General features: G+C 33.8%; 3 protein-coding genes and 2 long non-coding RNA genes across 6 annotated transcripts; 3 read left to right on the top strand and 2 right to left on the bottom strand.

Moving 5' to 3' along the window:
- Positions 1–5,141: 5,141 nt before the first annotated feature.
- Positions 5,142–34,729, top strand: LOC123546130 (uncharacterized). Of its 2 annotated transcripts, XM_053551258.1 has the most exons (7): positions 5,142–5,207; positions 18,182–18,244; positions 18,909–18,964; positions 21,522–21,722; positions 29,702–29,845; positions 30,301–30,475; positions 31,660–34,729. In XM_053551258.1, exons 2-7 carry the CDS (start codon positions 18,214–18,216, stop codon positions 31,986–31,988), a joined length of 936 nt encoding a protein of 311 aa, XP_053407233.1. In that variant the 5' UTR covers positions 5,142–5,207; positions 18,182–18,213; the 3' UTR covers positions 31,989–34,729. The 2 variants fall into 2 exon arrangements, with proteins under 2 accessions (XP_053407233.1, XP_053407234.1); XM_053551259.1 differs by lacking the exons at positions 18,182–18,244; positions 18,909–18,964 and having other exon boundaries at positions 5,152–5,207.
- Positions 34,730–66,254: 31,525 nt separating this feature from the next.
- Positions 66,255–111,676, bottom strand: LOC128559487 (uncharacterized). The gene is made up of 7 exons (XM_053551256.1): positions 111,573–111,676; positions 106,268–106,383; positions 103,567–103,588; positions 102,318–102,519; positions 81,638–81,873; positions 80,264–80,429; positions 66,255–70,490 (listed from the first exon to the last, which is right to left on the bottom strand). Exons 2-7 carry the CDS (start codon positions 106,306–106,308, stop codon positions 70,198–70,200), a joined length of 960 nt encoding a protein of 319 aa, XP_053407231.1. The 5' UTR covers positions 106,309–106,383; positions 111,573–111,676; the 3' UTR covers positions 66,255–70,197.
- Positions 111,674–208,148, top strand: LOC128559488 (interferon-induced protein 44-like). The gene is made up of 8 exons (XM_053551257.1): positions 111,674–111,762; positions 134,146–134,194; positions 146,909–146,964; positions 149,262–149,465; positions 163,735–163,878; positions 183,360–183,534; positions 202,460–202,747; positions 205,288–208,148. The coding sequence occupies exons 2-8, from the start codon at positions 134,170–134,172 to the stop codon at positions 205,314–205,316; spliced, it is 921 nt and encodes a 306-aa protein (XP_053407232.1). The 5' UTR covers positions 111,674–111,762; positions 134,146–134,169; the 3' UTR covers positions 205,317–208,148.
- Positions 184,717–186,318, top strand: LOC123537761 (uncharacterized). The gene is made up of 2 exons (XR_006683631.2): positions 184,717–185,027; positions 185,495–186,318. It is a non-coding gene; the product is annotated as an uncharacterized LOC123537761 (long non-coding RNA).
- Positions 208,149–208,188: 40 nt separating the features above from the next.
- Positions 208,189–221,584, bottom strand: LOC128559489 (uncharacterized). The gene is made up of 3 exons (XR_008372400.1): positions 221,148–221,584; positions 208,859–208,971; positions 208,189–208,326 (listed from the first exon to the last, which is right to left on the bottom strand). It is a non-coding gene; the product is annotated as an uncharacterized LOC128559489 (long non-coding RNA).
- Positions 221,585–288,358: the final 66,774 nt, after the last annotated feature.

Raw genomic sequence — 288,358 nt, 5'->3', positions numbered from 1 at the left:
CTTTGACACGTTGAACAACATTCCTCACTATGTATTTTTATAAAAGTGTGCCTCATATTGTCATGTATGCCATGAAATGAGAGAAAAAAGTATTGTAAGAATACATTTTCATCTTACGGTACCTATTTTTTTAATGAGAAACTGAAGTGAGAAAAAAATCCTAACCTACTAATATTTGAAAGAATGAAGCAGTTGGCAGAAAAATAAGGGAAGTTAAGCTTTTGTGTAGACGGGACCTAAGGATTTAGCTCTCATCATACATTTTCATCTTACGGTACCTATTTTTTTAATGAGAAACTGAAGTGAGAAAAAAATCCTCGGATGAAAAAGTCACCAATCTTTGACACGTTGAACAGCAAACCTCACTATGTATTTTTATAATAGTGTGCCTCATATTGTCATGTATGCCATGGAATGAGAGAAAAATGTATTGTAAGAATACATTTGTTTGGATATCTGCCTTGCCCTCTCATTTGCTTCTCCATTAACCGTTTCTGTCTAAATGTCCTACGGACCAATATCATGACATTATTTACACCCGAAAATATGTCTTCGCAAATGTCAATTTAGACTAACTCCTAGACCGTTGTATAATATTTTTCAAAACGTTTGTTTTAAAATTGTGAATATAGCCAGTCTAAAGCATATTTCTAATATCATATTACAATCCGTTCCTTGAGAAAAATTTTAAAATATACTGGCATTTTTCTCTATTACACAGAATCAAAGACAAAATATTTAAAACTAAAATTCAATGACGAATTCTTTATCATCGGTCAAATGGCCAGTCTATCGCCGAATTTAACCCTACTCGAAATCCTTTAAAGGGCGCTGGTTGAAACAACTTTCACTGCTTCAATAATGGAAAACATAAATATTTGTCCACGTACAAGTAGAACAGTATTTCATAAGCTAGTCTGGTGTAGGCCCTACACGAGCTTCCTTAAAATACATGAATGCGAGTGAGGTCAAGAAACGGTCAGTTTGTTCCATCCAGGTGAATCACCTGACTGACCCTAGTGGAGTATTTGATCCCTGTGGAATCTTAGCTACACAAGTACATAAGGTCAGAGGAAGTATTATAAATTACTGCTAGAATTGAGTTGATTGAAGAAAAACGGAAGATAATAAGTACATTGTGTTATTCTAAAACTCATTGCGTAACAGTTGAATTCTAAACAGGCACTATTAAATCATCAATGTTTTTAGTTTTAGTCTACAAAGAATCATTTTCAGGATTTTCTATAGTGGAATATATTATGGATTTAATTTGTACTATTTGATTTAACCTGACCACATTTTGAAGTGTTAATATGTAAAACTTTACAGATAAGATATAGAAGACAGTGTATCAATAAGAATTTGTATGGTTTCAAATGATACCAACGTCTGAAAAATGCACCAGTTAATCGTTTATTCAACTCTTTTAATTCACGACTCATGTTTTGTGTTAAACATATTTCGGTGGTGCTGTATAATTTATGTAATTTCTGGATTTTATCTTTATTTACAGACACTGTTTCTTGCGCGTAAATATTTCTTTTGTGTACATGGATATATGCTAAGAATTATGTTTCATGTATTAACGAGAGTTTCATTGTAAAGCTTACTAATCTGTCCATCCATAATCAAACGCTGTAGATAGAGCGCCTTCTTCATCCGATTTATAATTACATTCCGAACATTTTCACGCGATTCGGGTTTTATCGTATGTTTAACATGGAAATATTGAACCGTCCAAATACTGGAAAAATACAGCTTTTTTGGAACGTTCGTGCATTCAATAGGTCATATATTGTAAGGATGTTGTTTGTTGCCAATAAACGTAAAAGAATGGATAAATAGAACAGATATATGATAAAAAGTTATACTCCAATTTGTCTGTGTACAAATAAAAATATTGTATCTATCTTTATGCATATAATTTGTAGAAAATAAGCGTATTCAGTGCAGCTTAGGCACTTATAATTGTTCCGTTTACATTTAATACATTATGTACCAGCATGTAATTATTGCATTAATATACTATTGATTGGGCTTGGGAAGACAATGTAATCGACAGGAGTAATTTTCCATATTAAAAAAAAAACAACAAAAAACATGTTGGACTTTGTTCATCGGAATGTAGACGATTGCACAATGCAATAGCTTTTTTTTAAATCACAACTAGAAATAAAAGACATTGTAGATTCTTTGTTGATAGCAAATTATTTAGAAGTAATTTTGCATTTATTATCCTGACATTTTATAGTTACACATGTTATCTAAAGAAAAGAACATAATAGTTCCTGGTACTGAACGTTTTCATAAAAATGTCAGCTTATCAAAATTTCAAATGTCTACTTTTTAGATAGCCGAAAATAATATCCAGTTCATTTAACTGATTCGTAACGTTTCATTAAGTTTGATTTGCTCCACACCTGAGCGTAATGCGGGGTAGATACAGGTATTCGTAATGTTTTTCAGTATGCTATCGCTACGTTATCTGTCTACAATACAAATACGTGTAATAAAATTATGTAGTATAAACGAGTGAAAGAGTTCAATCATTGCTACAGTATTTACATTGAAACAGTAAACCTTAACTTCTATTTTTATAATGTTTGACCAGCTTAGCATTGTCTTAGAAAATTCCGTTAACTCATATAATCTATGTTAAATGTTCGTTAGCGGAATTACGCTATCGAGTCAAATAAACTGTTTCGTCTGCTTCCAAGTCAAGTGATGTATAAGCAGAAGTCTACGCCTTAGCGAAATTCCGCTATAACAATTTCATTCCAAAGGTTCCACTATTTTATTTTCATAATCTTATCTCAAACTTGATACACCAAAATGTCCGATATGCTTAAAGAAATTTCGCTAGCTGACACAGAACTTGTTGACCTGCAAGTTTCGTTTTGTATAATTATGGAATAGCACCAGTCCCCTTTTCATGAACAAACTCGCAATACTTCATTCCCATTGTAACAGACTGGTGAGAAATTGATATATCCTCAGAATGATGTCACAGGTAAAGAAAATACTAATTCAAAATTTCATGACAAAACGTATTTGATTCCCAGTTGGGCTAGTTTATGTCACAACTTGACAGTATGGAAACTGTCAACTGCAAATGGAACGTGTTGAGAGCCGAATACTGCATCCCAGATCAAGCTACTGTTATAATAACCCTATTATATCGATCGAGCCATTACATAGAGAACATTCTACACTTCTTCGTGTACTTTGATTTTTGTGCATTGCAAACGAATAAAAATGTAAACAAGTGAATGTTTGTGAATACTTCCTTTCAATTGGGATCTTTTTAAAGTTTGTAAAATTATTCCTTAAATTTTGACAAAATTTGCTCTCTTTGTCATTTGCCAACAGGACAAATATATAAGATTCGGTGCGAGTTATATTTCACTGGTCTTGCATTTTGCTAAGACACAAGTCAAAAAAATTCGAACAGTTTTGACCGATTTAAAATGTTGAAAAATTACGAGCTAACAAAGCCAATACGTCTATAAATCAGAATACTCCGCACAAAAGTGTTCCTGTTCATGTAATGTAGTCAGATGGAGAATAACGGTACAGTGTTTTGATAGGGAAGTGGTAGAGCGTCTGTCTTAGGTGTGAGAGGTCCATGGTTCGGGTCACAGCCAGGGGTTAGATATTTGCATTCTGTTACAGTTTGTATTAGAAGGTTATTGAACTGACACAGTTGTTCTTTCTCTTTACAAACAGTATAATGGATCATTGTTTAGCAATCCAGATAATTGTTCATGTAAATGAAATAAACACACACAAAAATATCCAATATACTATATGTCCCTTTGATGTTTCTGCTCTACATGTCTAAGACGAGTTACATTTCCTTAAAAACAACATTTTCTTTTCTATGAAAATATCAAAAGCTATTGACTGTACACTAACGGCAGAAATATTATATATAATTTTACGTCTTCTTTTAAATTAATATATAGACCTTTGCATGCATTCCGATTCAAAGCTTTTTAACTTCATACCTATGTTTTAAAAGCATTAGGTACTATCTCTACCCAAAGGCAGCATTTGTCATATTATCAAATTCGGCATCTTAATGTTGCTTGTTGAATGAATATAAAACAATTGCAGTCATTTGTAATTTGTCTTCTGTACGACGTATCTTTCTAGTCGATACGCTAAGGCGTCATTTCTAACAGCCAATATCTGTTTAGTCTCCGCCCTCGAGTCAGTCTAATGTGTTATCACTGAATCATGTAATTGTGTTCAAACGAATGAAAGTGACTACAAATGAGATCTAAAGGGTCAATATTAGCATTTTTGTGATACAATAGGGTTATTATAGTAGTAGCTAGATCTGGGATACTTTTGCCAAGTCGGGTCTCACGAGGCGCACAAGCGGCGAGTGTCATCCGACCTTGCAAAATCCACGAGGGTCGAATACAAAATCGAAGATCTAGCTACTGTTTTAATGACCCTTTTATTACATACCTCCACCTTTTTGTTTGTTATTTTGTTATTGAACGAAATTTTCAATGTTTATCGATAATAAAATAGATCTTAGCGCATTTTTTTCTGTGTGCTTTTCATAGAACTGTGTCAGGTCATGCATATCAATGAAAGTAGTCCGGCAGCATACAATGCATAAAAGGTACAGCACGGATTTTTTAAGCATGTTCATATTTGTTTGCCAAATACAAGCAAAATCTTTTACAGAATTTATATAGGTATATAATAAATGGATTTACTATATTTTCTAAAATAAGCTTATCATTTCAAGGAAAATCAAGAGAACTTTAAATGAATTATATGGTCTGATCAAGAAAAACTAGAAAAGTACTGTAAATAAATGATATGATGTTCATCATAAAAGCAATAATCTACGATCATAGATAAGCTGTTCATAAACAGTAAGTTGTTAATCATAAAAACATTAATCTACAAGTTTTTTTTCTCTAAGCAATATTACGTAGTACGGAAAAAATTATACTTACAACTTAGGTTTCCTTTTTTCCTGCATTCATTTATAGCAATAAAACGAATAAATGTGGAATCTAATGTAAGAAAATAGTGATACTCCTGTTCTTAGTCCTAGTTTATAACATTTATATCGGAATCATAGTCCGGTCGATAAGATATCAAATTGTTTATTGCATCTTAATCGACAACCTTCCTAACACGTTTACAGTAGGTTAAATTGCATTTTTTGTTTTCAACCTAAGGTAAGTGTCTTTTCTTTTCGTTAATTTTTCTTACCGTTACATATTTGTAAGAATAATGTTTGAATGACCCAGCGAAATATATCGTTGACTTTCAATTGATTTTAGATCTGTTTTTATATAGTAAGTGGAAGATAATGGTATATATTATAGTCATTTCAACAGGTAAGGCCATTTGTCCGAGGTAGCGGACAAACTAGAAATTGTTACCAGAATACTGAAAGAAATACTTACATAGATCAAAGTAGTAAATGTTATAAAATGTGTTATAGTTCCTTTGAGCTATTGTCCTTATGAGTTCAAGCTACCTAATTCGGTACTTGTACAAAAGGAAATCGCAAAATGTAAATGACTTCTTATGTGACATATACATTGAAATGTGACTCTTTTAAGCCCGACCTACGGGTCATGTGTGATAATATTATAGAGAATGAACTTTATAGCTGTCCAATATCATGTGATCTACGACAGAAAAAAACATTTACCGATGCGACATTTTTATCACATAAAACTCAAATAAACAGTCTTGCATAGAAAGTGATAAACATTCACTCGATATATCCATAGTGAACAGCGATAGCATTAATAATAAAAAAAAATATTTTTGTAGTAAAATCTGCTTCATTTTCTGTTGCTATTGTTTGTGATTTCTCATATTTTTGCTGTGATTTTCACCGGTGAAAACCCCGTATTTTGGCAAAAAAAAAAAGAGGACAGACCGGAAGGTCCCCTTCTTTCTGGAAGCATATTGAATTACTATTATCATAGCATTATGTCAGGACAGAATTTAGGGTGAACTATAATGGTAGCTGATTTCTGACATGTCGTGTTGGCGTGTTTGCGACGTGAAAACACGACAACATGAAAGCACGAAAACTCGACATATTTCCCATGACACGATTTCCTTATTTGTCGACTTTTCGTGTTTATGCCCCGCCAAAACGAAAACACGACAAATACATAATTTTGTCAAGTTTTCGTGTTTTCGTCCCGCCGTCTTCCGTTAGACATGTAACACAGCTGCATGCGCAAATATGCAAAAAAAACTTGGACATAAGGTTTGAGACTAAAACTTGACTAATAGTCTATGTAAATTTGGTCGAATACCATTTTGTTACATTAAAACATATCGACAGACGAACATCGAATATTAAACTAATTACTGCTGCATTTTACCCCTTATTACCTACATTTTATTTATTTTCTCATAATGTATCAAAACAAATTACTAAAATAATGAGAACATTTTTGATAATGACCAAATCTGATGAAGTCTGTGTTTTTGTTTGTTTTAATTTTGATAACGCTACTTAGTATCAAAGCGAAGATATTGCGTAGTTAACTGTTAGATAATATATACACATACATGTATGGAGGATATTAACATTATCATAAAATTGTATGACAGATTTTTGATATACCTGATATAAATCCATTGACGATAATGCAGAATTACAATCATCTCCTTGTATATGTACCCAGCGAGGAAGATTGATATGATAAGGCTGTCCTCTGTCATACGTTTAGTGTTTATAAGAACAATTGTATGCATATTGTTATTATACGCTTGGTGTACCGTAAAAACATCTGTTTAAAAATGCTGGATTTGAAGCACAGCAATGCCTTTTTAGAAATCTACATCTTGTTAGTAATTGTTGTCATACTTCAAGCTGTGATTCTGATAACGACTACCAATTAGTTTGTACGTTTATTTCTTAAGGTAGTTCTGCACGTTTGAAAAACCGCAAGTGATGGCGTAATGTCATTTTTCCGGAAAACGGAGAATAAATCCTGGATTCGGCGTACGGAAATGAAAATCAGTTTATGATTTAATCGAAACCTGTGAGTGAATTTGTTATAATGGCACTATTGCTATATTTCTAAAGTCAAAATGTGATATTAAAACATACGGCACGTTAAAAATTAAAAAAAAAATGTCTTAAAATTAACGTGAAATGTCCGGTTCCCTTTAATTATGGACTAAGCACACGGACCTATACATTTTATTTCACCAAATTATAGGCCATGAGTTTATTTACAATTGTAAGAAGTTTCATCAAAATCTACATTGTAGAAAAAATTCTATTCGCTAAAATGTTATGAAAGTTATGATTTTCCCATAGACTCCCATTATGAAAAATAGCGTGAGGTCCAAATTTTTTCAAATCAGTCAAGCACACGACCCTACCTTTTTTATTTGCTGAATTTTCTAGGAATATTCTGAAATTTCAAAAACTGGAGTTTAATCAAATTCTACATTGTAGAAAAAATTTTGATCCAAACGTGCAGAACTACCTTAAGAATAGTAAACTATTTCAAGTGTCCTCTCTTTCCCCTCATATTATAGTATTGGATACAAGAAAACTGTGAGCTGTCTTAAAATGTTAGAGGGAAAGGAGAAAGACATAATAACAATGTGTTATCAACACATGCACTGACATATTTCTATTTCTTTCTTCTTCTTTTTTTAAAGAAAAAAAAATATATATATAATTATCCAAAACTTCAACATAGGCTGGATATCTACTTTACACCTAGGCTACGCTCATAACATCTGACTTCATCATGCATGTCCAGTAAACAACTGACCAGATGGCTTATCATAATCGGGGCACATAGAGGGCACTTGAAATAGTAATCTATTTCAAGTGTCCTCTCTTTCCCCTCATATTATAGTATTGGATATAAGAAAACTGTGAATTCCCTTTACAATGACAGTGCAACATTCATCCTATATTACAACCCTCCCTTGACCCTCCTATACATCCAGTACTCACAAAAAGCAAGTCCTACAATCAAGTGTGCAACCGCATGCCCCACTTCAAGTTGCATACCACATAAAACTCATATATTCATTGAATACACAACTGTATGAGCTACCAATACATCAAAAATGTGCTAATTTTGCGGATCCAACACATTTGTAAATTAATGGTAGACACCTGGTATGTGAATGATATTCATCTATCTTGTACTGTGATTTATTATGTAACATTCTTACAATAAGCAAACATTGTCTGTTTAATAAGTTATCATTTGCTATCGGCTAAGTCATTCATCTCTTCAGACTCTTGCAGAATTACAGTACAAAATTAAATAATATATTCTGTACCGGTATGTATATTTGTTTATCACTTGTCACGTAATCTTTGATCAAATATGTGATAATCTCTTACAATCAGCCAAAATCTTTTCAGTTCCCGTGATAGATAAACGGGTGTTTATTTCCTGAAACAACAGTAAACCATATTAACTGACGGTAGTTAGTTCAATGCTAAAACTTGAATTGAGCATGGCAGCAACAGTATATATTCTAAACAAGGTCACACTTATCATCACCGCAATGAAGGTCCCAAATAAGACTTCCCTTGTTTTGTTTTCATCTGACAATGAATTGGACTACTTCATTTTTCCATTCTGTGTGTTTACAGGTTCACCATTAATGAACACTATCAATAATGATTCACAAATAATAAACCCTTTCACCAAAACAGCAAGTCAAAATCAGTTTTATTTAATAAGTGATATTCGATAAAAATCACCCATATAATTTCGATTACATCAAAGCAATATAACTCCCATTAACGCTCCCTCTAGATCCTTGGATGAAAACAAATGCTAAGCCGATGGCCCAGAAGTACCGAAGTACCGTGACTAAATTTATAGCCTGGCTGGTTTTTTTAAACATGTCAAATATTCACTGTTAATCCCAGAAATTCTTCAAATAAAGGTTTTCTATTTGAACTTCTAAAAATTTAACAAAAGTGTCAATGGACCCGTAACTTAGGCTGTCCTTACAACATACATACTGACTGTTAAGTATACTGCATATATTTTGTCAGATAAATAGCAAGTTTCTCACATCACACAGAAGAAAAAAACTGAATGAAATCATTATAATTCTGACTATAAAAATATGAAGTTGTTCATCATTTGACTAAAAAACATGAATATTCACACACACGCAAATCTTCAGTTCAGTCTTGCCGCATGTATTATCTAGTTATTAAAATTTTGTATAAAGGGAGAGGTCATTGACAGTCACGGGACCAGCATTAGTGGTTGTGGTCTCCCTGTACAACTCCTACAACAAGATATTTAAATTTTACCACTTGAATTCAGCACAATCCAACCCCTGTGATTGAAAATTTTGCCTCAAATCTCCAATTTCTATAATGTGCATCCTGGACAAGGAAATGTTACCAAAAGCTCTCCCTGCAACATCCTTTTACAAAAATATTCAAAGGAATTTTAGTTTTTCACGTGCATCTCTGCACAAGACATTCACCATAGAATTGCTTCTCCCCAGTTTCTAACACTTTCACAAGAACTTTCCTGTGCATACTTTCCCTACACTATTATATCATGCGCAGATAATGCAAAACTGGCTGATACCCGTTTTTTTTTTTTTTCTTTTTTTTTTTTTTATTGACAAATATGATCATTTCCGCTACCGCATAAGAAATTTGCAAACGAAAACTTGTCTTTCCACGAAAACCGTACATCATTAAACATCATTGTGAATCACTGATAGAAAATATGTAACTGTAAATTCGTCTTAACAAATTTGATTACTATTGTGCAAGAACTTTGCACAAATGATCACTTGCATCATTTTACAAGAAACCAGTACTGAAAACCCTTTTTGGCAAGCTTAATCACGCCCATCGCCGCATAAGAAACCCTTGACTGAAAAGATGTAATTCCAATAAAATATATTACTGTGCAAAAAAAACTCGATCACATGCGCTATTTCACAAGAAATTTCTTATTAAAAATTATTTCCTTTCAAATATGATCACGTGCATCATTGCACAATGAATTTCTAATTCAGAATTTATTTCCTGTAAATATTATCATGTGCATAATTGCACAAAATTGTTTCTTTTTGCACAAGTATTCTGTTTTCAAACACAACCATGTTTGTCATTCTAAAAGAAATTTGATCCCGTGTTCATTATTGCAAAAGAAGTTTGTTATTGATTTTTATTTTTCAAATATGACAATGACGTACGCGTCTGCACAAGATTTGCAAATACATTCACGTGCATCATAACACAAAATATCTGTCGCCGAGAAATTTGTTTTTCTGATTTTTTGTTCTTAGTATTTTTGTTGTTTTCTTTTATCACCATGACCACATGCATCATATCACCAGGAATTTAACACTGACTTTTCTTTTCAAGTAAGATATCTTACATCTTTGCACAAGAGATATGATTACGTGCATCATTGCACTAGAAATATGATCACGTGCATCTTTGCACAAGACATTTGTAAATGAGAAAAAAAAAACGCGTATTCTTTGAAATAACACCATATGCAACATTGCAACAAAATCTTGGTCGCTGCAAGTTCATAGTTTGCCTTCACCTCCATGTTCAGCGTTGCACAAATAACCTGCAATTGAAAATTCATTGTTTTGTTGCAAATGTAATGACGTCTTTCACTGTAACAGACAGAAATCTACAGCCGAAATTCTCGATTGCTTTTTATTTATTTATCATTTTAAGATATGATCACGTTTTCCATTGAAGTAGACATATGGCCACGTCCATCGCTTCACCAGACATCTCCAACCATTAATCTGCAAACAAGACCACGCGTACGACTGCACTTGATTTTTATTTTTTATGCACGTGCATGATTGCACACAATAGTAATGTTTTGTTTCCAAATTTTGACACGTGCATCCTGGCACATGAAAGATGGTCGCACTCATCATTATGCACAAGAACATTTACCGAAAAATGTTTGTTTTCAAATACGATAATGTGCCCTTTTGCACAAGAAATCTAACTAAAACATTTGTTTTTAAATACGATAACGTGCCCTTTTGCACAAGAAATCTAACTAAAACATTTGTTTTCAAATACGATCACGTGCACTTTTGCACAAGAAATCTAACTAAAACATTTGTTTTCAAATACGATCACGTACACTTTTGCACAAGAAATCTAACTAAAACATTTGTTTTCAAATACGATCACATGCACTTTTGCACAAGAAATCTAACTAAAACATTTGTTTTCAAATACGATCACATACACTTTTGCACAAGAAATCTATCTAATAACGTTTGTTTTCAAATACGATCACGTGCACATTTGCACAAAAACAATCTAAATAAAAACATTTGTTTTCATTACACACAAGATCAGTTACCGAAAAAGGTTTGTTTTCAAATACGATCACGTGCACTTTTGCACAAGAAATCTAACTATTAACATTCGTTTCCAAATAAGATTATGTGCACCTTTGCACAAAAAATATAACTAAATGAATTTGTTTCAAATAAGATCATGCGCAGCTTTGCACAAAATGTAATTTTCACAAGAAAATATAATTGATAGCATTTGTTTTCAAATCAGATCATGTGCACCTTTGCACAAAAATATAACTAAATAACATTTGTTTCAAATGAGATCAGGCGCACTTTGCACAAGAAATATAACTAATAACATTTGTTTTCAAATAAGATCACGTGCACTTTTGCACAAGAAATCTAACTAAAATATTTGTTTTCAAATATGATCACGTGCACTTTTGCACAAGAAATATATCTAAAATATTTGTTTTCAAATACGATCACGTGCACGTTGCACAAGAATTCTAACTAAAACATTTGTTTTCAAATATGATCGTGTGCACTTTTGCGCAAGAAATATAACTAAAATATTTGTTTTCAAATACGATCACGTGCACTTTGCACAAGAATTCTAACTAAAACATTTCTTTTCAAATAAGATCGCGTGCACTTTTATGCAAAACATATAACTAATAACATTTGTTTTCAAATAAGATCACGTGCATTTTCGCACAAGAAATATATCTAATAACATTTATGTTCAAACAAGATCACGTGCACTTTTACACAAGAAATCTAACTGTTAACATTCATTTTCAAATAAGATCACGCGCACCTTTGCACAAGAAATGTAACTAATAACATTTGTTTTCAAATACGATCATGTGTACTTTGTATAAGAATTCTAAGAAAAACATTTGTTTTCAAATATGATCGCGTGTACTCTGCACAAGTAATATAACTACTAACATTGTTCTTAAATAAGATCACATGCACTTTTGCACAAGAAATATAACTATAATATTTGTTTTCAAATATGGTCACGTGCACTTTGCACAAGAATTCTAACTAAAACATTCGTATTCCAATAAGATCACGTGCACTTTTGCACAATAGATTTAACTATTTACATTGTTCTTAAATAAGATCGCGTGCACATTTATGCAAGAAATATAACTAATAACATTTGTTTTCAAATAAGATCACGTGCATTTTCGCACAAGAAATATATCTAATAACATTTATGTTCAAAGAAGATCACGTGCACTTTTGCACAAGAAATCTAACTGTTAACATTTATTTTCAAATAAGATCACGCGCACCTTTGCACAAAAAGTAATTTGCACAAGAAATGTAACTAATAACATTTGTTTTCAAATACGATCACGTGTACTTTGTGTAAGAATTCTAAGAAAATCGTTTGTTTTCAAATATGATCGCGTGTACTCTGCACAAGTAATATAACTACTAACATTGTTCTTAAATAAGATCACGTGCACTTTTGCACAAGAAATCTAACTAAAACATTTGTTTTCAAAAACGATCACTTGCATTGTGCACAAGAATTCTTACTAAAACATTTGTTTTCAAATGTGATCGCGTGCACTTTGCACAAGAAATATAACTAATGACATTTGTTTTTAAATAAGATCACGTGCACTTTTGCACAAGAAATATAACTACTAAGATTGTTCTAAAATAAGATCGCGTGCACTTTTACCTAAGAAATATAACTAATAACATTTGTTTTCAAATAATGGCAAATGCACTTTTGCACAAAAATATAAATAATAACAATTGTCTTCAAATAAGATCACTTGCATTTTCGCACAAGAAATATATCTATTAACATTTGTTTTCAAACAAGATCACGTGCATCTTTGCACAAGAACTATAACTAATACAATTATCTTCAAATAAGATCTTGTGCTCCTTTGTATAAGAAATCTAACTTAACATTTCTTTTTAAATAAAATCACGTGCACCTTTTGCACAAAAAATATATCAAATAACATTAACTTTCAAAAAAAAAAAGATCACGAAACATTCGCACAAGAAAATAGCTAATAACATTTGTTTTCAAACAAGATCACGAGCACCTTTCTACAAGAAATATAACTGATAACATTTGTTTTTTAATAAGATCATGCGCATCTTTGCACAATAACTATACCTAATAACGTTTGTTTTCAAACAAGATCACGTGCATCTTTGCACAAGACATATAACTACTAGCATTTCGTTGTTCTCAAATAAAATTGTGTGTACCTTTGCATATAAAAAATGAAACTGTTTTCAAATAAAATCACGTGCTCCTTTGTACAAGAAATCTAGCTAAAACATTTGTTTTCAAACAAGATCACGTGCACTTTTTGCACAAGAAATATATCTAATAACATTTGTTTTCATACAAGATCACGTGCACCTTTGTACAAGAAATATAACTATTAACATTTGTTTTCAAATAAGATCACGTGCCTCACTGCACAAGAAATGATAGGATCACAAAAACCATTGTACAAAATAATTAAGCAATGTTTGCCCCAAACAAAAGCAGGTATATATCAGTGCACTTGAAATTTGTTTTCAGAAAAGAAATGAACACGTACATCATAGCACAAGAAATTATGATCAGGCTCATCTTTGCTGAGGAAATATAACTGAAAAACATTTGTATGAAAGTAAGATCACATGCAACACTGCACAATAAATTTGAAATTGATTTTTGTTGTTTTTGTTGTTTCGCAGATATGGCCACGTGCATCATTGCACAAAAATTTACAAACAATTTCATGTATACCATTACCCAAGAAATTTGCTACTGCAAAATTAATTCTTATCTTCCTTTATATGCAAACAGCTCTCCCTGAGTTATGTCATTAAGCTTTGATTTACTTGACCCTTGTTTGTTTATGCAAGTGGCTTTGACTGTATTATCTGTAACTATCAAGCATATCTTTACAAAAAGACTGTAATGCTATTAAAAACTGCCAAACTGCCCTAAGCTCTAGGTGGTTCCTGTTTATATCACATTGACCAGTTCATTTACAGTACTCCAACCCTCTAGGGAAGATTCTGTGAAAAGTGAAAAGTATGGGGTACTGCAGGGACAGCAAATGTTTCAGCAAAAACCCAACTATTTTCTGCATTGTTCCGCCACATTTACGCTTTAATAAGCATCTTTAAGATTGCAGCTTTGCTAAGTATAAACATGGTTTCATCAGTAAAATAGCAGATTTGAGCGTTTCCATTTTAAAATGTTTCGAATCAATATATTCATTTAAACTTTAAGATCAATAGAACTAAACCGTCTTTTTTGTACCTGATAAACGCATTTGAATATCTAAAATCCGGAGTTTTTTTTTTTTTTAATACGTGATCATGTGCATCATTTCGCTAAGATTCTATCATTGATACTTTTCCCTGTCAAATAAGATCTCCTTGCACGAAAAAATATGATCACGTGCATCCTTGCACAAGAAATTTATAACTGAAAAACATCATTTTCCAAACGTGACCACACGTATATCTCACAAACATTAGTTCAGAAAGTTTATCTATTTCATTTTTATTTTCAAAAATTTCATCACGTGCGTCATTGCACAAAACATGCTATTGAAATTTTATTCCTTTTAATACTTCCTTTCACGTGTTTCCATGCTGATAAAACCATTCCACGGGATTAAATTGGTTTATTTTATTCTTTGCACCCATAACATAATAAATATTTTTGGTATTTTGGCATCTTAGCACAAAAAAATCTACAACAACACAACAAGCACTGTCAACAGTTTTGAGTCCTCAACAAAACACCTAAATACACATGTCCCTACATCACTTTTACTTGAATATCCTTCACTTGCAACTGTAACACCGTCTTTCAGGCAAAGATTCAATTAAATACGTAAATCACCTCAGACTGCCAATAACATTATATACCACCAGTTACACGTGCGACAACACAAATAAACTTCACGGTTTTGATCGCCACATAGCATTCTTTATATTTCGTTGTTAAAAAAAAAATAATTAAAAAAACAAAATAACTACTTTCTGTACATAATAATACCATTTACCTGTGCCAGTAGCACTACCAACGTTCATTACTCAAAACCTAATTCTAGTAGCATACTCTGGTAACATTTTGAACAATTTATACTAGTTGCAGTGTACATTCAGACTATTTTCTAACATATCACAAATAATTTCTCAATTTGTTTATATTTCAGTAACAAAACAATGGCTATGCTTCCAGTAAATATAACAGAAACTATGAGGGAAAAACTCAAGTTGACAGTCTATCATGGCAACAAACTCTTTTTAATACATTGATCTACCAGTTATAAGTGCTAGTTCATGAAACTGAATATACACGTATATTATATACATTATAACTTACATTCTCTACAACTATTAAATCTCATCGACACTGCACATCACAGTACGTGCCTTTCACTTTTACGTTTTCCGAGTTATTTAAACATTTTGTGCATTAGACTACTTTCAAAACACTAACTGAAAAACCAAACATAACAATTCAGTTCTGACAAATATCAGAAATATTTGATATCAGACCTCTCGTCAGTCTCTTTACTCTCATATATTACAATTTTTAATCACTAATCTTTAGCATCTCATATTAGTCTGGTTGCAATAATGAAGAAAATAAACATACCGGTTCGATCCACTTTTCCTTATTCCTATCACCTCTCATCGTCTACCTTACCTTTTACTTTTCCATACATATTTAATACATACATATTTAATTTCATCACTATGTTTATATGTATATCCATTACTACTCCTTTGAAATCAAGAAAAGAGAGACAACGTATTATTGTCCAAGACAATTGTTATGTCTAACATTAAATTGTATCAGCTACATTAACAACTGATGCTGCTGCATGCATGTCCAGTAAACAACTGACCAGGTGGCTTATCATAATCGGGGCACATAGAGGGCACTTGAAATAGTTTATTCTGTTAAAAATGTACATAAAATAATCATCAGGAGTTACATCTCATATAATTATATCAAAACATTTTATTTTGTCAAAGATTGCAATCTTGATTACTAATGTTGATGATAACTTATTTAAATCTAATATCATTTGCTTATTGTGTATACATGTGCATTTTTTCTTACTAACGCTGCGACAAGTTAACTTAAAATAGTCGATTGTATGTGCAACGGTGAACATAGAAAAAAAAAAGTTTCTTTATGAATATTTGATATTGCCGTCATTTTGAAGTATGCTTAATCATTTTAACGATCTTGTTTAGGGACTGTTCAACAACATAATTCTATGTAGCTCCATGAATCGTGGCAATAATGTATTTTTAAAACATAGGCTGATCCAATGAAACAAATACTTCCTATTCTCTGTTAGATAATTCTTATTTCAGTTGAAACTGTTTTCCGTTTTCAGTCTCACGGTGACTGTCTCTAACATGTACTAACCACTAAGCAATATGGATCAATTACAGTTAGGACGTTGTTCAGTCTCAAGGACGTTAGACCTACAAACGCACAATCTGTTGACTAAATGCAATTATCTTATGAAGTTTTACTGGTAGTCGAATTTCTGTTTAGATATTGAGTGGAAACCAGTCAACCTATGAAATTGAAAGACTAAAAAGCAAAGTATTCTTTAGTTATTTAATTGAAACCATAGTAAGTCTTAAGTCTGCGACCTTGACATTTGACCTGTTTACCCAAATTAATAGGGCCATCAATTGATCATAGGCAATTGTCTAATAAAGCATGATAATGAAGAGAACAATGATTCTTTAGTTATTGTTAAAAAGAGCAAGATGGTCTGCCGACCGACAAACTAACCCATCAAATGACAAAGAGTTAAACTATACATACCTTGAGTCACACTTTTTAATTACCGGTTAGTTGTTTAGCTATCGAATATCTAATATCTGTTGCTATTCGAATGTTTGAAAACTTGTGGTTGATCTGGAGATGTTTTGTTGATTCCTTTTTCAAGCAGTATGTTGCGTAGCAATCAAAAAGCGGATATCAAAATACCTTTCTTTTCGCGTTTTTGTCTTTGGCGTCAACCGTAAGACATGCGAACAACAAACATCACTCGATGCCTAACAAATTAGTACAAAAATTAGTTCTACCTCCTTAATCTATTTTTTTGCATTGTCACATAGCCATACTAAGCAAGCAGACGCACTTAACATGTGGTGTATATAATATGCTGTATTACAAAACGTTCCGATCATGCACTTAGATATGTAAAATGTTCAGATGATAAAAATTAGGTTTTCAAATCTAAAGGCGGTTGACATTTCGAACAGCCCGCAGAACCAGACGGTCCCAGCTCTTTTACTGGAAGAAAAAGTGGTGTAAAAGGAAATAGTTCTATCATTATCATCGTTTACGCGAGACATTCGCCATTAACTACGCAAAAAGTGCAAGCTGGGTGGGGCATTTTCTTGTGTGCACTATATTGACGTTTATCAGACTAGACCTCCTTGCGCGTCTTACACATGTGTAATCATTGTACGCATGTCTAACGGAACACCACAAAACACAAGAATATGTTATATTGTCGCGCATGCTTTTTTTTCGTGTCGACGGGGCGAAAACACGAAAAGTCGAATAAAGGCATTTTTCATGTTTTCGCAATGCGAAGTTACGACAACGCAACAGCATAGCAAATAAAAAGCCATAACACATGTTCATACTCGTCAACAAGGAAAGTCGACAAATAAATTTGCTGTGTCGGAACCCTTTAAACGTCTTGTTTTCGTGTAAAAATGTTGAGGTTTCATGTTTTCTCATTTTGTTATGTGTTTTACGAGAGTAGAACGATGGCAGCGATGATCCAAATTCCCTTTACTTACATTACCCATGCTCTTTTTTTGTCAGGGAACAGGAGTTTTTGATTGTTTGACGAAGGCATGAGTTTCTTACGTGATATCTTACGCATAGGTATGAAAACATTCAGCAATTTAATAAATAAGAAAGGAAATATTGATTTATTTATTTTCGTTGACACTGACGACCGCAAGTTGTTGTGGTAACACTTTGCTAGCGGAAAATATACATTTACGTTGGGGGAATACCCCTTTTGCCATTCCGTGCATTATGTCATCACTGATTTGCATCTGGATAGAATCACCGATCATTTGTAAGCCAGCTGGATAGCTTATTCACATGAAGAATTCTACCCGATGAAGGGCAAGTGATTCAAATTGATCTTAACCTTTCAGCCATAGAGTCCCCGTTGTAAAATAGATTTACTGGTAGACTGACCAGCATCTGATTCATTAACTTATAAATAGCTCATGTGAATGCAACAAAAAATTTAAGTTATAGTAATAAGGTTCAATTAAATGTCTGTTTAAATTTAGTCAAAGAATACAAATGGTCATATATATCATATTGACCGGAATTGCCGATCAAGTTAAAAACAATAGCAACAAAGACACTTTTAACCAACTGATATAAGGTTTATTCAAAGTCTGCAAGATAGCAAACGGGTACAACAGAAGTTCATGTGAGCTTTTTAACCGACTACTAGTTCGGCAGACGGTATTGTCAGTTAGAAATGTGAAATACAAATATAAATATATCAACATTGTTTGGATTCTAGGTATTAGCTCTGATCCATGGTGTGCTTACGCTGCAGAGTTTCCTTCGAGCAAAGAAGTGAGTAATATTGTTATATATCAATTATGCACGTAACCTATCTTCGAAAGTAACACTTAACATTCTGTCAATATTTGTTTACATTTTATTCAAAACTTTACAGAAATTTTACAGGAGTAGCATAAATTTAGATAAATAAAGGCATACAATCTTTCTCGCAATAAACTCTTGTTAAAGTTTCTTTCACTAACCCAATATCTAACTCATTTCAAAAAATCACAGAAAACCAATAACGTATGTCATGTATAAGACTGCGATCTTTTGTAAAATGATATACAACTAGTGCCGTTATCTAGCTATACTAAGATGAAAATGTAGATTTTTAACTGTTTTGTGAACGTTAATAATTAACTGGGATAGCGTCTAAAATGCTCTTAATCTACATCAGTTCAATTCGATTTAATATAATTGCCTCAGTTGATAAGCACACAACATTTGATATGCATTTTGTGACTTTTTAAAAATGGGATAGGATCATAAAATGCATTAAATAAATCAATTGTGATAAAATTATGATCTGAATTATCCAAGTAATATTTTGTTTTAAAAGCAATGGTCCGCTATATAAAATACTTTTGCCAAAAACATCCATCGTTGCGTTAATAGATTTCTAGCGTGTATATTCGGGATTCTAACCCACAAAAAGAACAGTTTTTTATATAGATTAATATATGTAATAGAAATTCAGTACAATGTAGCTAAGTCAGTCAAACATTTTAATTATCAGATTTAAAGTAGATCATTACGAGATATTTCCTCCTTAGTCTCTATTTGTAAAATGTAAAAAAATAGTTTTGTTATAAATTTTGCCGAAATAAAACATATTTATCAACATAATCTCAATAAGCGCGCATGTTCTTTTAAACTTGTTTGACTGGCCGTTGTACGTTTATGTACCGCCGAAGAATGTTTATATAAAAGTGTCTTTAAATCACGTTGCTACATAGTCAGTTGAAAGAGATCTAAAACGTAGTTTTCGATGAAAAATGTAAATCCTTAATTTATGACTTGGTTTTGAAGAAGCGTTCAGATAACGCGTTCATACGGACTGCGTTACAGAAATACGAAATTACTGTACATGCAGTTTTATTCGCACATCAGTTAGCTCCAATAGAAACATAGAAACTAAACCTGTGTAGGCTTGCTGTCTTTGTTGAAATATCAGATCAAAATTAACTGTGACAAAATGGTTTTGCGTAAGCCTTACTGTCTTTTACTTAAGGTAGTTCTGCACGTTTGGATCGAAATTTTTTCTACAAAGTAGAATTTGATTAAACTCTGATTTTTCAAAACTTCAGAATATATCTAGAAAATTCAGCAAATAATAAAGATAAGGTCGTGTGCTTGATTTTTTGCTAGACTGATTTGAAAAATGTGGACCTCACGCAATACTTCATAATTGGAGTCTATGGGAAAATCATAACATTTTCGCGAATAGAAATCTTTCTACAATGTAGATTTTGATGAAATTTCTCACAGTTGTAAATAAACATATGGCCTATAATTTGTTGAAATAAAATGTATAGGTACGTGTGCATATTTTTGAGATATCTGACCAAGATTAAAGTGAATCGGACATTTCACGCTAATTTTATGACATTTTTTAAAAAAATTTTTAACGTGTCATAAGTGTTAATATCATATTTTGACTTTAGAAATATAGCAACAGTGCCATTGTAACAAATTTACTTACAGGTTTCGATTAAATCATAAACTGATTTTCATTTCGTACGCCGAATCCAGGATTTACTCTACGTTTTCCGGAAAAATGACGTTACGCCATCACTTCCGGTTTTTCAAACGTGCAGAACTACCATAAGTCTTTTTCAACATTTTTTCAGTCATATAAATGTAGAAGTGAGCTAAATGCCCAACTTTATAGTGCTGCTTCACTGACATATCACGCCATAGACACGTGACATGCTACCAAACCCAAACCAATTACATTATACTGACTTTGGGTTGACAAGTCCTAGTACTATCCTCCTTTTGTTGAGCGCCAATCGAGGAAGCTACTAGTACCAGTTTTTACGTCTTTAGTATTATAAGACCAGATACTGAACCAGTTACCTCCCACACTCAAAGCGGACACTCTTCCATAAGGCTTCCAAGGCGGTGTCTCGGATGTAGATCTGTTTTACGTGTTACGTTATTTCATGACATTGCAACAAAATGTCTAGCGGCGAGCAGGTTAGATGACCCTATTGACTGTTATAATAATGTTATACAACGTTATAATCTAATTTTCATTGATATATAGGTATAACCTCGGTGCATGTTCAAACACAACTAGTCAAAAAGGCATAATGTTCATAAACCCAAAAAGCCATTGTTTCTTACATATCACGTGTGTTAGTTACACCGTTAAAAAAACTATCCTTACAGTTTGTTTTTTTGGAAAGAAAAATCAATTCGTAACCATTATATATAATAGCTGCGTTTAAGTAATTTTGTAGCTTATCAGAAAGGTCCGTCCGTAGATTACATTTTCGTGATCTTTATGAAAAACATATGTTCTTCACTAAAGTCATATCAAATTTTATATCTTCCATTGCAGGAATATGATGCTTTGTTAGAAAAAGTGAAAGAAATAAAACCTCAGAACGTACCGGCTGATTTCAAGCTCAATATCTTGATGATTGGACCTAAGGCTCATGGAAAATCGTCAGCCGTCAACTCAATTGCGAGTATAAGTACAGGAAAAAGAACAACCGTATGCAATGCTGGCGAAACTAGCAGTGACAATGTTACCACCGTTGTAAGTTTATCATCATTAAGCGCTGAGTTTGGGCGTTTTTGGTATTCTACATAGAAATATCCTTTGCCAGTTGAAAAATGTAGATACACTCAATCTAATTCTATCTACTTACTGAAAATTAATGTGATTAAGTGATAGACAAGAAGACCCAAATTAAGTTATGGTAATGATATGATTTTTCTTATAAATGGTAAAAAGGTATTACAGTTACTTAAAGCAAACAAGTATAAATTAAAGACAAAAGCCGCATTGCCATAAGCCGACAGAATTTTTGTTTCTGCAGGATCCTCAAAAAGATGAGTTTAGCTTACAACTTCAGTTAAGATTGCGTAATGTCACCAAACTCAGTGTTTAGCAAGTTTACACAGTAAAGAACTATCTTTTTGACGTCGTTGTGACTACACATGTAATTAGAAATGGGGCGTTCCATCAGAAAACCTGTATTAATGACAAAAATTTCAAAATTGAGATAACAAAATTTTTATGAAAAACATTCTTTTACCTTTCAAATCTGAAAATTTTAAGTGATTATCTTCACTATTTCAAGAGCTACAATGCTTTTAAGTAAGTCACCGAAGGCATTTCGAGACGTGATGTTAAGTTAAGAACGTCATGAAAGCAGTATGACGTCGTCGTGTATGGCGTGTATTTTTCAAGTCATTAATGGAACAAATTATGCTTATCACTTACTAAACAACATACATTTGAATATTTAGGAAAAGTTTATAGTGATTTTACTTAAAAATAACTTAACCGTATATTTTTGGTTTCATCACGGGCCTTTTAATATAATTTCCGAGCGATAACTTTTTTGGAATGATATACTGCGATGGTAATTGGTATGTTGATAACTTGATGTGTTAGAATTGTCGGCGGTTGTATTTGTTTCCTCTAATTTTGAGGTCAGTTTTACTTAAAAATATAAAATAGTTGAATTTTTTTTATTTTGCATACAATTTCCACGCCTCTTGTTTAAAGTTAATCTTTTTGTAAGAAACAATAAAAGAAGAAAAGCAATGCCATATTAGCTACAATTCAAGCTTAATCAATTACATCGTTAACTGATTCATCTCCTGTCTACGAAATGCCTTGTTTGATGTTTGTGCGTTAAAAGATTACCCAATGACACTTAGCATTTATATTCAGCATTTAAAGCGTATATAGCTTTGGAACCCTTTATTTACTTTTAGTGATAATTGCGTATTAGACTTTCATTAAATATGTTTATTTCCTTTTCGGGACGAAACTTCTGATATCTTTATGACAATTCAAGGATGTTTAGTATTGATGATCAGCACAACATTAGACGTCGTGTAAAACCTATAACGCTATTGAATTAAGAATAGTTTTTGTTCAAAAATATTTTTATTTCTTGTCCGGGAATTAACAAAGGTCAATTTTGTATTTTGTTGGGTTTAACGTCGCACTGACACAGTTTAGGTCATATTGCGAATTTTCAGCTTTAATTGTTGCGGATGACTCCAGGTGCCCCTACGCGCATTATTTTATCACGGGCGGGCACCTGGGTAGAACCACCAACCTTCCGTAAGCCAGCTGGAAGGCTTCCTTACATGAAGAATTTAACGTCTCGAGTGATTTGAAGTCAGGGATCTTAACCACTCTGCCACGGAGGCCCCTTATTAATGGCCAAAGACCCCGATGACTGTTACAGCAACAACTAATGCCTGAAGAATCATATTCATTCTTTTTCAGATAGAATATTTAATAAGCTGTATGAAAAAAATTCCTTAAGTGTCAAAGCTGTGTATCTATATTTTGGGGTATAGGGTGAAATTCACATCTACTAGTTTTTTATTGTTGCATTACAGATATTATTTTATTGTAAGTAAATGTTATTTGTCAAACAATCTCAGCACTAAAAAGTTTATGAAATCGCGTCTAGGACTAAAAGTATATTCAAAGTTTATGTAAAGTATAGAAAGAGTGAGAGGAAGGGGTAAGGGGTAGAAAGGGGTTAGGGGAGAAGGTTGAAGTGGAAAGTAGGGCAAGGATGAATATACAAAGGGAATGCTACGTTCCTTAATCACAGTTACACTTTGTAACGTAAACCACAATAGCGTAGACATTCATGTACCAAAGATAAATAATAAATAAAATCTGTAAAAAGATCCTTTGGAAGCAAAGAATGCAACCAAGAAGAATAATAGCAGACTCGGTTTGATTGTGTCTGTTCATGAGAGGTAATGGAATTGTGCAACACCTCTCACGCCCCCTAGCACCGGCTTAAGCAGAACTCTGTTACACATATGTTGAATGGACTCCTTGATCCCAAAGGACCACAACCACACCCAATTAACTAAACATAGATAAACATACAGGTAAGATACATCAACACTGTAGGTCACCGCTTTAGACACACACGCACACAAACGCACACATACAGGCAGGTAAGAACAATTCCGGCAGCCAAAATAAAGGGGACACGAAAACTAATTTATAACTAGAGCTATCACTAAAGGTGATGAATGTACCCCCCCGCATGTACTGACACAGTACATTGCAATTTGACGCACACAAGATTGCATAATTATGTAGACTGTATGTATATAGACTGTATGTATACAGTATAGTAACAAAAAACAAAGTCCCATAACCATGCAGAATATTTATCTAAAAGAATGTAACATGCACCATGCACAACTAGGGTTTGTACTGATCACTTGTGTGAAGTTTCATTAAATTGTGTGCAAGGGTTTGGTAGATTAGGCACGCACAAGATTGCATATGCAGACTGAATGTACATAGTATGTTAGCAAGAAACAAAGTCCCATAACTCTGCAATATTTGTCGCTGAAAGAACCTAACATGCCCTATGCACAACTACTGTTGTTACTGATCACTTGTGTGAAGTTTCATTAAATTGTGTCAAGGGGATGAGGAGAGATGGTGCGCACAAGATTGTGTCTATGTATATAGTATAGTAACAAAAAAACAAAGTCCCATAACTCTGCAAATTTTTTTTTCTGAAAGAACCTAACATGCCCCATGCACAACTACTGTTGTTACTGATCACTTGTGTGAAGTTTCATTAAATTGTGTCAAGGGGATGAGGAGAGATGATGCGCACAAGATTGTGTCTATGTATATAGTATAGTAACAAAAAAACAAAGTCCCATAACTCTGCAAATTTTTTTTCTAAAAGAACCTAACATGCCCCATGCACAACTACTGTTGGTACTGATCACTTGTGTGAAGTTTCATTAAATTGTGTCAAGGGGATGAGGAGAGATGGTGCGCACAAGATTGTGTCTATGTATATAGTATAGTAACAAAAAAACAAAGTCCCATAACTCTGCAAATTTTTTTTCTAAAAGAACCTAACATGCCCCATGCACAACTACTGTTGGTACTGATCACTTGTGTGAAGTTTCATTAAATTGTGTCAAGGGGATGAGGAGAGATGGTGCGCACAACATTGTGTCTATGTATATAGTATAGTAACAAAAAAAACAAAGTCCCATAACTCTGTAAATTTTTTTTCTAAAAGAACCTAACATGCCCCATGCACAACTACTGTTGGTACTGATCACTTGTGTGAAGTTTCATTAAATTGTGTCAAGGGGATAAGGAGAGATGGTGCGCACAAGATTGCGTCTACGGACAGACGGACAGACAGACGGACAGACGGACAGACAGACAGACAACCTGAAACCAGTATACCCCCCCCCTTACAACTTTGTTGTCGGGGGGTACAATAAAGGGGGAGTGGATACCTAAACGAGGGAGCGCAAATGCAAGGAAAAAGGATGGGGGCGATAGGTGGAGTGAAGAGAAGGAGAAAATAACAAACAACAAACAAGACGACATATGCAACACAAAATACAAGACCGACAGAAAACTAGTTGAAAAAAGGGGCACCGCCTTGGAACGGTCAGTAACATATATAAAGGAAACTAGGGATTTAAACGCGTTTAGGGGATGCCACCCTCGCACTTACCCTATTTTCAACAAGTTAGACAACACATTGTAAATAAAATCCTCCCTAAGAAAGGAAAGGCTCTAACATTAACGAAAAATACCAGATCATAGTAAGTAAAACATAAAATGAAGGTAAAACTAAGGTATAATTACAAACTTGTCTGAAGTCAGAGCACCAAGAGCTTAACTTGTAAGGGCACGACTAAGAAAACTGCAAGGCAAAATCCCTCTCCATTCGTCCGTTTTATGTAGGATTTAGGAGCATCATGGGGTCCTACACTTTATTAGTCATCGCATCATGGAGTCCTACACTTTATTAGTCACCGCACTATGAAATAGGAAAGCAAAGCGATTAACTCTAGAGGGGTCACTCGCTCAACGTGTACTGTGCTTCATGATTTTCATATCGCATCCTTTTAACACATTTTACAAATATCTAGTTAAAGTAAGGACTATGTTTAATTTTACGTATTTTATAAACTACAGCCCCATTGTATTTCAGGTTTTAAAAGTGTTAGTAGGTTAGTATTATATTTTTCTTACAGTTTGGACGATCTGTAGTAAAATTTATTAAAAGCTTTCCGTAGCTTACGATAACCTTGTTTATGTATATGTTTACGGAATTTATACGAACTTATCAGCAGCAAAAGATACCAAACCAAAGTCGGCAAAGTGCTTAGCACGTGCACATTCCACAGAAGTCCAATTAACCAATAAGATTAGTTTCGATTCTGATTTATATTCACACATGAATTGTCGACATATGTCGTGTGACAAGTTTGTCACACAAAGCCGCAGTGACATTTTAGTCACTTTAAGTGATTGAACCTAGAAAAGCTATATTTTCTCTCTCTCTCTCTCTTTCTCCCCCGCCCCCCCCCCTCTCTCTCTCTCTAATTAAATTGAATCTCTAGGATTCACTCTGATAGTTTATCCAGTTCGTGCCACTTTAACTCTTGCCTCACAACCAAGCCACAATCGGATCGATCGCATGGTCGCCTTGTCATAAGAAGTGTAAAGGGCGGGAATTCCCTGTTTTACTGGATCAGGTTAAATAACAAGGTCATAAAAAGGTGTGTCAGTTACAAGTGGAATTACCACTACCTTATCTCCAGCTAGGTCATTTCAGTAAATGGACACATTTAAATGGAAACCAGGTCTAATATCCACAGTCGTAGGGCCAGTAACCAAATCTGAGGTTATAATACAAAATGTATAATAAATATTATTGAGGGGTACAGAAACAAAAACACTCCATCCCTTGTATATGTATAAGCACAATTGTCTTCTCAGAAAAAGGCAGAAAATCTGCAAAAATATGAGATTGAGAAGCTCCGGTATCCCTTAGGAGTTTAAAAGGAGTAGACTGGGTAGAATCACAAGTGATATGGAACCATAAATGGCTCATAAACCTCCATGAAAGAATCAGAATGGTTGTCCTTGACCTCTATGACAGTATAAATATCAGTGCAAGACTAGGGTTTACATAAAAGAGAGGTAAGTTTTGTAGGTCTTGCCTCATCTGTCCCCTGTTTTCTCTTTTATAAAATAGAGAAAAACTTTCAGAGATAATGTCTCCAGGTTTCTTGCAATAGCTGCAAGTAAGTAGAGACAATAGTTTTTGTAGGTTTACCACTCGTAAACCTTTATCTTTGAGAACTTCCAATATTTGAATTATTACCAGATGAGAACCGAGACTCATTTTGTGAAAAGGAGGGTTTTTTGTTAACAAATGTGTTTTTGAAGAAAATATATTAGTTAAAATAAAATTATCAGCCAATCTAGCAGCCTCTTCAAACTTTTTAACCTGTACTTCATCCACGCAAGTTAACTCGGGTAAATTCAGTATTGGTCTGGTCAGAATCCTTTCTGCTATAATTACGAAGAATTTGTCTGTAAGCCTGAAAGACAAGCTCATATCCTTTCAAGATTAAATTTTGACAGCATCATAATTTGAACTTTATTAAACAGACATCCGTGTATAAATTTCACGTTCTTTGACGATTAAAACAATTTGTAAAGAAGACTCCAATTATCCTAAGGATATTTAAGATTTTCTGTTTCTTTTCAAAATGCATGAAATATGTATCAATTTATTTTCTTAAAAATCTTGATCTAACCTGATAAGTTTGGTGAAATCAAAGTGAGAAGAATTTTCTTCTACTTGCCAGTGCATTCATTTTTTTCCCTTCTCTTTCCATCTCTTCTCTCCCCATTTCTTATTTTTCTCTTCTGACCGTATTCTTTCTTCTTTCTTCTATCTTTCTTTCCTCTTTACCTATTTCTCTCTCCTTTTCACTTTTTTTGAAATTTTATTACTATTTCTTTTAATTTTATGACTGGCAATGCTTTATTCATCACAAGCAGATTATGTTGACGTCACGTCAACGTGATATTCCGCGCCATGTTTGTATTTAGAAATAACGCCTTAAAATTTGATAAATAGTATACGCAATAGAATGTTTAATAAAGGGTTCATCTAAGAAATATTAAACAATGGTATTCTAAATTTCTTGTTTGAGCATTGGTGACTATACTTCACAAATGTTATAAAGCTTGACAAGTAGAAGTAAATCAAATATCCTAGCTAACTGGAACATCTCTAGGTATGAATCGGCAACAAACTTATTAACATAATCGACATTGTTATAGCTGCTGGTAGGAGTACTTTGCAAAAAAGAAAAAGAAAATTAAAAGGTTCTTTTCATACAGAGTACAAAATAGCTTGTAAAATTCAGCTGAAAAGCCTCAAAATATAAATTCAAAACAATAGCAATAAATTTCTGTTTCGTCAAAGGGCAACAACTGCTTGTTACTTAAAATATTAAATGTCACAGAAAAGCAAACCAGCAACTATGAACAATAACAAGTTATATGTATAAAAATAACAATTCCAATACCACTAAAATGTAGCTAACAGCATAGTCAAATCTAATATGCAAGAAAAGTCCACTTGATGTCCAGGACCTGGTCAAATTTAAAATCAAAACAGCGCGAACGACAAGAAGAAGAAGAAAATCAAAACAGCAATAGCTCCAAATCATTCACAAACACAAACTGAATTCAGAATGTCCTAAGAATAAAGATAAATGTTTAAATCAACAATGTTTATTTAAGTCTTCAAATGTTAAATTTCAAAATGGTAATATTTTGTTCTTAAGATTACATGAAAGTTTTCAATAAGTTCTTTATTTATAGGTTATTCTCGCTTATGCTTCACATGTAGGCCTATACTTCAAAATTTGTCATGTAGATATGTTGGGTTTTATTTTTTCTCTGCTTCATATTGAAGAAATATGTTTTCGATAAATACCCGCCGTATCGTTATGATCCGTATCTATATGTACATTAATACAAATATATTCTGTATTTGCGCTTTTTGTCACGTTGACGTTCGCGTCCAAACGGACGTGACGTCGTTTGTTTTGTACGTTGTTATTTCTGACGAAGACATAAAGGTGGAAACTAGTCAAGAATGTGTTGTCTTGGTAATTTTAAATCCTTTTGATTTATTTATAGGTTCTATACTGTCCTAAGGCGACAGTTTGTTTTGACTAAGGCAAAGCATTTTTATGTGTTTTACAAAATTATCCTCATGTGACTATTTGTTATTATCTGTCTCATAATCAGGTATATTTTTGATGACTTTATCCCTTCTGTATAAATAACTTCGGACCTTTTTTCGCGCAACAGTTTTGAACATTGCGGTCGTCTTGAATGGATATATTTTACCCACTTGACTTTTGAGGTTCGATGTTCTGGTAAAGTTTTCTTGATTGTTCAATGCATGTAACTTCATTTACACTGTTTTGACAACTGCGAACTGATTTCCCGCACCACCGAGTAGACTTCATTTGTTGGAATTATATTTCATAGATTCACGAAATCAACAAAATGTAGTCGATAATGAAGAATTTTGAGTTTTGCAATATAATGCATAGTGTTACATAAAAGAAGGATGGATGTAAAGGTATATTCCTTAAATTGATGTTCAAACCATTCCACATGAATGCTTTTATATTCTAATAACATTATTTCAGTACAGACAACTGGAGATACCTGGTCATTTCCAAACCTTTAGGCTTTGCGATGTGAGAGGATTAACCAAGGAAAGGGAAGCTTCTAACAACTTATTAAAAGACATCGAATATATAGTTCAAGGACATGTCAAGACTGGCTACAAGGTATGATCAATTGTCTGTCTAAAGTCGCATTTGTCATGCATTTATTTTGACATGTCACTCTTAGATGAAACAATTATCAGCTTATGCATACCCTGTTAATATGAGGAGCCCTTATATCACAAAATGACTACATATGATTGCTTGCTTACGTCTCATCTTTGTCGACTCTAACTTTGAATCAAATAAACAAGTTTGAAATAAAGCAAGTAAAATAACTTTACATAACAGAAATTTATTGTCTTTTAAAGTTCGTCTACTACCACTACGTAAACCACCCAAGGTATTTCAAATCCAGATTGTACCTAATAACTACAATATTTTCCTGAAAAAAATGTTATGTCTAACAATATTAATACCATAATCCGTTTTAAATAGATAAAGAATGGATATTTACATTTGTTAACAGTTATATATTTATAGTCTTAATATATATATATATATTTTCTTATTATTAGATGGATGCCCGAGGACCTATAAAAGAAGACGACAAAGTTTACTTTATTAGTAATCCTACCTATGAAAGAAAAGTTCATGGTGTTATTATTGTATTTGACATCACTGAAGCCTACGATATTCATTCAAGTCACATCGAAGACATTAAAGTCATTACGAATAGATTAAACGAACTGAGTAATTTTCTTCTTGATTTATAAATTATATTCATATTTATGTCCTCTTCCATTCTTGGCATTTATTCTGTTTTTGAAAATATTATGTTCTCTGAACCTACAATAGAGAGACTAAAATTACTTCAACCTGTTGCTAATATGCTGACTGCAATATGATTGCTATTGGAGATGTAAACCGATAAATGTATATGCAAATTGATTTATGAAAAATAACCGTTTTCTGAATGAATAACCGTGATTTCATGGAAATCCGTACAATGTATTGGTCTAGATAGCATTTGAACTAAATAGGATCTAAATTATGGTTATACATTGAAAATGAGGCCATGCATAAACGCGATCCTTATTCTCATTTTGTAGAGATACAATTGAAATCACTTTAAGTGAGTCTGTGTGTACATATATCCGAATTCGAGTATATCATCAATGTCCGGTTATAGTTAAACAGCTGACGAGATGTACTTTTGACTTAAAAGAAAGCTGCACAAACGTAATGGTATATATAGTTTGTATCAATAAAGAAGGAAAAGATCCAAAGATATAGCTCAAAGCACGAACAACGAAATAAATGATACTAAATTGCATAAGATAATATTACAATAAAGCATAATATTCGTTTCACTGCATTAGAATACTACCTCAGGTCGGAAATGGAAATTTTATTCCCATAACCAAAATCAATGTTAATCTTTATTCTACTAAATTTCTAAAATGGACTGGTCCATTATTTAATTTGGGTAGCGTCACTTTTTATTCAAAGGGAGTTTACTGAAATTGTTCTAATATTATGATTTATTATTAAATGAAACAATTGCATCAATTGAACAACCCTTCGATATACCATACATGAAATATTTATTATAGATACAGTAAATATTGAGTTTGCAAAATAAATACTCTTAGTTCCTGCTATTTGTTCGGCAGTGTGCATTGCTCAAGTTGTTTTGATAGCAATAAAAGGAAATGTCTTCTTTTCTAACTGTTCAAATTTATATAGCAAGAAACTAAGATTGGATTTTTATCTATAAAGATTCCACTGTTGTTAGGGCTCAGATTTTCTAGAGTGGTCAAAAGCAGAAATTGATTTTGTACAATTTATTCCTAATATCATGCGGATTGGTTTGTGCGTTAAAATGTTTTTGATAGCTTTTTAAGGTAAATGAAAATTATTACTTTCTATTTTAGATGTCCCAGTGTCAGTGTTACTTACAAAGGCAGATTTATTATGCCAACGTGTACGAGATGGGATTCGAAACATATATCGTAGTAAGAAAGTGATCGAAGCTGCAAATAAAGTCCATGCCAAATTGGGAATACCGAAGAAAAATATATACCCTGTAGCCAATTTTGAGGACAACGTCAAGTTTGGTTGGGAGGAAAGTGTACCTCTATTGACAGCTATACAAGCCTTTCTCGGTACAGCGGCAAACCATTTGCACAGTTTGCAAGAGGGTAAAACCGGGACAATTAATTGCAAAATACCAAGTGAATCCGCATCGAAAGAAATAACATAACTTAAAAAAATAGTTGTACAAAAACAATTTTTCAGTCTCAATATTGGTCTTCTTTGGTTTATTAGAATATAAACACATAAAATGCTGTATCACGTTTAATTAATTCAGTTTTCTACAACACATTAGTAGATTATGTTGATTCATTGATGGACCTTACCTATAACTGACCAGACCAACATATAAATGGAAGGTTTCAACTGAGTGTCCCTTTTATCATTCTTTTTCAATCAGTTAAATAAATTTGATGCGGAAAAACACAAACGTACATCTTTTTTATCATACGTTTACTTAGTTTTTCTGCTGAAACATCGGGATTCTTCCAGTCACCTGTAATTTGAACCGAGCGAGGTAAATCGATCAACATCTTCTAAACCTCGAGCTCGCCCACTTAGCTCAATATAACCAGCATGGGGTCTAATTCCCGGGCAAGGCTTATGTTCTCCGTGACGATTTGATAGAAGAATTCGTGCCTGAAATCATTCGCCTTCGGCCTATGATTGCCAGTCACTTACGGACAACAGGTTTACAAAATCCAGTAACACTAAACACTGTTAAGGTTACTGCCCGCCGTTACATAATAATAATAAAAAAACAAACAAAAACAGACAAAAAGATGTCAATGACAATATATATTTTTATGCTTCAGTTGTACCAATTTATTTTCCTTCCGCGCCGTCAAACATGTGATAACGGTAATATTAAACTGACTTCCACGCGTACTATTTGCAATAATTAATCCGACATAAAATCAAATCCTTGAAACCAAGCAGAATAGCAGACTCGATTTTAATGAGTTGGATTTCTCACAAAATTCATATATCTTAATAGCAAGTGAATACTTACATGGAATTAACTTGTAACTATGAATGACGGAATATAACTGTTACATAAGAAAGCCTTTTAATTCAATTATGAAATTTGTCATACCAACTGGCCGAGCGAAATGAAAACTAACGCAAACTTACTGGATCTTAATTTATGCTTCACTCGTAAGACACACATAGATTTAAAGTTAGCCAATGAAAAAATGGTCGCTTTGTACCCACAGTAGTGACACACTAGTTTGAGAAATAGTCAGAAATTACGAACATGTAAATGCGTTTGTTTTAAATGTGACTGACACATTTTTCGTTATGAAATAAAATATATTAATTTCTTAGTAAATCCCATTTCCATTCTTTTTTCTTGATTATTTATCAAATGTTTGAATATTTATTAACATTGTAGAAAGTTTTATTGAAACCAGTTTTTGTATTTATTTCCCTTAACATTTCTATCAGTAAAAGTCCATGTGCAGTATAAAAAGAAGTGTTTTTCAACCCTTGTAATTATGCATATAGTTGTTAAATCTTGAAAAGAATGAACGCTCTATCTATGATGACAGTTGCGATGCGGAATCTTAGCCAACAAATTGAGGAAAGACTATGTACTCTTTGTCCTAGCAACTTATAACCGGAGCAATTAGGAAAACTGCATAATGTATTGTAAATGCTTTCTTGTATAGACGAAGGTCCATGTATATATACTAATTCTGTAATTATACAACTCTGTATATAACAGTTAGAAGATCGGATAACTCATATTTAACTTGCTTATATATTTATACAATTTTCACATAATCTTTTTTCAAAATTAGATGCCAGTAAAATATATACATTTAGTAGGATATATTTTATGTTCATTTTGCTATATTTCTAGGTATTTTATGCCACTGATTAATATGACCGTAATATGACTTTGAAATAACGTTTACTTGAAATTCAGTTTAATTAACTTCGTAATGACAAATATCAGACAGTAATTTATAAAAGAATCATCATATAATTATCATCACATCTGGATTTAATATAATGCAGTATTTCAGAGGACTTTTTATAATTAGAAGGTTCTGTGGAAGATTTCCCTCACTGCTAACTGTGAGGAAATAACTGCATTGTAAGTATCAAATAAACATACTGTGTACCTAAATGATATGGATTTCTACAGCTTTCAAATCGTTTGATTTTAACAATATTAATGCTTATGTACTGATACTTAATCCAAAGCGGAAGCGGAAGCGATGTAAAGCGCGACAGTACGATGATGACACTACGAAGATGAATTGCGACAGTACAATGGTGAAGTGCTACGGTGCGACAGTATGAAGATGAAGCGCGACAGTATGACGTTGAAGCACGACCGAAAGTTCGATTTTATAAAATTGTCGAAAACAGTTTTGTCCGAATTGTATTCGTTATTCACCATGTCCCGAACCGAATATTTACAAATATGAATAAAAACTGCATAATCCAAACTAAAATTACTTGAATTTACCTACATGTAAAACACAAGAAAGCTACCGAAAATGCTAACGTTTCATAGCGCATTTCACATTAATTATTCTTCGTACTAACCCATCCACAACAGTAGACAAATATTTCACGACAATGATTTGATATGTATCATAGGGCCAATATTTGCTGTTGGTTTACCATAAATAAAATGCTTTTCATAATTTTCCGGGTTTGAAATGTGATTAAGTTCATAATTTCATGTAATTTTAAAATATTTGATTTCAACATGTGGGAATTCCCATTTTACGACATCCAAAAACTTGTTACATAAATAACATGTTGAGCAACGAGTAAACCGTTGAAATAGGGGATCCTCCTGCCAAATACTCGTCGTCAGTTTTTGGTCGCCTCTAGTCATTTTTTGCCAAACAGTTGACAGTTTAAGTCATTTGAATCCAACGCTCGATAAGCTTACATGCTGACTGTGTGTTTCTTTTATTTTTTAACAGTATAATTCAAAATCACAGCGTTTTGAGTACCAAGTAAGTACTTAAAACAGCCATCAGACTGAAATATATTGTTGGCAAAAGCCATATAATGTTCAGTGACCTTTTAGTATAGAATTCATATTCATGAATAAATATTCGTATTCGTCACCCTGTATTCGTGATACATATCATATTCGCCCCTTAGTGTATTTGTTAGTAAACAGCCCTATTGAGAACCGTACAGGACAAGCGAACTCCGGCCAATGTGACATCAGTGTTTCTTGCTCTATCTTGAAATTCAGCAGCAAAATACCAAAAATGTTACCAAAATTAGATATGAATCCATTACAACAGGACGAAGTGAGAAGAAAATTCGTGTATGCAGTTTCAACCCGAGATCTGTAAAAAATAAGACACTTTCTTTGTGTGATTATATAGTTTCAAATGATTTTGATTTGGTAGCACTCACTAAGACTTGGCTCGGAACTACCCTGGATAAAATGTACCGAATGGTTTGTTTGTTTGTTTTGGGTTGAACGCCGTTTTTCAACAGTATTTCAGTTATGTAACGGCGGGCAGTTAACCTAACCAGTGTTCCTGGATTCTGTACCAGTACAAACCTGTTCTCCGCAAGTAACTGCCAACTTCCTCACATGAATCAGAGGTGGAGGACTAATGATTTCAGACACAATGTCGTTTATCAAATAGTCACGGAGAACACACGCCCCGCCCGAGGATCGAACTCGCGACCCTGCGATCCGTAGACCGACGCTCTACCTACTGGGCGGGTTTGTACCGAATGAATATTCAATTAAAAATGTTGCACGGTGCAGCGGTAGGCGTGGAGGGGGTGTGGCTCTCATACATAAATCTGCATTTACTCTTCGTGGTGTTGCATCTAGTCGTGACAAAGATTTTAAACAATTTGAATACATGGATTGTAATTTGAGTATTAATGGATTTTCTGCACGTGTGGCAGCGATATATAGACCACCAACAACAAAACAAAACGGTTTAAAGACTAGTGTGTTTCTTGAGAAAGAATGGGCAGGTATGCTACAGTTGATAAAGACATCATCATTGTGGGAGACATGAATTTCCATCTCAACATTCTATCAGACCGAGATGCTGTCAGATTTAAAAGTGTTCTTCAGTCATGTGGTATGCATCAACATGTGACCGGACCAACCCATGCCCGCAGTCATACATTAGATGTTGTAAAAACCCGGAACGACAGCAAAATAATATCATGCGTCGAGGTCATCGATCCAAGTCTCTGTGACAGTACTGGTAATATGTCATAGGATCACTATGCAATTCACTTTAACGCCTGTGCCACTAAACCAGCTCCGATACGGAAGCCAGTTTGTTTTCGAAAATTACGCTCTTTTGACGTAAGTTCTTTCAAACAAGACATCTCAGCATCCCTTGCACTAAATACGTTTCCAGAAGGCACAGACATTGACCAGCTAGTAAATGCATATTCAAAAGGATTATCCTTACTGATAGATAAACATGCTCCCTTACGCACAAAAACTACCGTTCTTCGACCTAGCTGTCCGTGGTTTACAGACGGCTAAACACTTAAAACGCAAGCTTTAACGGAAATGGCGTAAATCTAAACTAACCATAGACCATCAGCTTTACAGGGACCAATGTGCTACCGTGAATAAACTCCTAATTCAGGCCCAAACCAACTACTTCTTTGATAAGGTGAAGTCATGTGGCACTGACCTTAAAATGTTTGGCCAAGATAACAAAAAATGTACTAGGGGACAGCCATGATGCTTCCCGTCCCTCTAACTCATCATCAAAGGACCTTGCGCAGAAGTGTAGTGACTTTTTCATCGAGAAAATTGAAAACATTAGGAATGTCATTATTTCGCATTGCCAAACTGATTGTGATTCAGTAGACTTGCATTATTCAGAACACCAGGAAGTAGCAAACTGTCTTATTGATTTGGCTCCTGCAACGATAGAAGAGGTAAAACAAATCATATAAAAATCTCCAAACAAATCCTGTGAACTTGACCCTTTACCAACATGGCTTTTGAAGAAATGTCTTGATGAGCTCTTGCCGTTGATAACAAACATCATAAAAACATCAATGGAATTAGGTTATGTACCAAAAGTGTTTAAGAGTGCTAGGATAAGACCATTGCTGAAAAAAAAAACAGGTCTTGAACCAAACATTCTCAAATACTACAGGCCTGTGTCTAACCTCCCTTTCATTTCAAAAATCTTAGAAAAGGTAGTAGATGCGCGACTTGAGCGGCACTTGAGTAAAAATAAGCTACATGGAGGACTGCAGTCTGCTTACAGAAAGTTTCATTCAACTGAGTCGGCTTTGATAAAGGTACAGAATGACATCCTCACATCTCTCGACCAACATTTTGTAACAGTCCTCGTGCTACTAGATCTGTCTGCAGCTTTCGACACGATTGACCATGAAAGACTGTTACACCGACTCGAACATCATTTTGAAATCACAAAAAAGCACTGGCATAGATGTCATCATATCTTAGTGACCGCTATAAAAACTGTGTGCGTTGATGGTGAGTTGTCGACGCCTATGTTGATGAAATACAGTGTGCCCCAGGGATCAGTACTTGGTCCAAAGAACTGTATAATGTACACTAAACCCGTGGGTGCCATATGCAGACGTCATGGACTTCTTCATAATTTCTACGCCGATGACTCTCAATTATGCCTATCCTTTAAGCCGATAGAGGCTGTGGCTAGAAGTGAGTCTTTGCGCCGCATTGAGAGCTGTCTGGCTGAAATTGTCTCGTGGATGCATTACATATGCTGAAGCTCAATGCTGATAAAACGGAGGTAATTCACATCAAAGCGTAACTCCAATTACATTGATGATGTCTCTGTGAAGGTCGGTGACTCTGTGATAAAATCCACAAAATGTGTTAGGAATCTTTGTGAAATACAGTATGGATATGGAACAACAAGTCAACTCTATGTGCCGGGCTGGATATGCACAACTACGCAGAATAAGTCACATCAGACGGTATCTTACCAGTGATGGCACAAAAACCCTTATCAACAGCCTAGTTACTTCACGGTTAGACTACTGTAATGTCTTGTTAAGGGGTATTCCAAACAGCACACTTAACAAGTTGCAACCTGTCCAGAACACGGCAGCTCGAGTCATCACTAAGGCGCCCCGTCGCACTCATATAACACCGGTTCTGAAGGAGCTCTATTGGTTGCCAGTGAAATACAGGGTGCAATACAAGGTTCGGACCCACACTTTTTAGGCCTTACACAATCAGTCCCCTGTCTATATTAGGGATATGAGTATATAAACCGGTCAGAAACCAAAGATCGCAAGACACGCTGTCACTTGTTATGCCAAAAATTAAAACCAGGATGTATGACAATCGCAGCTTTTCGTTCACTGCTCCAAAGCTTTGGAACTTCCTTCCCGTCAAGATTCGGGAAGTTCACACGCTAGCTGCACATACATGTGCATGAAAAGAGTGCTTTATAAATGTGGTGTAATAATAATATAATAATAATATAATAATAATAATAATAATATTGCAATGAAAATATATTTTTGTATTAAGACTATGAACTACAATCTGATGAGATTTGCTGTTGAATTGGTTCAGTGGTAAGGGTATGACGACGGTTTCATTTTGGACAAAATTTGAAACTTTACAAAGCGAAAGTGAATATATATGGCATATGAAAGACATCTGCGATTGGCCGCTGGTTAAGTTATTACTACTTTGACACATCTCATCTGACCGTCTTAATTAAAGTGGCATTATGCGCATCTTACTTCACATAGTATGTTTTTGGTGAATGTTTAATTTATAATTTTCCGTTACTGGGTATTTAATTATGTTAGATTAACGATAATGAAGCATAAGTATTTGAAGTTGATGCTTCAGAAATAAAGAAATCGAACTGATAAAATAATGGTCCTTTACTTCAATCTTCTAAGCAGTGTTCTCCCTTATCTATAGGTAGAGATTTCTGAATTTTAAGGGAAGTATCTCCTGCATGCAGTTTGACTTTTCTTTTAAAGACTGTCCCAGTCAAAATAAAGACGTCATATTTGGAAAGTTATTATTTTTTACTGGTATGGTAACAGGAAGAGTTTGGGTTATTGGATTAAACCCATTATTGCAAATAAACCGCACACGATATTACTAGGATTAGTAACATCAAGCTACTATGATTAAAATGTTTAGCTGTATTTATATAAACTGCAATTTTAGTTTAGAAGATTCGCTGCCCAATCCAGTCAGAGGTTAGAGTGAGGTTTCTGCCCTAGTTTGATCAAAAGTTAGTGTACATGAAATATATCTGATGTTGTCGAAGTTGTTTCAGCAGTTAGAAGCAGATTATAAGATTCTTTCACTGGTTATAGGTGCAGATGGGAATTTCCGGCCTCGAGGGTAACTGTTTAGGCGGTAACGAGGTTCCTACCGAGTTACCGCCTAAACAGTTACCCGAGAGCCGAATATTCCCATCTGCACCTATAATCAGTGACATAATCTTTTTCTTGCATACCGATATCAAGATATAATAATAAAACTAAAATCAGTCGAACGGCTTTCTTTTTTGAACTATTTCTTATAGCAGCGTATTTAAACAAAGCGCGGGAAATCAACGTCCGTAAACAGGAAAGACGTCATGACGTTTCAAAGACAAATAACAATGTTTAGTTCCGGTTTTGTTTTATCAGTTCCAGCGTAACGTTATGAATTTTTGATAAAATAACGTGTTTTGAATCGAGAAATTTACTATCAGGAACAAAGAGGAACTGTCAAGGTATTGGATTTTTATTCCGTTGTTCGAAATAAAATATAAATAACTACATAAATCTTCTACATATATGTAGTTCGTAATACGTTATTTAAAGCACGAGAGTCATCTTACTCCCCGGGGTGTAGGATGGATTTTTCCAGCACCGGTAAAAATACCGGAAATTCCCGTCTGGTATGCAAGAACCATATACGGTTTAACGATAACGACAACCGAACATGATATTGAAACATCGGGGGTGTTGTGACATTAGTGTTTGTTGCTCTGTTGAAATGAAAATTTGTGTGTGTTTTGCCTGAGAACTACAATTTCATGGGATTTGTTGCAGAAAAGATTGAGCAGTTACAGCATTATGATCATTTTAATCTGTTCAAACAATTGATTTCAATTAAACATGGCTTAATATAAATGAGAACAAGCCTTAGTAATATCGGGACACTGTTAAATGAATCTGTTCATGGCTTAAAGTGAGATGACAGTCATTCTATTTCTATAGGACGCTGTGTCAATTTTGAAAGTTTTGAGATATTTATACCGGTTTATACAATTCAGACAGCTATCTGCTAGTGTTCTTGAGCTTAGGACTGCAAGCCCCGTTAAAGACTGTTTCAGTAACGTCATGCGACGTCTCCATATATTGCAGATATGTTTACATTGCACTGCGATTGATACTAGAAATAACACAGTAAAATGGTAAAACAATATTTTATCTTCACGTTTTACGTTTTTGTTTTATAAAATACTAAATCACCTCCCGTTTGTTTAATCACATAGTGAGAAAAGTTTAAGTCCAAGCACTAAAATAGTTGATTTTATTTCACCCGTGAGTTATGACAATAAAATGATATTAAATGTTTGAGCGTGCTTAGCTCGATATGGATAAGAAAATAAATGACTAGCAATCAGGGGACGCGTGGTGATTCTATTGAAGATGTATCAATGCTAATAACACACTAAAACCATATAACACTATTTGAGAGAAGATATCCCACTTTAAAATGTAGATCTGATTCTTGAGAGGAAAGCTGCGAAGATGATGATTTGATAAAAATATCTTGGAAAACTTTATGCCATTTATTTTTCATTTATTATACTTAAGATAAAGACGAGGAAATCAAGCTGTATACTAAAGATTTTCGTCCTCAATATTTAATGTCATAGCATTCTTTTCTGACTACTATTTCAATAACTAGAATATCAATGTCACAAGACTGAAAAAAAATTAAAATGAAAATTATGAGACGTCTTGTGATCTCATGTTCAGGAAATAGGTTAAATGTTCTTATTCGTATTTTTTTTACATTTACACGGAAGCAGACAAAGTATACATCTATGTATACTAAAAATTCATTTCTTTGTTTGAAAAAGTATACATCTATGTATACTAAAAATTCATTTGTTTGATACCGTTTACTTTGTACTTGAAAAACAAACATTCCAAGTCCATGTGACTGTTTTACATATGCCTCAAAAATCTGAATGTGCAATAGTATGTTTTGCTAATATTTATTACTGAAGGGATTTGCATGTATGTTGAACTCGCCTTAATGTACGTAACGAACTCACAGAGAAATTTGTGTAAATATTAATTGATGTTCGTTGGCCTTTGTTTATTATAATATATGTGCGTTAATCTTTATAGTTATTGAAATAAAACTGCAACATATGGGACATTCAAATTAACTGTAAAGGAATACCGCTTAAGCCAGTGCTACTGGTATAAGGTGTATTGCACATTTCATTACTTGAACGAACAGGAACAGACTCAATAAAACCGAGTTGGTTGTGTCTATGCCTTCAGAGGAATTTTTATGGACAGATTTATTAACTAGTGTGTAAGTGCCTTGTTGGTGGTGGCTGTACAAAGTCTCCTCGTACTTGGACTTAGCGTTGATATATGTTTTTGGCCCATTAGGATAATGGTATACATTTACAATAGAATAACGCTTAAATGTTAGCCTTTCCTCTGTCAAATCGAGTCTGCTTTCAATGTTGCTTGGTTGCGTTCTTTGCTTCCAAGGGATCTTTACAAATTTTGTGCTATACGATACTTGGTTCTGTATTTTCCATTAACTCATTCGCTCCATTGTTTATATGTATGATAATGTTTTACGATTTGCAAATATTGATGGATTAGCATTATTGAACGAATTCATGAATGATTTTATATGCGAAAATCCTGTCATCAACATATTTGTTTTGCTAAACATGAACAAACGTATTGCAGTAAGTATTAACTTAATGAAAAATATCAAACGTTGTGCAGGAACTTTCCCATTTATACAAGTAAAGGTGTAGGTCAGCCATAACTGTCCCTAGTTTGTTTCACTATAACTTTCATAAGACTGCCATTCACCTATCAACATAAAAAGAAAGTGGAATTTTAGCGCCGGTAAGGAAAGTTTTTATCTACATGCACGAATATGTGTCTTTTAAATTTGGATTGATGCAAACATTGTCATGTCGTTGGAATCTCTGATACATAAACACCATTCAAGTTATTTAGTATTTCACTTTTATTTGTCTGCGTAGCCTGATGGTAGAAATACAGTATTAATGTACTTTTAAAAAATAGCGCTACTATGTTTTATCTTCTGTTTCAATTAAATTGCATATGATTAGTCCACGGCCATTCGTAATCCCGCTCGAAAGTAATTGAGAAATATAGCCACATATACCAAATTATTCCTTGGTCCAAGGCAAAAATAATATGTATGTATCTCTTTTGGGGACCGCGACTGGATCCGGAAATGACGTCATCAATATGGCGACCGTTTACGAAAATAATGCTGCTGAATAATGATTGAAAATATTAGTAAAATTGTTTGTAATATCGGATATGATGTTATTAAACAAGCCAATTGGACATATCAAATATATTATATTTGCACTTTCTCAGTGGAAAGTATATCTAAGTTATTTTAATTGTTTTTATTTGTACCCCACCCACCTAATTTACAATGCATTTTTACAAGTCGCTTCTACCTCTTGAAATAAAATATTTTCGACCAATCTTATGGCGTTGAATCTGAAATAAGATTATCTCCAAACGTTACAAAAAATAAAACATACAATAAGGGAAAATACGTTATTAATATCTGGTTTTAATCAGTACCTAGAAGGAAAGGATTTTGTCGAAATTGCAATATAAATCAATGTCGGCACAAATAATTGTCTATGCTGTTATTATTAGAACATGTACAGCATTAGAACATGTGCATATTACATGCATTGTTTGCAATTTTATTTAAACAAGCTTTAAGTACGGTCAAGACGACTATGCCGGTGGAAATTTAACAGATATTTCTTAAAGTTAGATTCATAATAGTCGACTCAATTACTCAGAATTACTGGTTAATCATATGCATTCAAACTTGACATCAACACTGAAAGCGTTTTACTTAATTCGTCTTCAGCTCTGCGATAACAAAAGTATCTATAAACAATATTATTTATTCATTTAAACGTTTATTATGGGCTTTCCGTAATTATGTTTAGCTAATTGCAGTCGGAGAGGCATCAATGGCAGGGGATAATCATTTCATTTTCTTTCTTTCATCATTCTTTCTCTGAAACTGAAAATATTTCTCAACAGATCCGATTTGTGATAAACTCTGATTCATGTTAATGCAACGCATATTTGAACCGTAAAACTCTGCAGCAATGCATGTATAGGTTAGAACATGATAAATACATGAACGAAGTAAAGCCGATAGACAGAAAGCTTAAAACGTAAAATAAAGGAACGTAGTGCGGCAAAGCCTTGGAACGGTCAGTTGCAAAACAATGCTGGTGTGCTTAAACAGTAGTTTGGCAATAATGCTCACACTCTATATCTCCACCATGTTATAGAACATTATACGTAAACTTAATCCCCCGACTGCTGAGTGTCTTATTCACGCAAGGGAAACTGAGGGCACGCTATTAATTGAAACACTAAAATGATCGAGTAAATATCTACATTAAATATGTAAATAGCCTCTGGTCCTTTAGTACTATGAAGTTCGTTAAATATCACTATAATATAATTCAGCTTAAGCTGGTGCTAAAGGGCATGAATTTTTTTCCCCTTTCTAAACCTCTCAGGAACAAATTTAGTCCAACCAAGTCTTCTATTACCTTGATTCTATACTTTCAAGGCATCTTCTTAAAGCTTTTAACAAATCATTTGCGCATGTTCTCCATGCCGTCACAGAAAGCAAAATACCAGCAGAACATTATTAAGGATCCGACAAATCAGGAAAGTAGAAATATATCAAAGCAGCTCAGTCCCTATGGCCTTTAAGAACCACCAGTCATGGCGTGGTCCACCTCTTTCGTTGGCCACGATCAAAGAGGAAAATGTAGCATCCAGCTGACAAAAGAATGAACACCGAATATGCAATATATCTCCAAATAAGAGGGTCAGAACCGCATACGATAAAACATTTCATCATTTGTGAAAATTTTTATTGAAATTGATAAATAACTACTGTTTTGATACACTTAGTAATAGAAGTGTTTTAAATTAAATTAGATTAAATTAAAAAAAGATAACCCACACAAGTCTGAATTACAATCGTAAAATTTAGTAGAATATTCTTGCACTTGATAATAGCAGTATATCTGCAAAAGGACATATTGATAGCGTTCAATGAATTCTTGAAAGTCGCTCTTGCAAATATATGAAGATTATATAAAAAATAAGGAAAGTGTATTTATTAAACGTCGCATATAACCGACAAACAACATGACCTACCGCTTATTGTGACAAACTACGTATCTAGTAACAGATAGTTATCTAAGTTGATATATTGCAGAAGATTGTATGGGGAACATCCCCATCTGAATAGAGAAAAACTCCAGTAAATAAACTTGAAAGTGTAAATCAATTTAAGATATGGAGATATATCAATCCCAAGCGATGCAGTATTGTAGTCTTTGAATTGTTAGTTTCATTTAATAACTACACCTCCCTGACATAAAAAATGTCAACTATTCTAGCAACAACTGATTGTTTGTATTTGAAAACTTCATCAAGAATGCGTAAATTGTTTTTCATATAGTAACCACACATAACTGTGTTTAACGTTTTCTGAATCATACGACAAGCTAGACAGTAGTATTTCTTATTGATTACTTATTATCTCTCGAAAAACAGCATTCCCTTACCGGACATCGTTTAATAAGAAGATGCTTTGACAAACTGCCTCACAGGTTCACATGGAAATTATTTTTAGCAATGTTACAGGCAGGAAAAGGCGTTTAATTAAAACAGTTCTTGTAATTCATTGGATTATTTGGTAAATAGGTATAAAGAGTAAAGGAATCATATGAAACGACGGAACAGTACACCCTGTAATTGCTGGATTTTAATTTTTCTAGGAATGTTTTTTTCAGAATCTGCATATACTTTGTCGCAATATATTTTTTTCACATGAAGTAAATATCAGTTCGACATGAATTTATACGGTTTAATGAATTAGAAGTGGTACATGTATTAGAGGTAAAATTATCTATGAAACAACAAAATCTAATTGTATATGCAATTAAGGAATCAAAAATGGTATTGTTAATCATATATGCGAGCTTTGCTTGGAAATACAAATGAAGGGATGTGATTAGTGACCAAATCTTGTTCATTGAAAGGACTCAATGTGTAGTTTTTAGTATTATAAGTTTTCTTTTTTTAGAAACGTAAAAATACTGTAGCGCTAAACGACAATAACATCATAGACCACTAGTATGCTGGACAGAAACATTCCTAGAGAAATGTTCTGATGATTCCTTTCGTAGATGTCTTTAACTTAGTTTTAATTGATTGGATTTATCAATTTCAATAGGAGAATCTGCTTTACAAAATAGTTTACAACAAGCTGTAAATGCATTAGAAAAAACATTTTTAAAATTGTAACAGATATTTTTTCTGTTGATTTTGAGTTCTGACCACAGTGTCGGGGCATTAAGCTGATATGACACACTCATACAGATAACAAGGGTATATAGATACATATAATTATGCTAATCGACTATTGTAGTGATAGATTATCAGACTATTTCTATTTTAAATCGAACAAACTGCGCCATTAAATAGACATTTGCTCACTTGATATCGTTATTCAGTCATTTTCGTCATTTTTTGATATATATGGATATTTTTTTTATTTTAAGCATAATGAATTCCATCCTTTTCCATAAAAGTGTTTTATCTGCTAGAATAAACATTACCTTCACTAAATATATCAATTTTGCAATCATAACTTAGTTTTCAAAGACGTTGTCACCTGTATTTATTCAGCAGCCTACGATTTTTTATTTTCTCTTAAGCCGCCATATTTATGACGTCATAACTTTTTCCAGTCGCGTGTCTGGAAAGAGATACATGGGAAATTACAATAACTCACTTCAAACTACAATGTGGTATATGTCTCTATATTTCTCAATATTTTCTCACGGCGGCCCATATTCCCACAAATGGACATGCACTAATGATCGAAATAATGAATAGCAAAATCGTACTTTATCTCAGGTTATACACTCAACATTGGTTATTCGTCGCCAGTTACTCATGAAAAACGTTCAAACACCATTTTATCTATACAATATTTCTCAAATATAATATTAATGTATGGAATTTGACCACAGTATAAAACTGAAATCATAGCGCTTCTAAATTTGTTTTTGTAAAAGTTACACATATATTATCGGATATTGGATAAGAATGATCACAATTACTCTCTACCAATCGTTTCAATACTAATGGGCAGAATGGCCGTCTCAGTTTGGAAAAAGAATGGACAGTATACAAAGCAAAAGTTCATATGCATGGCTGGCTTATAGTTACATTTAGCTCTGCTTGAATAAATTTCAGCTTTCTCAGAACGCATCTGTTCGCGGAACAACACATAAGAGAACCGCATACGATATAAGGAGTTTTAGCTATATCGGACAACTGTGACTGAAGTGTTTAATACTTGCTCTACTGCATTAAATATGTCTGCGAATTAAACATGAGAACTACAATTTTAGGCGATGCTATGCCTAGTCGGGTCAAAAGTTAGTTAGAAAAAGTAGATAAACATGGCATATCAAAGATATTCTGAGCTGGTTGAATTGTTTCTAGCTGTCATACATCCATATACGGCTCAACGCAATTTAGATCCGCGCATGATTTTATAATTTTAGTGATACTGCGCCACTGTGATTAAAATACTGAAGCTCTATTGCCTTAAAAATATATTTGTGTATTGAGAATGTAAACTACAGTTTGACGGCATTAGCTGTGGTAAGGGCGATGTGACCGTCACATATTGGAGAAAAAAGGAATTACAAAGCAATAGGAAATATGACAAATTACATATATCTGACGCTGCCTGTTAAAAATACATCTGTGTACTACGAAACGATCGTGAGATCCGAACATGATATTGCAATATAGGGGTACTATGCCATAAGTGCTTGTTGCTCTATTGCAATTAACATATGGCTGAGTTCAGCCTGTAAACTACAACTTTAGGGGATTAAATTCAGAATGTTTTGAATACGTCTTAACTAGTGAAGTATTAAGTATAATCTATTTAACCACGACTTAATACAAGTGAAAACAGCACGGGATATTTCAACCCTTAGTAATTTTGGGGCACTATTAGTGGTTGGTGGGGGCTCAGATAACTATATACTGGTGTCCTTGAACTAAAGAGTGTTTGCTCGGTTAAAAACTTTTTCAGGTACACTTCTTGCGCAGTACGAACATTTCACTGACGTCTTTGCATACTGCACTGCATTAGATCCTGTAACATAGTTTAATAGGATTGTAATATTGTTTTACCTTTATCTTTTACGTTTTTTGTCTCCAGTTTGATTTTCTACATATTGAGATAACTTTTTAATTCAAATATGTTTGCTATCTACATCAAAACACATTTTGAACGAGTGGTAGACAGTGCATTTCAATAGCGAAAAAAACAAACGGAAATTCTTTTCCATCTGTGAGTTATGACAGTTATAACTGATGTTAGACCGCATTTATCAGGTTTTAAAATAAAGTGCAACGACTAGATTTAGATTTGATTGTAAGGAACGAAACGATTCCGTTGATACTGATTGTCTGGCAATAAGCAGACTCACCAATAGACATGAGTCCTAATCGATAGTCTTATTACGGTATACATAAAGCGCCACTAAAAGATGCACTACAGTAATGGTGATGAAAAAGACATTGAGCCAATATAGAAAATAAATACGTTTTTTTTTCTGACTTGATGTTTAGATGAAACATTGCCCGTGATAAATGATACTTTGAAAAAGAAACATTGATTAGATAATAAAGAATCGGACAGAGACACTAGAGCATCTGAACGACTTGGTATGCTGATACATTATTGCCTCTTACCGTTATAATTCGGTTTATTTACGCTTTTTGGAATCCTTGGTAATTTTACCCTCATTCTGGTGTTTACGCTCAGTCGAGACCACAAGCAAAGTAACATTAAGGTTTTTGTACTCGGCTCATTGACTCTTAAAGACGTCAAGACGCGAAGAAGAGAACTTTTCCTAACAGTTTAGTTCAAGCAGCATGCGCAGTCAAGCTCCAATGTTACGAACTCAAAAGTTTTCCCACAAAAAATTAGTTTGGTTGTACTAACTATTGTTTTTATTATAACGTACATGACTTAATTTGTCGGAAATTGTTTACATGAGTCCCAGTGAATTCTCATGGTTTTCATTTTTCTTCAAATTTTATTTCTTCAGCCACATGATAAATCCTATAGTATACGCAGTATTTGTAAAGAAATTATTACCACCATTGCTAGACAGAATTCGTAAGGTTTGTATATGTCATTAATACTGTTTATGAGAAATTAAGCTGACACTGCCTAAGCTAGTTTAGCTATCAAGAATGAATAGCATGATATGTTAATATTTCAAGCGTACAGTTCAAACTCGAGCAAAACATCGCATTTTCTCTAATGTATGCACATCGTCAAACTACAAAAATTTTCACAAGGTAAAATACTTTTCAAAAGTTTAATTTTGATGCAACCGAAATATATAAGAACCCAAAGACAATGCAATGTATATTAAATTAATATGTATGTATCAGTATTAAGTACAAGGTAATGGAAAAACATGGTATCAACCAATCTCTCACAAAAAAGTCTGATATATTTCCAAGGACGAAGTGTAAAGAACATACATGTAACATCATCTCACATTACCTTTCCTTTCAAACCGGAATCATCCTAATGTAGACTGTTAAAATGTATAAATAGTACTTCCCCTTGTCTTTAAAGTGCTAATATCTGACTTAAATAAATGAATAATTAGAATTTAGTAACTAATCTTTAGGACAAAATTACTGTTGGTCAAAAACGGTAGAACTTCTAAATAGCAAAAGTAAGTGTATAAGATATATGAAATGAATTTGGCTCAGTCTGAATTATTTCTGCTGTAACAGTTAAAAATACAATCGGCTCATCCATATTGAGAACCGGACAAGAAATTACAAGCATTTGCAAAATCTGGCCACAAACAATAGTGTTTGTTGCTCTGTTGCAATGAAAATATGTCGATGGCTTAAATCTGTAAACTTAAACTTTAAGGGATTCGTTGCCTGAAATCGTTGAGTGGTAAAGTCAGAATAACGGCCTGAATATTGTCAAACAATAGACATTTCATATAAGCAGGGATTAACGCAACTAAGTGCATGATATTGCAAGCCTTTGTAAAACAGCGTTACTTGTGAAAACTGAACACCCTTAAAAACTGAAGAAATGACCGTTGTTTGGAAGTTTCTCGTATTTGGAAGTACGGAGTGTTTTTAACAAATACAACTGCTTACAATTTCTCGTTCTTTATGATTTAGAGCAAGTTCAAACACTCAAACTATTTTAAAGTTGTCCTGTAAGGACGGTTCAGTTTTACGGTGTTTTGAAAATGATGAAGATTTAGTAAAATGCTGTGATTTTAAAAGGTTAACTCTTTTTTGCATACCTACATCTAGCTTTGAAGTTGTGACAATTAGAGAAACTGTTTGACCACTTACGAAATCAAAACATTGTCCGAAGTTAAATCTTCACACTGGCTTACTAATATCTAAACTAAATGCTCATTTCATTAAAAGTAAAAATCCATGAAGAAGTTTGACGCTAATCATTTCTTTTAATTACATTATTATCTAGATCTTCGGCGGTGTTTAGTCCCTTTATTGACAGATTGTGACAGGAATCACAGATGAAATTTTCCCTGAAGTACAAATTTGCAATCGAAAAAATATCTACATGTTCATTCTTGCGGTTTATTTTGGAAGTAAAATGTTATTGAAATAGGCCAGATTTTCCGTTCAGAATTTGAAAATTCCTGTGCTTTAAGTATTGTCTACATGAAAATATGAGAAAAATAGGGACTGAGAAAATCGTTCAATGTTCAAAAGATTTCTGTAAAATACTTTTGTCACTGTTCGAATTGTTTCAACTGTCACAGAAAATCCCTGTTTACGGTGCAACACAAGTAAGGACTGCACACGATATTAAAGGCCTTATATCATACCGGGCCACTGTGACATAGATATAAATTGCTCGATTAGAATAAAATATATCTGTTTTTCAAGCACGTCCATCTCAATGTAGAAGCTTCACTTACAAATAGGTAAACTTGTAAAGGCGGAATAGCAGTCTTATTTTTGACAACAACAACAACAACATCAAAAAAAAAAAAAATAAATAAATAAATTAAATAAATTACATAAATAGCCTATGAAACATATTTTGGCACCGGTGAAATAAATTTCGGTAACTTAGGATAACTTATTAGGATAAGCAAGGCCATTAAGGCTGATTTAAACATGTGGTTACAGTTTTTTTCAGAAATACAATGGAATATCCGTCTTTCATGATCGCTTTTGGGTTTCAAACGAGGATGTTCAATTGTATTCAGATGCTGCTACCAGCGTAGGTTTTGGTTGTTATTTTAAAGGTCAGTGGTATTGTGCAGAATGGCCATCGGCATGGCATACTTCCGGTATTACCAAGGACATCACTGTATTAGAACTTTTTCCTATAATTGTTGCACTTTACATCTGGAGAACAGAGTTACGCAATAAAAAAAATCATGTTTCACTGTGATAATCAGGCTGTTGTCCATATCCTTAATACATATTTTTCAAAATCGGAACATGTAATGATTTTAGTACGTGAGGCAACAATGCGTTGTTTGAATTTTAATACTGCTGTTAAGGCGACCCATGTCGAAGGTCATCGGAATTTAATTTGTGATGCTTTGTCACGTCTTCAGATCGACAATTTTCGAAGGCTCGCGCCGGAAGCGAAGGCGGAGCCAGAGCTGATACCTTCCCAGCTATGGAGTATCTTCGAACCAGGGTTTCAAACCTTTTAGAACACAGTCTAGCACAGAATACACTGATCACTTACAAAAAAGCACTCACAGCCTTTAGAACATTTCGATCAATGTATGGTTTTTCCAATAATTGGCCGGCAACACACCAAGAGATAGTACTTTTTATTACATATTTTGCCGACAGGGGCTATTCATCATCTACAATAAGTACATATATAGCATCGGCTATTTTCATAAGATAAATAACTGGTAAGACCCTAAAGAATTATTCATCGTTAAAATATTACTTGAGGGTTGCCTTAGGCTAAGAAATAACACCGACATTAGAGCACCTATTACGTTACTTAGGCTTAAAAGCGTGTGCTCAGTTTTACCTGTAGTATGTTTTGATGAATTTGAGGCTACTCTTTTTTAGGGCAGTCTTTATTTTAGCTTATTTTGGGCTTTTTCGAGTAAGTGAGTTAGTTTTAACAACTGTGACGGAGCCAATGAGGCCATTACAAGATGCAGATGTGTCGTTCTTAAATAATAATTCAATAGTACGGATAACTATAAGGTACTCAAAAACTAGTCAAACTGGCCCACCGATTGTGTTACGATTGCCATGCGAGACTGATTCTGACATGTGTCCAGTGTTGGCTCTCTTATAGTTCGTCCTAAGATTCGAAGTTTTCTAGTCATTCATAAGAATGGTAAGCCTGTTACTCGAGCACAATTTTCATATGAATTGTCCAAGGCAGTCCGCATGTGTGGTTTTAAAAATTGTCACTTCCGGTCGCATAGTTTCCGCATAGGAAGAGCGACACAACTCGCTTTAGACGGAAAATCAATGGATACTATAAAACGTTTAGGTAGATGGAGATCGAATGCGTGCCGTTTGTATGTTCGGAATTAACAAATTCAGATAAAATATATAATGGTTTTACATTGTATTCTCGGCAGATGTAAGAATGATTGGAGATTCCATCATACATTGGGCAAGTGAAAGGGCCAAGCAAAAGGGTCGGGAGAACTGGAGGCTTCCTGGTGACAGGACGGTTAGGTGGCTCACTATTCGAGGAATGAAGTGGCAGGATTTCCACCATGTAATACAGAGAGAAAGACTATTCTGTACTCCACCGAAGGCAATTGTACTCCATTTGGGTGGGAACGATTTACGCACTTGGAGTTTATATAAACTTAGACGAGTTATTAACAAGGAAATAAAGTACTTGTATGAGTGATTCCTTGATACAATAGTTATCTGGTATGACATATTACAACGTCGTAATTGGGGTGGCTGTTATAAAGTGAATGTTGCCATGGAAAAGAAGCGTCGGCGGGTTAATTATTTTGGCCGTAACGACAAGATCCCAGGGTAGAACATTAGAGACACAAACTGATTTTGCAACCGCGGGGTTTTATCGGGGAGACGGGTTACATTTATCAGAAGTCGGGTTGGAAATGTTTTTAGATTCTCTAAGGGACGGCTTAATTAATATATGGGCTAGAATTTGGCGGATAAATTTCATGTATGTAAATTTATTGTGGCGGAAATTCTAGCGGTCTGGGAGTTCGGTCCTTCCACTTACTGCACCTCTCACTACGAAAGTTCTAAGTTACTGGATACCTAGGGAGAGAGATCGTTAAGTTATATACACAGAATCTGCCTTATTCTCTTAATATCGAATGCATACGTGCATACATTGAGTAAATAAGATTACCAAATAGTGTGTTACATTATCATTTACAAAAAGTAAATTATAACTGGTGCTTTTCAAAATTCAGATTCATTAAAACGCAATTTAGGGGCTAGGGATTTCGCTCGCATAGTCATAGTACTTGGCGTATCCTGTGTACCCCCTACATTTTTGGCTACATGATTGCTACTTTGGTGTTATGTTTGCTTCAAGTAGTTATTGAAATGCACGTGTGTGAAATGCACGTGTCTGTATGCAGTAGTGGTCGAAATGCACATGTCCGTATTCAGTAGGGGTCGAAATTCACGTGTCTGTATGCAGTAGTGGTCGAAATGCACGTGTCCGTATTCAGTAGGGGTCGAAATGCACGTGTCAGTATGCAGTAGTGGTTGAAATGCACGTGTCCGTATGCAGGTTTTTCTGAAACCGTTGAAATGGTGTTGCGATGCGTTATTTTAGTGCTTTGTAGTGTCGTACAGTTGCTAACAAAATATAGTGCTGACTGTTTGCGTAATGATAACATTAATATATTATTAATATATTACAGCACCAGTATTAGGCAGGTACTTCTATTTAAGACAGGTGGGTCCGAACTTCCAGACTGGTAGGATTTTCAAATCGGTTCAACTGTAGCCACCGTTGGGAACTCAGTGAACCATATAGCGGTCATATATCTCCACAATATCACGATAATGATCATTTAATATTAAACATGTTGCAAGTGATTCGTGGTAATAAATGTATGAACTTTTTTTTATTATTGCTTAATTTAGTGAGTCAAGAAATAATTTGTACGAGGTGTTATACGCAGAACAATATATTTGTGGGCTCTTTATCGCAGATGATTAAATTTATTATTTGAGACACTCAATATTTTAGTCTTGATGGTAGACCTACCTGTACCATGCTAGGCATAAATTTGTGAGCAATCACTGTTGTGTGATATTTTACTCTGTTACAAAATTTAAGTCATTTTAGATTATCTAAAAGTTTTCATGTAGGCGACCTTGTCACATGCTTATCGGTCTGTTTAGTATAATCTTGGCTGCTCTTCTTTGTATTACCTCGATTACATGCACATTATTTATATAACATTTTGTATCGTTTCCCTAAATAGTACAACCATAATCGATCATGGGAAGTATGTATGCATAAGAACTATGCTATTTTGACAATGCGTAATTCCGATGTAAAACTGAGATTATCGTAACAGCGTGAGAAATGCACGGGGATCAAAAAGAAACTAATAATAATAAAAAAAAATGTATCTCCGAGTAAAATATAAAGTATCAATGATTCTCAAAAGCATGTCCCAACAGAGCACTAGAAGAAAATGCATAGAAATTTTCGGTGACAGTATTTGGTACCATAAGTCTCTCATATCTATGCAATATATATATTTATCAATCAAGGATATGTCAGTGTAAATGAGCTGAGCGTTAGTTTTCTAAGAAATCGTCGTTAAACTGTTACACAACTCACACGTGCACCGCTTTTTTACAAAAATATGTCCGCCATGTTTCCTTCAGTGAACGCAATAAAAAGAGTATTTTACCTTAGATTCCCTCATTTTAGAGTACGATTCACTTTCTAATCTAAATAACGCATCGCTTTTTATAACATCCTACTGTCCGATCTTTCTGATCACTTAACGATCACTCACAATTACAAAATAAAACCCAACGTGTCATCAAAATTTTCACTCTACACGACTTCATGGACATCACGGCCTACTAATATTAAATTTGTAATCATGCGCCAACCAAACAAATGATGAAAGATCGGGACGTTTTCAAAGATGTGTTTTATTTCCTATAATTTTTTGATATTCTAACGTTTAAGGGGACGCATATTGCTACATTCACAGTTCATACAGAAATGCGGAAGGGGTGCATATTCAAGCAATCGATGGTGGGAAAATAAAAAACATATTCCTAAATCGATATAATACTGATGGACACCTGTAATATTCAGTACTTTGTGGACAATGATGTGGTACTATGAATGTAATAGGAAAACAGAGGTCTTTGTGAAAGTACATTCAACACAAAATATTAAGCTTTTGTATAAGGAAAAAAATGGTTTTTTACAATAACAGTGTTCCAAATAATGTTGAATGATGAAATTTCCTTTCTAACACACCAGGTTTGCTTAAACATGTAAAAATTTAACGCCACGTTATTTCAGGTCGGGATGGACGCTATATTTCTCATTGATATAAAATGTAAACAAAAAAATCAGAGTGGGATTAGCATTGCAAGGGCATAACATGACATTCTATACAATGAATACCTTAGATCAGATATCTAAGATGCTACACAGGTCAGGCGGGTTAAATGCATAATGTCGATCACTTGAAATTCATCTTGAAAAGGTAATTAATTTTAGTTTACATGGTTTTTAATTTTCCCACGACTTCTCGGCGATTCACTGCAAATGTATTATTGCGCCGGACGAAAGGTAACTCTAATAAACAACGGGAGACAACTTAGGTGACAGCACGTGTACGATTTAAAAAAAAAAAACATGCCGATGATTATAATTTCTTATCAAATAATGAATCCTATTCAGATATTCGTCTTTAATATTAATATTAGAAAATTATTAATTTCTGTGGACATTTATCAAAAAATATTACTTACAGTGGACTACTTTGCGCATCAAACTGGTTTCCGCTTCAGTTGTGAGGCACTTCCATTATACTTTTTGACAACAATAACAAAACACTAAATGAACCAATAAAGTCAGTTATAAACCGATTGCTACTTAAATCAGTGTAAGTATATTGTTGTTACAACATTATACATGTTCGTTACGTTATGAGATAAAGTTTATCTTGAACAGCATAATTCATTAAGTATAGGATAGACAACGAGTGCCGTTGTCTACGGGATATATACAACGAGCAAAGCGAGTTGTATATATCCCGTAGACAACGGCACGAGTTATCTATCCGACTTAGACCACGTGACATAAAAACTGCAATTATTGAAAACTCTCCCAGGCGTTCAATAGAAATTAGGATTAACGTGTTTTTATAAAAGTAATATCATCTTTGTACCGTTAGCGCTTAATTGTCAGTAGGGCATATGAAATAATGCAGGTTATTTGTATAAATTCAGTTTTGCTCAAATACCGGATTTACTAAGATTTAACGTTCATTAACACTTTGAAATATTTGCAATCACAAAATTAATGATAAACAGTTAAGTATGGATTTCTCAAAAATACTCAAAATTGGACTGCATGCTGAACAATTAGTTTTTGTGAGGAGTTTGCATGTTGGCGAAACACGATGACAAATACGTTGATTCAAGAAGATAGCCAGGTTATTTATTTTTAGCTCACCTGATGCTTAGGTGAGTTTTTCTGATCACTCGATGTCCGGCGTCTGTCTGTCTGTCTGTCGTCTATCTGTCGTCTGTCTGTCCGTCAACATTTAGCTTGTGTATGCGATAAAGGCTATATTTTTCAACTGATGAAATCTAGGCCGAGTTCGAAAATGGGTTATCTGGGGTCAAAAACTAGGTCACTAGGTCAAATCAAAGAAAAACCTTGTGTATGCGATAGAGGCTGTATTTTTCAACTAATCTTCATGAATTTTGGCCAGGATGATAACCTTGATGAAATCTAGGCCGAGTTCGAAAATGGGTCATCTAGGATTAAAAACTAGGTCACTAGGTCAAATTAAAGAAAAACCTTGTGTATGCGATAGAGGCTGTATTTTTCAATTAATCTTCATGAATTTTGGTCAGAATGATTGCCTTGATGAAGTCTAGGTCATCTTCGAATATGGGTCATCTGGGGTCAAAAAGTAGGTCATTAGGTCAAATCAAAGAAAAACCTTGTGTATGCGATAGAGGCTATATTTTTCAATTGATCTTCATTAAATTCAGTCAGAATGATTGCCTTGATAAAATCTTGGTCAAGTTTGAATATGGGTCATCTTGATTCAAAAATTAGGTCACTAGGTCAAATCAAAGAAAAACCTTGTGTATGCGATAGAGGCTGTATTTTTCAATTGATCTTTATGAAATTTAGTAAGAATTATTGCCTTGATAAAATCTAGGACGGTTTTGGTTATTGGTAATCTGTAGTCAAAAACTAGGTCACTAGGTCAAATCCAAGAAAAAACCTTGTGTATGCAATAGAGGCTGTATTTTTCAATTGATCTTCATGAAAATTAGTCAGAATGATTGCCTTGATAAAATCTAGGTCAGATTTGAATATGGGTCATCTGGGGTCAAAAACTAGGTCACTAGGTCAAATCAAAGGAAAACCTTGTGTATGTGATAGAGGCTGTATTTTTCAATTGATCTTCATGAAATTTGGTCAGAATGATTGCCTTGATAAAATCTAGGTCAAGTTCGAATATGGGTCATCTGGGGTCAAAAACTAGGTCACTAGGTCAAATAAAATAAAAAAAATTGTGTTTGCTCCAATTTTAATGATACTTGGTCAGAATATCTTTTTCCATGCAATCACTAGGTCTATGTTTACACTGTTATGGTGTATTATGGTGTGTTTCTCAGGTGAGCGACCTAGGGCCATCTTGGCCCTCTTGTTTTAGTTAGTTAGTTATTTTTTTTTATTTGTTTACTTTGTTTATCAGGATATACTAGTAGTTAGTGGGTAGATGCACGTAGGACTAGGAATACCTTTTACTATATCGTGCCCTTCTTGTAAGAATGATGTAGTTGTTTTACTTTCTAACTGGGCCAAGTTGTTCGAAACTTTAACGGGCTGTAATTTAGTTTAGTTTAGTTTAGTTTATACTAATTTGTTTTAGCTCGATTGTGATGAAAGCTTTAACTGTTTAAGCTTATTGTAACCACTCTCGAGTCCGTTTCCTATGAAAACTAGTACTGGGGTCATATGATAAGTCATGGTCGTGAACCCAATGATGCTTGAACCCACGACCACTGCATTAAGCTGTTAAACTAACCGCCTGTTAAATTTCTATTCAAGATACTAGTCTTGGTGGCTGGGAAACACTAGTATGATATTTTAATTTTACTGTAAAGATGATTTAGTGTTTATAATCTTTAACAAGTACATTTGATTTTCTAAGTTTTCTAAACTGTCGAAATCTACTGATAAATTTAATCGACCGTTAAGTCAATCGCCTGTTAAAGTTTCGAAGAACTGGATCCAGTTGTTTGCAAATGTAAGGATCGTGCTGACATGTCTTTTTTATAACAAGTGAACATAAAAAGTTACAACTGTTGGAAACATTTCAGTGAATGTGTAAATTACGTTTTTACCCAGTTGGTTCTACACTACAAATATGTAGTTTATTGTAATTCAGTTTTATTGATATCTAATAACATTGGGTCATTTTCACGATATTAATATTTAGACGTTGTCAACTGAATTTACCTCCAAGTCAGTCTTATTTTTTATCCCATTGATAACTGGTGAGAATATTGCAAGGTCATTTTACTCCGGCGTTCGCCTGTATTGTTAGATGGTAAATTGACACGAAATTCACGCGTTTTTTGCCCAAGTTTCCCGCGATATATATACAACGCTACTGTTGTATATGAAATATAGACGGGTACAAGTCTGCTTTGCGATTGGCTATTTACGGATTATCGTGGTCTAATTACGTTTAGATGATATTGCATTTACAACTTATTTGACCCCATTTTTTACGTGAATGACAGCATTCTCGTGCAACTCGTGCAAACAGAGTTATGAAAAGTATGGTGGAGAATTCAAGGACAAATTATAAATGACATTAAAGTGAGGATAATTATATATTCGTCCAGTTTTGATCATTGACATTCCTGCTGTGTATTAGTAAGTTTTGTGAACAAGATTAGAATGTTACTTTTGCACATATACACATTGATTGGACCTCTCAACCAAATTCCATACCTTATTTTAGGGATTTTTAAGACAATACATTTTCAAAAGTTTGTTGAATGTGTTTTGATATTTAAGTGCATTGTAGTTTATGAATACCAAGTTAAAAATTAATAATGGCAACATTTCTAGGCCCTTATTGTAAGCCACTAGACTTCTGTAACGATAAATGTTTAATGTATTAAAGGGAATATACTCTTTAAGTTTTGGAATGCGGCATTCCTTGACCACCGTATCTTTTCTTATGCACTACTTTGTAAACAAACTAAATAATGTGTTTTAGCTTACATATGCGAAATGAAAAGCAAGACAGTGAACTTATTTCACATTCTTTCTTTAAATTAGAATCTGTAGGCCATTGATAAATGTTTGGACAAGGTGAAGCACTATTATTTTCGCACAAAAAAGTATTAATTGTTGACTTTGAATGTACACAACAAGTCTTATGTAATTCAACAATAACTTTCTTGTTTCAGTTTTTCTCATTTTTATTTTAGTGAGCAATCCTTTGTGTACTTATAACAGTTGAAACAGTATCCATTTCATGTACCAAAATCTTGTACTTTTTTGCAGGTAAATTTTATCATACCCCGCCCACTTTTTTCTAATTTCAAAGTATGCGTCCCCTTAAACAATCGAATTGTATGCACAGAATTAACGAAGAATTGCATTATAGCTTTTAGTTTAAATTTTGGGCCTATATTTTTCCAGTCCAACAACAGACATGTATATGTTACAAACCCGGCTTGTCCTTGAAATCAGTGTCAAAGGTTACTAGAACATAAATACAATAAATAAACAATCACTTACTATGTTCTTGTAAGTCTTGTAAGATGAAACGGCTCGTGTTTATACATTCATATATATATTTCGTATCGGGAACATTGACAATCACAAGTCGATCTTTACCATGAACATGAAAACAGTTACTTTTATTCCTTTGTTTACATTTCAAACACGACGATTCACATGTACGTACAAGAACGTAAATTTCGTGCTTTCCGACCCACATGGTGTGTAAACTTTTGTAATTAAAAGTATGATGTATTCGGCAAACCATTTGTAATTTCTGACATGGTAAATATCATTGAGAGTATCATTTATGCTCATGAAATTTAATTATATATATATTAAATAACTAAGTTTTATACTTGCAAAAAAAAAGGTTAACTTGATGGTCATGGTCGCTGGCTTCGAATTCCTCGCCCATCACCTACGTTGGATCAAAACTTCACTTGAGATGTAAAACTTTCCACGTAAGGAAGCCATCCAGCTGAGGTTAATGCCTCGATCTAGGTACTAGTCTGAGCCCCCAAAAAATGTCTGGAGGGGCACCTGGAGTCATTCCCCTACAACAAAACCTGGGAAAAGGTCATGTCGTTTCGATGTTACTCTCAATCAAACAAAATAAACATTGTTCCCGTTTTTGTTTGTTTGTTTGTTTGTTTGTTTGTTTGTTTGTTTATATTTTTGTAAACATGAATATGCAAAAAGGGTACTTGTTTGTTTCAGTGTAAAGTCAAAATATAATATAACAATTATATATCAACAGTGAACGCCACATGCATTATATTTTCACGAGGGGTTAATGCTTTGATCTTAAATGTAAAACAAAACATATTCCTAGTGTATAAAAAGTAAAGGTAAATATATATGAGCCGCACCATGAGAAAACTAACATGGTAGCTTTGCGACCAGCATGGATCCAGGCCAGCCTGCGCATCAGAATCCATGCTGTTTGCTAATGGTTTCTCTAATTGCAATAGGGTTTAAAAGCGGACAGCATGGATCCTGACCAGACTGCGCGGATGCGCAGGCTGGTCTGGATCCATGCTGGCCGCAAAGCCACTATGTTGGTTTTCACATAGCGTGGCTCATATGTATATATGTATGTACTCGTGGAATTAAATGTTAAGTGTAAAAAGTATGTATTCACGTGCAAATTATCAATGCTAAATAATACGTACGATATGTTTGCTTTCTCACTGTCTAACATGTCCGAAATGAACTATTCGATTTTTATCATAGAGCTCTAGATTATTTTTCACCTTAAATTAAAGCAAACGTGTACAATATAATTTCAAACTTAAACTTTGAAGTTTAGTCTTCTCTAGATCAAGGCTATTTTTATTACCTTCTGTAGTCAGTCATTATCTTTTGTAAAAAAATGCTTTTTTAACCAAAGTGAAAAATTTCAGGTACTTGAAAATGCAGCTTTCTAAAAGGTTAGTTAGAATTCTCGATGTCATTTATCAGACTTACCTTGTAAATAAATAATATTATTACAAAATTGATACTGCTTTTTCTTTTTGTTGCACTTTGCGGACTTATGATAAAGTTATATATATATTTTTATCTGAACAGTACACTCCCTGTAAATGAGCACTACGTAAGCGCTCAGGCCCTTCTCGCACACCATACCTATAGTTAGGACTTCTTTAATGTGTAAAGGCATGTGTAGAAAAATGAAATATTTTGCCAACACCTGGTAAATTGTAATGTGTTTTTCAGAAAAGTAATAAACGGAAATAGAAAAATAGCTTTCGGCTCATTTACACGGATAGTTCAGCTTTATTATGTATGTTATAGTTTTTCGCAGATGACATAGAGTACTGTCACCGAAAATTGTGACACGAACATACTGATAACTATTCCAACTTTACTTTTTTAATTAAAGTAAGAGTTCAGCACTTCATGGTTTTAATGTATTGTCACATTGGAATAAAGTTTGTTTTACAGTAACTTCGAAATTCCTCAGAAATAATATCATATATAATATCACCCACCTAATTCATAATTTCAAAAATGCATAGGCCATAATAGTACATCAATTTTGCTTCTTCGCCAAGTTATAAAATGATATATTTAATATCGGGAAACTGTGTTTGTTGATTTATTGCAAAGAAAATGTGTCTGTGTGTTAACTGTGAACAATTAGTTTAGGGGATTCGCTGCCAAATTGCTTGAGTAGCTAAGGACGGATGACAGGCTTAATTTGGTGAAATATCTTATATTTAATATATGCACTGCTCAACTCCAGTAAGAAAAGCACGGTATTTTATAAGCCTTAGAAACATTTTTGCACAATAACACAAATGTTTGCTGCTCTATTGCAATGAAAATATGGCTTTCATTCTAAGACTTTGACATAGAGTTTGAGGGGAATCTCCTAAAAACTGTAATCTCTGTGTATTGAACCTATGAACTACAGTTTAAGGAGATTCTCCGCTAAATGGATTGAGAAGCTAGGGCAGGATGACTGTCTTAATTTGATATAACAATTAACATTTGATATAAGCGCGGCTAAACGCCATTGAGAACAACACAGGATATTACAAGCCTTAGTTATATCGGTGCACTGCGACACAAGTTTTAGTTAGTCTGTTGAATTGAAAATAAAGGTTTTGAACTAAGGTTTTGATTCGCCGCCAAATCAGTTCAGTGGTTAGGTCAGGATTAAGAAATAATATATCTCATCCAGTGATTTGTCGTTGAATAAATCATTGTTTGGAGTTCAGATGCGAAGGAATTATATCACGAGGGCGCAGCCCGAGTGATATAATAATACGCATCTGAACGACAAACAATGATTTATTCAAGAGCAAATCACTAAATGAGATATATTATTTCGATTCTAACACGTTAACAAGGATTTTTAAGTACATCCTTGACGACATTCATTAAAAATTTGCCCGTTTTCAATCGGTTTCTTTTCCAGCGCGCCGCTATGCCGTTTGACGCAATGACGTAATAATTGTGACGTCAGAACAGTGATTTGTTGTGTAATAATTCACTGTTTTCTGCCTTCTTTGTTTAATAGGAAAATGAATCGGATCATGTTAGAATCATTGTTTTAATCTAGATAAAATGAAAATTCGCATGGCAAAAGTTTATATACATGGCATTTACAGCGTAACTTCTGAAAAAACGCACAACGTATAAATAACATGCCTAGTCAACATTTCACAGAATATGTGTTACATATGACATGGTATTTTGAAAAATCAGTGACATTAATGACCTTATATATACCAGTGATTTTCATTGTCAAAGTTTAAATTCTAATTTTCAATATTCAATTTATCATTCCGGAGTGCTTGAATGTTGCGTACGCTCCGCCTGTCGTTCTAAACCGTTTCAGTCGTTCATGAAGTGTTAAAAATAAGAAGAAACGTTTTTTTTTTTTTTTTTTTTTTTGTTTTTTTTCATTTAGACAAGGACTTGGATCAACATCAAATTAAAAAAGTGTAGTGTTTGTATTTCGACGTTTTAGGTCAGAGACCACCAATTCAAAAAAGTACAGGGAACTTACTGGGAATGAGGTAAGTGTATACCTGGGAATAAGGTAACGTCTGTGCGTTCTGATTGGTCAGTCATGTAAACAAACCCAGGAAGTGATTATTTTTTCAAAAGTGATATTTTTCCACTGCATTTACAGTATTTAATTATACATTTTGACAAAATTTGCTACATTTTATGTGTATTGAAAAAAAGTTTTATCAAACGAATTTCTACCGCCATGTCAATGATGTAAACAAGGGGGTCATCTCATTCACACGAAAATTACTTAAATAAAGTATCACTATTCATATGTTTTTCGTCCGATATTTTGGTAGAACTAAGATAGTTCTTGAAAAACTTGTAATTAGATATACACGCCATAATGTTACAATGTAAGTCTATGGGAAAACAATTGGTGGTCTCTAACCTATATATGTCATCATATGAACGATACTCATAAAAGGTACCAAAAAATAGAGAATATGTCTAGAATATAATTTTTGTATCTGAATGAAAAGAGTGCAACTACAGCTCTTCTCGCTAGTATCAAAGAAGTGTAAAATACACAGAATGGCAACTGGCTGTAATCTCGCGATTGAGCGTGATTCGGCGTTAGCATGGAGTTGCAATTTGTACCTTAAAACTACATGTAAAATACATGTTAGCTACTAAAACAACATTTGTTTAATATGAAATAGTATGAAGACACAATTAAAATACAGGTTTCTTACTATCAAAAAAGCGTGGTCATACGGTGATAATTAATTAATTAATTAATTAATTGACAGTGTCATTCAAAGGCATACAAAATGGCGCGTGGAGAACGCATCACTTCCGGTAATGAGATCTCGTTCACGGCCGCGAGATGTTGGTGAGATTTGCTATATATGCCTTTCAAGTTGCCGATCTATTTATTTTTATAACTCTTTGCTAGTATACACAAACTATTATTGAGACTATATTTATTATGCATTATTGTTGTGTTCATGAGATTGTTTCTTGGCATATATTTATGAAAAGCCGTGTATGAATGAACATATTCTGCGGTGAGTCACGTCAAAACAGACCAAATGTATTTTGATTTTGTTTATTATAACTACGGAAACCCTTTTCATTCTCGTGTAAAAATAAGTTTTATTATAAATCCGTATTTAAGTCGTCGGTGTATAGTTTGTGTTACTGACTGATCTATAGTTCAGTAACATTTTCTTGGAATGAAGTCAAAACTTGGAAGAACAAAATTTATCCACATTTATTTCAGATATCGTGTCATAGAATGCTTACTGAATGGCTTGCCGGTCAATAGAATTATTGTCTAAGGTCCGATTCGCTATAGAATGTTCCCCTTTTAAAAGGAGGAAGCTGTTACCTTACAATATTGTTACAGTGTGCAAGATACATTATTGTTATCTAACGTCAGTATTATAGTTAACAAGTTCAGCTCCTTAATATGAAATTATATGCCTTCCGCTTAACTCAAAAGAGAGAGTGCAGATCTACAGACCGGAAGGTTGTCTGTTCGATCCCCAGGCGAGGCTTATGTTTTCGTCACGATTGACGTCCTCCATCACTGATTCAAGTGGGAAACACTATAGATAGTAGCGGAAAACAGGTAAGTACTGTTATAAATTCCAACTCGTTATGTTAACTGCCCATCTTTACACAACTGAACTACTTTTGAAAAGCGACCCTAAACCAAAATAAAAAGAGGACCTGTATGTTTTTGAAACAGACGCATTTCGAATATACAGGGGCCGTGAGAAGTGCTGCATCTTTCATTTCCTCTCATTGACAGACTCAAACCGTGTCTACTATTGTGATGTTTTTGTTTTTGTTGTGTTATATGCTCTAAAGTATCTTCTTACAAAATTAATTATCAAGACAGAAGTCTTAAGTGGCATTTGGTGGCTGTTAAACATCTCCGCGTACTTGGACTCAGTATTGTTATATTTTCTGGTCCTTTTTGCTCATGGGAGCCCATTTAATTTTACTAGAATAGAATTCCTTTTAGTCGGTGCTAGGAGTGTGAGTGGTGTTGCACATTTCATTACCTCTCATGAACACACTCAGTCTTACATTCTTCTTTGGATAGAGAAAACGGTAGTAATTTAGAAATTTGTGGATTTTTTTTAATCTATGAGTTGTAAGCTAAAAGGTAGAAAACCTTGATTAAATGTAAATAAAATCAGCAAATATTAATTAGTTCATGAATCATCGTCCACCTGTCAAATTTTGTCCATTGTTTCTACGATTTGCCAAAATTTTATCTATCATATTCCATCATATTATTACATTGTTATGTATAGAATGACAATAAATCCATATAAACAAGTTTACTTGATATTTGATATTGTTTCGATCATGTAAGCATTTATATTGTTTTAATGTATTGTTGGTAATAAGGGTTTAAGGGTTACTAAACTCTTCTCTTAAGGCATACTACTTAGAATAGTTTCTTTCTGATGACCCAGTGATGATAATCGAAAAATGAACTGATGAATAAATACGTTATTCCTTTTGAAAACATCTTAATATTTTAAACTGTTAGTATTTCACACAGAATCAAGCTTGTCTAAGAAGAAGACGAACATTGAAAAATGTTAAATATTGTTTTCTACTCGTTTAATTTGTAATTTACGAAACATGTTTTAATACAAAAATACAGTCAATATTTAAGGTAAGTGGAAATGTTGTGGACGAGCATGATCGGTTGTCCTCATGGGCACTATGTCCGAATTTGTCCGGTGTCCTGTTTTGGTATCTAACAACGTGCACCCTTGTATTCTCTTCTCGGATAAGGTAAAGGCATAATATAAGCTTTAGCTTTTTCTTTCAAAATGTTGATATTCACGGATGGTTTCCAAGACATGATAAATGAGACTTTTGACTGTTTATGTAAATAAGAAACCACTTTTAATAGTTCTGTATTTAAAGTAGCATTTATACTTATGTGGATTAGCAAATGTTATGATTAGGGCTGGGACGATTTCAAAATTTTGAAACCGGTTAATCTTTTGTATGAAATCGAATCGAACCGGTTATTTAAAATGCTATTTTTCTTTCCTGACGACCATATGAGGGTACTTCCAGCGGCTGACTTCGGTAGGAACTTACAGACTTTATCGTTTGCAAGCAGTGTGTATTTTGGTGTATTTCACTTTAGATATATCATAACAGGCAAATCCGAACTTCTGTATTGATTATGTTCAAGTTGATGTAGTTTAGCGGAAATATACTGCGGGTCTATGTGCTGGTCAAAGAAATGTGTAAAAAAAAGGTCCCATTCATGATGTTAATTGTTTGAGAGCGATTAGCGGTTTTGCAAAATTGAAACCGGTTTCACCTAGTAATCGAATCGGATCCGATTAACCGAGTAATCGTCCCAGTCCTAGTTATGATGTAGCGTTAATCGTAAGGCTGTATAGCTGGGTGTTCTGCCGTTACATGTCTGGTGTTGTGGTAGTGTTTTCTTCGCGTTTATTCTCACTATCTATTTATACACAGACAAATAAATTCAATTGTCGGAAATAAATAAGACAATAAATGAAATTGAAAAAACACATTTACTATTATTAAAACCTGAATAAAACAAAAGATAATTGATTTACAAAACAAAAAAAGAAGATATGGGGACGAGCGCGAAACTATTTTTTTATTTCAACAACAATTACTTTTATTTGCAATTAGGTTACATATTTATTTATTTATTTATTAAAGTCTCTTCACTGTACAGTACATCAATATACAACATAGGTCATAGAAACAATAATACAATGTACAATGTCATTCATGTATGAATTATAAGAGACTGAGATAAAATTTATTTCTACTAAAAGAAGCCAGACAAAATTTTTAAAACATACTCATATTTACTTTTACTGGTATTACCACTAATTAAAATTCTATATTAACTATCTAAAATCTAGGAATTAGACATATAACTACTAAGACAGTTCCATTTAAAAGTTTAAAACAGTTTATTTATAATGAAAAGGAGATAGAACAATTGTTTACAGACTGTCCTAAATATCTACATTGGTACATATAAGACCATAATGTCAGTTTTATAGATACAGCTATTAAAAAGCTATCTGTTTTAAAATGTATGTTTTATTAAAAATATATTTCAACAAGAACTGTTCGTAAGACAGCACGCTCAACCTTTCTCAGTGAATTAGAGCTTTGTCCGCAAAAGAAACACTGTATAAAACTTTAACCAAAACATTCTAAGTTAAAAAAGGGGCACAACCCTGTCAAAATCCAAGATCAGATCTAGGGGGATCGTCCCTCCTGGTGTAGACTGACAACAGATGACCATTTCAAGTTGCGAGTCTAACAAATTTATGAAACTTAAATCAAAAAATTATAAGTTAAAAAGGAGCATAACCCTATCAAAATTGAAACCAGAATTATGCAGATTATTTCTCCTGGCATAGAACTTGATAGTAAATAATTATTTTATGGTTCAAGTCACAAGCTTTGATAACAACAGAGATGTTCAAATTTATCAAAAAACTTTTGACTAAAGAAAATTCTAACTTAAAAGGGACATATGTGTCACACCTCAAACCAGAGCCATGGGGATTGTTTCCCCTGGTGTAGATCTTGGTATTGATAACTGTTTTAGTTTAATCCTTAAATGCTTCTGACTTTATATATATATATATATATATATATATATATATATATATATATATATATATATATATATAAAACCCCAAAAAACCCTTGAGGGTTATGACAGCACCGCGGCAAGTGTGCTAGCTCCATTTTCCTTCGATAAGTCGAGCTAAAAGATATAGTGAATACCATTGATAAAAATTGTAAACAAAAAGAAACACTTATTACTCAAAATGGAAATTACTTTGCATGGAATATGAGTGATTAACACTGACATTATGCATTAACCTAAAACACATGTTTTATCTTAAATATGAATATTGTTAGTACATTTAATAACTACTTTATTTATATACAAATTCATTTCTTCTCCTTAAAATAAGAAAGCAGGCTTTGGCTGTAAAACGAACAAGAGCTCTATTTGTAAAAATGAATAGAAACTTTTCATTATCAGAGTAATGCTTAAATTCTGCTTCTATAGAACTGGCTTTTCTGAATAATTCTTGTCTAAAATCACTAATATATAATTGACATTCCATAATGACATGTTTCTCATCCTCAACATTTTCCTTACAAAATGGACAAAGCCTTTCATTAATGTCTAGTCTTTCATATCTTCCAGTTTCAATACGTATTGGCGCAACACCTATCCTAAATTTTGCAAAAGCAGCTCTATATGGACGCGACAGAATAACTTTACAATATTGTTCTGTTTCATATTTTGATTTAAACAATTTGTAAGTACGTAGTTTATTTCTACCTCTTTTGCTCGGGCCATGTTGAGCATTTATGTCGGTTTTCCACCTATTAACAAATTCTTGCATGGAAGACTCAATGACTCTATCTAAAACAGATTTCTTAGACATACCCAAAAAGCGATTACACAACTCTTCACACCTATTAAGTTTAAATTTTTGACATATTCTAAAACACCAATTTTTGCATTTATTGCCATTTTGGTTATAACAATAATCAAAGATTCTACAGTTTATACGTGTTGTTGACATATTACAAACTCTATACCAGTAATTTGAAACATTAATTAGTTGTCTCACTGGTGTGGGTCGCCATCCCATATCGCCAGCAACTGCCGCTGATGGGGCAAATTTTGATACACCAAGAAACAAACACATTGCTCTATTTTGTACTGAATCAATGCAAGAAAATGACTGGGTTCCCCAAACATCTGCTCCATATCCAACGACGGACCACATCATCGAGTCAAATAATCTTGTAAACACATCTACAGGCATACCACCCAGAATTCTAAACTTTGCAGTCAAAAGACCAAGTGCCCTGTTTGCAGATTGTGCAACATATTTAGCAATAATATTGAAGACCAATGCGCCCTCTTGAAATTATTACGCCCGACGTATAACCGCCTATTGTGTATAAATAGTGATAAAGCACTGTTTTGCTATAAATTATTTCTTAAGTGAAACATGTATCATATCACAGAAACCTCCCTAGAAAGCGTCTCCTTTTTCTAAAAAAATGCAATATGTACCTTTATACTGGAGGGCAATCGCCCAAAATAAAAAAAAATCCAGAATTAAAATTCACTTCAGGGATATCAACCAAACAAATTGCATGAACCTTTTCGAATGAATATCATCATATTTTGTGAAAATAAACGATACTGGTATGTACTCAAAGTGCAGATACACAAACAGAGTAAAACCAATATTTAAGGACGCCTCGGAAAATTACAAACCTGCACTCTAATTCTCAATATGTTCCAAAGTTACAGTGTGGTGAAAGAAGGTAATCCTCTGATATATGTATTGGAAACAACAGGAATGATACATACAACACCAATATGCTTATGTTATTGCTATATGCACGACTGCTTACTCCTGTAATGGCCCTGCAACACCAGTGTTACGTTAGAGCTGCTTGTCATGGTGGCCTACACCTGTTCCTTCAGGAAAGCGCAAAGTTCTTATGCAAAAAGACAGTGAAACCTGAAAATGCGCTCAGAAATACTTTGGTCTTCATCTCTTAATTATTTTACTGATTACAATTGGAAAAATGCCATGACACAGAAAATGACGGAGTATGTAAATTATATCTCAATTAAAGAAAGGTACTGACAATCGTCTTTAGACTAGTATCTTATTATAGAACCATGTGTTCTCAACATACATGTCTGTCTTCTTGAGCTATTAGACAAATGTCTTGCGCATAAGTGTATGCAACATAATCCACGTAAGTGAATACACACACGTGTCAACACTGTACCTACTTTTTATTTAAATAAAAAAGTAAACCTTTAAGTAATAGTGTACTTACTGTAGTGACAAAGTGTGTTACGAAACACTACTGGAACATAATTTAGCACTATCTGTAATGAAAATATCTTAAAAGAAAAATTGATAACTACTACGTCAAAAATAATATATATTAAACATATACAATGATAAAAATTATGGTAGAAACAAAAAAACAAAACAAAACAAAAAAAAAACAACAAAAAACTACAATGTCTTATCATCATAAGTTACCTTAAGAAAAACATGGATATATTTATCATAATAAATGAAACATGAAGCTGTTCAATGATACAAACAAACTGAAGGTAGCTTCTTAATTGTTCTGTTTTCTTATGTGTTAACCAAAGAAAAATGTTTAACACCAAGAATATGTAAAGTTAGTCATGTTCCTATGTACCGCCTCCCGGTCTAATGTTCAATGCAGTCAAAATGGTATACAACAATTGTAAACGGCATTTATAACTCTGGTTAAGCTTAACCAGTCTGTTATTCATTAAGAGAACGATTACTTCGTTTTGGTATGTTAGGTTTCATAATCTTTGTTTAAAGTTGAATGTCTGTAAATGATTTTAACACCGTCATTTGACAAAAATGAATATCTAACTGTTACAAGCAAAGGTACCCCGGGCTGAGCTTTCATTTCCGTCATCTTCAGTGTCATTCGAGCTGTTCTCCGTTCTGTGGTTTGCACATTCTTTCCTTTTCCGCACACTGCATCCCTTAACAAAATCAATCAACTTTGTTCCTATATTATACGTGATAAAATATTTCCCTTTCTCTTCACTTATGTCAATAACGAGTCCAAATTGTTTACGCATATTTTCCTGTTTTGGGTTATCGTAAGCATCACCTTTGAAAAGATGGAACACAGCGACGTTTGAAGGATCCATTCCTAGAATGAAAATATAAAGGATGCACACAAGTGTCTGTTTAAACTCATAAACATAACAACTATTATCTGATTCTTACATGATATATCATAACTTTTGGAATTTATCACAAACTAATTGACTTGGTAAAAAAATCACTCCTTATTAAAATTTCGACCACATGGCCTTTATCAAAACATGAAAAGTCATCGGTACAGCTATGTAACATCCATTATATAATTAACAAATAATCAAGGCATTCAAGTTGTTTATCGTTTGATTTACCACGGTTCAGAGTTCAGATGCGTAAGAATTGAACCACAAGGGCGTTAGCCCGAGTGGTTAAATACTGAAGCATCTGAACGATGAACCGTGGTTAATTAGACGATAAATAACAAGAAGGCCTTGATTGTTTTCATTCTGACATGCTCATTGGTATATTTTAATAGATATTATACTGGACTTCGTTTACGCGAGGAGTAATATATCGGACGTCATGCGGCAATATGACGTCATAATGCTCTCTTACCGGTCCGCGCGTCAAGCGTTGTTTATCGCAGAATATATAGAGCTTGATTTTCTTCTTTGTTTAATTGGAAATCAAATCGAGCCATGTTAGAATACTTGTTTTGTCTCAATGACTTGACGTCATTTCCTGTAAACACGACGACAAACGACGTAACGTCACTTCCCGTATTATTTCACATGTGTCTGTCACTCAGTTTATGTTTATATGTAACATTGCAGCCATGTCAACCTGATATCTGATATCACGTAAATTTCACTTATTCTTTCTTATAGACTCCTCCCAGTTTCCCCAACATATACTGTTTTATTGTATGGTTTGCACAGTAATCAATACACCAGACTGGCATCACAACAACTGCTATGTTTTACTGTCTTGTATGTGTGTCTGGTTGTTGTGGCAGCTACTCCCCTTTTAAATATCAGTAGGCAAACGTGGCAGGAACACATATCAGGAGAAGATCTAAAAGCTATGTTAGTTTTGCCATGTACCAATACAGCAATGTTTTTATCTCTTCTAAAGGCTAACAACGGTGGATCCTGGAAGACAGTTCTCATACGTTCTGAATTATAGAGTACTTTTTGATGTTTTCGCAGGATGTTTCGTATATATGGTAATTTTTTGGAATATGTAAGCACTAATGGTACTCTCTGTTCTTCTGGTTCAGTTTTCTTTCTATTTTTGTAATAATTCCTGTCTGCATAATTTTTTGGCCCATTGCAGCTGTTGTTCAAGTTGCTTCCTCTTTTTCTTAGCTGTTGCTTCAGTTCTCCTCTGTGTTTAGTATAGTCAGTTCATTTTCACAAATTCTTTTAATTTTTATACATAGACAGTAGGCCAATGCCTTCTTGGTATGACGTAAAGCTTTCTGTTTTGAAAAAGGCCAGGTTGTCGAAAATTCAATAAAGAGTGATTTTAACAAGAATTATTATACCTACCTCCCTATGGAAGATGTTTGGATGGAAAATTTGTTTTCGAACCCAAAATTATTTACTATCTGGTTTACGACTTCGGTCATTACCTCTGCTTGTCTCCTTATAATGTGATTTACATAGAGATACACTGTGTATTCTACATAAAAAGAATACAATATAATTGATATAAATCCTTCATATCGTATTTATTCAACGACAAATCATTGTTTCGGATATATCATTTCTTAATCATAATAAGCCCCGGATCTATTTTAAATAATGGCCATGAGGTTAGCGTCCGTAAACAGAAATGACGTCATGATGTTTCATAAAGACAAAAGCTTACCGTCCTGTAGTTTTCTTGGAAAAAAACACAACTTATTTTCAATCCAAACAACAAATCAGCAACAATATACAACTTTAAGATCATTTAATTTTTGTACACTTGCAAGTCAAAAAAGTGAAAAACTCGAACATACATACTGTTTAGGCTGTAAATTATGTCAGTAGATGTTAGTACCAATAAAAATATCACACTAAATTTTTCTTACGGCCAAATAGAAGAGCAGTGAGTTTGAGTGACAATGACCCTCGAAGAAGATAATAGCCCGAACCTTGCAAGAGCCATCATAACTCAAAGCACCACTCTCCCATTTATCGATAAATACATAAAGACATTAAAAGGGATCAGTATTGATCTTACGGATTTAGTGGAAGGAACTGAATTAATTAACTATCAAGATGATGACCACGTTTGGTTTGTCGACGCGTTGCATAATTGTATATTACAGTTACGGATGTAAAACATGTAAAATGTTACTATGAAATAACATATATTTATGTCTGCATTTTTGAAATATTAGCTAAACAATTCTCGCACAAAGTGCAGATTTTCGAAGAAACATCTACAGACGCAGAATAATCCACTTGTATTACAGCATTTGTCTTTATATGTATTTAGTAAAGGTTAAGCAGTACTTCCGATTTATAGCTGATTTTGAGTATAAACTCAGTCTGTCAGATATTCAAGGAAATTTAAATACAACTTCCATTATCAATTTACAGAATTATATTGAACTACCGCTTTTCGTTTCTTTTTTGTATAAAGAGAAGAAATTATTGAAGTGTACTCTTTCTAATTTTTTGTTAAAGATAGTTGGTAACCGCTGTCTGAACTAAACATGCGAGTTCATCAAAATATATGATCCACAAAATGGTTCTGCCACAAAAATGTTTGATTATTGATACTGTAACAACCGGTGTATTTATAAGATTAGGCTCGCCACTAAATTTGCGTTTGCTTATTATTGGAGTGATAAAGCCATGAGAGGCCTTGACCTAAAATATCGGCCGTTCAATATATGTCCTCGACTCTAAATAACCACATTTTGTAAGTAAAAGTAAAGAATGCGTTGATCATACAAATTATATCAAGTAATATATATCTCTATAAATTCTGGATCATTTTGATTCAAATTTTAAACACCTAAGGTATGTTTAAACAATATGTCCACCCCTTCCCTGTTTCGTGTGCCGCTTAGTACGATGGCTTTGTACTGAGCGGTGAATAAAGCCCGAGTCAATGTAAAAAAGAAGGATTATTACATATTTTAAAACTTAAAATACAGTATTCATATTTAAATTAGTATTTTCCAGCATGATTTGTTTTCAATTGATTCCATCATGTCCACATACATTATATATTGCCTTACGCTTAATATATAGTTCATTTTTTAAAATATTGTTTAACGTAAAAAATCAGAACGGCGTTTTGTCGATTTATTCATTTTGTGATAGCCACAAGCGCTAGCACTGTAATAGTGCGGCTGAAAATAATCAAAGCTCTCAAAGCACTGATGGTGGCTATTAATCAATGTGTAAAATATTGGAAAGAAAGTGACATCTGAGGAATTTTTACTAAAACAGAAGAAATTTTTTGCAAAGTATTCAGCTTTTGTTTCAAAAGTAGTCCTTTTTCACTGTCAGTCATTGTTTACATACAGACTGATTCAGTCTTTTACGAATAGTTTTGGTCCTTTTTGAGTATTTGTGACGAAAGCTTCAACATAAATTATATCGACGGTGTTTTTACTATAAAAAAGTCCTTATCAAATAGCTGTGGTTTTCAGATGAGATTTTTGTGAAAGAAAAGACAACAAACATGCACCACAAATGTACCTCAGAATGTCAGTTCTGCAACCAGTGTATTTTAGAGGTGCATTAATTATCACTCCATCTCTTATGCTCAAAAGTCCGCTAAACATAACAACAGGATTCGCAAATATGCAGGACATTCAGTCGGACAAACTTACAACTTTAGTCAGACCGAGAAAAAAAATGGGTAACTGGCGAAACACAACCTTTTAATTTTGATACATAAATTTTATCAACCCAGACATATTCTTAAAAAATGAATTTAGCTGAAGTGAGCAGAATCTGCCTTACAACAATTAAAATGTTTTAATATTTCTATTAATGAGAAAGGAACTTTTAGTTTTCATGCTCAGGCTGAAAGCAATTGAAATGTACATATTTTGAGGAAAAAATCATTGAATTGTTAAAATTAAAAAAAAACACACACTTAAATGAAATCAAAGAGGTTTAAATGGCCAGAAAGCCAACATCAAACACCACTGTCAAGAAACTTAAATATCTATGAGATTTTTCTTAATTTTGAGTTCATTTGAGGCATAAAGTGTAACTGTTAAATAATACAGGTTAATAATACAACTTTTTTTATCTAAACAAATCAATTATTTGTAAATAATGTGAGAACGAAACCATCGCCATTTTTTCACGGGAGATTAAGTTTAAGATTTAATTAGATCTTTAAGATCTTAATTTCTAAGTTGATCAAATCTGTTACCTGACGACTTGCTACAGATTGTCGATCCAAAAAGGCAAGTATTAATATTATCGCTGCAGGTTCATATACGGCTCATTTTCACGAGCTTATAAACTGATAAAATTGTGAGACAGTAGTACCACTAAATAAAATTATTCACGATTCCCATCGTTACTATATTCCAGTTCATGCTTTATTTCATGCTTCAAAGTCTTTACCATAATTTTGTTTATGCAATTTTGATCAGGTTTTGTATGATGTTTTCGTGATTAAGCGTCAGTGTATAGTATTTAAAACTTGCATTACAAGTGTTCTAGTTACTCGAGGCAAGAATTTGACACCAGAAAGAAGTTATTTCTTACTTACAACAATTTATTTAACATATTATGTCGCGGGAAAATTCTCCACGTGGGCATGTTGAGAGAGAATCTCGGCAACAAGTTGTAGAAGAACTGAAAGAGTATTTCGACAACAAATTTGAGAGTTTTCAGAGTGATTTAAAAAGGGATTCGGAGTGGACAGCCTCTTCTGCAGCAAAAAAGGTAAAGCGTGATTCATTCTTGTCGTTCAAAAACTTTTCTAACAAGAAACAATTTGAGTTCAACTCTTCTGTATTAGACATAGTTGACAACATAGAGAAAGCAGTTTCGTATCGAGAGGCTAATAAAGCTCTTGAATTTGTGAAAGAGGCCAGGAGTGCTATTAAACACAGAAATAAACTTATAAGAATTGCTGATAGTTCCGACTCTGGCTGGGCTACCATTAATGAATATGAACTTTTGGAAATTGCCTCAGACTCTGAGGATGATAAGAGAATTCGTCGCGCTGAAGAGCGCGCCAAGAAAAGGGCAGAGAAAAAGTCTAATATGTTGGATCTCAGTTCTCGTTCTAGTTCTTTTCGCAACAGCAGTAGATTCTCAAGGGTTATGGAAGGACGACGCTCTGATGTCGGGGAAGTCGTTTGCTACAGGTGTGGCCAAGTAGGCCACTATGCCAACGTTTGTACAGTGCGACGTAGATTCATGGGACAACAGTCCTACGGAGCCGGCAAACAAACAGCCACAGTATCCAAGCCGCCAGCTGACGAAACAACAGAAGTGTCAAAACAGTAACTTTCATGACAGACTTTCTGCTTATGGCTTTTTGATTCAGTTAGATGGAAAGAAGTTTCTGATACATGCAGCTATTCTGGTCTTCCAACACGTATGTTTTCAGAAGTAAAACAGGCTATCCTTGAAAGCAAAGAAGTCACTACCGTCAGGTGGCGCGACTATTAGTGCTAATTCTGGAACCAGTGACAGGCTTTGGAAAAAACACGGTAGATGGCGTTCCGAGTCTGCCAAAGATGGGTATGTTAAAGACAGTGTTAAGGAACGATTGTCGGTTTCTTTAAATCTAGACATTTAAGTTGTTTTGACGAACATTTGTGCGTTTTGATATTAATTCATTATTTACATGACATATATTGATTAATAACTGATTATATATGTATCAATATTTTATAGATATCAAGGGGTACCGTAGTAAATATGCTTAACTTGATCAGCTTGTATGTTTTTTCTTATTGTTTTTTGGTTGGTTTTCTGTCTACATTACTATCCTGGATTATAGAAGTTTTTTACTGGAAAATGTTAGTTTTCTCATCTGGGAATGACCCGGAATCTGGATGGTAAAATGCGTTCACAAATGGTTCATGTGGTTCCTGCTTGTTCACACGACAGCTGCTGTCAAAAGTCTTCTCGATGCCAGTTAAGTATACATTTTCACAATTACGTAAAATAATTTCTTAATTTCTAAACATTTCCAACTTTGAGTGGTAGAATTGAAGAGTATGTAAGAAATAACTTAAAGAAAATGAGTGTTTTGGCACTGTTTGTGCGCGGTGGGAGGTTGTCCGTCGGGCGCGATGTTTTCACGAGGGCGCAGCCTGGGTGTATTTACTTGTTGGAATCTAGACTTTTCTTTCTTGGCTAAAGTGCCGCATATACAAAGTTGAAATTCTGTTTGAAAACGAGCTTTAACTAAAACGTATTGAGTTAACGCTTGTATGATAATCCACTCTTGTTTAATTCAATTAATAAAAACGTCATAGACAGCAACATAAAGATAAGTTTCGTTGCGGAGAATTATATTTCATGTTACCTTTAAATTATTTCATTATGACTAGAATTTGATTTTCAGACCATCGCAATTTAGTGCAGTGCGTGGCTAGTGACAATGACATACCAGAGGTTAAACTTCGCCCAGTAGCATATAGATTGCCATCATCAACACTGTTATTGTGCAAGTTAGTTATTCATTAATAAGGTAAGCATTTATCTTCGAAGTTAATTTTATTTCGATGCGAGATGACAATTTGTACGATGTTGCGAATTGGACTTTATTTTGAAGCTATGAAAGCTCACTTGTTATGTTGATGTGACGCTGTGAAAGCTCACTCGTTATTTGATGTGACGCTGTGAAAGCGCATTCGTTATTTGATGTGTCATTGTGAAAGCTCACTCGTTATTTGATGTGACGCTGTGAAAGCTCATTAGATGTGTTTTGTGTGAAGATTCGAAAGCTCACTTGATATCTTTGATGTGATGCTGTGAAAGCTCACTTGTTATTTTTGTGTGACGCTGTGAAAGCTCACTTGTTATGTTGATGTGACGCTGTGAAAGCTCACTTGTTATTTTTTTTGTGACGCTGTGAAAGCTCACTTGTTATGTTGATGTGACGCTGTGAAAGCTCACTCGTTATTTGATGTGATGCTGTGAAAGCTCACTTGTTATGTTGATGTGACGCTGTGAAAGCTCACTTGTTATTTTGTGTAATGCTGTGAAAGCTCACTTGTTATGTTGATGTGACGCTGTGAAAGCTCACTCGTTATTTGATGTGACGCTGTGAAAGCTCACTTGTTATTTTTTGTGTGACGCTGTGAAAGCTCACTTGTTATTTTTTGTGTGACGCTGTGAAAGCTCACTTGTTATGTTTTGTGTGAAGCTGTGAAAGCTCATTTTGTTTGTTTTGATTTGACGCTGTGAAAGCTCATTAGTTAATTTGATGTGATGCTGCGAAAGCTCACTTAGAAAGTGAAAGCTTATCTGATAGTTTTGATATGTCGCTGTGAAAGCTCATTTCATATTTTTGATATGTCGCTGTGAAAGCTTACTTGTGATGTTTTAATGTTAATCTTTGAAGGTACATCTTTTTTAATTTTCTCTATATTTATTTTACATTTGTTCTTTTCATATGTCATTATTTTATTTGTTTAATCATTGGTTTTATAAACGCAATTTCAGTGTTCTTCTTCACAGAGACGTCTTCGTTATAAAACTTCAGCAACCGGAGAGCGACAACGAGATTGCCAGTCAGAAGTCCATGGAGTATATATGCAGTGCAGTTTTTGACGTAATGTCTTATTATTTATTTTTGCTTCAACTCAGTTAAGTTCAAGATATGACTCTGATATTACTTGTTTACACAGGTTAAGCAATATTATTTTCTTTGTATTCGCATTCACTTTGAATTTTTGCGTCTTAAGTCTAAAACCTTCTTTGTTTTGCTCGATCCAAATGGTGTCAAATAAAATTGCCTCTATCCTATTCGTTTTTTTGTTGTATTTGTAGGTTTAGTAACAAGGGATAAGTGAATAATTGATTTACTCACGAATAAAAGTGAGTAAATAAAATTATTCACGATTCCCATCGTTACTATATTCCAGTTCATGCTTTATTTCATGCTTCAAAGTCTTTACCATAATTTTGTTTATGCAATTTTGATCATGCTTTGCATGATATTTTCGTGATTAAGCGTCAGTGTATAGTATTTAAAACTTGCATTACAAGTGTTCTAGTTACTCGAGGCAAGAATTTGACACCAGAAAGAAGTTATTTCTTACCTACAACAATTTATTCCACCCACCCGCCCGTTATTGCAAAATGGTTTTCACAGAGAGCTGAATTTTCAATTATCTGTCAGTTTTCACTTTGGTTTAAACGAAGTATTTTGTTTATGAACATATAGTAACTTTAGAAATAAATATCACATTATTTCAAAAATTTTGGTTGGGATGCCACAGATGATGCTACAAACTACAAAATTTTGAAGTTTTATTGAAATATTTTATGGATTTACTTTGATTTTAGTTTAAAGTTTGAAATTTTACACAGGGTGTCTACGATCAAATCCAAGTAAAATGTAATCTTTACCCACGTGATAAGAGTATCATCACAATGCTTCGGACATGTTAAAGTTATTATTTCTTTTCTCTCTTAACATAGGCACCTTTTGGTGTCTTTTTATTGCTGTTGCTTTACAGTGTTTTAGTATTTTTCAGGTAAATCAAAGATTCCTTCGCTCCTGCAAAAGATACAGAATATATTGAAATAAAATATTCAATTGTTTTGTTAATCCAAATGGTGTCAAATAAAATTGCCTCTATCCTATTCGGTTTTTTGTTGTATTTGTAGGTTTAGTAACAAGGGATAAGTGAATAATTGATTTACTGACGAATAAAAGTGAGTAAGTCAAAGCGAGCCTGCCACATTTGTCAGTTTGGGTAACCTGTGGGTTTCTACTATTCCGGGAATTCATTGATGTCTGTATATACCCCGTGACATTAGTTTTCGATGACGTAAGGAATCAAATGATTGCCAAAAATAGGAAGGAGAAAAATTAAATTGTCTACTTGTCAAGCGACAAAACAATACAAGACCTTCACTTTTTGTGTGGTTATTACCCGGAAATCCAAGTTTTGCAAGTTCATTTCGGATAAAAATGAGAGTTAGCTGAAAGCACATGCTCGCACATTACGACTTACGTATTCGACGGTTCCCGCCAATCACGCTTAAAATCTATACCGTACATTGAATTTAGTATAAATTATCACCAATCAGTGTAACAGAATTTGTTTGCATTCTTTTTACGTTTTAACCATATTCATCGCTATTTAATATATTTTCAGTGAGTTATTAGTAAGTCTTATTCAAATTTGCATTCATTGAATATTATTGACTGTTTAATTTTCGGCACCTGTCATAAGCCGGCCCTGCTTAGTGGCACTCATGTTGACGAACTTCTAAACTATTTCTATGCTTGTAAGTAATTAAATTAGAGTGTCACCAAAGTACCAGATTTGGGATTATCGCTCCAGTTCAGGTGACATGAGGTCATCGTTTATTCACGAGATCATAAATTTATGTTGATTTTAGTTGCCGAATTTACATTAAAATGGTATTAAGGCATACCTTGTAGCATTGCACGTTGTGTAGATAATTGTTTCTCTGGAAAGCCGTGAACTACTTTTGGTTGTTGGGAGGGTCTTAAGAACAGACAAGATTTCTCAAACTTAGTATACTTTTTGACACTGACCACGTTGTAATTAAAAGTTTGAAAGAAAAGGGTGCGTCTACTAATATACAGCAAGTGCATATACCGTTTACAGATGTACCATGCTTACATGTATAATTTTGTAATTATTTCTTTTAAACATTGTAATGGCAGGTGTTCTAAACAGTAATAACATACCGTTAGGGGCCTCATCATCGCATATAATAGCAAGTGGTTCGCATCCATACCAATGGTCGCTTTTCTTAATAACTAATTCATCTTCCATAAAATTCTCTAATTCTTCTATGATCACGCCAGACACTCTGGCATCCACGTTTGGATATGTATATACATATAATGTCTTCTGAAATTAAAGAAATAAACAAATGCCGTTTGTACCGTATGACGACTTATTCTAACTGGGTAACTGAGTTTTCTAGAATCAGTACAACGAACAAAATGTCATCGAGTAAATTATACCAACTGATAAAAATGCGAACCAACATATACGAACCGATGTAAAAAATAAGTGTTCAGACATGAATCGTTTTCTTCCTATCTTTCTGAACTGGAGAAAATTCTTTATTATATACCTATATAAATTCTGTAAAAAATCGGCTTGTATTTCACAATTAAATATGAACAGCAGAAACAAATCCGAATATACCTTTTAAATTCCGTATTGTACCCGCCGTATTTGTATGCTGACGGACTATATGCATGACTTGACATAGTTCTATAAGTAGTGGACATAAAACTTCACTTAGTTCCATTTTAATATCGCAAAACATTGAACAGTTTGCTAAATAACAAAATAACAAACAAAAAGGTAGAGGTATATAATAAAAGGGTCATTGTCACAGTAGCCAGACCTGTGGATTTTGCAAGGTCTGATCACACTCGGCGACTGAGCGCCTCGTGAGATCCCATCTGGCAAAATCCATCCGAGCGGATTACAGTATCCCAGATCGAGCTACGGTATAATGATAACCCTATTATTTTTTTCAAACATGGGAATATCTCTTGTTTTCTTTGTTTAATTTCATTTGTCCAAAAAATTAGCACCACATCGGACAGGCATGTACGCACCCACCTACCCAGGCACGATCTGCATAACATGTTTTGTTAGATTAGTAAAATGATTCAAAGGCAAAGTCAATATTATTTTAAGAAACTAGTAAATAATGTAAATAAAATCTTACTGCGACTAGTATACAGTCTATATAGCCAAACTACGAAAGTGCTACTGGTATTTTTGCTACAGTAACCTCAACCTTCAAATGTAAGGAATTGTGTATCGTTGCTTCCCGCTACTTAAAACTGCGCTGCAGACGCCTAACCTAAGTTATATGCGATGTAAAAATAACATTTCCCCCTTCCAGAAATAAGTGTGAGCTACTTTTAAAGCAAGGTATTTTCGCTGAACATAAAAATAAAACGCTATAACTCTTTCTTATTTTTAATTGGTAAAATTAATCGTCAAACGCATTTATACCTCTTTTACGGTGTGAAATAAGGTCAGAAAGTTCATATATGTAAAGTGTATTCATAACACATGAAAAAGGTTCTCACCTCAAAACAGAGATCTTGTAGATCACGGACTGTTTTTATTAATTCTTCTATTGCATTCTTATTGACGTTTTTCACGCTTCCCCAGCTCGTTAGATTTCCTTTACCAAAATCCATATCTATAATCACCATGTGTTTATATTTTTCCATTACATCTGGACGTCTTGCAGTTTCTTTACAATCACCAATGCGTTTCATATGGAAGTAAACGATAACGTCTACCTTCTTGGACTTTTGATCTGTGACACATAGAAAAGAAGCAAAACAAAATGTATATTTACTGTTAGTTTGTAAAAGCTTATACGTTAAGTTTGATATCCTATAACATGTGTTTGATTTCTATGGAAGCATTCATTAATGAAGCCTGTCAAAATAAGAGTAGACATTCACTGAGGGTAGTGGTCATTAATATCCAAGAAATGAAATGAAATTCCTACAATATTTTAGTTGTTAGTGTTGTTAGTTAATGTTCTGTTAAATTGATATAACCTCAAACTGGCAGATAAATGTTTAGTTTACATTAATTCATGTCGCGCCTTTATAATGTTTTCTTATACTTAGTTTTAACGCTCTAATTTGAAATTGCCATGGAAGAGTATCGGAGTACCAAAGCTATACATATACAAGCAATAGTATTACTAAAATTAATAGTTTCAAATAAATCAATACTCATGTTGCACACATACTCCGTGTAGTAAAGTAATGCTATGCAGGTTACAATACCCAACCCAATCATGAACGCTAGACAACCAAACTCTTGTCATAAAATTCACAAAACGTATTAGTGTTTCACTTTAAATATTGGTAACAGTTAACTTATAAATATACAATGTATCTTTTATTAAGGTTTTCATAATTAATTATTATAAATATAACTTGTATTTAGTCCAAATGAAAGTAGCATGCACCATGTACTGTCAACTTGTAATGGCCGACTTACTAGTTAAATCTGATTGGCGGATATTTATTCAGGGAAAAACCTACTTTCATTTTTTCCGTCATGTATAGAATGTAAACATGTATATAAACTAAAAACCGTTTGCTTATAAGTAGCATTCGATCGAAAGAGATCAAACGAAAGAGTTATAAAGAAATTCGAAGAAAGACAGAAAGAGTTAGAAAATAGTTCAATTTTAAGAACTCTAAGACAGAAAGAGATGCAGGCAATTTATAGAAAAATAGAATAGACAAATTAAGGAGTTTATATAAATTTTGGTCTACGAAAAATAAATATTGGAAATATTTGAAGAATTTAATTTGATTATTGGCCGTCTTAACAAGTGGTGTAAGAAGTTAAAAGTTAAAAGATAACGATTTTAAACAAAAGAAAAAGATATTTTATTATTAAAAAATTTAGAAAATTGATATTGTTGAAAAAATAAAATAATAGAAAAAATAAATAAAAAGAAGCATGTGGAAAATCACAGACAGCCTTGTATAGCAAGGAGACAGATTTTCACATTTATATTTTGGAACAGATATATACATAAGACAAGAATTTTTTGACAGTTTTATTTGTAAAAATTATACAAGATAATATCAGTAGTCTGTCACCAATCTGTGTTAGCTGCTGTAGTTGTTGTTGTTGTCTGATGTGATATACCTGGAAAGAATAATTTTATTGAATGGTTATCTAACAAGAGGGTCATGATGACCCTGAATCGCTCACCTGAGTAATATGAGCTACATGTTTCAAATGTCAAACTGATAATAAAATATTTAGAAAGTCAGTATGTCACATTCATGGTCAATGAAATTCAGTTTTACGATTTGTGTGCAAAACTGTGTATGTCATCAAAATTTCTAGGCTGTATCTTAAAGAACAAGAAAGTAGGTCAGTAGGTCAAGGTCACAGTCAAGTGACATCATATTACTTGGGGTCATCAGGTAATTATAATTAAACAGTCTTGGAAATAGGATCAGATAATTTTTAAGTATTTTTTCCTATATAACTCACATAATAACTAAGTGACCCCAGGGCGGGGCATCTTTTAACACCAGGGGCATAATTTGAACAATTTTGGTAGAGGACTACTAGACAATGCATCAAACCAAATATCAAAAGCCTAGGTCGTATGGTTTCAAGAATTTTTTTTAAGTTTTTTCCTATATAAGTCTATATAAAACCTCGGACCCTCAGGGCAGGGCCTCTTTTCACCCCAGGGGTACAATTTGAACAATTTTGGTTGAGGACCATTAGACAATGCTACAAACCAAATATCAAAGGTCTAAATGTTGTGGTTTCAGACAAGAAGATTTTTAAACTTATTTTTCCTAAAGAAGTCTATATGAAACTTGGGACCCCCGGGGTGGGACCATATTTGACCCTAGGGGGATAATTTGAACAATCGTGGTAGAAGACCATTAGATAATGCTACATACCAAATATCAAAGCCCTAACCATGTGGTTTTGTACAAGAAGATTTTCAAAGTTTTCCCTATATAAGTCTAAATAAACTATGTGACCCCCGGTGCGAGGCCATATTTGATCCTAGGGGGATAATTTGAACAATCTTGGTAGAAGACCACTAGATGATGCTACATACAAAATATCAAAGCCCTAGGCCATGTGGTTTTGTACAAGAAAATTTTCAAAGTTTTCCCTATATAAGTCTATATAAACCACGTGACCCCTGGGGCGGGGCCATATTTGATCCTAGGGGGATAATTTGAACAAGCTTGATAGAGAACCACTAGATAATGCTACACACCAGATATCAAAGCCGTAGGCCCTGTTGTTTTGGACAAGAATATTTTTAAAATGTTTCCTTTCGGTTGCCATGGCAACCAGAGTTCTGCATGGAATTCAATTTTTTGAAAAATTTCGAAAGGGGGCCACCCAAAGATCATTCCTATGAAGTTTGGTGTAATTCTGCCCAGTGGTTTTCAAGAAGAAGGTTTTTTAGTAATTGTTGACGCACGACGCACGACGGACGACGCACGATGGACGACGGACATCAAGCGGTCACAATAGCTCACCTTGTCACTTCGTGACAGGTGAGCTAAAAATGACAGATATGAATAGACATGAGATAAATTCAGAATATGATGAACAAGAAACTGAAAGGATAAATGAAGAGTCTAATTTAAGAAATAGCTCAAATTTCCATTTAGAGAGGAAAATGTCTGACATGTCAGTAATTCTACAAACAATCAGTGTAACCTTGTGTAATTTAAATACACAGTTACAGGGAAATGTTGATATTTTAGAACAACAGGTACAAAATATGTCTGACAGACGGAATATACATGTTGATGATGAGGTGAATTTTCACCATAGACACCTAAACTCTGTAGTTGGTGTAAATAGGTCAAATGACAGTATAAACAGGTTAACCGACAGAAATACCAATCAAAATACCAATCAAAAATGGTTGATACAAGTAGTATAAATAATTTAAAACTTAAACTTATGGTTCATCAGACATTGGTGAATATTTGACCCAGAGTTAACAGATGAAAGCTCTATATTTGGCTAGCTCATTAAATGGACATACTAGGTCTTTGCTTAGTGAGTTGAATGAATTGCAGAAAAGAGATTTTGACTGTTTGGGTAATGTTCTCAGAACAAGATATGGTACTAGAAATAAAGCTGAAATTTTCAGATCACAGTTAAAATCTGTGAAAAGACAAAAAGGACAAACAATTACAGATTTAGCTCAGCAAATAAAGAAGTTGACAAGACAAGCTTATCCTGATGCTAACTGACTTGACAGAAATTTTAGCACTAGACTCATTCATTGATAGCACAGATGACTCCGACATTAGATTGCGATTAAGAGAATGTTGTCCGAAAACAATAGCAGAAGCTGAAACAATAGCTGTAAGATTAGAGACACACAAATTAGCTGATAGACAGAGATTACAAGCAGTAAATAGCACAGTACAACAGGATAGTTCAAATATTTCAGTTAAGGACGCTCGCTACAGTTTCGTAATTTTTTTCTCAATAATAGATTTTGATGAAATGTTTTGTATTAAAAGATCATGATATGATGTATTGAAAAATGAAATAAAAATACTAGGTCACCAGCTTTGTTTCAATTTAATTTGCCCCTAGATATGGTGCTGTTTTAAACATTTTTCAAAATTTCTGTAATCCTAAAATATATTTCAGTAAAGTACAATAATCAGCATAAATTTGATTATCTAAACATTTTTATAACGGAAAACAATATATCTATTTGAAACATGCTCAGAGAAATCAAAAGAACACGATTTTGTAAAGAAAGGAATATTTGTTCAGCAGACCCAAGGGCTATTTTTGCATATTTTTGTCAGTTTTAAGTTGGTACTTCTGCTATTTTATCTAGTTTTACATAATAGAATTTAATCAAACTCTGCACATACCTTTGGTTATGTCTACCTAATCTAAAACAAAAAGAACATTGATAGGTCACCATATTAAATTTCGCTTAAATCAAATTACAACGAGGTTGGGTGTGGCGGGCATTTATACAACGCAGGTTGGCACGTAATACTCTTTCAGTGTTTGAGCAAATGACTTAGAAATGTATATATAAAATTATCAAACGGTAGATTTCTTAATAATCGGATTTTAAGGTGTTTCTGAAGCATTTTGATGGCATAGAACGATGAAAGTTTCCGCCTTTTTTTTTAACAAAACCTATAGTTTACGAATGTACGGTACGGGTACGGTACGGGATTAGAAACAGCTGTGACTCAATTCAGAGTTGGAGCGTTGGTATAAATAACAAACTCCAGTATATGTCGGATTGAAGCAATTTGAACTAAAAGTACTTTAAATGTATATATTTTGTAACCATGGTGATACTTACCCTAACCTTTAGTCAGTATATTATACATTTTGTACATTAAATGCATGCGAACATACAATAATTTGCGAATTTTTGCCGTACGCGACATTAGATAATCACTTCCGGGCATGCGCAGAAGACCGCACCTACACTGCAGTGAGCTACATTGAAACCAAATTGGCACGGTGTTGGGGTAAATATCGACCCGTCCAGAAAAACTATAGCGAGCGCCTTTAATTCTGTAACACATGAAAATAGGTTAAATAGTCCACATACAAATATGGAACAGCTATTCAGAAAAATTGATACACTTACACAAAAAGTGGAAAAATTAGATTATATGCAGAAAAATGATAGAATACAGCATGTATAGTCACACTATACAAATTCAAACAATCAGAATAGTTTCAACAGACAAAACAGTGGTACAATTAACAGAAACAGGTACAATAACAATTACAGAAAGTCAAATTTCAACAGAAACAGAAATAGATCACTGTACAATGCTAACAGGTTTGAGTCAAGAAATGATCAAACTAATAACAGACAGAACAATAGTCACACTAGTAGTAGGTCGGGAAATGAGAGGATGTCAAATTCGGGGACCGCAACCAGACCAAACCAGAATTAAAGGCAAAGAAAATCTCCAATATAAGTGCCCCCACCACCCCTAGAAGCCAGACACATAAATCCTCAATAAACAGGATCCTGTCTGGTCCAGTCTGATAAGGGTCCATAAAACCGCTGTAGCCTTGACATGTAGTCCATGTCAGAGGATCATAAATTTTATTGATATGTAAAGGTAATTAATTATTTCCAGTGCTATACATTTCACTGATTAAAATGCAGCTTTTTTCTGATTATACAAAAAGTTTTTTCAATTGATAATATACTAATTGTAATTGCTCATTCTTGTTGAGTAATGTCCTAACCAATTTAATCATAATTCTTACATCAAGACAATTCTCGCCATTTTAGAAAACTCTCATCTTTATTTAATGAAAAATGAAATAATTATTTAAAACTCAATAAAAGAAATGACAAGCATTTTTTTCAATTATTAATTAATTATGATCTTTTTATCTTAGTAACAAAATAAAAACAGAAAAATTGAATACTGCTGGATTTTATTAGAAATTAAAGAAGTGCTCAGTCGCATTTTCAATAAATGAAAAAAATATGGACCTTCATGATAAAATCCAGCAATAAACAAATATCATTCAATTTGTTCAAAATACACATGATTTATTTATAGATGAATTATTCATTATTTTTAAAAAGGTGCCTGAATGCATTTTCTTTCTCTTTTTTTTTTAAAATAAAAAATCAAGCAATAATGAGATATAATTGTTTATAAAGCTTGATTAAATAAAATATGCTGTTGTATTTTATCACTTTGTTTGTTTAGTCCCAATTTAATCAGGCTTTCTAAACTCGTTATAAACGTGGGTACTGATTTGCTATGAAGGTGAAAAATATCACATGCAATCTATGTACTGCACAGTAGCTATACAGTAGCTTAATATGATAAACAGAAGCAAGTCTATCAATCGTCCAGTCTTTTATATTGGCTCTTACTGCCAATACGCAGACCAGAGGCCACATACCTTGCATACCAGAATCAGTGTCTTTAAGGTCCAATACTGTTCATCTTAACAGCCTTGGGAATGAAAATGGCTATTTTTGTGACACATTGATAAATGGTAATTCTGTATCATGTTTATGTAATTCTGGGGCCAATATATTTATTATTATCAGTAAAATCATTGAAAAATGGGACTGTAGTACAAAACCTGAGATTTTACCAGTAAACAAAATGTTGTGTACTGTTACAGGGGAAAGTAAACCGTTTCTAGGAAAGGCTATTGTGAATGTAACATCTGGTAACCATACTTTTAGTCATGAAAGGCTTATTTCTGACATGGTACAAGATGGTATTTGGGGCACTGATTTCATGAGGGCAAATAAATGTGATTTAATGATAAGTAAAAAATCATATGTTGGTTAAAGGAGACAAAGTTCCTTGTTATATGAAAAATGGCTATCAATCAAATTGTTGCAGGATGTCTGTTTGTGAAAATACAACTATTGAACCAAATAGTGACATTTTTGTACAGGCTAAATTATTAGACCATGCGAATAAGCCATGTTTAGTAGAAGGGTCTAGTAATTTTACCGGAAAACAGGTCTTATGGTTGCAAAGGTCCTGGTAGATGCAAAAACTGGTACTAATTTTTCAGACAAGGCAGTTGAAATATTCAAGGATACTATGACAGCAACCTTGGAAACTATTGATTTTGTTGAAAAAGAAACAGTCAGTGTGGTTAACATGCAAAATGCTACTTCAAATTAAATATTTCCAGATCATTTAACAGAAATGTTCAATAAGTCGTCAGTAAATTTAGCAAAATGTTTTTAGTAAAAATTCTGGTGATATAGGTCACACTTCCTTAATCACCCATACAATTGATACAGAAAATGCTAAGCCAGTTAAAAAGTATCCTTACAGAATACCGTTAAGTAAAAGAAATGCTGTCGAGGAAGAAATTCAGAAAATGAAAAATGACGGTATAATTGAGAAATGTCCCCATAGTCCATGAAATGCACCAGTGGTTACTGTAACTAAATCTGATGGTACCCTTAGATTGTGCTGCGATTACTAGGGCTTGAATTTTCTTCCAAAGAAAGATTCAACCTTTGCCTAGAATTGATGATAGTATTGAAGCTTTGGCCGGTTCAAAATGGTGGTTTTGTCTAGATATGAAATTGGGTTATTGGCAAGTAGATGTGGATGAAAAAGATAGACATAAAAATGCATTTTCTATACCAGGGGGCGAGCAATGACAGTGGAAAAGGTTACCATTTGGGTTATGTATAGCACCAGCCACATTTACACGCTTAATGCAAATGGTATTCACTGGTTTGTTGTGGAAAACTATTATCATATATTTGAATGATATAATCTGTCATTCAAAAAGTTTTACTACACAACTTCAGTCCAAAGGTTAACAGAAGCATGGAAGAGAAGGGTATTTCAGGAAATGTTTCACAAAAACTGAGAGGCGTTACTGTGTAACTAGAAGAGAGCTGTTGGCTATTATAACAGCAATGAACCATTTCCATCACTATATCTATGGTAAACGTATAACTGTTAGAAGTGATCATTCCAGTTTGAAATAGTTGTTAAATTTTAAGAATGTTGAAGGTCAGTTGGCAAGATGGTTAACATTTCTTTGTGCTTATGACTTCACAATTGAGCATAGAGCTGGTAGGTTACATACTAATGCAGATGCATTGTCTAGACGTCCTTGTGTAGAGGACAATTGCAAATACTGTATGAGAGTAGAAGAGACACAAGATGATGATTTTATGGTTTCTAATATACAGATTTCATACAATGATAAAGTAGCTTCAAATCTGATGTAGGATTACAGTGAAAAAGTGAAAAAGTTTGTTCCAAGAGAGATAATTCATGGATGACTGATAAGGGTTGTTGTAGCATATTTCTTTCCCTTGCTTTGATATTGATTTTTATCCACATAAATGGAGCTCTGTTATCAAGTTCTTGTATGATGTTGGTTCTTATGTGGTGGTTCAACTGTTCTTGTCCTGACATATCTGAAAAACAAGAAATTATTCACAGTTCGGAAAATTGTTCAAAACAAAATGCTGATAGAGTTAGTCATGTTATAACGGGGTTCATTTCAGAAAATCATTCTGTTGGCCGTAGCAATGACAAATGTTCTTCATCAAATTTTGATTTGAATAATATTTCACAGAATAACAATAGCAGACAGTCAAAAGTAGACATAGCTAGTATATTTCTGGTAGATGATACCTATACAACAGATAAAGATAATGTTTTGATAGGATCCGTTGATATGCCTAGTACTAGTCAAGTAAATGATCACAATGATGCTAAAATAGTTGGTTATTAGGGTGGTTCTAATCAAAGCAATATTAAGTTAACATTCGAAGAATTTGATGTAGTAGAAATTCAGGATGCTGACTTAAATATTAAGTTGATAAAAGATCTGATCAAAGATGGAATAAGGCCAAGCTGGCAAGACATTTCAAAATTTAACCCCGAAGTGAAATATTATTGGGCTAGACTTGATTCAATGGTTGTGAAAAACAACATTTTGTATAGAAAATGGGAGAGTGACGATGGTTCGTCATTCAAATTATTGTTTGTTATTCCAAAATCTCATAGGGAATCTGTTATGAAGCAACTTCATGATAACAAGTGCAGTGCACATTTAGGTGTCAAGAAAACTTTACACAAAATAAGAAATAGATATTTCTGGTTTGCTCTCAGAAAAGATGTAGAGAATTGGAGTAAGAATTATGATATTTGTAATAGTAGAAGAGGTACATTGAGAAACCAAAAGCTCCACTTAAAACATATAATGTAGGTGCACCAAATGAAAAATTGCAATTGATTTTATGGGTTCTTTTTTAAAACTAATAGAGGAAATAGATATCTGATGGTTGTTTGAGATATGTTTAGTAAATGGACCGAGTGTTATGCAATTGATAATTAAGAGGCAGAAATTTTAGTTGACAAGTACATCAATCATTTGGGTTGTCCATTGATATGTCATACTGATCAAGGAAAAACATTTGAATCCAAGTTATTTTTAGAAATGTGTAAATTTTTAGAAATAGAAAAGACGCGTTGTTCTGTTTTTCATCCGCAAGGAAATGGCTTTATAGAAAAACACAATGCCACAATAATTAACGTGCTCACACCTTATGTTTCATCAAATCAGAGAGACTGGGATGAACATGTTGATCTGGTTATGATGGCATATAGATCCTCTGTTCAATCCTCTACGGGATACACTCCTTGTATGTTACATATTGGTAGAGAAATCAGGTTACCAGTAGATATGTTCTTTGGATGTCTAGACAAAGATGAGACTGAAACAGAACAAAACAAAATACATTATGTGATAAATTTAGAGAAAAGGTTAAATAGGGTACAAGAAATAGCTAGATAGAATATGGATATTGCAAGTCAGAGTATGAAAAACAAATATGATGTAAAACTAAAATTTAATACATACAAACCAGGAGACAATGTTTGGTACTACCACCTTATAAGGAAAAAGGGACTCAGTCCAAAATTTCAAAGACCATGGATTGGGCCATGTGAAATGATTGACAAGGTTAATGATGTTTTATACAGAATTAAGACTGGTGCTAGAACCAAACCAAAAACTGTCCACCATGATAAAATAAAAAATACAAAAACAGGAAATTTTAACTTTGTCTATAGATATTTAGAAATATGATGAGATAATGATAAAGAATAGATAAGATAAGAAAAAGTGAACCGGATACATAAATTAAACTTGATTATTTTTATATTTGCAGAAATCCCGTTGTGAACTGTGTGAGGATCTCACTTTTCCTGTCAAGAGAGCATGTATGGCTCATCTCAGAATACAACATTGCGGATTTTCATATAAATGCAGAAAATGTTCAATTTTTTTAGAAGGATTGACAATCCTCATGCATGCAGGACTGACAGAAATAATTATGTAATGTTTCACCAAATTACGGGAAGCAAGGGTATTAATGCTGAGATAGATGTGGACAAATTTGTTCAGAAAACTGAAACAGAGTATTGCATAGACATAAACAGGGAAATATGCGAAAGGAAGAAAACAAAGCCTGTACTGCCAGGAAGGAGAAGTGTTGCAGAAGAATTGAATCTAAGTGAAAGTTCAGAGAGTGATACAGAGAGTGATACAGATAGTGATACGGACAGTAGCAGTAGTGATGATGAGTTTGAGAAATTTCAAGAGGATTGTTATTTGAATGAAGTCAGGATTATACGAAATAGATGAGTTGGAAAAAAAGAATACAGAGGAGGAAAGAAGAAAGAAAGAGGAAGAAATAAAACAGAAAGAAGAGGAGAAACTAGAAGCAGAACGAAGGAGGAAGGAAGAGGAAAGATTAAAAGCAGAAAGAAAGAGAAGGGAAGAGGAGAAATTGGAAGCAGAAAGAAAGAGAAAGGAGTAGTGATGATGAGTTTGAGAAATTTCAAGAGGATTGTTATTTGAATGAAGTCAGGATATACGAAATAGATGAGTTGGAAAAAGAGAATACAGAGAAGGAAAGAAGAAAGAAAGAGGAAGAAATAAAACAGAAAGAAGAGGAGAAACTAGAAGCAGAACGAAGGAGGAAGGAAGAGGAAATATTAAAAGCAGAAAGAAAGAGAAGGGAAGAGGAGAAATTGGAAGCAGAAAGAAAGAGAAAGGAAGAGGAGAAGCTAGAAGCAGAAAGAAAGAGAAAGGGAGAGAAATTAGAAGCAGAAAGAAAGAGAAAGGAAGAGGAAAAGTTAGAAGCAGAAAGAAAGAGAAAGGGAGAGAAATTAAAAGCAGAAAGAAAGAGAAAGGAAGAGGAAAAGTTAGAAGCAGAAAGAAAGAGAAAGGAAGAGGAAAAGTTAGAAGCAGAAAGAAAGAGAAAGGAAGAGAAATAAGAAGCAGAAAGAAAGACACAGGAAGATGAAAAATTGGAAGCAGAAAGAAAAAGAAAGGAAGAGGAGAAGTTAGAAGCAGAAAGAAAGATAAAAGAACAGGAAAAGTTAGAAGCCGAGAGAAAGCAAAAAGAAGAGGAGAAATTAGAAACTGAAAGAAAGTGAATGGAAGAACAGGTCAGAAAAGAAAAAGAAACAAAATTAGAAGAGGAACAGAAGAAGAAAGAAGAAGCTAAAAAGCTAGCAGAGAGAAAGAAAAGGGAAGAGGAGAAAAAGACTGAAACTGAAAAGAAGAATTAGACATACACAAATGAATCAAAGAAAAGGGAGGATTGAAATGAAAAGAAAAAGAAACAATGACAAAATAGAAAAGAGAAAAATAATGACAGTGAAAACAGGAGAAAAATGGATAAAGAAGAAAAGAAAGAAGAAATTAAGAAAAATGAGACAAGCATAGTATTGAAAGATTTGACAAATAATGAAGATGAAATGAAGGAATTAGACGGAGTTTTGAAAAAGGTGGAAAAACTAATAGAGAGGAAAGGGAAGTTGGTATTAGAGAAAGAGAACAATTATGTTTTTGAAGAAAATGGTTATGTCTATGAAGTCACAACTATCACCAAAAAGTTTAAATTGAATTAAAAATAAATAAATATATAAAGAGAGTGATAGGTAAAAGGAAAGAAAACTGTTACATAGAAAACTGATTTAAAGAAAACTGATTTACGGAAGACTGATTTATGGAAAACTGTTTTACCTAAGACAACTTAAATTCTCATAGTGTAACTGCCCAAGACTTATCTGGAATACAAAGATAAGACAGACATTAACATTTCAGTTTATGTATTGATAAACTATAATATGTTTTAATAGTATTACAGTAACATTTCTATCTACAAACAATTGAACATTTTTAAATGTATAAATGTATTTATATATTTCATCTTTAAAATGTTTAAAATATGTGCTAATGACATATAAATTGAATTATAAAATGGCAAACACTTTGAGACAGTTTTTGTGTGTAAATTTATGAACAAACTTACCCATTCCAAGTATTAAGAATTGGGACAATTCTTGAAGCGCGGGGGTAGTGCTATGCTGGTTACAATACCCCATTCATTCATGAACGCTAGACAACCAAACTCTTGCCATAAAATTCACAAAACGTATTAGTGTTTCACTTTAAATATTAGTAACAGTTAAATTATAAATATAAAATGTATCTTTTGTTAAGGTTTTCATAATCATTTATTATAAATATTACTTGTATTTAGTCCAAATGAAAGTAGCATGCACCATGTAACTGTCAACTTGTAATGGCCGCCATATTGGTTAAATCTCATTGGCGGATATTTATTCCGGGAAAAATCTACTTTCATTTTTTCCGTCATGTATAGAATGTAAACATGTATATAAACTAAAAACCGTGTGCTTATAAGTAGCATTCGATCGAAAGAGATCAAGTGAAAGAGTTATAAATAAATTCGAAGAAAGATAGAAAGAGTTAGAAAATAGTTCAATTTTATGAACTCTAAGACAGAAAGAGATGCAGATAATTATAGAACAAGTGGGCCATGAAGGCCCTGTATCGCTCACTTGACCTTTTGACCTAAAGACCATCAAGATTAACATTCTGACCAAGTTTCATTAAGATATGATATAAATGTGGCCTCTAAAGTGAAAACTTGCTTTTCTTTTAATTTGACCTAGTGACCCAGATTCAAACTGGACCTTGAAATCATTAAGATTACCATTCTGATCAAGTTTCATGAAAATAACTAGTGACCTAGTTTCTGACCCCACCTGATCCAGATTTAAATTTGACCTATAGATCATCAAGATTAACATTCTGACCTAGTTTCATTAAGATATGGTCATAAATGTCGCCTCTACAGTGTAAACTAGAATTTCCTTTGATTTGACCTGGTGACCTAGTTTTTGATCTTACATGACCCAGATTCAAACTGGACCTTGAGAATATCAAGATTATTATTTTGACCAAGTTTCATAAAGATACAGTCATAAATGTCGCCTCTACAGTGTAAACTAGCTTTTCATTTGATTTGACCTGGTGACCTAGTTTTTGATCCTACATGACCCAGATTCAAATTGAACCTAAAGATTATCAAGATTAACATTCTGACAAAGTTTCATAAAGATACAGTCTTAAATGTGGCCTCTAGTGTGTTAACAAGCTTTTCCTTTGATTTGACCTAGTGACCTAGTTTTTGACCCCAGCAGACCCAGATTCAAACTTTACCTATACAGCCTCAAGACTAACATTTTCACCAAGTTTCATTAAGATATAGTCATAAATGTGGCCTCTACAGTGTAAACTATCTTTTCCTTTGATCTGACCTGGTGACCTAGTTTTTGACCCACATGACCCAGATTCAAACTGGACATTGAGATCATCATGATTAACATTCTGACCAAGTTTCATGAAGATACAGTCATAAATGTGGCCTCTGCAGTGTTAACAAGCTTTTCCTTTGATTTGACCTGGTGACCTAGTTTTTGACCCCAGATATTCCAATATCAAATTTGTCCAAGACTTTATTGAGGGTAACATTCTGACCAAGTTTCATTAAGATTGGGCCCAAATTGTGACCTCTAGTGTGTTAACAAGCTTTTTCTTTGATTTGATCTGGTGACATAGTTTTAGACCCCAGATGACCCAATATCAAACTCGTCCAAGATTTTATTGAGGGTAACATTCTGACCAAGTTTCATTAAAATTGGGTCAAAAATGTATCCTCTAGAGTGTTAACAAGCTTTTCCTTTGATTTGACCTGGTGACCTAGTTTTTGACCCAAGATGATCCGATATCGAACTCATCCAAGATTTAATTGAGGGTAACATTCTGACCAAGTTTCATTAAGATTGGCTCAAATTTGTGACCTCTAGAGTGTTAACAGTCAAATTGTTGACGCCGACGCCGACGGACGACGACGGACGACGGACATTGGGCGATCACAAAAGCTCACCTTTGAGCACTTCGTGCTCAGGTGAGCTAAAAATAGAATAGACTCATTAAGAAGTTATATAAATTTTGGTCTATGAAAAATAAATATTGGAAGTAATTGAAGAATTTTTGATTATTGGCAGTCCTAACAGTACATAATCTTCTAGCCGTAGTTTGTAGTTCATCCGGTCATGGTTTATCTCGGTTAAGGGACATCTATAATCCTTAACAGTGGGAACATTGTCAAAGTATGTCGGCATAGTCTCAATTATGGGCCTGCACATATATTAATCAAGGATGTTTGCGATCTCTCAGCCGAATTTTACTAGATGCAAATGGATAATTCTGTCGCGAATTGCGTGTTATATAGTAAGTCAGTACATGAATTAACTTAACACTGGTTCCAATCTGACTAAAGTACATCTCCTATTACGCTACGCATAGGATCTGAAAACGACCTATTCATTGCCTCGTTCTGACGGCCCTTTCACTAGCCAATCAGAGCCTAGCTTACAACATCTTGCAAATCTACCTCTAGCATTGACTTTTGATATTTACAATTCTTATGTCGTAATGTATCAGATAGCCGGTTAGCTCAGTCGGTAGGCCACTTGCTTTGTAAGCGAGGGGTCCCGGGTTCGAGTCCTGGAATAACTGCATATTTTTCTTACTCTTTGACAATCGAACAAGTCGCCTGATTGGATAGCATAAAAATAGCAATAATGGAAATCCAAAATATACAGAAGACGAATGTGAATGGGTCGTTCTCAGATCTTCGTTTAGAAGATCAAGTACTTTAGTCAGATTGCACTGGTTCAGAATTATTTTTAACAAAATCTAATTTTAAAGACAGACATTTCGTTGTGGCGTACCTTTTAGAATACAATGAGTTCTGTCCTGGGCATTTAAGAAAAATGCCACTGCACAATAGAAATTTTTTTTGTCAGATTTAACTCTTAAATTTGCTGTTGTGTAATAATGTGTAAACTTGGCAGTTATTTCCCAGTGCAGACAACGCTTTGGATAATTGTTGAGATACAAATTCTGTTTTATTTAAAGGTCGGTAAAAAATGATGTGAAATAATACTAAACAGGGTCAGTTTGTGAAACACTAGTTTTCTGGACTTCTTTAAGGTAGAGACAACGGTATGTTATTACCCCACCCAAAAGGAAATGTTTTCCGATTTAAGTATTTTAATGTTAAAAAGATACTTTGATACATTTGTAGCAGCCGAAGATATAATATAAAAACACAGTAATTCAGAGAGTACTAAGCTAATTTTCTAAGAAGATTTTCTTGATAAAATAATAAAATTAAAAACGTTTAATCTGTAAAATATATAGACAAAATCTCACACATAAAATGTGACGTAGAGTAGAAGTTAAGTTTAGCATAGCTTTTGATATTACTAAAATATCAAGATCGTACGACAAAAAGAAAATAAAAATCTAGGTATCAGGATTAATGCTATATGTCTTAAGAAAACTTTGAAACTTTAATACTGACAGGCTATATGTTTTGGAAACAAATGAGAACTATTAATTCTTACTCTGAAAATTAAAAAGCGTATATAACCCTTTACTCTTGGTAAACTGCCTGTATTATAAATATCTATATTTAACGCTCGTATATACATATTCCTCCGTGGTGTACTGGAAAAGTCAGCGGAGAAGGTTTTATTGCCGCGGCGGCCTATCTTCGGGACCGCATTTAGAAACAAAAACTCTAATGTTCATAATACATTTGTATGAGCAAACTTAAATTTCATAGAAAGATAATTTTAGCAAAACTCTGCAGGTCAGTGCCTTTAATGGTTTTTAGACTAAGTCAAGGGTTGTAATGCTGGCCTTGCAGAATGAAATCCAACACAAAATTCCCATTCTGAATAATATTCCTGCATGGTTTCATGACTCTTAAGATATATGCAGCACAAACCTTTAAGGACTTAATGTGTATTTTCCACTCTGTCAAGGACCATAACTCTAGAATGGTTTAGTGGAAATCCAAACAACACCAAGTGCACAACTTCATATGCTAGTTTTGTTTCATTCCTCGTATGTCTTATAAATCTGTGTCAAGTACATTTGATATATTATATGGGATAAAAACTTGTATGCCCGTTATGCATATTCAAGGGCTATAACGCTGATCTGACTGACAGACATCCCAAACAAAATCTCAGTTTCAAAACTTCACGTGCTAAATAATATTACTATCATGTTGCATGACCTTAGGTCATATATGCTTAAAATTACGTACGACACAAACTTTTATGCCATTTTATGCATATTTTTGAATAAGTCAAGGGTAATAAGTCTGATCTTGCTATGTGTAATCTCAAACAAAACCCCAGTACTTGACATGCTGAAGAATATTCCTATAATGTTTCACAATCCCAGCTAAAATATTTTTTGAAATACATACGACACAAACTTTTAGGCTGCCCTTTATGCATATCTTTACTAGTCAAGGGTCATAACTCTGGTCTGGGTGTGAGAGATCCAAATCAAAATAACAAATGCAAAGTTCACATGCTGTGTCACAATCCTGTGAAATTTGATGGATCAAATTCTTTTTGAGATATGCAAGACAAAAATTCGGACGGACGAACGGATGGACAGGCGGACAAGGGTAATTCTTAGTGCCCCAATCCAAAAATTAAGTCAGCTAATTATATAAATCAGTTTGCTTTACAAAAAAATGCTTATAAAGAACTTGTTCGCTAAATGTATATAAAAACACTCAAGCTATAACGAACATAGTTTGCTTGTTCTGAGGAGTTTGCTATTAGCGGAGTAAACTGTATATCATCAAACAGCAGGTAAGTTGTCCTGTCTCTCCTGAATTTCAGCTAATTCCAAATACAGCTTTTAGTGCTGGGGGCGTTGCGTTTACCCCTTAACCAGATGGTGTATATGTATACCATTGTTGTAAGAATATTTGAAAAGCTTTGGGTCCAGAGTAAGGGAGGGTATTGAAGTTACCCAGGGTATTGAAGATACCCACAGGTAGTGGTTAGCTTGCCCTTCCCAAAACAATCCGCTAAATCCTGCAATCCGATGAGGTTTGACAGAAATTTAACCTGAAGAGTAAGTTATAGTGTAAGGAAGTATTGAAGATAACATGTTCTCATTACAGAGAGGATATAGTTATAAATATCGTTATTTGTATTTCGTTATTCACCTATGTGTTTAATATAATTTTTAAATAAAATGTTCATGTTATTTCTAGAAAATGTTGTATCAGTCCTGTAGAGGGTGGAGGGGGTTTTGGAGGTAGAGGGTGTACGTCGGTGCTCCCCCGAAAATGATTGATATTTGTGGATGCCAACTCTGGAGAGAATTTTAACACTGTAAATTTGGTTCTCATTTATTCTAGGTTTAAGTTACATTATGACGAAGTAACTCACGACAAAAGATATTTATGTCCGAGGAGCGATATTTATTAAGGGATGAGAGCCTTGTAGAAATGTAATACCATAGATGATTTTGAATATTTAAACTAAATTCTCAAAAAGGTTTTAGGATAAACTTGCCAATACAAAACAAAAGATGGTTCCCCTCTCCATGGTCCTACATGTATGTATACTGTACAGTTCATATATTGACATTATTGATAATAACACTGTCAAAATTACACCATACCGCTTGAATACTTTAATTTCAATATTGCTTCTTTAGCAGTGTTTAACATCGATTGGAAGTGCGTTGTTTCTTAATAATAAACAAATCATAAGTTCAATCTCATTAATAATACTGCAAATGCCAGCCATTTTGAATATGCATATGACGGTCATTTTGAATATGTTGTAAACAGAAATACAACAAACACTTAACACCAACATTCTAAATAAGTGTCATTTACATGCCTAAAAATCAATTATCGGAATATTTTGTTATCTTTTTTATTATATTCCGCTTTCTCACGATTCCAAGTATTTTCAATGGTCGGAGTCTTTGGAAAATTTGCACTTGCAGCGATTTCCTGTTTCAAATTTTAGGTATATTGTGGCAAACCATATGACAATTGAAAATTTTAGCACATAACTGACTTATCTAAAGTCACTTAAAGGACATAGTAACTACTGACGAAATAGTTTTTGACGTGCAAGCAAAATCAAATATATATTCTAAAGTATTAAAAAAGAACCTTTTCAGAGAAAAGTCTTAGTGTTTGAGAATTAGTACAAATAATCACAAGTCTCGGATAAACGAGTAAGCATCTGGCTGTTTCAGGGGATAAAAGCTTTAATTGTTCAATGACAACAATTCTTAGAAAGTTTCTTTTAAGGGGACATTTTTTTTTTAAGTTTAACTGTTGGAGAATTATAATGTAACATTGCATATTTGGCAACTAGTCTTATTATTGGCAATAGTTGGTTATATAATTTCATCTTACGCCAGATAAACATTCTTTTTGCGTACGCTAGGCAAACTACGATAAAGTAATTTTATGTTACAACTGAATATCAGTATTACTGATAGGGTAAGAATTAAGGAAGTTGTTGATACAAAAAAAGCTATGAAAACAGAGCCAAAAGTATTAGATTTATCGAAATAACAGGTTTTCGGAAGTTGACCATTATGATGGGTCTATAAATAGAAATCCGAATAGCTTTGACCATGGCCTTTTCAGTTAAAACACTTAAATTGGCCCAAATTGCCTTTGTGAAGTCTGTCAAGATTTTCCTCATGTTATGAAGGATTGGAACTTACCTAAAAGATATTGGCAAAAATATGCTACTACGTTCTCGTTAAACATATGTTTAAGATAACTACAAATAACTGTAAAAATGTGAGCGAGATAATTCGTTGGAAGGAGACATGCAAATATTCAACATGGGCTTTGCAATTTGACCCCGCTCAGGTCGAACCTTTTCGAAAGGGGAAAAACACTTCTGCTGTTAGAACCCGCTAAGGTCAAACTAGTTAGAAAAAGGAATAACTCTTCCCAAAATACAAACTTTATAAATAAAATGAACATTTGCGTATGTGTGACATTTATTTTGTCGAATGTCAGATATATACACTTACTACATCAGGTCATTAGTTTATGAAAATTTTTACAATAGTAACCGATTAACTTTAAACGAGCGAGCCTGTGCTAAATGGGCTAAAGGTTGCAGATAATTACTTTTCTCAAAAATATGAAAAAAAAGTTTTATTTTCCCTCTAGCTTTGACAAGATAATAGTGTTTATCATAAGTTTTGTGATTTGTTCTTATGTTTAATTGCAATTTTCTTGTTTAAAGGTTTCAATACTTTTATTGTTTCTTGCGACTTTTTAAAAATGGTGTGTTATTGTATGTCTAACAATATAATTTAACAAGAGCAACGTAATACGGAGCAATATACGCCCGAACGTATGACATTTGACCCCTAAGTGTGACCTTGACCTTGAAGCGAGACTTCCAGAACATGCACTATGCACGTCGTCTTGATGCGGTGAACATTTGTGCCAAGTTTCTTGACAATCCTTCACGCAGTTCAAGAGTTACAGAGCGGACACGTAACACACTCATATGACTATTGACTCCTAAGTGACACCTTGACCTTGATGCGAGCCATCCAGAACATGCGCTCTGCACGTCGTTTTGATGTGGTGAATACTTGTGTCAAGTTTCTTTGAAATCCTTCAAGGGGGTCAAGAGTTACAGAGCGGAACGAAACACACACATATGACTTTTAACCCCAAAGTGTGAACTTGAAGCGAGCCATTCAAAACATGCACTCTTCAGGTTGTTCCGATGTGGTGAACATTTATATAAATTTTCTTTGAAATACTTCAAGGGGTTCAAGAGTTACAGAGCGGACACGAAATAGCTAACGGACAGACGGACGGACGGACACCGGGGGAATAACATTATACGGCCCTTCGGGCGTATAAAATTGATTAAATTCTATTAAATTCATTATACAATTCCCTATACCTATGCAATGTTTCAGAAATGTTACTTCAGTTACACTTAGATACAGGCATAACCCAAGCGCTGAGTTAAAAGATTTGAAATATACAAGGAAGTGTACTTAGGAACCAATTATAATATTTTTAGCCACTTTAACTAGAATATTAAAAATGTACAAGGATGTGTACTAGGGACCAATTTTAATTCTCAAGGTATTTGAAATTTAGTCTCTTTTCCGTAAAATGAGAAAAATAAAACACGAATACAACTTGTAAATTTTTGTGTCAGACACAAGAACCATATAAACTACAATACGTGAAAATCCGATTTTATTGTTTTACACTTCCTTGCAATATACATGTAATAAACAAATAAACGGATGGGAGTCTTTGAATGATAATGGCTTTCGAAGTTTATGCCAGTCCTGCCACAATCATCTGTTTGCCACACTTGTCAATGCCATAATGTTTCAAAGGTATACCCTCGCATTTACAAATCTATATATTTTCTAGTAATAAACTTACAAGAAATAACTTTGACTTACTTTCAATTCTTTCCAGCGCTGCATCAAGGTCATCTTCACACCTTAATGTGGTTCTTCGGACAACGACCACCAATGGTACATATTCTGTTTTCTTATAAAAAACTCTCCTATGGTACTTGTCATCAATGCATTTCTTTAGCTCTCCCATGAATTTTCTCGTTGTTGGCCCGTCTTCAGGATCGATGAGATGAACATATGTGTCCTAGAGGAGTGAATGTAATCAATTCTAGTCCATGCCGTAAAATAGCGTGATTCAAAGCGAAAGACTGATTTAAGACACCAAAGAACGGCTGTATTTTGATTATAAGGTTAGTGTTAATAATGTTTTAAACATACAATTTATGAATGGTAAAACATTAAAGTTCGTTAACGGCGATATTTTTATTTTACACAAGCTAAAAAAATATTCATGAAATTCTCAGAGAAGACGGCGTATGTCATACTAAGATTATTACATTTGCATCGAGATATATGCACTTGTTCTTTTCGAGGAACTCGTTTATAATTTTCGATACAAATCTAATAACCTATAAATATTGTTACACTGAATACTTTTTTCATGCTAATTATTTTGTGTTTATAAAATTGGACCCCTTTTGCCCACTTAATATAGTACACAACACCACGAAAGCAACGTCACAGTGTTAATGTTGGAAAATGTACTATATTCTGTGAGAAACTGAATAAGAAGAAAGTATGTACATACGTATGTCCGTCGGGTTTTTCTTTAATGAAGTATATATTTGATCAGAATTGTTCAATTCATATCCCTTCGTATTAATGTACATGTGTAGCTCCGTACTTATGTGAAATTTCAGGTATATTCCACTATAATATTTCAATTATCTTGTCAAATAGTGTAGCTTTCTTTATACACCAGATACCATATTTGTTGTATGGTACGACACAAAAATGAATACATCAGAATAACGAAACCATGGGATAATAAATATTGAAATTGCATGCTTGAACTATATAGATATGCCTTTACCGTTTATAATATCCCTAAGCAAAACTTCTCACAACAATAACAGACCGACTCAATTTAGGTCATATGACTTTTTTAGCTTTCGGTGGTGAAGAAAGATCGCGGATGCCCCTTCGAGCATTATTTCAGCTAAGTGCGGGCCCCTGGGTAGAACCTTGGACATTCCGTGACAATATTGCATCAAACGTTCACGCGGTGAAAGACATTTCGATCTTGCACTGAAACACATCCTCTATTTAGAGTAAGGTACTTGATACTTACAGGTATACCGCTAACGTCCTCACTGAAAAAAAAACAAGAAATATCTTTTTAAAAAAGATGGTTGTAACAATTTGCAGCATGAACAGATATTACAATCTCAAGATTTTTGCCTAGCCTATGCACATTTCAAGAATTAACAAAATGATTTCTGTCCACGCAATTGTTACGGTTTAGCTCCATTCCTGAAAGTTTACGATAACATTTAAGTTTTTGTTCTCATAGAAACCACACTTCTGGTTAATTTGGTATAATAACGAGTGCTATTTTAATTTTTGTTCCGTATCAACAAATTCTTTATCAAGCAGACAACCGTTACTCATTTAAAGACATTTGCTGTTTTCATTCAATAAATGCATAATACACACTGGGGTATGAAGGATACACGGTCTAGTCTTACATGGGACGTGTTTTATTTTATAAATATGGGCTACAACTACTTTCAAGAGATACGTAGTGAATTAAACAACCAGTAAAGATAATGTGAAAATGACTAAATATTGAAAATGTATGCAATTTTTAGCCAGTAAATGTTATAATCACAATGAAATAATGTAATGACTGATTCTGCCATTATGCACTTGTTGGTATACATGTAAAAACAAAACCTCTTTATTGTTTGTTGAAATGTACTTATTGCATCACGGACCCAGTATATCATCTCGTTTACACTGTGTTTGTCTGCGCACGATCATACTTTAAGATACAGAATTTTTGTGTAATGCGATTATAAACACTGGATAACCAACTTTCCGGATACTAGGGGACAATATCAAACAAGAAGATTTTTAATGTTTCCACTACATACATATAGGGAAAAAGACTACATCCTCTCGTTGCCATGCATGATTTTTCACAAATTAGAAAGATTGCATAATCTTTGTAAAGGTAACCAAAACATTTGTGTAAAATTATTCTAATGAGGCCACTTGTTTCTGACAAGGAGATTTTAAAATGTTGACCATATAGATATAGGGAAAAGTGACCTCGCCCCCTTAGGGGCTATTTGTTTTATGCCGAATTGAAACAATATGAATAATCTTGGTAATGGTTCACTAATAGAACATTTGTATGAAATTATTTTATATTTTGGCCAGCTATTTCTGACAAATCTTCTTTTAACGTTTCCACTATATACATATAGGGAATATGACCATGCACCCGGAGGTCAAATTTTTTGACGAATCGGAATGATCTGAACAGAAAGTCATTCAACGACTATTTGTGAGAAATTATATTAACTCTGGGCAAGCAGTTTCATACGAGAAGGTTTTTAAAGTTTTCACTAGATGCATATAGGGGAAAATGACCATGCCCCTTGTGGCCATGTTTTAGACGAACCAGAAAAGGTTTGTTTAATCTTGGTAGAGGGACACACAAAGACCATTATTCAAAATCGGACCAGCAAATTCACACAAAAATGTGACCTTGCTTTTTGACAAATCGGAATAATGTATACAAGCTTGATAGAAAGCCAAAATCAGACCAGCGGTTAAAAAATTATGTCGGTTGAAGACTTTCTTATTTGTAGCACTGGCGTTTTGGGGACTTAGTATTTCGACTTTTCCATGAGCCAACTCCGAAAGGGGTAGTATGTATGTTATTTCATTATGAGCCAACATTGTAAGAAGAAGCATTCGACTTACTAAAGCAAATGACACTTTAAGACATTTTTTGTTTGTTTCAGAGCTATTTAAGAAAAACATTTTTTCCCCATTTTCTTAAGTCTAAAAGGGGGAGTAGTTTTGTCAAGTTAAAATAAAATAGTTCATATGAATCTTGAGTTGAATTGTGTATTAATTCATTATGATTCAAAATAGTGTGAAGATCCTTAGGTTTTACTGAATTAAAAAGCACTTTAAGAACATTTTCAGAACGAAAAAAGGGATATTTTATTTTGTCAAAATTAAAGTCGGAAGTATTGGATTTTGAAAATGAACTAGCATTATTATCAATACAACTTGTTTTGAAGTTCATTGCAATACCTTCTGAATCATTAGTTTCAGAGAATATCTAAAAACATCAAGCGCCCAACTTTCACTTAAATATTTCATCTTTAGATATTGACTTCAAATGTATAAAATTCTCGTCAAATGTTTTTAACATTATTATAAAATCAGGCTTGAATAAAGAGCTACATTCAAATGTAACCGTTGATTGTCTTTGGCCGGTATAGAAGGGTGGACCTCAAAACATTCGATTGGCTATGCTTGTTTACATACGTCAGGGCGTCATATGATATACGTTCATTTTACCGGAGATTTCCCATGGAAAGCTTGCGTTGCGATTCGACGTTTGAACGTTTGCTTATCTAACAATTGACATTTTTGACAATTGATTTTGCTGTTTGAGATATCTACGATTTTAAAGCAGCACTGGATAATTCAAGTTACAGGAAAGAGTGAGAAAACAAAACATATAAATCTCGGTTTAATAACTTCCATCTGGACATAAAAACATCGTTGTGTTAAAGTAAAAGCGGAGGTTTTTGGCATCCATGCACGTTAAATGTGCTCATATATGTTCAAATTTAATCTACTATCTAACATAAGTAATTTCCATTTCGTTATGAGATACATAATTAAGTTAAAATTTTATCACACCAATTTATATCAGATCCAAATTTAGATCAGTAATATCAGATCCAAACTTTGATCAGAAATTTATTGTTGAATAAGAAATACTACTGGTTATAGCAACGAACCTGTTATTATAAAAGTCGCATGGGTTTGGCATCCGGGCCATAGCTGCTGTCAGTCTCGGCTCTTAGTCACAAACATACACTGAATCCAGTCAAACAAGAAGATCAGGAACAAGGCACTGAAAATATAAATATAAATATAAACTGCTCTTGTAAGTTTTGCAATTAAACCTCTTTACTGAATTCATTTTAGTTAACGACAACTGTTTGTTCAGACATTCCATAAGAACGGTTTCCGTGATCTTGATCATTTGTTTTTAACATGTAAAGGAAATATATACAAGGCGGCCTTCCTGGGCAAGATAAGGTTTGCGTCGATTCAGATTCTAAACGATATTTTCATTGGGTGGATTTTAAAACAAGAGGATCATTGACCCTAAAGCGCTCATCTGTGTAAAAGGCATGTGTGTTTGTATACTAACATTTCGATACAAGTACAGGGTTGTGTTATTTTAAATATCAAGGCTCTAGCTATTGCGGATTCAGAGAAAAAGATATTCAAAATTTCTTTTATATAAGCCTGTATTATTTAACGTCACACAAATGGGAATGGCCACTTTTTTAACCTAGGGCAATAATTTGAACAATTACGGTAAACAGTCAAACCGTGATATCACACCACGCCAAATATCTAAGAAACGTTTTGTGTAAAATTATTTTAAAATAGGGCCTGCTGTTTCTGACAAGAACAGTTTGAAAGTCTCTAATACATACCCATAGGGAAAAAGGGACAACTCCCCATTGCGGCCATATTTTTTGACGAATCAAAATAATTTGAATACTCTTGGTAGAAGGCCAAAACAAGGACAATTTGTTGAAATTATTTTTATTTCGGGCTAGCAGTTAAACATAAGAAGATTTTTTTTAAAGTTTTCCCTATATACATATAAGGAAAGTGACCACGCCCCCTGGCGGCCATAATTTTAAATGAATCAGTATCCATAACAGTTTATCCACGGCCACTGGATAGTGAAAGGGTTGATAGTATTGGGTGGAACCATGAAACATTCGAGATGTGACCTTGACCTGAATCTGGCAAGGATGAATTTTGAATTCTGCATATTGTCTTGATAAGAATAATATTACAGCCAAGTCATGTTAAAATGCTTCAACGGGTTTAGATGATAAAGAGTAGACATAAAATGGGAGGCTGAAACCTTTGACCTTCAGTTTTGACCTTGACCTTGAGCCAACATGGCTTGCTCATGAGTTCTGCACATTTTCTTATTGAGGTGATCAATTACCCAGATTTTATGAAAATCCTTTAAAGGGTTTAGAAGATAATGAGCGGACACAAAATGGAAGGTTCAAATATTTGACTCAGAGCTGTGACCTTGACCTTAAGATGACATGGCTGACTCGTGAGTTCTGCAAATTGTCTTGATGATGTGATCATTTGACCAACGTTTCTTGAAATTCCTTCAAGGGGTTTAGGAGATACACAAACATTTGATCTTGACTTGTGACCTTAACCTTCAACCGACACGGCTGACTCATACGTTCTGCACATCGTCTTGATATGGTGATCATTTGATTCAAGTTTCACGAAAACCTTTCGAGGAGTTTAGGAGATATAGAACGGGCACATAATTGAAGGCTCAAACCTTTTACCTCGAGTTGTGACCTTGACCTTTAGCCGAAATGGCTGATTCATGTGTTCTGCATATCGTCTTGATAAGGTGATCATCTGACTCAAGTTTCATGAAAATCCTTCAAGAGGTTTTGGAACTTTTGACTTTGAGTTGAACCGACATGGCTGACTCATAGGTTCTATACATCGTCTTGATGAGGTGATCATTTGACTAAAGTTCCATGAAAATTCTTGAAGGGGTTTAGGACAGCAAACACGAAATGGTACGAACGGACAGACGGAAGGATGGAAGGACGGACGGACAGATGAAAGAACGGACGGACGGAGACCATTCCTATACCCCCCACTCCCCACCACCACTCGTGGCGGGGGATCAATAATTTGAACAATCTTGGTAGAGTGTCACAATAAGACAATTAGTGTAAAATTATTTTAAATAGGGCCAGCAGTTTCACAAGAGAAGATTTATATATATATATATAAGGAATAGTGACCACGCCCCCTGTCGGACATGTCTTTTGACAGATCGAAATCATTTGAATACTCTTGGAAAGTTACATAAGGACCATTTTTTGTGAAATAATTTTTAAACTGGATCTGCGGTTTAAGAGGACATGTCGTTTGAAGATGTTTCTAGTTTTAGCTCTGGCGGCCCCTATCTGCTAGCAAGCGGAACCGTTTGAATACCTTTGTAGGAAAAACATCAAAGAAACTACTAGCCTAAAGTACATCAAAATCCGTTCAATGATTTTGGAAAAGATGTCGTTTAATGAAAATTGCTGACGACAGACGGACGGACGCACGCACAACGGACAACGGAATCTGTGTGACCATAATAGTGCTAATTATAGCTAAAAAGGTCTGGCGCATAAAGAATAAAATACGAGCGATATTTTAACATAAAAATATTAGATTAAAAGATATATAATTCATAATCTTTTAGTAACATGAATACGTATAATAAGAAAGGATTGGAAAGGCAGTTTTATAAGCTTAATGCCGAGAGGGTGGGGGAGGGGAGGGGGTGGTAATTATATTTTGTTTTTGGCCAAGTGAGAAATTGTTCGAAACTTAACGCCAGATCATTCACGATTTTTTTTAATTTTTTTTTTTTATTTACGTTCACTAAGTGTAATGCATGTAAGTACTGGAAAAATGAAAAAAGAAAGTTATATAATGAAAATCTATATAGTTTACAAGAATATTTTCTTAGTACATAATAATTGCACAAGTTCGGTGCAATTTAGTATAATCGCAGTCATACGCAAATAAATATGCAGTTAATGAAATATGACAGATTAAACTTAAGAACATATCTAAGGCGGCTCTATGTTATGAGATGTAATGCGTTTTGGTTGCAGTGAAGCATAGCTTTGCAACATTTTTGCTAATAATAAGATACGTAAATGTAAGGAAAGACATAGCTATCTTCTGATGTTAATATAGCAGTTTATGCTGTACATTTATCAGTATATGAAGTGCCTCTACTTGTATGTGCAGTGCTTATACATGTATATGATACGCTTAACATTGTATATGGAGTGTTTTCATCAGCATGTAAGGTGTTTTTAACTTTATATGCGGTTCTTTCAGATGTATAAGCAATTTTTTCGACTGATTGTGCGCTATATTTAACTTTTTATGCGATCGTTTCAACTGTTTATGTTGTGCTTTTAACTTTCTATGCGTAGCCTTTATCTGTATATGCTGTGTATTTATCTATGTATACTGTACTTTTAACTATATGCGGATTTAATTGTATACGGGGTGCTTTTATGTGTATATACGGTGATATTCACTTTATATGTTTTGCTTTTTGACTTCATATGCGATCCTTTAAACTACATATGCTGTGCTTTAAAACTTTATATGATATGCTTTCTACTGTATACGTGTACTTGCAATTGTATATGGATTGGTTATACATTTTCATGCGGTGGTTTCAGAAACACATTCGGTGATTTCAGCTTTATATGTAGTGCTTTCTGATGTGTATGCGGTGCTTTTATCAGTATATGCAGTTTATTTTCGCACTTTAGGCCTACATTGAACCGGTGTAAAAGAGGTAGAATGCCCTCGAATAATATCCTATATAGGATCTTTTCGGCAGTATTCGTTAACTTTTGTAATATTCCGATCTCATAATGTAGTTTGCACATAATGTTATTTGAAAGCGGATATAAATATAAAGGTACAGCATATACAGTTAAACGAACCGTATATACAGTTGGAAGTACCACATATAAAATACAAGGGGCCACATATAAAGTTAAAATCACCGCATGTAGATTTACCTTTATATTTACCTTATATACAGATGAAAGTTGAATACACTATACATAAAGTAATTCCGATACAAAGTTATAAGCACAGCACATGCAGTTGAAAGCACCAGATATACAATTGAATGCGCCAGATATACAGTAGAAAGAACTGTATATAAAGTTAAAAAGACCACAAATGCAGATGGAATCACCGCATATACCATCAAAAGCACAGCTGAAACAACCATATATACTGTTAAATTCGTTATATGTACAGCATAAAGTGCTATATCAACATCAGAAGACAGCTAGAGCGTTCCATATTTATGTAACAAACATTAGTTACCCTTGCTCGCAATGCACGTGACGTTGTGCGGATAATATTGGTATAATTTAGTTAAAACCTTTGAGAATCATAAAACATTTCACCCGTTTGCACCATGATTTACAGCTTCATATAGTTCAATTCGGTGAAATATATTACGAGCTCAGAATGAAACGATCAAATATCCTCTGTTATTGAATACTCGTTTCTATTCCCTGTTAAGTTACAATTGAACCGGAAACGTCGATATTTTCCCCTGCCTTGACCCCTTAATTTCACATCGGGTAGGTGACTCGTTCTTTAGCGGAAGAATGTCGCGTTCCTAATGTCGCAGAATATTTCCGCTGCAGAACTCGTGCATATTTCCTGATACAAAGCAAATTATCTTGTGTCTATATTTAGACCCATTTATTACGTTTGATTAAACATTTTCCTTGCTCCGTCTATTACCGATCATTCCAGAATAAGAATGTGCGGCACTGTTACGGTGATTAAGAACAATCATTCTATTACGACTCGATTTGCTTTCTTATTAAACAGAGAAGACTGAAAATGGTGTGTAACTGTGAAACAATGCACTGTTTGCACGTCATATTTATTACGTTTAAGTGTCCCACACAAACTCGAATAAATATATCCGACACAGTTATTTGGTTTTGAATAAGATCATTGTCGATTAGATGCGCCCTCATGATATAATTCCTTCGCATTTGAACTCCAAACAATGACTTTATTCAACGATAAATCACTATTTGGGATATATCTTTTCTTAAATATATACATTGTCACGATTTTTACCTTTGAATGAACAAAAAGCCTCATGCACCATAAAAGATGTTGCTCAGCTGACCTTGTGTGGCTCAAAGCCGTCATTTTATTTGATAATAACTTATTGGTGAAGTCTTCATCTTGCCATCAAAATAAACCTTCAAATCCAAATGTACGTGTAAATATTACCATAAATGAAGATTTGAAAGATAAAGGTATCAGTTTTGTTTTAGTGAAACTGATGTCAGATTTTAATATTTTCTGTATTTAATTTGTAATTTAACTAGTGTGTAATGTAATCATTACATAATAATTTGAAAACTAATGACTACCGAACAAATAATAAAACAGTATACTTACACGTTCCTCCAGTTTTAGGAATAATATCAATCCAATATTTCTTTTCTAACCCTAATCGTCATGTCATATTTCTTTGTATTCAGACAAAGACATGTGCATACTTTGTAACGCATATATTGACATATGATATCTCGTTGCTTGGTTTAATTGAGGAAACATTGCATATTGAATACTTTACTCGCTACGTTAGGTAAGTTTGATTTATTTTCATTTATATTTTAAATATAAGTTTTACACAAAAATTTCGCAGTCGAATCGAATAAGTAATGTACTTAAGTATAAAAAGATGGTTTAAACGATATTTAGTTTAGAAAATGTATATTGACTAAGCACCCAAACGTAATCTTCATATTATCTGTCTCCCCACATCAAATAGTCCCTTAAGTACGGTGTTCCGTTTGGACAATCGTGACATTTTATTGAATCTTAAAACGAGATGCACAATGGTACGTTGACGAAAACGCGATGGAGCGATGGCACAACCACGAAACAACGATGGTACGATGATGAAATTGCTATAGTGCAATGGTACTATGGTGAAATGTCGATGTAATATCCCGGTTTCATCATCGTACCTTTGCGTTTGCGTTTTCACCATCTTTCCATCGTCCAATCGCATTTTCGTCATCGTGTCATCTCGCAATCGCGTTTTCACCATCGTACAATCGCGTTATCTCCATCGTACAATCGCGTTTTCACCAAAGTACCATCGCATTATCACTATCGTACCTTCGCCTTCTGATCAGGTATGCGTAGTTCCGTGCATTTGCATTTTCGTAAACAATAAATCAATGTATTTTTGAGAAGAAAATCACCATTTCGATTCTTCTGTATTACAAAATATTTTACAAAATATTCAATGCTCATTTCATTAAAACAGTGTCGAACCTTCAAGGTCACGTCCTTCGTATTTTATGTATGCACGAAAGTAAATAAAAAGCTTGGTGTAATAGTCACATTTTATTGTTCAAACCCAGCTTATTCTTGTTTGGATGTGGAACGAACATAGTGAAATATGGAAATGAGATTGTATCAAGCCTGCATTTGTATCGAAACATCTTCCTGTAGGAAAGACTTTCCCACTGCGCATGACCACCGGAAGGAAACGGTATGATGGTGAAAACGCGATGGATCTATGGTGATAACGCGTCGCCATTGCGTTTTCACGATCGTACTATTCACTACTGGATGCTGATGGCATTAAAAGGGTCATGAAATTGGCCTTAATTTTTTCAAACGTTTTAAACAGAGTTTTAACAGGTTACCATTAAAATTCACCCATTACTTCTTACTATTTAATGGTATTTTCATGACCATAGTTTTAATGCCATTTATTAAAAAGCCATGAAATAAGTATATCAAAACCCTGGTAAAATATACCTTGTTAAAATGACTTTGATGGCCATGAACAGTTGCTTAAAATAAACCATTAAAAAAGGTTAATTGTCCCCTTAAAACTCCATGAAAATGTTTAACTGGCATGAAATTAATGTGCCATTAAAAAATACCCCTTAATTCCACATTAATTAGTAAATATTAATGGGGCCATTAACTTTTTAATACTCTGTTAATGGCCGTTAATCATTAAAAGTTGATTAATGGGCTCATTAAATATGTCAGATTCAATTTCAATGGGCTCCTAATATTTTAATGCTAAATCAAATAAATGGCCATGAAAATTTGTTATTAGATGTAGACATCTTAAGATAATTAACTTCATATTGATATTTGCCGTATTGATTTAAACTACGTATTACTTCACATGTAATAGTATCTTTACATATGTACTGTTTTGTAAAATGCTAGAAAAATATTTGATTCTTCTTTTTTCTCTCATTATTTTGTAATGTAAACACACGTAACAGCCTCGTATAAACATATGTCATATTGTATCCTCATTCTGTCATATGTTCATATGAAATGAGAAAATAAATAGATATTGTATTGTATTGTGTTGTACTGAGAAGGGTTTACAGGTACCGGTTTAATAGATCAAGTGACCATGTGGATAGTTTTAACTCTTCAACATTTTTATATTGACAAACATTCTGACCAAGTTTTTATTGGTAAAGACATTAGGCGTCAGGTGTATTAAACAAGAGGACCATGATGGTCCTGAATCGCTCACCTGTCACCACCTGACCCAGTTTTGGACTGGGTATGACGTCGTTTCTTCTATTATTTGACATAGTGACTTAGTTTTTGAGCTCATTGACCCAGTTTTGAACTTGACCTAGATATCATCAAGATAAAAATTCTGACCAATTTTCATTAAGATCCCTTGAAAAAATATGGCCTCTAATGAGGTCACAAGGTTTTTCTATTATTTGACCTAATGACCTAGTTTTTGAAAGCACCTGACCCAGTTTTGAACATGATCTAGATATTATCAAGATGAACATTCTCACTAATTTTCATGAAAATCTCTTGAAAAAATATGGCATCTAGAGAGGTCACAAGGTTTTTTATTATTTGACCTAATGACCTAGTTTTTGACCGCACGTGACCCAGTTTCAAATTTTACCTACATATTATCAAGATGAACATTCAGACCAATTTTCATTAAGATCAATTGAAAAAATATGGCCTCTAATGAGGTCACAAGGTTTTTCTATTATTTGACCTAATGACCTAGTTTTTGAAAGCACCTGACCCAGTTTTGAACATAACCTAGATATTATCAAGATGAACATTCTCACTAATTTTCATGAAAATCTCTTGAAAAAATATGGCATCTAGAGAGGTCACAAGGTTTTTTATTATTTGACCTAATGACCTAGTTTTTGACCGCACGTGACCCAGTTTCAAAATTTACCTAGATATTATCAAGATGAACATTCAGACCAATTTTCATGAAGATCCATTAAAAAATATGGCCTCTAGAGAGGTCAAAAGGTTTTTCTATTTTTAGATCTACTGACCTAGTTTTTACCCAGTTTCGAACTTGACCTAGATATCATCAAGATGAACGTTCAGACCAACTTTCATACAGATCCCATGAAAAATGTGGCCTCTAGAGAGGTCACAATGTTTTTTATTATTTGACCTACTGACCTAGTTTTTGATGGCACGTGACCCAATTTCAAACTTGACCTAGATATCATCAAGTTGAGTACTCTGATTAATTTTCATGAAGATCCATTCAAAAGTATGACCTCTAGAGAGGTCACAAGGATTTTCTATTTTAAGACCTACTGACTTAGTTTTTAACCACAGTTGACCCAATTCCGACCTTGATGTAGATGTCATCAAGATAAACATTCAGATCAACTTTCATACAGATTCCATAAAGAATATGGCCTCTAGAGAGATCACAATGTTTTTTTTTATTATTATTTGACCTACTGACCTAGTTTTTCAGGCACATAAACCAGTTTCGAATTTGACATAGATATCATCAAGGTGAACATTCTGACTAACTTTCATGAAGATCTATTGAAAAGTATGGCCTCTAGAGAGGTCACAATGTTTTTCTATTTTTAAACCTACTGACCTAGTTTTGGACCGCACGTGACCCAGTTTCAAACTTGACCTAGATATCATCAAGATGAACATTCTGACCAACTTTCATAAATATCCCATGATAAATGTGACCTCTAGAGTGGTCACAATCAAAATTTTACGCACGGACGGACGAGTGGACGGACGCACGGACTGACGGACGACGGACGCTGCGCGATCACAAAAGCTCACCTTGTCACTCACTTTGTGACATGTGAGCTAAAAAGCAAAATGGGCAATCACAATTTAGCTCTCCTTCAGTACTTTGTGCTCAGGTGCATGCTCTTAAACAGCTAAGTGCAAATGTTTGAGCGATTGCATCACAAGTAGCTCCCCCCCCCCCCACCCCCTCCCCAAAGTCAAGCGTATCACACTCTTTGATTCATTGAAACGAAGAAGCCATTGATCTGCCTATGCCCCAAATGAATTTAAATCAGACTGTAAATCTTCACAATCATGTGTACTGTTCATTTCTCTATAAACCTTAGTTTCTACTCAAGGATTGGAAAATTTGGAAATCTAAACTGGTCTGAACACATTTTATAATGTAAATTGCTTACCCTATCCACTTTCTTATACAAATGCTGATTATTTGGACAGGAAAACCAAAAAACAGAAAAAGTGGCATGCATCAATACGTATTTACCCTTACCAAAATAATGCAGATTGATGTTATCAAATAAATTAATACGTTTTCATCCGACTTTCATTGAAATCCGATTTTTTGTAGGAACACAATTTGGCAAACATTTGAAAGAATGGCGTAACTGCATCAAGGGGAAATCACTTGAATGCAACTAAATATAACGTCATTATATATTATTGACGATGTGTGCGTAGTATGTATTTATAGTGATTAAATTCCATTTTAGGACAATATAGGACTGGAATTATAAGCATTCAATTGGACGAGTGCAAGCCAAAAGCAAGAGAAAAACATTTTTTGTGCTTCCGAAAATATACGAATCACATTTTACAGAATGTAGGATTTAATGGGCATCACATTGCTGTTAAGGGCCATCAAGTTTACTCTTAAATGAAATCATACAGAACCTGAACATTTAATGGGCATTAAATCAAATTTAAGGGCCATGAATAATCCTGTTAAATTCAAAATATACAGACTTTCACTATTTTTCAAAGCCATTAACTTTTTTAGCTACCAAACTAAATTTTAACGGTTTGTTTCATTGTCAAAAATGGATGTTTTAATGGTATTTTAACATGTAACCCATTAATATTGTGAAACCTGTTAAATAAAGTGATGCAAGAATTATTGGGGTTAATAAACGTTTTTTCCTATTTTAATGGATATTTTACAGGGTTTTAAACCATATTTAATGGTATGTGCATCCAGTAGTGATCGTTGTTTCATCATCATTTCATCGCACCATCGCGTTTTCGTCATCGTACCATCGTGCATTGCGGTGTAGGATTCAATAAAAGGTGACGATTTTCAAATGAAATGCCTTACTGAAGGAATGTCTGTGTGGACAAGAAGTCCAGCAATGATTAAAGGAACATCTTAGTTTCAATAAAATTGAAGGCGATGGTCTTTTCGCGTCAAGATACATCTCAAGGAAATATAAGATAGCCCGAAGATTTAAAACTACCCCTCTTTAATTTATAGGGCTATTTTCAGAGCATTTTATGCTAACATTACTAATAACTGAAAACACGCCCTCATACAACAATATTATCAAAAAACAATGAATATCAGCATTTTGGAAATCAATTATTTTTCAACCTATTTTATTTCGTTTGTTGTAGTTGACAAAAGCATGGAAGATAAATTACCACTTTTTCAATATGCATATAAGTACCCATTTACCGAAATGTTCGTTTTAGGTGAAAAATACGTGATTGAAATTGGTTAGTACATTTCCCCTTCTTGACCAAGGTTCTTATAGTTTTTACTAGGGGTAGGGTATAACATGTGACACGAGTGTTCTTTTTTTTTTCTTTCTGGTCTGGTGTCAGTAAAATTGTCACCTAGACAAAACCAGTAATCTCATGCATGTGAAATATAGAATGTTATATAACTTCCTGAGATAAAAGAATTGAACACCTGGCAAGACTCAAATTCGCAGAGGTGAGGAATATGTGATTCTATGTGAGCAAACCTAACAATTTGGCAAAAGACGTCCATATGAAGCATGCAAATTGCTCACATTTTAAGCTAATGGCAGACTTTCATAGTTTTCCCTTTCTAATCATCTACAGGTGTTTTCATTAAAGGATTAAACAATGCTACATTTCAAGACTTTATAAAAGTTCAAACTGTAGGATAAAAATTGAAATGCAAATTATGCACCTTTATAAAATGCACTTAAACGCTAAAGGTCACCCAAAAGTGTTCACAATCCTTGACACATGTTTGCCCGACAATTTCTGCAAACGTGATGATTTTCAAATTACAACATCTAGCGTATCTAAGACTAACTATATACTTTCCCTAATATCTTCATACCTCGACTATATTTGTTGCAAGCTCTTTCATCTTCATCATCTGGTCATTCTCAGAGGTTCTTATACTTTTTCATTTGAAGTTAGATTATGCCCAAATTTCATAAATTTTGAAAAAAAATTCTACTAGTATCTCTATAAACACAAAATAATCATGTTTGCTTCGGAAACAATGCCACTGTACATGTTATGCCATACCATTTGGTATACTATAAGAACCATGGTCATTTTAAAATGCACTTGATACAGCAAATGCAATGTTACGGCTTTGGACTTTGTATTTGCATCTGTATCAGGGGCATCACTTAAGATACGAATGACAGCAATTGATGATCTTTCCAGTACTTTCTTGTAATAGAATAATGGAAATAAGAAAACTTAGGCCACCTGATGCTACAATGGTGAAGAATTTCTTAATGAGTGGGTCCTATTTCAAATCGATTATGTACTACTGCTCTACAGTTTAATTGTGGTCTTTAATATTAATTAATATTATATTTAGGTCTGAATTATTTGTTCTTTTGTTTACGAACGTCAGTTTTAAGTCCTTTACTGCACATATCTTTAAAAATTTAGCTTTTTCAACACAAGCTCTTTATAAATAAAGGACCTACAACCATGAAAAGGAGATTTATTATCAAGATTTCTTTGTATGTGTTGAATAAGGCTAAGAGTTTTTAAGCAATTAATTTAGAGACAGAGCGTTATTCAGTGTTATTAAGCGTATACATTTATCTGTTTCTTTTGTTAGGAACAATATATAAATCGGAAATTCTCAATAGCGATCCGATCCTTTAGAATTCAAATTTAACAACGCACTGCAGGTTTAGAATTGAATATTGATCTAAAGAATGTAAGTATTTAAGGGCATTCATTCATTTAATTTAACTAAAATTACATAGTATAGTATAAATAACCAAAGTTTTGACTCAGCAAATTCAATTAAAATTTTGAATATTAAAATTGAAGAGGACAAATTCAAAATAGTATGACTAAATAATTTGCCTTAAATAATACAGACATTATGAAACTAAAAAATACAAAGAGAGGAGGATACCCACAGCCCTTTGTGGTGTAGATTTTGCCGCGGTTTGTGGGATCACACATGTATATCAATAATATGTCTTAATCAGGAAGTTCTGTCCAAAGTGATCTCCAAATGATAAGCGCCACTATAATTAACCTCTTATGCAACATTACATTATACGTTCAGTTCTGTAGTAACCGAATGATTCTACTTGAAGTCGTGGCACAAGACAACACCCTCGCTAACAAAACAGTGTAATAATCATTGTTCACTATCTGCATACATAAGAGGTAGATTTTCTTAGTGTTTCAAACAATAAAACTGATGCCTGGTAATAATAACCAAAAGCACAATTCACTCCGAGAGAAGTACGTTCCAACGTGAGTCAAGTACGACAATTGTTACGGTGCCGCTCCGTACGACCTTGTTGATTCATTTATTACGTGCAATAAAGCATTCATTCTACGTTTTCATAACTGAAAATGTAAGTTTAATGTATGAAAGCTATATTAGCTATTTGCAAATAAAACGAACTACTTACAAATAAATTTCTGTAAGCTACATAAATGTTGCATGGTCGCAACGATAACAGAAAATATGTGTTAACGTCTCACATACAGAGTTGCAAAGTCTGTAGGTAACTACAATCCATCGTCATCTGACATCAAGCTTCCTGTTCCGTTAGACAGAGTATTAAACGATTTCAGCCAAAAGTCAATTGCATTTGGTAATGGTAAACTAGAACTAGAGATTCTTAAAGAAAACATAAAAATGTTGGCTGTGTTTGGTGTTATGTTTTCACATCAAACATAATTGTGAACGACGTATCTTTCGTTGCTTTCCCATTGATTGATTTCATTGTTTTCTATTAGAATCCATGATTCAAATTCAGCACTTAGCAAATGCATTCATTTGTTGGCAAAGCCAGGCTTGAACCTGACAAATTGTCCTCTCAGTAATATCTGGCATGTCCAAAAGAATTCTTTAGTTTCTTTCGAATACCTCATTTTAGAATCGTTTTGCAATAGTACCATTGTAAGGCATCTTTGAACAATTTACTTGAAATATTTTATTTGAAATCTTTCCTAAAGTCGCGCAATATTTCTGCTGCATGACTGGTGCAAATTTCTCGATACAAATCTAATAACCTATAATTACTTGCTCACTTTATGTTGCTTATTTGCTTCCTGTGTTTCAAATGGATATTTTTACAGACTGTATTATAATTAAGATTCGCACACGTAATAGTATAAGTCAACTCTGTAACACCGTACATGTTGCTTTCATTTTGACTAAGATATCTTGGGAAAACCGTTAAATGGAAAAACGAGATCAAAATAAACTACTACACACTGAATCATTCAATCATATTTAGACTTGCTGCTATATCTAACTCGAATATAAGTAATGTGTTGAACAGCAAACTTCGATATGTGTGTCAGTAACGCTTGCCTTTGTCCTCGTTTAGAGTTTGAAACATCATCGGTTAGAGTGAGGAACATGATATTAGATAAATATTAAGTGTTTTTGATAAAGCAGTTGCAGAAATATATTTCTGAGACATTGCATTTAATTTATCATTGTCTATAACTATTGTTTTTGAAAACGTGTAATATAATGCTTTTGTTCTGGAAAATAGCAAAATACTTATATTTACTCAAAAACAGACGAATGTTATTAAAATCTAAATGTTTTAATCAATTTGTGCGATTGCTTTTAGAATCTGAATACATGTTCATGCAATGACACAAGTAAATGTAATCAAAGTGATTATTATATATGAAAATCATATCAGTCGTGTCATCCTGAGCGATACAGTAACCGGCCGTCGTTGAGATGTTGTCACATGATATCGTTGAGACATGACTTACGTTGGAACGTACTTCTCCCGGAGTGAATTGATACTAGACTACTCCGTGTAACTGACCCAAACTGAAATGTCGGTGCATAAGACCGTGATCCGGAAAATCCTTGGCGTACCCAATGACCAAAACTTCCGGCGGTAAATATTACACATCCGTAATACTCGCACTGTATAGCACAAGTTTCTAAAGCAGAAATACTCTTGACACTGCCCTTGTTAGGAGGGTTGGACTTGATTATAAACCTACAGAAGGATCTTCCAGTCTTTAAACTTAGGAACTTCAAGTTTGATCTGGCCAAGAATTTCACTTATGGAAGACACAGCGTCACAATGAGCTATCTAGGTCTCATGATAATATAAACCATTAAGCTGAAGTTCAATGAATAAAAGCCCGACTCAAGGTTAAGCTTAATAATCAACGGCAACGAAGTCCTAGTATATCTTCTACTGTTATCTATTAATGGGCGTGTAAGTGACAAAATCACGGGCACTGAAAAATAGATGCATTGGAAACCATTATACTTCCACAAGGTTGGACCTATTACTACAATATAAAGAAATATGCTAATGCCAAAGTCGCAAAGTGTTGCATACAACTTGTAGAGATAGACCCTAAAATTTTCAACGATAGAAATACATTAAATAATGCCTAGAAATTGATTTCAAAGTCTTTGAAATAACCAAAAATTATTTCACAAATGTGAAACTTATGATAGTTACGTCAATATCAATAACAGAAGTTTTAATAATGAATTTAAAGCTGTGATCCGCAAAGAATGACTACTCTTGCGAGATATGATATACGTGTTTTGTGCAAGAGCAAATCGTGCGTGTTTCAATTTAAAAAAATTAGTCACGGTTTTACAGACAGTAAGAATTTACATATCAAGACATAAAATTCATGGGTCTTTGCGAGGGCAACCCATTATTTTAGAAGGTACGTTCTAGCTCTAAATGGAGTGTTATCTATCTTACGAAAATATTAGTTAATACGTATATGGAAGAGACTTCTAGTGTGTCAGGATACGAGTTATATGACCCAGGGAAGTTCCTACACCTTTAGTATATCGAGCAATGAAATGGGTGCACTCGCTAGGGTGACTTTGACAAACTATGTAGAATGTCCAATGATTCGTAAGTGATTTAATTATGAGCTAGATAATTTATATGGTGCAGGCAACAGATAATTTATAAGGTGCAGGCAACTCACTCAGTGTTTCAAACTTACAACCTTCAACTCATAATAATCGGCTCAAACTCCTATAGGCTGGAGATACTATACTTGACTGGTCCTTTTGTTGAAGTTCCCGTCAAACGATGTCTTTGAATCAACAACATACTCACATATGTTCAGCCTATGTCTTCTTAATTGAAGCTGCAACTCAAAATGTTTGCCCCGACTCCTGGATGCCTAGCGCTTATATGATATAACATATAGCATTGAACTTCTATTATATAGATATGACCCGATGCCTTGGCTGTACTTCGTCAATAACGTTGAACCTCGCCCGTCGCCCGTAAGCCAGAAATCTCTTACTGTCCTATCGATATATGTATATATATGTATATATATACGATATGGATTTGCTGTGGCATGTGTTTGTTCGTTTGTACTGCTAGGCGCTTTGTCGTAATTGGTCTAGTATATTGTGGTGGTTTTCCCAACCAGTTAAAAAGACTAAGATGTCACTACTGATTTGTGAGACATGAAAACAGAGATTTGAGTATATATATGCAAATGTTGAACCAGTATGTATGTGTATTACGATTCGGGCTCGTATATAAAGCAGCATCGAAACTAATCTTATTGGGTTAGTAGACTTGCTGTGGCATGTGCTTGTTCGTTTGTACTGCTAGGCGCTTTGCCGTAATTGGTCTGGTATAGTGTGGTGGTGATTTAGTTTGTTGGTGATTTAATTCTCTCTCTCTCTCTCTCTCTCTCTCTTTATATATATATATATATTTATATATCCAAAATGTATTGTATTTCATCAATACGGATATAAAAAAGAGGAAATAAAGAAGACAGTGGAGATCCACCAATATAATTGCGGTTTATTCAGATTATGTCCAGTATTAAATATAAAAGAACTCAACCGGTTACACTGCTTGTGCAGATCTTCAGGAGCGATAATAACGTCAATAACGTCGCATAGGAACGACGTCAAAATGAAGGGACGTTACTCTTAACTATTTATTTGTATTTAATTTAGTTAATTATGTCTTGAATTAAGCTCTGGTTTAAATAATATTGATAAAAAAATGTTCTTTTTCTTTTCTTAAAATCGCGTTTGTAGATTGTAATTTATATAATGGAAAGATCAAAAATGATGATTGTCTTTGTCCAGCACATGTGTCGATATGTTCACTTACATATAGCATTCGTGTATTGTTGTCTCTTATCTGTTGTCGGTGAACAGTTATTCGTTTGCGTAGAAAATCCCGTCTCACCAATATATTCTTTCTGGTAACTTACAAACCTCATTTGACGTAGAGTCTTTATTACCTGCGGCCTGGAATGCAACAAGTAGTGTAGCACATGGGGACTGGGTGATTTCACGTGACTTTTTACCGATATGCGATTGGCTTATCGCATTTATGGAACGCCGTTTTAGCAATATAGCTTGAACTCTATATGATATACAGAGAAATGTTTTTGACCTGAATTCCTCATTCATTAGTTCATTTAATTTATTCAAACTTTCAGCAATGATCAATATTTGTAACCTAGTTATGCATAAGGGTTTTTGTATTAATTGCTCTTCAATTTCCTGGATTATGGTCCTGTGTTGTCAACGATGTCCAGGTGAAGGCATGAATCACATTTGTGAAAGCTCTAGTAAAGCATTTCAATATAGTCAAGGAATGTGACCGGTTGAGCTAAAAGTTATGTTATACATGAAAATGAAATATAGTTATTTTTGCCCAAAACAATAACTTTCAGAATTAAGAAATACATATTTCATATATCTACTTGTAAATCATGTGGAATGGAGTAATATTTCCCACATTAAAGCGTAATGGTATAATAAAATTACTTTTTAGACTGAGTGGTCACACGTATTAAAATACATCCATAACTATTTCTGGTCAGTATAACTTCTGGCCGCAGGAAATCTTTCTACTTGTATTCCAATATCACACAAGACTTAGAAATAACAACACTAAAAGTCTGAATAGAAAAACACAGAGATGATATACCGACACGTTTCTCAACAGAGTTAATAATAAAGGCAGCAATAAGCATCATACTTCATTTTATCTCCATGCCGACAAGTGGCTTTATAACTTAGTTCTATAATACTTAAATTAAGTAACAATCCATTATAGTTTGTGTTATATCTAATGACAAAATTGTGTATGCAGGCAAACAGAGAAGTCTGCAAGTGATACACGGTAGTACACCTATCCATAAAGCTAGATAAACTCGTAATTTACTTCCAGTACATTTAGCAAAAGTTTTAGCTTGACTCTACTAATTGTAGGTTGTTTTATGATAGTAATATATATCAGGGCGGGCTTTAAGTCAAGAACCCGCGCGCAGCATTTCTGCACGGGTCAACATATCACAAAATTTTATTTGAAATTAGGGTATGTCTGTGCGCATACTCAGCCAAGCCGTTTTTCTCGCGGTCCAGAACAGACATACTAGATATAGTATTGCTCAAATACCACCAAATATTTACCAGATTTAGGCACTCGGCATGTCGTCTTGATGGGGTTAACAATAAGTATTAGTTTTAAGAAAATCCTTCCAGTGGTTAAGAAGATATGAAGCGGATACAAACCCGGGTTGTGCGCCCTTTATTTCATCTGGATGTGGTTAACAATTAATGCTAATTGTATGAAATTAATTCAAAAGTTTTAAACACATATTTAAGTCAATTGATCTTTGACCTCTAAATATAACATTGACCTTGTACTTAATGGCTCACGTCTTGTGCACTGCACGTCGTCGTGATAAAATTTATGACTATTTGACTTTTGAGTAGTGTATTTTGGAGGCTGCTCTGATTCCGCTTCCACGTGATCATGTGCGCACGTGCAAAGACAAAAAAAAGAGAGCGAGTCGAGCGCGCACCTCCGAGGCAATTATCGCTACGTCGTGCGCAAAAATGTTGAGAAAGAGGGACAGTTATCGCCTTCATGATGAGTCACGTGATAGTCTTTGGGTCGACATTAAATCTCCCGCACTGAGTGCACGCACGCATTGAATGTTCACTGTTTAATTCATGTTAAACCTAACCCTACCCTGTATATTAAATACGTGCGTATCTAATAGGGTCGATTTAATGTTGGCGTTCCGTTAACGAACGTCATTTCACTAAGTGTATCTAGCTATCGAATCCATTGAAAGTGTTTTTTTCATGGTTGAATAAAAGAATGTACGGTGATTTTGTGATAAATTGAGAGCAACACACGAATAATACATAAAATGGAAGGGAAATAAATCTTACCAATGCTTTACAAGATTTGAAGCCTGGTTATTCATCTGAAAAAAGAAATAAACAATACTTTATTAATCTAGATTTTTCCCAATAATGTGTATCAGTATCCAATTACCGGAGTCATAGTGCAAAATTTGCCAGTTATTTAATTTCAAAGCAGTAATTAGCAAAATGATCATAATTTCTTGAACATTAAAGAGCGAGACCTTTATCAAAGTTTTAGTTTTAAATAACGATTTTTGTGTCTGTTCCTAAGTATATGACAACATTTGTTTAAAATTTTGTTCCGGAGTATTTTTCTTACATAATCTATATAAAATGTTCATGGTCGCCCTGACCATGGTTTATTTTCTCTATGTGTATTGTCAAACCAATGGATAACAAAAGATTTTTCAAGGAAGCTCTTTACTTAGACATGTGCGCTAGCACCATGTTAATCTATATCTGTCAGAGCTCTGGTGATCGATGTATCACTATTATAACCCCGATGTTTAGGAAAAGTATGTCTCGATCGCTCGGTATATTATTTAGATTACATGAACTATTATTCGAGAGCACGACTTCTTATCCTGAGCGTACGACATTTTATCCCTCATTTTCAACCGCGGTGGGGAAACGGATACCGGATATAGCCATGAAAGCGATAAATCTATACACACTTGATTATGGTACACGGTAAGTTTTCAATCTTTTTTTTTTTAATTCTTTTGGTGATTTATGATGATATATTTATCAAAAATCGAAGAGTTACAATGCAATATACGACTATGATGGAATTGTGTCTCTCTTTTTATATAGTGGCACAATTTTTGCAGAAAGTTGCATGATCACTCACAAATGTTTAGTAAGGTGTTAGCTTTTCAAAACTATAACAACAAATACAAAGTAAAAATAAAAACTGAATCGAACTATTTTATTGTAATAACATAGACCAAAGTTGTGTGAGATATCAGTACGATACGTTTTGTTACTACTGAGATATTCAGACCTCTTTTTGGCCTGATGGTGTACTGAGGATAGACGAAGCAAACAAATTGCTGCACAGGGGATAGCTTTTTAGTGGACTGAGGATAGTAACGACTTTAATACTTTCACTCTGACCCCTCGATAGCTCGTTTGTCTTTTCATTCGCTTGCCTGTCTGTTCGTCCTTCATTGGACATATTGCGATTATTTCGCATACACAGATTCTTGGGGTGCTTATAGTCTATGTTACTTCCCCCAGTTTTTAATTCAATGTAAACATAGATAGTGAGTAGGTTATAGGAAAAAGATGTTTCCTTTTGTGAAGAAAGCACCAAACTTTGTATGTAACTATTCTGAAGTATGCTGAATCCAAAAAAAGGTGGAGACACGCAGTTCGCTAACCCCAATTAGCTTAAAATGAGGCCCCAAAAAGGGACCTATATTTTATTTATTTTAATCATATATTTTTGAAAGCAATGTCCAAAAGGTTAATATAAAACCAAAATAAGTAACTATTATTGACATAATATTTATTTAGTTACATTTTATACACATTTGATATATAGAACACTAACAAATGACATAGATGAGGCCCTAAAAGGGGGAAAATTGTTTAAAAATTTCATTTACAGGATGACTTTATTTTTAAGTGTGAATATTATATCACTCAGGTAAACAAAACTAATTTTAGTATTTAATTATATCAAAATATTATTTAAACATTCTTTACATTTTGAGGTTCATTAAGGGTATTTTATAAAACAAGTTCACATATACGTAGTACTACATACTGTAATTCATATAATCGATTTTACAGTACTTATACTTACATGGGGTACCGATAGTTTGATTTCTCTATGCATATTATTAAGCATTCAAAAGAGCAGCTATAGAAGGGGTTATTTTGTGTTTTTCTTGTAATTCAATATCTAATTTAAATTCATGTAAAACGTATTATACAAAACATAATTTATATGGTTTTCAAGACAATTAATGACTTCAAGTTAAAGCATACGATCATCCTAATGCTTTCTTTACAACAAAAGAAAATGGAACGTGAACTAAATGTATTGTTGTATTTATTATTAATTTATACTATATTCAATACTAATTTATTTGAATTAGATAAAGATTTCAAGTTTTAGAATCAGTCTAAATTCCGCTTTCTTGAAAATAGCACTGGTAGTGTATGATAGATTAACCTTTGTACGGTTTGAACCAATGACCTTCCTGTTGATCTGACAACACCTTTACCACTAGACGGTCTCTCACTGAACCCCTCCACAGAGCTTATAACTATAAACATTTCTAAAGTGCAGTGATTTACTGCAGACACCCCAAGAACGCAAATAGTTACATATAAAAATAGTTTAAGATGAAAATATGATACAGAAATAAAGAGGGTCATACCAAATAGAGTTAGATGTAAATTTTTTAATGTAAAGATTAATCGATTAGTTTATAAACAATGACTCCTTAAAATATACTAGCCGTCCTAGTTATAATCATAGCTGATATGTGCTCTTTGTCCAGTACAGTGTTAGGAATACCTCTCAGTAGCGCAGTTATAAGTCCTAGAATAATTGCTTGTTTAGGGTAATGTCCCAAGCATTTTTTTGTGAATTTACAAAAGTTGAAATCAGGTTACCCTAAACAAACAACTTTTTAATTTTAGGCGTAACAACTCTTTCAATATTTAACTAATTTTAAAAAGCTGTAATAGGTTTGCCAGTATTTCACTCTCTAGCACATATGTCTTCAAAATGTCTAAGTACACAGGATTGGCTTGATACATTTATATCTGCCTTTGTATGTATTCTTGTAGTTACATTGATGAGTTTCCTTCAACTTATAGCAGCTAATTATGAAGTGTATTACATAATTAAAGCAAAGTACCAGCTCTCTTGACCATTTCTAGTTGACATGATTAGCAAAGTCAATGTATGCTATAAATGCCTGTCTACAACCTGCTTGATACAATAATATTTGCTACATACGTGAACATCTCTCAGGGGTTGCTTTTAATACGTCTAATTGCTTAAGAAAATATATTCTCTGGCTTCATTTTGATATTTCTGCAAACGTATTGAGACAGTATCACAACCAGATAATGCATTATAAAGAATGTTAGCTTTAAGTCTACGTTCTTTCGTGTGTCTTTTCCTGTTGGATTGTTGTCCTTGTTTTTATGCCAAAAAGACTGCTTACTATGGAATTAGTCAGCATGTACCAGAACTGTTTGAAACGGTTAAATGAAGCTACAGCTAACAACTAGCAAACTGTTTTACTATAGAAAGTAACAGTGTGTATCAGTGTTGGTTGCTCGTAAAATTATGCCTTTGTGGTTTTGTTTTTATGCATTTACGGCAAACAAATGTGTACCATTTCGCATACCAATTAGTGCACCACATGTTGTGACTTCAAACTTTTGGAACAATACATGGTCATGTTATGAACAAAGGTATCAAGCTGTAAGTCAGTAAATGGTGCCAGATAAAATTCTAGTTCCTAAAGGTAATAGACAGCATGAAAACAGCTAAATTACCTGATGTTCACATTTCTAATATTTATATATGAAGCCATGTTTGTTGAGAGACATTAAGGTATGGACATACTAAATAGCTGGCCTTCTTTATTCTAGATGAAGTTGACAAATTTCAAATGGCTACAGCACAGAGCAGGACCCGTTTTAAATGTCTGTATCTTATATTTTTACATTTTCTTAAAGAATATTGTCAGTGCTGAAAAAACATCAAATGGGAGTCATGTACTTCAGTCAAACAAACCAACTACAATATCAATTAAAAATGATACCCCAAATTGTATGACCTACATTTCCATAATAAATCTGTCATGCTATCATATTATTGCAAAAATGCTTCCTACATGTCAAGAATAGATCTGTTATGTGATTTCAGCAAACAAAATGTAAAAAAGGAAGGAAAAAAGCTCTACAGAGCAAAGAAGAAGGACTCTTTGAATGCGCCATTTTGCAACTACCATGATTTTTTCCGTGCCAGTTTTCTGTTTAGTGTCTGTATACCTTAATTGTGACCCTTGCGTTGAATCTGGATTGACCAGTTAAATGACACTTGACTTTCATTACTATGTACACTTCATAGAACCAATTAAATGCCAGTGCAATAATACATTCATGTATAAGAAATATAAATTTGTCAAACAAATGTATTAGAGAAGTACTGGGAAACCTGTTACAATTCTTAGATATCTATTGAATGGGTGTAAATATCAGTTTCTTTTATTTTATGGGTCTTTGGATGAGTCATTTGATTTGAAAACATGATTATGTCATATTACTGTTATGTAACATACAAAAATGATCCATTGAAGGGCTTCTCTTTTTATATAAATCTATTGCCCAAATAAAAATACAGATATATAGGTTAACTCATAGACCTAAACATGTGAATATTTTTTACTTTTTTTGATATGTTATACTTTTGATCCGTGAATTCTGTTTTTTACTTATGTTAAGTTAAGAAATATGATATTTTAACGATTGAAATAAATTAATTTGCCCTTAAATTGTGATTTTTAACAATTTCCCCTTTAAGGACCTCATATTATTTTTCCTGAGTCATGTATATTGAGTGTGTATAAAATGTAATTGAATAAATTTTGTGTCAAGGGTTATAATTGGTTAAGGTAATGAATTAACATTTTTGAAATTGTTGTAGATATGTTTAATTGAAATAAATAAAAGGTAGTTCCCCTTTGGGGCCTCATGTTTTGGTCTGTTCAAGCCAACAAATCGTATATGTAGTCCATTTCTGATCCAGTATACTTTATAACACTTTATGATACAACTTTCATTCTTTCTTCATAAGAAACATCTTTTCACACGCAGTTTTGAAATTAAACATACAGTAAAATCTGATTGCCTCCCTTTTTAGTATGTATCTTGAGAAATAAAAGTTTTTTGTAGTAAACTTTGTATATTGTCAATACCAAATGGTTGTTTGGCTATGCTAGTGATATGTTATCCATTTTTTAAATCATATGAAACATTACTTTATAGATAAATTTCTATTTAAAGGAAAAAAATATTATTTTCAAGACATTTTTACCTCCCTTTTTTAAACTGATTTAAAAGGAGGCTCCAGGGCAGATATAGCGTGTCTCCTCCTCTTGTAGGATTTGGGATACCTTAAAGTAATATCATGCAAACTTTGGTGCTTTCTTCACAAAGGGGAACATCTTTGCCATTTTTTGTTCCATATCTTACTCGCTAAGAATGGTTTGCATATTTTCCTTCTATTTTCATACTTAACACAAAATAAGTATACTTTTATTTCAAATCAGTAAAATGTTGGTTAAACAATAATGCGTTCGTATAAAATTAGTTAATCAGTCTTTTTAAGCATCGTCATCCGACTCACAAATATTTGAATGGCACATTAAAATATAGTTCTGGCTACCATGACTTAAATGGAGCTATCTTTATTTTCTGATGGTAGCGAATATTATATCAGAGATCCAAATCAGTATATTAACATCACTGAGGCTGAATTGTTAGCTAATGCAAATGATTGGAAATAAATCGTTTTGAATATGCTTCCACCATATGTTAATTTTTGTTTGCCTGATTGACTGGTAAATAAGGTACGAAGTCTGAAATCATCAATATTGGTGAGTCTAAAGGTGATTTTTTTAGTATTTTGGATCTCTGAGTGACTGGTTTTTTGATGGTACATCTAGACATTTTTTTAAAAATATTGTCATACGCTGACTAAACTTAGATTTTGAAAGCTATTCACATTGAAGGATTTTAAAAATTTAGAGGAGTTGGATTCAGAGCCGCTCACCTGACTTGTCCAAACTCAAAGTGTCTGTGATCGCATAAGTATACATGAACATGATAAGTCTTTGAAATTGTGTAATCAAATCTTGGCAGAAATGTTAGCTTGTCGAGGGAAATGCGCTCTTTCAAGTTTAAATATGATTTATCGAGAAATGCAAAACGTCTGACCCTTAGGAGTTATGTGTTGTTTACTATAAATGGTTTTTCTTTGTAAATCACACAAACGTTTTTGCAACTGTACAGCATAGTTATTCTGAAAATAAAGTAATTTTGGTAGATAAATAAACAGTTATCGAATAATTTGTAACGAAGATGACATAAAAAGTTGTTGTCCTGTCCCCCGAATATCCATGAAATACAGGAAACAGTTACTGTGTTTAAAGTAAAAATTAACGGTTATTTACTAGGGAGAAAAAATCAATCAGCTAGTTTTCAAAAACAAAACGTATTTTTCTGCAATAAAAATCATTTGTTTATACTACTGTCAAATGTTGTATATCTTGCTTGTACCCAATCGAAAACAACAGGCTAACAAACTATTAACTTACACACCATTCGGACACTATATAGTGGCAGACGCGCATATCAGCAATATTTCTCAGAAGACTGGAGAAACTGAGAAGTCTTGAAACAGACATACAGTGTACATAAACCGTGTAACTATCAATCAGAATACTGCATGTTTGTCCTGTTCTCACATGCTATCCTCAGTACATATTTGTCAACGTGGAAACTATCCTCAGTACATAATACGGCTATCCCCAGTGCAGTAGGGCAAACATTTCTAAGGGTATATCTTTAAATTTATTTATTCAAATATTTCATATAAATAACAATATTTGTGGACATTCTGTTAATTTCGAGGTGATCATCTCCTACTAGAAGTAACATTTTTCATGCTCTTCTAACTCGTAGGCATTATACAATACACCATAGTCCAAATTTAGCATTCAGCTATAAGTTCAAACACCGGATTCATTTATGGATAAGGTAGATAAGCATTAATTCAGCAAGATTTTACCTCTGGTAAAGAAAAATGACAGAACATCTGTTTGTTTACGTATCACTATCTAGGCTATATCCGGTGTCCGTTTCCCCACCGTGCGAAAGCAAGACCTCTTTCTGCAAGCGAGCGACATCATATCTCCAGCGCACGAAAGCACAACATCTTATCCCGAGCGTACGAAACTTATCTAGGGCGCATGATATTTTATTTCCGAACATTTTATCTCGAGCTTGCGACATCTTTTCTTGAGCACACAACCTCTTATCTCGAGGACATATTATCCTATCCCGAGCGCACGACATCTTATCTCCAGCGCATGGCAACTTGTCTCGAGCGTGCGACAACATACCTGGAGCGTACGATATCTTATCTCGAGTTAACCAAAACATATTATGTCTAGCACTCGAGAGACTTTAATCTAAAAAAACAAGCACATGTCCTAAAGATACCGCCTTTCTATAGTGCATGAAAGATTGATATCCATAAAAGAATATGCGCATCTTACTGCACATAGTGTGGTTTTGGTGAATATTTTATGAAAAGGTAATTTTCGTTGCTGTGCATTTAAATGTGTTAAATTAATATTCTGATATGCTTGTCTCTGTTAAAACACGCTTACGCTGGAATGATGTCACGTTAACGTGCGGTGACGTCAATGTTTTGTTGCGACCAAGAAAGAGCGCTACTTTATTTAATCTACTGTTTTAGATTAAGGGCATATTAGAATCGAACTAATTTATAGCAAAACACTCGGGCGGTAATACGTCGTACAAATAATTTTACTCGGGCTGTGCCCTCGTGAAGTTATCACGCCCGACGTATAACCGACCATCGTGCGTAAATAGCGTTAAAACACACTTTTCCTATAAATTATTTCTTAAATAATGCCGCATAATTATTTGAAGTTGATGCTGTTGTGAAAGTTATTATTTCGTACTGGTAGCAGGAGGAGTTTATATGAGTGGTATATTTGATTAAAAGCTATTATAATTTCCTCCACCCTTTTTACACACACATCTATTTCAGCTGGAGTTTTACTTGAAAAATGTGCATAATTAAGGATAACATAAAATAACAAGCATTTTGAAATATTTTAATACATTTAATGATATGATCAAATGAATTTGGGATATCACAATAAATAAATAGTGAAGAAGATGCTCCATCCTTAATTGGCCCCATAAAGAAGACGCAGCTATCAGCTAAAACCATAATGAAATTCTATCAGCTGGAACTTATGTAACGTTTTGAAGTATATTCTGATGAACATATTTTGTCCAAAAGAATCTGCATATTAAGTTATAATACAATGATAAGCTATCCAGCAATAAGCTATGTATTACAAAAACGTACACGTTGCCTTTAAACATATATATATGTATATATTAGTAAACAGTGGGGCCCATTAAGGAGTTTATGTGTTGGATAAAATTAGAAGATTAAGCTAGATTACCTTCGTCGAAGGAAAGGAGACAGTTAATTGTTATTTCATCCGACACAAAACTCCTTAAAGTACGGAATCATACGGAGTCCTTTTTAGCTCATGTTGTGCATTGTCCGTCGTGTTTAAGGTTGACGCACAATACGACGCACGACACGACGCTCGACAATACGACACGACATGCGATACGATGCACGACAATGCGACACGAGCAGCACAATGTGACATGACGCGCTACATTAATATCGCCATGTCATATCTCATTATCGCTCGTCGTATCGTGGGTCGAGAGTCGTGTCGCATTGCCGCGCATCGTGTTATGTGCCGACAGTTTACACACGACATGCAGTACGATGTGCAACAATATGAAATGACGTAGGACATGACGCATGAACGTGCGACAAGACGCTCGACAGATGATACGAAGGGCGATAATGGGAAAAGAACTCTACAAGACTTGTCTTTCGTTCTAATTCTTTCCATCAACTGTACTTGTAATGTTAGAATATAAATATAATTATGTATATCGTTGGGAATAAATATGTTTAAACCAAGGGCGATAATGCGATATGACATCGCAACATAAATGTCGCGCGTAGTGTCGCATTGTCGTGCGTCGTGTTGCTTGTCGTGTCTTACTGTAGCGCGTCGTGTCGTATTGTCGCGCGTCGTGTCGTGTTGTCGCTCGTCGTGTCGTGGCACACGTCGACCTTTAACACGACGGACGACTCATGACACGATCAACCGTCGCCTGCCCTTCCACGAAGGTGTCTAGCTTAATTTTTAAACCTGCACCAAATGGTTAAATATTATGTAAAATTGTTTTGTGTTTTGTTCTTTCTTGATTCCTTTACATTTCCTGAGGCAAAGTTTGACCAAAGTCGCAAATATCTTTTAACATAAGTGCTGCGCACGTTATCTTATATATATAACATGATTCAGACAATATCATACATGCATTAAACGCATGAAAAACATCATTTTATCCTACATATGATTGTCTACCAATGTTGATGTTGTTGGTTTTTTTCAGATGAAAGTATAGTCAGACGTAAACATGTTCCTCGTACGTAGAATGTTTGGTAAGTATGTAACTTAAATAACAAGTATGGTGACTCTTACCCAGGTGCCCGCGTGTGCCTATATCAACGCTAGAATGGGGGAACATGCGCTCATCCTCCATCATGAAAAGCGGGAAAGTCGCCAGATAACCTTTTTTTTGTAGTTTCACTGTTGAAGTCCAAAGGAAGTGTAATGATAATAGACTTAGATTAATTCACTCTATTCATTATTATTTACTTTTCGACCTTACTGCCTTAATCAAAATTATGGATTTCAAGCACAATTTGTACATCATTGCAAATTGGAACCAAACGAAATCAATAATCCATAAAAATGATACAGGTTATTTGAACCCATTTTGATATTTCTAAAAACAACGAGGAGGTTATACGCCTGCGGAAGGTAAAAAGGGAATGCGACACGAGTGCATTATTCTACGCTGCGTAAAACCGATTTAAAGTGCTTAAAATTGAAATATTTTAAAACATGGTTCTGCTTTTTCCCCAAATCAATATGTAATACAGTGGTCAACAACGTCTACCATACACCCCGATCCTTCAAAAGGTACTCATGTTTGGCTGGATAAAGACTTTCAAAATAAAACTTGCTCGCACCTCTTTGAACTTTTTATAATTTCACTGTTTCCAAAGCAACCGATCATTTTTGGAAATGACAACCATATAGATGATAAGCCATCATATCTTGGCCAGTTGTGGTGATAAAACAATAAAAATGATATCAAGATGAAGCTGCGGAATTGGCCCTTATATATTTTTATGTCTATATGCTTATTTGAATATTCAGGAATATTAATGAGAAAATATAATTACAAAATGGCCAAATTTTGTTAAAAATTACATTTTCTAAGTTTTCAATTAATATAAATGTACCAAACAGTTTTAATCAGGTCTTAAAGTCTCTAAGTGTTTTCTAAACTAGTAATTTGTTACTCTGATAATAAAATGTTTTACACCTCAGCAAACAAGATTTAACTAAAACTCAATAAATTGTTATCAATAAAATGACAAATATGAGAACTATATTGTTTCAAAAATAAACAGTAAACACTTAATTGAAGGTGGAATCAGTATATATATATATATATATATATATATAATTACACATGTACACATGTTACGTTACCATTTGAATAACACTGATTTATTGCATTACTTATTGAAAATATTTTAGAAACTAAAATACAAATACAAATACATGGCATTTATATAGCGCAAAAATTATAAAATATTCTATTGCGCTTTACAATTACATAACACACATTTAACATATATACATACAAAATATGAACAGGATTCTAGAACTTAGATTTAAAGATTTGGACATATATAAATACTATTTTACACCACATCTGAATATTTTGTATTTTAACAAGACTACACTCATTGTTCATAAAACTGCCTAGTAAATAAATGTGTTTTCAGTTTTGATCTAAAGCTGACTTCAGACTGAATGTTTTTCAGATAGCTAGGCAGATCGTTCCACCATTTGGGACCAACGACTGCCATAGATCTGTCTGCTAGTTTTGTTCGCCGTCTAGGGATGTTAAAGTTAGTGTCACTTTGTGAGCGAAGTCTGTATCGTTGTCGAGTAGGTACAAACATTTCCCTCAGATATACTGGAGCTGTACCATTGATGACACGGAAGACTATTACTAAAACTTTGAACATGACTCTAGCCTTAACTGGAAGCCAGTGTAATTCTTTCAGAAGTTCGGTACTTGGTTTTTCATAGGAAGCATTCTTGACTACTCTAGCGGCATGATTTTGGACTCGCTGTAGTTTATTGATTTGGTAGGCTGGAATTTCTGTAAATAAACTGTTGCAGAAGTCAATGTGAGAATGAACCAATCCATGCACTAATGATTCAGTTGACTTCTGTGTGAGATGTTTCCGTATAGCCCTAAGGTTTCGTAACTGTACATGAGCTATCTGACACTTTTTCTGAATGTGATGGTCAAAGTTGAGTGTATTGGTCATAGTTACACCTAGGTCTCTGACGTGATCGACGCATTTTACGTCACACCCACCAACATTTACACTTGTGATGTCCAATTTCGCTAATTGTTGTCTTGTTCCATACATAATAATTTCAGTTTTAGACTGATTCATTTTCAGTTTGAAGGTTGTCATCCATTTTATGATTTCATTTAGACAACTGTCGAGTTGTTGAAGAACAGTTGTCTCATTTTGAGAATTTCCCGCTTGAATTTTTAACGCAATCTTGTGGTCGTCCGCGTATCCATAGAGATCAGCTGGATATTTCTGCACCACTCGGTTAAGAGCCGATATATACAGGGTAAAGATCACAGGTCCGGCACAAGAACCCTGCGGGACACCAAACCTTAGTGGCTCCGTGTCTGATGCTGACTGTTCGACTAAAACTTTCATTGTTCTGTTCGTGAGATAAGATTCTATCCATTTCAAGGGAGTGCTATGTATACCAAAGTCATCTTGAAGGATTTGAATCAGTATCGGGATATCGATGGTATCTAATATAATATCAGTTATTTTGTACTATAATAATAAATTATATTGCTTTACTTGTCAGATATTGTTTCCGTAACACACTTAAAATACGTTACCACTAAAAGATATTTAAGAAGAAATCGCAGCACCAAATATCAACAGTCTGATTTCTTTATATTGTAAGGGGTAAATTTCAAAATGTTTTTCTTCTTTTACATTGAAACTCAGAAATTGCCTTAGATATATGTTACACATTCTATATTACTATTATTGTAGATGAAATTTCGATAAGACTATCACGTTGTTCAGCGATATTATCATAAAGCTTATATATGTAGTCATTCTTGTGAGTAAAAAAGCGAGTTTTGTGTAAAAACTATTTCTGAATTTCTGAAATAGTTGCGTAACAAGGAAATATACAAAGCCAACCCATTGAGCTCAGTAGGGAAAACACAGATCTATTGATCATAGGGTCTTGAATCAGATATCGGAACAAGGCTTATATTCTCCTTGACGATTTGATGAAAGGGCTGAATTGATGTTATGGAACTAAATCAAAAGACAAAACACAACATATTTTGTGAACTAAAAAAGGTTACTCTTTAGATTTTCAAGAATTTCCCGTGTGACTGAATTACATTGTTCTTTATTTCTGGCCGCCAATGTCAAAGAAACTCTATTTTGGAGATTTACGGGAAAGTTCACGTGTTACATCTAAAAAAAATACGTCCTCGGGGACGATTCATATTTTTTTTCAATTGAATATTTTTCCCTCAGTAAATACAGGCTTTGAGTTTGACTTTGAAATACAAACAAACTGTGATATGCGGTTGTGAGACATGAATCAATCCTTTTGTCAGCAACGCGGAGATTCTTCCACCTGTTACGTCAGAGGGTAACAATTTCTTTTATAGTGAATAAAAGTAACAGAAAGACAAACCAGCAACTATAACAATAACAAAATTTTATTCATGAATTTAAGTAAAAATCCAAATACCTTTGAAAATGACAAAAAACTTTAAAATCCAATCTAATAACAAAAATAGTCCAAATCCTGTCCAGGTCAAATTTAAATCCAGTCAGAATGAATTCCACAATGTTTCACACAGTTCAAAAGTAATATCCAAAATTTATAATTCCTCTCTTCAAAGATAACTTTTTTAAATCCAGAATTTTTTAATATAAATCCTTCAAATAATCCTTCCAAATATTAAATATCCAAACTGGTAATAATTTGTTTTTAAGAAATACAGGAAAGTTTCATCAATATCTACAGTTAAGCTTCTTAGGTTTTTAGGTTCTTAGGTTCTGTTTTTGAATGCACAATTTACACTCCTTGAACCTGAACTTGATCTTGCTCAGACAGTTGACTTACCAAGGCAACAACGCAATAAATGATTTTCTGACAAACTGACAAGAACTGATCTACAGATGTACAGCCTTGATCAGCGTGCAATCTTCTTAGGTATAAACATGTGCGCCCCTTGTCCCAAAACAGTAAAACGCACACTAATTTTATGTTACCCACAACTATCCCCAAATGCTCATATCAGCTAGTATTGAAAAAATTGAATACAACTCGTGACTGATTGATAAATGGGCTTTATTAAGCCATAAACTAAGTAACATCATCTAAATATCACACATAAATGGTATAAGACTAACATGTAAAACAATTTTTGAAATATCTGGGGGTGTTCAACTGCCCATAAACATAAATGTATATGGACTAGATATTGACTAGATTTGTGTCTAATTGGGTACATGTACTAGTATCAAAACTGACAACATTGTAAATTCAAAATATATATAAAACATGTAAAATGATAGTCACATCAATATAGTCATATAAAAATAGAAATAAAATACAATTGCCGAAATGAAGCGCAGAAATGCTGGGTCTAAAGGGATGGATCGAGGGAGGAAGTGGGTTGACCAAAATCACGTTTTTCTTTGTTTGATAAAAATAGGTTTGAGATGACTAAATTGTTCATCGATTATGCAGCGGTTTACTTTCCGGCTTATCGCCAACATTTCTGCGTCACTAATTTAACATAGAAGGGAGTCCAGTTTGGCACATAAATCATTTTGTGGGACATAAAATACATTTATGTTACCCACAACTATCCCCAAATGCTCATATCAGCTAGTATTGAAAAAATTGAATACAACTCGTGACTGATTGATAAATGGGCTTTATTAAGCCATAAACTAAGTTACATCATCTAAATATCACACATAAATGGTATAAGACTAACATGTAAAAACAATTTTTGAAATATCTGGGGGTGTTCAACCGCCATGACGTGGCCGGGTTTGCCCGAGGCAAAGACGCCGCAACCGCCACCGCCAGACGATAAGAGCATTTGGGTGGTAAAACGCACACTACTTATGTGGTGCAAGACATGCAAAGAACTTTTAAACACTATTTAATGAATCAACACAAAACACAACTGCCATAAACATCATCTTGGATAAATTCTAAACTGGCTGCCAACATAATAGTGGATGAAGAAGTGCTTTTACGCAAAAGTGCCCAAAAATTCAGCAAGCCCAGTATAAACACAGAAATTCATCACATATCTGGATTAAATTGCCGATTGTTCAGGACAGCCAAGACGTCAAACTCCACGTCAGATTTGGAAAAGTAGGTAGCCGTAAACTCCGGAAGCCCACAGAGCAGTAAATGAGACACATGTAGCCTCCATTTAGCTTAGGACCATGATAACCCAAATGCTCCCTGAAGACTGTGGTGGATTTGTGTTTATGTTAGACTGAATAATATTCTATTCCTTTCTTGTCCTTGTCACAATAAATATTATAACTATAACTTTTTAATTTTTATTACTTTTTTATTTGTAAATCCATTTAAATACAAGTGTATCTTTCTTTCACCACTAATCCATTGTAATGTCATCAAATGTCTAATTTCTAGAGCTTTTATAGTACTTGTAATTATGCATGAATTCAAAACATGAAATCACATGACTACTCCTCATACACCTTATATAATACAGTCAATATTTAGAAGCATACAACGATAAGTTAAATGTAGGTGCAAAATAATATCAGCTCCTTAGAACACATGTATGACCTACATTTATGAGGAGTTACTTTACTTCAGATATCAAAACAAATTATATTTTAGAAAATAATCAATTCGTTAAATCTAAACCATACTCGTGATTTCACGACACTCCGCCCAGGAGAGTAAAACTCACGATATATATGTAAGAAACAACTTATCTTCAAAGTCACATATCTATTTGGCTTTTAATGTAAGTTCGTAATAATCCTGTTCTATGTCTGTTTTTTGTCCAACAAGATCACTATTTAGATAATAGTAGTTTTTGATTAAAGTCACTGTATGGACTTCACACTTTGTAATTATTTCCAAACGTGTCAATGCCGTTTGATCTGCTTCTTCACTATTTGAAAGCCATTCACGCAAGTTCATCGACGCATTGTTGAACATTGTTTTTGCATCTTTGTATAGATTTACAGCTTCACATTCGTTATTTACACCAGTAATGACGTTATCTACGTAAATGTCATTTTTTAATTTAAGCGCAACACCATTGTTGTATGTTTCCAATTGTATCTCAACTGTAGCACCTAGAAGAAAAGGACTCGAAATAATTCTAAAAGGAATTCGACAAAATCTATATTCTTGGACATTGTCTGGGTACACTGAAGGTTTCTCTGTATCTTTTAACCACAAAAATCTTGTGACATCCCTTTAACTCGACTGTAAACCGATTAGTAGAAAAGCTTTCTCTATATCCGAAACTAACGCAATTTTGTGTAGTCTAAAGCTCATAAGAAGGCCACACAAATCTTTTTACATGACTGGTCCTCTAAATAAGCATTCGTTGAGACTTTTGTATTTGGGTTTCGTTTTTGCAGAGGCATCATATACAACACGAATTTTAGTTGTAGTTTTCTGTGGCGTGATGACAGCATGATGTGGAATATAACGAAGTATGCCGTGTTTTTGTACATTTGTCGACTTTTTCAACTATTCCTTTGTTTATCTGGTCTTTTATGACTGAGTCATACTTTTTCATAACATCCAGTTTGCTTTTCAGTTTGTTGACACAGGATTTCAATCGTTTAAATGCAAGTTCCCTGTTAACAGGAAGATCGGGGTGTTCTTCTTTCCAGGGCCAAGTCGCATGATATCTGCCATCCTCATATTTAAAAATTTCGATTGCCTTTTCGTCGTCTGAATTGAGTGGGTCGTCCGTTACGCTTATAGCTTCGTTATTCCAAAAGTCCTGTAAATCAGGTTGTGTGGGAACTGAACTGTCTACACACTGAAATACATTACTGTCCGTTATATCATTCCCATATGTAAGAATCAACATGCTAAAAAGATTAAAAGATATATCTTTTGTGACAGAATAAGGTCAATGTAATAGTCATTACCTATCAACATTTCAATACTTGAAACTTCATTTTCAGTAGGAATGGTGTCAGCTAAGTCAAGACTGTTAACCAGGTGGTTTAAATTTACGTTTGAGGTTATGTCTAATTGTCTTCTTTGAATATTTCCACTGATCACTGGTACTATATCTGCATTTAATGTCATGAACTTCATTCAACTTTTAATATACTGTAGTTGGCTTGGTTTTTATCACTGGCGATTTGTCACTGCCAAAGGTAACCAACTTTATTTCTTCCTCTTTGTACCTTTCAATCCTAGTTGATCAGCAAGTTTTTGAGTAATGTAAGTTCTTTGAGAACCACAATCCAGTAAGATTCGAACTTATTAACTAGGACCTCTGTTTGGATTTACTAGCACAGTTCTCGCTCAGAAATACTTACACTTTCACTGATAGCCCTTTGTTTAAACTTTCGCGGACATAAACTACGATGGTGAGTATTACGCTCATCGCAGTAAATGCAATTCTTGTCCCATTTGCATTCTTTTTTCATGTGGTTGTCCCTTAAACATCTGTAACAACTACCTTTGATTCTTTTTTTCCTCTCCTTTAGTGTCTTATATTTTGAACATTCATCACTGTAATGCTTTTTGTCACAATACCGACAATGATCTCCTTTCACCAATCCCTGTTTTGAATTCGCTTAAATTGACTCCGCTCTGCTTGACTGCGTTCTGTACTATTTGATTGAATATCACGTGAGTTTGTACCATATATTGGCCATCTTTTCATATTAGATATTTCTTTTCTTTACCATAGTCTGGTTTTATTTGAGCATGTTCACAAGCAACTACATATGCACGTAGTTGAGATCTAAGCAAATCCAATATCCATTTTTCATCTGCTCCTTTCATAAGTTCCAGCTGACGAAGTACTTCCTGTGGCAACTTAGACCTGATCATACATACAAACACTTGTTGATTCACACTTTCGTTCAATACTATTAAACTTCTTATATGCCTCTCGATTGAATCCAAAAATGCCCTAAGACTTTCTTTTGTATTTCTAGCTGCAGAGATGTTCATTAATTCATGGTAATGAAGATCGATAGCTTCTTGTTCATTTCCAAATCTTTCATTCAGAATGCTTATGGCCACTTCATAGTTTTCATTTGACAATGCTAATCCGCTCACTGCAAGTCTTGCCTGTCCATATAGTTTGTTAAGAAGGTAGTTGAACTTGTCAATGCAAGACAGCTTTTTTATGTATTGCACATTCAGATGCATCCCAAAAAGATGTCCATTTCATTTTATCTCCGTTAAATTACATCAAGTCTAACTTCGGCAACTTTACAGAACAAGCTTCTAGCTTTTTCTTTTGCTCCTGCTTTCCAAAAAAAACAACCTCTCTTTGTTTCTGCAATTGCGACAACATTATTTTTTCTAACTTTTCTTGTAATTGCACATTTTCATTTTCTTGTATAACTTGATTTGATTCCGTCTTTGCTTCCTTTTGGAGTTATTTCGAGTCCTTTCCTTCTAGGTGCTACAGTTGAGACACATTTGGAAACATAAAATAATGACGTTGCGCTGCAGTGCTTTATCGTCGTCTGAAGATCTATCTTTCAGGAATTAAGTCTCTTCGCTGATCCAGCTACTCTGTCTAGCTGTGACCTCTCTGTCTCTCTGTCTCTCTCCTCTCTCTCTCTTCGTTGGGGCTCAAAGTATGGAGATCTCGATCCGGAGGCAAACGCTCTACCACTAAGCTTTCATGGCACACGATTACACTTTCAGTGAAGTAATTTCGTCAATGGTAGAGCGTCCGCCTCCGGTGCGGAAGGTTGCGGAATCGATCCCCGGTCGCGTACTAAGGATGTAAAAATGGTACCAGTTGTTCCGTGCTGTTTATACATGTAAACGGAAGCAGCCGTCTGACATGTTGTAATCTATGAGCTTCGACAAAAAAATATTTCTGGTAAAATCAAACAAATCCACATAACATGTTAAAGTAACTATTTTCCCGAAATTAAATCGACAACGAGTCACATACTTGCTTTTTTACAAAGTTAGTTTGTAGTTATACTAAACCAGCAAATTTCATCTTTGTTCTTCAAAGAAGATAATAACATCTCAACCCAATCCCAATGCAATCTAGTGAATTCCCTCAGCTGTCACTATCAACATCACAGAGAAAGGTGAATTTGAACTTCTACAGGAGCAAAACCCGCACAGCTCTTGGGCGCGACAAGGCTCTTCTGAACTTCTGAAGTCTGCCGCCCATAAGTTGGCGCAATGGCTAACAAAGTCATTCAAATTGTCTGTCTACCAGGGTCTAATACCATCTGACAGGACAAATGCATTAATTTCTCAAGAAGGGCAACCACTCTAATCCCTCCAACTACCGTCCAATCTCCTTGACCTCTGTAACCTATAAGCTCCTAGAACAAGTCGTCTTCAGCCATATCATGTCACACTTTGATTCCAATGATATTCTCATTTATTTCTAGCCTGGCTTCCGAGCAAAAGGTTCCTGTGATACCAAACTTATTCTCACCATACCTGACCTAGCTAAAGGCATCAACCAAAGTCAGCAAATAAAAGCTATTCTTCTAGATTTTAGCAAGGCATTTGTCCTCACCGCCTCCTATAGTGGCTGAATCACTACGGAGTCAAGGGGCAGATTTAATTCTTAGGCAATTACCCGCATTGTCGCGCACAATAAGTAATCATTGATCGTAATTCAGAAGCCACATGTGTCTCATCTGTGTCCCAAAAGGTAGTGTTCTTGGGCCCATTCCCTGCCTCGCGTACATCAACGACCTGCCTTCGAAAGTCAGATTAATAGTCATCATTTTTGAAGATGACTGTCTTATGTACAGACAAAACCATGAAGTTGCCAATGCGATCTTGATTGATTGCATGACTCGGAACGTCAGCGGCTCGTGTCACCTAACCCTCACAAATGTGAAGTTATTCACATAAGCGAAATCCACTTGACTTCACATACACCAACCATGGCACCCGGCTGAAACCTACAGAGTGCGCTTAATATCTAGACATCACCATCACACTCAATCTCTCTAAAATCATCACCAAAAACGCAAACTCCACCATGGCATTCATTCGGTATAGACAGAACATGTACAGAATAACAGTGCTGTACAAAATTAGGCACAATTTTGTTGGTATTATTCCAGGTCCTCCTCTACGGCGATCAAGATTTGCCAGAAACCACAACCAACAGTACAACTAAAACTAAATCTCCTGTAGGAAATCTGTCTACCAAGACAACTGTTCCCTGCACTACTGTCCTTTTGAACCGCCAGCCCCAATATGCCGCATATAAGTCTACCTTTGAGGCTATTGTAGGAAACATCAACACACTCTAAACGCCTGGTTTGTTCTATCAGTTCTTTAAACAATGTATAAAGAGCAACTCTTAGTCTTTTGTATGTAAATAGTTGTCCCTTACGGCTGCACATGTACAGAATATTGAACAAATACTTTTCTAGAGTCAAGCGAATACTGAAGATGAATCTTGCCATGACAAAATTATAGCTTTTCAAAGCTGAATTTAAATTATGTCATACAATATATTACGTCCATAAAATGTAGGGCCATGGGCGGCAAAATGTGTGAGCTCTAAAGCGTAGCTAATCCAACGACAATTTAATATTTATTGAAGCTCACTGAGTTCGAAATATAATTAGGTAAAGAAAATAAGATGTCAGTTGTGCGAGTCTGAAAACTTGTTAAAGAAGAACCAACAACAAACATGAAACGAGGACCTTGTTACGGAAGATACGCGTGATATTGACCTACCACCTTGCATAAAGTGTTGATCAACACCAGTCAGTCCGACCCGCGCAATACAACTGGACAATAATTGCATTGTATCGCCGTTAACGCAAACCACCCTCGTAGGAAAGCTAATTTGAATACATATAAAGTTAATAAAAAATTATACTGTATTACTTGATGTATTTCACAACAGTTAAATTTTGTATTATATAAACAATTCGAGACTTGTATAAATCAATTCTGTTCTATCCTGGTGTACGCCTGTGATGAAGTAAAGCTGAAAATTCGCGACCGAAAACTGTGTTTAAGTGTTTTAGATACACCTTCAGGAGTAGTGTTTGACACGCTTTTGAGGATCATAAAAGTAGCATGGCAAATATGGGCCAAAGAAAATATAACGAGACTGAACATTTGTAATTAACTGCATTGCACGTTAGATGGCAGGTAGTCTTTTAGTCAAGATTGAACCGTTACCAAATAGTAGCGCGCATAGACGTAACAGAAAGCACCAATCAGTGCACAAACATGTATTCATGTAGAGTGTCGACATCCAAACCTTCATAATTCGATGGTAAACAATAATCCGTGCATAAATTGCGTGTTTCTCCACAGAGACTACTGTCCTCACCTTAGTCATCTATGACTGAAACAATTACACCAACCTAACTCGCATTCATTTTACTAACGATAAAGGACAAACACGTATTACGGAAAATTTGAAAAACTGAAATGGATATAACTGCTTAATTAGTGGGGAATTATACAGTCAAACATGTGTTAAAGCCCACCTCTGAACAGAGACCATCTGGCTGTAAAGACCACGTGACGTGTTTTGTTTTCCATTTCAACATTTACAGTGTATTTTAACCTTTGAATAAAGGCCATCTCCAAATAAAGACCACATTTTGGCTCTCCCAAGAGTGGTCTTTATAGACAGGTTTGTCTGTATATTTGTTCAGGACCTACCGTGCAAATAAAATCTACAGGTTTTGCACGAAGTTTGTGGTATTTTTTCATGTCTGTTATTCAGTAATAACTAAATCAGACATTGCCAGCTGTGGGCAAACGCCAAAATGATGTTTGTATGTGCGCGGCATCTTTGGAATGGACGTCGCGTCATTTTAAAACTTCAGTCTACGGGAAAAAATCACAAAATCTTAATTGGTAACTTAATTTTACATGTTTTCAATAAAGAAATGTAAAAAGATGTAATGATATTAACATTCTTGTATCAACGACGCCATTAACAATTTTACATTCAGTTGGAATAAACTATCGGAGGTCCAATATAAGGTGAGACAGCCTTTAGTATCCTAAACACTGTTTTGTCGGCAACGGATGTGCGTTTGAGTCTAATGGCTTTTGAACGATGGAAAACGCTTAAGACGTACCAACGCCGGCATGTAATAAGTAACAAGACAGTACATGTAATTCTACACAGATTGTTACTGTTAGAGTTTTCATCTTAACTGAATTATTCGTGGTTAAACTGTTTAATTTCTATTGCATGGATTTATTAGGAAGAAAGTTTATAGACCAGGGGCCGTATTCATAAAGCATCTTAAGTATAAGTATAAGAAATTGATTATTTACTTAAGTATTACTTAGGTTAGAAATTTATTTTACTTGAGTATATTTGTTATTCATAAAACAACTTAATAAGTAATTCTTGCTTTTTATTGTGGACGAAAACTTTAAAAAAACAACATTAATTTCAGACAGATACAACATGCACAATTATGTTTAAAGTGCTTTTATCTGAAAACAACACTCACCACGCTATTTTATTTTCTGACTTAAGTCATTTCTTACGTATCTTAAGTTTTAGCTGTTTTATGACGAGAAATTAACTTTTTACTTAGACTTAAGTTGAAATCAGCACAAACTTAAGTAAAGTCTTAAACTTAAGTCAAAACTTATACTTAAGATGCTTTATGGATACGGCCCCTGCTCTGTTACATAAAAATGCTGAAAGAACGTTAAGGTTATCTGTCGCTGACAAAATGTTTGTTTTTTTCAAGTAAGATTATTTCCATTTATACTTTTAATTTATTAAACTTCAGGACTTTATTCTACACCGTGGATTCTTCCTGATGACGGAGTGTCGTGGGATCAAAAAGTGAGTAACATATTGGCAACGTATTTCACATAGTAGTAGAATCTGATACGACAAGCATCATCCTCATATCCACGTCGAACGTTAACATGCAGACGTAAAAAAAGAAATAGTTATATGTATAGGGTATATGTAAGTTCCTTCACACATTTTCAAATATACCGGAGAGAAGCTATCCTAAACTAAATTTCCTTTTACATTTTGAACAATCTTTCATGTATCGGTGTTGAATAAAATAAAACAAAGCAAAATAGTTCACTACTGTGCACCACGGTCTTGCAATATTTACTCTGAATATTTATTTAATATCTCCTCCTTTTTTATCATGTAATTATTGCCACACCCGACACTATTTAGAAATGATTTGTATTTCCAGGTATATCATAAAAATCAACATTGCTTAATAACATTTTGTTGATATCCATTTCACTTTCATAATAAAATTAGTTCACATCATTTTAGACAGTGATTTTACAGACAAGACTCAAATCCTATTTAGCAAAATATTATAAAAATAAGTAAACATAGATGTTCTTTATCTCAATAGAAAAAATAGAAAAACCAGAATTCGCCCAATACGACATGTTGCAGGCTTGGTTTGATTTAGCCTGTTAATGGACTCAAGTCTCATACGATTTTGGTTATACCCATGATAAGAAAATAATCTAAATCACCATTGTGAATCGTGAAGGATATTAACCATTGTTCCAAAGGGAATGATACAACTTGTAGTCGAAACAGAAGTATTTGAGACAATGTGTTACACACGCTTACAGAAAAAAGCTCGCGAAATAGACAATAGGCAAACTAGTGAAACCGTCCTATTATTTTCTTAACATGAAATATATTTTTAACAAACGCAATTGACGTCTTCGATATGTTTAATGCCCAGCCACAAGTGGTGATGGTTATTGGAATGGTCGCCGCCCGTCCGTCCTTCCGTCCGTCTGTAACATTTTGTTTCCGCTCTGTATCTCCTTAACTCCTTTGAAACTTGGGTCAAATGATCATTGTACAAATATATGTCAGTACCACAAGGTAGAGGTCATTGAGAGGGGTATGCATTCACAATTTACCCCATGTTTGAATTATTAATGCCTCGCCACAAGTTGTAGGGGATATAGGAATGGTCTCCGTCCTCCCATCCCTCCTTCCGTCTGTCTGTCTGTAACACTTTCATCTCCGCTCCATATCTCCTACATCCTGTAAAGGATTTTTACGAAACTTGGGTCATATGATCACCTTATCAAGACGATGTGCAGAACTTATGAGTAAGCCTTGTCGGCTCAAGGTCAAGGTTACAACTGAGATCAAAGGTTGGAGCCTTCCATTTTGTGTCCGCTCTATATCTCCTAAACCCTTTGAAGGAATTTTATAAAACCTGGGTCAAAAAATCACCTCATCAAGACGATGTGGGGACTTATGAATCAGCTATGTTGGCTTAAGGTCAAGGTCACAACTTAAGGTCAAAGATTTAAGCCTTCCATTTTGTGCCCGCTCTGTATCTCCTAAACCCCTTGAAGTGTTTTTTTCATGAAACTTGGATAAAATAATCACCTCAAGGTCAAAAACTCTAGGTCAAAGGCTTAAGCCTTCCATTTTGTGTCCGCTCTGTATCTCCTAAACCCCTTGAAGGATTTTCATGAAACTTGGATCAAATGATCACCTTATCAAGACAATGTACGATATGTGTCAGCCATTTCGGCTCAAAGTCAAGGTCACAACTCAAGGTCAAATGTTTGAGCCTTTCATTTTGTGTCCGCTCTGTATCACCTAAACCCCTTGAAGGGCTCTCATGAAACTTGGGTCAAATAATCACCTCATCAAGACAATGTGCAAAACTGATGAGTCAGCCATGTTAGCTCAAGGTCACAACTCAAGATCAAAGGTTTGGGCCTTCCATTTTGTGTCCGCTCTGTATCTCCTAAACCCCTTGAAGGATTTTCAACTTCATTGATGTCGTCATACATGGACTATAAAATATACTTAACAGCGTCAATCCTTCCGCCAAATACCATCAACCCTTTCACTATCCATTACAGTGGCGGGGAATATAGCTGTCTTTCAGACTGCCTTGTACATTTTAATGTTATAAAGGTCAGAAATCTACGTAGTTACGGCGAAAGAGTAGCAAGGAAGAATATCAAATATCTATCCAATTGAACAAAAGCCAAGATTTTTCACATCGTCAGTATAGCCGATGGGATCCTATCGGCTCCATTTCACGATGTCGATAGCTCTGTTGTTATACATTTATTGTACGACTTAATTTAAAAGTCGAACACCAATTTTAATTCCAGACGTATGACGATATGTTGAATGTTGTTGCTACAACAAAGGCAGAAGACAAAGTTCAAAAGCTCAATTTTTTGGTACTTGGCCCTCAAGGACATGGCAAATCATCATTTATAAATTCAATTGCGTCGCTGAGCAAAGGGGAGAAAACATCTATCTGTAATGCCGGCGGAGGAAGGTCAGCTGCCGGCGACAATATTACAACTGTTGTAAGTATTATATTTGCCTTTTTAAATACTAAACTTTGTAATAAATTCATAAATGTATAACATGAAAAACTACAACAGCCTCATCGGTAAGACAGTTGTGTTGAAGAGGTCGTTAATGAACGCCAAAAAATGATTATACGGGTAATCCTGAGGTCCGATTGGCCTGTTTTGTTGTGGAACCCTTTACAAGTGATTTTGTAACCTGTCGCTGATGAAGCCTACTATTCAAATAAATTTTGTAGATCGGCATTTCATTAAGGAGCCATTGCTTCGGACCTTAATGAAAGAATGAGAAAATTACAAACGTTTGCTTGTCAACAAACAGTCCTCTTGCCAAGTATGTGGTTGTTTTTCGGGTTATGTTTCACATGGCCGTCTTCTTCGTAACCAATGTTGAGTATCAGATGAGCTTCATTTACTATTTTCTGTCTTGAAGTATGAAATAATGTAAGAAAGAGGGATTTCGGACTGAAAAAAATATATGACAGATATAAGATATAATAAGTTAAAGCATAGCAAAGGTTCCTTCTATGGTGCATCTATATATATAAACAGTGATCATCTTATAACATTTTGGTTTCAATGTCTGTTTTAAATATTGGACATCAGTGAGTGGGGAACCCAATGATTTGACGCAAGGAGATCATTCTATCTTATTGACATATATTCGCTTTATTTTATTCTGTCTAACATCATAATGTCCCGATTCGATGCGCTAACAACCTACGCCCTCGGCGTTAACAACAAACTTAGAGGTCATTGAGTAATTCATGGCTGTAATTTAGAAGTACCTATAAATCTCGTGAACTTGAGATCCGGTCATTCGATGCGTGAACTTCTGTGCACAATTAGAGGGTCGCATTGGGTTTGTTTCCACATATAGACAATGCATTCGATGGTAACGACGTATGTAAACCCTTGTGACAAATAAGATGTTTGGCATGTTTTAACAGCGCCACTTTTCCATCCTCAGGTTAATATGTAATCCGCGGAGCGCGTTCAGCCAGAGAGTCGCCTCAATCAGGAAATAATGATTTTGACTTCAGAGATTATTTCTAAGGTCACGGAGTCTGAAGAGAAGGAACAATAACAGGCAATTGTTATTGCTTAAGTTTAGCATATATCCCTAGTCTTAAATCATTTTGAACATCCAAACAACGGTTGAGTCGTAGCAGCAAATTTAAAAACACGGCAAAACCCCTTAAATTTGCATTGTTTAATGAACGAGATAGTCTTGCTACACAGACGTTAGTATATTATCAATGAAAATTTCATTTTTAACCAATTGCATTTTCATTTCTTTACAACAGCTAAAATTCTTACATTTTCAGTACATTTTGACTCATGTTAGATATACTAAGAGCCCGCCCGCTTAGCGCAGTATGTAAAGCGTTGGTCTACAGATCGCGGAGTCGTGAGTTCGATCCTTGGGGCGTATGTTGTCCGTGACTATTTGATAAACGATATTGTGTCTGAAATCATTAGTCTTCTACCTCTGATTCACGATGGGAAGTTGGCAGTTACTTGGTACAGTATCCAGGAACACTGGTTAGGTTAACTGCCCGCCGCTACAAGACTGAAATACTGTTGAAAAACGGCGTTAAACCCATCGCGAACAAACAAACAAACAAAGATATACTTAAGTATAGGTATTAGACCATCAATTTCAATAATTTCTTGTTATAGAATCAGCAGTAAAAGGAATCATGGTTTTCAATTCTATTGATATATTTATTAATGGTATTTCAGTGGTGCATTATAACAGATGCAATTACAAATGCAATGTAATACGGGACGAACATTTTAGATTTCTATTACAGGAATAACAGAAAAGAACTATGATACAAGATTAAGTTGAAATTTATGTTGATTTGTGTTTTGTATGGAGCTGAAACAATAAAAATTATTCAACGCTCGTTGTATCAGGCCGTAGGATTGGAAGAAAACAGAATCAAGGTTACGTGTCAGAAATAAGTTTAATATCCGAGATATCGAAATCTAGGCAAAATAATGTCATACGCTCATTACCCAGTTAAGTGCGTGAAACAGATTAAGTCCTATCATTTCTGGAAATTAAGCATTACATGTTGTATTGAACATTACAACAAAAAGTCAAGACATCTACAGATATATTCTCAAAAACATATTGTCATCATTATTAAAACAGACACTTACTCAAAAACGCATATATTTATATTTTAACTGATCTACGGTGTATATCATGCAAGAATCTGTATTTAATTTAAATCTATTGAATTGCTTTTTTGCAAAACCCAAATTTACTATGAAGTTTGATAAACGTCAATGGCTTATTTTGCCTGTTTATGTTGAAATGAGGTTGTTCACTGCATTTTAACTTAAATATGCTGATATATATCTCATTTGTGATAAGTATGACTCTAGAATACAGGGGCCGTATTCATAAAGCGTCTTAAGTATAAGTTTTGACTTAAATTGAAGATTTTACTTAAGTTTGTGGTGATTTCAGCTTAAGTCTAAGTAAAAAAACTTAAGTCCTATTTATAAAACAGCTTAAACTTAAGATACGTAAGAAATGACTTAAGTCAGAAAACAAAATGGCGTCGTGAGTAAGATTAAAGTGTTGTTTTTCAGATAAAAGCACTTTAAACATAATTGTGCGTGCTGTATCTTTCTGAAATTGATGTTGTTGTTTTTTTTAAATGTTTTTGTCCACAATGAAAGCCAAGAATTACTTATTAAGTTGTTTTATGAATAACAAATATACTTAAGTAAAATAAATTTCTTACCTAAGTAATACTTAAGTAAATAATCAATTTCTTATACTTCTGCTTAAGATGCTTTATGAATACGGCCCCAGAATTATTTTGCTGAACGAATTGTAAAATGAAAGCAAATATTATTAAATTTGAATTGAAACAATAGCAACAGCCCATATTGTCTTAATGTTCAAGACTGATATATGGATGAGTTACCAAATAATGTTTTTGTTTGTACTTTTAATAGCAATAACAGGAACTGTTATCAATACAGTAGTTTCACCAGAAAAGTTTAACCGTATTTGTTATGTCAGCTACTTTTATGTAAGTCAGTGATCACTTGTAAATATTTCTCCCAAGATGATTTATATTCATATACACAGGAAATCAAACCAAGGTTTTCATATTTACATTTTAAAGCATCCTTGACATTGTTTCTATACAATGAAGCAGTCACTTTAACAATTATAACTCAGGGTTTAAGAAATCAACATTTAATCATTTCGGTATTTTTATATATCTTAAAGCTTAAACTGGCAATAGTTTGACAAAACAATGCTAAAGCTGAGGTCTCGTTTATTACATTGTTGCTTCTTGGCCCAAACCGTCCAGCATCATGCGTTAATTTCCTGTTAAATTACATTAACATTCCGTTATTTACCAGTCACTTTAAATTACTACAGGCATGATTAACAAACGATATAATCTTTACTCAGTCTCGAACATTCAACAAAATTGTAAAACCAGGCGACAAAATATTGAGCTCAAAAATATCACTTTTTTCCAGAGATGATTTTTGCTGCTCGTTGGTTTTACTCTTCTTGTGCATTTAAGCAATCAATGAGAACGGCCTTGTGGTTTCCTACCTCTGTGATAGGTTAAAATCTGAATACTGACGATTGGTTGCTGGTGAGGAAGAGCTCGAGGTCAATGACTTCCGGAAACATTCGCAACGGTGCAGATTTGCTCGGATGATGTGTTATTTATTGATACTGATGTGTGTTGACTGCAGGGGTAACACTTCCTTATACAAGATCAACGATATCACTGTCCTGTCTATGGTATTCTGAAATTCAGAAAACCTAAGATGAAATGTTTTACCTGGCTTATTTGGAATTATGACTGTGGGAACTACGACAAATTGCGTGACGATTTGAGCAATCATGACTGGAACCAGTGCAAAGATGACGATATTAACATATATGCAGAGAATGGTACTTCTTCTGTCGTAACTTTTGCAAAAGATAACGTTCCAACCAACATTGCTAAAATTCGCCCTCTTGATGTTCCATGGAAGACCAGCGATATCAGACAATTTATCCGTAAATGTAAAAGGGCGTATCGAAAAGCGAAATTATCTCAGTCTATTTATCACTGGCAGAAGTTTCGAAAACTTAGAAATGATACCGTTCTAATAATTCGGGAGGCAAAATCTCAACATTTTTCTAAATTGTCAGATAGTCTTAAAAATGGTTCTCTGTCATCCAAAGACTGACGGAAAACTCGCAAGTCTTTTATTTCTAAACCTGAAAATAACAATATCCCGCCATTAGAACACCCCATTACCCATCTAATCTCATCCTCTGACTTTGAAAAGGCAAATATACTCAACGACTTTTTCCAGGAACAAACACTTATCGATAACTTGGTTACCGTCTTCTACACCATTTCTTACCGAAATCATTCTGCCTCAAGTGAAGTGGAAGATATCCTTAAATCTCTAGATGTTGATAAGGCCACTGGTCCCGATGGTATAAGTAACAGAATCCTTTTATAAAAGTCTCGTGAACTATCAGTACCTCTCTCTGACCTTTTTAACGAATCCTTACAAAGTTGTAAAGTACCTTGTATTTGGAAAGAAGCTAATATTATATATATATATATATTATATTATACCACATTTATATAGCACTCTTTTCATGTACATGTACACGTTCAAAAGTGCTTTACATTATAAATTGCAAAAATACAAACAAATACGTATACAAAGATAATGCATTCCACATTAACAAAAATCATGATTAAAAAAGTATAGATTAAACAAGATAAAACATCAATGTATCGGTCAGTTAACAAAATATTGCACAAAGAAGTGTGTTTTAGCAGGCTTTTGAAAGCAGCTAGCGTGTCAGCTTCCCTGATCTTGGCATGAAGGGAGTTCCAAAGCTTTGGAGCAGTGCATGAAAAGCTACGATTGTCATACACCATGGTTTTAGATTTTGGCATCACCAGTGACAGCGTGTCTTGTGATCTTAGGTTTCTGACCGGTTTATACACTTCTATCATATCCCTAATATAGGCAGGGGACTGATCGTGTAAAGCCTTAAAAGTGTGGGTTAGAACCTTGTACTATACCCTGTATTTCACTGGCAACCAATGAAGCTCCTTAGAACCAGTGTAATATGATTGCGACGGGGCGACTTAGTAATTACGCGAGCTGCCGTGTTCTGGTCATGCTGCAACTTGTTTAGTGTGCTGTTTGGTATACCACTTAACAAGGCATTACATTAGTCTAACCGTGAAGTAACCAGGCTGTTTATAAGGGTTTTTGTGGCATCACTGGTAAGATACCGTCTGATGTGACCTATTCTGCGAAGTTGTGCATATCCAGCCTGACACACACTGTTGACTTGTTGTTCAATATCCATACCTTTGTCAAATACTGCTCCAAGATTCCTAACACATTTCGTGGATTTTATCGTAGAATCACCGACCTTCACAGAGATGTCATCAATGTACTTGATGTTACGCTTTGATGTGAATAGCATTACCTCCGTTTTATCAGCATTGAGCTTCAGCATGTTGGAATTCATCCACGAGACAATTTCAGCCAGACAGCTCTCAATGCGGCGCAAAGCTTCACTTCTGGCCACAGCCTCTATCGGCTTAAAAGACAGGTATAATTGAGAGTCATCGGCGTAGAAATGATGAAGAAGTCCATGACGTCTGCATGTGGCACCAACGGGTTTAGAGTACATGATATAGTTCTTTAGACCAAGCACTGGGCCTCCGTGGCCGAGTGGTTAAGGTCGCTGACTTCAAATCACTTGCCCCTCATCGATGTGGGTTCGAGCCTCACTCGGGGCGTTGAATTCTTCATGTGAGGAAGCCATCCAGCTGCCTTATGGAAGGTCGGTGGTTCTACCCAGGTGCCCGCTGGTGATGAAATAATGCACGGAGGGGCACCTGGGGTCTTCCTCCACCATTAAAGCTGGAAAGTCGCCATATGACCTATCATGTGTCGGTGCGACGTTAAATCCAACAAAAAAACCTGATCCCTAATGTCTGTGCGATATTTAAAAAGGGTGATACTTCACTTCCAAATAACAATCGTCCTATTTCTCTAATGGTCCTCTTCTTGAAAAGGTTTTTGAACGACTGATCTTTAAATACATCTTCAATCACCTGAGAAACATTGACTTTTTTTGACCCCAGTCCAATCTGGCTTTATTCCAGGAGATTCAACAGTGAATCAACTTACATACATATATGGTATCTTGTGCAAATCACTGGTCGAGGGACTGGAAGTTCGAGCAGTCTTTTTTGACATCAGTAAGACCTTTGACAAAGTCTGGCATAAATGCCTATTAGCAAAACTCAAGTTTGCGGGCATATCAGGTTCCCTTCTAGCTTGGATCTCTGACTACCTTTGTGACCGACGTCAACGTGCTGTTCTTCCTGGCACTTAATCATCATGGACTACAATACAAGCAGGCGTCCCTCAGGGCACGATTCTCGGACCTCTTTTTTGTGTTTATAAATGACATAATCATGGACATTCAGTCTTCCATCAACCTATTTGCGGATGACACTAGTCTTTACGTTTTTGTTGAACAGCCCCGTGAGGCATTTGAACTTCTTCAGGGTGAAATTCTTAAAATTTGTGCCTGGGCCGACAGATGGCTTGTTGCATTTAATCCTTCCAAATCGGAATCACTGCTTGTTTCCAGAAAACGAAATACATTTCCCCATCCTATACTCTCTATGTTTTGGCAGCTAATACCCGAGGTAACTGAACACAAACACCTCGATGTCTTTCTTTCCAGCGATTGCAGCCGGCACTCACATATTGACTATATTTTAGACAAAGCATGGAAGTAGGCCAAAGTCATGCGTAAAATCAAGTTTTCCATCGATCGGAGATCTCTGGAAACTATCTACACTTCCTTCGTCCGGCCTATTCTCGAATACTCCGATACTGTTTGGAGTAATTGTACAAATCATGAAGTAGATCAACTTGACAAAATCCAACAAGAATGTGCTCGTATAGCTATTGGTGCAATAAAACTAGTTGAAAAACTCCATAAAGATTCTCCATGGGAAAGTCTGTCAGAGCGCAGATACAAGCATAGACTCATTCTTTTCTTTAAAATGTACACAAATAAGACACCTAAATATCTCTCAATTCTAATACCACATCCAGCTGAACATCGCTATGATTTAAGAAATTCAAACAATGTACGTGGTATACCGTCTAGGACCATTTTATACTTTAATAGAGACGAATGCCCATTATCTATTAGAATGTACCTTATATACAGACTGTCGCCAAAAGCTTTACAATTACCTTCAGGACTTCGATTTCGACGAAAACCTTCTTCTCTATGGAAATACTTCTTTACCAGACGAGGATAATGTCAATATTTTCACAAATGTACACTGTTACATAGCCAAAAGTAAGAGATTTCTGTAAATATTTCTGAACCCCAACGAGACACTATTTTAACTCCTTGTTATATTTCATGTCCTCTAACTCTAGAAAATTTAATGAACTACTTCTAACTTCTCTACTCTCGTCAGTGCTCATATTGTTGTTCCAGAAACATTATTTTTGGTATATCAGACTGCATTCCCATAGACATTATATTTAAAGCTTCACTGTACTTTTGCCAAACAATTAATTACCTGTCCATTTTAGGAGAAGAACTCTTAAAGACTTGTATTTCTTCTAATCCTTTCCATCTACTGTACATGCAATGTTTGTATTTCAATATAATTTTGTATATTTTTTTTTGGAAGAAATATGTTTAAACCAAAGAAATATAAACTTTACTTACATTGCTAAAACTTTCATTACCAAGTTAGTAAAGAAAATCTCATAAGGTACACTGGTCTATAAACGCGTAACTTTTTACGTGAAGTATACTTTTGCAAAATTTGACAGGTGAGTGTGGCCTGTAGAAAAACCTCATCTACCAGACGATCGGAGCTTTCAACATTGAATGTATTTCTAAATTTATTTATTTATTTTTGGGGGTTTATCGTCTCACCGACTCAATTATTGGTCATATGGCGACTTTCCAGCTTTGATGGTGGAGAAAGACCCCAGGTGCCCCTCCATGCATTATTTCATCAAGAGCGGGAACCTGGGTAGAACTACTGACCTTCCGTAAGCCAGCTGGATGGCTTCCTCACATGAAAAATTCAATGCCCCGAGTGAGGCTCGAACCCACATCGATAAGGGGCAAGTGATTTATTTCTAAAAACGGTATGTAAGTTTTTATCATTAACTTACCGTTTTAATTTCCATTTTTCTTCAAACCTACGAGAATGAAACTTGAACGGCGTTTGTAAACAAAGCGTGCGCGTGAGAAACCGGAAGGGGCGGGTGTTCCACGAAAACTATAACATTATCGGGGCCGGCCGTATACGGGTTGTGTCCGGAAATAGATTGTTGCGGGATATGTTTAGAATTGAATATTAAGTCAATACCTATTTTCAAGTGACCATTTAGTAGAGCTTGTCAGCCTCAGTTGGAATTAAATCTTGAAGTTTAAGTATAATTTGCAATTAAAATGTCAATCTCAAACTCAGTTGAGACCGAAAAATATTTTGTGAACATTAGGCCTGATTGTTATGACACATAGTGATTTTCCCGAGGGAGTTGTCAGAGGTTTGTTGAGGAAAATGTGACAGTATTGGCGCTTCTTTGTATATAAACTCAATATGACATCAAGGTCGCAAAGCTGTTATCATCAAAATGTGCAGAAATCGTGCTGAAAAGATTTGTGTTGTTGGATATGTTTCAAACGTTATATATCCGTGAAGTAGACGAGTTGGCGAGGAGATTATTACCTGTTGTTGACATAGCCATGCAGAATATTTGACACCCTTTGTTGCAGTTGTCGCACGCTAAAGCACTACGAGACTACTTTACTGCTTTGGAGCTCATTTTGTACATTTCTTTTTAGTTGTAAAGGTCATGGTTCATTTGAATTTGGATGTTCATGAGTATGTGAATTCTTGAAATACTTATCAATTGACATAGGGAACAATTTTGGTTTAACTTTAAAGTAAAGATTCGATGTTCATTAGACAATAATATACATTGTTGAAGGTGTTTAAGAGTCATTTTAAGAAACCACGTACAGATGTATTGCTCCAAGGTATATGAGAATTCTGCTGTTTATCTGTTTTGGTCTATCAAGAGCTCTGGAGATCTTACCAAAAAGCTAAAAAAAGCAAACACTTTAAATGTTCGAATATAAATACTTAATATGACTTTTCTACTCTTTATACTAATTAACCACATAATCATATTAAAAACAAACAAGTAGATTTAATTAAGAAAACATTTGCAAGAGAAAACGTTAATTATCTGGCTTGCAATGAAACGAGGAGAATTTTTTTCTAACAGTGCATTTTATAGATGCAACCTATAGAGATGTAATCAGGTTTGTGAAGATATAAGGTTTATACTAGATAACATTTTTATCAAATTTTGGCAATAAAACTTACAGACAAGTAATTGGTATTCCGATGGGAACCAACTGCGCCCTACTTATTGCTGATTTATTCTTATACTATTATGAACGAGATTTCATACTTAGTTTATCCACTGAGACACAATTTGAAATTATTGAATCTTTTGAGGGAACTCCAAGGTATCTTTATAATATTTTAAATATGGACAACTAATATTTTTCAGAAATGGTGAAACTTATTTACCCAAAAGAGTTACAGCTAAACAAGGCTAATAAGTAAATGTTGAGTTCTGCTCAACCCGGGGCTAGAAGGCGTGGACGGTAGCATGCATTTCCACTACCGTCCATGAACAGGCTCAATCAAACCGAGCCTGCAACATTTTCGTTTTTGTCGTGTTGAGCGACCTGTGAAATTTCCACTTTTTCTATTTTAATACTTCAGATTTAGAAGCGTCATTTTTGTATTTAGATTTAACAATAATTGTAAATAATAATCTAGAACGAAAATTATATAATTAAAGGGACTATTTTAATTTTGAAATTGTCAACTTTCCCTTCCTTGATGGAGATGTCCCTCGAGCTACATCATACGGTGTCTATATTTCACAACTTATTCGTTTTGCAAGAGCTTGCTCAAGGAAAGAGGAATTTAATGACAGAAATCTTTATATCACCAAAAATTGTTACAACAGGGTTACCGTTATCATAAACTACGGAAAGCTTTCAGTCAATTTTACTACAGATCATCGGAACTGTAAAAAATACAATACGAACCTAAACACACTTTTAAAACTTAGACTTAATCACCCAGAATACTATGGAGATGTTGTTTATAAAATTCGGAAAATAAAACATAGTCCTTATATTAACCAAATATTTGTAAAATGGAAGAAAAAGTTTATCAAGAGGATACGATGTGAAAATCGTGAAGCACAGTGCATGTTTAGTGATTGGTCCCTCTACAGTTAATCGCTGCGCTTTTCTATTTGTTGGTGCGATGACTAACAAAATGTAAGGCTCAATGATGCTTTTCTCCTAAATCCTACAAACAACGGACGGAGGGAGTTGAATTTTGTCTTACAGCCGTGCCCGTAAAAGCTCTGAATTCAGACAAGTTGATGAGTCCATTTGTGTAATTATACCTAAGATTTAACTTAACTTTTTGTTTTACTTAATTAACCTGTTATTTTTGCGCTAATGTTAGAGCCTTTCTCAGCGGGGATTTTGTTTACATAATGTTGTCTCTAACTTGTTGAAAATAGGGTAACTGCGAGGTTGGCATGCCCTAAACGAGTTTAAACCCCCAGTTTCCGTTATATAGGTTACTGACTGTTCCAAGGCGGTGTCCCTATTTTCAACTGGTTTTCTATCTGTCTTGTATTGTCTTTTGCGTATGTTTTCTTCTTTGTTGTAAGCGTTTTTATCCCTCCTCTTCCTCACTCCCCCTAGTGCTACCTCCTTTCCTCGTGCATTTGCGCCCCGCTCCCCACTTAACTTTGAATTAGTTTTCGAGGCTGCTTTTATCTTCTGGCTGCCAGAATCCTTAGGTAATAAATGATTGTTTTTTTCCCCTGCTTATATGGGTGTTGTGTGCTTTTGAGTCTAAAGCGGTGCCCTACTGTGTTCTTGAATCTTACTTGTCTGTTTTTCTATGTTATTCATTTGGGTGTTGTTTTGTGTTTATCTATCGTACAAGAGTGTCTGCGCTATTGTGATTTACATTGTAGTGTGGCTGTGATTAAGGAACATATCATTCCCTTTATATATTCACCCCTGTTCTACTTTCCCCTCCAAATCCCACACCTCAATCCCAACACCCTCACCCCTTCCCAATTTTACCCCTTACAACTTCTTCCTCATCTATCTATATTTGGCATAAATTAGTATAATATATATTTGCTAGATTTTTGAAGCAGCACGTCTGTACGTTTTTTCTATTACAGCTTCTTTTTGTTGTTGGCCTTTTTTTGCAAATGCGTGGCTCTAAGCTTTGTTTTTGGTGCTCTGAGCTTCCGAGAAATCTACCATTACCTGTTATCTTTTGTGTCTATGGTTTCTACAAATACAAGAAGATTCGTAAGAACAGTTGCATGTATGGCGCTGTTAATCTTCGCGAAAATTGTTCTTGAGTTATGGGCAGGGTCAAACAAGGGGTCGTCGAAATCTTGAAATTTTTATTTAAAGTCTATATTTTCCCGTCAAAACATTACTGTAAAATACGCTTAGGTTCCATAACATTTGGTTTTCCTCTTTCGTATAATTTTTTACCTACCGAACATATCTTTATTACGATGCATAATCAATTCTTCCTTTCATATTAGATAGAAGCTAAAAGATACTTTTTTCGTATGCCGAGTTGACATGGAACCGTTGAGGGTTTGAAACTTGGATTGGGATGTAGAACTATATCATGCGAATAAACCATCAAGCTGACTAACGGATGGTTGGTGGTTCTTTCCAGGTGCCCGTCCGTACCTGAACCAATTCAGGAAATGGCAACGGGGTCATCTGCTACCATCAAAAGCTGGAAAATTGCCGCATGACCAATCCTTGTCTGGATGTGACTTAAAAAAAACAAATACAAAGACAAAAAGGTCTTTTCCTGTACTCATCTTGTGTTGTAAGGGCCCCTGAAAGGGTCAGAAACTGGATATTTTGGTTTTGTCTGCACAAAAGCGGTTTCGTTTATGATTTAAGATATACCAAACTCTCTGTTTTAGTCTACTGTATTTATACACTAGTGAATTAGCATAATGTTATTGTGTTCTATATATGAGTAGATAATACGAATGTTTATAATGATTATGTCATAATATATTCTGAATATAAGAGTTACAGCCCTTAAAAGGGCAAAATTAGACTATTTTGGTCTTGTCTGTACAATAGTTGTTTCATTTATGATGTGATTTTAACTAAACTTGTATCACCATAAGATCTCGGTTCTATTCTTTAATCAGCCATATTCTATCATGGGTTATAGAGTTAAGGCCCCTGAGAAGCCCAGAAATTGGCTTTTTGGTCTTGTCTGCACAATAACAGTTTCATTTATGATTTAACAAACGTACGACTTGCATCAACAAAGGATCTCGATTCCTGTTTTGAACCAACCATATCCTATCATTGATTCAAGAGTCACTGCCTCTGAAAGGGCAAAAATTGGGTATATAAATTGGCTTTTTTTTGTCTTATCTGCACGGCAGGTTTCATTTGTGATTTGATTTAACTAACTTTTAAGACAACGTGTATCCTCATAATATCTCGGTTCTTTATTTGATCTAATCATATTTCACCATGGGTTCTAGAGTTACGCTCCCTTTAAGGGACAGAAATTGGCAATTTTGGTCTTGTCCGCACAATAACAGTTTCAATTATCATTGGATTTTAACCAAACTTCCACGCAAGTTGTATCACAATAAGATCTCTATTCCCTTCTTGAACCAACCACATTCCGACATCTGTTCAAGAGCAAGGGCCCCTGAAACTAGATATTTTGGTTTTTTCACACAAAAGCGGTTTCATTCATGATTTAAGGTATACCCAACTCTCAGTTTTAATCTACTGTATTTATACACTTGTGAATAATCAATTTCTTATACTTATACTTAAGATGCTTTATGAATACGGCCCCTGATATACTGGCTGAACAAAGTTTCCTGCGTCCTGTGTCAATATTTTAACTTAAATAACTTCTTTCTGAAACTATTGGTCAGTAGCAATAAACTTTGTTAAATGGTTCACCTTAGCCCATTTTAGAGGGCTCCAGTGCTAAATAGAAAAAAATAGTTTAAACAATAACTTCTCACGAAGTGCTCGGTGGATCTTCTGTAGCATTGTTATGATCTCTTCTGCTAGTTTGGTTCAAATGGGGCACTTGTGTCCGCTTTAAGGAGCCAAAGGGGCTAAACATGAAAACCCCCCAGAAAAAAAACAGAAAAAAAAAACAAACGAAAAAACATTTAAACAACCTCTTCTTCTGAACTGCCTGATGAATGTTCATCAAACTTGGCATATAGCATTATTTAAACGTCCTCTGTGATTTTGGTCCAATGAATGCAATTTGCCCCTTTTAGGTGCCATTAGACCTAAAAAGATAAAAATATCTTTAAACGACTTCTCCAAAACTACTGTCTGACGGACCTTCATCAAACTTTTTGAGTAACATCATTATAAGGTATAATGCTACATGTTTAAGGGCTGCACAGCATGTACATGATAATACCTTTAAACGGCTTCTTCTCATGAACCTGTGGATAGATCTTCATCACACTTTGTTGGTAGCATCATTATAAGATCCTCTCAAAATGGGGTCACTTTTCTTTATTATGGACCACTAGAGCTAAAAATGAAAATACCTTTAAACGATTTAATCTCATGAATCGCTTAATTGAACTGCATCCAATGTTGTCTGTAGCAATTTTTTTAGTCTTCTTCCATTTCATTTTCAATTGAGACAGTTGGCCCTTTATAGGAACTGAAACGGTTAGCATGAAAATACCTTTAAAAAATTTCTTTTTTTTGTACCTTTTTTAGTGACTTCTCTTCATGAACTGCTTGATGCACTAACTTCATCAAGCTGTGTCGGTAGCATCGTGAAGCCTAAGATCTTTTATTCAATTTACTATTGAATATATTAAGGCCGCTGCATTATACTTTTTGACCCTCGCAAGAATTATTGATATGTTTCTCCTGTGAACGATATAAGGTATATTTAGGCTGTAGCACACGTTACAGTATTGACTGGTATATGTGGCAGTTAAATACTCTACGGTTGTAACCGCTTACTCTTTAGCCACTAGAGTATAAGTATTTCATTATATCTTTTGTTAGTACAGAGAGCTGAATTTTCCTGGCAAGTTTCAGTGGTTCCGATTTTGCGATGCTAGAGGTCTTACCAAGAAACGGACAGAATCCGAGAGCTTACTGCAAGACCTGAAGAAAGTGGTTCGCGGACATGTCAGAAGTGGCTATAAGGTATTTTGTGTGTAGGAAATGGTCATAACTTTTGATTTTTGTACATAGTAGTACATGTTTTTATGATGACATATCTTAGAAATATATAGTTTGACTAATACATAATACTGTTGGATTACACTTCGTGATAAAATCAATCACCAGGTATCAACTTGATCTTTTCATTTGTCAGAACAATACATTTTATGTTTAATTTGATAATTCTAACAAATTTATCACACAATAACTTTCAGTAAAATTTAAGTTTGTGTTTCCTTGACAACGTATGTTAAACAAATAATGAACGAAATATCACGCCACGTCAATATGGTCAAGTCAAGATAAATACATTTTTTTTTAGAAAGCTGGTGCTCAGCAAAACAAAATACGAGGTCTGGTTGTCTTCAGTTTGAAATACATTTTTTTCTGCAAACAAAACGTTTCAATTGTCAATTCTAGTTTTATGAAAGCAAAATATTTTGTGATTGTAACACTGAGCAAAATTACTCTGAAAGTTTTGGTTAACTCGGCGAGTTAAGTGGTCGGATATGGCATACTGATTTTTTGACAGTTTATATCCTGTATCCGGGTCATTTTTCAACCATGTTAATGCAGAGAAATGACTCTGGCTCACTCGAGCAAAACAGGTGGAATAACTAGAGCATTTTGATCATACCCCTGCGACTTTGAGCCATCAGTATTGTACTGTAAATAAGTCATCATTTACTTTGCCGAACGATTAAAATAGGATCATATCTTTGTCCCGTAACTTAATTTTCAAGATGGTCTAGAACTCTTAAATCTAATGACAAGGTTAGACATTATCCTAAATATTGATAATATCTCATTTTGGAATTCAAAGGCACTGACCTCCAGGTTTGGCTAAAAGTAGTGAATAATGACTTCAAAAGATAGATATTTAAAATATTTAAAATCGAGACAATTTTGGAAGGGTGACAATGTGGGAATATCAGAAGTTGGGTCGGGACCCCTTTGTTGACAAAACATGTTATATACCAAATTGTTTGGAAATGTCTGTACTTGTAATATCTGGAACTGCTGGTATAAACTGGCAAATGTGGTGGCGTTCCGAGGAAACCAAGATGGCGTCCAAAATGGCCGCCATGAATTGCCAGTTCCATGAAAATTTTATGTAACAGTGTGGGTGTTTTATTTAAAAAAACAATGCTAAATAATTGCATGGATATAATTTACAATATAATGTACCTCTATATAGAATATAGCAGGGACCACTTCAAGGTCAAGCTCAAGGTCATTTCAAGGTCAAAGTACAAAAAAGCGCACAAAAATGATATTACCTACTTATTTTTCCTAACTTAAATGATTTTACATTCACTTTTGTTACAAATGTAATATCGAAATGGGTAATTGCATGTTTTTCATTTAAAAGTTGTACTTTTAATAAAGAGTATTCATATGTTTTGGAAACAAATACTTTTCATACAAGTACATGGTGTCTAAAAATGACCAAAAAAGTCGCTGTTTCCGTGATAATTCAATGTTTGAATGTCACAGATTGATTTTAAATGTTTTTATGAATATTATCTATCTTTATGATATATATCAAATTTTCATACAATGCTGACTACCTCAAGGTCAATGTCAAGGGCGTTTCAGGGTCAAAAGACAGAGATACCCCTAAAAATTTATTATTTCCACTCTATATAAGGATTTCACATTGAATTTGGTCAAAATTGTTCTGAACAACGTATGTAATTGGAAATACGATGTAATGAATATACATCATGGACCAGTTCTCCTTATTTTCCAAATTATGTTATCAGTCGAAGGAAGGGAAACTCAAATGTGTACTCATATTTAAACTATGTCAAAATGGGGACAGCGTTTTTTTTTTTTTTCGTTTTTTTTACCATTACTATCGGCGAGAGAAAAATGAAAAGGTACAGTAAATTGCTTGTATAGAAAGTTCCGGCCATACAGGGTTACTATTAGGTACTATCGAAAGGTATCATTGAACCTTCAAGCTACACACCATTTGAAATTTTCATTTCAATAAACATTTGATTATTTTGTCTTTCAAACTTCTGTATTGCATCATAAAATCTTCCACTATTTAACTATTGCAACTCTTACTTTATTATAGTCTTTTAGTATTGGCCTAGACTACTGTTGTTTGTTTCGGGTTTTCTTTTGGCTTTTTGTGGGGAGGGGGTATGGTTGGGTTTTAGGGGAGCCTTTAGTCTGATCCTTTACAAGAATTTATATGTGAATTTATCTACTGTTTATTTTGAATGGGTTAAATGCCCGTCCTTTTAAACACTATTTCAGTTTTTTACAGACAGAAAGACAGGCAATTGATAAGCTTTGTCTTCGTTCCTAGGAAGAACTAGTTTTAGACTTGCATATTCAATAAGAAATTACCGACTTTTTCAACTAAAGAGGCATGGTCAGTTCCGGGAATCGAACTTATGACCTTCAGTCTATGAAAAGTCAAAGTGATTTTAAAAACGCAAATCCAAGAACTGGTGCACGAATCAGTCGAATTTTATATTTTAACAGCTAAACACGAGATACATTATATAAAGGCAAAGAAAATCTCCTATATAAATGACACCCCCACCCTCCCTTAATGCCAGACATCTTAATCCCCAGTAACCAGGATACTGTCTAGTCCATTCTGCTAAGGTTCCATAAAAGTCCCTGTAGACTTGACATGAAGTCCATGTCAGAGGATAACAGATTTTATTGATATGTACAGATAATTGGTTATTTCCTGTGTTTTGCATTTTATTTATTGAAATGCAGCTTTTATTTTCAGAGTATACACTAATCTATTTTAGTTGATAGTATACATATTGTACTTGATTTTCCTGTATTATGTACGTGTATGTATGTCTTGGTCTTATTTAGTTTGTATTTATGTTAAATGGCCAAAGGCATTGATTTACTGATTTGCTAGATAAAACTGAACTGAAGTATTGCAATTGTTCGGTCATCTTGAGTAATGTCCTAACCGATTAAATTATAACTCTTACAGCAAAGGAATTCTCACCCTTTTAGAAAACTCTCACGCTTATTTAATAAAAAATAAAATGAAATATTTATTTAAAACGGAACAAGAGAAATGACAGGTATTTCTTTATTCAATTAATATGATCTTGTAATAAGTGATAAAATAAAATCAGAAAAATCGATCCTTGCAATACTCGCAGCAATAGAAAGGTACCTGAATGCATTTACTTTTAGTTTTAATAAAAGATCCAGCAGTAGAGAAGTATTATTGTAAAAACACTTAATTTATAAAAAAAAAAAAAAGAAAAAAAAAAAGGGACTGCTGTATCTTATCAATTTGTTTATTTAGCTCTAATTTAATCAGGCTTTCTAAACTCGTTATGAATGTGAGAACTGGTTTGCTATAAAGTTGAGAAATATCACCTGCAATTTATGTACTGGACAGTAGCTATACAGTAGCTTATTATGATAATCAGAAGCAAGTCTATCAGTGGTCCAGTCTTGTATATTGGCAGACTTAATCATCCCCATAGGCTACATACCTGGCATCAGTGTCTTTAAAAGAAAAGTCTGCAGCAAAATGGCACTGAAATCTAGGCAGGACAATGCCTATACAATGTTTTAGAGGATTTCGACATATATATTTAGTTTGTATGCATGCTTAACATATTGTTTTTTTGTGGCAAGATTCATCTAGAACTTAAATGACGATTAGTATATATTTTACATTTCGATTAAACACCCATTTCCAAAGTATTTAAATCAACTTTATATCTTGTAAAATTCTTGGTCATGTGGCCAACGTTAACAAGTTCATTTAGTGTATTTTACCGACTTGTTGCGTCAATTCATATCTTACCTCGTATCGGTAAAAATACTGAAAGGGCGAAGTTACCTGTATAGACGAGGTCCAAAACTGTTTTCAGCATCACCGCTTTTGTGACGTAAATGGTAAAATTCTATAAATTAAAAAAGGAGATGGGACAATTTGATCTGCAAACGATAGTAATAACCTACAACGTACGATGTTGGACACTCCCTCCCATCCAACCGTCTTTTCAAAGTGAAGGAAAGGAATAAAATATTTGTCAGATGGCATAAATTATATCATTTTTTCAATAAGTGTTACTTAGATACCTCTCTTAGCGTAAAAAACTGTTTTAATTAGACATGTGAATATCATATTGTAATCAGCTATATTTCCGAATGAAAAATGTCACTTTACATAAGCACAAATGAAGTTTTTGTGGAGGCAAAATTCAAATGTCAGAATTTAAACTTTAAAAATCCATCATGATAACATGCAATTTATGAATACGTATAGATTGATTTGACGGTAGGTGGTAATAGAATTTAGGCACACTATTGCCTGCGGTAACCCCATCGGAGCAGGGGCGATTGGATTTCATTTCTGTTGGATGTCGTTTCTGTTCTAAACAGGAAAATAAAACAGACATAGATCCCCAAAAAAATGATTCTCTGTTAGCTGTCTGCAAAACTCGAAATGACAAGATAGCTCAAAATAGTGTTGTAAATGAAAAGCGATTCATTCTGGGGACGTAAAATATGCAGTCTTAAGTCATACTGCTCTAAATGTGTTCTTCCATTCAATTACAAAGAAAAAGAAGAAGCTGTTTTTATTTATCTGACAACAAAACATTACCTGATTTCAGCAGACTTATAACAGTTTTGACTGGAAAAAAAACTATTTTTTCTGTGGTGAAAGATGTAGTGTTAAGCACAAATCAAAATGGTCTAGAGTTTCTTAAGCCGGTGTTAGGGGTGGGGTGGGGGCATGAGGGGTTTTACACTTTCCACTGCCTCTCAGTCCACTATTGTTTTGCTCGGTTGCATTCTGTGCTTTCAAAGGATCTTCTCACAGATTTAAGTATCTTTCGTTGAAAGCTTCTGGAAATATCAAAATTAAAGAATGACACTAATCTGTATAACAGATTACTTAGTTCAAAAGGTAGTTTAGCGGCCGTTGAATCGAGCTATCAAAGGAAGAAGGATTTTTTGGCCAAATTAGAAGTGTTTGTCGAAAGATGCACAAATACTAATGGTAGTTCAAAAAAAGCTGTCGGAAAACAAGAAGTTGTTATACCAATAGAAATTGGCATGCTTTACATGATGGCTCTGTTAAATGAGACAGGGCATATTTATGGTGATGCTATTCTGAAGGACCTCTTGGTTGACTCTGATGTAATTGCCAAACTTACAGCAGAGCATACTTTGTCTAGAAAAGATTTCGACCTAGCGCTGAAAGCAAGCATGATGGTTGAAAAGGTTTCGAATAGGTTTCTTCAGAACATTTATCTTTGGTTTGAAACAAGAGCTGCCGGAAGACAGCAATTTAACAGCCTTGTCGGTTGAATTAATATAACAGTTGAAAACGGGGCACACTTCTCTATTAAAACAACGGCAATGCAAAGTTATGGAACCTGTAGCATGCACGATAATTCATCACAGTGGACAAGTGTGTGAAGTTTCGATCCATTCTCATCTGTGGGTACTGAGATACCAGCTTTCATACAAAATTAAACCAAAAAGGGGCATAATTGTTTAACAGTGTAAAGTAGTGTTATGAACCCGTACAGTGAATGAAAGATCATCACAATGAAAAATGTGTGCAGTTTCAGTCCATTCCCATATGAGAACTCACCCTTTTTATTACGTTTGTTAACGGATGGTTACATTATGATTGCAACAAAGAAATTTCTGAAAATTAGTGATGGAGTTAACGTTCTTTTGCCAAAATTACTTGTATATGCTCAAAACAGACAAGCAAATTGTTGCATTTTTCAGAACCCATGTTTTAACGTGCTGTTCGTATATCTGTTTTTAACACCTTAATAAAGTATTTTTCTTTTATTTTGTTTATCATAAAAGATGAATTTGAATTCACGGAAATCATTATCCATTCATGGTAGGTCTAAATAGTTTTGTATGATATAAGATGGTGTACTACTTGACTAAAGCTCTTTGCAGTATTTTACCATTAGACGACCATTCTTAATTCCCTTTCCTAAATGTCTGTTGATATTAAAAATTCAACAGATGATCAAAGTATATTGTACAACAAGACCTAACTTTTAGTTATAACTTTTAGATGAAACTTTCGCATTAAGACACTACACTATCATGGACACAGCGATTTATCGTGAACATCATGTACTGGAGTTTTCACAAAACATGAATACTATTTATCAAAAGTAAACTAATAAAAAGACTATAAAAATAATAAATAAATCTTACATGCAATCATTTAGCTATACCATAAAAATTAATTTATAACATTTGAACTTTAAATTAACATGCACACAGCGGTATTGAAGCAATTCTGGACGCCATGTACGGGTATGAAAAATATTTCTTTCCACATTATATAAAAACAAAAATACAACTTTTAATGAAACCCATGCAATTACCAATCTCGCTATTACATTTGTGACCAAAGTGAATGTAAAAATCATTTAAAATTAGAAAGGAAGAAATATTTTATTGGTACTTTAAGTACTTTGACATTGAAATGACCTTGACCTTGACCTTGAAGTGGTCACTGACATATTCAAGTTTGAGATACATTATAATAGAAAATTATATCCATGCAAATATTTAGCATTACCTTTATAAATGAAACCCCCATACTGTTACATACATTTTCAAGGAATTGGTTATTTATGGAAATTTTTGCCTGCAGTTCCAGATACTACAAACATTACCAAACAATTTAGTATATAACATGCCTTGTTATAGAGGGGTCCCACCTCACCTTTTGATGTTACAGAAAAGGCGACTTTTTTGGTCAGTTTTAGACAACATGTACTGGTATGAAAAGTATTTGTATCCACAACATATGAATACTCTTCATTAAAAAATAACTTCAATTTTTCGAAAAACATGCAGTTACAATTTTTTGGCTATTATATTTGTGATCAATATAATACAAATGATATTCATGCAAATATTTAGCATTGCCTTTATTAAAAAAATCCACACTGTTACATGTAATTTTCACGAAATTGGCAATTTATGGCGGCCGTCTTGGACGTCATCTAGGATTTCTCGGAACGCCACCATATTTGCCCATTCATGCCGGCAGTTCCATATACTACAAGCATTGCCAAACATTCTGGTATATAACATGCCTTGTTAACAGATGGGTCCCACCTACAGGGGACTTTTCAGATCATTACCTGGAGTAAAAGCGTGACAAACGCTTTTCGACTTTCATCGTAAAAAGTAGTAAAAACAGCAAATTTCCGTAACATAAAGTTTGTTAGTAATTGGGTTTTAAAGCCTTCTTAAGAAATAAAGTATTTGTTTCAAGATATCTAAAACAAAAACTTTTTTGTTATCGAACGATCTGGAGGCATGCGGCTTTAAAGATGAGCAGATGATATTTCTTCTTTTCGGTAGAAGAACAAAATATTTTTTCATTTAAAGGGAATTCATAATGATACAACAGTGTTAAGGGGACGCATAATGTTACATTCACAGTTCATACGTTTTACTGAAAAGAGGAAGGGATGCATATTCAAGAAATTGATGGTGGGAAGATAAAACACATATTCCTAAACTGAAATAATACTGATGGACACCTGTAATCTTCAGTACTTTGTGGATAAGGATGTGGTACTATGAATGTAATAGGAAAACAGAGGTCTTTGTAAAAGTACATTCAACACAAAATATTAAGCTTTTGTATAAGGAAAAAAACAGTTATTTTTACAATACCAGTGTTACAAATAATGTTGAAGGGATGAGATTTTCTTTCTAACGCACCAGGTTTGCTTAAACATGTAAAAATTTAACGCCACGTCATTTCTACTCGGGATGGACGCCATCTTTGTCATTGATAAAAATGTAAACAAAAATGATCAGAGTGGGATTAGCATTGCAAGGGCATAGCATGACATTCTACACAATGAATACCTTAGAACAGATAAGTAAGATGCTACACAGGTCTGGTGGGTTAAATGAATAACGTCGATCACTTGAAATTGATCTTGAATAGGTGGTTAATTTTAGTTTATTTACATGGTTTTTTAATTTTCCCACGACTTCTTGGCGATTCACTGCAAAAAGTATTATTGCGCCGGACGAACGGTAGCTCTAATAAACAACGGGAGACAACTTAGGTGTCAGCACTTGTATGATTTTTAAATAAACATGTCGATGATTATAATTTCTTATCAAATAACGAATCCTATTCAGATATTCGTCTTTATTTTATGCTTATTGGTGAAATATTGTAAAATAGCAATGAGATATAAATTGATATCACTCACAGTGCCGAACTTTTTTTTTTTCAGATAAATTATCTACCTTGAAATATATTCTTTAATTACCTCCCTTTGCTGCCTTTAAAATTACTGGATTATACTAATACTCAAGCAATACAGGAGTCGTGAACTGCTAGACAATCCTATATAGAACAGGCTAGCTATATAATTAAATTTGCAAAAGAAATAATGCTACCTTTGTCAGCTTGGTTGCTAGGCCTTGCCATTCATGTATCTACAGACATGTGCGTTTCCTCTACTTTCTTCCATTGGTTCACTGTCGTGTGGTAGATTTTACTGGCGACAACACATTCAGTTGGTTGTTGCCTTAGTTAATTATCACAAGACATCAACTCAACCTTACGTAATATGCCAGCATTTTTCGTCGAAGTACTTTCCCACTCCAACTCCAAGCCCAGACAGTTGTGTTCCAACTTCCATCCATTTTGTTATGCTATGCAGCTCCTAGATCAATATTTCCTAGCTATTTCTATTGAATCCATGATGATATTTAATTCTGCAGCTTGATTTTCCAAGGACTTACGCATATTCCACAGTTGTTTAGATTTCTAGTGTTTGTTTTTTTTTAATCTGACCTTCAGCGTGTGTTTTGGTAAACAAAGCAAGCTTCCGGTTATTCAACGAACTGACGGATTGAACCGAAAAGTTTTAAATATGCTTCTACTTAACTACCGGCATTTGTCAATGTCTCTGTTAGCTGCGGACTATGTATTTTTACACAAAATATTTAAATGCAGTTTTTGTTTTTAAAAACAAAATGGCGTCGTGTTGATTTAATGAACCTAATCACCAATATTCGATATTAATGTGCCTAAGTGTCCATGGTAATTTAGCGGATGTATCATATGTAACACGGTAGCTTAAATAAATCCGAATTTCGTCATGAAATATTGGATTTATATGAACATTTATGCACGTAATAAACAGAAAATTCGTCGATCTTCACAAACTAGCATAAAATAAAAAGAAAATTTGTTTGTTTGCAGTGAGATATCGAAATATATCATCACCGATAAGGGAGACAATTCTGATATTTTCACTCAGGCTCCGCCTTCGTGAAAATATTCAATTGTCTCCCTTATCGGTGATGATATATTTCGATATCTCACTGCAAACAAACAAATATCCTCTATTTAATATCAGAAAATTATTAATTTCTATGGACATTTATTAAAAATATTACTTACAGTGGACTACTTTGCGCACCAGACTGGTTTCCGCTTCAGTTGTGAGGCACTTCCGTTATACTTTTTGACAATAATAACAAAACACAAAATGAATCAATAAAGTCACTTATAAACCGACTGCTACTTAGATCAGTGTATTAAGTATAGTTGTTGTTACAACATTATACTTGTTCATTACGTTATGAAATAAAGTTTTTCTTGAACTACATAATCCATTAATTACGTTTAGATGATATTGCCTTTACAACTTGTCTGACCCCGTTTTTTACGTGAATGACAGCAGTCTCGTGCAACTCGTGCAAACAGAGTTATGAAAAGTATGGTGGAGAATTCAGGGACAAATTATAAATGACATTAAAGTGAGGATAACTGTATGTTCGTCCAGTTTTGATCATTGACATTCCTGCTGTGTATTAGTAAGCTTTGTGAATAAGATTAGAATGTTACTTTTACACATATACACATTGATTGGACCTCTCAACCTAATTTCATACCTTAATTTAGGGATTTTTAAATTTAAGACAATACATTTTCAAAAGTTTGTTGAATGTGTTTTGATATTTAAGTGCATTGTAGTTCATCAATACCAAGTTGAAAATTAATAATGGAACCATTTCTGTGCCCTTATAAATAGCCACTCGACTTCTGTAACGATAAAGGTTTAATGGGAAATATACTCTTTTAGTTTTGGAATGTGGCATTCCTTGACCACCATATCTTTTCTTATGCACTACGTTGTAAACAAACTAAATAATGTGTTTTAGCTTACATATGCAAAATGAAAAGAAAGACAGTGAACTTATTTCACTTTTTTTCTTTAGATTAGAATCTGTAGGATTTTGATAAATGTTTGGACAAGGTAAAGCACTATTATTTTCGCACAAAAATATTAATTGTTGACTTTGAATGTACACAATAAATTGTACGTAATTCAACAAAAACTTTCTTGTTTCAGTTTTTCTCGTTTTTATTTTAGTGAGCAATCCTTTGTGTACTTATAACAGTTAGAACAGTATCCATTTCATGTACCAAAACTTTGTACTTTTTTGCAGGTAAATTTTATCATACCCCAACCACTTTTTTTCTAATTTCAAAGTATGCGTCCCCTTAACTCTGTCAGACTATCTAATAGTATGCGTCATATTCTTTAATCTGGGCAATTGGTAACTTTGTCGCGATAATTTGGCGTGTAACATATGTAGCAGTGTGTATATAATTAGACTACGATATCGATTGTCCGCTTAGCTCATTTGGTAGAGCATCTGACTTGTATGCAGAAAGTCGCAGGTTCGAGTCCTGTATCGGGCCGCACATTTTTCCGCTCCTATTACATTTGTGCCGTGAGTGTGGTGACTAGCCTTGGAATCCTAGAGCTAGGGTGAAGCACTGGCACCAGAACAGAAAGAAAATGCTTCTGTACATGTTATACCTTACCCCTAGGTATTCTATAAGAACCATGGTCATGAACGGGAATCGCGCATTTCATACCTAAACACACAGTTCAGTAAATGTGTACTTTCGATATCAAACAAGTGGTAATTTATCTTCCATTGTGTACCGGTCACATTTCTTCAATACATCTTATCTTTAAAAACAACGCGTAGTTTATAGTTATTTCAACGTTACACAAAAAATCTCGCTTGAACTTCCCTGGTGAAGTTCCGTTCTAGATTACAAAACCATTCTGACTGGCTGTTGTGAAAATGTATGTCAATCGTCATTTTGCTACACGTGTTTGCTAAAATTTGATAATGCAGCATAAATGAATAAAATAATCAGAACAGATGCAGACCAATGTACATTTTCAAATAAAAGGGTCAGTATATTTTCCCCTTCATGACTATGGTTCTTATAGAATACCTAGGGCTAAGGTATAACATATACAGGGGCATTTTCATTCTGTTCTAGTGCCAGTGGGGTGAAGCAATGGGTGGGTTGTCAAAAGAATCTGAGTTTGTCTTTAAAAAAAAAGGAGGAATGTATAGATACATGTTGTGCATTCGGGCGTAAATGTACTTTTAATATTGAACTAATTCAAGTAAAGGGGTGCTTTAGTTTACTGAATACATATTTTATACATAAAAGACACCAACCAATCGGACGTACTAAACTTGTCTCGTTGGCGCAGTAGGTTAGAGTGAACGTCGCATACAATGTATTAGACATTTACGAATTAAGTCTACGTGGACTGTGAACACCTAAGACGATCGGTTTTTCAAGGGGACCGTCTCAACATGATAATATTAATTTATGTGTGGTAGGAAAACATTCCTATAATGATGGTAAGGTCTGGCTTATTATGTCACCGCACAGGATAAGATATGGATTTGTCTGTCCGTCCGTCTGTTCGCCAGAGAAATGTTTTGTCATGCATATCGCAAAAAGTATTTGATCTAGCGTCATAACACTTTCCTGAAATGTTCTTCAATATTATAAGTTTCGCATCTGCGACAAAGTTGAAAAGATGAGCTAATCTGATCGCAGTGTATCCGTATTCCACCGTCGTCGTCGTCCGAAATGAAAAAAAATCTAAACTGGGTCAGCTGGGATCAAAATATAGATCCGCAGGTAAAACATTGTGAAAACTGTAGAAAACGTAATAACTTGCGTCTCCATTCCTTTGTTGTTATTATACGCCCGAAGGAACGTATTTTGGGATACTCCAGGTGTTCATCTGACCGTCTGTCTGTCTGTCTGTGTGTCCGTCTGTCCGTCAGCAATTTCATGTCGACTCCTCTCTGTATCTCCTGAACCCCTTGTAGGATTTTAAACAAACTTGATACAAATGTTCTCCACATCAAGACGACGTGCAGAGCGCCTGTATCAGGTGGCTCGCTTTAAGGTAAAGGTTACACTTAGGGGTCGAGGTCATATGACTTTGTTTCGTGTCCGCTCTGTAACTCTTGATCTGTTTGAAGGATTTTACAGAAACATTGCACAAATGTCCATCAGAGCGCATGTTTTGGATGGCTGGCTACAAGATAAATGTCACACTTAGGGATCAAAAGTTATATAACTTTGTTTCGAGTGCGATGTGTTACTCTTGAACTGCTTGAAGGATTTTAAAAAAACTTGGCATAAATGTTCACCACATTGAGACGACGTGCAGAGCACATGGCTCGCTTCAAGGCACAGGTCACACTTAGAGGATAAAGGTCACATGACTTTGTTTTGTGTTTATGTTGCTTTGTATTGCGGTGCTCTTGTTTTTATTTGGCAGATTCCTTTTTTGTTCACTTACAATATTTTTAATTGAATTACTTCCCTTTTATGTTACTATAAATAGGTTATTTTGTAACTTTTTTTATTATTGGCCGTAGGTAAAAACCGAGACCACTTTTCTTTGGTACAACATGGATGGTACCCGCAAAGTTAAGGTGTATTTTGACATATCTGTACCTGGTAATGATTTTTAGTGGACTTAGAATTTTTCGGGAAATTTCTTCCCTTTGTTGTCCTTTTCCTTAGGGCTTCAACAGTAAAGTTCTTTAAATTTTGCTCCCATCCTCTGATATTTGACTTTATCAAAAACTTCTACCAAACAGTCTAAGTTAAAAAGGGACATAATTCTGTCAAAATTCAAATCAGAGTTATGAGGATTGTTTTTCCTGGTGTATACTTCAATAGTAAATAACTATTTTAAGTTTCAAGTCAATAGCTTTGATAGTAACAGAGAATTTTGACTTTATCAAAAACTTTAACCAAAAATTCTAATTTAAAAGTGGGCATTATTCTGTCAAAATTCAAATCAGAGTTATGGGGATTGTTTCTCCCGGTGTAGACTTTAATGGTAAATAAGTATTTAAGTTTCAAGTCAATAGCTTTGATAGTAACAGAGATATTTGACTTTAACAAGAACTTTAACCAAAAATTCTAAGTTGAAAAGGGGCATAATTCCGTCAAAATTCAAATCAGAGTTATAGGGATTGTTTCTCCTAGTGTAGACGTTGATAGTAATTAAGTATTTAAGTTTCAAGTCAATAGCTTTGATAGTAACAGAGATATTAGATATTTGATTTTATCAAAAACTTTAACCAACGGCGACGCCGACGCCGGAGCGAGTGCAATAGCTGTACTTTTTCTTCGAAGGGTCGACCTAAAAACAGGCACATCCAAATTTATATCACCTACCGCATAGTGATGATATAATAACCCAAACCCTATTGCCGTTATAAACTATTTTTCCTACCGCGCATAATATAATCAAATTATGTTGGTCCCCTTGAAAAATCGATCGTCTTAGGTGTCCACAGTCCACGTAGGCTTAATTCGCAAATGTCTATTAGGTGTAGGTGGGTGTTCAAATCCCGGAAAGATAAGATTTTTCTTTTTGTTTTTTGATAACTGCATTGTATAATGTCCAGCTTTTTTTCACAAAAGTCGTTATTAACGTTGATGATTCAACGGACGATTCAGAAACCGACACTGCCAGCGAATCTGAGGATTAACCTTGTTTGTGAATTGAAGTATTTTTTTTTCTGATATGAAATAAATTTTGTGAGAAAAAATATATATATATAAAAACGAATGGGAAAAAATGAAGAAAAAGTAATTCAAAACAGGAAATATTAAAGTCAAGGCAATAAAATAAGATACGTACTTTTTTAATTTGAATTCATAATACAATAAAATGAAATTCTGTTGGGGTTCGAACCCACAGGTTGCGTGCATGCCAAGTATCAGGGGCAATAATACACTGTGCAGTCTTTGATCGCAATTCGGTTAATTTCTTACATTATATACCTATTCTTACGTAAATCATCAGCCGAGATGATCCGAATACCAGATCCACCTTAGTTAATGAACTCGCCCAAAGTTATGTGTATATAATGTATATAATTAGTCTATGTTATCGATTGTCCGATTAGCTCAGTTGGTAGAGCATCTGACTTGCAAGCAGAAGGTCGGGGGTTCGAGTCCTGTATTGGGCTGCACATTTTTCCGCTCCTATTACACATACATGATTCATTTTATTACCGTTTCTTCTCCTTTATAATTTTGACAACTCGTACGTTACGGAACATTTATTTATTTAGAAGAGACAACAGTTATGTATGTCTAACAAAAATATTACTTAACACGGTTGAAACTTAAAGGTGTAAGGATCAAAACATTGTTTGAAGAGGACTTCAAACTTCAAAATGTTACCAAATTTGTATTTTATACGTTAGTAGCTAGTCTGTGTTCAGACCGTATGTTCAATGGAGATAACTCCTGAGGCTATTCAAATTTTGTATAATTATGTCCTTGTCTTCTCAAAACAGAGCCAAGACTGATGTAGTCAGAGTTTTTACAGATTTTTTTTTCTAAAGTAGAAAAAATTTTATAGTCTGTAGCCAGACTAGTTAGTAGCCTGTATGCACATTAATTTAGAATTTCTCTTTAATGTATTTACATAAATTATATATTTACCACATTTATACATATTATTGTTTAAAGAAAGTGATGAGATGTGTTCAAAATATTCTATCTGTCATCTTAATTTTTCTTGTTATTTTTACATTTGAATATCTAAAAAGTTGTATTTGTCTGTTTGCGACGTTCTATGTTTGTTTTGTTTTGTTTTTAGGTAGTGGCTATTTTTCAAAGGCTGATATTACAAATAACAAAAACATAACTATCTATATTCAGCAATCTGAAATAAAAATTATCCGAAACAAACGCTATCGCATGGTTTTGCTGGCAGCCGTTTTGGATTTCCATCAATAGAAAAAAAAATACAGATATAATGTATTCTCCATATTACAAAAAATAAAGGAATAGAACCATGAATGAACTAACCCCAACGCCCAACATTATTCCCTTAAAAAAAAACAATATTGAAATTTGACGGCTATTATGCAATTTTAAATTTAGTTAAATAATAAACGTTCAAAAAGATGACAAAGTGTCTTACAGAATCACAAGTAATGCAGACAAAGTATTGTATTCATGACAAAAGTAAACAAAAACATTTAATTCCATGCAAGGTAGTTAAGTTTTAATAGGTTCAGTTTAAGTTCTATTTCACTATATCACCAAGTGAGAATCACGAGTAATGCAGACAAAGTATTGTTTTCACGATAAAAGTAAATGATTTTGTCTTGATTTTACGAGTTACAGTCTATTTTAAATTCTTCCGCATTCAAGTAAATTTTCATATACACCAGCATTATACATACTGGCCATAACTGATATCCCTACACTTGTTAGCCCACCTGAGAACTAAGTGCTCAAGTATAGTGATTGTCCGGCATCTGTCGTCATCCGTCGTCCGTTAACACCTCCTAGCCTACTAAGATTGTTCAGGTTATTTCCCTAGGGTTAAATATAGCCCAGCCCCGGGAGTCACATGGTTTATATAGACTTGTATAGGGAAAGATGAAAATCTTCTTGTCAAAAACCACAGGGCCTAGGACTTTGATATTTTGTATGTGACATTATCTAGTAGTTCTCTACTAAGATTTTTCAAATTATCCCCCTTAGGTCAAATATTACCGCGCCCTGGAGGTCACATGGTTTACATAGATCTATATAGGGTAAAACTTTGAAAATTTCTTGTCCAAAAACAAAAAGCCTAGGGCTTAAATATTTGTAATGTAGCATCATCTAGTGGTTCTGTAACAAGTTTTTACAAATTATCCCCTAGGGTCAAATATGGACCCCGCCCCGGGGGTCACATGGTTTATATAGACTTATATAATAAAAAACTTTAAAACTCTTCTCGTCAAAACCCTCACGGCCTAATGCTTTGATATTTGCTATGTAGCATCATTTAATAGTCTTCTACCAATTTTTCTCAAATTATCCCCTAGGATCAAATATGGCCCCGCCCTGGGGGTCACATAATGAATAAAGACTTATTTAGTTAAAAACTTTGAAAATCGTCTTGTCTTAAATCACAAGGCCGGCCTAGGGCTTTTATATTTTGTATGTTAACATCATCTAGTGGTCCTCTACCAATATTGTTCAAAATATCCCCCTAGGGTCAAATACGACCCCGCCCAGGCCCGGGTGACATGTTTTATTTAGGTTTGTATAGGAAAAACTTTAAAAATCTTCTTGTCTGAAACGCGAAGGGCCAGGTTTTTAATATTTGGCATGTTGCATTGCTTAGTGGTCCTCTACCAAAGTTATTCATATTAGTTGAATGGGGGGTGGGGGGGGGGGGGGGGAAGGGGGGGGGTCCCAAGTTTTACATAGACTTGTATTAAAAGGAAAAAATATCGTTTTGTCTGAATGTTCAAGTTCTAGGCCTTTGATATTTGGTATGTATCATTGCCTAGTTGATCTCTAACAAGAATGTTCAAATTATGCCCCTGGGGTAAATAAGGCCCACCCCGTGGGTCACTTATTACATGTATAATTCATAAGTTATTTAGGAAAAAGTTACTTAAAAATTATCAGATCATATTTCCTAGAGTGTTTAATTATACTTGCCCGATGATCCCAAGTGATTAGGTGTCACTTGTCCTTGACCTACGGACCTGCGTTCTTATTCTTTAAGATACAGCCTTGAAATTTTGGATGACATGACAGTTTTGCACACATATATTAATACTGACTTTCATTGACCATGAATGTGACTTACTGACCTACTTTCTTGTTTTAAAGATACAGCCTTGAAATTTAGATAGTATGTACAGTTTTGCACACCGATTTGAAAACTGATTTTCAGTGACCTTGAATGTGACCTGCTGACTCACTTTCTTGTTTTTGTCGAGCCTGCTTGCGGTTAGCTTGATATAGTCGCCAGTTTTTGCGGTTTAGTGTATGTGTGTGCATGCATCTATCCGTCCGTCCGTGCAATTTTGTCTGCACCATAACTTTGACATGCATGACAAATCTTGTTTATATTTGGAATGAATGTTTACCTCAATAAGAAGCGTGTCATGCGCAAACCCCATGTTCCTATCTCAAAGATAAGGTTACAGTTGGAGGTCAAAGGTCAAACTGAAGTTTGTCCGGAGCATTTCTTCTTCATGCATGGTGCAAATTTTTGTAACTTGTCATGAATGTTCACCATTATGAGACGGAGTGTCATGCGCAAGAACCAGGTCCCTAGGTCTAAGGTAAAAGTCACACTTAACAGCTGGCGGGCTCGACATTCTGCGCGTGGGCATACTTGCTTAAGATATAGTTTTGAAATTTGAATGACATGTACAGTTTTGCACACCGATCTTTAAATTGACTTTAAGTGACCATAAATATGACCTACTGACCTACTCTCTTGTTTTTAAGATATAGCCTTGAAATTCGGATGCATGTACAATTTTGCACACCGATCTTGAAACTGACTTTCAGTGACCATAAATGTGACCTACTGATATACTTTCTTGTATACGAAATTGTTTTAAAACTTTCTTGAAGGATGCTGCAATGCCAAGGCTTTTGATATTTGGTAGGTTGCGTTGTCTTGTGGTCCTCTACCAAAATTGTTCAAATTATGCCTCTGGGGTGGAAAGAGGCCCTGCCCTGGGGTCCCAAATTTAATATAGACTTATATAGGGAAAAATATAAAAAATCTTCTTGTCAGAAAGTTTAAGGCCTAGGCCTTTGATATTTGAGCATATGTAGCATTGCCTGGTGGATCTCTAACAAGATTGTTCAAATAATGCATCGGGGCTGAAAAGAGGCCTCACTGGGGGTCACTTGTTATATGACTTATATAGAAATAAATACTTCAAAAATTATCAGTTCATATTTCCTATACTGTTCAATTATAATTACCTGATGACGCCAAGCGATTAGGGTCACTTGACTTTGACCTTTACCTACCGACCTATTTTCTTGATTTTTAAGATACAGCCTCGAAATTTGGATGACATGTACAGTTTGTGCACTGATCTTTAAACTATATTTCAGTGACCATGAAAGTGACCTACAGACCTACTTTCTATTTTTTTAATTTTTTTTTGCGTCGGTTTGCCATTTTAAGCATGTGGCTGATATTACTCAGGTGTGAGATTCAGAGTCATCATGACCCTCATTTTATTTTATTAATGTCTTAAAAACACTAAAACCACTGCCTTGAAACTGAGCATATGCTTAGAACAATATTTAAGAACTTCGACAAATTCAAATAATGATGTGACATGAATTTATTAATCTAAAGACTTCAACCCAATTTTCAAAAGTCACAAAAATACACCAAAATTTCTAGAAATTTTAAACTAGTTATGAGAGAATAGATTAACAACAAAAACATTGAACTTAGTTGGCATACCCTATCAAAATCTTTTCTAGTATTAAACAAATTTACACTTTCCTATCTTATATATGGATTTCCCGTAAATTAACACACATTTTAGGTGAATTTTTATACTTTTAAGAAATTGGATATGGTAGTAATTTAAAAATGAATAACGCTATATCTTTGCGTGAGTCGTTATTTTTGACATTTTAATAATTATGTTATAAATGGTTAGCCCCATATTTTGAGAATTCAAACAACACTAAATCATTAATAAGAGAAAGGGTAGTTTTAGATGAAAACTGAACACGTAAGGAACATGTATATCACTTTACAAACAATTGTCAATTTACCAATATATACACTGAATTCCGAAAAAAAAAATGCATAAAGGGGCCACACTTTCAGACAATTCAATGCTTCTGAACACACCATTTCCATTGAACTGTTACATATCTTAATTTTGATGCATTTACAATAATATCCAAGTGCTAAAGTTTCACATAACAAGGTTGAATGTAGATTTTAGCAATTGTTTTTGTCCACATTTAGTTTTAAAGGGGACAGTTTTTCAGAATATTTTAGGTACGTCGTTCGAGACTGTACGGTAGAACATGAAATGGGCAGGTAGATTGTTGGTAAAGATGTTTTTTCTCTACCAAATATTTCTGTGTTTTGATGATATACTCCTTAAATATTTGTTGGTCTAAATGTATGCTTTATTTTTAAAAATGTCAGTTAAGTAAAATAGAAAATGACAGGTTAGCTGTTTGGGTCAGTAATTTATAAATAACTACTAAATGTTAAACTAATATTAAATATTTCTGGTTTATTTTGTTTTAGTTTCTCCCAGAAGGGTCCATCAAGGAAGACAACGAAAGCTTTTACATAAAGCATCCCTCTTTAGCCCAGAGAATGCATGGAGTCATCATTGTATTTGATGTCAATGAAGCATATGACATCCATGCCAACCATATAGAAGACTTACATGAAATTACACAGACATTGAATGAAATGAGTAAACCAATTTTATCTGTTAATTTCACTTTCTATGGATTGAACGAAGTGAATTATTTTCACGACAAGTCTTGTTGCATTTTTGTGTTGTTTGGTTTAGCACCATTCCGCATTACTCTTAAAGCTATATACGGTGATCAGTGTTACATGTATAAAACTGTTTTATGTAAGTAATTGACAACTTTCACAAACGAATTAGATGTGTGTGTCAAATGACCTTAGACATATTATCTTCCGTCAATTATATATGAAAACTTGTGCATATCACAATATTCTCCCTTACGATGTGTCTAAGAGATTAATGTCAACAAAATTCATTCTGTAATTGGCACAAGAGACTACCAAACTATATTTCTTTATTTGATTGTCATGACTGATTTTTTTCTTTATTGATGTATACATATTATCGTGGATAAAAACTTAAAATTGTAAACATGCATTTTGTAATGGAAAACTAACAGACAGGAAGTAGGTCTGCAAAATTGAGCAATGATAATATTTCTAAGTGTTATCTACATATATATATGATAATGTTGTGTTCCATTTAGGAATAATTTAGAGTTGTTTTTCAGCACACCTTAGCTGAGCACGCACAAAATGCTCATTGTAGAACTTTGAAACATCTTCTTGTATGACACTGCTGGCCCGATTTCAACGTAATTTTACACAACTGGTCCAATAATTTTACACGAATGGTCCTTGTCTGACCCTCTACCAAGGTTGTTCAGATTATTTTGATTTGTCAAAAAGCATGGCCGCCAGATGGCGTGGTCACTTTTTCCTAGTTGTATATAGTGGAAACTTAAAAAATCTTCTTGGGTGAAACTGCTTGCCTGACTTTTAAATAATTTGACACAAATGGTTGTGTGACCCCTCTACCAAGATTATTCAAGTTATTGCGATTCGTCAAAAGTAAAAAAAACATTGCCGCCAGAGGGCGTGGTCACTTTTCCCTATTCCCTATATATATATATATATATATATATATATATATATATATATATATATATATATATATATATATATATATATATATATATATATATATACTTGTAAGTAGTATTAGAAATACCGATTTTAAGACAGTATAACCTCACCTGACCCCTTGCCCCTATTCTAAAAAATCCAATGCCGGACAATTTAAAACCCACAGGTTTTGACAACTCATTGTGAAAACCTTCGGTTTGATGAACGTAAGTCCCTGGGAGCTTTTAGCTTCCATAACGTACTGAGAAAATACATATTTAACTTTCAAAATATCTTAAAAAACCTTAACAAAAGCTTTACACCCAGACCGAAAAACAATTTACAAAATAGTTTTAGCCTCCGGTTTAAAGCCGATATTGACTTTACAGTGTAAACAGATATTGGGTTTCCATTATAGTATTTCGCAATATTGCATCAGCCGGTTACGACTAGTTTTATCAATACACATAACATTCTTTACTGTTTTAAGTATTATAACGAAAAAAGTGGAATTTAAACAACTGAAATGTAAGTTTTATTTTATTATTTTTTTATTTGTTAACAAGCTTATGTGTGTGTTCGGGTTTAACGTCTTTTTCAACAATTTTTCAGTCATATTAACGACGATGTCTGCTTGTAGCAGTGAGCACAATGCCCAACTTTATTTTGCTGCCTCACTGGAATATCACGCCGTAGACACGTGGCATGGTACCCCACCAGTCCCAGCACTATCCCCATAATGCTGAGCGCCAAGTGAGGAAGCTGCTTGTGCCATTTTTAACGTCTTTGGTATGACCCGGCCGGGGATTGAACCCACGACCTCCCGCACTTGAAGCGGACGCTCACCACTAGGCTACCGAGGCGGTTTTTTTAACAAGCTTAAGAAAATAATTATATGTTTAACTCTTTACCAGTTTTTTACTATTTACTATTTATACGTTGTAGAATAAGTATGTTGATATGGGTTTTTTAATGTTATTTTGTTTATTTTATAGGTATTCAAGAATTCTACAAAGATATTATTAGCCAGACGAATTACAACGTGAAAAATCCAAGACTTTATAAAGACAACGAACGTTTAACACAAAATATATCATCGGAAGACTTCAAGAAAAGAATGTTAACCATAGCATGGTTGAATATCATAATACTTTCATGTTGTTAGAATCACTCAACCGTAGGAGTATGCCATACTCATACGCATGGTTGAATATCATAATACTTTCATGTTGTGAGAATTACTCAACCATAGGATTATACCATAATCATACGCATGGTTTAATGTTATGATATTTTGATGTTGTTGAAATCACTCAACCGTTTGAGTATGCCATAGGCATATGCATGATTGAATATCATAATACTTTTATGTTATGAAAATCACTCAACCGTTTGAGTATACCATAGGCATATGCATGATTGAATTATTTATTATGTTTTACATTGTTTACTCTCAGTGTTTTATACAATAAATCATAAATGTTTATACCATTTTGTAACATTTTTATGAAAAATAAACAATAATAACCACAAAATGTGTTTGTTTTGTCTTGATATTGTATGTTATTATACTTAACCCCAGGTATATATATCAATCACTGTCCTTTGGTTCATCCGATATATAGAATTTGATGTAACTATCCGCCAAAAGCGAAAATGTTACTTCTGTAGATGCTGAATCGTCATAAGGATGAATGTCAATCACTGTCTCTCGTTTTAGATAAATTTTAATTTTTTTCTTATACATAGATATTAACTGATCAGTGTCAAAGTCCTCAGCTGTTATATTTACATTATCAAATACATCATATATACCAAGAATTGTATGATATTCAGCATTCCACCACCTAAATATAAAATGTGATATTGGGCTTTTAATCGGTTTATTTGGTTCACCTAGGGGCCTAGTCCCCGTTAATAAAATCTTAATATCTATTATATACATTCCGGATTTTTAACTTTAAACACACCACTCAAAAGCACATCTTGTGCAAATAATTTATATTCTTGGTTTGTGTTTATAAAACCTTTATAATCTACAATAATTCCAGGTTTTAATTTAAATGCATTTAAATAGTTCAGACTGGTCATATTTTCATATGTTGAATATATCCAGGCACCACGACGGTCAAAATACTTTTTCATTTTTACGTAATCATAAAGAGTGTTATTACAGTATTCAAAAAGAAACACTTCATGTCCCACTTCCTCTAGCCTTTCTTCTATTTTCCTGTCTTTCTTTTTAAGTTTAAGAATTATTTCAGCTAAATCATCAAGTCGTTTTGTTGTGGCAACTTCAGAAGCAGATAAATTGTCAACAGTATTCTTTGTTCTAGCTAATTGTGTTTCTTGTTTTAAAAAAACATTTTTTACTTTTGTAATTTCTTCAGCATTAGTAGCAATTTCTTCGACATTAGCGGTTATTGCTTTAGTATTAGCAGTAATTACTTGAGTATTAGCAGTGATTGATTCTCCTTGTTTAGCTGATATTTCAACTACAGAGTCCAAATCATTTATTATTTTTTTAATTTGATCATTAATTATCTTAATTGCTTCAGTATTAGCAGTAATTAACTCTCCTTGTTTAACTGATTTTTCAACTACAAAGTCCAGTTCATTTTTATGTTTTTCAACTTTAGCATTAAATTCATTAATATCTTCTTGTAATTTTTTTGTAATATTACTTAATTCTGCATATTTTAAATTGTGACGGTTGTCAACAATACTAATCCAATTTCGAATTTGTTTTTTAAAGTCATCTATTTTAGAATTGAGCTCTTTTTTAAAGTCCTCTAATGCTGTGTCATGATCATCACCTCTTTGTGAAGCTGCCTTTTCCAGTTCAGATTTATATTCTGCAAATTTATTTGAAAATGTATCGAGTAAATCTTGGTGTTTTTCTGTAAAGCCAGTATTTAGTTTATTTATTTCTGTTTTGATTTCTAACTGATACATATTTTGTAACTTTTTCTCAGCTTCAATAATCTTGTCTTTTAGTTCTTCATGTTTAATCATACTATCTTTTAATTCTTGAACTTGAGTGTATAACTTTTCAAAATTGGTTCTAAATACTTTTTTTATGTTTTCATCTGTCAAATCAGATTTCTCTTCAAGTTCTTTAATAGAATCAGTCATAGCTTTCATTTCTTCTTCAATTTTACCTTGTAATTGATTAATTAATAATGAATTCTTTTTAAAATCTTTTGTTAATTCTTCAATATTCTTTACTTCTGCTTCTAGTGTTTGTTTTATACTTTTGACATCTTCAAGATTATAGTCATCTATTACACTTTGAATTTTTTTATACACAAACCGTCTTGAAACTGCATCGTTGGGTTTTATCTGGATTTCCTAGGTTGATTATTTCATTACCTCCCATATCCAATGCTCTTTTTCATTGTGTTATCAAGTTCCTTATTCTGTGAAGATATGATTCCATGTCCTTTCTAAGCTTTTTGTATTGTTTTTTAGTAGCATAATCACTTAAATCAATATCAAATTTAACTTTACTTATACTGTCAGTTTCACTTATTTGTTTTACATCATTAAAAACTCCCATTATATATTACCAGTAAAGTTTTTTCTTAAAAACTTCCTTGGTTTGTCAATATATAAGAAATCATATTTTTGATTTGTTGCATTAGCAAATGAATCACGATCTATATTTTGTTCATTACAAATCATATCATTTTCTCGTTTACCTGGACTTTCAAATAAAATATAATGTGAACAGTTAATTCGAATATCTTTTGGTGTTTTATAGTAAGACTGACTTAAATAAAAAAACACAACAGTTTTTGTGACGTCCTTGAATAAAGTATTTTGTTATTTCATTTTGAACTTTTTTATCTTCACATACAAAATCATCAAATATTACTACTTTTTGTTTTTTCTGATTCAAGATTCTCACAAGGTTCAATTTGGTTGGGATCAGCTGAATATTCAAGTATTTCATTTGGATCTACTTTAATTTTTTTTGCAATTTGGTTTAAGTTGTTAATTAAATCTAGATGATATTTAGATTGTTCTAGGTTTTTAGCATATAAGTATAATTTATCATAATTATAAGAGGTTTTCGAAGTATATGCATTAATGTATTGTTTTTCCAGATCCAGAAGATCCACATATTAACATTCAAAACATGAATCTGGCATAAAAGGATAATATGTTTAAAGTTATTGGATTTATCACTTTTTGTATCATAATTTGGAATTTCCATTTATATAATATTACATTATTTTACATTATTTTACAATATCTTACATTATCTTACATTATTTTACATTATCTTACATTATTTTACATTATTTTACATTATCTTACATTATTATATAAATGCAATCAAAACTTAATGAAATAAGAATAAGAAAAAAATTAGTCGGGCAAAAGATGAGAGATCTTAGAGAAGAAATAATGAGAGAAAAAATTAAAAAAGCTACAAATCGGGATATGTACACTGAAATTTATAAGCCAATTACTGAAAAAATAGAAAGTCAAAAAGAACAATTATCAAGTCAGTTAAAAGCATTACCTGGAATAAAACAACAATTAGCGTTACTTCCAAAAAGTATATCAGAAGATTTGACACAAGGTATTGCTGAATTAACTAAAGGAATGCAAGATGAATCTAAAAAGCAACAAGTTTTAAAACCGGTTTCATCGATAGATCGGGGAGATGAATTTCGGGAATTAGAAGATTATGGAAGAAAAAAGATGGGAATAACTGAAACAACTGATGATACAACTGAAGAATTTCCTGAAATTGTTGAGACAAGACCGAAAGAAAAGGAAATACCTACAGTAGATTTAGATGTTTTTCTGGATAATGATGTTTTAGAAGAATATGAATATTACAAACCATCTGAAATGTTTGATTTTTTTACTGCAGATGAATCTAATCCAGATAAAATAAGTAAAGACGATCTTGAAGCTACAATAGATAAGGTTACTGAAGATATTAGAAAATTAAATGGTTCAATAACTGGCAAATCAAATTCAAAAGATCTAAATAAGCAAGAAAAAGTAAAAGAATTAAAACATGATCGAGATGAACTCATAAAGTACAAAGACCGGTTAAACCATATTCTTGGTATGGCTTCTACATATGGAAAAGGAATAAGATATCATAACCCATATAAAGTTTTACCAAATGGACAATATGGTAATTTAATTATTAACTTAAATAAACTTTATGGTCAAAACAAATTAATTGCTAAGGATAGAATAACTGGAAAAGAAGTCATTAACACTAAAGTTGATGATGATTTAATTGATTTAATTAATAAAAGATATAACAATAATAAAAAGCATTCAATTCATTCAAGAAAAATATTCAAAGAATTAACAGAAAAATCAGGATTACCTATCAATAAAAGATCTATGAAATTTAAAAAAGTAATTAGGGGACAAGGTTATGACGTTTGTCCATGTAATCCAAAAGAATTGGTTAATGACTTGGAGTTAATTTGTGGTTCAATTAATGCTGGAAATAATAATGAAGAACTGAAAAATGAAGGTATTAGAATAATTGATGAACTATTAAAAATGAATTCTCTTTTACCAGAACAACATGAAAAGTTATATAAAATTATTTTTCTTGAATTTAGATTTTAATTAAAGTTTTAAAACTTTAGTTTTTAATTATATATAAATGGAACAAAAAATAGTATTAAGTTCTGAAACAGTTAAAGATAATAAAAATACTCCGAGTGATTTTACAATCAGATTTAGTCGTTCTTTAATTTTAGATAAAAATAAAACTTATGTTGTCGGTTTGGATAGTATTAACACTATGACCTACTCTTGGCATAATATTAGTGATGAATATGACAATAAAAGAATTCGTTACAATAATGGTAAAGAAATGGAAAGATATCATATTTACAAATGGTTCTTACAGTTACACAGATATTAATAATTATATTAGGGAAACATTAATAAGTAATGGTGATTATGAATTTGATAAATCAGAAATTGCTCCAATAAGTTTGGAATTTGATTTAAGTAGTTTTAAGATTTTGATTTCAATTACAGATAATTCTAAGTTGGATTTGGAAATATCAAATTTTCATACATTGCTTGGATTTGAGAAAAAAAAATTGGAAAATACTGAATGGGGAACTAAAACACCAAATATAACTAACTCTGTGGATACAATTTACATTCATTGTGATCTTATTGATAATTCACTTGTTGATGGTAATTTCAGTGATATTATTTATGCTTTAAGTACTGCAGATTTAACAAGAGCTTATCCATTTATAAAAGAACCACAAAGAGTTGGATATTCTGAAATTAATAAATATATTATAAATTCAATTAGAATATATATTACAGATGTATTTGGTAGAATAATTAATTTTAATGAGGTTGAAACAAGTTTTACACTAATTTTAAAAGAAATATGAAATTATAAATTTTAGTTTTATATAATGTACAAAAAAGTTTATGACAAAAATAAAGGAATATTTATTTATGTTGATGCTCACACGGGAAAAGAAATCATACATGGAATACCTGTGGTCTCCGAGGACGCGGTCCTTGGAACAGGTATCTTTGACACTTTAACGAAATTGCTTTCAAGTTCAGCCGCATCTTCAATTAGCACAGCTGGAAAAAAAGCTTTGGAAACAGCAGGAAAAGCAGCATTTGAAAGTGGAACAAAAAAGGTTGGCACAGAAGTTGGAAATTTAGCTGCAGCAAAGCTTGTTGAAAAATTTAAAAAGAAACCTGCTCCGGCAGTTGGTAATTTAATTGCCAAGGAATTACAAGAAAAGAATAACAGTAAAAATAATAAGGAGGAGGAGGATATTCATATGAGAATAAATAGAATATTGTCAAGATCTGGAGCTTTAGCTCCCTATGGACATAATGCTCGTGCTGGAACTTCAGCTCAACAAAAACGTATTAACAGATTAATTTATAAAAACTAAAGTTTTAACTTTAATAAAAAAATAAAATAATATATAATATATACATGTTTAGAACAAAACAATATTGTGAAAGATATGAATTAACTCCTATTCAATTAGATACAGCTTTAATATCTGTCTTGGGAAATAATGTTAAGCAACAAAAAAACGGATATCACTTTACAATTAATGATAGAAGTTCATATTTTGATTGGTTTAATGGTTATTTTGAAGTAAGTTTTAAAGTAAATAAGCTTGCTGATGGTGGTGATTATGATGGAGCCCAAATTGCTCTAATTAATAATGCAGCTTCATTAATTGATCAGTTAGTGGTTAAACAAAATGGAAAAATTGTTTATGATTGTAATAATTTATACAAAGTAATAAATGTAAAGAGTTTGGTTGAACTATCTGAAGATTATGTAAAATCAACTGAACAAATGAATTTATTTATTTAGATTTCTACTGCTACTGCAGCTGATGATAATAATTCGGGGTTGCTATTAGAAAGGATTTAATCAAGAAAAATAAAGAGGGAAATGCTAAAATTCCATTAAATAATTATTCATTTTTTTCAGGGTTAGAAACTAATATTTTACCTCCAAGTCAAATTCAAATAACACTTCAGCTGACAGATGATGATGAATTAATTTTTAGAGCTAATGCTGCTGATCCTGGTAGGGTAATTGTAACAAAATTAATTCTATGGGTTCCACGTTTGGTTTTTAATGAATTTGGGTTTGATCTAATTACTACTGAAAGATTTAAAAAAGCAAGATGGTCATACCTTCGGGAAATGATAACACAATCAACTGATACACAACAAACTAATATAACCTTTAGAATAACAGCTGGTGTAACAAAACCACAACATGTATTTGTTTATTTACAACGACCTGACAAAAGTAATTCACAAGAACATAATCCACATTTGTTAGATACATTTAGAATTAATGCAGCAAATGAAAATTGCACTTTGAGCTCTTGTCGTCTTGAAGTAGGTAATGGTGTTTTTTATCCAGAAACAGAATATACAAGTATATCAAGAATATATGATGATGTAATTAATTATTATTATAAACAAAATAACAAAACTACTGGAAGTCTTTTAAATAGACATAATTTTCAAAGTTTGTTTGGATTTATTCATTTTAACTTGGAATATAAAAAGGAAGTAACTACAGAAGATCCTAAGCATATTACATTAACAGCTAAATTAAATATTCCACCAGCAGCTAATATTCGTGTTTACGCAATTGTATTGTATGAAGAAACAGTTGAACTAAATACTATTGGAAATGAACTTGTTATTGTTTAAATAAAATAAATATAAATTATATATAATGACATCAAATTATATTGAATATAAAGTTAACCTTACAGATGGACAAAAGAAAAATTTAGCACAAGCTTATAATAATAAAATTCCACATACTTTTAGATTTAAAACATGAACAATTGACGTGGAAACTTCCCTTTACTTTTAAAAAAACACAAATTAATCAAATTTAAAAAAGCTGTTGAAAATTTAATAAGGGATTAGAAATTACAATTTCAAAAAAACAAATGTCCAGTCAAGGTCAAAATGGTGGTTTTTTTAGGAGCTTTAGCTGGTTTGTTAGGAAAAACAATTCTTCCAATGGCAGCAAAAATAGCTCCAAAAATATTAGCCCCTTTAGGCATTGGTGCTTTGTCTGGGCTGGCCAGTACTGGTGTTAGTAAAATACTTGGAAATGGTATGATTTCAGTAGCTAATGATAAGAGAAATATGATATCACCATATCTTACACCTAATCAAAGAAAGCAACTAGTAGGATCTGGAGTGATTAAATTAACACAAAAACAAAAACAAGACGGCGGCTTTTTAGGTATGTTGGCTGCTAGTCTAGGAATACCTTTGATTACATCTTTGTTAAGTGGGAAAGGATTACAGATTGATTCTCAACGAAGACCTTACAGACGAATTCCTATAGTAAAAAAAAAAAAAATTTATAAACAAACCAATATCTAACTTTGAAATTGAACAATGGGTAAAACAATTAAAAATTAAAAACTTTAGGGGTGTATTTAGTAGAAATAATTTATTAAAATTAAAAGAAAAGGTTGAATGTGGAATTATAAATTTAGACGACTCTGTTGGTCCTGGAACACATTGGGTTTGTTACTTTAATACTTTGTATTTCGATCCATTTGGACTTCCTCCGCCGAAAGAAGTAATTAAGTATATACCAAATGTAAAATACAACAATGTTCAATATCGAGACAAAACAAGTATGCTTTGCGGATATTATTGTTTATTTTTCATTAAAATGTTACAAGATAAAGTACCGTTGTATGATTTATTGTATAAAATACTAAAAATTAATAATGTAAAACAAAATGAACAAACTATTATAAATTATTTTAACCAATAAGGACATGTAAATTTTCTTCCGGGTTTTAATTAGAACTTATTAAAACTGTGTTTTATTTAACTGGAATAATTAATATAATGGGAATATTTAATAATATAAATGAAAAAGTAAATAAAATAGAAAGATGGACGTCAGTCCCTGAGAGCTGGAAGCTCACACAAATTAAAAGAAAACCTCCATTGTTTTTAACAAGTTATACCCAAGATACTGATGGTGGATTATTTCAATGGAAAACTGTAAATGCTAGTCCTGGTTTAGTTCAAAATGGTAATAATGTAAGAATTAATTTTAATTGCATCTTAATTATTCTTGTTGATGCAATTAAATTAGATAAAGGAGAAGCTAAATTACAAATAAAAAATAAAGAAAGTGTAATTCTTCAAAGTTATCATGTAAAAAATAATAGAAAAAATGAATCTATTTCTATTAATTATGCAAATGAATTTAAAACGGATGATGCTTTTTATATTAATTCTTTAAACGTTATGAATATTCAGTTAACAATTTATGGTTCTATAATTTAAGTTTTAATTTAAGTTTTAATTTAAGAATAAGCTAATGTATCAATACCATTATCAAGAATATATCTTTTATCGTCATAACATGATAAAGATGTTTTATTTATAACATAACTGGAAAGATTGTGTTTATCAGAACGAATAACTTTAAAGGTGTGATTACTTTGGGTTGAATTAAACAAAGTATCTTTGTAATTTTTATGAACTATTGTTTTCTTAACAACAAGTTTTTTAATTCCTTTACATTTTTTAATGTTAACTTCATTTTCTAATAAATATGAATACATTTTACTTCTTAATCCGACAAATTCAACAATGGGAATGCCGGCAGCTTCATCTTTAAATTTTCCAATTACTTTTTATTATTATCGAAATAAAATTTTGAATTACTATCATAATCACTATTATCAAATAAATCTTTGTCCTTATAAAAATCCTCATATGCATCTTTGGTTTTTATTTCATAACATAATGAATCAGTGTCAGTGAATAGTAATTTACAATTACCCTCGTACTTTTCCTTAATGTAATTATAATGAAAATCATACATTAAATATTTTGATAAATCTAGAATGCACATTCCGACATAACAAGGTCTGTTTAATAACAAACTTTCTTTTGTTCTATGAATTCCAAAAAGGTTAGAGTTAAACATCGTTGAACTAACAAATGAAGGTTTGGCTATGTATTTTAATAAAATATTTTCATCATGTGTTAATTTAATATTAACCCTCTTGCGTAAATTCTCCATCGTCTTACCGAATACAGAATTGTTCATTAACTTAAAAAAGTCCTTTTCAAATGAATTTTTTGCTTTAGATCTTTTTTGAGTATTAAAATCAATATACTTTTTTAACCAAGGAGATGAATCAAAAGTTAATATTTTATGTATTTTTGTTACTTTTAACCCTAATTGTGTATATTGTTCAAGATTTTTATAATGAACTACATAATTTTGTTTTTTCATTAAAGTTGGAACTAATTTTTTTACATTACTTTTTCCTATTTCAAATTCTGTTTTAATATTTTTACTATAATTGGAAAGCCATTCGTCTGGTATTTTAATTTTTTCAGGAGCTAAAGGATAATCGTTGTGGGTTTTATGTAATTCTTTTGGATATTCGAGATCACATTCAACTATAAAGTTAGTTTTACCTTTTGCAATTAATTTCTTGAATTGTTTTTCGGATATAGATTTAAAGTTTCCAGAGGGCAAAGGTTGACACATAGCCCAACCGTAAAGGTTATTGGCGTCGAGGTACATAATGTATTTGCTGTCAAGTTTAGGATTATAATCTTTCATATATTTATTGTTTGCTTTACTGTATCTGTTTGAAATATAACTTATTCCTCCTCTCAGTCCCTTTTCAATAAAAAGATACATATCAATATCAGTTATTAAATCTAACCTAATTCCAGTCATTTTTAACATTGCATCCCAAGCTAAACCAGGACTACTAAAATAATGACAAGGATCTAATTTGTAGTACTCTAAACATAGTTTTCTAAAATTTTCAAATACATCAGCTAAAAGTAATACGTCATTTTTTAAATATAGATCATGATATTCTCCCATTGTTTTAATTTTAAATTTATTCCAAACGTTTTTAGCATGTTCGTATTCATTATCAGAAATATTAGTTTCATTTAAAATTGAATAAAAATCTTCTTTAGAAGGTAATTTTGTTTCTTTGAATTTTTTAAATGAATCCATGTAATCATATGGATAAACACCTTTTGTTTTTAATAAATTAATGTTTTCACAATTAAATTCTTGAGATAAGTATTTAAATTCTGGAATTTTTTTTTTACTTGGTTTTTCCAATGATTGAGACATAAATTGGAAATGAATCAAAAAAGACCAAGTCAGAAATCATAAATTTGCCTTATATCTTTCCATATTGTTAGGAATAACATTAATTTCTTTTTTTAAATTTCCCTATTTGTTGCATAATAAAATGCCGTCATAACCCTCTTAAATTATGAAAAATAACAGGAATTTTTGTGTTAGTTTAAAATTAATATTACATTTCTGAGTGAGCACTTCCTCTAAATTTTCCTGTTATATGACAATGATCCCGGACAGGTTTTTTCATTTCCTTATATTCTTTTTCACAAATATGACAAAACTTTTGTTTTTTAAATTCAATTTCATTTTTTTTTAGACATTGGTAGTTCTTTGTTAAAGTTAACACAAAATTTATTTCTTTACAATATTCCTCTTCCTCAAGCATTTTTTTCAAAAAACCCTTATAAACTGCATTAGGACCTCTATAAATCTGGGTTGGTTTAGTATATTTATCTTCATAACAAACAAACAACTTTTTAGCCGTAACCACAATCTATATGATTTTGATATGGTTCAGTAAATGAAGATTCAGTTGATGGTAAAGCAGTTAAAACTTTAGTTATTGATTCAAAATCAGCATAAATTACAAAAGGTACGGGCTAAACCTTATGATAATTTTTAAATTGTACTTTACTTCCCTCTTTTGGCATTTTTACGCCTTGGTATTTTTTAATAGCTAAACAATTTGGATATGTTCATTTAATATTCTTTCTTGATTTAAAATGTTGTAAGCAACTTTTTACAAAAATATTTTCTATGTTGGTCTTTGGTTTTGTTAGTCTTTTAATCTTTTTTTAAGTCTTTTATCCAAACATAATGTTGGACTACAGTTTTGAGGGCTTACAGTCATCATCAGTTTTTTATCATTTATTTTATCATTTATTTTATCATTAGTAATTAGCAACATGTCCAGTGTTCTTCGTATTGATTTTTGATATGTACAATGGATAAAAAATTTTTCTATAACCAAATATATTAAATGATATTTCATTTAAAACTTCAATTTTAGGTATTTGATTTAATGTAACAGGAAATTTAATTCCAGTATAATCAAGATCGTTTTTTATGTTTTTATAATTTGAAACCTTTCAGAATGTTTTGTTACAGGAAATTTGTAAGCTAAATGACACCATCTAAAACATTCTTTTATCATCATTCTTTATATTTATTAACCCATTTTCATTGGTTGTTGTAATGTGTTTTGGAAAATCTAAATAACTTGAAGCATCCAATTGGACTAACTTATATCTATTTATTATAATGAAGCATCAACTGACTCTTTTCTCCAGCCACTTCATTCAGAAATCCAATTACCAATTCTATTTATTTTTTTCACAAAAAGCTTGATTGTAAAGTTTTTTTTTATTTCGTTTGTGTTAATAATTTCTAAAGCCTTTGGTTGAAAATAAGCTGATTTATATATTGTATCAGTTTTATCCATTTTTGCAAAAGTTTTTTTTTAATACAACGTTTATTTTTATACCTTTTAAAGTTTTAAGTTCAGATTTAAGTATTTCATAAGAGTCGTTTATAGTTAAATATAATTGATTCTTTGGATCTTGTCCCGTATGTAATTTTAATTTCAAATTTCTTATAATATTGTTTTGTAGATTCTCGATTTCCATCTATATATTATATTTAGAAAATAAAAATTCGTTTAAGCAAATAGGATTAAAAAAATAATTAAAAAAATAATTAAAAAATAATAAAAAAAAATAAAGTTTAAATTATCTTTAAGAGAAATAAAATATTTAAATTTTTTATTTTTTCCATTAGTTTTTTTATATTCCACATTTTACTCGGTTTTCTCCTTTGCAGCACATTGTTATTAACCCAGAATAATACCAAGGTCTTTAGACGCTGCATAATTTCTTTTATATGTTTTTTCTTCATTAGTATCACAGTCGGTTACAATTTAACTTTTTTAGATTGTTTCGAATATTATTTGGTCTGGGACAATCACATAATCTTTCAGCATTTTTCTTCTTCAGTTAATAGACAACCACAGTTCCATTCAAATAAATTATTTTTTAAAAGATAAGGATCTATAACATTTTGTAAAATTTTTCAATGACATGATTTTTATATTTATCGCTAACTATTTTGATCAAGTTTTGATTTAATAACATTTTTCTTTTAAGACTTTCTTATATGAATTTTTATCTGGATTCATTATTTCTCCTAAAGTGCTAGATAATTTTGGCTTTAATCATTCTATCTTCCTTTCTATTAACCCTCTATATTTATTATACTTATAGAAAAAAATCTTTAAAAACGCACCTAATGAAATTATATTGATTTGAGAATTTGTTTATATTATCTATATCTTTTGAATAAGATTTTAAAGTCATTTTTTCTAAATTGTTATCAACTGTTAAAATTTTAATACCCTTTTTGAAACATTCTGTTTAACCATTCTTCGTGTAATTTGTGTGTTTTTCTAAATAATTCTAAACCAACTTTGTTTTCTTCCGTTCTGTTTCTTTTTGAAGTCTTTTAAAACATATTTCTGGGTCGGTTTTAACATAAACAAATCCATCAATTGGGTTTTTTCCATATGGTTTTATAATATAATCAGTTTAAAAAAAGATTGTATACTGCCCACTCGGGGTCATTTATAACACCATTGTCGTGATGTTGTTTTGTAAAAACGTTACTGTTAGTTTAAATAACAACGTTCAAGGCAGAAACACCATCAAAACTGTTTAGCAGAAGATAACATTTTTATATGACTGTTTAAAGTTGTTAGCTGAAAAGGAAATAAATATTTGGAAGGTTCTTGAGCGCAAGTTCAAAAGGTTTTATGAATTATAACTTGCGAAGTGGAACCTTCGGTTGCACGTGGATCCGTAACATTTTGCCATCGTGAATTGGTTCTGGAATTATATTTAAAATTAGGATTATATTCTTTTAAAAATATCTAAAAACGTACTTTTTCCTGATGCAAAAATTACCTTCAACTGATATTTAATTTTTCTCATTTATATTTAAAAAAACTTATAGAAAAAAAACTTTAATTAAAGTTTTAAAATTTAAAACAGCTCTTCTTCTTTTTTTACTTTTATATCCGTTAAGTTTAAATTCCTTCATATGCATTTCAAGAGGTGTTGAATAATTTTTTTCTTTCTGCATTTCTAATAGTATTGTAAAAATATCCTGAATAACTTTTTTCTCTTCTTCTTTATTTACTTTTCCAGGATCATTAGGGTCATGAACAGCTAAAGCTGCAATCCGTGCTTTTGTTATAAGTTGTTTTATTTTGTGATGATGTGTTTTTAAAATAAATTTCTTGTCGTCAAGTTTTAGTCTGTTAGTAAATATGGTAATTACTGATGGAACAGCACCAGCAACTGCTACAAATACAGGAATAGCTGGAACAAGTGCTAATGCAGCTGAGCAACCAAAAATACCTGCTGTAATATATAATCCAGTACTTACTCTTCCGCAAAACTTATAACTTTTTCTGTAAGCAGCAGCTAGTTTAGTTAAGTGAATAATTAATTGATCTATTGTTTCTATTCCATTATTAGAAATTAGATTTTTATTGCTCATTTATATAATTAAACTTTTTATTTTCTAAATTAAATTTGTTCAAGATCACTAAACGGAACCCAACTATTAAATTTTTCGCTATAACCCTTCCATTTTACTAAAGCTTGTTTTTTCTTATAGTCTCGTCTAATAACTTTTTCAATTCTAAAAACTTCTTGTGTAGTAGGTAAAAGTTCTTGTCCGTAAAATGAACCTTGAACTATTTCATTATTTAAATCTTTAATAGAGTATGTTCTGGGATTTGTATTATTAATTTTATAAATTATAAATATTTCCTCTGTCCAGTTTGGTGTATATCCTTTTTCGAAATGTCTTTTAAGTTTGCTTAAGCGAACTCGATCACCAATTTTAAATTTTGCTTTACTCTTTGGTATCTTTAAATCACCATATAAATTAAAGTAAACAGTACCTTTATTTAAGTTTTTACTGGCTTCGGTTGGTGTCATTTTTATACTAGAATGTTTTGTTTTGTTATATTTATCAACCATATCCTGCAAATTATCTAAATAAGTATAAGTATTATTTGCTGTAAAATATTTCCACATTATTCTTTTTAAAGTTCTATTGAATCTTTCAATTACTACAGCTTTGCCTTCATTAAATGTATGATACATATTAATCTTATTTTTATTCAAAAATGATTCAAACTTTTTATTATAAAATTCTTTTCCTTCGTCTACCCATAAATTTGTTGGAATCCTTGCAGTCTTCGGGGACTTTCGTCCCTGAATTCTATCTTCAGAAATTATTTTTTCAAATGCTTCTGTAACAGATTCTCCGGTTTTATTCTTTAATGGAATAACCCAAGCATATTTACTAAATATATCAATAACGGTTAACAAGTACTTTACTCCTTTATTATATTTTGAAAAAGCTTGCATGTCAACTAAATCAGCTGACCAAGTATCATCAATATCATTAACTATCACTCTTCGTTTCCTAAATTTTCTTTTAATTGGTTTGTGTAATTCTTCTGCTAATTCATCGCTCCAATTTATTTCGGGGGTAGTAAAAGTTTGCTCTACCCCCTTTTCCCGTTTTTTGATTTTTGTTTTTGTCCCAATCCAAGTTTGTATTTCGCTTTAATTACAGGTTTTACAACTAAATGTTTTGCAATCTTTTCTCCAAATGTTTTTGATTTAGTTTTATTTAAGTTGGAAAGCATTTTTTTGTCGCATTCACTTTTACTTAGTCCTGAGTCATAGCAAAAGTCATGGTCCATACATACTGCATCCAGTTCGTTGACAGGGGGTCCATTATCTAGGGGATTTCCTGGCCCACAATAATTATATCCTGGAAGTGTTAAACCTTTCTTAGGTAATAAAGGTAACATTGCTTTATGGATATCTAATTTACCTCCAGTTTTGTTTTTAACGAATTTTGATTTCGTTTTTCCGCAAGATTTACATTTTGCTTTTATCATTAGCCTCCCGTTTTTTGCTGTAACAAAGTGAGGATTTACATTATCTGTAAATTTTCTTTCTTTCAAACAATATATTTTATTTTGTAAACACATCTTATATTATATATATTTAAAACTTTTTAGTCTGTTTAAAATCTGTGGTTTTTAAAGTATTTTAATTTGTCCGGCATTGGATTTTTTAGAATAGGGACAAGGGGTCAGGTGAGGTTATACTGTCTTAAAATCGGTATTTCTAATACTACTCTTGTATAAAACTGTTAGACTGATTTTAAAAATAATTTCACACAAATTGTTCGTGTCTGACCTTCTACAAATATTGGGTTGTTTTTTTTTGTATTCATCAAAACACATGGCCGCAAGAGGGCATGGTCACTTTTCATCAAACAACATCTCCTCCAAAACCACTGGGTAGATTTTGATGAAGCTTTACACAGTTAATTTTTAAAGGTTGTTCAAATGGTTTCGGTTCATTGAATATATGGATCATTTTGGTTGAAAATAGGCTATCAGACTTTAAAGATTTTTTTTCTCAAAATGGCCACGCCCTTGTGTGTGACATATACTTACTATAGGCTTATAAATAAGAAACTTTTTATAAAGATGTTACTAAAGGCATGTTAATACGAATTTTGTACTTTATCTACGAAAAATTAAAAAGAATCTTCTTATTGGGTCTTATGTACTCACTGAAACGTCTTAGAAAAGACTTTTATTTAGACTTTTGAAAGAAATTCTTTCAGTCTTTGTGAACATCGCACTCACTCTCACTCTGTGGGATTATAACTTTGTTCAATGTTTAAATTAAATTTGATATCTTTAAAGACGGTATGCATTCTAATACGGACAAATGAGAAAAATTGTCTTTTGAAACAAAAAACTAATAACTGACGTCTGTATATAATGTGTATTGAACTACAGTTGCATGCCTAATTAAGTTCACATAACAAAACTCCCATAGACTAACACGCATTTCCATTTTGAAAAAAAGCTGTCATATTTCAAAGCGTTGTAATATGTAATTAGTTTTTTTTTTGTCTTTATAATCAATTTTCCTTTTAGTTTATCATTGATTTAAAAGTCAAATGAACTTGATAGAATTTGAACATTACAATTGATATGTGAACATTACAATTGATATGTATATAAAAATAGGACAATATACTATCTTTCTTTATTTGTGATTTTCAGAATATTTCGTAAACAGGAAGGAAATTGCAGTATTGTTTGGAAAATATGATCTGAGAAACACTTGCAAGTCTATTGAGAAAGTCATTTTGTAATTTTTCTTTACAGATGTTCCAGTCTCACTCATACTTACAAAGGTGGATGACATATGCCCATGTGTAAAAGATAATATGTCTAATATATACCACAGCAAGAAAGTAATCGATGCTGCGGAAAAAATTCATGCATTTCTGGGTATACCAAAGCAAAATATATATCCTGTCGCTAGTTTTGAAGACAGAGTCAAGTTCGGATGGAAGGAAGGTTTGCCTTTACTGAGGGCAATCAAAGCCTGTCTAAAAACAGCAAAAGACCATCTGTATAACGAGGGCGAAAATGAGAAACCTAATGCAAAAGGTAAATGTTTGGTTACCCTCCATGAATATGTCAATGACAAAATGCAGACAGTTTTTATTTATTTTATTTTGAAATCTTGTTTATTTCTTTGACTAAGACAGTAACGTAATTCAAATTTGCGTTACGCATTTATGATATGAATAGGAATATGGGTGATATTTCTGATTTTGAATATGTATGTCCAAGATTCTGAACTAATAATACAATTATTTTGATTATTGTAACACTACCAAGTAGTTGAGCAGCCTCATTTAATCGATTTTATCGGAGAATAGGGGGTGGGGCTATTCTTATCGCTCTGGCGTCGGCGTCGGCGTGAGTTATCTTGATTAAAGTTTTTCGACTACCTTTGGTTTTCTGTCATATCTTTGTTACTATTGCTTATATCTTACTTTAACTCCATATAAACATTGTCCAGCATACAAACAAAGTATGTGCAGGGGCTAGGCCTATCATACAAAAGGTCAAGGTCACCAAGGTGTTATACTTAAGTAATTTTTAAGGTTAAAGTTTTTCGGCAACCTTTATTTTTCTGTCACATCTTTGTTACTATTGCGTATATCTTACTGTAAGTTCACATAAACATTGTCCAGCATACAAACAAAGTATGTGCAGGGGCTGGTCCCATTATAACCAAGGTCAAGGCCACAAAGTTGTTAAACTTAGAATCTTTCTTATGTCATTTTTTTTCGAAAGCTTCGTTTATAGACATATCTTCAATACTTTAAAAGATTATGATTTGAAATTAAAAATGTTCCTTTATAATCATCATCAGCATGTGTGGTTGATATTCCCATAACTGTAATTATATTTTTGACAGAATTATGCCCCTTTCATACTTAAAAGGTTTTTGGAAATCTTCGCTTTCTTGATATAACTTAAATTTTTGACAAACTTCGTTTTCTGAACATAACACTGGTACTATATAAGATAATGACTTGAAACTCTAAACATATCTTTACCATAATTATCTGATTGGTCATTTTGAAAGAATTATACCCTTTGGAGTATCTTCCATTTAAAGTAGAAATCTCTAATTGAGAAATATGTTCATTTTACTGTCAAATCTCCGAATAGTGTTGCGCGCTGTCCTAGAGACAGCTCTTGTTAATTCAAATACTCTCAAAGTGTCAGGTAAACTTGACATATTGATGTGTAGAAGTTGGACGGTTTTCATGAAATTCAATACAAAGTGATAATAAAATACTCGAAATATTTTAACGATTATCACGTATTTCTCGTTTTCTTACTTTTGAATAGTTATTTCTGTATACTGCAAAAATATTGCACAAACAGAAGTACATGGTATGTGTTTTAAACAAGAGGGCCATGATGGAGCTATATATCGCTCACCAGAGTTGATCTGGCCTACTGACCTAGTTTTTGACCCCACATGACCAAAGATCATCAAGAAAAACATTCTGACTAAACTTCATAAAGATTTGGTTACATCTGTGGCTTCTAGAGTGTTCACAAGAGTTTCCTTTGATTTGACCGAGTGGCCTAGTTTTTGATCCCACATGATCCAGATTCAAATTTGACCTAGAAAGGATTAAGACAAACATTCTGACTAAGTGTCATAAAGATTGAGTTACAACTGTGGCCGCTAAAGTGTTCACAAGCTTTTCCTTTGATTTGACCAGGTGACCTAGTTTATGACCCCACATAACCAAGATTCAAACTTGACCTAGAAATCATCAAGACAAACTTTCTGACTAAGTTTCATAAAGATTGGGTCGCAAATGTGGTCTCTAGAGTGTTCACAAGCTTTTCCTTTGATCTGACCTACTGGCCTATTTTTTGATCCAACATGACCCAGTTTCAAACTTGAACTAGAAATCATCAAGAATAATATTCTGACTAAGTTTCATAAAGATTGAGTCAAAAATGTGGTCTTTAAAGTGTTCACAAGCTTTTCCTTTGATCTGGCCTACTGACCTAGTTTTTGACTCCACATGACCCAGTTTCAAATTTGACCTAGAAATTGTCAAGACTAACATTCTGACCAAGTTTTATAAAGATTGGGTCACAGATGTGGTCTCTAGAGTGTTCATAAGCTTTCCTTTGATCTGACCTACTGACCTAGTTTTTGACCTAACGTGATTCAGTTTCAAACTTGTCCTAGAAATTATTAAGACAAAAATTCTGACTAAGTTTCATAAAGATTGGGTCAAAATGTGGTCTCTAGAGTGTACACAAGCTTTTCCTTTGATCTGACCTACTGACCTAGCTTTTGACCCCACATGACCCAGTTTCAAATCTAGCCTAGAAATTATCAAGACAAACATTCTGACCGATTTTCATAAAGATTGGGTCACAAATGTGGCCTCTAGAGTGTTCACAAGGCAAATGTTGACGGACGACGCACGACGCACGCCGACGGACGCCGGGCAATGACCGGTCACAATAGCTCACCTTAAGCACTTTGTGCGCTGATGAGCTAAAGAAAAAACACTTAACGTTTCTCTTAAAATATTTGAAGTTTTGCGTAATTCTTTATGTGATATCTAACTATTTACTCGTTTACATTATATTTGTAGGTACCTTTGCTGATGTCAGTCCTATGTAGATCGTATCAATTTGTCCAAAGCAAGTCAAGAGCCTACGGTGACGATACGTTTACATTTGAAACTAGTGCAGCTTGACTGGAGTTTTTACTAATGAGGCCCATTGAGGAGCAAGGACACAATCTCATGAAAATTCCGAAATTGTAATCATTTATGGTGCCACATGTTTAAAACTCCGTGTTGTTTATCATTTGGTTCGTACAAACTGATGACATAGTTTTCTATTTTTGATCTGATGACATAGTTATCTATTTTTGATATGTGCTTTCCGGATTTTTTATCGTAGCTATTATTTTCCGTACTACATACTCAATAACACAAATTTAGCACAAAAATCTATAATAAAATCACATGTAACACAAAATGTGTTTAACATGTGATTGATTAAATGTGAGAAGCCATGACAAAATGGTCCCAAATGACATTTTTATGGAAACTGAGTTTTTCACATATTCTGAACTGTACATGTGTCCTTAACATAAATTCAGAATTTTAGACCAGCATGTTTTAAAATAACAAAATTATAGCATTTTTATACAATAACTCCCCATCGCAAACTTGCATTTTTTGTTTAATAATAATGACAAATACTAAAATCATTTACTTTTATCATATATTTTAATTTCATATTTTGCCATCAATATCAAAAGTAATTAACATGATTAGCACAGTTGATAATGCCTTCTTGCTATAAATATACTATTTTATATTCAAAAAATTGTCACAATACATGTTTCCATAGCAACAAAATACAAGAATTGCTTTAAATGTCAATTTAACAGACATTTTAGCCTACATTTGATGCAAAAAAATGTAAATTTATAAAATATGTATTAGTTCTCTAGAAGAACAAGAATTTGTGATTTTTCTGATTTATATTCATCTCAAAATTATCTTAAAGCAATTCCATAAATATCTAATATTTGCAATGTGTCATTCAACTTCAAATGTAAGATGCATTGCTCAATGACAGTGTCAATTGAAAATTAAAAGTATCAGTGATGATTATATAACATTAAATTGTTTACATAATTATAATTAAAAGTCATATTACTCTGGTATGAAAGCAGATACACTTAATACTCAAGTTCTGTTTCCATGGCAACAACATTTTTTATAAAATAAAGAATTCATTTTAACATCTATTTCCTTCATTTTTCACATAAATTTTCAAGTAAAAGTATCATTTCAAAATATTCTTCCTGGAGGGAAGCTTTTTTCAACTTATACTGTTGCATAAAATATATCTTCACTAAAATATTTAATATTTGGTAATTACTTCAAATGTAGAAAATCATCAATAAATATATTTAACTTTGCTTAATGTATAAATCAACTGTGTATGTAGAGCTCCATTCATAATTTTATGTCATGCAGTACTAAACAGTAGATTGTTGAAAAATCTTCCAGTGTCTTAGAGGAATTTCACATTTATACTGTGTTCAGCCTTACATACATACAGTGTGTCTATATTTAACCAATGCATAGTACTGCTGACACCATAAACTTGTTAATTCACTGTTTACATAACTATATGTAGCATTTTGTTCATATTTTGGGTCTAGTAAACCTTTAAATACTCAAAAACACTTTCAAATTAATTAAAATTTCAGGAAATACCAAATGAGCTGAGCTCTTTCTCTGTATTACTTTAAATGTTAAACACTTTTTTCCATTCATTCTTCGTTTTAAATGACTGAGTTCTCAATTTTAATGGCTTTGGCACTGCTGGTTTTGAGCATACATTGCTGTTGCTGCAAAGGGGCGCTATTTCATTATACAGGTACCACTGTCGACTGGCATCCAGCTCAGGAATGGTAATACGGTTGGAGAATTTGCCTGTCATGCCAATCCCCTGCCTAAAAGATTAATCTCCGTCTCTGTGTTGAAGTTATAATCCTTCAAGAATACTATACTAGGACATGCAGAATACATTCTGTAATGATAAATGTATCAATTATTTAAGACAAAGAACCCTAATAACCCTGTTTTCAATCCTGAACAACAGCTGTCCATAAGACAGCCAACACATAATTACATTAAATTACATTTTAGAATTTTATTATAGTAATGACAATCTCTTTTCATCAAAAACTTCAACCATCGCACATATTTTATATCAAGTAAGGGCCATGATTTTGATCTCGTTTTAACAAATAGTTCTTTAACCTGGTTAAGAAAAACAGTTACTGTATTACAATTATGTTATTTCTGTTGAACTGGCTTGCAGTGAGCTAGACACTCTTTAACAACATAAAAAGAAACAGAAAATGTGGCATCTTAATATAAGTGGCCTATTTACAGACATGAACTCTGCAGCAAGTTTTATCAATACTTGATTATTACAAAAGAACTTAACTGCTTAAAGAGGTGACAAGCCAAATATACCTAAACATGTTCAGGACTGAATTCTGAAAGCCCGGCCTCAATCAGGTTGTCCTCCAAGTCAATCATGTAGACCCATCATAACAAGCCTCATTCCAGAACTGAAATAATGGTATATTTAAACAATGAATTCTTAGACAATAACTTTTAAGTAGCAATAGTGTAGTCCTTAGAATAGAACATAGCATCACTTTATTACAACAATTAAATGCCAGCTACACAGTTGAATTTTTTAATACAGTATGTTATGTAAGTATGCAATATTCAAATTTTAAATTAATGTTTATCAGTGGAGATATGATGTTTCATTTACATAAAAGTATGCACATAATATATATAAACTGGAAACCAGTGACTTTCCAAACTGAAGTGTATGATCACACTGTGAAATTAAATATTTCAACATCAAGTTCTGTGTGCTTAATAAATATTTCTTTATTTATTGGGAATTCTTACCTTATTAGAACACTTTTCTTATTTTGTCCAATATAATTGTCCATATGTAATGAAACCTTCTTTTATCCATAGCCATGATGCTTGAAGTGATGGTGGACCATAGATACCACACTGCTCCTCTTCCAACAGCAGTACTGTACTTTTCATACACTAGGTAGAAAATCTGAGAGCCTTAAAAACAAGAACAGTTTATGAGAAATGTATTAAAGTCCTCATCAAAATGGAGTGAATCAACACTGACCAAAACAGTCCATCATTTCTTATAGATGCTTGACAACAACATGCATTTATCAAAATTTAATTGAATTCCAATTTTCAGTGCTTATTATACAGCATCTTTATTATAAAGCAATGCAGTATTTTCAATCTCATTTCAGGGATTTACAAAAAGTTCAGTGAAAAAAACAAGCAAAGAAATCAATAGTAAAATCAAGTCTTAACAAAACACAAATTCCTTTAGATAATTTCACTTTTAAAATCAAATTTCTGTTATTTAGGTGTCACTGTAAATTCCAATGTAAAATGTGCACTGTAGGCTTGTAGCTTTTATTTATAGAGTCATGGTTGTTTCGAAGACTGTGGAATTTAATTTAGTGATACTGCAGTATATGGAATTTCATAGTTAAAATTGATATTGAAACAAAAATGCATTTGAGGATACTGACACTGATATGAATGTAAACACCAACTTTAGATATTATACCTGCATGAGAATTCACAGCAACTCCACTTGTTGAGCATAGTATGTGTACAGTACTTGTTGAACATAGTCAAAACTGCAGTGAACCTTTATATCTCTTACTGCTGGAGGTTGTCCTGAAAAATATAAACAAAGAATTTTTCATTTATTTAGTAGCCTACCGGTATGCTGTCTGTCAGTACTGGCAGTAGTGAGAATGAAAAAAAAGTAGTTTTTATTGTAAATTGCAAGTAGAACTTTTTAGAAATTTTCAGGAGGTCTATTTTAGTTGCTATTACAACTTTAAGTGACAATTTAAAACACCACTTTTCCTATGTTATTGTACGTTTCTTTTCCAATTGTAATAGATTCTACTGTACTGTATGTGCATAATGACCATGTAATTATTCACCAGTTCACATCTGTGACAGTTAAAAATGTACAATATTCCTGTTTATTTACAGTTTATAGATAGAAAACGTCATACAGAATGTACTTAATATAGTAGATGCCTGACTGTCTTGGCTACAAGTATATTCTGCCATCATGAAAAATTACAAATATACAGAAAAAAAATATTAAAAGTACTTGACAGCAGACAGTCAAATCGAAATGTCAACACGGCCATTTTTCGCTGCCAAGTTGTATCTTTGATACATCAACAAAAGAAGCGGTCTGTCCCACAGGTAGCAGTATCGTAGACCTAAAAAAAAAAAACCATCCAACACCATCAAAAAATTTTTTTCTATAATTTACTATTTCCTCTACAAGGTTTTTTTCCTATCTCAGGACGCGGAACATCACTGAGGTGACTTTTGGTTTATATTTATTCCATCGATTCTGGCGTATAAATTCACCATTACGCAAGCAATATACCATTTAAACAAGTAATCGAATAATATATAAGCTTTGGTATTGAAAGCAATTACTTTTGTGACATTTATAACATATTATTATTTGTTCCACCTTGTTTTCACTTAAACGGTCGCTAAAAATTGTCTCTTGTCCGCCATGTTCTTTTTCCGAAAGGTCGATGACATTCGAAATGTTCCGAGTCAATTTTGTAACGGCGGTTTTCATTGGCTGTAGTAAATGCACTAGATACTGACCCCTGACCTTATATTTAATTGCGCGTGTAAAATGTAAACAAAGTCACGCCGTTTATTATCCTTTCAATTGAGTGATTTTTCAGTTTATTTAGCGACTTCTGTTACGAATTTCACAAACAGACAGTTGATATTGAACCTGGTATTTTTTCATAACCCCTGTTTTCTTCCGAAATGTGCGATGATTTATTTTTGGTACCATATATCACTGTATATTGTGCATGTAAACAGTAAAATTTGATCTGCAAAAATGCTAAACAAACTGCAGGAAGAGGCAGTTAATCTGGCGATAACAGGCCACAATCTGTTCATAAATGGGCCAGCAGGTACAGGCAAAACCTATACTATTAAAGAAGTTTATCATCGACTAACTGCGTTGGGTAAATCTGTTGCCATTACCTGCACAACTGGCATAGCATGTACCAACTTTGATAATGCCTGCACCTTACACAGCTGGAGCGGCATTAATGATGGGCGCTACAGTTCTGATGAAATTGTGAATATACTGCTGTCAAATGAAGGCGCATTGCATCGCATCAGATCAACAGACGTGCTTATATTGATGAAGAAACTATGTTAAGCAAGAAACTGTTTGAGCAACTTGTATCTATAGTTACTCAGTTAAGAGATGTTAGTAAGTTTTTAGGTGGGCTACAGTTATGTTTCTGGAGATTTTTTTCAGCTTTCACCAGTGCCCAATAAAATGTATAATGACAATGGAGAATATTGTTTTTTTAGCCCAACTTTTATGAAACTGCATAAACTAACTTTAGTGGAAGTTGTTCGTCAAACAGATCCAGTCATAATAAGTGCAATTCAAAAAGTGTCAGTTGGGGAAACATTGACAAGAAACAATTGATTACATAAAAAGTCTAGAAAGGCCTCTCAAAACTTCACAGGACAGTACAAAGTTGTATTCAACAAATGATTTGGTGAAGAGTTATAATAGGTCAAGGATTGAACAACAATCAGGGACATTAAAGGAATATTTGTCAGTGGACACTGGAGAAAGCAAATATCTCCATGAGATGAACGGCACCAAAAAAATTATGGCTGAAAGAAAACTGTCCAGTTGTTCTTATAAGAAACCTTTCAGATAAGCTGTTTAATGGACTTCAAGTTATGTTACTAGCTTTTCTGCAGAGGGACCACAAGTTTACTTTCCAACTCTGAAAAGCACATCCACAATTGGAAAGTAACTTTTTCAGGTATGATAACCTTTTTTTCTGTTACACTCTTAATTGGCTGTACAATGTAACAATGTAATATCACATTGTACAATGTAATATCACATATATCCCAGTACACACATAAAACATAATATAATTTTAATAACAATGTAATACAAATGTATCTACAGTAATACATATATATATTTCATATGTAACATTGCATATATTAACTAACAGTACAAAAAATCTACCTTCCTATATTCATTTTTGATAGAAATGCAAATATACTCTTTTCTATCAAATATTAATTAGAGAGTGAGGGAATGAACTGAAGTTTATCAGGCTTGTTTTTACTGGAGATTGAAGCAGGATCCACAGACATGTAGTGAGCCATGTTAACCATGAGACTGTTGAGCCAAGTAAAATACCATAAATAAAAAGCAGACTAATTGTTCATAATTATTCACAACTCCTGTCTAGTTTTATAAATCTTAGTTTAATTCATATTTAAATGGCTGACTGACATTAGATATGTTGTCAGTGTAGAAGAAACAGAATAATTAGCCTTGCTTGGCTTTCCTCTTTTTGCATTGCGAGATCCAGCAGAGAGGGATGGGCCCTATACTTTTATACTTTATATTTTCAAGTTATATGGCAAATCTCAGAAAATCTCACTGAACATGAATGTGTATATCTTGACACCTCCCCCCGCCTTTGGGATCCGCCCTTGTTTTATGCTAAAGGTTTTAATAATATGTGACGTTAAAGAATTCTGTTTCGGTTTTTTTTTTTCAGTATTCAGCCCAACACAGAACAGGGTGCTAGCCAAAAGGAACAAGTTCCGTTGTTGTTGGCGTATGCACTAACAGTTCATAAAGCCCAAGGAATGACTTTAGACAGGTTTGTAGTTTTAGAAACTTTTGATATGTTTTTAATGCTTGAAATGGCTTTTACACCTGTCTCCTGGGCAGCCTTGTACATTGTACACAGGGAATATAAACTTGTGTCACATCTGTTGACAGCAGACTTTGTACATGCTATAAAATAGGAAATAGGTGGTAGACTGTTACTTTAAACTTGGAGACCAAATACAATATTATATGAGCCATGCCATGGGAAAACCAACATAGTGGGTGTGTGACCAGCGTGGATCCAGACCAGCCTGCGCATCCGCGCAGTCTGGTCAGGATCCATGCTGTTCGCTTTCAAAACCTATAGTTAATAGAGAAGCTATTAGCGAACAGCATGGATCCTGACCAGACTGCGTGGATGCGCAGGCTGGTCCGGATCCATGCTGGTCGCAAAGCCACTATGTTGGTTTTCACATGGCATGGCTCATATATTAATACCGTAATCTACTCACCCATAAGTTGAAAACTCATTTCGAGGACCACTAAATCTTGTAACCTACACTCAGAATAATTAAGTGTTAAATCTTTGTTCAATGTCTGTGTATCCTTATGAGGTCCATGCAGGTCTTTTTAGAACCTACAGTTGAAGCACATTATCATTTGTTTGAAAATGTAAGTTGCTTACCATTGTTTGTTGCTGTTGTTTATTTAATCAGGGTTGAAGTAGACTGCCAGCAGATGTTCAGACCAGGGCAACTTGGTGTTGCAATGGGAAGAGTTCGAAGCAGTGATGGATTGCGTGTGATTAATTTTACACCAAAAGTGTGCATTCCTCAACCAGATGAAATCAAGGGCTACTTGACAATGCCATATGTAAACCTGCTGATGATATTCAACTGTTGTACAAACATATCAGGGTGAGTTGCAATAAACTGTTAGGTAAACTAATAACCTGAATTACATTCTGATAACCTTTAAACGAGTATATTCCTTAGAGCTTGATGAATCTGGCAGTGGGCGTTTAACTCTGGCATTACATGTAGATGTGAATGATAACTGAGGTGATTTTATTGTCATATTACCAGCATTGCTTTTTGTGACACAAGATTTTGACCTAGAATAATAGAGTTTAAGTTTCTTCTATACTGCAAAGCTGTGGGATTTGCATTTGCTCCATTGAATGTAGCCCGATGCTGACAAAAGTGATTTCAATAATGTCAGAATTTATCATAGCAGGAATAATCCTGGTGTCTTTTCTTAACAACAGTAGTTTACAAAGTTCACAAAAACCAATAAGGCAGGACTTAATATCCTCAATACACTGGCTTGAAAGCAGCATTTTGTTTTTTCTCTTTTCATTTTTAACACAGTCCGACCAGTTATCAAACCATTCACTTATTTCTAATAGGTCCTTTAATCTATTGTCATCTGCTGAAAGCACAGCGACTTGTCCTGAAAGTTGCTATCATTTTGGAAGTTCTTTCAGTATCTCATGGCCCCGTCTAAAGCACTAGAGTTTGACAGAGTGCCTCTATAAATCAACATTAAATTTAACATTTCAGAGTTTAACACATCTTCAGCCAACTATTTCGCATTTGGATTGTGAGCTTGGAAACAGATGCTCATTGTTAGCTTGTTGTGAATCTGAAGTGCATTAGACCTGTCCCACTGGAAGGCATTTATCCACATTTGCCACTGTATCATGGAACCATCAGGGAGAGTCAGAAGTCTTGTAGAAGATTTAGTTATTCCACTTTTTAATATGTTATTTCTCACTTTTTTATAACATGAGAAAGGATCCTAATAAACACTAACTTGGATCATATAGAGATGGATTTTCACATATCATGGAAGATGGGTTTTTGCCTAGGTTCATCTTCATAAATGTTCTGTTTGTTTGTGCCCACCATCGAGACTAACATATCTTGCTGTGAAGCCATACATTTTAAGCCAGCTGACTGCCTCCCAGAAAAGCCTGTGTAAGTCATATGCTTGTACATTTGTCGATACAAAGTGAGCAAATGGAAATCTAAAACCAGATATTCCCAAAAAAATGAACTGTAAAATATGAGTACCAAGTGAATTTTCTTGATGTCCCTTTCTCAGTGTAGCACACATGTTCCCTTCCTCTCCCACATCCTCAAACCCTACTAATTCTATAATGTCCCCATTGTTTGCCACTTCTATATTTTGCTGGATTGCCATCTCATCGATGACAATCCCATCCACCATTGCTTGTTCTGGCAACTCAAGACGCCGTGCTTCTGCATGCATCCACCTGAAATTATAAATGCTTACATTAACCTTTAGCCTGCTAGCGGCAAGTGATGCTGCCTTTGCGACCAGTGCAGACCAAGATCAGCCTGCACATCCATGCAGGCTGATCATGATCTACACTGTTTGCTATTCAGTCAGAAAATTTTCAGTGAACACTTCTTCAAATAATAAATGGTATTGCCCAAATTGAATGACGGATCAGTCCATTTTAGAAATTTAGCAGGCTAAAGGTTAAGCAAAACAGATTATGAAAATGAAAATGCACTGATTTTTTTTTCTGTTATTCAATACTTTTTTGTAATGTTTTTTTTTTCTTTTTAAACTTCACAGGCACATTAGTGTTAATGGATAGATGACCTATTCATCTGGGTTCACTAGGTTAAAGGTCATAGTCATCAAACCGACTAGAGATTGCTTTTAATAAAAGCATAAGTCTCCCCATACCATTTCTTTTGTATGACATGCTGAATGGATAAGCATTATCTGGGCAAAGTACAAAGAGGTGACTTGTTAAATTGAAAAGAATTTTTGTAGGCAAAAAATATTGCAGTGAAAATTGTTTTTTATGAAAGTGAATGGAACGAAACAAAATCAATATAATTGAGCCGTGCCATGAGAAAACCAACATAGTGGGTTTGCGACCAGCATGGATCCAGAACAGCCTGCACATCCGTGCAGTCTGGTCAGGATCCATTCGTTCGCTTTCAAAGACATTGTTATTAGAGAAACCATTAGCGACCAGCACGGATCCTGACCAGACTGCGCGGATGCGCATGCTGGTCTGGATCCATGCTGGTCCAAAACCCACTATGTTGGTTTTCTCATGGCATGGCTCATATCTCCCTGCATATGGAGATACATACTGAATAACATAGTAAAATTAGGAATTTAGCACAGGAGCCTGAAATTCTATTTTAGAATGCTCCAAAATGGCTAAATATAAAACTGACCTCAGTTTCATATTTAGCCATTTTGGAGCATTATAGATAGAATTTCAGGCTTCTGTGTATTCAGTTAAATCAGACGCACATAACTAAAGCCCTATTCTCTGATTATAGTAATATAATTACCTGAAAATCTCATCATGAAAGCCAACATTGTGTTTCACTTTGTTTTTGTATGTAAGTAAAAATGAAGGTGATGGCAATACTAGCAGCTTGCTGTTTCTTATTTGCCTGTAAACTACTGGGCTCCTTGTGTAGATTTGTAAACAAGAATTCATCACTTCCTTGCTCCACCGGCGTCCTTTTGGATGAACTCCAACATTGTGGAATTGGCTCAATAATAACTCTATTAGGTTGTCTGGTGCATTTGGAATTAATTGTTTAATATAAGTCTTTGTAATTAAGGATTTCTGTCCTTGATCTTGCTTGCCAGAACTAGTACAGTTTTCTTTATTAGCTTCAGAGGTTTTCAATTTATTTGTCATCCGTTGACATGTGAGGCATGTCTGAGAAACAGCATTAAATTTCACAACACGTGAACACATTACAGATCTCAGGCGCCTAGAACTAATTCCAGTAGTCTTGTCACTAAATTGTTCAAGAATGTGAAATCTAGTGCAGACAGTATTTGTAGTAACAGGTACCCCAATGCATAGTCGGATCTTTTCAACACATTTAAATGTACAAGAAATACCATCCTTTGTGCTAGGAAATGTAGTGTCAATTCCAATTGACTGTAAATCCACAGTTTTATTGGCTATGCTAACACTGAAGGTATTATCACAGTTAAGCTGTATTGTTTTTACTACACCATTGCCATTTGATAAATAGTTTGTTTCAAGCTTACAGCACACCGAGTCATTATTCAGCTTTTCAGTTAAACAGTCAGTAGGCAAAAGTTCCATTAATGTTTCTAAATCAAGTGGAAGTTCCCGCTTGAAGCTCAGGTGGTTCAGAGGTTTAATGTTAATGCCATCATATATTGTGGATACAGTCTTATCCTTACACTTAACTTTCCGTCTAGTGACATGAGGGAATAAAACCTGGATTGTTTCTGTGAATTCTCTTAGTGTGCAACAAGGATCCAGCCCCTTATCTTTTGTCTCCAAAATTTAAAAAACAAATACATGAAACAGGGTTGTTAATCATTACTTGCAAAAATAATGCATTAATTTAGCATCACTTAAGGGAAAAATTGGCATTAAGTTAGCCTTAGCATTACACATAATTTCAAAATAATGCATTAACCCTTAGCCTGCTGGCGGCAAGTGATTCTGCCTTTGGCGACCAGTGCAGACCAAGATCAGCCTGCACATCCGTGCGTCTGATCATGGTCTGCACTGTTCGCTATTCAGTCAGTAAATTTTCAGTGAACACCCCTTCAAATGATAAATGGCACTGCCCAAATTGAATGAAAGACCAGTCCCATTTTAGAAATTTAGCAGCTAAGGGTTAAATTAGCATTACATAGGGGTGCATTAGCATTATAGAGGCATTAAAGATAACAATAGATCATGTTTCATATTTTTGTTAATATAACAAATTATGTCAAACTATATTCAACCACTTAAGCTTATTATTTGTAAGCTTGCAGCTGGGCCCAGCTTCAGTATCTATTTTTGTTACAGAAGTTGTGCAAATATTTTTTAAATAGTGTTTTTCCCAATTAAATTGCCCATATGAATGTTTACCAAGAAGAAAACAACTTCATATTTACACTGAACATAATTGGCTATTATACACTTAGACTGGTTCATAAAATTTATAATAGAATATTAATCTATTAGAAACTGCTTTAGCCCTCTACAGACGGTAGGTTTTTGTTGTACAACACTAATTATCTCAAAGATGTACAATTTTTCACATACAGACAGTATTTCATTCCCATATAAATAACAGAGATTTACCTAGTAAACATAGTGCATCAAGACTGTACTGAAAAGCATGTAACCATTTATAATAAAAAATAATATTCACCTTTTTATGTCCCATGAATTTGATTACGCATGACACAAATGAGCCACGCCATGAGAAAACCAACATAGTGGCTTTGCGACCAGCATGGATGCAGACCAGCCTGTGCATCCGCGCAGTCTGGTCAGGATCAATGATGTTTGCTTTCAAAGTCTATTGCAATTAGAGAAACCGTTAGCGAACATCATGGACCAGACTGTGCGGATACTGGTCGGAAACGCACTATGTTGGTTTTCTCATGACGCGGCTCAAATCATTTAACTTTTCAGTGTCATCCTTCTCCATTATGCTTCTATTTACAACAAAAACCTACCGTCTGTAGAGGGCTTTACCAGTACAAATAACAGTGTTTTTTTTCTCCAGTGATTGAGAAAAATAATGCCCCATTAATGCTAAGCATTAGCGTTAGCATTACCAACCTTGGCATTAAATTAGCATTTTTTTCATGCTAAAACTTGTGGCATTAATCATTACTTAGTTGAGTTACTACTAATTTATTTTAGCTTGATTGTGAAGAAAGCTTGAAGCTTATTGAGTCGCTTTCAAGTCAACTTCCTGGAAAACTAGTACTGGTGTCTTATGAGAAGTTATGCTTGTGACCCAAGTGGGATTTGAACCAGCAACGTCTGGACTGAGCGGCCGACACCTTATCCCCTACATACACCGCACTCCTTACTTGGCATTATTGAAAAATAATATAGCATTAAGCATTAGCGTTACCACAACACTGACAAGAAATGGCAAAAAGCCTACCGTAATTACTCAGCCATAAGTCGAAATATCATTTGAAAGGTTTGTTAAATATTATAAATTTATATGTGCTTTTTATGTAAAAGCCATGGCAAATTTTGAAAAAAAAATAAATAATAAATGTAGCTGAAAAGAGTAGTCGACTTATGGCCAAGTATTTACCGTAATAACCTAATCAATGAGTGATGTGAAACATATTAAAGAAATATGTGTTACTGACATATTTCAGACATCCTGATGCGACAGTTAAGACATTCTGGTTTGGTGATGAAATGGAGTATGATGTACCAGTAACTGAGGAGGATTTGGAAGATGATTTCAATGATGTAATTGCATCTCTGAATTTTGTTGATGCTGATGAACAGCAGCAACTGCCTGAGGGCTTTGAGATTGAGAACATTCTTAAAGAATGTCTCACAAAAATACCAGTGACCGCAGTCCAAGAACGGGTCAATTTCATTACAAGAGACCTTTTATCAAACAATTTGCGGTACTGTAAAACATTTTGTTTGACACTGTTTGAAGCAATATCAAATATTATGAATGACCTAGAAGCTACACCAGGTACTGATATTAAAGCAGATAAGTTAACAGGGATTTACACTGAAATTCACAAATATCAGCTCGTGACAGTTATAGAGTTTCATGTTTACTCATGTTTGAAAAGTACCCCAATTTTTCAGGAGCTCATTCATACATATGTACAAAATTAACTGATGGTGTGAGGAAATTTCTTTTACATGAAAAAACAAAGCTATATAGGCACAAGGACAAACAAATTCATGAAAGAGTCATAACTAATGCATCAAAAGCCAGGATAAGGTATGTGGCTGGGTACTGTGTAAGCACATTAAATAAGCACTACACTGCAAGTTACAGGTCGAACATGTTTTCTTCAAGTGCTACCGGCCAACAGAATTACTTTGATTCAAAAGAGAAGATTTCAATTTTGAACTCAATGAAGGAAGAGGAGCAATATTTGAAAATGTTTTCCAGTGATAAAGATTCTTTGGCAGATATTGACAGAAGGCAGTATATGACAAGGGGACTAGTTAATGTGTCAGATGAGATGTTTGAATTTTCCTTGAAATTGTGCAGTAAATGCTTAGAATTGCTAGTTGACAAAAATTTGAATGTTCATGGTCAGTTTATTTTTAGATATTGCCATGACAGACTTCTGAAGTCTGAACAATTATTAGCAGATTTTGTCAGTGTTGTAACAAAGAATTTGTTAACAGATGATTTGGGGACTGTTCTTGATTGTGAAGATGAAGTACTAGTAAGGGAAGTTCTCCATTCAACAGTGAACAAAGTTCATAATATCCACTCAGTCTTCAGTGATCTCACTAACAAGTTTTTAATGGTAATGTTCAACCAGTTCAGAAAAGATTTATTGCACTCCTTCTCTGTAGCCAAGACCATGGCACATAGAAAACAAATTATGATAAGACAGCAAAAACAGCAAACCACTGAAAAGTCTCTATCTTTCAAGAAAATAGTGGAGGATAAAACTGAAAGGAAGGAAATGTCACATTCACTTCTCAGAGGATTGATAATGAGTAATGTGAATGTTTAGAACAGATGAAAAGAAAGAGATTGAAAAACTTGGAAAAGCATATGGATAAGTGGTAAGCAAAATACCAAGAAATCTGCCCTCATTGAAATTGTCAAAAAGGCCATAATTGACTCCAGTCATATGCCACACTTCCAAGTATTGAAGAAGTGCCATCAACTTCACAGAAAACTTCATCAAAGAAGATTCTCTTCTGACCCTCAGCAGTCAACATCTCCTGCTGTAGAATGCATCTCAGAGGAGCCACAACCATCAACTTCATCAGCTGAACTCTTCTTACCAGATGAAGGTCTTGGGCCTTTAACACCATCAGTATCCCACCCAGTTCAATCGCCTTCACAAGAAAGTGTTTCATCCTCAATGATGATGTATGTGGTCATTGTCAAAAGAGGGTAAAGGAGGAATTCAGTGGATTCAGTGCAGTGCATGTTTAGTGTGGTACCACAGGAATTGTGCAGGCTTCGTTCCAAGAAACAGTGGGATAAATACCAAGATGAAGTGTTGATTTCTATTGCAACAGTGTATATAAATGTATAACAAATGAAAGCATTTTGCTGCTTTCATAAAATATTTGTGCCTTAGACTCAGTTTTCACAATGTCTGTTTGATATCTTGAAGTTAGCAGTACAGTAGTCAGTGTAGGATGGTGTTTTTTTTAGGTCTACGATACTGCTACCTGTGGTTTCCACAGGGGGAAGAACACATTATTGAATAGTGAACACATTATTGAATAGTGAACGTCTTTATCGAAAGTGCTTACAGTACTTTGATACCGTGGCCATATAACTTTTAATAAACTTTTATTATTCACAAAGATCATTATTTACCAAGTAACAAGTGCCATTTTAAAGTATTTTTGATTGAGTTTCAGAAGGCTGTGTGCTTTATTCTTCCGATTCTTCTAATTTGGCAAAGGTATCGAAAAAACTGCGCCTTGTAAACGGTTTTTGAAACTGTCGCCATTGTAAACATGTAATGGTTCCCACTTACCGTACTTGAACGCCAACTGGAAGTCGGGCACCATGACAGTGTACATGCTCAGCCAATGAAAACATTTGACACAAAATAATATTTCGATACGTCATTCGGTTCTCATTCGGAACATCGGAAACAATCATGGCGAACTGCATGCAAAAAAAATGAGACTGGAATAATATTTCTGAGTGAAGCATATACATGCAGTTAACTTACCAGTTTTCTTCCAGGTAATATTAATTATTTACTATTGACCTTTGATAGTTGCGCTTCTGAATGTTCCGACACTGACAGAAACTCTACATATCATCAGATATGTGTTTATTTTACTCGCTCGCCAGTCACCTCAGTGATGTCCCCGCGCACTGACTTTATATTTTATGGTATAATTCGTAAATAAACAGACCAAATTTGATGGGAATTATTTTGCAGATTTGTTATTTTACCGGTATATTTTATGATAAAAATAACTTCATATAGATGTCGCAGGGCATTTGTTGATTGTGACCCATTGAAAAATCGACCCTGAGATAGGAAAAAAACCTTGTAGAGGAAATAGTAAATTATAGAAAAAAAATTTTTGATGGTGTTGGATGGTTTTTTTTTTAGGTCTACGATACTGCTACCTGTGGTCTGTCCATTCTTTTTTACTTAAGTTACGAATAAATTTATGATGAAAATTAACACTTACCATAACAACCAATAAATCCGCCATGCACTTTAAATATCCGCGTATATTCAGAGCAATAACTGCATGTTTTCTCTGACCCAGTTTCACACATGTATACACCGTTAATGGCGTGTAGATTTCAAAGGGAAACAATTCGCTAATTCACTCATTATTTGTGGTATTTCACTACTAGTGCGATAACTAAATGTTGAAACGTTTAAATTTAAAAATCTTCGTCCGATATTATTGATTTTGACACTAATAGCTGTTGCTTTAAAAACAAATTAATGAAAACAAATATCTAATTAAGTGACGTCAACTTCAACGTCATTTTACCGATATCGAGGCGTGTGTCATTTGGGATAAAAATGTCATGGCGGAACATTAATTTAATGTTAAGAATGAAATTGATATTGGTTAAGCTTTCTTTAATTTTTGTACAGACATCCTTTATTTCTTCAGCATAAGTATTTCCTTGTATTGACCACTTTATTGTTTCTTTAAAGTTACCATTTCATTCCCATTTTAACTTATATTTTTAATAAAATAATAAATTGTTAAATAGATCTATATTGTTATCTATTTTAGCTCGTTTGATTTTTTCAAAAAAATCTATGAGGCATTAACTTAAATGTCGTCACTTGATCGTCGGCGTCGGCGTTGATTAAAATTTTGTTCAGGTCTACTTTTTTCTCTAAAACTATAAGGCTACAGTTTTGAAACCTTGTACACTTGTTTATCATTTTAGATGATTAGGTAGACTAAGAATCATAACTGTAACATACATTTTGTCAGAATTATTGCCCTTTTCGTACATAGAAAATCTGAATTTCTTGGTTAAAATTCTTGTTAGGTTCACTTCATTTGAATACTTTAAGAACACGAACTTTGAAACTGTGCACACTTGTTTATCGTCATAATATGAGTACATAGGACAAGAGCATTAAGTCTTATATGCATTTTGTCTGAATTATGACCAGTTATATATTTAGAATGTTTGAATTTCTTTTCATTTATTTCACTTCTCTTGATTTCAAAAGAGCTATACTGTTTATACTCTGTACACATGTTTATTATAAGTATATTAGTATGCAGGTCAAGTACCATAATTACTTGCATTTTATCAGAATAATCGGCCTTTTTAACTTAAAAATTTAGAATTTTGGGTTTTTTTGTTTAAGTTCAATTTTTCCTGAAAACTTACTGTAGCTTTGAAACCTGATACATATTTTGTCATCAATTAAGATGAGTAAGAAGGCCAAGAACAAAAACTCTTTTTTTATACATCTTGTCCAGTACTTAGAGAAGGGAATTTGCACTCGCATACGGTGCATTTTAGGGGCAGAGCGAAAGAGTATTTCTTACTATTTTGCGGGGTTTTGTCAATCACTGAATGGTAAAACGGTTAATTGATCAATCGTGTGATGTTCACGAGTTAAAAAAAAGTTTGACGGATGAGATCAAACAAGACTTTTTGTTGGTGAGAAGGGTTTTAGGATATCCTCGGTAAAGTTTTTAAACTGAAATATTATACTAGATGTAGACAAGAGCTGTCACTATTAGTGACAAATGCTCCCGAGTATTTATGCCAAACAATTTTATAACCCTTTTATCGATGGCAAAGTTATAGACAGGAAAAGAAACAGACAATTAACCTTTAACCACTTAGTGTGATCTTGATCTTAGAGCTAGGGGTCTGGATTTACACGGACGCACGGAGGCACGCAGACAATGCGATTTTATCATGCCTACCTTCGGGGACATATTAAAAATGGCCACCTAAATTGTCAATGAGAAAATAGCGCAGTTGTACTGTAAAGAAAAATAATAATACGGTGTGCTAGGTATTCGTAGCGATAACAGATACAAGGTAGTATCATTAGAAAGTGCGAGGTATTTCGTAATTATCTGATGTCCATTTGCTCCACGGTTGTGAGGGCATCGCCTTTGCTATTTGACGAATATCTGATACATTTTAGCGTCTGAAAAATCATGAAATAAACATGTACCTTGGCTAGAAGCTGGAATAAATTTAGGGATAATAGAACTATTTCTTAGAACATTAATTTGAGTGCACATCAAATGAAATAAAATAGATATACTTTTTAAATTCATGAAGCATTACGATGATTTAATTCTGATGATATTAATGTACTATAATTTACTAAATCATACTGAGGTTGAGATATGACAAGTAAACCAATCGAAAAACAAACTGTAAAAAACATAATTCGTGGAATTTATCAACGTTTCTGTCTTATAAGTGTGTAGTTATAAGCTATATGTATTTTATATAAGTAAGGTGTGTCACCATTTGTGATTTCGTGACCAGGACTTAAGAAAATTAGAGAACTTAAGTGTTCCTTAAAATGAATTTGAAAACCACTAGAGCTTTCTAAAAATGGTGTTATAAGAAATGATGTCAGTTTCTTAACGGTACAAAAACCAAACTGATTACCCGTTCGTCAGATTTCCCGCATCAATTTGACGTGAAATGAAAAACAAATTTGACCGCCGCACCTGGCGTATTATTTTGCGCTGGGTAGAACACAGTAAGAACGAAAAAAGAAAATTCCAAAGTTAAAACGCATCTTGCTTGTAAATGTTAGGAACATCGGAAGAACATATTCTGTGAAACAGCCGCCGATTCGACTACGTAGTCTCCCTACCGCTCAGAAAAAGTACCTGCCCAGGTATGTTTATTCGATTAAATTTTTGTAATATTCGAGATCGTTTTAAAATTCGGGCATAACAAAACGGCAGCCCTCTATGTCTTGTTGTCTGTCTCATGCTGAGATGACGAACGGCAACTATTCAAGCAACAGCTATTGATATTTCCCCGAGCAGCAATTTTACAGAGTTGTTTAGGGCTGCTGCGCTATACAGTTAGATGAATCTTTCCACAGATACAGTCGTGTAAAACCCGCCGGGGGCATGTGTGTTTCTCAAATGCAGGTTTTTGTTTTTAGCTCACCTGAGCCAAAGGCTCATGGTGAGCTTTTGTGACCGCTCAATGTCCGTCGTCAGTCGTGCGACGTGCGTCGTCAGTCGTGCGTCCGTCAACATTTTCTAAAAAATCTTCATCTTGAAAACCACTGGGCAGAATTACACCAAACTTCACAGGAATAATCTTTGGGTGGTCCCCTTTCAAAATTGTTCAAAGAATTTAATTCAATGCAGAACTCTGGTTGCCATGGCAGCCTAAAGGAAAAACTTTAAAAATCTTTTTGTCCAAAACTGCAAGGTGTAGAGCCTTCATAGCATGTGACATCATCTAATGATCCTCTATCAAGATTGTTCAAATTGTGGCCCTGGGGTGAAAAGAGGCCCTGCCCCGGGGTTCACAAGTTTTACATAGACTTATATAGTAAAAAACTTTAAAAATCTTCTTGTCTAAAACCACATGACCTTAGCCTTTGATATTTGGTATGTAGCCTTGCCTTGTGGACCTCTACCATAATTGTTCAAATTGTGCCCCTGAGGTGAAAAGAGGCCCTACCCCGGGGGGTCTCATGTTTTACATAGACTTACATAGGAAAAAAAACTTTAAAAATCTTCTTGCCTGAAACTGCAAGGCCTAGGCTTTTGATATTAAGTATGTTGCCTTTCCTAGTGTTTCTCTACCAAAATTGTTCAAATTATGTCCCTAAGGTCAAAAGAGGCCCTGCCCTGGGGATACCAAGTTTAACATAGACTTATATAGGAAAAAAAAATAAAGATCCTCTTGCCTGAAAGTTCAAGGCCTAGACATTTGATATTTTGTGTGTAGCATTGTCTGAGGGATCTCTAAAAATTTTTCAAATTATGCCCCTGGGTTGAAAAGAGTCCCGCCCCGGGGGTCATTTGTTATAATTATGAGTTAATGAAAGAAAAAAAATACTTCAAAAATTATCAGGTCATATTTCCAAGACTGTTTAATTATAATTAACTACATGATTCAAGCGATAAGGGATTACTTGACAGTGACCTTGACCTACTGACTTACTTTCTTGATTTTTAAGATACAGCATTGAAATTTGGATAACATGCACTGTTTTGCACACCAATCTTAAAACTGTCTTTCAGTGACCACGAATGTGACCTACTGACTTACTTTCTAATATTTTAGCATCAGTTTGTCATTTTAAACATGTGGCTCATATTACTCAGGTGAGCGATTCAGGGTCATCATGACCCTCTTGTTGTTGATTGTTGTAACATCCCCCATTTAGTTTGAGTGATATTGAAGATTATACATGATGATACATCATGAATTCTAGACACTTGCTTATATGTCACTCAAAAGTGTCAACATCTGTTTATTTACTTTGTTTAGTCAAAGAGCTGGATTTTCATTTGAATTCTGACAGTAAAACCCAGCATGCTTTCTTAGCACTGAATAGAACCACCTCAGATTAGCAGATTCAGTTGAGTGTTGTGTGATCTGCATTTGTAAATGATATATGTTGGTCCAACACTTCAAGGGTTAAGAGGTCAAATGTCACAAGCAAATAAAATTGTTATAGGTTAAGAAAATATCCTATACAAGTAATCCCTCTACCCCATTCCTAAATGCCAGACATCTTAATCCCCAATATACAGGATCCTGCCAGGTCTTGACTGATAGGAGTCCATAAAACCTCTGTAGACTTGACATGAAGTCTATATTAGAGGATCATAAATTTTATTGATATGTACAGATAATTGATTATTTCCTGTGTTTTGCATTTTAGTAATTGAAATGCAGCTTTTTAAAGAATATACACAAAATTATTTTAGTTGATAATATACTAATTGTAATTGCTCAGTCATGTTGAGTAATGTCCTGACCAGTTAAATAATAACTCTTACAGCAAAGCATTTCTGTGACACTCTTTTAGAAAACTCTCACCTTTATTTAATAAAAAATAGAATAGTTATTTAAAACTGAATTGGAGAAATGCCAAGTATTTTTCATTCAATTATTATCATCTCAGTCACTATGAAATGTGTTATATGAACTGAGTTATAAGAAAATTTATTAATGTCAGAAAACTCTTATTATAGTATAAGAACAGTGATTTTTGAATATATATTTCCCCGTGTGATGGCTAAATGCATTTTCGTTTATTTATATTAAAATTCAGCAATCAAGAGATATCATAGTTCAAAACACATTATTTATAATTTACAAAAAAATATGCCTGAATGCATATTCTTTTATTTTACGATAATAAAAATCCAGCAATAAAGAGATATTGTTGTAATAAAACTTGATTTATAAAAAAAAATATATACTATTGCATTTCATCACTGTTTTTTAGTCCTAATTTAATCAGGCTTTCGAAACTTGTTATAAAGCTGAAAACTGGTTTGCTATAAAGGTAAGAAATATCACATGCAATCTATGTACTGCAAAGTGGCTTATACAGTAGTTTATTATGATAAATAGAAGCTAGTCTATCAATGGTCCAGTCTTGTATATTGGTCCTTTCCGCCAATACGCAGACCTTTTCATATCCATAGGCCACATACCACGCATACCAGAATCAGTGTCTTTAAGTGTTATGAGATAGATAAGACATTTTAGATGATATATTTCTTGCTTTTTATTGTATGTATCAAACATGTTACTTTGTTGTTTTTCCGGTCTGTGAACAGAAACACGTTTGATTCGGTGTTAAACATGACACACTCTTTTTTTTCATCGCATTTCGCTCGCTTCAACAAAAGATGATTTTCTATTTTTCGCTCGCTAGCCCAAAATGTTTTTGAAAAAAAAAAATCCGAAGAACAAGACATCAATTTGGTGTGGCCTTACTGAATGTTACACAAACTTTTAAAGACAGTTTACGAGTTCTTCACGGAATTAATACAATATCCATGAAAGATGTGCAATGAACAGAAAATAACATCAACTATGTAAAGATATTTATCAAGGATTGTAAAATTGATATAAGCATTTTAAAGTATAATAAAACATACAATTGATGGATCACCTTCCGAAATACAGAACTCTTACTTAATATCAGAATACATGTATATAAAGTTCCTAAAGGAGTACGTCCGTTAATATGAGAGCCATTCATAAAATTTGGATATGGACTTTTTCATAACTTCAATTATTTGAATAAGTTTAAACTGAAATAAACTTTGATATAGAGGTTACTGTCTTATAAATTTAAATTTATTAATTGAGTCGGAGAAAATATAAAAGTCGAGGCTCTGCCGAGACTTTTATTTTTTCGTAGACGAACTTAATAATTTAAATTTGTAAGACAGTAACCCAATGTTCTATTTATCCTACCTTCTGATCTAAAATCATTCTTTAATTAGAATTCATTATTTACCACCAACTAGATCTGAGTCTGCCTTGCATAGGAATAAAAATTAATAGGCTCCACCATTACACAAATAGGCCATTAAAATCAAACAATTATAAAATAAGAGCTGCAAAACAATGGATAACCTTTTTTTGCTTTATGTCTGACCTTTCTGTTCAGCTGAACATTAATGAATGATTTTTATTTGCTGCCAAGTGAAGTTTTGTCCGAAGTTCAGTTGCATGTCGGATTATCCATCCTCAAAAAGCAAAAGAAATGCGTGACTTTTACACACGCCATAACGCCGCTTGACAGAACATATAGGTAAACCGTTTCCTCGATGATTTTATTCATTAACAATCTATTCCAGATGCAATATATTCCTAAATTTAAGTACAGAAAGCTAAAATGCTAAACAAACGCGAACAAACGCTATATTTGAGTCACTTTCCGTTTCTCCGAGCGTTTCCGTTATAAAAACATTTTTGTAGAAATTGCAAATACGGTATGCATACACTATACATTTGTGACATGGTCGCACGTACCTAATAAAAGTGCGTTTATAAAAATAACATAATAAGTGCGTTTATAAAAATAATAACATAATTATGTCTTTTAGCAGTCATTCTCAAAAACAAGATGGCGTCGTTTAAAAAAAATCCAAAAAGTAGTCCGCCAAGCTTTATCAGGTCTCTGACCAGATAAAGCAAATTTTATCTGACCCCTAGATTTTTGATTTTATTTTGTATGAAGGTAGGATAAAAAGATATATTAGAGAGTTTGAGATTTCAACCTTCGCCTTCCCCTTCAACGTCTCTTGCGAAGTTAACGTATGAAGTTGAAGTTCGATTAAAATTCCTTGAGATTTCAAACTTTAGAATGAACCTTACATCTTTAAATCCGCCCATTCAATTTATCCGTAATAATGATCGTTTTTTTTTTCGTGCATTTTGATATCATTTGTCCGAAAGGGCAGGACTTTTACAAGAGGTTTTAAGAAAGAAAATCAAATAAAACATTTCAGTTAATATAATCATCGCATGGATATAAGTGCGGTTATGATAAAGAAACGAAACATTGTGAACAATGTAAAAACTCGTTGGTGTTGCTCCGAACATTTAGGTTTTATATAAAATGTTGTCAGTATATAATGCACGATTGTAAATCATACACGAGAGGAAATAAAAATGATAATCATATCAACGTATTCTATTGTTGACGGTGTTCTTGAAAGATAATACAGTTAATATTTTTTAAACAAAAACACGAGACACCAACTATTACAAATGCATTTCTCGATATACTTTGAAGTTAAGTTAAATATATGCGATAAAGTAAACACAAAAGGCATGACCATAAAATATAAAGGACAGATTCATCCGTCATGCTGTTGACTAGTATTTCATAGTTTTCTTAAAGGTTTTTTTTTTTACTTTGAATTGATACTTTGTACATCGAATTCCTTAAAAGACGCGTTTTACTTGTAGACTCTCATAAACAATGTACCTGATGAAAATCTAACCTTTTAAAAGATATGTTGATAACATGAGCCAATATACACAATTTATGAATACATTTAACAAGCGATTTGAAACAAATGTAAGAACCTCTCCTGATATCATATGTTTTGGCATCATGACTGTCACTCTGTATGACTCTGTATAATGCCAAACTCTCAGACAGCACAATGTTATCGTGCCAAGTCACTAGTTGTCTAGTGAAACAGTCAAGAAATGTTAGGTGGAGACGACAATTGTCGCACAAAATAACATGTGGGCATATACACGTATTTGTTTGAATATACTATTTCGTAAGTAAAGCATGTGCAGGTCCAGGAATTTTTGTTAGAAGAAATGTTTCTTATCAAATTTCACACTATTTTCATATCTATTTCCAAGAAAGATGTAATACCAAACATATTGCCAAGTTTTATTGTGAAATTTCGAGATTTTAGAGAAATATAGACATTTAATAGAAGCCACCCCCTACCCATTTACAGGGCTAAATTTTGGCCCTATGGTCCTTTTATTGCATATTTTGGTAAAAGTTTCACTTTTTTTGCATCATTTTTCACTGGGATTCTGAAATATCATTCATTCCGTCATGAATAAGACCCAGAAGGATACATTTTGTGCATTTTCTGATATTCTGGAGACAAAGTATTGGCTTTTTAATCCCAGAAATCGCTGCTGAAATAGGCGCATCTACATAAAATAAGGTCAAAATTTAAAAAAAATCAAATTTCATTATTATTTTGCATTTGAAACACTCTTTTATATCATATACAACCGATTTATGGCTATAAAGACTAATTGCGATGTGTTTCGAGAATAGTCTTATTTCAGCTCTAGAGGGACACCAACTTTAAAGAGGGGGTCACTCATTTCAGGGGGGTCGGGGAGCGGGGTGATCACACCGAGTTTCAAGACCGAATTTCTTTGTAAAATGTAAGAATCAAATGGAGGATTGACCCACAATGCCCCTCTGCCAGGTTCTGTGTCCGTGCATGTAAAGAATGGAGTTATCCCATACGGCTAACAGGAAACTTCTCGCATCATGATATCATAGATCTGAAATTGTCTGATACTTCAGAAGAATCTTTCGTCTTTCTAGTACCATTTTATGTTTATAATTAAAACGCAATTGTCGTATTAAGTGTCCGACAGAAACGGATTGATTTTATTTTGAAGTGAAATTGCAACGTTCCACCAAATGATAATCGCGCGTTATTATTCATTTTTCAAATAAAATGACTGTCATGCCATGTGCCTCCATCCAGATGTCAGTCTTTGATGCCGAGTATGTGGACAGAGCAGATGTAAAAAGACTGAAGTTTTGACTTTCGTGATATCACATCTTCGGACGTTCAAAACTTGATTTCATACGACAAAAAGGCCCATCTGGTATAATCGATACCGCCTGGGGACACAAATATGCCGTAGAAGTTAAAGTTTGAACAAAATCTCAAAGTTTATCAAAATCAGTTGATAACTTCATATTTCCAGGTTGAGTACAATGTATTTAGTTAAAATCATCAGCCATACAAAACTTCATTATTCTTATACTTATTGATAGTGTTTCGCATCAAATTTAGTCTAATTATACATATGGATAATCAAATAACTTAATAAGCAGAAATCCTGAAACTAAGCTTTTTATTTCACATAGTAATAAAGAGAAGTCTTAGGCTTACTTGATATTACATGGAAAACTTTAGTAGCAACGTCTGATATAAATGAAATACACGCATATTGGTGACGTTTTACCCCAAATATATATGAGAGACGTTGAAGGGGAAGGCGAAGGTTGAAATCTCAAACTCTCTATTATCTGCAAAATCATCTTTTTAGGAATGATAAAAAAATTAAATCATCACTGAAACACTAACAAGTGATTAAATTTCACTTTTGATTATTCCTTATATTACACTGGTTCGCCAAAACTCGCCTAAGCGTCTTAAGGATAACATGGTGTAATAGCCATATTTCATATCTTGTAACTGGATAGTAATATTTAAATGAAATTTGGTCACTTTAAAGACATTCAAAATTAAAAACTTTTCACCGAGTGATTTTTCAAATTTTATCATTTTTTGGGGAGATAATCTGTAGTGAAGTTAACATTGATGCCTATGGGAAATATATAATTTCTTTGATTATGAGAATCTGAACTTGAGTTTCGAGAAAAGTTGGCGGTAGAAAGCTGTATTATATAATTTTGATACAAATATCAAAAAGAAATCTAAAATTCCCCGTAGGGAATACGAGAAAATCATTTTTTTCTAGTTTTCAGGGGAGATAACTCATAAAAAACCAAAATTATCAGGGGAGGTAATCTACAGGAAATTTTTGAGAACTTCTGTCACTATAACTTCTCAATATGCACCTTATTTCTATCGTTTGACATTTTTAAAGCTTACATTATCAAGTTGTATGTACGCTTTTGGTGAAATTGAGGCTATTACACCATGTTATCCTTAACTGGTTGGTAGAAATTTCACAGTTGCATAGACGCACCCTAGTGCCAGCAGGAGGATTTGAAATTAGTACTATGTACGATTTACTAACTCCTAAGCATCACTTAGTAACTAAGATAACTACGTTTTACTAAATCGTACTGTCTGCTGGCACCAGGACGCTACCTACATCTCATCTAACGGAATTGGCACTGACTCGGTAATCATTTCTGATTGAAATGAATATAATTATTCATAAAAGATCCTGATCAAAAATTGTAATTCATTTTGGTGAAATGGAGTGTATATTCCTTACAAGGATTAACATTGACACGAATGCACATTTGCTCATACTGAAATTTGAATGTTTAAGTGTAATATACTTTAGGTAACCCGGACACATATTAAAAACTGGCAGGCTCAGCTTCTTTCCTAGAGATAAAAGCCGACATTTTTGTTTAGTTTACTTACAAATATTGGTGTATGTATTCGTATATATTTATTGCGTAAAGGTATATTACGATTGTTGGCTAGGTAACCTGGTCTAATAAAATCACAACATTTCTATTTAGTCAAAGCTCCACAGCAAGAATCCTTGTAAAGAGGTAGACATCCCTAAATCAACGCTAAAACCTTTATAAAAGTATAAAAGTATCTTCTTTTAACGGTTATAATTCAGTGCAGCAATTAGCGAGATACTGTCGAACATTTCACGATACTGTAAGGTTAATTTTCGTAGGAGAGTTAGGGAAGGCGTGAGTGGGAGGCGTGGCGGCTTCCTTGTATATTTTGCTGTATGCATGCGTCATTCTACGAAAAACAAGAAATGAAACTGATAGCAAAATGAAAAGCAGAAAAATAATATGTAGGTAATCATAATGCACGTGAGAGTACTAAAATATACGCATAATTACCTTCGGGAGTTGGTCTGTATAAATCACATGATAATCATATGACATTGTATTGATTGAGAAATTTCGTTGAGGTTTGTGTGTTTATTCTCATGCTACATGACGCATTTAAAAAATTTGTTTTGTTCCGGATAAGGCAGCTTTGGTCAGTCACTGTTGTTCTAGTATAGCAAGAAAGGGAACAACAACCCTGGATTAATTGATATTGGGCATTTATTAAATGCTGAGTATTTAACAAAAACATACTAAAATAAACTAACACTACTACAAAACACCAGGATTGTTCCCGTTGACCATATCTGGGTGGCACGAAACTGCCATCACGCCTTCACACAGAGCTGCCGAATAGGTTATTTTGTTGGTTCGAGATGACCGTCTCAATTTAGATAAAAATTCGAAATTTTACATACTTTTTAGCAAAAGTAAGTTGAAGGACACATTAACTATAGTGTGCGAGGACGGAATCATTTGAGATGTACGAACCACACGCGATATATCAAGCCTTAAAAATACCAGAACACTGTGACATATTTGTTTTTTGCTCTGTTGCAGTTTAAATATGTCTGTGCGTAAGCCTGTAAACTACAATTTGACAGGTTCGTTGCCAAATCGGTTCAATCGTAAGGACAGGATCACGTTTTCAATATAAACAAAAATGGAAGTTTACATGGAAAAAGTTCATATAAAATGGCATATGAAATATATCGGGCCGTGACATATGACTCCGTATATTGCTCAACGCAAGTGAGAACCACACATAATATTACAAGCTTTAGTAGTATCGGACCAATGTTTTAGCTTTTCATGCTCTACCGAAATGAAAATAATTAAAGAGGTGTGAATCATGAATGTGAATGCAATTTAGTGGATTCGCTGCCGAATCAGTTCATTTGTTAGTGCAGGATGAAGATTTTAATTTGGAAAAAAAAATGAAATTTACATACAGAATATTATTACGGTCTCAGTTTGGTTACCGTAGGTTGACGGTTTCAATTTAGAAAACAAATGAAATTTACATATGCGTTAACTTAGCCAGATCAGCCAGAGTAGCCAGAGTTCAGCCAGAGTAGCCAGATTGGCCTGAACTCTGGTTACTCTGGCTGGCCAGAGTAGCCAGAGTAGCCAGAACTGTGGTTACTCTGGCTAGAGTAGCCAGAGTTCAGCCAGAGTAGCCAGAGTTTCTAGGATTTAACATGTTCTGGCTACTCTGGACAGCCAGAGCAACCAGGACATCATTTGCCCTGGCTAGCCAGAACAGCCAGAATTTCTGAGAAGCCCATTGGTTCTAGCTACCTTGGCTAGCCAGAATAGCCTTAAAAATACTATACTTAAAAAATACTTAATTTTATGAGTCAAGTGATTCATAAAACGGACTTTAAAGACTTGTCCTATTTTCAGACAGCAACTAGAGTAGCCAGAGTTTCTAGAATTTTAATATGTTCTGGCTACTCTAGTCAGCCAGAATAGGAAGAGTAACCAGGATTTCATTTGCTCTGGTTACTTTGGCTAGCCAGAACAGCCAGAAGTTCCAAGATGCCCATTGGTTCTAGCTACCCTGGCTAGCCAGAATAGCCAGAGAAAATACAGTAAAATCTGTTGCGAAACGACCCTTTTTGTATTTCAGGGGTGCTTTTTGTGTTTTATGTATCAAGTGATTCATCAAACAGACTTAAAGAATTGTCTTATTTTACAGCCAGTAACCAGAGTAGCCAGAATTTCTAGGATTTTAACATGTTAAAATGTAAATCCGGGTTACTCTGGCTGACCAGAGTAGTAGCCAGAGTAACCAGGATTTCATTTAAGAGAGTAAGAGCGGTAATATATAAAGCTATGTTAAAAATATAAAAATAATAGGATGATGAAATTAGTACATATACGAGTCTAGGCCAGATGTGAAGCACTGAAGGTTCACACTGTCTTTGATGTTATTATGGGAGGCGTTCCAGTATCTGATCGTGCGGGGGAAAAAAGAGTTCATATGATATTGTGTTCTTGAAGATGGAATGATAAAATTTAAATTTCTAGAGGCTGTCAGGTGGTTATGATCTGCAGAAACGAGGTTATATTTTGTACAACATTATTAGTGATGTATTTTGTACAACATTATTAGTGATGCATGTATTCTTCTCTGTTCTAGTGTCTGCCATTTAAGAGTTTAAGGCATTGATGTAACGCTGCTTTGGTATGAGTAGTCATTCATAACACATCTGGCTGCAGCTCTTTGTACCTTTTCTATCTCATAAGCTAAGTTTTTCTGCCATGGATGCCATATGGTGTTACAGTATTCTGATTGTGGGCGAACGTATGTTTTGTAGGCAGTTTCTTTGATATTACGGTTATTACATTGTACATTTCTTTTTATAAATCTGAGTGTTACTAGCTTTTGAAGATGTAATTTCAATATGTTTTTTCCAAGTTAAGTCATCCCAAGATATTTAGCATTTTCTGTAGCTTTTAGTTCTTGATTATGTAATATACGGAAAGATGATATATTATTATTTTTTTTTTTTTTTTTTTTGAGATTCCTATGACTTCGCATTTATCAAGATTGAATTCCATAGACCAATTACGTTCCCATTCTTCTAATTTTGTCAAATCATCTTGAAGTTTGTAAGAGTCTACTAACGAGTCAATGGTGAGGTATATGATGGTGTCATCAGCAAATACTGAACCTTGCGGAACCCCTTGATGGAACTGGTAAAGAGTGTGAGCCTTCAATTACTACAAACTGAGAACGATTACCAAGGAAAGATTGAATCCAGGATAGAGGGGTTTTGTTGACACAAAGTTTCATGAGTTTATAGAGAAGGAGTTGATGATCGACCTTGTCGAAAGCTTTCGAGACATCCATTACAATGAGATCTGTTTGTTTTCCAGATTGGAGATTGTCAAAAATTTCTTGTGTAAAGGGTAATAGTTGAGTAGTCCTAAAATTGTTTAGTCCAAACGCAGTCAATGTTGTTTCATACACATACACAAGTACCGAGTTAATACAAGATGGAATGTTGATTGTCTGTCTGATGGCATAAGTTGATTATAAAGGCGATCACAATCAATTTTTGACTGGTATTTTTGGGTTTTGATTGGCATGTCACAGGTATCTGCCTTTTTCCAAGGGTTTAGTTCAAATACCGTTATTAAGCCGCTTTAAGCGTATGTGTTCACATGTCAACATTTCGTCAACTTCCACAACGTTGAAATGCAATTTTCAGGAATTGGTTGCTGTCAACAAGTATGAAAAATATATTTTCCAATTTCTTTTACCGTATAAGTACTTTTTTCTGCGGGATCTTTATTTCTGCGTTTTCTGTGGAAGACAATTAGACCGCAGATTTAAAATCCGCAGAAAATTTTGTCCTGACATGCTGTGATACGACGATACAAGCCGCCGTTATAATCCGGTTTAATATAATACATCGTCCGTTAGCGTTATCGGCTTTTGTCAATCATGTAGCCAAAGGCTGACGAATCAAGTTGAAAATTTAGTAATAACGGTAATATAATAGAACCATTTTATTATTGTTTTGCTGTTGAATAAACCATAATAAAAACATTGAATTTTTTATTTTCGTTCACCATTGAGCAGTCAGCTCTCAGTTTCAATTTTCTTAAGTTATGTGACAAACACAATCCATTGTATTCTTTGTGTCTATTGCTAACCGATCCGTCGGTCATATTTACCGTTTTTTGTATGGGACTTGCATAAGGTGTGATTAACACAAATTATCATACCGTTACAATGCACAGACGAGAATGTTTGCAAATTATAGATTCAGACATTTTTCGTGTTTGTTTGGCATGACGGTATTTATTAAATGGCTGTTTCTCCTTGCGTTTAACACTCAACATTATCTGATGATGACGATGTTACATCAGTATCCTTCAACTTTTATTTTCAAACCGGAAGCCAACGTAACTCTCAAAATAACAACAAATACGTACCTGTCTATTTGAAATTAATAAAACAACCGATGAGTACAGAACCGCAGAAATAAATCCCATCAACGTGAGAAGGAAGACACCGCAGAAATAAGGTACGCAGAAATTTAATACAACCTCATTTTTGAAAAAGTCGCAGAATATTAACCCGCAGAAATAAGTACTTATACGGTATATTATGTATTCACGTGTAGTTTATTTGGTACAAATTCAAGGCAAACACTGAAGTTAGATAAATACAAAACCAGAAGCCTTCAAATAAATATTCTTTATTTTTACAAGCAAAGTTATATGGATAACACTGTAATTGGTAATGATGTCAGTATAAACAAGAGGCATTCATTTGGGGAAGTTGGCAGTTACTTGCGGAGAACAGGTTTATACTGGTACAGAATCCAGGAACACTGGTTAGGTTAACTGCCCGCCGTTACATGACTGAAATACTGTTGAAAAACGGCGTTAAACCCAAAACAAACAAACAAATAAACAAGAGGACCCATATGGTCCTAAATATGGTCCTGAATCGCTCACCTGCACCTTGTGGGTAATGAGAGTCATAGTAAAAATTCACAATTTGAAACTGTTAACTCTAAATTTTGGACATTGTGGAAGATTTTTAAACTTATATTGTATAAGATTAGAAGTATATTGATGATGCACAGAGTGGGGCTAATATTGCCCTGGGGGTGCTGATTCAAACAAGTTTGAAAGAACTCCATTATAAATTTTGCTAATTTACATGCAATATATTTAAGCTCTTGGCCTTGTGGCTCTGAAAAAGAGTTTTACTCTGTAAGTATACCATGTTTTTCTATATAAAACTATGTAGGAGCCATTTTGACTCTGGGGGTATTGATTTGAACAACTTTTAAAAAGTCCCACTTGCCAGTGCTACAGTATCTTAACTCTTGTAATTGCAATTCTTTCGAGAAGATTTTAAAAGATTTTTCTTGTAAGACTATGCAAGCTCATTATCACAAGCGGGGGCAATTATGACATCAAGGGACATGATTTGCGCAACTAGGCCATGCTATGTACAAAGATCTATACTCTGGGCCTAAAGGAAAATAAGAATTTTTTATAGGTTATAATACAGTATATTACTCTATGTGAAACTAATAAGCCCCAAGGCAGATCCAATATGACCCTGGAGGCCATGATTTGAACAGTTTTGAAAGAGATATACTTGCCAATGCTTCATGCAAAATATATAAGCTCTGGGTCTTGTGATACTTGAGAAGATTTTTAAAGGTTTTGTTATATAAAATGGAATAATGAGTTCAGTCAAAGAGCCTGACTCAATCTGATAGACAAGACACATATTCTTCCATTGACATCATCAGAGATGCTCGTTACACACCATTTCGTCCCAAAGCATCTAATAGTGTATTAATGTGACACCGGGGCCCCAATGGGTATTTAATCTAACATGAGTCAATGTTCACAATGACAAATATATAGTCCTGAAATCATTTCGAAAAAAAAAACTCTATGTGAAACTGATAAGCCCCAGGTCTGGGCTATTTTCCGAATGTTGTCAAAATATCTAAGCTCTGGGTTTTGAGGCATTTGCGAAGATGATTTGTAGATGTTTTACTATATAAGTCTATGCAAAGCTGATAAGCCCAAGGGCGGGTTTATTTGGGCCCCATGGTTCATGATTTTGGCAATTTATATAGTTTTACTAGGTCATGCTACATGCAAAATATCTAAGCCTTGGACTTTGTGATTTTTGAGGAGAAGAGATTTAAAAGTCTTGCTTATACAAGTCTATGTAAATTGATAAGCCCGACAAACGCACGCACGGACGACAGACAAAAGTTGATCACAAAATCTCACCTTGTCACACAATGACATCTGAGCTAAAAACAATTCAAGTATAGTGTATGAGGGTCATTCAATATATAATGGGAACTATTAAATATCATTTGATTTGACTTAGTCTTACCTATCAATTTTTATTTAGTAATGTAAATTGACTTTTCACCATTTTCACAAACACAGTTATGAGGAAATATTTATACTGTTTGTATAACAACGCTATTTTCAAGGCACGCTCAAAACTGGACATGGACACAAAATATAGGAAATTGTGCCCAGTTAATTGTCGTGCCGTGCCTGGCTTAGCCTTTATTCACCCTTAATTTTGACCCCAACATGGCAGGCACATATATGTCCGTCTCCGCCAGGGCTCAAACTCGCGACGGCCGGATTAGACGACAGACGCTTAAGCCACTGAGCTATGGAGGCGGAATCATTTAAGAAAGGTTTCTCAAAAAAGAGTAATTAGTAACTTGGTTTTAGCCATGGGAACCGAAATCGAGCTATCGTATGTATGACTGACTTCATGTTTTCATCAAAATAATATCTGTCAAGAGTCCTTCATTTGCATTTCATGCGAAATACCAACTGAATTTTAAATAAGGGTAAGACATAAATCAATAACCTAAAAATGTCAAAAGTTTTATTTCACAGACTACCTGTAACAAATACATACAATTGAGTTTATTTCCAACATACATTTTGTATATGTATAAAATGAATGATTAAGATATTATGTTCTTAATTAACACAAAACAAAGTAAGTTTGAAAGTCACAACACACATGAGAACAGTGTTATCAAAATATAAATAAATGTAAAACGATAAATTATTTTTACTGACAGGAATCTAGAAACATTTTCTAGCCCGCCGCTTAGCTCAGTAGGTAAGAGCGTTGGTCTAGGGATCTTGAGGTCACGAGTTCGATCCTCGGGCGGGGCGTATGTTCTCCGTGACTATTTGATAAACGACATTGTGTCTGAAATCATTAGTCCTCCACCTCTGATTCATGTGGGGAAGTTGGCAGTTACTTGCGGAGAACAGGTTTGTACTGGTACAGAATCCAGGATTAGGTTAATTGCCCGCCGTTACATGACTGAAATACTGTTGAAAAACGGCGTTAAACCCAAAACAAAACAAAAAGAAACATTTTCTGAAAACCAAAATGAGATAAGACTTAAAATACATGGTTCACCAGGTCCCGTCCACCCTAATGGGCGATTAAGGGAGAAATACTCAGCCAGAGTTGGGCACCATAGTTTTCTGAAGAAAATTCCAATTATAGATGTGACACCAACATCGATACACACGGCTGCCATACTAAAGGCTTTCAAGTGACCCAGGCCGAACACGTGTTTTGGGCCAAGACAGCTCTTTAAAACCACGTAACACTTTGCGAAAAAAAAAATTGAATATACTTGTTTCACACCCATAAGCGTTGAGAGGACCTGTGTCTTTTCGTTTCAATTTGGTGCCAAAAATTAATTTTTATTCAACAGAAGGAATATGAGACAATACACTGGGGATAAAATACGCCGTGAATAAGTGTGACAGGAAAGGCCGTACCGGCGACAGTAACCATCAGAACAAATCAACACCCTTTACAATATTTACAAATTTATTTACATAAGATGATTATTAACAATGAATAGATATGAAAAGAAAAAAAAACTGATGATAAGAAAGAAAAAAAAAAAAGAAAGTTCAGTATCTCTAGATACAAAAGTTCTTATAGTCCATTCAAATCTGACGTGACACAGGTTTTTAAATGTAATTGTGAACTTTAAGTAGCACAACAAAATATGCTTCTAAATTCAAAAATACGGGTCCCTTTAAACCTTTGAATACGTTGATTCCGTGTTGGCTCCCTATGGTGGTAGGTGATTGCATCCCTGAGCTGACTTCAGAGGATAACAAAAATCATCTTTCTTTGCGGTTTACGGAAACAACCATGGGACGAAAGCTCTGCGCTGGGAATATCACATCCAGGCGAGTAAAGGGACAAGTGAACCTCGGGTATTGTATTTCCCGGGGTTATGACATCACCAGGAAAATCGTTGCGGAAGAAAGCTCGATCGAGCATAAATTCTAGCAAGAAAATAATTCGACATAGATTCGTCTAAAAAGTCGGAAGGTGGTGTGCGCAAGGCATATCTAGTCCAGTCTTTTTAAAAGGATAATGTCCCGCCAAATACTAAATTTCATAGGATTCACGGCTAACCCGTGGACTCTTACTATTTCTATTTCCGGGATCACGATATAGCCGGGGAATCTAACTACTTGGCGCGAATTTAAATTGAAAATTTTGAGGCCCATTATAGTGGTTTTTGGGGATAAAAACAAAAATTACTGAAGTTTATAAAATATCAACTTTCTTATTACTGAACAGAATTTATGAAATTTACAGGGAAAATTTTAAAGTTATAAAATACAGAAAAACATGAGAGGTATTTTCATGCGTGAAATCTGACATTTACTCAAAAACTCAAAAATTTACAAAAAGATGATGCAATACCTGCATTTACAATACATATAAAATAAGGCCGTATGTCAATTTGTGACACACGCCCCCCTTAAAAAGAAAATTTATAATTTCTTAATTGAAAGCAAAATGACATACTAAAAATTAGCAAACACAAAAAGAAAACACACACTGTCATATCTGTACACCATATATATAGCCACCTGTCTACCCCTCTACTTAAATAATCTGCACCTACTTTTTTCTCTACCAGGAATTGCTTGATACTGATCCTATATGGCTGCAATGCCAATGCCCATCTCATCAGCCTGGAATTGCAAAGTTTCGCTTTATTCAAATAAGTGAGCGGTGATGATCTGTCTCTAATAAAAAGTCTTTACCGAACAAATACCGGTAAAAATTAGCTACTGCCCTACTATCGCTAAACACTCCTTCTCTATCACTGAGTACTTTTGCTCCCTTAGGTAGCAATTTTCTACTAGCATACGCAAGGTAATTTTCTCCATCACTTTCCTGAAGCAATACTGAGCCTAAAACCTAAATTGAAGCATCTATCTCAATATTAAAAGTCTGATCTAAATCTGGCAACTTCAAAATAGGCGGACCCATTAAGCTAGCCTTCAAGTCTGGAAAGCCTTTTCTTGACTTTCACCCACTCTACAAGATTTGGCGACCCTTTTTCGTCAAATCTGTGAGCGGAACTGAAATGGCGCCGAAATTTGAGAAAACTTAAAAAATATCAATAAAAATACACATACAAAATAAATATCTGTCAATACAGTTGAGAAATTGTCTAACAAATCTACTACTTCCTGTTTACATTCTACTGGTAACTCTGGATTTACCTCTACATCTTTGTACGTTTCTGTACCCTGCTTTATAGGACACAAAACTATATCCTTTTCTACTCTACTTGAAAACTCATCACTACTTTCATTTGGATCTAATCTATCATAATCTCTCTGATCCTCCTCTACAATAGCTGCCCCAAACCCTTTAAACTTAATATACCCTTATCTGGTATAGATTACTATCATCCTTCCTTTCACAGTATGTTTGAGCATGTTTGCATGAAACGTTTTCAACTTTCCGTCTACATCTATCCTGTAATCTAGTCTATTTACTACCTCTATATACGTAAGGACCCTTCCAATGTAACAACAATTTATTATGTTTCGTAGGTAACAATCAAGTACCTTACTACCTGCCTTAAACCCCCTATCTCTACCCTTTCCTATTGTAATACTTCTTGTATCTAGCACTACTTTTTGCAAAACTGTTGCTGAGCTATCTTACCGTATCCTCCAACTTTTCTTGCAAATCCATAACATATGGTAAGTGGTTTTAACCTCATCATTCTCCGTCTTACCAGCCCATAACTTCTTAGCACAGTTATCGGTCCACGGATTGTTCTACCATAAAGTAACTCAAAGGGAGAAAACCAAACTTTCTTGCGGAACTTCACGGTAAGCAAACAACATAGCATTCAAATCCCTATCCCAATCTCTGGGTCTCTCATTTAACTTTACGCTTCAAAAATCTGTTTTAAACTACCGTTTAATTTCTCTACTAAAACCGTTACACATAGGGTGATACGGTGTTGTAGTTAACTGCCTTAATGAAAATAACCTACTAATCTTTGCCATAAGGTCTGACGTAAACTGCGATCCACAATCGGAAAAGCATTTCCTCTGGCACTCCTAATCTACTGTACATATCTACTAATCCCTCTGCTACTCTCTCAGTTTCAATACTAGGTAGTGCTATGGCTTCTGGATATCTAGTAGCATAATCTACCATTAGTCAAATGTACCTGTTTTTCCTATCAGTCATAGGTTCGATCGGACCAACGAATTTCGACGGCAACTCTCTTAAACGGAGTATCAATCAAAGGCATTTTTCCTAACGGAACTTTACTTACTCTACCCTTAGCTATTTTTTACGTTGAAAAAATACTACATGACTGACAGTACCTCCTAACCTCTGCCATTACTCCTGGCCAGTAAAATTCGCCTAATACCCTATCACTATTTTTCCCTTAAACCCTAAATGGCCTGACAGTAACGAATCATGTGCAACTTTCATCACAGTTTCTCTAAGACATTTAGGTACAATCAACTGTCTACTTTTGTCTAAATTCTGGGCGGTATATTCTTATATAACAATCTATTCCTAATCTAAAACCTAACTGAACCTTTACTCTACACTGCTTAATCGTAACTTCCTCAGCCTTCTTTCTACACAAATCTAAAGTGCTTTTCTTTCTGTTGCTTTTCTAAGAATTCCTCTCTAGATACATCTAAAATCTGAGACGGAACTTTAAGCTTTACTTGCTTCTTAACTTTGGCTTGCGCCCTAGTTTCTACTGCTGAAAGCTAAACTACTGAACTGAGGTTCTATAGCTCCCCCTACATAACCAATTATAACTCATTGGTAGGTTATCTACAACCAACGCCTCTACTGTACCTTGAAAAACGGACAATCCAATATCTATTCTAGCTACATCTAGCCTATGGGTTTACTCCCATCTATGTACTTACAATCTAGGGTTTTCTCTAAAAAACTGACTTGCTTCTACTAAGTCCCGTTTCACTATCACAAAATGTACAACCTGTATCTGCATAGCGATTACATCCCTACCATTACAATACCGGGTTTTGTAGGACATGGTACTTACACTAAGCATACCTAACTCCTCTACATCACTTAGTTCTATAAAACTATTTCCACTCTCTGACCTACTTGACTTACTCCTATCTCTATCTCTATTTCTTCCTCTACCTCTACTCCCAGATCGGGACGGCCTCTACCCCTATTTCTACTTTCCTTACTATTTTATTTTCCCTTTACTACTTTCCTGTTCCGCTTACTTCTAACTCTGCTGCTGCATTAGCACTGTTACCGCCGTACTTTCCCCTCCTACAGTAATATGAACTATGCCCTATTCGACCACACTTATTAAAACTTCAGTACACCCAAAAAGGGTTTAAAAACCTCTACCTCTAATTAGCAACATTGCTACTACCTTATTACTAGTGCCTACATTACGACTACTAGGATTGTGTTCTGAGGTATTTCTATGGTTTATAGCTCCGGTCCTTATTGGTTCGATTCACGACTACTTGGGACCTCTCGAGTCTTTGCAAACAAATCTGCATCTTCTGTACATCCTTGCTTTAAAATAACCTCTTATACTCAAATCTGGTATAGTTCTCTATTACATACATCTAAAAATTGGTCCCTAAGAATAAATCTAACAATCCTTCGTACGTTTTCTCTACCTTACTCAATCTAAGCCAACCATCTAAATATCAAATTTTCTGGCTAGAAACATCACAAAGGTCTCATTATCCCGGGGCCTCTCAGTTCTAAACTTTTTCTTATAGCCTCGTCAGTGAGTTCGAATGACGTAGCAAAGCGGCTTTCAGTTTATCATAATCCTTTTCCCATCTTCCAACGGAAGTCTATCAAAAACCTCTCTTGCCGTACCCTTTAGAAGGAACGGTAAGTTAGTGACCATATCTCTTTATCCCAATCCCGCGCAAAGCGTACGTTTCGTACACATTCAAGTACGCATCCTGGAATCAATTTTCTCATCAAAGGGAGACATCTTAACCTTTACCTTTTTTTTTACTCATCTTTTCTAAGTCTGTCTTAAATTTTGCTCTGTTTCTAATTTCCTACTTTCTGCTTCCTCCTTCTCTGTTTCTAACTTTCTAGCTAACATTAACTTATCCTTTTCCATTCTAACTTATCCCGTTCTAATTACGTTCATATTCTATTTTTTTCCTTCTGCAAACCTAGCCTCTAACTCTAACCTTACTCTCTCTGCTTCTAATCTTTCCTTCTCTGCTTCTAAACTACTTTGTTTTTCATATTCTATCTTTTCCTTCTGTAACCTAGCTTCTAATTCTAATCTTTCCTTTTCTGCTTCTAAACTACTTTGTCGTTCTATTCTATCTTTTCTTTCTGCAACCTAGCTTCAACTTATTCTTTCCTATTCTTCTCTCTCTGCTTCTAACCTATCTTTCTCTGCTTTCTAATCTACTATGTCTTTCCCCACGTTCCTAGCCTGCCTTCCTTAACAAAGGTTACGTAAACTCCTCTCCTTCATAACTAACTCTTTTCTACCTTCGTTAGCTCTACTACACTAGTCATGATTACACTACGTTAACACTATATAACACTACAGTACAACAGCTACTTTTAACAACTGAGAACTAGTTAAACAAACGTGAGGGAATACTAGACTACACTAGTTTACACTAAGGCTATACAGTTACCACTGAAGCCAAAACAAAGTACTATACACTACGTATATACTACACAAAAAAGTCCTCACTAAAATAATACACTAAGTTTCGCAACAGTACTATGTGTCAATCAAGGTTGCATAGGCAACAATCAACAAAGTACAGTGACAGTAGGCTGAAACAATACCTTAGCCTTATCAAATATCAATCAACTGTAACTTGGTGTTAACACTTTAGTGTAACAAATAAAAACAAAAATAAACCAAAAATGCTTTTTCCTAAGATAAAGAATAGGTATAACACAACAGTGTAGCCCCTAAAACATAGAGTAGGTTAAAGTAAATGCAAGTAAACAAGCTTGCTAACCACACAAATGAAAAAAAATAATACTGTATCTGGTATGTATACAGCACACTAATACTAATAGGATCACTGGGAGAAGTAGGGCGGACGCACAAGTAAGAGTGAGTAGGATAACTCTCCTTGTCAGGGCGGTCACTCTCAGCACAGATATATGGTGGCTTAATCATAGAGTGACACAAAATAAACCCCAAAAAAAAAATAAAAGGAACGAACTCACCCCAGAAACCAAGCGTCGTATGCAACTGTCTATCAGTCTGTGAAACCCCTAAAGCTGGTTAGCTGAAGCAATGGATCTGTCTTGTCTTTTCTGAGGTAAGACGTCACTCTGAAAAATAAATTAAAAAATATTATATGTGTACCAATAGAACAAAACAAGAGGAATCTTTACAAATTATTGCTGCAGTTAAATGGGTTTTTAATAATGTTCGAATAGTACTGTGTCTGGTCGACCAATCCCACTTCTGACACCATTGTGGCAGGAAAGGCCGTACCCGGGGACAGTAACCATCAGAACAAATCAACACCCTTTACAATATTACAAATTTATTTACATAAGATGATTATTAAAAATGAATAGATATGAAAAGAAAAAAAAACTGATGATAAGAAAAAAAAAAAAAGAAAAGTTCAGTATCTCTAGATACAAAAGTTCTTATAGTCCATTCTAATCTGACGTGACACAGGTCTTTAATGTAATTGTGAACTTTAAGTAGCACAAACAAAATATAGCTTCTAAATTCAAAATACAGGGCCCTTTAAACCGTGAATACGTTGATTCCGTGTTGGCTCCCTATGGTGGTAGGTGATTGCATCCCTGAGCTGACTTCAGAGGGTAACAAAAATCATTGTCTTTGCGGTTTTTCGGCACAACCATGGGACGAAAGCTCTGCGCTGGGGGAAAATCACATCCAGGGGAGTGAAGACAAGTGAACCTCGGGGATTGTACTTCCGGGTTATGACATCACAGGAAAAATCGTCTGGCGGAAGAACTCGATCGAGCATAAAATTTCTAGCAAAAAAATTAAATTTAGACATAGATTCGTCTATAAAGTCGGAAGGTGGTGTGCGCAAGGCTTATCTAGTCCAGTCTATTTAAGGATAATGTCCCGCCAAATACTAAATTTCATAGGATTCACGGCTAAGCCGTGGACTCTTTCTATTTCTATTTTCACGGGATTTACGATATAGCCGGGGAATCTAATACTTTGGCGCGAATTTAAATTGACAATTTGAGGCCCATTATAGTGGTTTTGGGATAAAAACATAAAATTTCTGAAGTTTATAAAATATCAACTTTCTTATTTTCTGAACAGAATTTAATGAAATTTACATGGAAATTTAAGTTATAAAATACAGAAAAACATGAGAGGTATTTCATGCGTGAAATCTGACATTTACCTCAATAACTCAAAAATTTACAAAAAGATGATGCAATACCTGCATTTACAATACATATAAAATAAGGCCCGTATGTCAATTTGTGACAATTAGATCCAGATTTGGTCCATGCAAAGAAAAAAAGAAGTTTTTTCGACGTGGCACCAAGACAGCCAGGTCGCACTGCACTAAATCACAGTGTGGTAGAGCATACAGCCGTATAAGTACTGAAGATCCAGGATTGATGGGTGTCGCTTCGTCGTAGCTACCCTTCGTGGGAGGCTGAATTTAGCGCTGGGGTGCAGCAAAAACCCTTTGGAAACCTTATATGGTAGTGCGAAGGATATGAGATCTTTTCTGCTAGATGGGAAAAAAATAAAAAAGAAGCCAGAACCTGTACAAGTCAAAAGTTTTTCCGCCGCCAGAAATGTATAATTATTCAGATCAGTCATAATGAATGTCCTTTTAATGATCTCAAAAATAATTGGGGTCATCTGCAGGTCATGGCAATCTAAATATATTAAATTATACCATAAAAATGTAATATCTATAGTTCATGCAAAATAACCACGCTTTCCTAACCAGAATCCTAACAGAAGTAATGTAAATGTATACTCATCTCTATCAAATGTTATCAGCTCACTGAACAGCTAAATATTTGTTTACATGTTATGTACGCAGATATTGATGACGTCATACACAATCTGTTTTTACAATTTAATATTGAGAAAAAGCATAATTCCACAAATCTCCGATCATTGTGGTAATCCTACATCACTACCAAATTATAAAATTCTTGTATCTAAGTCAAAAGTACCACATGAAAGGCGAAAATTGTAGAGATAAAAATGTAAACAAAAGGATCGTGTGAATTAGGTCACGATCATCCGAGATGGTTGTAACTTACGGTGTGTTACGAAGATGGTCGAAACGTGTCACGTGACCCATTTTTTTTCTTATTTTTAAAAAAATAATATATATTTGCTTTTAAATATATCAGTTGTTGGGTCTCTAATGAGATTCATTCCGTAACTGTTGGATCGAATGGTGGCTAATTGGGTCTTTTTCGGTCAATTGTTGGGTCTTGGGAAGACAAAAAAAAAAAGACCCGACAATATATATAATAGAATAGCAGAATATTTTATCATTTAAACAAAGTATTAGTGTATCACACATCTACGAACAAAAAAATCTGTACAGGATCGAAAACCTGTCACGTGACTTGCACGGGGACATGCGAAAATTTTTTAGCATACCAATAAACCCGCCGCCTCCTGGCGGCGGGTAATAAACTGTTGTAGAATAGAAGCACTTGTATCGAAAAATACGTTTTTACATGATACAGGCATTTGAATAGTATGTGTGTATAATATAGCCTTGAATATCCCGACTCGCAATGTTCTTACGACTTCTTATTTTTATATTTAGAGTCTTGAGAAAAATGAATTTGGAAATGAACAGTATAAGCATATAGAAAATTGTACAAACCGATTTGAGGTACGTTGAAACTAAAGCTATTTTTGATGAAATTTGAAGGAATATCAAAACTTCTGTTTGGCTTATTGGTAGATTACATATGTATCTAAGTAGTCAATTTAATATTTTGTCAAAATCTTTTCAAAAGTTGTGGATCGAAAACGTCTAAAATCCTGGGTGCCTACCATGTAAAATAAATTAGATGTGGGCTGTAATATCAAATATCAATGCTAATATATACAGCCACAGACCTTGTAGGTTACTTTGTATTATTGTCATTTACATATATATGTATATAAAAATAAAACATACTTAAGCATTATTTACAATGTACATAAACAAATAGCTTTTACTGCATATACCCTGTTACTTTTTTTGAAAGTTTCATTTTCCGATACGTGTTACTCTTAACTTTGTTCGAAAATGATGCCGTCTAACAGTTTGGTTTTTGTTGTTGTGTGTTTTTTCCCCTTGTTTTAAAGATTTTCCATCTACCAGAAAGATATTGACCTGTCCGCTTTAATCTATGTGAATTTCAACCTTCATATACCACACACACGACAAACAACAGGTCTAACTTTTTATTTATATAATAATTTTGTACAACAGTTAGTGCAACCTAATTGTGCATAGTATGATTATTATGAAAAGGAGTCATACATTTAAAAAATGGCTCTAGTTTTCATGTTTGGCGGTATTTTCTCTGGCTGTTCTGGCCAGCCAGAGTAACCAGAACCTGTGCGCATTTCAGCTATTCCTGGTTACTCTGGCTGTTCTGGCTAGGCAGAGTAGCCAGAGCAAATGAAATCCTGATTATACTGCCTACTCTGGCTGACCAAGGTAGCCAGAACATGTTAAAATCCTAGAAACTCTGGCTGCACTGCCTGCTGTCTGAAAAAAAGAGACAATTCTTCGAAGTTCGTTTTATGAATCACTTGGTATAAAAACAAAACAAAACATCTACCCCGAGAGTACCAAAAGGGTCATTTTGCAACAGGTTTTACTGTATTTTTTTCTGGCTATTCTGGCTAGCCAGGGTAGCTAGAACCAATGGGTATCTCGGAAATTCTAGCTGTTCTGGCTAGACAGAGTAGCAAGAGCAAATGAAATTCTCTTTACTCTGGTTACTCTGACTGACCAGAGTAGCTAGAACTTGTTAAAATCCTAGAAACTCTGGCGACTACTCTGCTTGCTGTATGAAAAATATGACAATTCTTTGAAATCCGTTTGATGAATCACTTAATACATAAAACACAAAACATCCCCCCTGAGAGTACAAAAAGGCTAATTTTGCAACAGGTTTACTTATTTTCTATGGCTTTTCTGGCTAGCCAGTGCAGATGATATCCTGGTTAATCTAGCTGACCAGAGTAGCCAGAACATGTTACAATCCTAGAAACTCTGGCTACTCTGACCAGCCAGAGTAACCAGAGAAATGAAATCCTGGTAACTCTGGCTACTCTGACTGACCAGAGTATCCAGAACATGTTACAGTCCTAGAAACTATTACTACTCTGGCTGAACACTGGCTACTCTGGCCAGCCAGAGAAAACAGAGTTCTGGCTACTCTGGCTACATTAAATATCCACTTGAAAATAGTTATTAACATGAAATTCAGTTTTTAAACATGCAATTAGATAGAAATGACATATTAAGTTTCATAATCAAACTCAGCTCAGACTGAAAATGTTTTGTGAACACGGAGCCTGGTTACCAGAGTAGCCAAAACATGTTAAAATCCTAGAAACTCTGGCTATTCTGGCCAGCCAGAATAACCAGAGCAAATAAAATCCTGGTTACTCGGGTAACTCTGGCTACTCTGGATGACCAGAGTAGGCGGAACATGTTAAAATCATAGAAAGTCTGGCTACTCTGGCTGAACACTATCAACTCTGGCTACTCTGGCTGAACTTTGGCTACTCTGATTGAACTCTGGCAGAACTCTGGCCCCGCGTTCACAAAACATTTTTCGATCTCAGCTGAGTTTGAGTTTGAAATTTTAATATCAATTTTACGAAATCTTCAAGGTTAAATTTCAACTGAAACTGACCATAAATACTCAATCTCCACTTGAAAATAATTATTAACTTGAAATGCAATTTTAAACAAGCTGTTTAGATAGAAATGACCATATCTAGTTTTATAATCAAACTCAGCTCAGACTGAAAATGTTTTGTGAACACGGGGCCTGGCTGGAAATTTACATACAAACATTTAATAAAGATGGCTTATCAACGCATGTTACAATTGAACAGGATTTTACAAGCCTTAGTAATATCGGGCCACTGTGACTTAAGTATCTGTTGTTGTACTACTCTGTCAACTGTCACAGAACACATTTGTATACGGTATAGCGCATGTAAGAACAGCATACAATATTAGTAGCCTAGGTAATATTGGGCAACTGTGATTGACGTTTTTGTAGCTCTACTGCAATGAAAATATATCTGAGTATTAACAATGTGATTTGCAATTTCATGGGATTCTCTGACGAATCGATTCAGTGGATAGAGCGAGATGACCGTCACAATTTCGACAAAAAAAATTAAAAAATTTATATAGCAAAATTTAGGGAAAATGACATATGAAAAAATGACACTGTCTGAATTGTTTCAGCCGTTGAAAACACATCCGATTACAGCCTAACGACATTGAAATCTGCACATGATATTTCGGGCCTTTGAAAGACCTCTCTCCTGTGGCAGATGTGTCTGTTGCTTTTTAGCAATGTAAATATGTCTGTGTGCTAAGCATACTGACTACAATTAAAGGGGATTCAATGTCAAATGTGTTAGGTAGTTGAAGAAACATAACGGTCTCAATTTGGTAAAAAAATATGACATCTTATACATGCACGGCTCAACGCAAGTGAGAACAGCACAGGATATCACATACATCAGTAATATCAGGACACTGTGACATAAGTGTTTGTTGCTCCATTTCAATGAAATTATATTTTTTTATTAAGAAAATCAACTGCAATTTGAGCGGTTCCGCTGCCGAATCTGTTCATTGGTTAATGTAGGTTGACGGTTTAAATTTAGAAAACAAATGAAATTAACATATAAACAGTTACGTAGAAACAGTTAATAAAGATGGTGTATGAAATATATTGAGCGTTGGGTGAATTCATTCAATTTTAACAGAATAAATTCCTATACTACTCGACGCATGATACAACCGAACAGGATTTTTCAAGCCTTACTTATATCGGGCCGCTGTGTATATGTTGCTTTATTACTGTGAAAACATATCTTTGAATTATGTACTAGTATGTAAGCTTAAAATTTAGAAGCTTCTCTGCCAAATCGGTTTACTAGTAAAGGCAGGATTCCAGCCTAATTTTTCGGCAAAATCTGTTTACCTGACCAATGGAAAGTATATTGCCTATAAAGTATATTTGGCGTTGGTTGAATATTTTTCACCTGTCACTGAACTCATCCGTATATGGTACAACGCATGTGAGACCACACACGATATGATAAGCCTAAATAATATTTGCCAACTGTTATTTAAGTTTTACTTGCTCTACTGCAATAAAAAATTATCCGAGTAACTATCAAGAATGTGAGCTGCAGTTTGAAGGGATTCTCTGACGAATCGGTTAGATGGTTAGGTCGAGAAGATCGTCTCAATTTGATCAAAAGAATTGAAATTTTACATATCAAAATACTTTGTACATGACATGGCACTGTCAGATTTGTTTCAGCCGTTGAAAACACATCTGTATACGGCTTTGCGACATTGAGAACTGCACACAATATTTCAAGCCTTTGAAAGACCAGACCATTGTGACACATGTGTCTGTTGCTCTACTGCAATTGTTTCGTCAGAGTTACAGAAAAACAAACCAGCAGCTTTTTACAATAACAGAAGTTTATTTATAAACGTAACAATTCAAATACATTCAAAATGTCAAATAGACCTAAAATCCAACCTAATGTACAAAAAAGGTCCAATTCCTGTCCTGGTCAAATCTAAATCCAATCAATATAAATTCCTCAATATTTCACAACATTTTAGAATAGAATTTAGTATACCCATAGAATATAATCCTCTCTTCAATTTGAGACAATATTTTAAATCAACATTTTTTATGTAAATCATGCATATGTTAAATATCCAAACTGGTATTATTAAGAAATACAGGGGAGTTTCCAATAATAGAGAGTTTGAGATTTCAACCTTCGCCTTCCCCTTCAACGTCTCTTGCGAAGTTAACGTATGAAGTTGAAGTTCGATTAAAATTCCTTGAGATTTCAAACTTTAGAATGAACTTTACTTCTTTTAATCCGCTCATTCAATTTATCTGTAATTATGATCGTTTTTCTCGTGCATTTTGATATCAATTGTCCGAAAGTGCAGGACTTTTACAAGAGGTTTTAGAAATGAAAATTAAATAAAAACATATCAATTAACATAATCATCGCATGGATATTAGTGCAATTACAAAAAAAAAAAAAAACAAAAACAAAAAAAACAACAAAAAATCATTTTATATAAAATGATGTCAGTATACAATGCATGATTGTAAATCATACATGAGAGGAAATAAAAATGATAATCATATCAACGTAGTCTATTGTTGATGGTGTTCTTGAAAGATATTACAGTTAATATTTTTTAAACAAAAACATGAGACATCAACTACAACAAATGCATTTCTCGATATACTTTGAAGTTAAATATATGAGATAAAGCAAACACAAAAGGCTGTTGACTAGTATTTCATAGTTTTTCTTAAAGTTTTTTTTTACTTTGAATTGGTACTTTGTACATCGAATTCCTTAAAAGACGCGTTTTACTTGTAGACTGTTTCTGTTGAAAATCTAACCTTTTAAAAGATATGTTGATAACATGAGCCAATATACACAATTTATGAATACATTTAACAAGCGATTTGAAACAAATGTAAGATACTCTCGTGATATCATACGTTTTGGCATCATGTAACTCAGTTTGACTCTGTATAATACCAAACTCTCAGACAGCACAATATAATCGTGACAAATCACCATGTGTCTAGCGAAACAGTCAAGAACTGTTAGGTGGAGACGAAAATTGTCGCACAAAATAACATGTGGGCATATACACGTATTTGTTTGAATATACTATTTCATAAGTAAAGCATGTGCAGATCAAGGAATTTTGATTAGAGGGACACCAACTTTAAGAGGGGTGGGGATCACACATTCAGGGGCGTGGTGAGGGGGAGGGTAGTCACACCGAGTTTCAAGGTCGATTTTCTTTGTAAAATGTAAGAATCAAAGGGGGATTGACCCAAATGCCTCTCTGCCATGTTCTGGGTCCGTGCATGTAAAGAATGGAGCTATCCCATACGGCTAACAGGAAACCTCTCGCATCATGATATCATAAATCAAAAATTGTCTGATATTTCAAAAAAAAAAATCCGTCTCAATAGTACCATTTTATGTTTATAATTAAAACGCAATTGTCTTATTAAGTGTCCGGCAGAAACGGATTGATTCTATTTGGAAGTCAAAATAAAATGTTCCACCAAATGATAATCGCGCGTTATCATTCATTTTTCAAGTAAAATGACTGTCATGCCATGTGCCTCCATCCAGATTTCAGTCTTTGATGCCGTGTATGTGGACAGAGTAGATGTACAAAGACTGAAGTTTTGACTTTCGTGATATCACATCTTCGGACGTTCAAAACTTCACTTCTTACGACAAAAAGGCCCATCTGGTATAATCAATACCGCCTGAGGACACAAATATGCCGTAGAAGTTAAAGTTTGAATAAAATCTCAAAGTTTCTCAAAATCAGTTGATAACTTCATACTTCCAGGTTCAATTCAATGTATTTAGTTAAAAGCATTAGCCAAACAAAACTTCAATATTCTTATACTTATTGATAGTGTTTCGCATCAAATTTAGTCCAGTTATACATATGGATAATCGAATAACTTAATAAGCAGAAATCCTGAAACTAAGCTTTTTATTTCACATAGTAATAAAACGAAGTCTTAGGTTTACTTGAAATTACATGGAAAACTTTAGTAGCAACGTCTGATATAAATAAAATACACGCATATTTGGTGACGTTTTACCCCAAATATATATGAGAGACGTTGAAGGGGAAGGCGAAGGTTGAAATCTCAAACTCTCTAATATCTATAACTGTAGGTTCTGCCCTCTCGTGAGCCCGCTCCCTATTTAATGTATCATCGGAGGTTCCAGAACTTTCATGTAACACTAAGAATGAAAAGAACTTTCTGGAAAGACATAGAACAATACAGCTTTTAAAAATGATTATTTCTCACTGTTTATCAGTATTGTAGTAGAACATTCTGGAACACAATAGAATAATTATATAGAAATTATTTACATGATGTCTCTGAATTATGTCCAAAAACAAATTATCAATAAAATAAAGCCTTAAGGGAATGATATATACATAACACAATATAAATATATGTGTGTGTTAAGCATGCGGACTACTATTAAAGGAGATTCGATGTCAAATGTGTTAAATTCTTGAGGAAGAATTATGGTCTTAATTAGTCAAACAATTGACATCTTATACATGCACGGCTCAACGCGAGAACAGCAAAAGATATTATAAACCTAAGTAATATCGTGACACTGTGACATAAGTGTTTGTTGCTTTATTGCAATGAAAATATATCTTTGTATTAAGAATGTGAACTGCAATTTGAGCGGTTTCGTTGCCAAAACGGTTCATTAGTTAGTGAAGGATGACGGTTTCAATTAAAACAAAATTAAAATTTACATAAATACAGTTAACAAACATGTCATGGCTTTAGAAATAAATATATTAAGTGTTGGATGAACTCTATCATTTTAACAGAACACTTCCCTGTTTAACGCATGTTACAACCGAACACAGTATAACAAACTTTAGTGATATCGGGCCACTGTGCCATAAGTGTTTGTTACTATATTACTGTGAAAATATATCTGTTTATCAAGAACGTGAACTTAAATTTAGGGGTTACACTGTCATATCGGTTCACTAGTAAAGACATGATAGAAGACTTAATTTGGAGAAAAAATACCTGAAAGTTTATAATGCAAAAGTTAGTGTATATGACCTATGATGTATATTTGGCGTCTGATGAATAAATTGCACCTGTCACAGAACACATCCGAATACTGTACAGCGCATGTGAGAGCCGCAAACGATATTGCAAGCCTTTGAAAGACCAGACCACTGTGACACATGTCTGTTGCTGAACATATGACTGCGTGTTTAGCATGTGGACTATAATATAAGGGGATAAGCTGCCAACTGATTTTTATATATGCACGGCTCAAACGCAAGTGACAAGAGCACAGGATATTACAAGCCTTAGTAATATTCGGGCACTGGGACGTAAGTGTTTGTTGCTCTATTACAATGAAAACATATCTTTGTACTAAGATTGTGAGCTTCAATTTGAGGGCAGTTTTAATTTGGAGAAAAGACAGAAAGTTTACATAGCAAAAATTTAAATGTCCTATGATAGATAATTAGAGATGGTTGAATTGTTTGAGCTGTCACATAACACATCTGTATTTGAGAACTGCACATGATATTACAAACCTTACTTATATCGAGCCACTGTCGTTTAAGATTTTGTCGCTCTATTGCAATGAAAATATATCTGTCTATTAAACTTGTGAACTTCAATTTGAAGGTCTTCGCTGCCGAATTATGCAACTGTAACATAAAAATTCACCCTAAGAAATTGATGAAAAAAATTGAACAATAGATATACTTTTAATTTCATTTCATACTTATTTCATTACTGCTTGTTTGTGTATATGTTATACCAATGTTTTTCGATCATTGTTTGCCCCTTGCCGGCGTGGGGGAGGGTATAGAAAATGCCGACTGTATCTCCATGCATAGAGGTACGACTCCCCCGAAAATGGAGATACCCGTTTGCCGTGGGTGGCGGGCCATAAGCCAGAGAGTAGGGCCTGGATGTTGAGGTGCCCCATAGCACCCCTCGGAGGTGATGCATGCTTGTTTACATGTGTGCATCCCCTTTTCGGGCTGTGGGTGCCAACACACATTTTAGGCCTCTAATTTGGTCTAGACGGTTTTTGCGGTCGTATTGGCCCGATACGATCAATCGGCTAGGCATGTAAAGCCCTAGAAAATTTCACTTTAATTACCGTTACATCTTCTTATTCGTCATATTAAATTGCATCTATGTTTTCCTTTTTACACTGCACAATTATCTATCTTTTCTGGCAAATAAACGTCACACAAAATCAAATGTACTTTCCTTCTTTCGTCATATCTTACTGCATTCAGCAAACTTCATAGTACGTTCACACAAAATCATGGGTAAAGTACCAATTCTTTGCAATACAGCTGGTGATATAAACATGATTGTAAAATACCTGGCCGAGTATATCACTACAGTATCTCTAACAAGTTTGAGCCGGATATCCACTCTGCTTACAAGTTCCCTTGTTGGACCCGGCGATGGGTGGGGAATGAGAGTGACGAATCTTAATGAATTAAACATTGAAAATCAAAATAAAAACATACGACCGCATACTGAAACAGACTCAGACGGCACGGAAGGTGAAAATCCTTCTCACCGATTATACACATCCAACATGGCATTTCTGAGATTTCTAATAATTCAATCTACAGACGAAAGTAGTTTTAAAATGACAAGTCTATCTCTATTTGTAATTGGAGAAAAACACTTCAAAGTACAGCTGGTGTACCAAAGTCCGTGAAAAAATTACGCACAGGGGACCTGCTTGTTGAAGTTGAAAAAGCAGCACATTCTTACGATTTTCTCAGTGTGGCATCCTTTTTCAACCGGCCATGTAAGTGCATTGCACAACGAACTCTGAATTCTTCAAGAGGGTGGGGGGAGGCATTTGCTCTCATGATCTTGCTGGAATTCCGGAGTCGGATATTGTGCAAGGTCTTACTATACAACATGTAACTGCTGCTTAACGCATTAAAATTAAACGAATAGGAAAAGAAATCAACACAAACACTATCAATCTTACTTTCGGCATACCTTTCCTTCCTTCAGTCATAAAAGTTGGATATCTCAACACAAAAGTTATAACATATATTCCTAATCCTCTTCAATGCTACTATTGCTTTAAGTTCTGGCACAACGAGAAAAACTGCAAATGTGATTACACTTGCCCAAAGTGCGGCCAGAACGGCCATTCTCATGAACATGACACCTGCAGTCGTCCATTGCGTTGTGTGAATTGCATCGAGCCACATTCAGCCAAGTCTCTTGATTGCAAGACATGGAAAATCAAAAAGGAGGTTCTTCATGTCAAATTCACACCGGGTATTGGATTTCGAGAAGGAAGACAAATTGTCAATGCTAAATTTACATCTCCAACACGCGCACAAACTTATTCATCAATAACTAAATCTGTATCTAAAAAAACAACATAGTGCATTGATACTTTCACTCAAACATATTCAGCGACTGTTCAACAAAATCCAACCCAAACTTCGGTACCCAGTAATCAACCAACAAACCAACAACTGTACAGAAAAATCTTAAAGTTAAAGCTCCAGCTGCAGTACAGAACATCCCTTATTACAAGCCACAACCACAACGTACTAACAATGGTACAAGTAATTCATGTAACAATCAACAAGCCATTCATCATCGGCAAATGCGAATAAAACACCTAAACAAAAAACTGAACTGAATACCGGTGGAGTGGGGAAGGGATCAATTAACCGCTACAACCGGTTTTAACATCTAGTAATAGATGTAGATATGGAGGAGGAGGACGGACGTTCGTCTAAATCTCCAGCTATACCCCGCTTAACCTTCGACGGACAAAACGATTACTTAGATCCCTTCTCCTGAGAAGGCTGATTAAAGTGACAACCATATTTCGAGATTAAACATTTTTATAGCGAATAAAATCCAACGGAACTGTCGTGGACTTACAGCTAATCATAAAGAAATTCTCCTTCCTCTGTCAAAATATAATCCCTTTTTGATATGTCTTAGTGAAACCTTTTTGAAAGAAAGTGACGGTACATTCTTTAAAAATTATTCAATGTATAACTTTATAAATAAAAGGTCAGAAAGGGCCTCTGGCGGAGCATCAATTTTGATAAATAATACATGTCCACATATAGACAAATTGTTTTTGATACTACTTTTCAGTCAGTTGCATTACATGTTACTATGCATCGACCTATTACATATTGTTCAATATATATAACTCCAAAATGTAAACTTAATCTTGAAGAACTTGCTCATCTTATCAATCAACTAACACAGCCTATTATTTTGTTGGGAGATTTCAATGGTCATCATGAATTTTTGGGCTATTCTGACAGCAGTACTAGAGGTTAAGTTATAGAAACTTTTATTGAGAAAAATTCTCCTTGCTTACTATATGATAAATCCAAAACATACCTTCATCCTGCAACAGGACACTACTCTCGTTTAATTAGTTTGCCAGCCAAGCCTTTTTCTTGACTTTGAATGGAGGGTGCTCGATGACTTACATGGAAGTGATCATTTTCCGATTATCTTATCAAGTATCTTTCAAGAAACGTCTGATCATCCCTCTTATTTTAAATTTGATAAAGCTGATTGTAAGACTGAATTGTCTTTGAAGAATTTCACAAACTTTTATGATCCTGTAGATCGATTTTCTGTTATTTTATCAGATATTGCAGATAAGTCCTTTCCAAAAACTTCAAGAAATGATAAAACTAAAAATAAGCCATGGTATGATGATGATTGTAAGACCGCTGTTCGAAAACGTAGAGCGGCCATTAAAAATTCAATATACGTCCGACAAAACACAATTTGCAATCAGTTAAGGTTCTGAGAGCAAAAGCACGCAGAACTATAAAAAAATGAAAAAAAAGTCCAAGCATTCATACGTTTCTAAACTTAAGTCTTGGTCGTTGGTTAATAAAGTCTGGGAAATGATTCGTAAAATAAGTGAAAAAGGAAAAACTTTCAATGTTTCTCATTTAAAAAAAATTAGAACAGTCTATTGCATCTACCAAAGAGGACATTGCCAATAATCTTCGTGAAAAGTTTTCAAAACACGCTTCATCAAACAATTATTATCAACGTTTTCAAAACATTAAATCAGCTAAAGAAATTAAACCTTTAACGTTTGACCCAAATAATGATGAAGATTATAATAAAAGATAATATGTAAAGGTAGATTTCCCGGAAATACAGAGCACCAAAAACACAGCCCCACAAACACACAAAATAAACCTTTTTTCACAGAAATTATTTGACTCCCTGGACAAATGTGATGATACATACTTCAGCTGGTCCAGACCAAATTCATTATCAACTTGTAAAACACTTACTACAAGAACCATTAGAACTCCTCCTTGAAATTTACAATATTTCATGGAAAACTGGTATTTTTCATACTCCTGGGGAGAAACTATAATTATTCCCATACCAAATCCTGAGAAAGATAACATGAACCCCAGTATTATAAACCGATTGCACTTACAAGTTATTTATGTAAAACTCTAGAACGTATGATTAATTCTAGACTAGTTTAGTATCTTGAATCTCAAGGCCTAATTACGAACTTTCAAAGCGTTTTTCGCATGTAGCGCAGCACAATTGATCATCTTGTCCGACTGAAATATTCGTGATGCATTTGTTAAAAAAGAGCATCTTGTGTCTGTCTTTTTCGACTTGGAAAAAGCTTATGACACTACATGGAAATATGGTTTTATGAATGACCTTGACGACTAAGGTTTAAAAGGCCGTCTTCCAACATTTATATCAAAATTCTTATCTGATTGTAATTTTAAAGTAAGTGTTGGTCCAACCCTTTCTGACTCTTTTGAACAAGAACAGGGCGTTCTGCAAGGTTCTGTTTTATCTGTTACACATTTAAGCATCAAAATTAATAATATTGTAAAATGCTTGTTAACCACGTACAGATTGTTCACTATATTATGTCGATGATTTTTGATAAGTTATCGTTCGAAAAATATGCGTACAATTGAACGCCAATTACAGCAGTATTTGAAAAAAGTTCAAACTTGGGCCATTTCCAAATCGAAAACTTAGTGTGTCCACTTTCGTTAATTACGGAAACAGTACTTTGACCCTGAGCTTTTTCTAAATGGTACAAAAATACCCATTGTTGACGAAGTAAAATTTCTTGGTGTTAGCTTTGATTAAAAGCTTTCTTTTATACCACATATAAAATACTTGAAAACCAAATGTCTGAAGTCATTGAATCTTTTAAAGGTAATTTCAAATACTGACTGGGGAGCCAATCGCACGGTTTTATTAAGACTTTATAGAGCTTTAATTAGATCTAAGCTATATTACGCTTGTGTTGTTTATGGTTTAGCTAGAAAATCTTATTTACAAATGTTAGATATCATCCATAATCAAGGTCTTCGTATTGTTCGCTGTGCATTCCGAATATCGTCAGATGAAAGTTTGTATGCTTAAGCAAACGAACCGTCTCTTTACACACGCCGAGAATTTTTTTTTATTGCAATATGCTTTGAGAGTGGCTGCAATGAAATCTAATCCTGCTCATAAAATCATTTTTAAACCCAAGTACTTCGAATCATATGAGAAAACACCAAGACAAATCAAACCGATTGGATTTCGCATAAAATCTTATATCATAATGAATAAAACTGACTTTGCATTCGATGGTATTAAAGAAAATTCAATTCCAGATACACAACCCTGGACCCTTATCCTCTGCATTTCTTTTTCATATGATGAAATCAAGTCAACTTACAATGACAATTTTGCAATTTATACAGACAGTTCAAAAGATGAATCAAAAGTTGTCGAATAGGTCATACCAGTTTGACTCATTCATCAATCAAAATTACGTTTGCCAAATAATGCAACAATCTTTTCAACCGAGACAAAAGCTATTGATTTAGCCCTAAATTTTATATCAAAATATATTGAAGAAAAATTTATTATCTTTTCTGACTCGCTTTCTGCTTTACAGTCAATTCATAACCGAAATATGGAAAATCCTATCATTCAAAAATTCTTCTTCTCAGGGTTCACGAACTATCTTTAAAAAAGTCTATCATATTTTGTTGGATTCCCAGTCATGTTGGTATTCATGGAAGCGAGGATGCTGATACTACAGCATAGCAGTTATTTCATTATCACAATCTAATCTGAAAATACCACATTACGATTTTAGGCCAAATATAAACAAATACATTTTATCTAAATGGCAATCGTCATGGAACAATGCTTCATTCAATAAACTTCATGATATTAAATCTACACTAGGGGAATGAATCCAAGGGAACAGATCTGTTCGCAGGGAGGAAGTTGTTCTTTCCCGTTGTCGAATAGGCCATACCAGTTTGACTCATTCTTATCTTTTGAATAAAGAAGATCAACCCGAATGTGCACCATGTCAAACACCGCTAACTATTAAACACGTTTTGATAGACTGTGTGGACTTTACTTCGCAATGCAGTACATACTATGACGTTCAATATTTGAAAGAGTTATTTGAAAAAGTTTCAGTCGGAAATGGTTTTATCGTTTTTAAAGCAAATAGGAATTTATCCAAAAAAAAAAACTGAACATCTGATATCTTTATTCACATTTTTTGCAATATTTATGTTTGCAGCTGATATTTTAACATATACGTATATACATTTTTTACATTTTTTTCTGGATTTAATGTCGCACCGACACATGATAGGTCATATGGCGACTTTTCCAGCTTTAATGGTGGAGGAAGACCCCAGGTGCCCCTCCGTGCATTATTTCACGACCTTCCGTAAGCCAGATTTTTTACATAAATGATTTTAGATATGCTTTACATTTTAACATAAATGATTTTAGATATGTTTTACACATTAACATATTAAATGAATTAAGGTATGCTTTACAATTAGCGTTTTCAACATAACTCCTTCTCGGCGATATCTGACCATTTTGTGTCGATTCGCCACAAAACCCAACTCACTCACTCGCACGATCATTGTTAATTATTAATTATGTGCGTTAAAAAGTTATTTTAATGAAAGTATTCAAAAGACTTCTTATTCTTTGATATCCTGTCTCCACGTGACGTCTATTGACCAATAGAAATGCAAGAAACTTGTAGGAGGCGAGATAAAGGGATTTAGCTATTCAAAACAGTAAATACCTTTTGTATTACCTGCTGGGCAACAAATTTCACTTTTTAACAGCCCAGGGTCCTGACTTTGGAATGTTCCAGAATATTCATCTAGCAAGGAGAATAAAAAGAACACTCTGGAAAATCAAGGACAATTCTTTCTTAAAATAACTTTCATACACAGTTTATCAATAAATATTCTAATATGATTAATAATGCTTTAATCATCACAACAATGCGCCCAATCTGGGGTCAAAAACTTGGTCAAAGAAAAACCTTGTGTATGCGATAGAGGCTGTATTTTTAATTGATCTTCATGAAACATGTTAGTTGCAAACGATAGACTCAAAAGTGTTTAATTAGGGAGATTCATGGCAACATCTTGGCATTAATTTTTGTTAGATTTGATAACCTTCAGTGCAACTCAATCTTAACAGTAACTGCAATACGCTTTTTAATATTTAACAAACAAAATCAGTTGATAATAAAGTCGGAATTTCTATTCATATCTATTCACTGATTATTCTAAAAGTATGCAAATATTTCAATATGTGCAAAAATAATTTATACAGATTAAGTTACACTTTAAGTGTATGTGATAATGTTTTGTTTTTGTTGTTTTTGAGGCACCGACATATAATGACTATCCAGCTCCATAAGCCAGCTGAATAGCTTTCTCACATCCCGAGTGAGGCTTGAACCCACATACATTAAGGGCAAGTGAATTGAAGTCAGTGAACTTAACCACCGTATGTAGTAATGGAAAATAAAGACCCAAGTGTGCTACAGAGTAACTGGAGAATAAAAAAACATGTTGAAAATACCTTAGAAGCACTGAACGCAACCAAGCGGCAAAATAGCAGACTCGGTTTGATTCAGTCTGTTTTTGAGAGGTAATGAAATGTGCAGGCACAGGCTAAAGTGGTGTTCAGTCATACTCAAATCAATGTATTCCATAACCCAAGCAAAACAAGAAAATATACATTTTACGGCCGCAACATGGCGCTTAAAGACTGATGTTGTGGTAGTTGTAAATTTGTGAAAAGATCCTTTTGAAGCCTAGAACGCAACCAAGCAACATAAAAGCCCACTCGATTTGGCTGAGTCTGTTCATAAGAGGTACTAAATGTGTAACACCCTTCAAGCCCCCTTGAGCTGGATTAAGCGGGATTCTATTATAGTTAATGAATGTGTTCCATGACCCAAAAGAACTACAAAATATAACAACTCTGAGCCCTAAAAACGGGGGAGAAAACTTTCAGCCACACGGCAATATTCCATATCCTGCTAGTATATTTCAGATATGAATTTTGATCAAAACAAAATGGCTGCCACACTGCTGGCGTAATTGAATCAAGTCATATTTTTTTTTAGCTCCAACGATAGTATCGTTTCCGAGAGTAAATTTGTGTTTTCTTGCCGATTTCATTCTATATCTAAGTTGAGGCTCATGAAGTTTGACAAAATTAGCCGTAAAAGCGGAATAACTCTGTATGGGATAACGGACGTTCTTGTTTTGGAAGTTAAATAGTTAAGTCATCGTGAAATAAAGGAATTGACATATTTGTTACCCAGAAGTTTGTTGTAGGATCATTTAATCTACGTGCAAGATAAATGATTTAACAGGAAACGGGATGAAAGCCGAAGTATCAAGACATTTATGACATCGTGATATCCGGTAACTTTCGAAGGGATGGAACAAAAAAAATTTTTAGTTTCTAATCTAAACCAGTTCATAACCTGTGTAAATGAGCTTTTGTGTTTTGTGATTTAACCAAAACACAGGACATTGTGCATTTTATGGCTGGTGTAAATCAACTAGTGATGACCAAACAAATGATTTGTGGGATTCCAGTCTGCACTGTAAGTAGCTTTGTTAATTTACAAAATGTGTTGGTTAGCATGTAAGTAAAGGGTAGTCGGCAAGATAAAATCGTCGCTCGAGCCTGATATGGATTTTCGAGACAGCGTATATCCCGTATCCTGTCACCAACAAGCAGTGTAACTAATAATATTTTGAGAAACTTATAATAAGTATACATAAAAAAATAGTATTTTTTCAAGATAGCGTCCAATATGGCGGCGATTCATCTTAACGGAGGTTGATGTCTTTGCATCCGGGCTACAGTTTTCTAAAGCCTGAAGTGAAAAATATTTTTCATAAATAAAGTGTCAAATGACTAAATATTTATATAGAATAAAATATTGATGGATATATTGTATAATGTTACATTTAATTGTTGAATAACTTGTAAAATCTCATTTTGAAAGGTTGAAAGGTTGGCGTGATAATTTAGTTAATTGATAAGTTTCATATCGGCATGAATCATATATATCATATAAATACATTTGATGTGAACAGTATATGCAGCAACATGAATGTAAAAAGAGCTAATTTAACAATTTTTAAACGCTATATCATTCCCTTTTCAGCGCCGTATTTGACGCGTGCGGATGATATCAGCACTTATGTCTATGCGCAATACGTATGTCACTTTAAGTAAAATGCTGTTTTTGCTTTTATTCAAATGATTTTTCTTTCATATCAAATTACATTCGACAGTAAATTAGTTGAATTATTTTCGGATATTGCTATCCGAAATGCTTATACAGGTACTGTCGCATAAGAAAGATGTATGAATAGAAGTTCTTACATTATTTCCGTGTGTTATCTACAACTATGTTTAAATAGACATGAAAGATCAATATAAGATATAATTTATATATGTTTAGATCTCTTTCTATATTGAGCACCTCTCCTTTTCTATTTCCGAATCATGTGATTATGTTCTTAGCTTCGCCAGTGCATTTCTACATTTTTCACGTATAATGTTATTTTTGAAATTTCTTTATTATAGCGACAGTTTAGCGCTATCGTTTATCAATGAAGTCCATTCTTGAAGGTATTGATCTTTAAACACTTCAAATTGGTGCACGTTTTCTATGCATTGTTGCAAATAATGCGTCTTATTGAAAAAAAAATATTGGTTAAAATGGCATGTGTCTCTTATCTTGATCTAGGCGGCTATTAAGTATGTCAGTCAGCCTGAAAACAAAGCTAAAGGCCCGATAGGAATAGCTACATTCCAAAAGCGCAGCCTCACAAAATCAATCGCTACAGCAGAATACCGCTTTGGAACTGTCAGTGGCAAAACACCATTAGGGACATTAAACCAGTTCTTTGCAGGTTAAACCTTAAAAAATTATATCTGTCCCGACTTTGCGTTAGAATATGCTTGAGGGATGTCACACACCCGTCTCGACAAGTCGGTAATGTAATAAGGTTTTTGTTTAAAGAATACGAAAAAGACAAAAGTTTTCGAATCACAAAAAGTGTGTTTCTACCTTGCTTTCTTTTTATGGAAAAGCAAATGTAATATCAAACTGAGAAAAAGAATGTATTTTGCATATATACTCAAAGAGACTCTTTCTAAATGAAAGTTGTTTCCTTATTTTCTTACTTGGTGGTGGTATACCAGTATATTACATGTAAAAGAGTCTCAGTTATGTTGAATATTAGCATAGTTTTTTACAAAAACCTAACCTTGTATTCCTTAGCTCGACAGGTAATCATTGCGGCATATCAACATTCTGAATGGAGCTGAAAGCTAACTTTTGAATGGAAAAATAGTCGGGTTCATAAGCGTACAGGTGTATATCGTTGTCAAGATTATAGGGTATTGCTGGTTTTGGAACTGACTAGGGCATCATCGAACACTTAAGGTAGTTCTGCACGTTAGAATCGATTTTTTTTTCTACAATGTAGAATTTGATTAAACTCTGATTTTTCAAAAGTTTGGAATATACTAAGAAAATTCAGCAAATAAAAAAGATAGGGTCGTGTGAAGTTCTCATAATGGGAGTCTATGGGAAAATCGCAACTTTCATAACATTTTCGCGAATAGAAATTTTTCTACAATGTAGAATTTAATGAAACTTCTCACAGTCGTAAATAAATATATGGCCTATAACATAGGTCAGTGTGCTTATTTTTGAGATATTTGGCTATGATTTAAGTGAACTGCCTATTTCTACCTAATTTTAAGACATTATTTTGAATTATTTAAAGTGTCAGATGTTTTAATATCATATTATATTAACTTTAGAAAAATAGTAACAGTGTCATTTTAATAAATTTACTCACTGGTTGCCATTAACTCATAACCTGATTTTTGTTTCCGTACGCCGAATCCAGGCATTATCCTACGTTTTCCGGATAAATGACGCTACGCCATCACTTCCGGTTTATCAAACGTGCAGAACTACCTTAAACAGCTTTTCAGAGGTTCTTTCTTTAAGTTTGAGGGATGAATACGAAAGATGGCTAAGTGCATATTAATAGCACTCAGACTTCTTACACATTCCATGAGTTATGCAAATATATCTTGCGAACAAATATGAAATTAATGTTAAGTATACATACAAACAATTATAATCATGTCACCACTATACAAGATCACACGTTATAGAAGTCCGAAATAAATACTAGAAGTATGACACAAGTTTGAGACACTGTGTAATTATCGTACCTCTTGTATAAATTATGTTGTTTTTACTAGTGGTCTACTTAGGAAATAAATACTTTTTAAAGTGGTCATTGCATGTCTAGAGCATATCGAGACTACTTTAAATAACCATTCATTTTTAAACAGAATAGATTTACAAACAGAGAAAAAGTATAAGCGAAAAATTCCCACCCCCTCCCACACACACAAATTTATAGCAAAAAATCTTAAGACAACTAAGTTCTAAGCCAAACAAAGCAAATAAATGCATACACTGGAGTACCTCATACAACAATTAGTTTAAACAATATCACAAGAGAATTATGCTGGTTATGTTGCAGAAAACCTCACAGTTTAACACCAACATATTCCAACGTAACATGACTGTATAATACCAAGTGCATCTCTACAAAACAAAGGAGTTCTATTCCATTCGAAAGGAAAGTGTAGATGCTTATCACAAAAAAAAATGTAGTAATTCTCAAGCAGACAGGGTCGCAAGCTCGCTAATTGAGCTATAAACACTATTCAAGATATTCTTTATTTACTTTTGGTTTAGCGTCAAACCTAGTTTGAGCCACCAATCTTTCGTAATTTAGCTGAATGTCTTCTTTACATTAAATAATTGTACACTTCAGTCGGGGTTTCGAATCCACAACGGCGATCGAGGACGGATAAGTAATTCAACGAAATTTAACGTAACTGTTTAGTAAAACTAAAACGCAAACAAAAATACAGGGAAAAAGTATCATGATCTAGATGCTTAGGAACTTTGTAATTACCATCCTAATAGTAAAATAGTGATATACCTTGTTAGAAAATATTTCTCACCAGGCCTCACCAAATTAAAAAGTTGTTCATCGGATTTGCCGCTCGTATATTTTCAGAAACACACACAAAAAAAAAATATATATATATATATTTTTTTTTTGGCTTGCGCTCACCCCATTGAAAAATTCAAGCCAAATTTATTTGTTGTGCTACTTTTTACGGACGTAAAAGTGTTAAAAGTGTATAAATGCTTATAATTCCAGTCACAGATTGTTCTTAAATGATTTTAATCAAATAAATACATACTACGCACACATCGTCCATAATATATCATAACGCTTATATTTAGTTGCATTAAAGTTATTTCCCCTTTATGCAGTTGCGCCATTTTCTTCAAATGTTTACCATGAATGTTTGCGCTATGAATGTTTGGTACATGAATGTTTGCGCTATTGTGGTTTACTTTGTAGTGTAACTGTGAATAAGGAACGTAACATTATCTTTGTATATTCATCCTTGTTCTACTTTCCCCTTCCAAATCCTTCCCCCATTTTCCCCCTTACCACTTCCTCTCCCTCTATCTATATTTTGCATAAATATATGTCCTTGTTAGATTTTAGAAGCAACCACATCATATCCTCGAAGGAGCGATTTCAAACCTAGAGGAAGTAGGGATCCGGGGGAAGGAGAAGAGGGTAGCGGGGTGTAGTCAGGAGGCTAACCTTTCGCAATTTCCCATATGAGAAAACAATAAAATGTGCAACATCCCAAATGGACGTACACACCTTTATCGTTTACAGCCTCTTTTGATAAGACAGGCAGTAAGTGCAATTTTGACTAATTTAAAAGAGGATCGTATTATTTCAGTTAGGCATACACATATCTTTAACAACCATGTTGCACGTTTTAATGTACATGTATTTAAAATATATGTGCAGAAATATTATACTTAAACTGAAAGCACATCACAATATTGCATCTATCCTACGCAAGAATGCCATCATTAACATTTCGGATAGGCATATCCGGATACCAGTGAACTAATTTACAGTTTGATTTCATTTATTTTAAGGATAGAGGAAATAAGAAGCTACATCTGATTGAAAAGAAAACAAAATAACAAATAACGTTTTACCTAATCTAAAGATATATACATAATGAGCTTAAAATACTGAGGTCGTGTGCTTGAGTCGTGTACGATGCCAGAAATGGCATTATTTAGTGGCCAGTGCTTTTAACTAACTCTTTACAATCTTTCAGTTATGAATACATTACAGATCACAATACTGGTTGTGATATGTACTGCTGAAGCTTTAATCAATCACATTTTGTAAAACTTTACGTGTCAACGTTTTAAAGATATTTCAATCCAGATGGATTGATGGGCGGATGGGTGGAATAATGAGTCTCGTGGTAATCTGTTTTGTTTATTCAATATCTGGACAACCTGACAAGTATTTCACCTAGCATCTTGAAACTTAACAGGTATGTTGGTCTTGATGTGTTCCTGCATGATCCTCATCGTTTTCAGGGTCAAAAGTCAAGTTCACAGGGACATATACATTGAAAATGTTTATTTTATTTTTTGATTTACATTTCACACCAATTTATTTCTTTATTTTCAATTTCTACCTGTCCATATCTTGTTCTTTTTTCTTTTTCCTTCAATATTGCTAATGAATTTTGGGGTTATTTATTGAATGCCATTATTAGAACTTTAGCTCATCATCCCCTAATTTGGAAAACCCGGACTAAACGTCGTCAGGCGTCAGCTGCTTGTTCAAGAATAAATCACTAAATGAGATATATTATTTCGATTCTTAAGGATTTTGAAGTACATTCTTGACGACAACCATCAAATATTTGCTAGTTTTTTGTTTCTTTACCAGTGCACCGCTCTGACGTGATAATTGTTACGTCAGAAAAATGCATTGTTTTATAATAACACACAATTTTCAATATTCTTTGTTAAATAGGAAAATGATTCGGGTCGTGTCAGATTTGTTTTTATTAACGTAACATAAAATCTACATGCAACAAGGGCTTAAAAGGTCTTGTGTGACAAACTAGGTATCCATTAAAAGATATTTATCAGCCCTTAAATATTGAGTACCAAGCAAGGGGGAACTACCAGTGCCATTAGTTTACGTGGTTGATATGTCGCTGCCAGGAATCGATCTTCGATCTCCCGCACTCATCCACCTTTAAGCTAGTGAGGCGTTTTTGTTTTCAAATATAAAAGAACAGTAATACAATCTATACAGTGCATTTTGCCATACTTGAAAGAAATCCAATAAGACAATATACATAATGCTGGGACATAAAGAGCTCCATAAGCCATTTTGTTCCTGTTTTATAAAAAGTATTTACCACGCATGTCATCCAAAACTTGAAGCGGACATTTAAATTCAAAATATCAGCTTTATCTAATATAAGGTTCCCTTCTCTCAGAAATCAAAACAGTCTTGTCAGCCTCATGTATGATATAAGATTTTATATAATTTTTGTAATTTTCTATAAGAAAACGTGACTAACTGTGCCTATCAGTTGATCTGGGATATAACAATTATTTTAGATTTGCACTTCGTGCCACTTGACGGAACCGGCGAAAGGCAAGCTTTAGACTATCGTTACACATTTACTGTTTGTGTTTGCGCGCAATTAAACATTTAAAGATTATTTATTTTGGTCTACAGAACAGTCTGAGTTTAAAGGTAAGCTGTATTTTTGAGAAAATCAGGTTTAAACTTTTTCGGCAAACTTTTTAAAACTATTTAAAACATAGAAATGTGTCTTTTATAGACACTTTAAATATTCGCATAACCATGAGTTACGAATCGTAGAGCAAGAAAATAACACTGACTCTGTCTTGTCTTTTAAAATAAACAATGTTACTTTTAACAAGTACTACTGTGGCATTTTAAAGGTGTATTTGTATACAGGGTTATTTACTGTTAATGTATCCGATCAACAAAATATAAAATTTCAATGCCTTGCGAACCCAAGTTCTTTTGTTGTTGTTTTTTTGTGTTTGTTTGTTTTTTTGTTTTGTTTTTTGTATCATTTGAAAGAGTTGTGTTTGCTGAACAAGATAACCATAATAAAAGCACGAATTACTACAGGCATGGTTTTTACTGTTAAACAGTAACCGTATTACCTGTATTTCTGTTCATTGGAAATTTTAAAGTACAAAAAATACAAAAAATGTATCTGACATATTTTTTTCATTTAAATCATAATTCCTTTTTCAGTAGAAATACACTTTCAAATGACAACAAAATTATGCGAGCTTACCAGGCATCAATATTTGATATATTTTAAAAGCACTGTTATATAGAACTTTTTTGTTGACCTTAAAATGTAAACATACTGCTCTTCAGTTAAAGTCGATGCTGCTCTATAGAGCAGCATATATTTCTTTTTCTTTTCTTCTCTAGCTCAACTATAATGATTACAACCATAACTTGACTAATACTAAAATTTATTAATTATCATTGTGTAATTATTATCATAAATACTATTATTGTTATCATTTTGTTACTACATCATCGTGTAATTATTATCATAAATACTATTATTGTTATCATTTTGTTACTACATCATCGTGTAATTATATTCATAAATACTATTAGGGTTATCATTTTGTTACTACATTGATATCATCATCATAATATTTTCCTTCTTCTTCTTCTTCTTTTTCTTCTCCTTCATCTTTTTATCTTTGTAGTTATTATCACTAATATATATCTTTGTATAAGGAATGCTTAATTAAACTAATACACTCGTTCATTTTTCATTTGCTATTAATGTTACGCACTTGGGAAGGGCTGACTTCTAATGTTGCAATAACTTGTAGCCCAACCCATTTGCTTTTGTTACTTATTATGTATATGTGCTATGTATTATGTGTTCAGAAGCAATAAAATATGATTAAATCAAATCAGTTAAAGTCGATACTAATACATGTCGCATCAGCATACTTCATTTCAGTAGTAAACACTCATTCTTGATAGTGATCTATCAGAATGTTATATTTGAAAATGCAACAAATAGTACCACTTAAAAATGTACTTGCCTCGTTTATATCTGTGCTGCCAAGAGTGTCAGACATTGACGTTTAATTTTGAGAATTAATTTTCTTTAGAAAAAATACATTTAGATTGTACACTCATATTTCATAAATATATATCAAGATTGTTTGCTTTATTAGTTTCAAGTTGACATTTTACGGTCGGATATATTTTCTGTTTTACTCTTTTCGCAACTGGCACTACTGGCTGCACACGCAATTAAAAGGGTCATGAAATTGGCCTTAATCTTTTCAAACGTTTTTAACAGAGTTTTAACAGGTCACCATTAAAATTCACCCATTACTTCTTACTATTTAATGGGATTTTCATGACCATAGTTTTAATGCCATACATTAAGAAGCATGAAATAAGTATATTAAAACCCTGTAAAATATACCTTGTTAAAATGATTTTGATGGCCATGAAAAGCTGCTTAAAATAAACCATTAAAATAAGTAAATTGGCTCCTTAAAACTCCATGAAGAATTTTAATTGGCATGAAATTAATAACATAACATAACATAACATAACATAACATAACATATTCTTTATTCGACATAAAATTGCAAACGTACAATTTATAGTCTATACAAACAGCACAATTTTTATAAAGCATAACACATGCCAGTAGTTTCCAAACATTTAACTGAGAAGTTCAGTAGATTAACACCTATTACATGTACACTTCTATATCATAACTCCCGACAATAAAAGGGTATGAAAGAGAACTTGATCATAATTTACTCTTATCAACACAACTAAGAGCAAGGTAAGGACAAGTAACTTTTGATAGTTATATATAACAACTTGAAGAGGTTATTTCTCTTGCATTGTTTAACTAATTTGTGGATATAACGGGTATTATTGGACCTTGCATTGAGAAAGTGACGCTAAGAAGTATCAACGGCTCATTGTTCGAAATTAATCACTACATAAACAAAATAAGCCATGACCTGCCATTACATATATACATCGGTATCGAAATCACATTATTTCTTGTTTCATTCCCTAAACTCAATGACCTTATGAAACGAAATGTATTATACGAGAACATCCGCAAATAGATTTACGCTGAAGCATTAATCAGGGATTTAGCTACGATATATAAAAGCTAGTTCCTTGACAGATATGTCCAAAAGTCAAGGTGTGACGATGTTGTAAATATTTTCGGATATGATTTATGTCTATGGACCAAACTTCGGTTGGCCTTTCCGAAAACCAAAAATAAAAGACCAGTTCGTTGGTCTATGTAAGATTAAATCTACTACCTGCCCAATTTACTCAATTATTGTATTAATAACGTTCTCGGATAATGACGTATATTATATACATGTATTTATGTAAGGTGTGTGTGTGTGTTCGGGTTTAACATCTTTTCAACAATTTTTCAGTCATATAAACGACGGTGTCTACTTGTAGCAGTGAGCACAATGCCCAACTTTATAGTGCTGCCTCATTGGAATATCACGCCGTAGACACGTGGCATGATACCCCACCCAGTCACATTATACTGACACCGGGCTGACCAGCACTATCCTCTTAATGCTGAGCGCCAAGCGAGGAAGCTACTAGTACCATTTTTTACGTCTTTGGTATGACGCGGCCGGGGATCGAACCCACGATTTATGTAAGGTATTCGTATTTGCAAACACAACATAGGTGTATTCATGTATGTATTCATTCGGCTCAGAGGTCGCCACAGAACACAATCCCGTTAGATACACAAACTAGCAAACACTGAAAGCATCTATCGATTAATCGAAGTAAAAATGAGTAAAAATTATAATCTAAATTCGTTCGTTGAAAGCATGATATAAGTAAGCTGCCAGGTTATTTAATAGATTAACATTTGTACTTGACATAAGCGATTCAAACTTCTGTATTGTAGGCCATCTACAAAAATATGGTTTAAAAAATTTCCTTTGCTGTTAATAGTATTTCGGACATATTTGTAAAAAGTGATACTCTGTCTCTACCAAATTTAAAGGACAATTTCGACATTTCCTACTTTCTCTGGGGATATTTTCGTGCCGACCCCTCTCTATTTCTAAATTATGAGCTGATATTCTAAATTTAGTTAAAGCGATTCTATGTTTGTTATTGTTTATTACGTTGAGATATTTTTCTAGTTCAAATGTGTGTTTGTGAATGCTATAAGATGAAAGACTATTGGAATTATTTATGTTTGCGTACCAGCTTTGTTTATAAATATCTAGTATTCTAAGTTTTATTATTTGTAAATTAATATCAAGTCTATCTTGCTGTAACCAAATATTTGACAAACCTATTTCATTTAACAAAGTTTTTATGTGAAAAGCCCAGTTTTTTCCATTATATGACATGTTATTATCTGCATCTTCTTTAAGCATGTTATATGGTTTTTTTTCAGTATGCAGTTATTGTTTAATTTTAGTATTTTAAACCAATATCTGATCATTATTATTTTACGGTGTATTGCCATTGGATATCGTCCTAGCTCTCCATATAATGCATCTAAATTGGTTGATTTTCTCACGCAAAGTATCTTTCTAAGAAATTTACAATGTACTAATTCAATACTTCTACCTTCGTTGTACCCAAAAACTTCAGCACCATAATGTAAAATAGATCCTACCAAGGTATCGAATAATTTACATTTATCCTGTGTCTTTAGATCTAATTGATTGAATACTGTGAATAAATTATGTAATGCATACAGGGAATGCTGAGCAAGATGCTGCTGGGTTCGATACCAGTTCCCGTTTTTAAATAGATAAATACCTAAATACTTGAAGGTTTTAACAACTTCTAAAATTTGATTATTAAATGTGAAAATATGAGTAGAATGTCTACCTTGTTCGAATATCATTATTTTAGTTTTAGCTATGTTAACCTTTAAGCTCCAATTTTGACAATATATCTGTAAATCATTTAACATTGACTGTAACGCCTCTGGGGTATGGGCAAATCACGCAGTGTCGTCTGCAAATAGTAACATGAATAATTGTAAATCATCTAAATTAAAAAATCCTTCAATATTTTTAATTAATGCTGTTAATTAGGTCATTTACAAAATCCAAAAACAAAAGACTTGAACTTGGGTCGCCTTGTTTGGTACCTATATTAGATTCAAAGCTTGGCGACAATTGTTTATTGTATTTTACAGCTGCTTTTACACAGCTATACATACCTTGAATTGCTTTTACAAATTTTGAACTAACATTTTGCTGAATAAGTTTATGAAAAATGAAAGACCGTTCTAATTTATCAGACCACATAGGCTACGTACAACCTCATCTTATTGGATAATGTTTTTGCTAGAAATAGAGTGTAATATAAAGATGCAGTCTACCGTTGATTTTCCTTTTTGGAATCCGTATTGGTTGTCTATAATTTTTTTTATTTTTTTATTGACTATGTTGTTAGACGATTTAGTAGTACTTGAGAGTAATTTTTTGCAATAACATTTATTAAAGTTATGCCTCGATTTTTAGCATTTTCCACGTCACCACCTTTATGTATTGGTACAATAATTCCGGACCCCCACGCCTTAGGGTATTCACCTGTGAGAAATATTCGGTTAAAAAGAGTAAGAATAAATTGAGAAATTAATGTGACATTAAAAAGTACCCCTTAATTCCACATTAATTAGTAAATACTAATGGGGCCATTATTTTTTTTAATATTCTGTTAATGGCCGTTAATTATTAAAAACTGATTAATGGTCTCTTTAAATATGTAAGATTCAATTTTAATGGGTTCGTAATGTTTTAATGGTATATATTAAATTAAGGGCCATGAAAATTTGCCATCAGAATTAGACATCTTAAGATAATCAACTTCATACTGATACATGTATTTGCCGTATTGATCTAAACTACGTATAACTACACATGTAATAGTATCTATACATATGTACTGTTTAGTAAAATGCTAGAAGAATATTTGATTCTTCTTTTTTCTCTCATTATTTTATAATGTAAACACATGTAACAGCCTCGTACAAACATTTGTCATATTGTATCCTCATTCTGTCATATGTTCATATGAAATGAGAAAATAAATGGATATTGTATTGTATTGTTTTGTACTGAGAAGGGTTTACAGGTACCGGTTTAGTAGATCAAGTGACCATATGGAAAGTTTTAACTATTCAACATTTTTACATTGAAAAACATTCTGACCAAGTTTTTATTGGTACAGACATAAGGCGTCGGGTATTTTCAAAAAGCAACTGTTGATGACAATGTCAGCGCACAATGGGCGATCACAATTTAGCTCTCCTTCAGTACTTTGTGCTCAGGTGCATGCACTTAAACAGCTAAGAGTAAATGTAAAGGATTGCATCACAAGTAGCTGCCCCCCCCCCCCCCCCCCCCCCCAATCAAGCGAACCACACTCTTTGATTCATCGAAACAAAGTAGCCATTGATCTGCCCATGCCCCAAATGAATTTAAATCAGACTGTAAATCTTCACAATCATATATGCTGTTCACTTCTCTATAAACCTTAGTTTCTACTCAAGGATTGGAAAATTTGAAAATCTAAACTGGTCTGAACACATTTAATAATGTAAATACCTTACCCCACCCATTGTCTTATACAAATGCTGATTATTTGGACAGGAAAAATAAAAAACAAAAAAAGTGGCATGCATCAATACGTATTTACCCTTACCAAAATAATGTGGATTGATGATATCAAATAAATTAATATGTTTTCATCAGACTTTTATTGAAATAAATCCGAGTTTTTGTAGGAACACAATTTGGCAAACATTTGAAAAAAAATGGCGTAACTGCATAAGGGGAAATAACTTTAATGCAACTAAATATAACATCATAGACAATGTATGCGTAGTATGTATTTATTGTGATTAAAGTCCATTTTAGAACAATATGGGACTTGAATTCTAAGCATTCAATGAGAAGAGTGCAAGCCAAAAACAAACAAAAAATTGTGCTTCTGAAAATATACGAATCACATTTTACAGAATGTAGAATTTAATGGGCATCACATTGCTGTTAAGGGCCATTAAGTTTACTCTTAAATGAAATCGTACGGAACCTGAACATTTAATTGGCATAAAATCGAATTTAAGGGCCATGAATAATCCTGTTAAATTCAAAATATACAGAATTTCACTATTTTTTCAAAGCCATTAACTTTTTTAGCTACCAAACTAAATTTTTAACGGCATGATTCATGGTCAAAAAAGTGAAAAATATTACAGAATATGTAAATTCTTCTCGATCAAAAACAGCTACAAAATCTTAAAATCGAATCATGGGAATAAGAAATATCTAAGGACATTTATTTCATGTTATTTCTGGTTATTCTGGATCATTACGGAGTGCATTTAAACTTATTTTCAAAGACTGTTCCGCTATAAGCCAGTGCAAGAGAGGTATCGGACATTTTGTTACCTAATTCAAACCGAGCCTTGTTCAGTGCTGCCAAAGACTCTCTTAATATATCCGATCGATTGATTACATTTTATAAAACGCAAATAACACCTAGATTTACTTACCATATTATTTTTGAAACGTATGTCATAGTGCATAATAGTGTACTATCCAACTTTATTGACAAGTAGCAAAAATTATTAACGAAATATCATTTTAGCACAATCAATATGAAGACAACGGGCTCCGCTCATTTGGGTACTATACATGGGTTGTAGAGAATATTCATGAATGTTATCAATACTTTAAAATATACCGCATCTTTAACGTCATAACATGTAATAGCGTCTTACGGCCCGAAGAATCAATATTTATTGCATGAAAGTCGCTGAAATGTCTACGTCAGCAGATCTCAAATAAAGAAATATATGACATCATCTGAGGCATATACCGACACTTTTAGACAACATCAAAAAGTACCTTCGAGCTTCGAAAAATCTTCACATACCCTTGTTCCGTTACGGTATTTGAGTTTTTCCGCTTGTAAATAGTTTGTCATAGTTTAAATTGGCTTTCTAAGAGGAAAAATAACGGATTCAGAATTTTTACGACTTTGCATTAAAGACAAAGGAATCAGGAATGTTTCACTGTTGACATGAACTTTTCGTATAACAGGACGACGACAGTCTCCTGTGAGTTTTGACTTGTTTCAATTAGTTGCGGACAACGTGCAAAATGCAGAAATCCACACATTCGAACCTGCTGTCTGCTATTACATTGCAACTGACACTTTTTCTTGTAGATTTTGTTTCCTTGATCGATAGGTTAATGTTATTGATTACATATGTGTAATGGTTTTGAATCCCGCTTTGCGTGTAGAGTTCATTTTAGTAAGAAACCTACAAAACTGGATTGTTAAATGTTGGATGTTGTGCCTAGCTGCCTATTTGTGAATTAAACAGAAGCCTATGCATTACAATTTTTATACGACCTGAAGTGTTTCAATGTTACAATTCGCATACACATTATATCGTGTTTCCGCTTCGCTGCAGATACAAGTAGCATATTTTAATGAGTTAAAAAACCTTGTAAAATATTTCAGAAGAACATAAATGCAGATCTTCTAAATAAATCAGCTATTGCGCAAGTTAATATATTTTCACTGTCATCGAAACATGATTGTAAGATTAATTCTGAGTGTTTTCTCCAGATTTTATGTATACAAACAAAAATGGAGTCATTATATTTATAAACAAGTTATATTTTGCCAAATTTCAGACCGAAAGCCAGCGAATACGTATACAGATGTAAAGGCGTGCATTTTTTTCTATATTAATGGATTAACGAATGGTAATGCTTTGTTTTGTACATTTCTTACTTTATTCAATGGATATCTTTTTTCTTTTGCTGTCGAGATAAACAGAGATGAACCTGGAAGTATGAAGATATCAACTGATTTTGAGAAACTTTGAGATTTTGTTCAAACTTTAACTTCTACGATATATTTGTGTCCCCAGGCGGTATCGATTATACCAGAAGGGCCTTTTTGTCGTATGTCGTATGAAGTGAAGTTTTGAACGTCCGAAGATGTGATATCACGAAAGTCAAAACTTCAGTCTTTTTACATCTACTCTGTCCACATACTCGGCATCAACGACTGACATCTGGATGGAGGCACTTGGCATGACAGTCATTCTATTTGAAAAATGAATAATAACGCGCGATTATCATTTGGTGGAACGTTGTATTTTCACTTCAAAATAAAATCAATCCGTTTCTGACGGACACTTAATACGACATTTGCGTTTTAATTATAAACATAAAATAGTACTAGTAAGACGACAAATTCTTCAGAAGTATCAGACAATTTCAGATCTATGATATCATGATGCGAGAAGTTTCCTGTTAACCGTATGGGATAACTCCATTCTTTACATGCACGGACACAGAGCCTGGCAGAGGGGCATTGTGGGTCAATCCCCTCCTTTGATTCTTACATTTTACAAAGAAACTCGGTCTTGAAACTCGGTGTGACCACCTCGCCCCCCCCCCCACCCCCCCCCCCCGCCCCCCCTGAAATGAGTGACCCCCTCTTTAAAGCTGGTGTCCCTCTAACAAAAGTTCCTGGACCTGCACATGCTTTACTTACGAAATAGTATATTCAAACAAATACGTGTATATGCCCACATGTTATTTTGTGCGACAATTGTCGTCTCAACCTAACATTTCTTGACTGTTTCGCTAGACAATTGGTGACTTGGCACGATTACATTGTGCTGTCTGAGAGTTTGGCATTATACAGAGTCATACAGAGTGACTGTCATGATGACAAAACATATGATATCAGGAGAGTATCTTACATTTGTTTCAAATCGCTTGTTAAATATATTCATAAATTGTGTATATTGGCTCATGTTATCAACATATCTTTTAAAAGGTTAGATTTTCATCAGGTACATTGTTTATGAGAGTCTACAAGTAAAACACGTCTTTTAAGGAATTAGATGTACAAAGTACCAATTCACAGTAAAAAATAAACCTTTAAGAAAACTATGAAATACTAGTCAACAGCATGATGGATGAATCTGTCCTTTATATTTTTTGGTCATGCCTTTTGTGTTTACTTTATCGCATATATTTAACTTAACTTCAAAGTGTATCGAGAAATGCATTTGTAACAGTTGGTGTCTCGTGTTTTTGTTTAAAAAATATTAACTGTATTATCTTTCAAGAACGCCATCAACAATAGAATACGTTGATATGATTATCATTTTTATTTCCTCTCTTGTATGATTTACAATCGTGCATTGTATACTGACATCATTTTATATAAAAACCTAAATGTTCGGAGCAACACCAACGAGTTTTTACATTGTTCACAATGTTTCGTTTCTTTATCATAATCGCACTAATATCCATGCGATGATTATATTAACTGAAATGTTTTTATTTGATTTTCTTTCTTAAAACCTCTTGTGGAAGTCCTGCCTTTTCGGACAATTGATATCAAAATGATCATAATTACGGATAAATTGAATGGGCGGATTAAAAGAAGTAAGGTTCATTCTAAAGTTTGAAATCTCAAGGAAAATTAATAGAACTTCAACTTCATAGGTTAACTTCGCAAGAGACGTTGAAGGGGAAGGCGAAGGTTGAAATCTCAAACTCTCTAATATCTTAAAACAATTGTGACTTTAAGACAATTCAGGGGTGGAATTATATGCCGTCTTGTTTTAAAACAAATATGTTTCAAATAAAGAGGATTAGATGAACCTAAGAAATGGCTTAAGGGTATTGAAGATTTCCGAAATAAACAATTTTCAGACCATCCTTACAAAAGGATGTAACATACTGGTAAAGGTATCCAATGAAGTGTTGCTTAACTCTGTGAATAAAAGATATATGTTTAATAAATGTTTCTGTAGAAGTTGGTTTAAAATTTCCATCAAATATTCAAACGAAACTGAAAAGCAAAGGTTATATGATACATTAAGTGTATTTTCATAACAACCTTAACAATACAGATGTGATATCACAATGACAAACATTAATGAATTTACAATTACTCAACATAGTATTATGTTGGAATCTTTTCACACTGTAGCTGTCCATTCTATTACTTTAGAAGAAAACATATCTCAATTTAATGGTTTCCTTCAAGTTTCAAGTTAGAACATCCCTTGTGAGAATAATTGACTACTTAAAGATTTTGACAACCAAATAATGATCTTCGAAACATTCAGGTATTTTTGTGGTCCACTGTACTGTAAAATTTATGTAACTCAATGAAACTCCTCCCTGTAAGCGTAGCGTACATTGCCACTGTTGGTGATCAACCTCGTTCAAGGGTTTTGTGTGGACAATATGCGTTCGTTATATATCATATTCAAAAACTGGAAACCTTTTATTTCTTAATAAGTACCTAAAGACGCAACTAGATATTTGCCAAAGACATCTCTATTCTGTGATTTTTGACATCAGAATTGTAAAATATTCTCCTAAGAATGAATGTCCGATTCGCTAGGTTATAGATAATTATATTTTAACTGGCGTATATATCTTGCATGTTATCCGATAAGGACCTAATGGAATCAGATGAAAACTAATAAATCAAGAATATATCAGTTGTAGTCTGGGTTCTTACGCCCTGGGTTTGATGCGTACAAATGTGGGTCATCTGCCTGTAAAAGCGCGCAAAACGGCACTAAGAAATATGGCGAGTATCACCATGTATCTCTAATTACAGAAGTGCATAATTCTATATTTCCAAGCGAAAGCAATAAAAAAAATATGACATGAAATGATAGACAAATGAATAATACAGTGAATGAAATCAACAATTACCTGTAAAGGCACGCAAAACGGCACTAAGAAATTGTCGTAAGACAAGACAAGAAAAATGGCGAGTGTCACCATGTATCTCTATTTACTGAATGCGCATGCGTGACATTGGAGTGTAGGAAAGTCAAAAACGTTTGAGGTCCGTCACCATGGTTAATCAATATGAAAACAAGTTAAAGCATAGCAAAAGTTCCTTCTAGGACACATCTATATAAATATGTAATGATCATCTTGTAAAGTTTTCGTTGCAATGTCTGTTTTGAATATTGGTCATCAGTGTATGGAGCCCAAGTATTAGACCATTCTACCTAACTGACATATATATATATATATATATTCGCTTTTTTTCGGTTTAACATCGTAATGTAGTGACTTGATGCGCTAACAGTCTACTTCCTCGCACACAACAAATTTAGTGGTCGCTGATCAAGTAATTCATACCTATAATTTAGTAGTATCTTTCCTTAATCTTGTGAATGTAACATCCGGGCGAAACATTAGTTTGTTGTGTACAATGAGAGGGTCGCAGTGGGGATTGTAGTCGAAGGTAACGACGTATGTTAACCTTTGTGACAAATAGGATGTTAAGCATATTTAACAACGCCACTTTTCTATCCTCGGGTTTAGTAATATGTAATCCGCGCAGCGTGATCAACCATAGAGTTGCCTCAATTAGGAAAGAATAATTTAAACGTCAGATGTTATTTCTAAGGTCATGGAGCTGGATTTACCAGCTTGTAATGACAACAGTTTACGAGGTCAGCTGCTCAGTCAAGTGTGACTTACCAATTCTAAGTGTTCCTTCTCAAGAGAAGGATCAATGAAAATGACAGATGTATAAATGTATTGGAAATATATAGTTATTGGAAATATGGGATGAAAGATAATTAACACAGACAACATAGAAAGACAATACAATTATACAATAGATCAATAGATAGATACAAAAATAAAGTAGGTATCTGACCCTGCGGCATATCTGTTTTGTTTTTAAACAGTATAATTACTTCAAATAATTACTGGTCAGTTTGCATAGCATTACTGCTGAATTTGCATCAAATTTATGCGTACTAATTTCGCGCAAGTGATATGTTGTACTGAGAGACATGGTTTGTTTTATTTTGTTTGAAACATGCATACTATCTATGACCGAATTGCAAGGCCCTTATACTACCAAGATCTGCAAAACTACATTATATATTTCGATATGGCGACTTTTTCCCTTGGTCCCGAGATATCGAGATTTAACTGTACTCTTTTATTTCTGATGAATATCCGAATGGATGCCATTGAGGACCAATAATTTAAACGAGTGTTTGTTATTTGGATTTCTAAGTAGAAAAACAGATTCAAACATTTTCTTGTAATTTTGACTTGTTGCAGGCAGTTGTGCACAACGTGCAATCCACATCTTATTCGAACACATTGTCCTCTGTTACACTACAAGAAATGGTAAGGCTTCCTTGGTCGGTAGGTTAAGGTCATTGATTATATATTTGTAGTGGTTTTTAACCCCGCAGTCTAACGTGGAATGTTAAGTGTCGCAAATTGTGTCTAGATGCCTGTCGGTGCGCTGTTCTGTATTAGAGGTGTATGAATTACAATAATCATATGACCTTAAAGACATTGATTCTGGTATGCCAGGTATGTGGCCTATGGGAAAAATTCGGTCTGTGTACTGGCGGTAAGGGCCAATATACGAGACTGGGCCATTAATAGACTATCTAATGTTTATCATAATAAGCAACTGCATAGCTAATATTTTCACTTATATTGAGAAATCGTATAAATACGTGGTGCGAATCCGAAAATGTTTTTAATGACTCTCAATTTGGTTTTCGCGATGGCCGCTCTACAGCTGATGCTATTTTTCTTTTACATACTATCATACAAAAAGTGTTAGCAAAGAAATCAAAGTTATGGTGTATTTTTATCGATTACCAAAGAGCTTTTGATACTGTTAACAGAGATGCGCTCTGCATAAAGTTAATTCAAGCCGGTATCAGCTGTAAAATGACCAACATGATCAAAAGTATATATCATAATGTACAGTCCTGTGTTAAAATGTCAAGCACTATGGAGTTATCTAACTTTTTCGATGTCACAATTGGATTAAAACAAGGGGAACCATTATCTCCCCTTCTATTTATTTTATTCATCAATGATATTACTGAAAACCTGAACTTCAACTCTATGACAGAAAAAGATTTTGAGCTTTTATCGATGTATTTGATATTATTTGCAGATGATATAGTTTTATTTACAACAGACCCAAAGAGCTTACAATCTCAAATAGACAGTTTATACCAGTATTCAGAAAAGTGGGGCCTAAAAATTAATGTTGATAAAACAAAAATATGTGTCTTTGAAAAACGTAAACAAAACAGGTCTGAAGAGTTCTTTATTAATGGTGAAACGATTGAAATTGTAGATAATTTTACATATTGGGGTGTCAAGTTTATGTATACAGGAAATATGTCAGGTGCTGTTAAATCATTGTATGATCAAGCTTTAAGAGCTTACAACAATCTGCTGTCTTTGTTTGATAAAATAAAATTAGATGTGAAGACAAAATTATTGCTATTTGATACCATGGTTGCCCCAATTCTTCTATATGGATCAGAGGTATGGGGTATTTATAACTACAAAGATGTTGATAAACTGCACATTAGATTTTGTAAATATGTATTAGGTGTAAAACAGCAAACCCCAAGCTGTGCAATTTATGGTGAACTCGGACGACTCCCACTATCAATTATTTGTAAAGCAAGATCTATAAAATTTTGGTTAAAAATTATGAAAAATTCTGATACTCCAATGTATAGGATGTATCGAGATCTTTGCAATCATGTAAATACCAATTGTTGGGCATCTAGAATTCATTCAATTATTGATCATCTTGGCTTTACAAATGTACGTCTTATTTATGATAGAAATGTAAATTACATACATATGTTTAAAAGGAGGCTTCGGGACCAATACATTCAAGAATGGAATCATGCTATTACTACTATGCCTAAATTATATTATTACTGTAAATTTAAAAAGGAGTTCGAATTTGAAGAATATCTCAACACTATTGTCAATGATAATCCGAGAAAAAGTTACACTTGTTTTAGGTTAAGCTCTCACCATCTGGAAATAGAACGTGGAAGATTTAACGGAATTGATAGAGAAAATAGATTATGTAAACTATGTAACCAAAATGTTATTGAAACTGAGTACCATTTTATGTTGTGCTGTAATAGATATGAACAATTAAGAAAGAAATATTTGGGAACCATTACCTGGCCTAGTATACAGAAATTTAATAATTTAATGTCAACGAAAAGTAAAAGGAAAATACTGAATATAGCAAAATTTGTCAAAGAGTCTATGTCTTTAAGGAAAAACTACATTGAAAGCTTATTTGTTTCTTAATATTATGCACTTGTGTTATTTGTGTTGTATAATCTTGTAATTGTATTATATACTGTGTCTGTTTTATAGTCTATTGTATGACTATATTACAGTGTGTCTTTGCCATAATTTTTTTATGAATGTAAATGGCCAAAGGCAATTTTATTGTCGATATGCCAATAAATTTGAAACCTTGAAACCTTGCTAAAGACTGCATGTGATATTTCTCACCTTTATAGCAAACCAGTTCTCACCTTTATAACATCGAAACATGAGTGTAAGATTAATTCTAAGTGATTTTATTTAATAAATGTTCCTGTAGAAATTAGTTTGAAATGTCCGTCAAATATTCGAACGAAATCGTTTGAAAAGCAACGGTAATATGATTAAAATATTATGTATATTTTTATAAAAAAACCTGAACATTACAAACATTACAAATATGTAATCACTATGCCAAATATTAATAATTTTGCGATTACTCAACGTAGTAGCATTATGCGGATTTAGGATCTAGCTATTTGCAAATGTCATATTTTATGACATTAAAAGTCCTGGCATCACTTTTATGACACAATTTGTCGCATTCATATTTTCGAGGTACTGAGAGTTGTATGTAACAGGGATGCACGGAAGATTAAATGTAATACTTTCAACATACATTTCCGCTGCTCAAAGATTCAAACATGGCACCGCTTTTTTTTCGAACACTAATCTACGCCTACTCTGGTAGACTCCTACACTACGAGTATAGACAAACAATTTTACCTAGATAACCATCATTCAATTAAATTCTCTTTACAACTGATTAAATCGGCCGGACGCGGTAATGTGGCAAGACAGAAACCACAAACATTATTTCAGAACAACTGTTCTTATACATTGCATTTTAGTCTGTGTGAGCATGCGTTCCGAAAATGTATATCCAAGATAATAATAATAATAATAATGAGGAATTGTCTATATTGAAGAAGCTTTTAGGTAAGAAGTTGTTTAGTAGCGAGACGTTTTTACACCGTATGATACATACACATTTGCGCAATGTTTTCTTTCTTTTTTAGTTTAAAAATGATGTAATTTGTTAAAATACATGTAGATACAAATATATAAACGTTAGGACCAAACTTCAATGAAAATAATATCATTAAACTCTTTTCAAAATCAGTTTTGTTAAATTAAGATCGAATTAATTTGTGAAAATCTGAAGAGAATGAAACACAGTAATTGATTTTCCACCAGCCACTTTGATTATATAGCTTTGAGCATAATATGCATATGAAAAACGAAACTCGTCTTCGAAACAAAATTTAATACATAACATTAATAACAGTGTGAACTCAATTCAAATCTTGCAAAATTTTAATAAAAATTGTTTCATGACATTTGGAATTAAAATAAACGTCAATATTTGATTTAAGGAAACATAAAGCAAGAATGCTATCGTTGATGCAAAAAAAGACGTGAAGTTCAAAATGGCGTAGATAAGAATGACTAATTCGACTAACTTAGGTTATACCACAATAAATTATACTGTCTAAAGCTTATTTAAAAATTAACCTAGTCTCACAGACATAAAACATTTATTTACAATAAAAAAGATATGTCTGACAGAAGACACGTGACTAAAACTAAAAATGTCATAGTAAACGGTTCTAACCGAAAGGGAAGCTATAAAAAAAGATATATCTTTTTTTCTTGAAGGAGACATAGCCTTTCAAGGTCAATTTTGAACTTGTTAATTCCCATCTTTGTTTTTCAATGTTGGGACAACGCATGTATTTTCGTGTTATAACATCTGCAGCACTCTTTTGGATCAGCTGGTTTTCGAGTTCAGCAATGCGAGTTCAACAATTAACATTTTTGTATCGCAAGATATTATGTAAATACTACAACGGGAAATAAATATTCATTGTCGCTATTTAAGCATATATCGCGTAAGATATTAATTATGTACGCATTCATGTATAATAAATTTTAATGACAACACGTGATCTTCTTGTTTACTATCTTTTTACAATACAACATTTTAAGCCAATGTGATCATTTATAACAATCACGGTCATTACAACTCATTCGTGCTTCTGCAAATGCTAATACACAAAAGAATGTGTATTTTCTCTTTAGAAAAGGAGATAAAAGTTTGATTGTTAACTGACACTGACACAGTTCATGAAAGAATAATGCAATATCCGTGAAATACTTCAATCACCCTCCAGAGACATTAAAATGCATCGAAAATAAGATAACTATTTTTATCATAAGCTATATAAGTCGCACAATGTATTATTTTCAAAAGTCTTTGCTCATACAGCTTGCTCCGAAATATGCCAAAAATGACTGAATGTAGTTTTGTTTAGTTTATTCAAGTCCGATGGGCAATCTGTTATATTATATAAATTTCAGATTACACTCATACTTGATGGAAGAGGTCTGTTACAACACAATAGTGTGGGAAAACGAGCAGACAAAAAAGTGTTGTTTATTTAACACATTTAAAGATACATAATTAATAACCTTAGGAATAACCATGATTATTATTCAATTTTACAATATTACACACTGTATTAGATCAATTGCAAACATCATTTGAAACAGACAGAGCTAATACAAAACACAACTGAGCCAATATGAGAAAAACAGGGCCAATACGAGAAAAACAGGGCCAATACGGAATTCAAGCATTTTGATTGATTCAAAAGAGAGGGCCAATACGGAGAAGTCACTTCCGTTAGATTTTTAAATGACGCCATTTTGTTTTACATCAAAGTTATAGATTACATTTTTTTCACATTTTGACAAAAAAAAAATCATCCAACATGTTCATTTAATAACCAAGTATGACTGAGCGGGATGTACGTCTTCAGAGATTACAACAGTACTTTCGCTTATTCGGTATTGTGTAAAATGCAAGTGTTTCAGGTAAGAAATTCTGGCAGTTGTCAAGGAAAATAATAAGAAGATATGGAAACACAGATTAATTAAAAGTATGAGACTTATCTTTAACAGAATTTTGATAGTGTGGACTATTTGTGCAATGATAAATAGCGATTCAAGTGCTGGAAAGTGGATAAATAAATTGGCGAACAAGAGTGTCAGTTGTGAACTGCAAACAATTTCGGATAAGAATTAAACGAGGCATGGGATTATATAATATGTGCTTGGTTGGTTGTATTATCTTGATCAACACATATGTGTATAATTTTGTGTCTCGTTGCTTGCAGCCTAAAAGGAAATGACTTTTAAAGCAGTTTTTATCACAGTTCAAATGATAAGATACTCGCTAAAGAAAATAAATAGGAATTCCAAAAAAATAAGGTAAGTTCTAGTTACTCTTGCTGTTGTCGCATTAAAAATGATCTCTCAAAATTATTCTCAAGTACCTACATACAACTCATTCTGTTTTACTGGCGAAAATGATCATGATTTCTAAAATACGTCTAAACAACTTGTCAAGATTGTTCACCTGAACATGCATGCATAGCTGTCACAAGGTAACTTACAGGGCTCTTATACTGTTACCGCCAACAGTTGAAAGTTGAATAATATTATCATTAATCAAGCGATTTCATATTGGCCTAGTTATTTGTCCTCGGGCAGTCGTATTGGCCCGAGGCCGTAGGCCGAGGGCTAATACGACAACCCTTGGACAAATAACAAGGCCAATATGAAATTGCTTGATTAATAACATTATATTATGATTTTTTAAGTTAAGAGGAAAGCCATTCTGACAAAATATAAATCACTGCTAAGAAGGAGTGTTTAAACTGATGGTCAGTATGTTGATATTTGTTTC

This window comes from Mercenaria mercenaria, chromosome 9 (genome assembly GCF_021730395.1).
Source record: "Mercenaria mercenaria strain notata chromosome 9, MADL_Memer_1, whole genome shotgun sequence".
In the NCBI taxonomy this organism is placed as follows: Eukaryota; Metazoa; Mollusca; class Bivalvia; order Venerida; family Veneridae; genus Mercenaria; species Mercenaria mercenaria.
This window is presented reverse-complemented; position numbering and strand designations above follow the sequence as displayed.

Excerpts from the sequence above, each read along its gene's own strand:
- LOC123546130 (XM_053551258.1), top strand. The coding sequence starts at position 18,214 with ATGAGTTTCTTACGTGATATCTTACGCATAG. Across the intron at positions 18,245-18,908 it reads ACGTGATATCTTACGCATAG|GTATTAGCTCTGATCCATGG; the intron begins GTATGAAAACAT and ends TTTGGATTCTAG. Across the intron at positions 29,846-30,300 it reads ATGTCAAGACTGGCTACAAG|ATGGATGCCCGAGGACCTAT; the intron begins GTATGATCAATT and ends TCTTATTATTAG.
- LOC128559487 (XM_053551256.1), bottom strand. The coding sequence starts at position 106,308 with ATGGCCCGGATGCCAAACCCATGCGACTTTTATAATAACAG. Across the intron at positions 103,589-106,267 it reads TGCGACTTTTATAATAACAG|TGAGGACGTTAGCGGTATAC; the intron begins GTTCGTTGCTAT and ends TTTTTTTTTCAG. Across the intron at positions 70,491-80,263 it reads CGATGATGAGGCCCCTAACG|GAATGGATCCTTCAAACGTC; the intron begins GTATGTTATTAC and ends TTTTCATTCTAG.
- LOC128559488 (XM_053551257.1), top strand. The coding sequence starts at position 134,170 with ATGTTCCTCGTACGTAGAATGTTTG. Across the intron at positions 146,965-149,261 it reads GAGTGTCGTGGGATCAAAAA|ACGTATGACGATATGTTGAA; the intron begins GTGAGTAACATA and ends TTTTAATTCCAG. Across the intron at positions 163,879-183,359 it reads ATGTCAGAAGTGGCTATAAG|TTTCTCCCAGAAGGGTCCAT; the intron begins GTATTTTGTGTG and ends ATTTTGTTTTAG.